Source organism: Nerophis ophidion, linkage group LG11, assembly GCF_033978795.1.
Source record: "Nerophis ophidion isolate RoL-2023_Sa linkage group LG11, RoL_Noph_v1.0, whole genome shotgun sequence".
Classification (NCBI taxonomy): Eukaryota; Metazoa; Chordata; class Actinopteri; order Syngnathiformes; family Syngnathidae; genus Nerophis; species Nerophis ophidion.
Window position 1 is genome coordinate 54,011,219 of NC_084621.1, and position 263,903 is coordinate 54,275,121.

Here is a 263,903-nt window from a genome sequence, read left to right on the forward strand (position 1 = left end):
GTATGAGGCATTGAACTGTCTGACTGTTGCTGTCCGCTCCCTGTATGATCAATATCTATGATTTGTCCGCATTGCAGTAAGTTGGACCCATTTCCAGTGAGGGTTGCCCTTTGTCACCGATTCTGCTCATAACTTTTATGGACAACTTTTATGGATAGAACCTGCTGACATTAAAGTGGACTAGCTAGTTTTCCCTGTGAGGTAAATCCAAAATCGGATTGGTTAACCAAACAACCCCTTTGTTATTACAGTTTAAATGACATGGGCCTGGACTGCTGACTTTGAAGGTCCTTGGCAGACTACATTCACATGGCAACACATAGAAGCTAAAATTTAATTGGCCAAAAAAAATTTAACATGCACGTACTGGAGGTAGTGCAGCCAAGAGAAAATGAAGATACTATACTAAAACATTGGGAATAAATCAATACAATTATTAAAGTAAATGTAGGTCTGTGCTTCTGATGGTTTTTAGACCTGCAGAGAAGTCCTTACTGGCCCACTGCTGTTAAAAAGTATGAAACCCAAGGCACCTATTGAATGGATGTCCATCCATCCATCTATCCATCCATTTTCTACCGCTTGGCCCGTTCGTGGTCGCGGGGGTTGCAGGAACCTATCTCAGCTGCATTCGGGCGGAAGGCTCTTACACCCTGGACAAGTCACCATCTCATCACAGTGAATGGATACATTTTGTTTGACGAAACATTCTTGCAACTAATTGTAAATAGCTGACGTTAGACTGGTGGATTTTTTTACCTTTCGAAACAAACCATGCAGCACAAGAATCTGGTAGGCTTCATGTGATTGAGAAAAAGAGTGAGGAGGAGTTTTTATCGTCTCTTATCCCAATAAGACACACCTGCTGTGCACAGCGCTCACTTCAAGCTTGGGAAAAAGATCAATGAGGCCGAATAGCAGAAGGACCACACGAGAAAGGGAGCTTCCTCTAATCACCTCGCATGGGTTCACAGTGGTGTGAAAGTTCCTGGCCATGAAAAGGTTTAATCACTGGCAAAGCTGAACACCGTCAACTTGCTGGGTAATAAAGGGCACACAGGCCTTGAAGCACATCTCAAGCACAAGTGTGCATTTGCCAGTTCACCTTAGCAACCACACATTTCAAGCACCTTGGTTTTGAAAACATCCTTGTAGCAGTACTGTAGCAACCTTTCAAAATATTTTACAGCTGCTGGGGACTGATAAGTACATCATTGAGTCTTTTTTGTTGTTGTTATTTTACAAAAATAGTTTTCAAAGGCTTGATTGGGGAATTTATTTTAATTCAAAGAGATGGTCATTATTCGATCAATGGGCTGCCTGACAAATGATAATTACCCCGCCCAACAGTCAATGCCGCTCAGGGAATGACAAGTGGGACGTCAATGCTCTTAATGAGCAGTCATAATGAAGACAACTTGGTCACTCGTCCATCAGTGTGCTAAGTGAAAAGGGTTTATGTGACCTGGCTGACACTTAACACCCACATACAAATGCTCTGTTTCATTTTATTATCGCATACCATCTTGAGTAAGTGTTTTTTTTCCCGGCGTGAGCTGATCCACAAAGACCAATCGAGATAACGAGACGAGAAACCCCCTTAAGGCGGCAGAAGGTTAATGAGGAGGTGTGTCGTAAAAGACCTGATTAGTGAAACCCCTTCATGATGCTTCCCAGGAAGCCCGCAAAAGCTTACCCATGTGCTTCTGAGAATGTGACCTTGGTGTGATATAGTAAGTGGGTAATAAATACAGCGGCCGCAGGGACGCCGTATGTAGTGTGTGGACAGCCGGGACAATGAGGAGGCCAGCTACAAATCTAAATTGCGCCTGTCTGTCTTTCCTCAATGTAAAATGTATTGAAATAATGATGGCGCTGCAGTGGCTCGGATAAGAGGGACGTTTAATGTCATTGCTCTGATCTTCCCGCCACCATTTTGCACTGCGAAACTTCTGTACATACAGTATGTTAAACAATATAACTTTAAGTGCTCGTCATATAAATGTTTGGCCAATAAAAGCTTTGAAAACCAAATGCTGCAGACCGGGAATAAATTATTGCTATTCAGCACGGAGAGGGGATAGGTGAAACAAACAACCATATGACCATTATACACTTTATCGCCAGCAGCAGCACTCAGTCCAAAACTCAGGGTTGTCAAAGTGGAGGAAGAAGTGGGTATGTTGTGATGGGTCCCCAAGCATTTTGGAGGGATAAAATATATTTTTTTCTGTCATCTAGATATGTAAGTTATACAAACCATGTTTCCGTGTGAATTGGGAAATTGTGTTAGATGTAAATATAAACGGAATACAATGATTTGCAAATCATTTTCAACCCATATTCAATTGAATGCACAACAAAGAAAAGATATTTGATGTTCAAACTCATAAACTTTAATTTTTTTTGCAAATAATAATTAACTTAAAAATTCATGCCTGCAACACGTGCCAAAGTAGTTGGGAAAGGGCATGTTCACCACTGTGTTACATCACCTTTTCTTTTAACAACACTCAAAAAACGTTTAGGAACTGAGGAAACTAGTTGTTGAAGCTTTGAAAGTGGAATTCTTTCTTATTCTTGTTTTATGTAGAGCTTCAGTCGTTCAACAGTCCGGAGTCTCCGCTGTTGTATTTTACGCTTCATAATGCGCCACACATTTTCGATGGGGAAAAGGTCTGGACTGCAGGCGGGCCAGGAAAGTACCCGCACTCTTTTACGACGAAACCACGCTGTTGTAACACGTGGCTTGACATTGTCTTGCTGACATATGCAGGGGCGTCCATGATAACGTTGCTTGGATGACCACATATGTTGCTCCAAAACCTGTATGGACCATTCAGCATTAATGGTGCCTTCACAGATGTGTAAATTACCCATGCCTTGGGCACTAATACACCCCCATACCATCACAGATGCTGGCTTTTGCAATTTGCGCCTATAACAAACCGAATGGTTATTTTCCTCTTTCTTCTGGAGAACACCACGTCCTCTGTTTCCAAATATAATTTGAATTGTGGACTCGTCAGACCACAGAACACCTTTCCACTTTGCATCAGTCCATCTTAGGTGAGCTCGGGCCCAGCCAAGCCGGCGGCGTTTCAGGATATTGTTGATAAATGGGTTTGGCTTTGCATAGTAGAGTTTTAACTTGCACTTACAGATGTAGCGACCAACTGTAGTTACTGACAGTGGTTTTATGAAGTGTTCCTGAGCGCATGTTGTGATATCCTTTACACACTGATGTCGGTTTTTGATTCAGTACCGCCTGAGGGATCAAAAGTCCGTAATATCATCGCTTACATGTAGTGATTTAGGAAATTGTCTGACACAATTTCCCAACTCATATGAGTTGGGAAATTGTGTTAGATGTAAAAATAAACGGAATACAATGGTTTTCAAATAATTTTCAACCCATATTCAGTTGAATATGCTACAAAGACAACATATTAGATGTTCAAACTGATAAACATTTTTTTTGTGCAAATAATCATTAACTTTAGAATTTGATGCCATCAACACGTGACAAAGAAGTTGGGAAAAGTGGCAATAAATACTGATAAAGTTGAGGAATGCTCATCAAACACTTATTTGGAACATCCCACAGGTGTGCAAGCTAATTGGGAACAGGTGGGTGCCATGATTGGGTATAAAAGCAGCTTCCGTGAAATGCTAAGTAATTCAAAAACAAGGATGGGGTGAGGGTCACCACCTTGTAAGCAAATTGTCGAACAGGTTTAGAAAAACATTTCTCAACGAGCTATTACAAGGAATTTAGGGATTTTACCATCTGTAGTCCGTAAAATCATCAAAAGGTTCAGAGTATCTGGAGAAATCACTGCACATAAGCGATGATATTAAGGACCTTTGAGCCCTCAGGTGGTACTGCATCAAAAACCGATATCAGTGTGTAAAGGATATCACTACATGGGCTCAGGAACACGTCACAAAACCACTGTCAGTAACTACAGTTGGTTGCTACATCTGTAAGTGCAAGTTAAAACTCTGCTATGCTAAGCAAAACCCATTTATCAACTACACCAAGGAACGCCGCTGGCTTCGCTGGGCCCGAGCTCATCTAAGATGGACTGATGCAAAGAGGAAAGGTGTTCTGTGGTCTGACGAGTCCACATTTCCAATTATATTTGGAAACTGTGGACGTGGTGTGTCCTCCGGAACAAAGAGGAAAATAACCACCCAGATTGTTATAAGCGCAAAGTTTAAAAGCCAGCATCTGTGATGGTATGGGGGTGTATTAGTGCCCAAGGCATGGGTAACTTACACATCTGTGAAGGCACCATTAATGCTGAAAGGTCCATACAGGTTTTGGAGCAACATATGTTGTCATCCAAGCAACTTTATCATGGTTGCCCCTGCTTATTTCAGCAAGACAAGTGTTACAACAGCGTGGCTTTGGCAAAAAAAAGAGTGCGGGTACCTTCCTGGCCCGCCTGCAGTCCAGACCTGTCCCCCATCGAAAATGTGTGGCCCATTATGAAGCGTAAAATACGACAGCAGAGATCCCGGACTGTTGAACGACTGAAGCTCTACATAAAAAAAGGATGGGAAATAATTCCACTTTCAAAGCTTCAACAATTAGTTTCCTCAGTTCCCAAACATTTATTGAGTGTTGTTAAAAGAAAAGGTGATGTAACACAGTGGTGAACATACCCTTTCCCAACTACTTTGGCACGTGTTGCAGCCAAGAAATTCTAAGTAAATTATTATTTGCAAAAAAAATAAAGTTTATGAGTTTGAACATCAAATATCTTGTCTTTGTAGCGCATTCAACTGAATATGGGTTGAAAAGGATTTGCAAATCATTGTAATCCGTTTATATTTATAGCTAAAAAAATTTCCCAACTCATATGGATTTACAAACCCCTGATTTTATTTTTAGTGCATGTAAACATACCAAGGCTGTGTGTGTGGAAGGGGTAACATTAGGTTTAGAGTGAGATGGGATGATACTATTGGAGTCCTGTTTTTGGGAATTCTGCAGACTGGCACACACATTTGTTTGTCGCTCTCCATACCAACACACACAACTCTTTTTCATCATCCACCAATCACATTCAGGAAGAGTGTGAGATGTATTCACAGACACCAGCATTCTGAACATCAATATTACAACACAACTCCATTTTTCTCAATGAATACACAACCTTTGTATGTACAATCTACTAGAAAATACAGTTGTATAGTATGATAATGCCAGTATTGTGTATCCATCATCAATTTTTGCTCAAATTTTGTAGAATGGATGCACTTTAAGTAGACATACTTTAAAATATTGTATATTTTCTTGCACATTTCATAACTGCAATGTGCTAATTCCCTACCATGAATTGATTAACGTGGACCCTGACTTAAACAAGTTGAAAAACTTATTCGGCTGTTACCATTTAGGGGTCAATTGTACGGAATATGTACTGGACTGTGCAATCTACTAATAAAAGTTTCAATCAATCAAACAAAAAAACATGAAAATCTGGTGTTGATTTGATTTGCTTATTTAATTTGGTGAATATATTATTTAGTTATAGTTGTATTCATTTATTTGAAGTGCTTATAATACTTTTATATTCAACTTGCATTTCCCAAATTTCCATTAAAATAAAAGATATTGGGCCTGATTTATTAAAGGTTTGCAAGCATTAAAACTTGTTCAAACTTGATAGCACACACAAAGCTGCTCTACTAGGCCCGTGCGCAGAGGATTACGCCTGTTAAATGAGCAAAATATATAACGCAATCCATTTAGTGTGTCTGTATTCATGTATATGCAGAATATATGCCGGTTATCAAAACACCCACAATACTGGGAGGCAGAGATGCAAATTTAAACATTTAAAACTCGCAAAGTGAGTTATCTTTTTTTAAATAATTTTTTTTAAATCATTTGTCAAGGCTAAAACTATTCTGCTGTTACTTTTTTGCATCTTTATTTAACACTTCTGGAATGTTTGTGCAATTTTGCACAATTATAAAAATGGCTGTGAGAAAGGAGGCGATCACGCTGCAAAGACAGACAATGTACAGAGAGAATATTCCGTCTGTGTGCGTATCAACATGTTGGGACTGTCAGAAATAAAAACGTTAGCCACATTGTGTATTCAGCAAAATAATTGCATAATTTTATATCTGCTGGTTGACTTAAAACAAAGGCTGATTAAAACAAATGTATTCCTTTTGGTGTCTACTGGCTATTTTTAAATTATGTTAGTTTATATGAAATATATTATATCACCTATATGAAAAAAAAACGTCTTGCAATATGCATTTTCTTGCAGCTGGATAATTCCAGACGCATCATCACAACACCATAGCGGCTCCCAGAGCGCACCTTCAGCGTGCTGAAAGTAAGTTCTGTTATCTAGATTGTGCATTAATATATCCTAGAAGAGGTGTTACACATTATTTGTGTGGCGCATGTCAACAACTTGACGACATACCACAGGTTGGACCAGATGATGTCCTAAATGTTGAGGGAAATGAGTGTATCCATGGTGACAGCCTGTATCATGGTTACTATGAATTGATTAACGTGGACCCCGACTTAAACAAGTTGAAAAACGTATTCGGTTGTTACCATTTAATGGTCAATTGTACGGAAAATGTACTGTACTGTGAAATCTACTAATTAAAGTCTCATTCAATCGATGTACACACAGGCTTAGTGGATCACCTGCATACTTGCCAACCTTGAGACCTCCGATTTTTTGGGAGGTGGGGGGTGGGGCGGAGGTGTGGTTTGGGGGTGTGGTTAAGAGGGGAGGGGTGTATATTTACAGCCAATTCACCAACTCGAGTATTTCATATATATATATATATATATATATATATATATATATATATATATATATATATATATATATATATATATATATATATATATAGTGGAAAAAGCAGAGCTTGTCCTGCAGCATTACTATATTTGTTTCCTTTAATAAATTTCCTAAGAATAATTTTAAACACAATTGTTCACTTCCTTTTTGATCTTAAACAAAGCAACAAATGAATGAATAAATAACTATCAATACAGCTCATAAGAATAGGTAGTTAATTTACTGTATGATAGATTGTGTCATTCATCAATAAGGTTCTATATAGATTTTTATCAGTATTCCTCTTCCTTGAACTTTGTAACCACTATGTTTGAACAGTTTCTTAAACTGATCTCATATATATATATATATATATATATATACATATATATATATATATGTATATATATATATATATATATATATATATATATACACACACACATATATATATACGTATATATACATACATATGCAAATACATACATATATATATATATAATATATATATATATACATATACATATATATACACCCATATATATATATATATATACACACACATATATACATATACACATATATATATATGTATACATATACACATATATATATATGTATACATATACACATATATACACACATACATATATATACATATACACGTATATACATACACAAATATATATATATATATATATATATATATATATATACATACACAAACATATATATATATACACATACACAAACATATATATATATATATATATACACATACACAAATATATATATATATATATACATATATATATATATATATATATATATATATATATATATATATATATATATATATATATATATATATATATATATATGTGTATACAGTGGGGCGAAAAAGTATCTAGTCAGCCACCGATTGTGCAAGTTCCCCCACCCAAAATGACGACAGCGGTCTGCAATTTTCACCATAGGTACACCCCAACTGCGAGAGACAGAATGCAAAAAAAAATCAAGGAATTAACATCGTAGAATTGTTAAATAATTTATTTGTAAATTATGGTGGAAAACCAGTATTTGGTCAATAACAAAAATTAAACTCAATACTTTGTAATATAACCTTTGTTAGCAATAACAGAGGTCAAACGATTACTATAGGTCACGTTTCATCTTCAAAGCTCTCATTCTCATTCTTTCCTTAACACAAATTATTCGTCCTGTCCCCTTAGCAGAAAAACAGCCCCAAAGCATGAAATTTCCACCCCCATGCTTCACAGTACGTATGGTTTTCTTGGGATGCAACTCAGTATTCTTCCTCCAAACACGACGAGTTGAGTTTATACCAAAAAGTTATATTTTGGTTTTATCGGACCACATGACATTCTCCCAAACTACTATTACAATGTGAAACTGCAATGTTATGTTATCATTTTGTTTCATTATTTATATATATATATTTTTTCTTCTTCTTTTAAAATGTCCGAAAAAAATATGTACAATACAATGTCAAAACAGTCCACGTGTTTAAGCTAAACATTGCAAAAACTTCCGCTTTTCCTTGAATTCCACATGTGATATGCTTTCGGTCCCCTACAAGGGGGGGGGGGGGGGGGGGGGGGGGGGGGTTTGCCCACATATGTGGTCCTCTCCAAGGTTCTCATAGTCATCATTGTCACCGTCCCACTGGGTCATCATTGTCACCGACGTCCCACTGGGTGTGAGTTTTCCTTGCCCTTTTGTGGTTTGTGCAGCTCTTTGAGACACTAGTGATTTAGGGCCATATAAATGAACATTGGTTGGTTGGTGTATATATATATCTATATATATATAGATATATATATATGTATGAAATACTTAACTTTCAGTGAATTCTAGCTATATATATTTATTTTATTATTTATATAAATAATATAAATAGTTGAATTTCAGACGGCACCTATCAAATACACAGTAATAAAAACACAGTTGTTCTACTAACTGTACGGTGCTTGCTGGTTACAAAAAAAAAACAACACTTACCTTTCACTATTTGAGTAACGTCACTTCTGAGTTCCCAGAAGATGGCACCAGTGTGTGCTTTGCCCTGCCCTCTCTCGCTGTCAGCGCTGTTCGTTTTTGTGTTGTTTTGTGCGTCTATTTTTGTCTCTGTCAGCTCACTGCTTGTGTATGACCGGGTTTGGGGGGGCGTGGCCTCCAGCTCCTGCTGAATTTCGGGAGATTTTCGGGAGAAAATTTCTTCCGGGAGGTTTTCAGGAGAGGCACTGAATTCCGGGAGTCTCCCGGAAAATCCGGGAGGGTTGGCAAGCATGATCACCGGCCACACACCCACTACATGCATTCTTGTATTTTGCGCACGTCATTTCACACTTGTTATTATGTATCTTACAAAGATCTGACAAGATTCTTAGTAGATCAGGCCCTTTGTTTTTTTTATATTTTCTAAGTAGCAGTTTGGTGTCAAACGTATAGAGTTTGCATAGTTTTGCCATAGTATATGTCAACAACAAAAAATGTACATAGCAAATTTTTAGCAAAATTCGCGTTTTTTAATTTGCATATAATTTGCCTATTAAATTTCTTTAATAACTTCTGTGTTAAAGCTGAGATAGGCGCCAGCGCCCCCCGCGACCCCAAAAGGGAATAAGCGGTAGAAATGGATGGATGGATGGATGTTAAAGCGTTTGGAACTCGCCTAGCTTTCCCCCCTCTCAGCCACCGTATCAAATTATTATGTTACCTCAATGCGCATGCGCAATTTGGTGCACAACGTATGAACGATTGACAGTTTATATTCTGAATTTAACACACGTGACCTTTGCGATTAATTGAATTTGAAATATTGTCATTACTTAATTAACGCAAGCAAAATACTGTCAGCGGAGCCAGGAGAGCACATTTACGCAGCAAGTGATGTCAGGCAGCAAGAAATAAGCAAGCGAGGACACAGTGAGTGAATCTCTTTCGCCATCTAACGGATCTAACGGTGAATTTCCAATAGAACCCGCTTAAATAGAGTTGACCCCCTAACCCACCGAATATCCATAGGTTTCAGCATGTATAATTTGTACGTTGTAATGATTGGAAATGTACCAAATATCGACATTTCTCGTGACACGACAGCCCCACATTTGTTTGTTCGTTTCCTGCGCGCCCGTGTGCGATGAATCAAACGCACCCAGCGGCGGAGTCACGTGGTTGGTCATGAGGAAGTAAACAGTGAAGAAAAAATATCGAAGGCACAAGTTCTAATTAAACATTACGACGTTATTTGTCAATTTGTATTGAACCACGAACACATTCAAAGGTAGGTGGCCTACGAGTAGTTTGGGTATGTGTTTTTATGTGCAGGAATGAGAATAATAGTATCAAACATACAGTATGTGCTAACATTAGCATGACAATGAAGGACTGGCTATGCTACGACTATGTAACATTTACTTTACATTATTTTATTTCGGGAACGAGTTTAGATGAGGACAGCGCTGCATGTAATTAAAGGTTGCTCGAAAAATGATAACAAATAACGTGTTGAATTAATACATTCGATACCTCTGTCAACAGTACCACCATAGAGAGAAATCGTCATATTTGTAGTTACATGTAATACACGCGACTCAGCAATGTGTATTGTTAAATAATTAATGTAACAATGATTGTCACACACACCATGTGTGGTGAAACTATCCTCTGCATTTGACCCATCATCCTTGATCACCCCTTGGGAAGTGAGGAGAGCAGTGAGCAGCAGTGGTGGCCGCCCCCGGGAATCATTTTTGGTGATTTAAAGGCCTACTGAAACCCACTACTACCGACCACGCAGTCTGATAGTTTATATATCAATGATGAAATATGAACATTGCAACACATGCCAATACGGCCTTTTTAGTTTACTAAATTGCAATTTTAAATTTCCTGCGAAATCTCCTGTTGAAAACATCACGGAATGCTGGCGTGTACGCGTGACGTCACGGACTGTTAGGAAATATTAGCGCTGCGCACACACACAGCTAAAAGTCGTCTGCTTTAACCGCGTAACTACTAAGTATTTTGGACATCTGTGTTGCTGAATCTTTTGCAATTTGTTCAATTAATAATGGAGAAGTCAAAGTAGAAAGATGGAGTTGGGAAGCTTTAGCCTTTAGCCACACAAACACACGTTGATTCCTTGTTTAAAATCCCCGGAGGTGAAACTTTACCATGGATCAGAGCGGTCAAGCGAAAATGGATCCCGACCAAATGTCAACCAGCAGTTTTCGGTGAGAAAATTGTGGTAAAAAGTCGTCACTTACCGGAGATCAGCTGAGCTTGTGCCGTCCGTACAGCTGCTGTCGACTTCCATCAGACACTGGCCTCATGACACCCGTGGATACAGCCTTCCAACTAGCAGGTACTATTAAAGTCACTAAAACACTAGCAACACAATAGAAAGATAAGGAATTTCCCAGAATTATCCTAGTAAATGTGTCTAAAAACATCTGAATCCGTCTCAATGCAATCACGTTTTTTTTTTACTAGATTTTTTTATTTACATTTTTTTTCTAGTCTGTCGCTATCAATATCCTCAAACACGAATCTTTCATCATCGCTCAAATTAATGGGGAAATTGTCGTTTTCTTGGTCTGAAAAGCTCATTTTGTTGGAGGCTCCCATTAAAAACAATGTGAGGATGTGAGGAGCCCTCAACACGTGACGTCATCGTCTGCGACATCCGGTAAAGGCAGAGCTTTTCTGTTAGCGACCCAAAATTGCGAACTTTATCGTCGATGTTCTCTACTAAATCATTTCAGCAAAAATATGACAATATCGCGAAATGATCAAGTATGACACATAGAATGGACCTGCTATCCCCATTTAAATAAGAAAATCTCATTTCAGTAGGCCTTTAACTCCGAATTCAAACCCTGCTGAGTGTCAAGCAGGGAGTTAATGGGTACCATTTTTATAGTCTTTGGTATGACTCACAACTCACAACCTACCGATCTCAGGGTGGACACTCTAACCTTGCTCTGTGATTTAGTACTTCATTCAAATATCCTGTCTACCTGTCCACAGGTGTGGCTCCTCCTCTTCATCCACTATGGTGGACTTCTTGGCAGAGAACAACTTGTGCGGCCAGGCCATCCTCAGGATAGTCTCCAGGGGAAATGCCATCATTGCTGAGCTCCTGCGCCTCTCAGATTTCATTCCTGCAGTTTTCAGGCTCAAAGACAAGACTGAGCAGCTGAAATATGGAGACATTATTTGTGACTTCAGCTACTTTAAAGTATGTATAACCTCTGAGTGGGCCTTTTTGGTTTATTAGAAACATATTTTACTACAGTGCAGTAATTGCCAATGTTTGTGTTAATTACCTGTTGTTCTTTTTTCACATGCAAACTAATCATCCTTCCCCAGGGCCCGGAGTATTATGAGGGGAAGCTCGAGGCCAAACCCGAACTTCAGGACCTGGATGAAGAGTTTAGAGAGAACAATATTGAGATTCTTTCGAGATTCTACCTAGCTTTTGAAAGCGTACATAAATACATAGTGGATCTAAACAGGTAAAATTGCACTTGGTCGTTAGATTTTACGGCTTTTTCTAAATCATGATTGTGAAATGTATTTTGCAGTTTACTATTTATTGTAAGTTTACAATTACAGTTTATGATTGTGCATTTTAGACGATGTACGATGGCGAAGGCAAGCAGCTAATGTCCCTCCACATCTCGAGTCACTAATCCTAGCCTCCAATGCGGCAGATATACTATGTTTCTTACAAGGAGGACAAGGCATAGCTAAACATGCTACACTACACGTTTTAGAAATATATAACATGTCATGCTAACGGCTAAGCTAGAGCTCTTGAATGTAAACAAGGAGGGCAGGAGGGAATCAATACATATAGGGACAGTAAAGATACAAATTATCTGTAAATAGTCGATAATGCAGTGATTAGATCAACATTCTGTACCATCACATACACTGTTTTTGTCGTTTTTGTTATTGTTTACTCACTCAGGAAATGAGTTTATTGGCACAGGAGGGCTTTAATGGCAAAAAAAAAGATTTAAATCAGGGATATGCCGATCGATCGGTTGCCAATCAGTATCGGCCATTTTCACGATCGCTACTGCGGAATAATGCATTTTAATGCCAATCGCAAAACGCCCATCCCCTTTGGCTGGCATTGTAATTATTTTTGGTCCCCTGGCCCACCAGTAGCTAGCAGCTAATTATGTGTCTCCATACACAGTGTGGAGCCGCTCCTAAGCTAATAATAATCACCACTCATTTCTTTGTATCTTAAGTATAATTATCAAGTACCGTAATCACTGCAGGATAAGGATGAACATATTACACTCATAGAAATTAAATAATTAACTGGTTTAAATATTGTGTTGATATTGTTAAACTGTCAATGGCATTCACCGTAAATACATTTAAAATGTGTACTGTTAATGGTATTGGTATCAGCCGATCTCAATCATGGAATCGGCAGCATAAAACCCTGATCGGAACATCCCAAATTTAAATCAGAGGCAACAGTAGTTTTTCCTGAAGTTATTTTGAACTTTTGAATTTATTTTGCTCAAAATAAAAGGGGATAAGGAAATAATAATGAATATATAAAAATATGTATTTATATTATTACATCTTCAACCTTCATTAATGCGGACGTTGTAACGATCTGTTGTGGTGAAGAAGGAGCTGAGCCGGAAGGCAAAGCTCTCAATTTACCGGTCGATTTACGTTCCCATCCTCACCTATGGTCATGAGCTTTGGGTCATGACCGAAAGGATAAGATCACGGGTACAAGTGGCTGAAATGAGTTTCCTCTGCCGGGTGGGGGGCTCTCCCTTAGAGATAGGGTGAGAAGCTCTGCCGTCCGGGAGGAACTCAAAGTAAAGCCGCTGCTCCTCCACATCGAGAGGAGCCAGATGAGGTTGCTCGGGCATGGTCAGGATGCCACCCGAACGCCTCCATAGGGAGGTGTTTAGGGCACGTCCAACCAGTAGGAGGCCACGGGGAAGACCCAGGACACGTTGGGAAGACTATGTCTCCTGGCTGGCTTGGGAACGCCTCGGGATCCCCCGGGAAGAGCTAGACGAAGTGGCTGGGGAGAGGGAAGTCTGGGCTTCCCTGCTTGGGCTTCTGCCCCCGCGACCCGACCTCGGATAAGCGGAAGATGATGGATGGATCTTCAACCTGTGTTTTTGTCTGATTATAGTTGGGATCTAAATGTAATTCTTAAATCATGTATCAGCATTTAAGTATCAGCATTGGTATGACCAATACCCCAAATTGTAGTACAATATCACCCAAAACTAATGTAAAGTATCAAACAACAGAAGAATAAGTGTTTATTACATTTTAACAGAAGTGTAGCCAGAACCATGTTACATCAAAGTATGTAGTAAGTAACCACATATTAACAGTAAATTAGCAAACAGATCAATATTTGTTTTGATAAAATAATACAACCGGAACTTACACAATATGTTACAAAATTCTTCAGCAGCCAAATTAAGTGCCTTTTGAACCCGTTTTGAAATATTTTAATTATAATTTAAATGTCAAATATTGTGATATCATCGTGATATGTATCGTCATCGCAGGAGGCTGCAATATATATTGCGATATATATTTTAGGCCATATCGCCAATCTCTATTGTGCAGATAATGGAGCAGTTTAAAATTAAATGGCCTAAATGTCACTCCTGATCGGTCTCTTGTAAAATCCACAAACTCCAGAATGTCTACATCCATCAGTCATTTTCTCTCCAGATACTTGGATGACCTGCATGAAGGTGTTTATATTCAGCAAACTCTTGAGACTGTGCTTCTGAACGAGGATGGAAAACAACTACTGGTTAGTGAACAATACATTTACAGTCATTGTAACTTTACAGCAACTTTGACTTGATGACTTACACTGTTTTTGTAGCTGAGTTTACATTGAAAAATCTTAGAAACTCTTTTCAACCTAATTTCCATCGCTAGCCTAAGAACTATTAGGAAAGATTCTGAAGAAGAGAATTTGATGCATAGCATTGTTTCCCCTACTCAGTGTGAGGCTCTCTACTTGTATGGCGTGATGTTGCTGGTTATCGACCAAAAAATTGAAGGAGAGGTTCGGGAGAGAATGCTTGTTTCCTATTATCGATACAGGTAGGTTCTTATCTCACGCACTCCCACAGGCAATGAGCTCCATGACCCAAAAATGAACTTGAATCCTCCATATGTATTTTTTTATTCAGTGCTGCAAGATCTTCAGCAGACTCCAACATGGATGACATCTGCAAACTCCTACGCAGCACCGGTTTCTCTAGCCAGCCCGGTGCCAAACGACCAGCCAACTACCCAGAGAGCTACTTTCAGAGGGTTCCCATCAGTGACACCTTTATTAGCATGGTCATCGGGAGACTGCGCTCTGATGATCTATACAACCAAGTCAGAAACATGGAAGTGTTAGTGATAGGAGATATTTGAGGTTGGTCCGTTCTAAAACCGTTCTCTCTTTTTTTCACCTCTAAAGGTGTCTGCCTACCCTCTACCAGAACATCGTAGTACGGCGCTGGCTAACCAGGCCGCCATGCTGTATGTTTGCCTTTACTTCAGCCCATCCATACTTCAAACCCAGCAGGCCAAAATGCGTGAGATAGTGGACAAGTATTTCCCTGATAACTGGGTAGGACTCTGAAACAATTATATAAGACATGATCTGCACAGTATAAAGAAGTGAAACGTCATAATCATTTACTGACACTAATCCCTAATCCATATCATTCCAGGTTATCAGTATATACATGGGAATCACAGTGAATCTGGTGGACGCCTGGGAACCTTACAAGGCTGCAAAAATAGCTCTTAACTACACTTTGGAATCGGCAAACATCAAAGAGCAGGTACAACAATACCAGAGATGTTCTTCACATATTCAATTACATATAGGTACTGGCAAATACAAATATATATTGTCATAAAGATGGTTCATCAGTTCAACTTTAGATGGAGAGGAGAACTGGGTTGGTTTTAACATTATCACTGGAGGTTGAGGCTAAACATGTTACACACTGAGAACAAGCCAGGAGCAGGCACGCTAATCGCTAAGCTAGCTGCTAACCTCGCTAGAAACTATAGAAGAAATTAGTGATTAGTAAACTTTAAGAAGTGCAGATGGAACGGCGTTACAGCAAATACTAAGCAGCTATTAACATGTAATGAACCAGTAGATCAACTAGAGTCTAGAGAGAGGATAATATAACAGCAACTGTTGGTGTGTCAGCATTCTCACAGTCAGTACACGACACATAAAAGGACGGAGTATCAATCCATATATTGGTGGTGTCGATACCAAAGTTGATGTCAGTATATTATTGACATTAGATTGCTTAGATCAGTGTTTTTCAACCTTTTTTGAGGCAAGGAACTTTTTTTCATGAAAAAATCCGGAGGCACACCACCAGCAGAAAACGTTTAAAAATTAAACTCCACCAGGTCGTCATGCCTTATTTTGAGTTTGTTGGCGTTTTCCTGGGTGTAGTGCTTTACTTCTTGTCTTGTGCTGTTATTTTGGTGGCCCTTCCTGTTTTGTTGTTGTTTTCCTGTAGCAGTTTTATGTCTTCCTTTGAGCGCTATTCCGCGCTCCTGCTTTGTGTTGTGCAACTAAAGCTATTTACGTTGTTGCTATCCTTCTTTGTGTGGACATTGTTGATTGTCATGTTATGTACGGATGTACATTGTGGACGCAGTAAGTTTTTGCTGTCGTCCAGAATTCTGTTTTCGTTTACTTTGTAGCCAGTTCAGTTTTACTTTCATTTTGCATTGCCATTGCCTTTTCCTTTTTATTTCCCTTTTGTTTATTTTTGGTTTAAGCATTACTTATCTTTTTACCTGCACGCTGCCTCCCGCTGTTGTCTGCATAATAACAAACCATCCTCATCTCACCCGACACATTCCGACTTTTACAAAGCAATTAACTACCTGCTGCCACCTACTGACATGGAGTATTATTTGGTTACCCTGCCAAGTTTTACACAGCAACGGAACATTATTTACAGATTATAATTATTGATTTGCAACTTGTCCAGGGTGTACGCCACCTTCGCCCGAATGCAGCTAAGATAGACTCCAGCACCCCCCGTGACCCCGAAAGGGACAAGCGGTAGAAAATGAATGGAATTATTGATTTGCAAAATATAATTTTTGGGCCAATTAGGTGAAGTTGCATAGTTTCCCATGGCACACCAGACAATATCTCACAGCACACTAATGTGCCGCGGCGCAGTGGTTGAAAAACACTGGCTTAGATATACGGTTTTATTTAAAAATAAATATTTATGTTGTTCTTTTTGTTAATGTTTACAGATTCAGGGAATAATTCACTGGCCACAAGAGGACTTTGAGGTTAAAAACCAAATTATATAAAAGAGTAATAGATAGTAGTTTTTGCTTTTGTTTAGTTATTGTGTATTATTAACTTTGTATTGCTGAAACAATTGTATGTAACAAAACAGAATACATTACTAGTTTAACTATTGTTTTGATGTTGTTAAACTGTCAATAGCATTGATCCAAAATAATGTAAACGAAGTGTTGCACTTAATACATGTGATCAGTGTTAGTACTGGCCGATTTCACTTATGGATGATCGGTGTCGGAATCGGCAGCATAAAACCCTGATCAGAACATCCCAAACCTGACACATAGTGACAACCATCCCTGTGAATGGGATGGTTATTTTAAGAGGAATTATTAAAAATTGCAAGTTGACAAATACATAACTCAATGAATCTTAACACAACAAAATCAGCAAGAAACAAGAACAGGAAGGACATTTCAACCCCGGAAAATGTGACAAAGAACCCCAACTGTTTTTTTGTTAGCGTCAAGGCTAATAATCGTGCAGCAACTAGATTGTTCACTAATAACTATACGTTCCTTTTACATTTTTTAAAAGTAACGTTATACCAAAACCTAAAAAAAAAATACTGAATAACTGAGTAGTTATAATTCATATGAAAAACACAAAAAGGTCGTCACACATCAAGCTCAGCCAGCTTGCCAAAGAAGACGATGTCCGCAGCTTTGATCCCAATTCCTTACATTTCAACACCATAAATTGAGGGATATCGCCCTCTGGGGGCAAACTTGATTAGCGTGACAACCAACCTCGTTCTCCCCAATGTGTCAATACAGTAAGGGAAGTATGTTTTCACCGACGACTGACATGTGTTTAGGCGAGCCGTTATGCCACAAGCATGGAGAGTCTGCGGCCTCAGGTGCAGCAGTTGCTGAAGGAAGGTTTCCTTCGGGAGGAGATCATTTTAGACAACATTCCCAAACTGCTAAACTGTCTAAGGAACTGCAACGTTGCTATTCGCTGGCTAATGCTGCACTCTGCAGAGTCAGGTAAGAAACTCCTTTTTACCTTCCGACCTTTGGCCAACATCCAAGATATTCCAATATTGCTTAAAAATAGATACTCCTATGGCGTTTTAGAAAAATATTTTGATATTGTATTGTTTAAAGGAGTGTCAAAAATTGCGATTCACTAATTTAGTGCGTTGGGTTTTTTAATCTAACGTTACTGTCTCTGTATGCAAGTTGTCTCGCCCTCTACTTGTGCCTGACTGTGAGCAACTACACTACTACTATGGGGCACAAAAAGAAAATCTAGCCACTACGAAAAAGAGGTACCACACTTGTCACTAGACTTGGCTAGAGATGTTAGCTCCTTTAAATAATGGGGACGGGAAGAATCATATCTAATACATTTTTTAAAATGTTCACAATACACTTAAATATATGTCAGAATTGGGGCAGCAAGGTTGGACCAGGGGTTTGTGCGTCTGCCTTAAAATACAAAGGTCCTGGGTTTGATCCTGCGCTCGGGATCTTTCTGTGTGGAGTTTGTATGTTCTCCTCGTGACTGTGTGGGTTCCCTCCGGGTACTCCAGCTTCCTCCCACCTCCAAAGACATGTACCTGGGGATAGGTTGATTGGCAACACTAAAAATTGGCCCTAGTGTGTGAATGTAAGTGTGAATGTTGTCTGTCTATCTGTGTTGGCCCTGCAATGTGAGGTAGCGATTTCTCCATGGTGTACTCTGCCTTCCGCCCGATTTTAGCTGAGATAGGCTCCGGCGCCATCCGCGACCCCGAAGGGAATAAGCGGTAGAAAATGGATGGATGGACATGTCACAATTGTGTTTATGTTTTGTATAAGTTTTAATTTTGGCGTAGACAAGACAATGTTGTTGCTTTTTAGTGTAACGTGCATCTATCTCCTACTTGAGTTATGGAGAAATGGCATCATTTCCGGGTGTGTGGTGACACACTAAGCTGACTTTATTCTATTATAAGGCAGCAATATAGTGATATTCTACTTGCACAATGATGTGTGCATTGTATTTAAAATTAGAACATAGTTATATGGAAGAGGATGGTGTTGTAATCACCCCCTCGTGTCATATGTCGTATTTGTTAAATGTGTTCTCTTAAACCACTATTGGTAACATATACTAGTGATGTGATTGATGTCCCTTTTTTATTTTATAGTATCTGAAGCAGAGGACAATCAACCAGTTCTACATTCAATACTTTTTGCTAAGAAAAGTGTTCTTCCTGTTTTTGATGTGTTAACATCAGCTTTTTATATTGGTCTGATGTTTTATTTTAGTAGATAAAACATACTGCATCTGTTCAAATCAATTAACACAACAATTGACTTTATGAAGCTACTTTATTTCGTTACATATCTATCTTTAGCACTATGTAATACATTTATATGAAATTACCTTAGGTTGAGGATTTTTCTCTGTATTTTTAGGTAAAAATTAAAATACATTAATTATGTTGATTAATTACAGATCCCAATTATTTCATCACACATTTTTTAATCCCTTGAAGGCACTATAAAATATCTAAAATTGAGGGCTTTTCTCTGCATTTTAGGTGAGATTAAAACAGCGAATAATTAAAATAATTAATTACAGATTCAAATTACTTGACCACTCAGTTTGTAATAGCTTGACTGCACTAAAAGGGATGGTGTGGCGCAGTGGAAGCGTGGCCGTGCTCAACCCAAGGGTCCCTGGTTCAATCCCCACCTAGTACCAACCTCGTCACCTCCGTTGTGTCCTTGAGCAAGACACTTCACCCTTGCTCCTGATGGGTGCTGGTTAGCGCTTTGCATGGCAGCTCCCTCAATCATTGTGTGAGTGAATGGGTAAATGTGGAAGTAGTGTAAAAGCGCTTTGAGTACCTTGAAGGTAGAAAAGAGCTATACAAGTACAACCCATTTATCATTTTTCATTTAAAAAGTACCTCAAATTGAGGGCTTTTCTCTGCATCTTTTTTAGGCAAGATTAAAAAGTGGATTAATCAGATTAATTATATATGCAAATTAATAAATCACTAATGTTTTTAATCGCTTCACAGCACTAGAAAATACTTCACATTGAATGCTTTTTCTCAAAATGTTTTAGGTAAGATTAAAATATATATTCATCAGAGAAATTAAATACACATCCAAATGAATTAACTGCTCATTTTTGTTAATCACTTGACAACATTAATTCTTGGTCAATGTCTTACAGCCTATGACCCGAACAACAAGAGACTGCGCCAAATCAAAGACCAAGTGACCAACGACTCCAAGTACAATCCTAAGATCCTCTTTCAGCTCCTGCTTGACACAGCTCAGCTGGAGTTCATGCTGAAAGAGGTGAGAGTTTATCATATGTCACAAAGCAAAATTGATGTGCGAGTGGCATAGGGTTGAGAATAAAATTAATGCCAGCCCAGTCCATTTTCATTGGGTTGCCACTTGTCAGAATAAAGCACTGTGACTGTAATTATGCATTACTTGTATAAGTGGCTTTTTAATTATTAATGTATCACTTATGATGTCAGTCCTCATGCATCTTTTCAGCGAGCGATGTCAGAAAAATGTTGAATCGATCGCCGCAAGCTGCTTTGTGGTGCCCCCTCTGTTGTTTATTAACACACTGCGGGGGCAGCATATGGCCAGACATTCAGTCATTAGGAGAGGACACAAATTGAATCTTCTCATTATCATCATCTCATCTGACTAATCCTTCCTCATCCACCCCACATCTGTGTGGCCCCTCCTCCAGATGTTCAAGCAGATGCTGTCAGAGAAACAAATCAAATGGGAAAGCTACAAGAAAGAGGGATCAGAGAGAATGACTGAGCTGGCAGAAGTCTTCTCAGGTGTTAAACCGCTGACAAGAGTGGAGAAAAACGGTGAGTTCTGTAGTCAGGGTGGCAACACATGTCTTGCTTAGATTCAAACCTGAACGGTTGACATGTCTCGCACACCTCCTTTGTATACACCATTAGACTGTATGTCACCCTCACAGAAAACCTCCAAGCCTGGTTCAGAGAAATCTCAAAACAGATTGAATCTTTAAATTATGAGGACTCAACAGCTGCTGGGAGGAAGACGGTCCAGCTCATACAGGCTCTTGTCGAGGTGAGCAAGTTCAGCCTTAACATTAAGTAGAATAATTCAACAATGTTTTTCTTGGAGTTTCTTTGCCATATTCTGTTTGATTATTGGAATAGAACATAGTAAATGTACTATACCGTATCTATACAGTACTCAAACACTTTCTAGTGAAGCAAAGTTCTTACTAATGTTGATGCATCAAAATTATTTTTATGCTTCTCAGGGGTATTATTTTGTTTTCATGGACAAATTAGTTACATAACCCTATATATATCTTATGTTCTTTGTTTGGTCTTTAGGTTCAGGAGTTTCATCAGTTAGAGTCGAACCTGCAGGTCTGTCAGTTCCTGGCAGACACAAGAAAGTTCCTGCACCAAATGATTCGCACAATCAATATTAAGGAAGAGGTCCTCATCACGATGCAGATAGTCGGAGATTTGTCTTATGCCTGGCAGATCATAGACAGGTAGGCACGCTTTGGTAGTTGTATTGTATTCTGTGATATATTGTATTGAAAGTTGTTTGTCAGCAGTGCATACTTGTATGTATAAAATATGCAGATGTTTTGTTTTTATAGAATAAATGCAGCATCTACTGTTACTACAACGAGACAGTATTTTGGAATACAGTCCCTTGTTTATAGCCATAAATTGGTTCCGAACGTGACTGCAATAAACACATTTTCGCTAAGCATAAAAAAAACTATTTTCCACCTTCTAAATACTCATTTTCAACATTATGAGAGCCTTCGAGAGATGAAATAACAAGATTCAGTTAGAGTCACACTCTTTTAATCCGATATGCTGCCTGAGACTGGGCCAGTCAGTGGACGGTATACCGGTACTATTAAATTACCACAGTACTAATGAATTGAAAACAGTACTATACTGCTTTTGAAAAATACTGGTAGATTTTTTTCAACCACATGTTCCTCTGCTGCGGTGACATACAGAACACTGCTTTAAAACATGCCTCGCCAAAGGTGGCATGATTAAATTATTACCATTTTTGTGTTAAACTTAGGTAAATATTTTAAAATGGAACTACACTTTTTGTGGAATTTTGCCTATGGTTCACAATCATTATGAGAGACAAGAAGACAAAAGTTGTTGTTTTTTCACTTTCTACTATAAAAAATGTGTCTCCTTCTCGGTGGCTAGCAATAGAGCTAATGGGAGCAATAAATTCTACCTGTAAATCATTAATTTAATCATCACTTAATTTACGTTCCGTAACCCGTATAATAACCAAGCTGTGGCGACATTGTAAGAGCAAACACTGAGGAACTTTTTTTTCCAGTGTACTAACACATCGCCATACTGTGATTTGTTATTACAAGGTTGATCCCGACATCCTGGGGCGTGCTCGGGAGGAATTCGCATATCATCTTGATGTTGTCCGTGCTGCCAGCAGTGGCCTAATTGAGCATTTGTAAAGAATGGAATAAATACTGGAAGTTATGTACAACACGTGTTCAATCTAGGTTTTCTATTGATTTTCATTTTTGAAATATCGAGTGATAATTTTTCCGTATTATTTTTGAATCACCCGTATATATACCTGGCAGTGTGTATATAAAAAGTTGCCGTAGGGTTTTGAAGTTGATTTAGAGAGCTTTGAAGGCTACAACGGGGACTCCCATGACCGCATCTTTCAAGCGTTTTGTTATCATCTTTAAAAAGATGTGTGTTCTTGTCTCTCAAAATGATTGTGAACAAGAGGCAAAATTCCAAAAACAGTGCAGTTCCCCTCTACTAACAATCATCCAGACCTGCACAATGAGTTAAAAGCTTATGCAGTTAACCAGCTCCCCTGCTGTGCACATATGAATACGTAGACAATCACACAAGCTGCTAGGCTTGATGCTAAATAAAAAGACTCCAAATCGCCCATGCTGAGCAAAAAAATAAAAGTAAAAAATTACGGAATTTTGTATACAAATCGCTACAATTTGTGTTTTATCTTTAACAAAGTGTGTTTTACCTGCTACATGTCTTATCTGTTTACTTTTAACCATTATATTGTTTTTAGTATTTACCAATGATTTTATTCGTCTTAAAGCACACACCAAGAGTGGTAAACATAAATCATAAATCATTTAATACAATGTCAATAAAGCTTTTTATTCTATTTTATTCCAACCTAGTCCTAGGTTATGGAAGGCTATATGTATTATATCAAATTTTAAGTTGTTCTTTGAGTGCAAAAAGAAAAGCCCAGTGCGTTTAATGCCTTCTATTTATTTTTTTAATCTTCCGAAAATGTTTTTGATTTCAATTAACAGCCATATGTTTAATGTATCGTAAGATATTTTTGTTAAAATGAAGCCAAAAATTTAATTTTTTTCATGATCCCATTTATTTTAAAAAGTATTGAAAAGTATCGAAAGACATCTCGGGACCATCCGAGTGGACACGATACTGAACAGAATGCTCTGATTGGTTTGGTCTCATCTCGTGACCATCACTACTGTAATGTTGGTGTTTTTAGTTCATTTAGTCATGTTTATGTTTGAAAATGCTAAATGTAGGCAAAAATTTTGTAGAATATACTTTACAAAAATGTTTTAAAAATCACAATGTGGTGAAGCCGCAATATTTGAAACACGACGTGGCGAGGGATGACTTTAAACATACATCGGACATTATTTGGTTTTGTTTTAAACCACTTTGGTATGTGTATTAGAAAGCAGAAGAACAACGGCCGTGGCTTGGTTTGTAGAGCGGCCGTACCAGCAGCCTGAGGGCTCCTGGTTCGATCCCTGGCTTCCACCATCTCAGTCACGTCCGTTTTGACCTTGAGCAAGACCCTTCACCCTTGCTCCTAATGGGTTGTGGTTAGTGCATGGCAGCGCCTGCCATCAGTGTGTGAATATTACCCATTTAACATTGTCCTAAAGAGTGGGGAACACCGCTTGTTACAACCATACATTTCAAATTTGCTGGTTTTTTTCTGACTATTTACATTGTCAACTCCTGCCATTATTTTTCTTGCCGCTGCGATTTTATCAAAGACACTCACAGTGGAAAATTACAACAGATATGACTAAAGACAATTACAAAAAACAGCAATAAAAAACAATTTAGTTCATTATGGCTGGCTCCGCTGTGAACGGGACTCTCGCTGCTGTGTCTTGGATCCTCTTTGGACTGGACTCTCGCGACTGTGTTGTATCCATTGTGGATTGAACTTTCACAGTATCATGTTAGACCCGCTCGACATCCATTGCTTTCCTCCTCTCTAAGGTTCTCATAGTCATCATTGTCACCGACGTCCCACTGGGTCATTATTGTCACCAATGTCCCACTGGGTGTGAGTTTTCCTTGCCCTTATGTGGGCCTACCGAGGATGTCGTGGTGGTTTGTGCAGCCCTTTGAGACACTAGTGATTTAGGGCTATATAAGTAAACATTGATTGATTGATTGATTGATTATTTACAAATGTATTGTTGGGTTGCGGTGCAATATAACCTGTATCATAAATGTATCATGATAGTGTAATACCATGATCTGCAAATACCATGAACTGCAAAGACCCAACATATGTTTCATATGCTGGACAGCTCCATAAATAATTGATTGTATTTTCTTTATGGCATGATTTATCAGTATGCAAGTATCACCAAACCACAGGTGCTTTGTGTATGTGTGTGTGTTTATTTTCTTTCTCTTCTGTTCAGGTCTTTTATTTGTTATGCGGGGCAGATTTCAACAATTTATTTTCCTCTAACACGCTTCTTTCTCCCTCGCTCGTGTTTTACCCTGCAGCTTCACATCCATTATGCAGGAGAGCATCCGGGTAAACTCATCCATGGTCACTAAATTGCGAGCTACCTTTCTGAAGGTGAGTGGTTCCCAGCATGCATGCATAAGTAGGAGTTACAGTTGACACTTTCTAAACCAACTTGTGTGTGCGTGTGTGTGTGTGCGCGCGTGCGTTTGTGCGCGTGCATGTGTGTGCGTGCGTGCGTGCGTGCGTGTGTTTGTAACCAGTTAGCTTCTGCTTTGGATCTCCCATTGCTCCGCATCAACCAGGCCAACAGTGCTGACCTTCTAAGCGTTTCCCAGTTCTACTCCGGGGAATTAGTGGCCTATGTCAGGAAGGTGCTATATTTTATGATTGCCAGGATAAAAAGCTTACGTTACATTGTTCTTTTTAATTAGTATTTCAGTGTCCCACGAACTGACAAACATAAGTTTAATATTTTTAAACTTTTTTATTCCAAGCTTCATTACTGCTTCCCTTTTATACTAAACTACATTGCTGGGCTAGTTTGGTGTTGAGCTGTCGTTTTGTTTGCAGGTACTGCAGATCATCCCGGAGAGCATGTTCACCTCTCTGGCCAAAATCATCAAGCTTCAGATCCATGACATCATCGAGGTGCCCACACGGCTGGACAAGGACAAACTGAAAGACTACTCCCAGCTGGGGGCACGCTATGAAGTAAAGAACCTCATTAGTTCGTAACAGCCTCACACTGGTCTCATCTGCTTTGTAAAATCAAAAGCTGAATTATTCAAAGTGTGGCTTCAAGATGATTATATACAGCATAATCAATATAACTCTCAGACAGTCACACTAGCGCTCTTATGTAAAAGACAAGAAAACACCAAAAAAAAGAATGAAGTTGAAAAGTTAGACTTAGACTTAGACTTCCTTTTTATTGTAATTAAAATTTGAACTTTACAGCACAGATAAGAATGAAATTTCGTTGCATAAGCTCATGGTAGTGCAGGAAAAAAAAAAGCAATAACGTGCATATATAATTAAATCAATATATATAAATAGTATATAAATATATATATAAAATAAATACATATATATATAAATATATATAAATAAATAGATAAATTACTGTACGGATAAATATATTGCACTTTTTCACATGCGTCCACATTTATGGATGTATGTTATATTGTCTTTTTTATTCCAGCGAGTTAATCCATTTTGGGGGGAGTTGAGGGGATAATTTAGTTATGATGCATTCAAGAATCTTACGGCCTGAGGGAAGAAGCTGTTACAGAACCTGAAGGTTCTGCTTCGGGGGCTGCGGAACCTCTTTCTAGAGTCCAGCAGTGAAAACAGTCCTTGATGGGTGTGGGAGGAGTCTTTGCAGATTTTCTGAGCCCTGGTCAGGCAGCGGCTTTTTGCGATCTCCTGGATAGGAAGAAGAAGAGTCCTGATGATCTTTTCCGCCGTCCTCTCCACTGTATGGAGAGACTTCCAGTCTGAAGCATTGTAGGCTTCAGTCCAGACAGAAATGCTGTTGGTCAGCAGGCTCTCAATAGTGCCACTGTAGAATGTGGTGAGAATGGGGGGAGGGAGCTGAGTTCTTTTCATCCGACGCAAAAAGTGCATGCGCTCCTGAGCTCTTTTTACAAGAGCTGCGGTGTGTAGGGACCAGGTCATATTGTCAGTTATCTGCACCCCCAGGAACTTGGTGTTGCTTACCATCTCCACCGCTGTGCCGTTGATGTAGAGTGGAGCGTGGCTGGACTGGTGCTTCCTGAAGTCATTGATGATCTCCTTGACATTCAGGACCAGGTTGTTGGTTCTGCACCAGTCAACCAGATGTTTCACCTCCTCCCTGTAGTCCATGTCATTGTTGTCACGGATGAGGCCCACTACTGTTGTGTCGTCCGCATACTTCACAATGTGGTTAGTGTGGACCTGGCGCAGCAGTCATGAACGTGAACAGCAGTGGACTCAGGACGCAGCCCTGGGGGGAAGCCGGTGCTCAGGGAGATGGCACTGGAGGTGTTGTTGCCCACTCTCACAGATTGGGGTCTGTCTGTGAGGAAGTCAAGCAGCCAGTTGCATAGGGGGGTACTGAATCCATGGGTGGCCAGTTTGCTCACCAACACCTGCGGGATGATGGTGTTGAATGCTGAGCTGAAGTCCACATCCGCATGTGTGTGTCCTTTCCTTCCAGATGTTCTAAGCTGAGGTGGAGTGCAGAGGAGATGGCGTCCTCTGTGGAGCGGTTAGGGCAATAATCAAATTGGTATTGGTCGAATGTGAGGGAAAGTCTGGAGACAATATATCCCTTTACTAGCCTCTCGAAGCACTTCATTATGATGGGGGTGAGTGCAACAGGGCGGTAATCATTGGCTATATTGAGGCCGTCAGCAGAATTTGATTTTGAGGCTGTCTTCCCCCATTACAAAAAACAATTTCACACTTTTTTTTATTAATGTGGAATAATCATTATACTTTTTGAATCATACTTGAAATTAATTTAATGCATATTTTGTAATAAATCAATTATTGTGAAATAAATTCTTAAATAATATTTTTTTTGTGCAAAATAATAAATGTAATATAATTAAAACACACATTTGCATATCTTCCTGACACGGTATCAGACACAATAACCATTAAATGCCATAGCTCAAATGTTTACAAGCACAAGGGATGTTTTGATGAAGATAATCGGGGATGTGTTAGGTTAGTAATACTGTCCTAAATAAAAAAAAATCGAAAAACCATGATTGAAAACTGCATTTTGAGAAATTTACAGATTGACTGGCGCCTGCTTGCTAGCTTAAATGCTAACATAAAAACAATAGACATGAACATTTTTTCGTTAAGAAAACAACATACCCTAATCTAAACTTCTATAAACACATTGCTGTGTAAGCAACTAAAATATTCACTTGTGAATATTAAACCTAGAAGCTGTGCTCTCTTAAAACAGAGTGATCGTTACAAACTCAGACAAATACAAGACAAAGGTGTTTTTACGGTGCGTTCAAGTATTGCTGAACAGAACAAGACATCACAACGCCTCCCAGAAATAATAAATAGATTTTGTTTGTCACGCGAATTTCATTTAAATAAATCTTAAAGTGCTGCAGTACAAACCATTCATCCATCCATCCATCCATTTTACTACCGCTTGTTGCTGAAATATTCAAAATAATTTAATCTTAGCCATTAAAACATTGATTGATTTTGTTGAAAAGGTAAATGGTTACACCCAAATAAGTTTTTCAACTTGTTTAAGTCGGCGTCCAAGTTAATCAATTCATGGGACAAATATATACTATCAGCATAATACAGTCATTATACAAGTTAATCATCTGAGTATATACATATAATTATTTACAATTCAGGGGGTAGGATGTAGAGGGTGTTTGGGGGGGGCGGGTAAGTTAGGTTGCTATCAGCATATTGCAGTCGTACAAGTTTATCATCTGAGAAATAGACATTGTAACAGTGTAAGTCTCACTTCATAGGATATGTAACAGATAAAATTACTAAGGCTAAAATACTATCAGTGAAGCATAAGAAAATCAAAACATGCAAAATAGTGTGTTTTCTAACTGTGTTTTTTTTAGGTATTCAAAAAAATAATCGTGAGAATATTTCAGTGTGTGTAACCCTAACCTTTTGAGCACATTCAACAATACTGCGATGATAACAATAACCATGATAAATCTGATCATGATGACCAGGATATGAAATTTTCAGATCATTACATCCTTACCCAGCAGTAACAAATCTCACCGTGGGGTGCAGTGGCAATATTGAGCGAACCAATCTACTTATCCAAGGTCGGGTCGGGTGGGCAACAGCCGAAGCAGAGAAGCCTAGACTTCCTAGCTCTCCCCAGCCACTTTGTCCAGCTCCTCCTGGGAGATTCAGAGGCGTTTCCCAGGCCAGCCGGAGACATAATCTCCTTAATATGTTCTGGGTCTTGCCCGTGGCCTCCTACAGGTCAGAGGTGCCCTAAACACCACCCCTGAGAGGCGTCTGGGGGTCATCCTGACCAAATGCTCGAACCACCTCATCTGGCCTCTCTCGATGTGGAAAAGCAGCGGCTTTATTCGGAGCCTCGCCCTTATGACAGAGCTTCTCATCCTATGTGTAAGGACAGTCCTGCCATCCTTGAAGGAAACTCTTTTTAGTTGGCTTGTACCCATGATCTTGTCCTTTTAGTTATAACCCAAAGCTCATGACCATAAGGGGAGATGGGAACAACGATCGACCAGTAAACTGAGAGCTTTGCCTTCCGGCTCAGGTCCTTCGTACGATCCACTCTTCTCTCACTCGGGAACAAGATTCCAAGGTACTTGAACTCCTCCACTTGGGGCAAGATCTTCTCCCCAACCCGAAGATGGCACTCCACCCTTTTAGAGGTGAGAACCATGGACTCTGACATGGAAGTGCTGATTCTCATCACAGTGGCTTCACACTTGGCTGTGAACCAATCCAGTGAGAGCCGAAGATCCTGGTCAGATGAAGCCATCAGGACCACATCATCTGCGAAGCAGAAAGCTAATCCTACAGCCACCAAACCGGATCCCCTCAATGCCCTGACTGTGCCTAGAAATTCTGTTCATATAAGTTATGAACAGAATCGGTGGTTAAGAGCAGCCTTTGCAGAGTCCAACCCTCACTGGAAACATGTCCGACTGACTATTGACAATGCTGGAAAAAGCTCTGATACGGATCATACAAGGAGGGGGCCGCCACAATCAGGCGTTCCAATACCCCATACTATCTAAACACTCTCCACAGGACTTCCTGAGTGGCACGGTTGAATGTCCACAAAACCTTTGCAGACTGGTTGGGCAAACTCCCATGCACCCTGGAACCTGCCAAGAGTATAAAGCTGGTCCACAGTTCCACGACCAGAACAAAAACTACATTGCTTCTTATGAATCCGTAGTTCGACTATCCGGCGTAGCCCCATTTTCCATTACTCCTGAATAGACCTTACCAGGAAAGCTCAGGGGAGTGATCCCACAATAATTGGAACACACCTTCCGATTCCCTTTCTTAAAGAGAGGAAGCACCACCACTGCTTGCGAATTCAGAGGCACTGCCCCTGATGTCCACGCAATGATGCAGAGTCTTGTCAACTAAGACAGCCCCACAGCATCCAGAGCCTTAAGAAACTCCGGGCAGATCTCATTTCCCCATATTCAGTGAAAATTTCCAATACATTCTCATCAGTAACGGAGCAGGAAAGGGCTCGGAATATGAAAATGAAAACTATTCTGCCACCCCCGATTTTAAATTTATCATCACAAATATTGTGACACAATTTTGCAGACTAATTTAAACACAACTATGATTATGTATAAACTGAAATCACTTGAGCTTTCCATATTATAAAAACCCTGACAAGTAAGGAGCATAACTATTTAGAGAGAACACTGCATATGTAGCATTTACTCTAATAATTTTTCACTGTTTTCCTACATCATCCCTACAGGTGGCTAAACTCACCCATGACATCTCGATTTTCACTGAGGGGATCTTGATGATGAAGACCACTTTAGTTGGTATTATCAAGGTGCATCATTTTTTATTGTTACATGGTATAAATCACTTCCTCCTCTCTTTACATTGTAAGACAATGAGTTGCCATGAACGTGATGTTTTAGGTGGACCCTAAACAACTTCTGGAGGATGGCATCAGGAAAGAGCTGGTAAAGAGAGTGGCTTATGCTCTGCACAAGGGGTTAATTATAAACCCCAAGGCTAAGGTAGGGCATTATATCTTTACTATAATACATGCTGTATACATATTCATTTTTCTCTCTCCCAGCCAAGTGAGTTGATGCCCAAGTTAAAAGACATGGCGGCCACCATGGACGGGTTCTACAGATCATTCGAGTACATCCAAGACTATGTCAGTATATACGGTCTTAAAATCTGGCAGGAGGAGGTCTCCCGAATTATCAACTACAATGTAGAGCAGGAGTGCAACAGCTTCCTCAGGACTAAGGTTAGATTCAGCGATTGGAGGTCAACACTTTTTTGCTTTTCATTGTCAGCAAATGATCATTATTTTTTATCTCGATCAGATCCAAGACTGGCAAAGTGTGTACCAATCCACTCACATTCCCATTCCCAAGTTTCCCTCTGTAGACGAGTCTGCCACCTTCATTGGTCGTCTCTGCAGAGAGATTCTCCGGATCACAGATCCTAGGTCTGTCTCCGATTATTACAAAAATAAAATATAATTCCTCTACTGTCCTTAGAACCTCTCATGTATTTTTTGGTGTTTCTCCAGGGTTACATGTTACATTGATCAAATGAACACCTGGTATGACCTTAAGAGCCATCAGGAAGTGACCAACAACAGACTATTTTCAGAGATCCAGAGCTCATTGGGTACATTTGGCTTGAACGGACTGGACAGATTGCTCTGCTTCATGATTGTCAGGGAGCTGCAGGTAACTCACCTTCAGAACAGTACACATTAAGCTACAGTAAAAATATAATAGTATCTCAACTTAAGAGTGACTTGAGATAAAAGCTGTCTCTCGGCTAATTGTTCAACTTTAAATTGCAAGCAAAATTTTACTTAGAAGCCTCCACGCCATTAGTTGGCGTAGGAAATGTTACAGTGAACCCCGTAAGATCCACCCCAAAAATCTGGAGCCTCATTTAATAAGGGTTGCGCGGATTTCCTACAAAAAAATTGTGTATTTTCAATTCCAAAACACTAGAGACCCAAGTAAAAATTAAAATTAAAGCAATCCAAACACATATCTCTTTTAAATCGCAATTAACTCAAAATTTATCCCAGATGTTTACTTGGCTTGGCACGCCCAGGCCACGCCCCCATAGAAATATGTGAATCAAATTGAAAGTAGCCACGTGGCTGAACGCTGGATGGTTTGCCCAAACAGGAGTAATTAGGAGGCGCTTGTTTCTTGTGATTCCAGCGAACTGTCATTGTGGGTGGTCTCAGAGAACTGAACACAGGCTGAAATGTTTAAAAAAGGGTTGGGTCAGGAAGAAGGTGAAGAAGAAGATGGATGTGCATGGCTAAAACAGATGAGTGGACCGGAAAATACATAGCGCTGCATCCCTTTGAAAAGATAGTTGCTACAATGATACGTAAAACTTTACAAGAGGTGGATGACTCTGCTTTACCCCCAAAATAAAATCAATTTGTGTAATTTACAAAATGTGTTTACACTGCTCACAGCCAGATTAGAGTTTGGGTTAAACGGAATCAGAACATTTTAAAGTGCACCAAAACTACAATATATTCCCTCTCGAAACATAGTGCACAATACTAACATAACTTCAGTGAGAGAAAAAATAAAATATGATAAACAACTCAAAAAGTATATAATAAAATAAAATAATAATAATACAAGTAAATATATGGTGATATATATATATATATATATATATATATATATATATATATATATATATATATATATATATATATATATATATATATCTGTGTGTGTGTATATATGTGTATATATGTATGTATATATATGTATATATATATGTACATATTATTATAAATGTACAGATAGGGAATAAAAGTAACAAACTATGAAGTAAATAAATCAATAGCTAGATCGATGGACAGATAAAAAGATAGTACTTTATTGATTCCTTCAGGAGAGTTCCTTCAGGAAAATTAAAATTCCAGCAGCAGTGCACAGAGTTGAGATCAATTTAAAGAGTAAAAAGTAAATGATGGGGGTATAAATGGAAACAAAATAGAAAAATATTACAATAAGAATAAAAATAAAAAGCAACAATGGGCATAAAAATATAACATTAAAATAATAATATAACAAGAGAAACTAGGTAGTAGTGACCATGTTATGAAAAAGTATTGCACTGTTATTGTTTTGCATCCCCTGTCATTCTAGTACCCCACACTACCCTCCCCAGAGAGGAGTTGTACAGTCTAATGCCGTGTGGGACAAAGCAGTTTTTGAGTCTATTAGTCCTGCACTTGGGATGAAGCAGTCTAGTACTGAACAGCTTGGTCAAATAATAATAAATTAAAAAGTAAACAACAGTGTAAAAAAAAAAAAAATAATATATATATATATATATATCCATCCATCCATCCATTTCTACCGCTTATTCCCTTTTGGGGTCTACAATACAATAAAACAAAATAAATTGAAAAAAAAACTAAAGTGGAGACAAAAGGATTTGAATGGCAATATAACAAAATAAAATAAAATAAGCAATATTACTTGTTGTATAAACAATAACACTAATAATTGTATATTAGACAGGTCGAATCTGAAATGTTGGCATAATATAATAGCCGAAAGGTTATACAAAGAAAGTGGATGAAATGAGTAACTACACAGATGTAAAACTCACAGTCAGGCCTGGAGTTAGCGTTATGTTGACATGGTTAAACGTGACAAGACATGGCCTTCATTAATAAAGGGAAGAATAAGAAAAAAAAACAATGACTCGGCAACTTCTATCCGGCTTGTATACTGATTATTAAGGCTAATGCCTGCAGTGTAGCCCCTGGACATGGGTAAAGAGAACTAAGATAACGCCGTCCGGCCCTGCATTGTAGGGTAGGCTATATCAACAGAGATTACTAATTTGTACAACCTTGGCTGCAATGATTGTGGGACTTGACCAAATTGTGGGCGTCTTTGAGAGATGCGAACCGCCGTCTCTTTCCATCCTTGGTCATAACCATTAGTTAAGCTGTAATGAAGGGCTGGTTTGAGGCCCAGACTGTAGCGAAAATTCATAACGTCCCGGTACACGGCCCGCTGTTTCACTACTTCAGGGCAGTTGTCTTCGAAAATGTGGATCAGTTAGTCCTTGTACTTTAGTTTGCCTCTGAGTTTTCAACCATCCCACACCACCAGCTCCCTTGTCTGGAATCGGTGGAAGCATATCACGAAAGCTCTATGTCTCTCACCGGGGTCTGGCTTTGCTATTAGTGAGCGGTGGGCATGGTCTAGCTCCGGGGCCGACAATAATGTGTGTTCATCCAAAACCTTAACCAGCAGTTGAGAGAAGAACATTGTTGGGTGTGGACCTTCAATGATTTCAGGGACGTTGACAATTCTTAGGTTGTTCCGACTACTTCTGCTCTCCAAATCTATTAGCTTAACTTTTAGTCTAGCGTTCTCCTCGGCTACGGATGTTAGCTTGGTGTCCATGACCAGCTTATCCCGGCTGGACACGTCGGCATACAACTGTAGTGAAGAGAGGCGCTTCTGGTGATCAAGAAATGGAGTCTGAATACAATCTAGCTTGTTGTCAAGTTTGGAAAAGGCAGAGTTAAACTCAGACCAGAGAGAAGTCTTGTGGTCCACCAACCTTGTTTGTTTGCGTACCCATGACAATCATTGGTACTTTTACTTTAACTTTAAATGATAGTGCTTGCAGCAAAGTCCTCCTTCCTTTGCTCCTCCTTCTTAGACATTTTCTCATTCAGCGCGAGAAGGTATTAGTATAATTCAATGTTAGCAGCAGTTACTGCTTTCCGTCGAGCTATAAAGAATAGCTGGAGTTAAATTATCGGCAGCATGGAATAGTGCGACTACTCCATCTTGTCGCTGACTGGAAGTCTGGCCTCAATCTTTTTTTACATCGTTGAAATCAAATGTTGGCAAAACCCCAATGACCACACCACATCTGTGTGTCGCCAAAGTATCCATAGCATACATGAAGAATGACGTTGGCTTGAGACACCGCACATTTCCATGTAAACGTGAGTCTTGAAACATCTCAACTTTGCTGTGAGAAAGGTCATACACCAGGTTTTTGTGCATTGGCCGCTGTTCTTACACGCTAGCATTAGCTTTTAGGGAGAAATAAACTCCACTTTGTTTTCTAACCACAGAAAAAAGAAAGAAGTGAGTGATATTCATTGAATTAAAGAACACAATTATCAAAAACATGACAGAGTGTGTAACTTGCCAACTTTGCAGAGCAGTTGGGAGTGTAGCACTGCTCATCTGTGCCCTACTGAAGCACAATGAGCCAAGGATGTTAAAATATTTTCTAAATGGCAAACATATATTCATGAAAATTTTTAAACACTGCTCATGGTGCGTTTGATGGAGAAGTAGCTGAAATGAGAACTTCAGAAGTCCACTCTTCAAGGGAAATGCTGTACATTATTGTTATATTACAATTATTAATATAAGTGCTGGAGTTGTTTGTACTGCATTTGATTGTATTGTTTTTTATAGAATGTTTTTCTTTTTTAAAAAGCCTGTTACACATGAAAATTGTGCCGTTTCGGGTGTGGGGACAAGCACCAAATAAATTGATTTCACTGGGCGACATTGATTTGACATGCAAATGTTTTGATTTAAGAGTGCTGTCACAGAACCAATTAAGCTCGTAAGTTGAGGTACTACTGTGTTGCGAACAAATTGAATTTGACGCTTTAAATGTTGTTGTACATTGCTTGAATGTTTGTGTACTGTATGGGGATCCCAATCATCTTTTAAAATGTTCTCCCATCCCTTTAGAATTTCTTGACTGTGATTCAGAAGAGTATTCTAAAGGACAAAGCTGCATTGGAGGTCTTTAAAGCAATGCTGGGCGCTGTCAATCCGGTTCAGGGTATCGTGGGTAGGTAATACAAATGTAAAATAAAACAAAAAACTGTATATTTTAGGTGGTTCTGTAATAAATCATTTCTCTTCTGGTAGGTAATGCCAGCAAAGTGTATGCCAGTGCACTGGCTAAAACCCAAAAGATCTGGGGGCCATATTTAGAGGCCATCATGAAGGTACTTTCTTTATATGTTTCTAAATGAAATATCTAGATATAATTATACTATCTTTACAGTTTAGGGAATACACCTAATTCAATTTTGACAATGTAGGTCGGTCAAATGCAAATTCTACGACAACAGATTGCTAATGAGCTGAACTACTCCTGCAAGTTTGACTCCAAACACCTGGCAGCTGCCCTAGAAAACCTGAACAAGTCAGTCCAGTGCTTACAACTCACCCAGCATGTAACAAAATATTATGTATCACAGCTTGTGCACGTGACTGTGAAGAATATTTCATCTGGCTTTGTAAATTGTTCATGTTTCGTTCTGTACTTTATGGCTTCTTACCTAATTATGTTTCTCACTGTATATGTGCAAGGTCTCTTCTAGCAGACATTGAAGCCCACTACCAAGACCCATCACTGCCTTACCCGAAAGAAGACAACACCCTTCTGTATGACATCACTGCTCATTTGGAGGCCGCGGGTATTCACAACCCGCTTAATAAGGTTTGGAGATGAATAGTCATGATTTTGCCTGAATACTGTTCTGACTATTTTATTGGCTTTCACAGATCTACATTACCACAAAGCGCCTCCCTTACTTCCCGATCATCAATTTTCTGTTCATTATAGCACAGCTGCCAAAGCTTCAGTACAGCAAAAACCAAGGTTAGTTCTCACCCACTTCCCTCATCACAACGTAAGTTTTTAGTTGTGAGTAAATTTTAAATGAGTGCAACATTTCACATATGCATCTTTTTCTCTCAGAAAAGGCATCATTTTGTCCAAAATACCTGTGGACAAAAATAGCAAAGCATGTCATCTACGTTTTTTTTACATATGGTAATTCGGCCTGTCAAAATGTATATTGTGATTAAACTGGTTAATGCTGCTAAACCATCTGCAGCACAGAATGACTCAAAATTCCTGTAAAGTTTTGGCAAGAGATTTTGGGCAGTTATTCCAAGTATTAGTTTTCAGCATTCATGCGCAAATGGACGGTTGATTTGGCAGTGACGGGCTGCAGAACTAAACAAGTCAATATGGAAGACACTAATTAAAAATTTGAGTATTAAAAAATGATGGAAGAGTATTATACCCACTTTGCTGGAAGACGTTTTCCTTTCACAAAGCCTGTCATCTTAAAGTTATGTACTTTTTTCTACATTCAAAACATTTCATTGTGGTTTACATAACATGTAATGGTGATTTGTTTAAAAATGTTCATAAATAATGTTTTAAAGACCATCTTCGACCCGTCTTATTTCCGTCCGTTCATGATGCGGCCTCTGGGCTCCTTGAATGGCTGCCATCGTCTTCGAATTTGTCGATTAACCAGAACAACGCTCAATCTAATCACCTGATGACCTGTTATTACAGTTCCGAATAGACGGACATCTTCAATGTCTTCGAACGAAAGAATCGCCTGGCACACGATTCTCTACCCAAGAGCCCCTCATGTATCTAGCAGCAAAAATTTCTTCAGGACAGGCAGTTTCCCAGGGAACCGAGCTTCTCGCCGTGAAGATCTTGTAAATTTTGTTGAGAGACCAGTTTAGAAATTCCATTTTTAGGTTTCGAAAAACAATGCAAAAGAGAGGTTCTTAGAAAGTTAAGACGAGACGAAACGGAGAGCCAAAGCAGGAGAGATAAGGGAGTGGGAGAGGGAGCGTCCGCCTCCGTTTAGAGCCAGAAGAAGAAGGATATTGGCCAAAAGCACATGCAAATGGAATGTTTTGTACTTTTACCAGGAATGACCTGCAGGAAATCAACTGACCCAGTTGACTGGCCTCCCTTAGTACTTGGTCTTCTCACCCTCCTCAAGCAGTTTCACTCCAGATACACGCAGCAATTCTTGGCCCTAATTGGTCAATTCATCCGCTCTATCATGGAACAGTGCACGAGGTAACCGGGCCAAAAAAAGATATCCAAGTTAACATAGTCCGTATTGTTTTACAATGATTTGATTAGGTTTGAATCATCATTGTAAATGAATGCAGTCAATGTCTTTTAATGAGTTGTCATCATTTCTATTTCGCCTCAATTATAGCCAGAAGATCCCTGACATGCCCTCTGATGTGGTGGGAGCGCTCATGTTCCTGGAAGACTACATCAAATACACAAAACTGTCCCGCAAGGTATACATTCCAAATGAAAAATGTTTCATTTATGTTGTGAATAAATGTGTAGCATTTACATTTTGAAAGTGAAGGAGGTCGGTTGTATTGTAATTTATTCTGTTTCTATTTTTCCTCTGTGTTCAAAAGGTAGCTGAAGCCCACGTGCCCAGTTTCATTTTTGATGAGTTCAGAACTATACTGTGACGACCCGGAAGAAGCAGAAAAAAGGATTTTGTTGCCTTTTATTTTACTTATACATTTCATTTTTTAGCTCATTCATCTCCTAAAGCACATGTAAAATTGTATATTGTTAATAGATAGAAAGCTAAAATTGCCTTACTGTCCCTAACATTATGTATTACCACATTTAGTACATTAATAAATATCAGGGGTTCCAACTTTTCTGAGTGCACTACCTGGCTAATTTGTGTTATGAACAACTCCTTCACAACATTGTAAAAAGTTCTGGACAGTTCCATTTGACTTGAATCCAAAATGCAAAAACTTAACTTTTCTCCACACACAATGCACAACGGATTTTGGAGCATTGTACTTGGCCCTCTCCTCTTCATCCTGTACATACTCCCACTTTTACAAATAATACATCAACATGGTCCATCATCACCGTCACCCTCACTGACATAAACATTTGGACGAACAAAGACTTTCTCAAACTCAAAAAATGGATCTCATAATTATTGGTCCAAAAATATCTCAACAATTCTGTCAAAGACTTCAACATATCCCTTAACAACCTCACCTTGTCCCCCCCTCCATGCACATCCGGAACCTTGGTCTCATCTTGGAAAAAAACTTTTTATTTGAAGACCATGTCACTACACCAGCCTACCTCCACTTCAGGAATATTACCCATCCTCTCCTCCTGTACCGCTGAAACACTCACTCATTCATTCAGCACCTCCTGACTGGATTACTGCAACAACATCCCTTAAGGTTCATCTTTCAAAGTCCTCCATAAACTTCAACTCATCCAAATCTCAGCTGCACGTCTCCTCACTCGTTCCTGTCGCTATGACCACATCACCTCTGTCCTACAAGAACGTCACTGGCTTGCTATCCCGCAGTGCCTCCATTTCAAAATCCTTCTCTTGACCCATAAAGCCCTCCACAATCTGACCCTCTCCTACTTCTCTGACCTCCTGACCCCTCACACTGCTGTTAAAAACCTTTGTTCCCCCAACAATCACCAGCTGTCTCCTCTTCACAGAACCCAACACCAAACCTGGGGGACCGTGCCTTTTCCATCGCGGCCGCCACCCTCTTTACCTCTCTTCCCCTTTCCATCCTCTCATGTCATAATCCCACAATGTTCAAAGGACTATTAAAAACCCACCTTTTTGAAACTGGACAACCCATCTTATATCACAATGTTCCTTTTCTTTGGAACATCAAAAACATTGATACACTATCATTTTAAAGTAAATGTCTCTAAATACAAATTAACATTGAGTCAACACACTTTCATGTTGTTGAATGTGAATATATTTAAGATAGCTCGTGATTAGCGCTCTAGATGTCAGCTAGCGATTAACGCACTTGTTGCTAGATAGCAATTGGCAAGTTAGTTGTAAGATAGATATTTCCGTGTTAGTTGCCACTAGTTGTCAGCTACCCATTAGCGCTGTATTTGCCAGCTAACATTAAAAAGTCAAAGTACCAATGATTGTCACACACAAACCAGGTGTGGTGAGATTATCCTCTGCATTTGACCCATCACCCTCACCCCCTGGGAGGTGAGGGGAGCAGTGAGCAGCAGAGGTGGCCGCACCCGGCAATCATTGCTGTTGATTTAACCTCCAATTCCAACCCTCGATGCTGAGGTAATGAGTGGCATTTTTATAGTCTTTGGTATGCCTCAGCCGGGGTTTGAACTCACAAGCTACCGATCTAAGGACGACATTGCCAGCTAGGTGTTGCTATTTGAATACTGTTAGTATTGCACAGGGCTTCACGGTGGCAGAGGGGTTAGTGCGTCTACCTCACAATACGAAGGTCCTGAGTAGTCCTGGGTTCAATCCCGGGCTCGGGATCTTTCTGTGTGGAGTTTGCATGTCCTCCCCGTGAATGCGTGGGTTCCCTCCGGGTACTGCGGCTTCCCCCCACTTCCAAAGACATGCACCTGGGGATAGGTTGATTGGCAACACTAAATTGGCCCTAGTGTGTGAATGTTGTCTGTCTGTGTTGGCCCTGCGATGAGGTGGCGACTTGTCCAGGGTGTACACGGCCTTCCACCCGATTGTACCTGAGATAGGCACCAGCGCCCCCGCAACAACAAAGGGAATAAGCGGAAGAAAATGGATGAATGGATAGTATTGCACAATACTTTAGGGCAGTGGTAACCAACCACTGGGGACCACCGTGACCACCGGGCCGGTTCCGGGCCGCGGCTCGATTGGTACCGGACCGCAGAATTATTTTTTATTAATTTTTATTTAAAAAAAAAAATTTTTAAATCAACATAAAAAACACAAGATACACTTACAATTAGTGCACCAACCCCAAAAAACTAAATTTTTTATGACAAAGAAAGAAAAAAAACATATGTATCCCCCGACCACTGCTTTAGGGCTAGTGTAATATTAAATGCTATCATCATTTCATGCAATATATATAAGTGGGAGTTCACGTTCCTTCACTCCATCATGTTGGGGGGGCCTGGAAAACGTTGACGACCCCTGCTCTAAATTAGAAATCTGGGTTGTTAAAGCTTTTACTTTGAAAACTAAGACACAAAGCCGGAAATCGGAACTACAATGACGTCATCATAGTAAAGTTTTCCACCTTTCGGCGGGTGATTTGGGGGACTTAAAAGAACGTAAACCAGTCGCAGGCATTGTAGCGTTACCAATACTACAGATACAAGTCTCAGTTTTTCAGACTTTGTATATAGCATTAAACGTTGGAAAAAGCTTACATACATGTTAAAAGGGCGCATTACGTTACTACGCTATGCTAACGAGCTGTTAGCTTAATCGAGTGTGTTGTGTTGGTGACGTCGCTTCCATGTCGCTCAGCCTGAGCGCCGTCCATGGCACACTGGTCAGCCTCAAGTCCTGTCAGGCCGATCTCTCCACTGGGATGGACATCGTCACGTCAGTGGCCATGGACCTGGCAGAGGACCAGGGTAACTAGCGCTTTGTTGCCCCCACTCCTGATTGTTCTACACGGAACATACTGCTAATTTATGAGGCAAACACAGTCGTACCTCAGCTTACGAGTTTGATTGGTTCTGTGACAGAGCTCTTAACTCAAAATACTTATATCTCAAACCAACATATCCCATTGAAATGAATTAAAATCAATTCAAACCCGCCAAAACAGCAAAATGTTAAGTTAAAGTACCAATGATTGTCACACACACACTAGGTGTGGTGAAATTTGTCCTCTGCATTTGACCCCATCCCCTTAATCACCCCCTGGGAGGTGAGAGGAGCAGTGGGGAGCAGCGGTGGCCGCGCCCGGGAATTATTTATGGTGATTTAACCCCCAATTCCAACCCTTGATGCTGAGTGCCAAGCAGGGAGGCAATGAGTCACATTTTTTTATAGTCTTTTGGTATGACTCTGCCGGGGTTTGAACTCCCAACCTACCGATCTCAGGGAAGACACTCCAACCACTATGCCACTTAGTAGGAATGCAACATGCCTTTCATACAGAAAAGCAAATGTTCACATTTAAATGTTGTATAATAAAGAAAGCATTATATTGTAGTACTGGCAATTACAGTAGTTTCATTAAGCAATGTAATACAAATGTACATCATTTACCTTGGAGAGTAGACTTCTATGGTATCTTCTTCAAGCAACTTTCCCATTAAACACACCCATCAGTAGCTTTTCCACATTTTAATGGATAAATGTCCACCATTTAGATATTTTGGGCTGGCATTATACTGCTTCAGTACGGTGCAGACATAACAGTGATAGGCTCGAATGTCTTCACCAAGTAGGTCACATTCTCCGTCATGTTTTTGATTACCGTATTTCCTTGAATTGCCGCCGGGTATGTAATATGCGCCTGCCTTGAACTACTGCTGGATCAAACTTGCTTCCCAAAATTATTATCGCATGCTTAATATTACCGCCGGGTCAAATTTGTGACGTCACGAGTGACGCTTCCCCTGTCGTCATTTTCAAAATGGTGGAGGCACTCAAAGGGCTATTTTGACCCATTTCGAAACAACAACAATGGAAGCCGCAATACTTTTTTGAAATGTATAATGAAATTAAACAGCATAAATAGTTTTTTTTGCTTGTACTCTTGTGTAAACCAGGGGTCTTGTTTATCAACCACACCAGTTACACTGAATGTTGTGATATAAAACAACTTTAACACTCTTACTAATATGTGCCACACTGTGAACCCACACCAAACAAGAATGACAAACACATTAATGGAGAACATCGGCTCTATAACACATTATAAACGCAACATAACAATCACCCAGAATGCAATGCATCCATGACTCTTATTGCTTATATTATACACCCAGCTAGCACCAACCCCCCCTCCGTGCGTCGGTTGAGGTGGGCGGGGCTGAGGGTGCGGGGGTGTATAATATAAGCAGTAAGAGTCATGGATGCATTGCATTCTGGGTAATTATGTTGCGTTTATAATGTGTTACAGAGCCGATGTTCTCCAGAAATGTTTGTCATTGTTGTTTGGTGTGGGTTCACAGTGTGGCACATATTAGTAAGAGTGTTAAACTTGTTTATATCACAACCTTCAGTGTCACTTGTATCACCCAGTTTGCCTTCCAATCTTGTTTGTGTGACTATAGAAGCAGCGAAATGCATGCGTCAATTGTAGGTTATTCCAAGCCTTCAGTGCTGAAAATAATAACCATAATAACGTTTATTTTATTAAATGTGCTCTTTGTAATGGTATCCTCACATCACACTCAATTTTTTACTGCATGCCATCGGTAAGCGCAGGGGTGAGAAAAGGTTTTAAAGTTATTAACGCCTGCTTACTATTACCGCATGCCTTGAATAGGCGCAGGAGTGAGAATAGGTTTTAAATTAATTGGCGCCCCGGCGGCTATTCAAGGAAATACGGTATTTCTTTTTTTTTTTTTAATTCAATGAATTAGTACAGGGCGATATGGCCTTTTATTAATATCTAAATAATTTTAGGCCTAATCGCGATACACGATATATATCTCGATATTTTGCCTTAGCCTCGAATTAACACTTGATACATATAATCAAAGCAGTAAAATGATTCTGTGTGTCTACATTAAAACGTTCTTGTTCATACTGCATTAATATATGCTCATATTAAACTTTCATGCAGAGAGGGACATTGCAACTAAGTCAATTTAGAAAAACTATTAAACAGTTATTAAGCAGTGGCACAAACATTCATGTTATTTTCAAAACAGAAAGTGCAAGATTGTCAGAGACATTTTAAAACAAGCTATTAGTGCACTTTTGTGCATGATGTCACAAAGTTGACATATAAAAAAAAAAACTAAATTAAAGTGCACTTTTTGTACAGATCACCACTACAATAGTTAAAAACAAACAAAGTGCACTTTTGTGCTAATATGTTGGTAGACAATTAGATCCAGGGCTGCAGCTATCGACTGTTCTATTGATTTAAAATGTTGTTGTACTCGTGCAATGAGAATAAAGATCCGTCCTTATGCTTGTTGGCCGGTCCTATTTTTTGCAGAATGCTTACTGGTTAGGTGTTGTATTGATTTAGTGCCATTGTTAAATACATATCAGCTCTGTTTTAGCTAATTCTCGGCAGTCCGCTCTTCCAGCCACACTATCACATGCTACATCACCTGTAGTTCGGGCTGCATAACCAATAGGTGCACGGCTCTTATGTGCGCTCTCTTCGGGCATGTGATTTTTCTGTCGATAGTAGGAAATCTGTCTTTTTATTTTTTTTTATCTCTGTAAAAATATAAAAACATATTTTATTTTTTTATTCTTTTTTTTCGGCCCACAATGTGTGTTATCTGTAATCTTGATCCGTTTCTTTGCCATACCTGCCAACAACTATGGTTTTCCCGTAACAGGTATGGCTTTTGATAATCCATTCCGGTTTACGACTGCAGTGGTAAAAGTAAAATTTTCCATTTGAAAATTATTAACTTAAAAAATCGAAGCTACATAGCTAATTTCCAAGCAGTTTGGCACTAGCATCGTTATTTTTTTAAACAAGAAGCAATTTCCGTAGCTTAGCTATTTTTAGACCCATGTAGTGGTTAGCTAAGCTACAGGCCAGCGCAACTACAAAGGCAGGGGACAGCATATATGGGAACAATCATGATGCTTGGTTGGTTTACGATGAAGAGTCATGATTGGTTAAGATTAGGGCAAAACATTGGGATCTTTCTATGTGGAGTTTGCATGTCCTCCCCCTGAATGCCCTGCGGCTTCCTCCCACCTCCGAAAACATGCACCTGGGGATATGTTGATTGGCAACACTAAATTGGCCCTAGTGTGTGAATGTGAGTTTGAATGTTGCGTTGGCCCTGCGACGATGTGGCGACTTGTCCTGGGTGTACACCGCCTTCCGCCTGTGTGCAGCTGAAATATGCTCCAGCACCCCCCACGACCCTGAAAGGGACAAGCGATAGAACCTGGATGGATGGATTACAGAGAGGCCAATCAGAGGCAAGATAAGGCGGGTCATCGAATCAGGAAGGGAAATCACAACAGACACGCACATCCCAAATGACGACGAGAGAGTCGCAGAAGAGAATAGGGAAAATTCAAGCGGGCGATCAACCCACAATGCGTCTACAGTGGGGCAAAAAGTATTTAGTCAGCCACCGATTGTGCAAGTTCTCCCACTTAAAATGATGACAGAGGTCTGTAATTTTCATCATAGGTACACTTCAACTGTGAGAGACAGAATGTGGAAAAATCCAGGAATTCACATTAAAGGAATTTTAAATAATTTATTTGTAAATTATGGTGTAAAATAAGTATTTGGTCACTTCAAACAAGGAAGATCTCTGGCTTTCACAGACCTGTAACTTCTTCTTGAAGAAGCTCTTCTGTCTTCCACTCATTACCTGTATTAATGGAATCTGTTTGAACTCATCTGTATAAAAGACACCTGTCCACAGCCTCAAACAGTCAGACTCCAAACTCCACTATGGCCAACACCAAAGAGCTGTCGAAGGACACCAGGAAAATAATTGTAGACCATCACCAGACTGGGAAGAGTGAATCTACAATAGGCAAGCAACTTGGTTTAAAAAACATCAAATGTGGGAGCAATTATCAGAAAATGTTAGACATACAAGACCACTGATAATCTCCCTTGATCTGGGGCTCCACGCAAGATATCCCGTGGGGTCAAAATGATCACGAGAACGGTGAGCAAGAATCCCAGAACCACACAGGGAGACCTGGTGAATGACCTGCAGAGAGCTGGGACCAAAGTAACAAAGGTTACCATCAGTAACACACTACACCGACAGGGAATCAAATCCTGCAGTGCCAGACGTGTCCCCCTGCTTAAGCCAGTGCATGTCCAGGCCCATCTGAAGTTTGCCAGAGAGCACTTGGATGATACATCATAGGATTGGGAGAATGTCATGTGGTCAAATGAAACCAAAATAGAACTTTTTGGTATAAACTCAACTTGTCGTGTCTGGAGGAAGAAGAATACTGAGTTGCATCCCAAGAACACCATACCTACTGTGAAACATGGGGGTGGAAACATCATGCTTTGTGGCTGTTTTTCTGCTAAGGGTAAAGGACGACTGATCCGTGTTAAGGAAAGAATGAATGGGGCAATGTATCGTAAGATTTTGAGCCAAAACCTCCTTCCATCAGTGAGACCTCAACCCCTTAGAAAATCTGTGAAGGGAGTTGAAAGTCCGTGTTGCTCGGCGACAGCCCCAAAACATCAATGCTCTCGAGAAGATCTGCATAGAGGAATGGGCCAAAATACCAGCTACTGTGTGTGCAAACCTGGGAGAGACCTATAGTAATCGTTTGACCTCTGTTATTGCTAACAAAGGTTATATTACAAAGTGTTGAGTTGTTTTTTTGTTATTGACCAAAAAACTAATAAATTCTTTAAAATTCCTACAATGTGAATTCCTGTATTTTTTTCCCCACATTCTGTCTCTCACAGTTGAACTGTACCTATGATGAAAATTAGACCTCTGTCATCATTTTAAGTGGGAGAACTTGCACAATCGGTGGCCGACTAAATACTTTTTTGCCCCACCTTTGGACAAATGTATGTCTGGATAAAACAATGCCAAAAACATTAATTTTAGTTGTTTACCATGTAAGCCCAAATCAAAACTGCTTTCGACATGAAAGACGTGAATACACATTTAAGAACACACATGATTGTGGCAAATGTGATGACTTTTGCTACAGTATAGCCTGTCTGAATGCTAAATTTCATTTTTATCGGTGTTGTAGAACAAGACAGTAGTTGACATTTTGTTCATTATTTCTACTGTTTAAGCTTTGACATTGAATAGTTGAATCATTTTGAAAAATAAACATGGCTGCAAAATATTTGTTATTTCATGCTATAAGTCACACATGACTATTCAGTTAAAGGAAGTTAGCTAATAGAATAAACATTGTTTGTACTCTTTATGATTTTTACACTTGGGGCAGTTAGAAGTGGAGAGGGAGTCGAAGAAACAGAAATTGGCTATAAAATTCAAGGCAGAAACAAAAGAAAACGCAAGGTGATCAGAAATTTGCCAGTGAGGCTCATGTCATTGCCATCAAAGCAAAAATGCCAAAGTAATGCGTAAACAAAGCAAATTAATGTGTAAATAATGTAAATAACTGCGATGAGGTGGCAACTTGTCCAGGGTGTACCCCGCCTTCCGCCCGATTGTAACTGAGATAGGTGCCAGCGCCCCCCGCGACCCCAAAAGGGAATAAGCGGTAGGAAATGGATGGATGGATAGATGTGGCTGTGAAGTGAACACTAGTAAGATTTTAAATACTGTAGAGTAGGCTAATCCATGTGGTTATGAACACAAGTTGTAATTATTGTAGTGACCAATTTTCCCTCCAATTTTTCATGTGTGAGCAAACGCCAAAACTCCTTGAGCATTCAGCGGCCCACATGTGAGCGACGGCAGACGTACACACTGTTATGCGCTTATCTTTTTATCCGATTTTGTGCGCGGCCTAGATTAGCCTTGCGCAGAGGACGCGTGAGCAGTGTGCAATTGCAAAGGCGCGTACCTTAGAGGGAACGTTGGTAGTGACTAAACAACAGTGACTGAAACAGACATAGTGATTCATTTGGATGAATGGGGTATATATTTATGTGAACTCTGTTGATAATTTTTAAATTCTTTAAACACAAACATCTTTAAATTGGGCTTTTGTTGGATAATTTTTGCATGTTCAATTGCTGAAAAACCAGGAGCTTCGGGGGACTTGGCCCCCTTGTCCCCTCACCACTGGACCTGGCTGGGGACCTTCAGACCCCAAACCTCCGGCTTATTTTCAGTCTTTTTCATTAAGTTCAAATCACATGCCTGTCTATTGGAGTAGTCTTGCGCAAACAATGTCCGCCTATTCTACTCATTAAACGAATCATCGAAGCAAGAAAATACAAACTTTTCTGATCTAATTAATCGATGAATCACCGCAGCCCTAATTAAATCTGCTTTAACATTATTAACAACATTATTAGCAGCTTTTATAACAAATGTGCCTTGACCTTTGCTTTAAATAACGTGACGATTGTGTGCATTGCTGTGTTTTATGCACAGATGAAGGGAGGAACCCCGGCATTGACGAGATGAAGGAGCTCCTGTTGGAATGTGCCAAGCTGGATCGAGAGATTGACTGCTTTGTTGACATTGTGCAACAATCCACAGCGGATGTGAGCCACCTGGACAGATGAGACATAATCATGTTAATGATTACATTAGAGAAGTGGTTTCGTTGAAGAGATGTACTTGAAAGTTATCAATCAGAATGAAACAATGACATGGACTCTTCTTGTTTACTAAAAAGCCTTCTGTCTTTAAAAAAATATATAGATTACTGCACAGCAACCAGAAACTATGTTTGGTCTCTCCTCCAAAGTGAAGGAACGCTTTAGTGAGACAAAAGCCAGGCTGTCTGAGAGTGATCTGCAGAATCACAGAAAAGTGGTGGCTTTTAAGGACAGCATCATGAGCTGTTTTGACCAAGGTACAAACATGCTTGTTAGAAGTAAGACATAATAGTTGAAAGTGTTCAGGGTAATGAGTGTAATTAACAACCATCTTGTTTGCTTTGATATAAATATGTATACCCTACTAATGTGTTTTTTTGGTAATATTTCCTGTTACACCCTTTTTTAAAAGGCATTTACTCTGTTTTAGAGACTGTGAGGGAGCAAAATAACACCCTTCTATTACCCTATCAATGTTTTGTATTTGGTCATTATATCTAGCCATGTTGGTTGAATCTGTGCAATGCTTTTCTCGCCTTCTAGTATTCTAGGAACAGGTTGGTTTTTGAGACATGTATTGTCAGTTTTTATTCGGTTTCTCTATGATCCTGCACACAATACTGTATGTCACTAAATCACGAAAGTCTGGGTCAGTTTATATTTTTGGTGACATTTAATGTTTACAACTCACAACTTTTTACCTACTGTAAGAGGGACACTATTCCAAAATCATGTCCGTCTCCTGTTTTCCTTGGCAAAGTGTGAAAGTTACTTAATGAGTTATCTGTGTGTTATGTTTTTTGTAGACAGCCAAGAACCAGAAAACATGGAGGAGCTTGATGAGGATATTGCTGTAACACAGACCCAAGCAAACTTTACCTGCCCTCTCACCCAGGTACACACCTCCAGCTGCTTGCTGCACTTTATTTTGGTATCAACAAGCTGCTGAAAAAAACATTACTTTTTTTCCCCCTGTGCATTAAACGTCTTACAGGAAAAGATCACTTCTTTTTTATATATTGTTTTAGCTAAAGATATTCTGCAGAATGTATCTAAATTAGTGATGTTGCCGATTCAGATACTGATCAACCATAATCATTAGTTGATACCAATACCAATCCCATGTATTAACTATATTTTTAAAATAGTTTATGGTGATTTATTTGGAATATTTAACATTATCAACAGAATCTTTTCATGTGTTTCTTTACTTTTTTCCCATTCTTTTTAATAACTAAACAAAAGCAATAACTACGATCTATTTTAAATCATTTAGTTGTTTCCCTGTGTCTTCTTGTTTCCAGAGAATTGATTGATTGATTGATCGATCGAAACTTTTATTAGTAGATTCACTACATATTCCGTACAATTGACCATTAAATGGTAACACCCGAAGAAGTTTTTCAACTTGTTTAAGTCAGGGTCCACGTTAATCAATTCTTGGTAATTATTCCCCTAAGTCTGTAAAAATGTACAAAACCTACACAAAGAAAATTAATTTTGAGAAAATTAGGCGCCAGCGCCCCCCGCAACCCCAAAAAGGGAATAAGCGGTAGGAAATGGATGGATGGATGGAAAATATCGATGTAATCCCTCTAGTTTCGATCATATCCTGATACTATCCTTGTGTTTAACACCACCAATTTATGGATTGTTTCCCCCTTTTCTTATGAGTTTTATTTTCAGCTATAAACGCAGTTACATCGAGACTTCTTTAAGCTGACTAAGCACTTATTCTAGGTGTTGTTTCAAGATAGTTTAGCAATTAGCATGCCTGCTCCTGGCTTGCTCTCTGTGTGTTACATGTTTAGCCTCGTCCTCCAGTGATAATGTTACGTGATAATGATGCTTAAGATTCTAAGAATTGGAAGCGGCCTTTGTAATCTGCATTAATCGGCAACGGCAATAACTTACTTTTTCAGGAAATTCTACCAATACTGATTGGAGGCCGATTGTTTGGCAAATCCTTAACTTAAATATACACCGCCAATAATAGTTGCCAGAACCTTATACATGTTCATCTCAATAAATTAGAATATGGTGCAAAATGAATTTGATTTAAAGGGTTAAAATAGGACAAAGACACCAGTTTAAAGGTTCAGGAAGTGTTTTAAGTAAATTTTTTGATTACAATGTAAACAGTTGACAATGTTTTTTTTTTTTTTTTTTAGTTTCAGTTTTTTTTAATTACCTCTAAACTAAATCATCAATATGTTTAAGAAATATATTCTTGAAATATTTCGGTGTAATGAAGATATAGATTAGTTAAAACGTTTTCAATTGAACTACTGAAAATGAAGTGCTGGGCAACATGGTGCGCCAGGGGTTAGTTTGTGTGCCTCACAATAAGACGGTGCTGGGTTCAATCCTGGACTAGGGGTCTTTCTGTGTGGAGGTTGTATGTTTTCCCCGTGACTGTGTGGGTTCTCTCCAGCAACTCTGGCTTCCTCCCACCTCCAAAGACATGCACCTAGGGATAGGTTGATAGGCAACACTACATTGAACGTTTTGTGTGAATGTGAGTGTGAATGTTGTCTGTATATCTGTGTTGGCCCTGCGATGAGGTGGCGACTTGTCCAGTGTGTACCCTGCCTTCCACCCGAATGCAGCTGACGTAGATTACAGCACTCCACGGGACCCCGAAAGGGACACGCGATAGAAAATGGATGGAAAATTAAGTACTGTTCAGCCAAAAGTGCATGTAAATTTAATAATAATAATAATTTGAAAATATATTTAAAAAAAATCATATTCCATTGTGCAAGTGTCTACTTACAATGAAATGAAATTAATGATATTTACACCAGTCTGGGTGGCCCTGGGAATAAGGTGGGTGAAGTGTCTTGCCCAAGGACACAACAACAGGTACTAGTATGGCAGAAGCTTGAAATTGAACCAGAAATCCTCAAGTTTCTGGACGGCCGCTTTGCCAGCTGAGCTACTTGGTTATTGGGAAGTGATTAATATGATAATATGTATTTATTTGTGTTGCAGGAGCACATGATCAACCCGGTGAAGAATAAGATTTGCAACCACCACTATGAAGAAACTGCCATCAGGAGCCTCATTGAAACAAGAAAAAAAAATAAGAAGAAATGTTTGTAAGACACATTCCCCAAAATGAAAAAAACTAAACAAAAGTTAATTTTGCATCGTGTAGTATGGTATTGCATATGCACATGTTAGCTGCTAGCTGCTGCTGTGACTCTGACCACTCCTCTCCTTGCCCCTCAGCTGCCCTGTGGTGGGCTGTGGTAACATGGAGGTTACTCTGTCAGACCTGGTACCTGACCACAGCCTGAAGAGACAGATCCAGAAAGAGCAGAGGCAGAGTGACCGCAAATAGGACTCAGCACTTTCATCCAAAACACTCTTTTTTTTTTTTTTAAACAACAAGCCTCGATCTCTTGTTATTGTTCTTCAGAAAATGCACCCATGTTGAGCAACATTTGTTTGTGTTGGGTTGTAATATTGCTTTGTTCCCCTTTTTGATTTGTCTAAGAATTTTTTTTTATTTTACCACAATTATTTGGTGTTCTTCACTCTTTCTGACTTATAATAAAACTATTCTTTTTAGGATATTTTTGATATTTGAAAATAGACGTTAAACTTGCAAATGCTTTAATGCTGTCCGGTAACTGACTGCACCACTAGAGGGCGACATCTGCATGATGACAACAATGGCGTAGTGGCACATTTCTTTTGATTCTTGAAGAGTGGCAGAAGAAGACAGAAATGAGGCTAATAGGACACTTGTGAACATTGACAGCAGAGTGGTGAGTGGCTAGGAATGAAAGGCCCAAAATATTTCTGATGGATTTGTTCTATTGTATGAAGGCTGGTATAAGAATGTGATTATTTGCCCTATTTAAAAACAATATGCACACATGCATTATATAGTATGAGGTCAGATTCCTTCCGGCCTCATTAGGGTCTATGTGCCAAAGAGTAACAAACAAAGGCTATGTTGAGATACAACTTAGGTGAAACTAATCTTTTAATATTCTTACATGAGGCATTTTTAAGGGTCTTTTCTTGTGCTTTGCACAGCACTCGGGAGTATTTCACTTAAGATTTGATGTTGCTGATTTATTCTTTTCTCTGAACTTTATCTGAATTTAATCTCATTTGTACAGACAGGATGTTCTTGCGCTGTACAGACAAAAATATTTTCTTTTCTCGCAGAATCTTAGTCTGACCAAGACATGTTAGGAAACTATCCTAACTGACATTTTTCATCAATCCATTTTCTACTGCATCAAAGAGGCTAAATCCAATGTAGGTCAGGATACAAAAGGGATAAAAGCTATCTTTATTTATTTTATTTTTTTTCAAGTTCCCCTTTTAACCTTTTGATGTTGCTATATACTTTTTTTTAAATCACATTTTAAATTGTTGTTTCTCTTCTCCCCTCTAACACTTTTAGGTTCTAGACATAAAAAGTGTGTTATAGATAAAATGTTTGAGAAAAAACAAAGCCGTCTTTTCTGCTTTGTGATACAGTTGATAAAAGGAACACATTATGTAACATACTAAATATTGTCAATATTTGTATACTCATTTACCTCAATCATTAGATTTTGATAGATTTAGGAGCATTATGACAACTTTTTCCTCCAAGTACAACCATAATGACCAAAACAAAGCATAGTAGCGTGGTAGGCCTAAATAGTCATTATAAACAAGGCAGACGTTTTATTTAACAAATAGATTTAATATTTTTGGCCACTAACATTACACACCGTTGAACAGTAACTGTGTTTAAAAAATAAATTAAGTAATTCTTTGGCGTGTCTATGTTGGCCCTGCGATAATGTGGCGATTTGTCCAGGGTGTACCCCGCCTTCCAACCGAATGCAGCTGAGTTAGGCTCCAGCACCCCCGTGGCCCCGAAAGGGACAACGGTAGACAATGGATGGATTCTTTGGCGTACCACTAGTACACGTACAACAATTTAAGAATCCCTGTTAGACCATTGCTTTTTGTCCATTATTGTCTTGCAAAAAAACGTTTGCATGTCTTGCCCCATTCTCTGTTCATAAAATCCTTTAAACAAATGGCTACTAAGTGTTGCTAAATGTGGTGGGTGTAGCAACGATGTGAAAATAACATTTTTGATATACACCACTTTTAGTGTGAACACATTGCAACCATCCATTTTCTACTGCTTGTCCCTCTAGGTCAGGGGTGTCAAACTCAAATACAGAGTGGGCCGAAGTTTTAAACTGAACAAAGCCGCGGGCCAAGGTTGAACAAATTAATCTTTTAATAGGGACCCAAACAAGTTTTGCATTGAATATTGAACAAGCAAGGCTTATATAACTTTATAGTGACATGCAAAATCCAGTTTCAAATAATAATAATAATTAAAAGAAATATCAATGGTATAGGGCTTCACGGTGGCAGATGGGTTAGTGTGTCTGCCTCACAATACGAAGGTCCTGCAGTCCTGGGTTCAAATCCAGGCTCGGGATCTTTCTGTGTGGAGTTTGCATGTTCTCCCCGTGAATGCGTGGGTTCCCTCCGGGTACTCCGGCTTCCTCCCACTTCCAAAGACATGCACCTGGGGATAGGTTGATTGGCAACACTAAATTGGCCCTGGTGTGTGAATGTGAGTGTGAATGTTGTCTGTCTATCTGTGTTGGCCCTGCGATGAGGTGGCGACTTGTCCAGGGTGTACCCCGCCTTCCGCCCGACTGTAGCTGAGATAGGCGCCAGCGCCCCCCGCGACCCCAAAAGGGAATAAGCGGTAGAAATGGATGGATGGATGGATAGGCGCCAGCGCCCCCCGCAACCCCAAAAGGGAATAAGCGGTAGAAATGGATGGATCAATGGTATATCAAATGAAATTTAAATAAAAATGTAATGTCTCATTTCTATTTGCAGCCTTCTGAGGTAAATATCAAAATAAACTTTTTCCACAGGCTACTAATACATTTGAAAATAAATTAACAATAGTGAATGAATCAAATATTCAAGCCTTGAAGTAGCAAGAGAAAGTGCATGAATAAAGTGTTAATTGTTGCTCAGTTTGCTCCACTGATTTGCTTTAACACTGAATATGGAACAAGCAATAATTATATAACTTAATAGTGCAAAATCAACTTTCAAAAAAAAAAAACATCAATGGTAAAATGAATAAAATGTAAATAAAACATTTAATGCCTCTTTTCTATTTGCAGCCCTCTGAGGTAACTATCAACATTACATTTTTCCACAGGCTAATAAATCTTAAAATAACAATGAGATGGATGGGGTTCGGGGTGGGGGTGGGGTTAGGTGGTAGCGGGGGGTGCATATTGTAGTGTCCCGGAAGAGTTAGTGCTGCAAGGGGTTGTGGGTATTTGTTCTGTTGTGTCTATGTTGTGTTACGGTGCGGATGTTCTCCCAAAATGTGTTTGTCATTCTTGTTTGGTGTGGGTTCCCAGTGCGGCGCATATTTGTAACAGTGTTAAAGTTGTTTATATGGCCACCCTCAGTCTGATCTGTATGGCTGTTGAGCAAGTATGCTGGCATTCACTTAAGTGTGTGTATAAGTCGCATATATTATGTGACTGGGCCGGCACGCTGTTTGTATGGAGCAGGGGTGTCAAACTCAAATAAAGAGTGGGCCAGAATTTAAAACTGAACAAAGCCGCGGGCCAAATTAATTGAACAAATTAACCTTTTAATAGGGACCCAAGCTAGTTTTGCATTGAATATTGAACAAGCTAGGGAGTCAGGGTTTGGTGGTAGCGGGGTGTATATTGTAGTGTCCCAGAAGACTTAGTGCTGCAAGGGGTTCTGGGTATTTGTTCTGTTGTGTTTGTGTTGTGTTACGGTGCAGATGTTCTCCCGAAATATGTTTGTCATTCTTGTTTGGTGTGGGTTCACAGTGTGGCGCATATTTGTAACAGTGTTAAAGTTGTTCATACGGCCAACCTCAGTCTGACCTGTATGGCTGTTGAGCAAGTATGCTGGCATTCACTTACGTGTGTGTAAAAGCCGTAAATATTATCTGACTTGGCCGGCACGCTTTTTGTATGGAGCAGGGGTGTCAAACTCAAATAAAGAGTGGGCCAAAATTTAAAACTGAACAAAGCCGCGGGCCAAATTAATTGAACAAATTAACCTTTTAATAGGGACCCAAACTAGTTTTGCATTGAATATTGAACAAGCTAGGGAGTCAGGGTTTTTGGTGGTAGCGGGGTGTATATTGTAGCGTCCCAGAAGACTTAGTGCTGCAAGGGGTTCTGGGTATTTGTTCTGTTGTGTTTGTGTTGTGTTACGGTGCAGATGTTCTCCCGAAATATGTTTGTCATTCTTGTTTGGTGTGGGTTCACAGTGTGGCGCATATTTGTAACAGTGTTTAAGTAGTTCATACGGCCACCCTCATTGTGACCTGTATGGTTGTTGACCAAGTATGGCTTGCATTCACTTATGTGTGTGTAAAAGCCGTAAATATTATGTTACTGGACCGGCACACTGTTTGTATGGAGGAAAAGCAGACGTGAAAACGGGTTGTAGATAACGCTAAAGGCAATGTCCTTAAGGCCCGCTCCCAATATTGTTGTCCCGATGGAATTTGGGAGAAATTCGGAAGAATAGTTGTCCCGGGAGATTTTCGGGAGGGGCACTGAACTTCGGGACTGTCCCGGGAAAATCAGGAGCGTTGGCAAGTATGAGTATTAGCGGCGAATGCGGTGTTACCGCAGCACCACCGTTGTATAGTACCGGCGGGTCAGCTCTAATGTTAATTAGATATTGCCTCGAGGGCCAAATGAAATTACACGGCAGGCCAAATTTGGCCCGTGGGCCAGAGTTTGACACCCATGGTATGGAGGAAAAGCGGACGTGACAACATCCATCCATTTTCTACCGCTTATTCCCTTTTGGGGTGGAGGGGGGCGCTGGCGCCTATCTCAGCTACAATCGGGCGTAAGGCGGGCTAAAGGCAGTGCCTTATAGGCACGCCCCCAATATTGTTGTCCGGGTGGAAATCTGGAGAAATTCGGGAGAATGGTTGGAAAATCGGGAGAGTTGGCAAGTATGAGTATTAGCGGCGAATGCAGTGTTACAGCGGCTGTATCGTACCGGCGGGCCAGCTCTAATGTTAACCTGATATTGCCTCGAGGGCCAAATGAAATTACACGGCAGGCCAAATTTGGCCCGCGGGCCAGAGTTTGACACCCGTGGTATGGAGGAAAAGCGGACGTGACAACATCCATCCATTTTCTACCGCTTATTCCCTTTTGGGGTCGCGGGGGGCGCTGGCGCCTATCTCAGCTACAATCGGGCGTAAGGCGGGCTAAAGACAGCGCCTTATAGGCACGCCCCCAATATTGTTGTCCGGGTGGAAATCTGGAGAAATTCGGAAGAATGGTTGGAAAATCGGGAGAGTTGGCAAGTATGAGTATTAGCGGCGAATGCAGTGTTACAGCGGCTGTATCGTACCGGCGGGCCAGCTCTAATGTTAATGTGATATTGCCTCAAGGGCCAAATGAAATTACACGGCAGGCCAAATTTGGCCCGCGGGGCAGAGTTTGACACCCGTGGTATGGAGGAAAAGCGGACATGACAACATCCATCCATCCATTTTCTACCGCTTATTCCCTTTTGGGGTTGCGGGAGGGGGGCCTATCTCAGCTACAATCGGGCGTAAGGCGGGCTAAAGGCGGCGCCTTATAGGCACGCCCCCAATTTTGTTGTCCGGGTGGAAATCTGGAGAAATTCGGGAGAATGGTTGGAAAATCGGGAGAGTTGGCAAGTATGAGTATTAGCGGCGAATGCAGTGTTACAGCGGCTGTATCGTACCGACGGGCCAGCTCTAATGTTAACCTGATATTGCCTCGAGGGCCAAATGAAATTACACGGCAGGCCAAATTTGGCCCGTGGGCCAGAGTTTGACACCCATGGTATGGAGGAAAAGCGGACGTGACAACATCCATCCATTTTCTACCGCTTATTCCCTTTTGGGGTCGAGGGGGGCGCTGGCGCCTATCTCAGCTACAATCGGGCGTAAGGCGGGCTAAAGGCAGTGCCTTATAGGCACGCCCCCAATATTGTTGTCCGGGTGGAAAGTTGGAGAAATTCGGGAGAATGGTTGGAAAATCGAGAGAGTTGGCAAGTATGAGTATTAGCGGCGAATGCAGTGTTACAGCGGCTGTATCGTACCGGCGGGCCAGCTCTAATGTTAACCTGATATTGCCTCGAGGGCCAAATGAAATTACACGGCAGGCCAAATTTGGCCCGCGGGCCAGAGTTTGACACCCGTGGTATGGAGGAAAAGCGGACGTGACAACATCCATCCATTTTCTACCGCTTATTCCCTTTTGGGGTCGAGGGGGGCGCTGGCGCCTATCTCAGCTACAATCGGGCGTAAGGCGGGCTAAAGGCAGTGCCTTATAGGCACGCCCCCAATATTGTTGTCCGGGTGGAAATTTGGAGAAATTCGGGAGAATGGTTGGAAAATCGAGAGAGTTGGCAAGTATGAGTATTAGCGGCGAATGCAGTGTTACAGCGGCTGTATCGTACCGGCGGGCCAGCTCTAATGTTAATGTGATATTGCCTCGAGGGCCAAATGAAATTACACGGCAGGCCAAATTTGGCCCGCGGGCCAGAGTTTGACACCCGTGGTATGGAGGAAAAGCGGACGTGACAACATCCATCCATCCATTTTCTACCGCTTATTCCCTTTTGGGGTTGAGGGGGGGGGCTATCTCAGCTACAATCGGGCGTAAGGCGGGCTAAAGGCAGTGCCTTATAGGCACGCCCCCAATATTGTTGTCCGGGTGGAAATCTGGAGAAATTCGGCAGAATGGTGGGAAAATCGGGAGAGTTGGCAAGTATGAGTATTAGCGGCGAATGCAGTGTTACAGCGGCTGTATCGTACCGGCGGGCCAGCTCTAATGTTAATTTGATATTGCCTCAAGGGCCAAATGAAATTTGCAATGGCGGGCAAAATTTGGCCCGCGGGCCAGAGTTTGACACCCGTGGTATGGAGGAAAAGCGGACGTGACAACATCCATCCATTTTCTACCGCTTATTCCCTTTTGGGGTCGCGGGGGGCGCTGGCGCCTATCTCAGCTACAATCGGGCGTAAGGCGGGCTAAAGACAGCGCCTTATAGGCACGCCCCCAATATTGTTGTCCGGGTGGAAATCTGGAGAAATTCGGGAGAATGGTTGGAAAATCGGGAGAGTTGGCAAGTATGAGTATTAGCGGCGAATGCAGTGTTACAGCGGCTGTATCGTACCGGCGGGCCAGCTCTAATGTTAACCTGATATTGCCTCGAGGGCCAAATGAAATTACACGGCAGGCCAAATTTGGCCCGCGGGCCAGAGTTTGACACCCGTGGTATGGAGGAAAAGCGGACGTGACAACATCCATCCATCCATTTCTACCGCTTATTCCCTTTTGGGGTTGAGGGGGGGGGGGCCTATCTCCGCTACAATCGGGCGTAAGGCGGGCTAAAGGCAGCGCCTTATAGGCACGCCCCCAATATTGTTGTCCGGGTGGAAATCTGGAGAAATTCGGAAGAATGGTTGGAAAATCGGGAGAGTTGGCAAGTATGAGTATTAGCGGCGAATGCAGTGTTACAGCGGCTGTATCGTACCGGCGGGCCAGCTCTAATGTTAATTTGATATTGCCTCAAGGGCCAAATGAAATTTGCAATGGCGGGCAAAATTTGGCCCGCGGGCCAGAGTTTGACACCCGTGGTATGGAGGAAAAGCGGACGTGACAACATCCATCCATTTTCTACCGCTTATTCCCTTTTGGGGTCGCGGGGGGCGCTGGCGCCTATCTCAGCTACAATCGGGCGTAAGGCGGGCTAAAGACAGTGCCTTATAGGCACGCCCCCAATATTGTTGTCCGGGTGGAAATCTGGAGAAATTCGGGAGAATGGTTGGAAAATCGGGAGAGTTGGCAAGTATGAGTATTAGCGGCGAATGCAGTGTTACAGCGGCTGTATCGTACCGGCGGGCCAGCTCTAATGTTAATGTGATATTGCCTCAAGGGCCAAATGAAATTTGCACAGCGGGCCAAGTTTGGCACCCCGGGCCAGAGTTTGACACCAATAAACTATATGATTTGTCTGAGAAGCTGGACAGGACAAAAAAAAAACTATAAAAAAACAATGGGGCAACAACAAAAAAAGGATGCACTGTGCCTTTAAAAGATGACACCTCCCAGTAGTGGCTCAGTGCAGGCTGAGTTTGCTTTAAACCAACAGTGTGGCTGCTAAGCACACACACACTGTTGTCTAGTGCAAACAGGAAGAGAGCGGAGCACACACACTCCAAAGTACCAATATTTTGTATTTACTTATTGTTTTTGGAGCAGGTGAGTCAGTAGTTCATGTCATTAAGTTACACTTTGTGACGTCACTCCGACAAGTTGGCTTTATTGCTGATGTTTGCCCCAAACTGCGCCAGCAGGTGTGTCGAGTCTCACCTGTTGCCGCCGTGTGTCCCCCGACAGGAACATGCATCATCGGCACCACTTTGCACCGAGTTGACCGCTTCCCGGCGTGGTGTAGAGAGCAGGTGGATCCTGCTCGCCGTCTCACCTTTATGGGGAACCAGGTGGAGAAACTAACGCACTTGAATTACGTGGAAGTGCCGACGTCGGATCCCAACGGCTTCGACCCGGACGAAGAGGGACCGCGCATCGGCGTCTCCTACATTTTCTCCAATGACGCGGACGACGACGACGACGACAACGACGAGCATTCGGACGCTTTCCCCCCCGAACACCCGCAGGCGACGCACGACGAGAAGCCGTTCGACCCCCGGGACGAGCTGGGGTGCTCGGTGCTCTTCCGGGAGGAGAGCGTGTTCGAGCGGAGCGGCGGCGGCGCCACGCACAGCGCGGAGAGTCTGCTGAACAAGTGCAAGCCGGGGGACCTGCTGGAGTTTGTGGCCACCGGGCAGTACCCGCACTGGGCCGTGTACGTGGGGGACTTCCAGGTGGTCCACCTGCACCGCGCCGAGATCAAAAACAGCTTCCTCACCGACGTGAGCCAGGGCAAGAAGGGCCGCATCGTCAACGGTCTGTACCGCTACCGCGCGCTCACGCCGGAGCTCATCGTGCGCAACGCCGTGGACCATGTGGGCTCCAGGGACCGGGAACTGTACTGGAGGAACTCCGAGTGCTTCGCCGCCTGGTGCCGCTTTGGGAAGCGCGAGTTCAAGATCGGCGGGGAGATTAGGATCGGAAAGCAGCCATACAAATTGAGACTACACTTCTCCGAGAAGAAGGAGCACGTGTTGGAGTTCCAGAGTCTGGAGGATGTGATCATGGAGCGGAGGAGGAACGAGCAGATAGGGAAGGATGCTGTGATGCAGGAACTCGCCAATCACCTGAACGCAGCACAGGACTTTAAAGAGTCTTATGGCACCTGATGCTCGTCATAGTGCTCTGTGCCGTGCACTTTGACACTACTTTCCACCAGCAATACACACTCCTGTTATTTTCCTACCATTTAGCAGCTTAAAGGCCTATTGAAATGAGATTTTCTTATTCAAACGGGGATAGCAGGTCCATTCTATGTGTCATACTTGATCATTTTGCGATATTGCCATATTTTTGCTAAAAGGATTTAGCAGAGAACATCGACGATAAAGTTTGCAACTTTTGGTCGCTAACAGAAAAGCCCTGCCTTTACCGGAAGTCGCAGACGATGATGGCTCCTCACACCCTCACATTGTTTTTAATGGGAGCCTCCAACAAAAAGAGCTATTCGGACCGAGAAAACGACAATTTCCCCATTAATTTGAGCAAGGATGAAATATTTGTGTTTGAGGATATTGATAGCAACGGACTAGGAAAAAAAAAGTTTAAAAAAACGCGATTGCATTGGGACGGATTCAGATGCTTTTAGACACATTTACTAGGATAATTCTGGAAAATCATTTATCTTTCTATTGTGTTGCTAATGTTTTAGTGAGTTTAACAGTACCTGATAGTCGGAGGTGTGTGTCCACGGGTGTCCTGATGCCAGTGTCTCAGGGGAGTCGACGGCAGCTTTATGGACGGGGCAAGCTCAGCTGATCTCCGGTAAGAAGCGACTTTTTAACCACAATTTTCTCACCGAAACCTGCCGGTTGACATTCCGTTGTGATTCACGTTCGCTGATCTATAGTAAATTTTCACCTCCGTGAATTTTAAACAAGGAATCACCGTGTGTTTGTGTGGCTAAAGCTTCCCAACTCCATCTTGCTACTTTGACTTCTCCAATATTAATTGAACAAATTGCAAAAGATTCAGCAACACAGATGTCCAAAATACTGTGTAATTATGCCGTTAAAGCAGACGACATTTAGCTGTGTGTGTGCGTAGCGCTCATATTTCTTAAAAACCCGTGACGTCTTGCGTACACGTCATCATTACACAACGTTTTCAAGACAAAACTCCCGGGAAATTTAAAATTGCAATTTAGTAAACTAAAAAGGCTGTATTGGCATGTGTTGCAATGTTAATATTTCATCATTGATATATAAACTATGAGACTGCGTTGTGGGTAGTAGTGGGTTTCAGTAGGCCTTTAATCATCTGCTTAGCTGGCAGCACTGTGGGACAGGGGTTAGTGCGTGTGCCTCACAATATAAAGGTCCTGAGTTCAATCCCGAGCTCTGGATCTTTCTGTGTGGAGTTTGCATGTTCTCCCCGTGACTACCCTCTGGTTTCCTCCCACCTCCAAAAACATGCACCTGATTGATTGGCAACACTTAATTGGCCCTCGTGTGTGAGTGTGAAAGTTGTCCGCGGTGAGATGGCGACTTGTCCAGGGTGTAACCAGCCTACCGCAAGACTGCAGCTGAGATGGGCTCCAGCGACCTCAGAAACAAGCGGTAGAACATGGATTGATCTGCTAAGCTTCATGTCTAATGTCTCACGTACACAGGAATAAAAGCGCCTGAAAGGAGATAAAAGCCAAAATGTAAAATACCCCTGGATAGTTATATTGATTGCCAATGTCTGCATATATGAATGAAATCAACTCGGGCTGTCAACCTTAATAAATAACTCATGTGATTAATTACAATTTTTTTTTGCATCAATTATGAACATACCAGGATTAATTATGCTATTTATTGTGACCAGACAAGCTCTTTTAACTAAGGTTGATAGGCAACACTAAATCGGCCCTATATTTGTGAATGTTGTCTGTCTGAGTTGGCCCTGCGACTTGTCCAGAGTGTACACTGCCTTCCGCCCGGAAGCTCTTTTACTTAGTGTTAAGATCGATGCGTACAAACATGAGTAAGGACACTCCGACTGTTGTGCTCACTGGCAAATTTCACTCCAAAATGCAGCCTCAATCAGGGGTGTCAAATTAATTTTACAATCAGGGGCTACATTGAGGAAAATCTACTCCCAAGTGGGCTGGACTGATATAATCACGGCACGATAACCTAAAAATAAAGACAACTTCAAAATTGTTTTCTTTGTTTAAAAATACAACAAACACATTTTGAAATTGTACAAATCATAATGATTTTTTACACGTACATGTTGCGGTTGGTAATATTCTATCTTCATTTGTCGTTATTTATATTTTCTGAATAAAATGTGATAATGTTCATTAGTAAACTCTTTGATGTTAATTTTCAATCTATCAAGTTAAAAAAATTATATCAAAATTAAATTAACGTATATTTATGTACAAACCCCGTTTCCATATGAGTTGGGAAATTGTGTTAGATGTAAATATAAACGGAATACAATGATTTGCAAATCCTTTTCAACCCATATTCAATTAAATGCACTACAAAGACAATATATTTGATGTTCAAACTCATAAACTTTATTTTTTTGGGCAAATGATAATTAACTTTGAATTTCATGGCTGCAACACATGCCAAAGTAGTTGGGAAAGGATATGTTCACCACTGTGTTACATCACCTTTTCTTTTAACAACACTCAATAAACGTTTGGGAACTGAGGAAACTAATTGTTGAAGCTTTGAAAGTGGAATTCTTTCCCATTCTTGTTTTATGTTGAGCTTCAATTGTTCCAACAGTCCGGGGTCTCCGCTGTCGTATTTTACGCTTCATAATGCGCCACACATTTTCGATGGGAGACAGATCTGGACTGCAGGCGGGCCAGGAAAGTACCCGCACTCTTTTTTTACAAAGCCACGCTGTGGTAACACGTGCTGAATGTGGCTTGGCATTGTCTTGCTGAAATAAGCAGGGACGTCCATGAAAAAGACGGTACTTAGCAGCATATGTTGTTCCAAAACCTGTATGTACCTTTCAGCATTAATGGTGCCTTCACAGATGTGCAAGTTACCCATGCCTTGGGCACTAATGCATCCCCATACCATCACAGATGCTGACTTTTGAACTTTGCGTCGATAACAGCCTGGATGGTTCACTTCCCCTTTGGTCCGGATGACACGATTTTGAATATTTCCAAAAACAATTTGAAATGTGGACTCGTCACACCACAGAACACTTTTCCACTTTGGATCAGTCCATCTTAGAGGATCTTGGACCCAGAGAAGCTGGCGTCGTTTCTGGATGTTGTTGATAAATAGCTTTTGCTTTGCATAGTAGAGCTTTAACTTGCACCTAGAGATGTAGCGACGCACTGTATTAAGTGACAGTGGTTTTCTGAAGTGTTCCTGAGCCCATGTGGTGATATCTTTTAGAGATTGATGTCGGTTTTTGATACATTGCCGTCTGAGGGATCCCAGGTCACGGTCATTCAATGTTGGTTTCTGGCCATGCTGCTTACTTGGAGTGATTTCTCCAGATTCTCTGAACATTTTGATGATATTATGGACCAAAGGTGTTGAAATCCCTAAATTTCTTGCAATTGCACTTTGATAAATGTTGTTCTTAAACTGTTTGACTATTTGCTCACGCAGTTGTGGACAAAGGGGTGTACCTCGCCCATTCTTTGTTGTGAAAGACAGAGCATTTTTTGGAAAGCTGTTTTTATACCCAATCATGGCACCCACCTGTTCCCAATTAGCCTGCACACCTGTGGGATGTTCCAAATAAGTGATGAGCATTCCTCAACTTTATCAGTATTTATTGCCACCTTTCCCAACTTCTTTGTTACGTGTTGCTGGCATCAAATTCTAAAGTTAATGATTATTTGCAAAAATAAATTGTTTATCAGTTTGAACATCAAATATGTTGTCTTTGTAGCATATTCAACGGAATATGGGTTGAAAATGATTTGCAAATCATTGTATTCAGTTTGTATTTACATCTAACACAATTTCCCAATTCTTATGGAAACGGGGTTTGTAGTTTGATCATTTTTCCCGACTGATGTACTAACATCATGTGGTTTATTTTGTACCTATATAGCATCATCTGCAAAGATACAAAGAATTGCTATTGTGACATCCAGTGGACACATTTACAACAGCAGTTTTTTTTTAATTAAAACGTTTCCGGTTAATTTTTATACTTAGCAAACTTCCCACGGGCCGGATAAAACCTGTACCCGGGCCTGATGCGGCCCCTGGGCCGTACGTTTGACACCCCTGGCCTGACTGGATTTTAGATGAAACTTACCAAGTTTTGTGCAAATACATATCATGCATTCACTAAAACGTGTAAAACCGCTTCTGGATGACATTCTCACAACAAAGTTGCATTTGTCTATGAATATTGTTTTTTTTTTTCTAAAGCATTTTTTCAGTATGCACACGCAATCACCTGTGATTAATCCAAATTCCAAAATGTTATTACGGAAGAAAAAAAAATCACAGCCCCAAAAACATTGAAAAAGTCTGTTTAACTATATAGTTTATTGTCACCTGGAATTACATTTTCTTAGTTGAACGTAACACATTAAGTTGACATGAAAAGTCTCATTTTCATTTCAACCCTTACAAAGATCTGACTGCGCCCAAAGATCCTACAACAGAATTATACGAAAACTGAAGACATTTACTCAGCCTGAAACCATTTCAATCATACACAGTACAGGCCAAAAGTTTGGACACACCTCCTCATTCAATGCATTTTCTTTGTTTTCATGACTACTTACATTGCAGATTGTCACTGAATGAATCAAAAATATGAATGAACACATGTGGAGTTTTGTACTTAACAAAAAAAAGGTGAAATAACTGAAAAACATGTTTTATATTCTAGTTTCTTTAAAATAGCCACCCTTTGATTACTTTTTTTGCAAACTCTTGGCATTCTCTCTTAACTCCACGTGTTCATTCATAGTTTTAATGTCTTTAGTGACAATCTACAACGTAAATATTCATGAAAATAAAGAAAAGGCATGGAAATGAGGTGTGTCCAAACCTTTGGTCTGTACTTTGTATGTATGTATATATATATATATATATATATATATATATATATATATATATATATATATATATATATATATATATATATATATATATATATATATATATATATATGTGTATATATATGTATGTACACATACAATATACATATAACACAAGTCACATTTTTAGAGAGTATGATTCCAGTTTACATCTAGAATGCCAATGATGACTGAAATATATAAATGAAAATTTAACATTTGTTTGCAAAAACGACAATGCGAGAGACGATGGGAAGTCACTTTGCTATACAAATTGTTCAATGAGCACAATAATTGTGTTTCTCACCTTTATCAAAGTGCTGTGACTTGCAACTTTTTTTTTTTGGCCCCACGTGGGCTTATTTTGCATTTACAGTTCATTTTTACAGCACAGAGTCCCCAAAGTATGGGAGTCTTTGCGGAGCACTGTTTGTCACGCTCCATATGATTGGCTCTAACATAAGGGTCAACATTTTGTGTCAAATTTGATCCAAAAAACAAATCTAAAGGACAAATGGGGCTTACACACGACATCATTACCCAGCCTTGTACTTTGCAGCCACTTTTCTGGAGTCATCTGTTTAATTTTTGAGGGGAAAATAATAGTATGGAAATAAATAAATACATATATATTTGACTGATGTTTGTCTCATTTTTAGTACAAGCTAAATTATTTAGTCTTTTTTTTTTTTTTAGCATTTTATTAACTTGTGTTCAACCTGCTCAGGACATTTTTTTTCTCCCACCAGTACTAATGGAAGATAAGTCATTTCTTTGAGTTGCCACAGGCTTGAAATGTTCTTCGCCCTTATTTGGCTTTCTTCCCTTCCTTTAGAACTGCAGAGTTCATTTAGTTAAGTCGTACACGCACCTTTTATTTGGCAATAGTCCTAAACAAGCAAAAAACCTGTCACTTAGTCATCGTTGTTTTAAAACAATGGAACTGATGGGTTGTAACTGAGCTGCCAGCAGGGAATGGCCACGAAAAAATGAGATCTACCTGGAAATGTTATGGTCTTAATGCAGAAACAACACCGTATTTCCTCTCTCCTTGCATGTTTTCATGCCTGTTGTGTTTTTTTGTGCAGGTCATGTCCCAAAAGAGCTAAAAAAAGATCATGCATGAGAGCCGCTAACTCGCGGAAGAGCTGCTGGACACATTAGCATTTATTCAATTCTCTATGGTCTGTCACTGTGCTCAAATAGGAAACGTGCGTGATGCATATTTATGATAATATTTTGGTAACAGCAACAGAATGGGGACTGCATGGGGGAGAAGCGCACCCTATTTAAACCGCTGTCTAAGGAATTGATGCAATTAAGAATAAGAAGTGACCTTTTTCTTTCGTGTTTGCAGCACAATCACAAGACGTCGCACACATGGACAGTGGAGAGTAATAGAAAATTGAGAACAAGAACATCAAAATATTAACTCTGCATTAATGTTTCACTCTCATGGGGGCAGAGGGTTGTTAGAGAAACAGAAGACTTAAGATGAAACGAGGATTTATGTATGGCAGGGGTGTCAAACTCATTTGAGATCGGGGGCCACATGGAGAAAATCCTACTCCCAAGTGGGCCGGACTGTTAAAATCACGGCACGATAACTTTAAAATAAAGGCCACTTCAGATTGTTTTCTTTGTTTAAAAATAGAACAGGCCTGCGATGAGGTGGCGACTTGTCCAGGGTGTACCCTGCCTTCCGCCCGATTGTAGCTGAGATAGGCGCCAGCGCCCCCCGCCACCCCGAAAGGGAATAAGCGGTAGAAAATGGATGGATGGAAAAATAGAACAGGCACATTTTGAAAATGTACAAATCATAGTGTTTTTTTTTGTTTTTTTTTACACTTACATGTTGCGGTTAATTGTACTCTACCTTTAGAATAGAATAGTATAGAATAGAAAGTACTTTATTGATCCCTGGGGGAAATTCAGCACCACAGTTCGCTCACAATAGACAATAATAATAATAATAATAATAAATAATATATCAATAGTATGAATTTATTCTACATATATTCTACATTTAAGTGCAGTTAAGGAACACATGCATTATACAGTCTGATGGCTGTCTGTATAAAGGACCTCCTGTGTCGTTCCATGTTGCATTTAGGGAGTCTGAGCCTTCCACTAAACGTGCTCATTCTCTCCGCAAGGTCCGAGTGTAGTGGGTGGGAGGTGTTGTCCATAATGACTAGGAGTTTTGCTAGACTTCTCCTCTCTGACACCACCGCCAGAAAATCCAGCTCCACTCCCACCACGTTACTGGCCTTCTCTACCAACTTGTCCAGTCTGTTTGTGTCCCTCACTCTCAGCCCGCTGCCCCAGCAAGCCACGGCGTACAAGAAGGCGCCCGCCACCACCGACTCCTAGAACATCTTCAACATCTTTGTACAGACGTTGAAAGATCCTAGCCTCCTGAGGAAGTAGAGGCGGCTCTGTCCCTTCCTGCAGAGGGCCTCAGCGTGTTTTGACCCATTCAGCTTATTGATTATTTATACTTTATTTGTTATTTATACTTTCTGAATAAATTATGTTCATCAGTCAACTCATTGGTGTTACTTTTCAGTCTATCAAGATAAAAAAATAATATCGAAATCAAATTACAGAATGTTATTTATGTGGTTTGCTCATTTTCCTCGACTGGTGCACGATCGTGGTTTATTTCTTTTTTTACATGTGTAGCATTATCTACAGAGATACAAATAATTGCTACTGTGACATCTAGTGGCCACATATAAAACTGCGATTTCCTTCATTCCAAAATGTTGGCTCATTTTTATACTTGGCAAACTCATCTCGTGGGCCTGATGAAACCTGTTTGCGGGCCAAAGCCGTACGTTTGACACCCCTGATATATGCAGTCAAAGCGATGGTGGGTTGTTAACTTATTTTTACACCTGAGTGACAATGAAGATGACGTGGTTCAACTTTGTCTTCTGTCGCTGAAATAGATTGGAAAAAAAAAAACTAATTTGGAAATTGAACAGAGGTTACCTTGCTTTGTGACTTGCAGCTTTGTGTATGTCCCGCCTCTCTGCGCTGTCATTGGCTGCCTATACAGCCACCCTTGTTGCATCAATGCAATGAAAAAGGTGTCAGTCATGATCGCGTCACTACTGACTGGACAAAATATCACAACACGACGTCACGTAAAGATAGATACTGTAAATAGTACTTTATTGATTCCTTCAGGAGAGTTCCCTCAGAAAAAGCCTGGTAACTAAATATTTACTGTATATATATATATATATATATACAGTATTTCCTTGAATTGCCGCAGGGCATATAGTATGCACTTGCCTTGAATTACTGCCGGGTCAAACTCGCTTCCCAAAATAATTAGCACATGCTTAGCATTACCGCCGGGTCAAACTCGTGACGTCACGAGTGACACTTCCCCTGTCATCATTTTCAAAATGGAGGAGGCTGATTTCAATACCGGTAATTTGAAATCGCATAAAGGGAAGAAGATTAAGAGCTATTCAGTAGGATTTAAGGTCTAAGCTTACATCACACTCAATTTTTTACTGCATACCTTTGGTAAGTGCCGGAGTGAGAAGAGGTTTTAAAATAATTAGCGCATGCTTACTTTTACCGCATGCCTTTGGTAAGCGCAAGAGTGAGAAAAGGTTTTCAATTAATTAGCGCCCCGGCAGCAATTCAAGGAAATACGGTATTCACACATTTCCACATGTCCACCACATTTTTCAGATTTGTTTACCCATTTGTAATAAATAAATAATTATTCAAAAATCCCCACTTGGCACATTTCTCAACCGATTCAAACCATTTTATTTGTCCCTGACATTAAAACCTTTTTTTTTTTAAGGTTTTAAAAATTCCCGCATTTCTCAGTATTTTGCTTGATGCTACTGTTAATCAATTGTTATCATGTAAACTTTTTTTTGTTGGCAATTTTTTTATGCATACTGATCGGAGTCCAATATTTTGTTACTTGACCCATGCTTTTGTAACAAACAGTTCAGGGTGTCCCAAGTTACCACAGAAATGTTAGGTAAGGAGGAGGAGTTTTGTCCCTCCAGAGTTGCCGTAGGGCAGTGACGTACGAGGTCTATAAAAAGGTGGATTGTTGAAGAGAGTGAGGAATTGACGTTGAAGAAAAAAAATCTGGTGCCCTCGTAGTTAGCATGTTGTCGGCACAGTCAGCAGATAGAGAGTTTTAATCTTTGTCGGGACAAGTCTGAGTGGAGTTAACATATACGCAGATCACGCTCTGTACGTAGGGCAGGACAACCCGGTAAGGGCCTCGTTTTGCATGAAGAAGCACACTAAAGTGTAAATTATTGAATGACAAGGCGCTTCATACGATATCTTAGCCCAAATGTATTCCCGGCCAGGTCATGCTCTGTTACTGATTAAAATATGAAAACAAAATTTACTTTGTCACATCCGGTGGCTCAGTGGCCGACGTAATTAATACTTGCAGTGCAAAGCTGAATATCTTGGGCTGGAACCCTGCTCGTGGTTGAAATTTCGGTATGTTTTTTTTTTTTAAATGTATGTTTTAATGATGTTAAAATAGTTTAAAACACTGAACTTCATGATATTATTAAAAAAAAATGGTCTGTTACAAAATGATGCTGATGATCAAATATGTTGGATGAGTGATAGATATAAATCCATTAAATATATTATTATCCTGGAAATTCATTGTGTTGCTGAAGGTAATATAATTGATATGGTACTGGATAGCCATGATTTCAGCCTTTCAAACTTCCTCTTGCACAACCAATTTTTGACCTTGGTATTGGTCAATTCCTATAGTAACGGCCTTGGTGGTGCGTTCAAGGACCCTCGATTAAAGCTACAACCACTACTGCGGGTTTTATAGACAGGGGGAGACTGGAAAGGGAAAGTTGTCATTTTTATGATCATATTTAAGTGAAAAATGACATATAATAATGGTTATGTGATTGTTCATATTCTGGTTATTTTTTAATTAATTTGTTGGCAAAAATGGTACACACACACACACACACACACACACACAAATACACAGTACAGGCCAGAAGTTTGGACCAGGGGCGTCGCCAGACATATTTCACTGGGGCACGTGCCCCACTGTTGATCTGCAGTGCCCCAGTGAAAATTTCACCAATAAAAAAAACCGTTTCAGAGTTTAAGTCTACATAACATAGACAACAGCGAACATATTACTTAGTATGGTAATTGATTGCCACTGTATTCGTAACAATGAGCACATGGCTATTTAATATGGTAATTTATTCATGTGTGGATCGAGACTTCAGTTTAGAAGGAGAGAGAGAGAGAGAGAGACAGAGAGAGAGAGAGACAGAGAGAGAGGCGATGCGAATCACTGCGTGAGGTAGTTAACGTTAGCCAACAACAATTTGTTAATTACATTATTTTGATTTTGATTTGACTCAAACTGTAACTCCTAGATGGATTTAAGAAAGTTATTCGCCCGCAGCAGAGAAGAAGCGAGGAATGAGAGATGTAAGTGAAGTCCTAGCTAGCTGGGCAACATCATTGTCTTAAGTTGATGCTAATTTAGCTAACATTATTCCTTGTATCAAGACAAACATATTCATTTGCTGTACGAGCTGTCGGGGGAATTTCCAATGAACATGAAACATAATGTTGGTTATTGTCTGCTGGTTCTGCATCAATGATGATTTGGAGTAAGCATGTGTGAGTTGAGTGCTTCTCAAATGGTTTATCTTCAGGAAGAAATTTTTTTTTCCATATCATCAAGTCGTGAGCCAAATTTTTAAATCATTCAAGTTTATTTCACAGAAAAATAGCACAGTAGAATTGTCTTGTTAATCGGTGTGACTTTGACTAAAATAATCTTGTTTTGTCACCAGAAAAATGGCTACAGCTAAAGCATCTGGTTTTGTTTCCAGAAAAAAATAGTAACATTTCTGTATTTGTTTTCAGAAAGATGGCTGAAAATATCGGGTTTTGTTGCCCCATTTAGATTTAAAAAAAATATATTTCCATGTCTGTCCTGAGTCCTCCTCCAACTTGTTAGTCGGTTTGCCTTTTGCTAAAATACTCACTAATTGTCACTAGAAAAATGGCTAAAAATATCTGGTTTTGTTGCCATAATTAGATTTTCTTCTCCCTAAACTTTTTTTTTTTCATGCACACATGTGACTGCGACTCACTGAAAATGACACACAATCCACTTTTATGTCATGACCCAGCAGTTGGGAACCACTGGTCAACTGTATAACAGTTACTGTAATATTTCCATGTCCGTCCAGAGTGATTGACCATTTTGCAAAAATGAAAAGGAGACGTTACAGTTTACTTCTCAGAAAATGATTCCCTGAACAGACACACAACAGTTGTTCATTTATTCTACTACTGTGGCTTTATTGTTTTGTGTATATTTTATAGTTTTGTGTATCTGAAATAGGATTCGCCACATTGCCATAAATGGAAATTAAATAATATAAAAGAACCCAGATATGTAGGGGTGCTTTATTTTTTGTTTTACTTTTGTAAATGTTAAATTTGCAGATGATTACTGCAATAAATATTTCAAAAAGATTCATTGCTCTTCCTTTTTGCTTTTACCAGTAGCAGTTTGGAAGTCTGGAGTAAAAAAGTGCACAAGTAGGTCAAATGCATTAGTTAATTTCAGGTGGTTAATCAAAGATCCATACAACATAATCTGATATGATTTAATAGTTTAAAGCACTATTTATGTATTTTTTATGATAAATAAGTGCTAAAAAAGGTTTTTGCTTGCGCGCTTTGCACGCTCACATGAATTATTTGTGCCCCAGGTGTGCCCCAGTACACTATTAGGTCTAGTGACGCCCCTGGTTTGGACACACCTTCTCATTTCAATGCGTTTTCTTTATTTTCATGACTATTTACATTGTAGATTGTCACTGCAGGCATCAAAACTATGACACCAATGAAGTGGAAACCATTTCAGGTGTCGATCTCTTGAAGCTCATCGAGAGAATGCCAAGAGTGTGCGAAAAGGTAATCAGAACAAAGGGTGGCTATTTTGAAGAAACTAAAATATAAAACATGTGTTCAGTTATTTCACCTTTTTTTTTTGTTAAGCACTTAACTCCACATGTGTTCATTCATAGTTTTGATGCCTTCAGTGACAATCTACAATGCAAATAGTCATGAAAATAAAGAAAACGCATTGAAATGAGAAGGTGTGTCCAAATTTTGGCCTGTACTGTACATATACTGTATATTTATACAAGGTTTTCTAAGTATGTTCTAGATAAGTTAATCCTATGTTTAACAAGTCAAAAACCTAATTAAGGTTCTTACATGTGTTTTAAAAAACTGGTCTCAGCCAAATCCAGGAGTTTTTCAATAAGCGTGTGTATGGGGCGGTGGCGATGTTGGCTTGAAGGGGAACATTACCACAACTTCAGAAGGGTTAAAATTAAATAAAAATAAAAATAAAAATAAAAATAAAAATCAGTTCCCAGTAGCTTATTTTATTTTTCAAAGTTTTTTTCAAAATTTTACCCATAATGGAATATCCCGAAAAAAGGCTTTAAAGTGCCTGATTTTTGCTATCTGTAAATCCACCATCCATTTTCCTGTGACGTCACATAGTGATGCCAATACAAACAAACATGGCGGATAGAACAGCAAGATATAGTGACATTAGCTCGGATTCAGACTCAGATTTCAGCGGCTTAAGCGATTCAATAGATTACGCATGTATTGAAACGGATGGTTGGAGTGTGGAGGCAGATAGCGAAAACGAAATTGAAGAAGAAACTGAAGCTATTGAGCGAATAGCTATTGAAGCTATTCGGCGATCGCCTTCTAACCAACGATTGCATCTTTTGACCACTGGAGCAACTTAAATCCGTCGATTGGTAAGTGTTTGTTTGGCATTAAATGTGGGTGGGGGGAAAGGCTGGGTGCAAATATAGCTACAAATGTACATACAGCTAGCCTAAAAAGCATGTTAGCATCGATTAGCTGGCAGTCATGCCATGACCAAATATGTCTGATTAGCACATACATAAGTCAATAACATCAACGAAACTCACCTTTGTAATTTCGTAGACTTTATCGTTGGAAATGAACTCTGCTTTGAGTGTCGCAGGATATCCACTCATTCTTGCCGTTTCTGCCATGTTAGCATTGATTAGCATGCAGTGCTAATCAATGCACACTGCACGTAAGACAGCTTGAATCCGTCTCTGTTCGTGTTGTTACACCCTCCGACAACACACCGACGAGGCATGATGTCTCCAAGGTACGGAAAACAGTCGAAAAAACGGAAAATAACAGAGCTGATTTGACTTGTCTGTGTAATGTGTTTGAGAAAATGGTGGATTGCTTCCCATTGTGACGTCACGGTTGAAAGATCATTGCTCCGACAGCGAAAAATTGAAAGGCGTTTGAATCGCCAAATTCACCCTTTTAGAGTTCGGAAATCGGTTAAAAAAATATATTTTCTTTTTTCTGCAACATCAAGGTGTATATTGACGCTTACATAGGTCTGGTGATAATGTTCCCCTTTAAGGGTGAAATGGGGGGCCCTTCAGAAGTTTTGTGTAAGGGGGTCCAGAAGTTCCTGGTTCGTCCCTGCAAATGAAATAAAAAGGTGTGAAAAAACTACTATTAGGTTTTGGGGCCTCCATATAAAATTCTTCCCCGATTTAGCCAGGGTGTAGCTCGCCTGTGAACATAATGAAGGTAGCAAATGACTCTATGTCGTATCTTTAATTCTATAAATTAATCCAAAGTCAAAATGCTTAATTGTACATTTACTTTACACATTTCTTGCCATCATGAACATTTTAATTGTGAAAAATGAAAAAATGCCGGGGCCCGCAAGGAAACGTGTAGTGGGAGAAAGATGTGAGCCATCCTCCCCACCTCTTCCTGCCATTGTTCCACCGATGGAAGCTTTTAGTCTGACATGTTGGCTCATTCTTGTCAGACTATTGAGTCCTGCCTGCTTTCCTGTGGGGGGATTGGAGCAAAGCCCACCTCCTTCAGGCAAAACTGTCAATTTTGTAGAGAATTCAAATCAAACCCACCCAAGTGTTTACTAATTGTCTTTATCTGCTAAAACTCCTTTCCACTCACAAACAGAGACCCCAGGGGGCCCCTAACAGGCTGATGAGACATCAGGACGTGTGAGAGTATTTATGCATCACCTCCAAAAGTGCTGCAGGACTGCCAGGTGGATTAAAAACTCCAAAATCTAGTTTTTGACAAGTTATTTGTTTGACTATTATATTAATTATTATTCACCTCCAGGTGTTTTATTCTATTACTTTATGCCAATTGGTTTCTTTCGCTTTCTCCACAAGAGGTTTGGGAAAGTGTGTGCCCAAGCAATGATTTTTAACCGCAGGTCTGAGCCCCTTGTTCAGAGCCGTGTATGGACAAGTCGCTTTCAGAGTTGGTCCCAAACATGGCGCCCTGTGGTCACGTGAGGGGCTTTTGATCAATCATTCAAGAGGTTATCTGACCATACTGTCTCTCTCTATTCACGGCTCTGTCATTGTTGGCCCGCGAGCACCGCTTAAAGCAGACCTGGGCAAATTAAGACCCGGGGGCCACGATTGATTGATTGATTGATTGATTGATACTTTTATTAGTAGATTGCACACTTCAGTACATATTCCGTACAATTGACCACTAAATGGTAACACCCGAATAAGTTTTTCAACTTGTTTAAGTCGGGGTCCACGTTAATCAATTCATGGTAGAAGAGGCCCGTTAAAGGCCTACTGAAACCCACTACAACCGACCACGCAGTCTGATACTTTATATATCAATGATGAAATATTAACATTGCAATACATGCCAATACGGCCTTTTTAGTTTACTAAATTGCAATTTTAAATTTCCCGGGAGTTTCTTGTTGAAAATGTCGCGGAATGATGACGTGTACGCGTGACGTCACGGACTGTTAGGAAATATGAGCGCTGTGCACACACACAGCTAAAAGTCGTCTGCTTTAATCGCATAATTACACAGTATTTTGGACATCTGTGTTGCTGAATCTTTTGCAATTTGTTCAATTAATAATGGAGGAGTCAAAGTAGAAAGATGGAGTTGGGAAGCTTTAGCCTTTAGCCACACAAACACACGGTGATTCCTTGTTTAAAATTCCCGGAGGTGAAGCTTTTCTATGGATCAGAGCGGTCAAGCGAACATGGATCCCGACCAAATGTCAACCAGCAGTTTTCGGTGAGAAAATTGTGGTAAAAAGTTGCCACTTACCGGAGATCAGCTGAGCTTGTGCCGTCCATACAGCTGCTGTCCACTTCCATCAGACACTGGCCTCAAGACACCCGTGGACAAACCCCTCCGACTATTAGGTACTGGTAAACTCACTAAAACACTAGCAACACAATAGAAAGATAAGTTATTTCCCAGAATTATCCTAGTAAATGTGTCTAAAAACATCTGAATCCGTCTTAATGCAATCGCGTTTTTTTTTAACTTAATTATTATTATTATTTTTTTTTTGTAGTCCGTCGCTATCAATATCCTCAAACACAAATCTTTCATCCTCGCTCAAATTAATGGGGAAATTGTCTTTTTCTCGGTCCGAATAGCTCTTTTTGTTGGAGGCTCCCATTAAAAACAATGTGAGGATGTGAGGAGCCATCAACGTGTGACGTCATCGTCTGCGACTTCCGGTAGAGGCAGGGCTTTTCTATTAGCGACTAAAAGTTGTGAAACTTTATCGTCGATGTTCTCTACTAAATCCTTTCAGCAAAAATATGGCAATATCGCGAAATGATCAAGTATGACACATAGAATGGACCTGCTCTCCCTGTTTAAATAAGAAAATCTCATTTCAGTAGGCCTTTAAGCCTTTCAATCTGGCTCGCTGGACATTCCCAAATCATTTATTTTAGCTCTTTAAGATGGAAAGTGTAGCTGCCATCATGATGTGCAGTGATGTTTTCTAATGACCGTGGGTCTCGAACTGTACAAAGTATTTCAATGGTTGGAATCTGCGCTTTTGCATGATATACTAGTTACTATGGTAATCTAATTAGTTACTATGGTAATCTAATCTGTTACTATGGTAATTTAAGTCACAGCAACTGAGACGAGGCACCAAGCAGTGTGGGTGGGGAGCGTTTCCACAGAGTGTTTCCAGAGCGGCCAGCCTGAAATGCGGGTGTCAGGGACGGAAGCAAAATTACATTTTTTACAACAAAGTTCCAAAGCTTAGTGATACATCACATATATCGGACTGTAGGCGGGTTTATTTTTCACCCTTTGCGTTCATATTTCGCGGTGTGTTGCATTTTTGTCGATTTTGCTTGATTGTAAAATATGTCGATCGAGAGGGGGTGTGACGTTCATATGTTGTCAATATACAGTGTTGTATCATTCATTGTTGATATTGTAAGTCTTTCTTTTCACGTACATTTTGTCTCATTCAGTAAAATATTTTTAAATTCCATTTCGTTTTCAATGCGGTCTGTCATAATGTTTTTAGCATTCAGTCAGACATTATTGTGAGGTTTTGTACTAGTGTTCCTAAAAATGGATATACCGTCCCCCAAACACATTTTTTTCTCTAAATTTGGAGCTGAGCCGGAAGGCAAAGCTCTCAATTTACCGGTCGATTTACGTTCCCATCCTCACCTATGGTCATGAGCTTTGGGTCATGACCGAAAGGATAAGATCACGGGTACAAGCGGCCGAAATGAGTTTCCTCCGCCGTGTGGCAGGGCTCTCCCTTAGAGATAGGGTGAGAAGCTCTGCCATCCGGGAGGGACTCAAAGTAAAGCCGCTGCTCCTCCACATCGAGAGGAGCCAGATGAGGTGGTTCGGGCATCTGGTCAGGATGCCACCCGAACGCCTCCCTAGGGAGGTGTTTAGGCCACGTCCAACCGGTAGGAGGCCACGGGGAAGACCCAGGACACGTTGGGAAGACTATGTCTCCCGGTTGGCCTGGGAACGCCTCGGGATCCCCCGGGAAGAGCTCGACGAAGTGGCTGGGGAGAGGGAAGTCTGGGTTTCCCTGCTTAGGCTGTTGCCCCCGCGACCCGACCTCGGATAAGCGGAAGATGATGGATGGATGGTATTCAAACAAGTGAAGACCAAGTCTTTAAAATATTTTCTTGGATTTTCAAATTCTATTTGAGTTTTGTCTCTCTTAGAATTACAAATATCGAGCAAAGCGAGACCAACTTGTTAGTAAATAAATACAATTTAAAAAAAATTGAGGCAGCTCACTGGTAAGTGCTGCTATTTGAGCTATTTTTAGAACAGGCCATTTGGTCCTTAAAGGCGACCTGGTGCCCACAGGCACCGTGTTGGTGACCCCTGAGCTAAAGTCATAGAGAATTTTCTTAAGCGCAAAAATTAGAACTTAATCGGTGAAGCTATACAGTATATAGAAAGTATTTATTTTAGCACTGCGTAGTTGGATGTATAAGTAATTTTCATCAGGTGTTATGAGTCCCTTCTTTTTACAGTATATACGGTTAGTGTTTATTTTGTCATCAGCTTGACCTAAACCGTGATTATAATCTTTGTGCGCAACATGTTGTTGTGAATCATTGGAGAATGTTTATCCTGTTAAAGTGTTAATATGAATAAAATAAGGAGTAGTATTACTAATTCAGTGTTAATATAATAGGGATGTGTGCTATGGCTATGAGTTGTTTTTTCCCTTGCATCCCCCCCTCCCCCTCCCCCCACATTTTAATTTCCCCTCGGGGATTAATAAAGTATTTCTGATTCTGATTCCGATATTTGAGTGGGCCCCTCTGTAGTGGATCTGTGTTCTATATGTATTAATTTATTTTAGTTTTTTGTCAAAATGTATGATATGCATTTATTATTGAAATGAATGAAGGTTTTAACAAGCAGAAAAATAGTTGTTTATGTCAACAACATTCCCCTAAAATACGCATTGAGGCTACAAAGTGGGTTTTACACGACTACTCCATTAGTTGGACAAACTAATCGATAGATTGCTCAATTACTTAAACAATCCATAGCTGCAGCTCCAATCACAACAAACAAAACAAAACAAACTTATATTTAGTAAAAAACAAAAGTTTGAACACTATTCACCTCCGATTTATACAGATTTGTGAGCATTTTTTTTCCAGTGGATATCAAAATAATCTGTTTCAGAGACAAACTAGGTCCATAAAAAAGGTCTTTTAAGGAGGGATGTTCCAATCAGGATTTTATGCTGCAGATTCCGATACATAATCCTCCTTGAGTAAGATCAGCTGACACCAATACCGATTCCAATACCATATATTAACTGTTTAACATCATCAACACAATAGTTACACTAGTTCATTATTTTCTTTCTCTGCATATAACATGTTCAGTATCTTCCTCCAGTGATAATGATACTTATTAATGATACTTAAGATACAAAGAACTGCAGTTTAATTTCTGTAATAAGGGGGATTATTATGAATTTAGAGGAGCGGCTCCACACTGTGTATGAAGACATAAATAGCTGCAAGCAAGACTCAAAATAAATACAGTGTCAAGCCAGAGGGTTCAGCGTTTTTGATTGGTAATAAAAAAAACCATTAATCAGATCACATATTTTTTCACACATTTTTTTTTTCGTTGGCTGAGTGATCGGCACATCTTGAGTTTTAAGTAATATATTTCTCAATGTTTCTACTTCCTGCGGGTGGGAGTTTATGCTTCCTAAAGAGCTCTGCCCAAGTGACCAGGGTTTTAGACCACTTATCGGACTGACACCTTCGGCGTGCAGTCTGCATTCGCTCAAATAAACCGGCCGAACGGAATGTTCCAGACCAGAGGAAGAATTCAAGGCTGCGAGTTCTCAGAAACAGCCACATATTTTGCAAGTACCTGACAGAGACCTCACTCGACTGTATCTTAACGATGTAATGATGATGATGATGTAATGCATCTTAGAGGATAGCAAGGTTGGTAAAACTATAAATTGGCCCTAGTGTGTGAATGTTGTCCGTCTCTCTGTGTTGGCCCTGCGATGAGGTAGCGACTTGTCCAGGGTGAACACCGCCTTCCGTCCGAATGCAGCTGAGATAGGCTCCAGCACCCCCTGCGACCCCAAAAGGGACAAGCGGTAGAAATGGATGGATATTTTACATATTCTGGTCATAAATGAAATGTTAAATGAAGTATGTTTAATGTTTGATATTTTCGTTTAGTATGTTGTGGCGAGGCTTCACGGTGGCAGAGGGGTTAGTGCGTCTGCCTCACAATACGAAGGTCCTGCAGTACTGGGTTCAAATCCAGGCTCGGGATCTTTCTGTGTGGAGTTTGCATGTTCTCCCCGTGAATGCGTGGGTTCCCTCCGGGTACTCCGGCTTCCTCCCACTTCCAAAGACATGCACCTGGGGATAGGTTGATTGGCAACACTAAATTGGCCCTAGTGTGTGAATGTGAGTGTGAATGTTGTCTGTCTATCTGTGTTGGCCCTGTGATGAGGTGGCGACTTGTCCAGGGTTTACCCCGCCTTCCGCCCGATTGTAGCTGAGATAGGCGCCAGCGCCCCCCGCGACCCCAAAAGGGAATAAGCGGTAGAAAATGGATGGATGGATGTTGTGGCGATCGATAAAGATATTTGCTAAGCGGGGTTTAAGTTTCGGGGTTAAGGGTGAACATTGCTAACCTCTACTGCAGTGTCTTTCAACCACCGTACTAGTGTGCCGCGAGATATTGTCTGGTGTGCCGTGGGAAATTATGCAACTTCACCTAATTTATGCCAAAAATATTTTTTTGCAAATCTATAATTATAATCAGACAACATGCACCTGGGGATAGGTTGATTGGCAACACTAAATTGGCCCTAGTGTGTGAATGTGAGTGTGAATGTTGTCTGTCTATCTGTGTTGGCCCTGTGATGAGGTGGGGACTTGTCCAGGGTGTACCCCGCCTTCCGCCCGATTGTAGCTGAGATAGGCGCCAGCACCCCCCTGTACCCCAAAAGGGAATAAGCGGTAGAAAATGGACGGATGGATAATTATAATCTGCCAATAATGTGCCGTTGCTTAGTGTCCGTGCCGTGTAAAGCTCGGCTGGGTAACCACGTAATACTCCATGTCAGGAGGTAACAGCATTGCTTTGTAAAAGTCAGAATGTGTCGGGTGAGACAAGGAAGGTTTGTTGTGAACGTGGACCCCGACTTAACAAATTGAACAACTTTTTCAGGTGTTACCATTTAGTGGTCAATTGTACGGAATATGTGTTGTACTGTGCAATCTACTACAAAAAGTCTCAATCAATCAATCCCGATATGCAGACCACAGCGGGAGGCAGTGTGATGGTAAAAAAAGTATGTAATGCTCAAACCCAAAATGAACGAAAGGAAAAGGAAAAGGCTGCGCAAAACGAAAGTCATACTGAACTAGCTACAAAGTAAACAGAGACAGAATGCTGGACGACGGCAAAAACTTACGCGTCAACAAAGTACATCCGTACGTGACGCGACAATCAACATTGTCTACACAAAGAAGGATAGCAACAACGTGGATAGCCTTGCTTGCTAACACAATGTACATTTTTTAACGTTTTCTGCTGGTGGTGTGCCTCCGCATTTTTTTAATGACAAAAATGTGCCTTGCCTTAAAAAAGGTTGAAAAACACTGCTCTACTGTATCCTCGCCGCGACAATCAAGTTAACCAACAATTTGCCGAACAACTTTTTGATGGACTTCATCTTCAAAGCCTGCCTCGTCAATAACACATCCCCACATTGGTGTGACTTTGACATGAGCGATGAGTATTGACAATGTAGGACACGTAATGCTAACAACGTGGCTAATGGTCGTAGCTATGACTGTGAAGTTCGCCAACTTTTGGCAGAACAACTTAAGTTGAAGTTAAAGTACCAATGATTGTTACACACACACTGAAATTTTTCCTCTGCATTTGACCCATCCCCCTGTTCACCCCCTGGGAGGTGAGGGGAGCAGTGGGCTATTTTGGGGGGGAAAATAATAATTAACTTAGAATTTCATGGCTGCAACACGTGCCAAAGTAGTTGGGAAAGGGCATGTTCACCGCTGTGTTACATCACCTTTTCTTTTAACAACACTCAATAAACGTTTGGGAAAAGAGGAAACTAATTGTTGAAGCTTTGAAAGTGGAATTCTTTCCCATTCTTGTTTAATGTAGAGCTTCAGTCGTTCAACAGTCCGGGGTCTCCGCTGTCATATTTTATGCTTCATAATGCGCCACACATTTTCGATGGGAGACAGGTCTGGACTGCAGGCGGGCCAGGAAAGTACACGCACTCTTTTTTTATGAAGCCATGCTGTTGTAACACTTGTCTTGCTGAAATAAGCAGGGCTATCCATGAAAAAGATGGCGCTTAGATGGCAGCATATGTTGTTCCAAAACCTGTATGTACCTTTCAGCATTAATGGTGCCTTCACAGATGTGTAAGTTACCCATGCCTTGGGCACTAATGCACCCACATACCATCACAGATGCTGGCTTTTGATAACAGTCTGGATGGTTCGCTTCCCCTTTGGTCCGGATGACATGATGTCAAATATTTCCAAAAACTATTTGAAATGTGGACTCGTCAGACCACAGAACACTTTTCCACTTTGCATCAGTCCATCTTAGATGATCTCGGGCCCAGAGAAGCTGGCGGCGTTTCTGGATCCATCCATCCATCCACTTCCTGCCGCTTATTCCCTTTCTGTTGTTGATAAATGGCTTTCGCTTTGCATAGTAGAGCTTTAACTTTCACTTACAGATCTAGCGACAAACTGTATTTAGTGACAGTGATTTTCTGAAGTGTTCCTGAGCCCATGTGGTAATATCCTATAAAGATTGATGTCAGTTTTTGATACAGTGCCGTCTGAGGGATCGAAGGTCACGGTCATTAATTGTTGGTTTCCGGCCATGCCGCTTAAGTGGAGTGATTTCTCCAGATTCTCTGAACCTTTTGATGATATGATGGACCGTAGATGTTAAAATCCCTAAAATTCTTGCGATTGCACTTTGAGAAACGTTGTTCTTAAACTGTTTGACTATTTGCTCACACAATTGTGGACAACGGGGTGTACCTCGCCCCATCCTTTCTTGTGAAAGACTGAGCATTTTTTGGGGAGTTGTTTTATACCCAATCATGTCACCCACCTGTTACCAATTAGCCTGCACACCTGTGGGATGTTCCAAATAAGTGTTTGATGAGCATTCCTCAACTTTTCAGTATTTATTGCCAGCTTTCCCAACTTCTTTGTCACGTGTTGCTGGCATAAAATTCTAAAGTTAATGATTATTTGCACAAAAAAAAATGTTTATCAGTTTGAACATCAAATATGTTGTCTTTGTAGCATATTCAACTGAATATGGGTTGAAAATTATGTATTCCGTTTATATTTACATCCAACACAATTTCCCAACTCATATGGAAACAGGGTTTGTAATTAAACTTTGGCTAATTTAAAGCTCGGGGATAGGCAACTTGAGTAGAAAAATATATTTTTTAAACTGCGTCCTGCTCTTACCTGAAAATAATAGTTTTTTGTACTGGTAAAACTTGACATTAAAACACTAAATTCATCCTAAATTGGATTAAAAGATTGAATGTGTGATCGCATTAAGACTTGTCACTGGAATACTTTAATCCATATGCAAATAAGCATAAAGTTACAGTACTTTATTGTGTGTGAGGGAGTTTTAGTCCTAAACGTCATTAATAGAAGTCACCATTTCCCCCACAAATACCAAGAGAAAACATCAGCTCTTATCAGCATTCTTCCTCCACTATGATTTTTTTTTTCAGGCACTGCTCCAGTTCACCTCCTCGCTGCTGGATGCTAATCTAGATTTTCTCTCCCCCTCCAAAGAAAACTGCTTCCGTCCTCAGTTCCCTTCTCCTTCACTTTCTTGCCATGTTGACTCACGCTTTTATTTGGTCATATTTACCTTTTTTGTGTATTTATTTTTTTATATATTTTTTTTCATTGTGACTTGAAGATTTAAAGTGGACCATTTTATTCTACTTTTAAAACACTTCCTCTCGGTCAAGATCGGCGATTCCTAAAGAATCCCTTAATCAAATATTCAAACACAGTGTTACTGTTCAAACTGTGTGTAATGTTACAGTGGCCAACATATTAAGTTTAAAGTTAAAGTACCACTGATAGTCGCACACACACTAGGTGTGGTGAAATTACCCTCTGCATTTGACCCATCCCCCTTGTTGTGAGGTGAGGGGGTTAGTGAGCAGCAGCTCAGGAGTCATTTTGGTGATTTAACCCCCAATTCCAACCCTTGATGCTGAGTGCCAAGCAGGCAGGTAATTGTTAGAACAATTATGTATATATTACCACACAACTCTTATGCTTAAGGGCTGTTGCTATAGTTATCATCAATTGTGCTGAAGTTGTAATTTTTCTATCCGTGCAAAGCCAGTCTCGTATCAGTGTTTGTTTCCAGAATCGGCCTGCTGACTGCCAAGGCCAAACATTGAGTACCGTGACGCAGACAGAGCAGAGATAGGGCGATATCCTGAGTATCAACACATTTGCATTTCATTAATAGTCATATATTGTGTCTAACTGGAGCTGTCGAGATTACCCCCTTCCCTCAGCGGCAGCTTCAGTGATGTAACCAGGAACCTCCTAAATAAATAGAGGAAGCACGTGGGCTGGACTTTAGAGCGTAGTTTGGATCTGTAACTAGAGTACAGCCTAATAAATGTCGCTCCTCAATTGAGCAAAATTTGACGCTGTCTCTGCATGATTCTTTGCTTCTTGTCTGTTTAATAGATGTCATCAGTGTTTGAACCTGACATAGGTGCCATGTTTATAGTCTTTGGTATGACTTGCGACCTACTGATCTCAAGGCAGACACTCGAACCACAAGGCCACTGAGCAGGCTACTTGTTATATAAAACTTTGACCTTGTTTTTAATGAATATTTAGGGATACTGTGCTACTGTACATTAATATTGATCACTATGGGGGTATTTGAAGAGCAAAATTTTGTCTGAGGTGGTACTTGGTGAAAAGAGTTTGAGAATCACTGGTCTAGATAATATATATTGGATATACTTTGATGTAAATGTTGCGTAGATTTCGCTCCACAGTTTTTGAGTCTGTCTGCAAAATGTTTGTATGTGGAGGGTGGAGGCGTTCCCAGATTGCAAATGAAACCACGAAATAATTATAATAAAAATATACACAGTTTAAATACATATCTTGAAGTCATCATTAACATTTTTTTTGTAGACATGCTTAAAAAGGAAACTTCATAAACATGATATAGATTCACCAGGTCACAACATTAGGTACACCTGCACACTCTACGATTGATTCAGACTAGACCTGCATACATTTTTTAGCAGAATTTGTGTCGCTGCATGTCACACGTTGATGTTATTGTGCGAATGAAAATAAAACTTTATCATACTTTTTTTTCTGATTCCTTATGGCGTGAAGCAAAGTGGGAGGAGCTCCTTGTAGTAACTCAGACTAGCAAACTCTGACCCTTTTTCTGGTTCCAGCCTACAGCGCTAAACCTCCAGGGTAATGTTGTCTACTACCCCCTCCTTATTTACTTTGACAGATTACAAACATGTGAATGTGTTCACTTATAAGTTGGATTTCTTTATTATGTAAGGTAATAAAACTATGCCAATAAACAATTTTTTTTCAATTGGATTTATTAAAATCCAGTCTTTTTTGTGCTTATTATGACGTATATACAATCCCAAACTATTATATCGAGCAAATTCTATTTTATTGATTTACAAACCCCGTTTCCATATGAGTTGGGAAATTGTGTTAGATGTAAATAAAAATGGAATACAATGATTTGCAAATCATTTTCAACCCATATTCAGTTGAATATGCTACAAAGACAACATATTTGATGTTCAAACTGATAAACTTTTTTTTTTTTTGCAAATAATTATTAACTTTAGAATTTGATGCCATCAACACGTGACAAAGAAGTTGGGAAAAGTGGCAATAAATACTTAGTTGAGGAATGCTCATCAAACACTTATTTGGAACATCCCAGAGGTGTGCAGGCTAATTGGGAACAGGTGGGTGCCATGATTGGGTATAAAAGCAGCTTCCACGAAATGCTAAGTAATTCACAAACAAGGATGGGGCGAGGGTCACCACTTTGTAAGCAAATTGTCGAACAGTTTTAGAACAGCATTTCTCAACGAGCTATTGCAAGGAATTTAGGGAAAGTAAAATCATCAAAGGGTTCAGAGAATCTGGCGAAATCACTGCACATAAGCGATGATATTACGGACCTTTGATCCCTCAGGTGGTACTGCATCAAAAACCGACATCAGTGTGTAAAGGATATCACCATATGGGCTCAGGAACACTTCATAAAACCACTGTCAGTAACTACAGTTGGTCGCTACATCTGTAAGTGCAAGTTAAAGCTCTACTATGCAAAGCCAAACCCATTTACAACAACACCCAGAAAAACCGCCGGCTTCGCTGGGCCCGAGCTCATCTAAGATGGACTGATGCAAAGTGGATTAGTGATCTGTGGTCTGACGAGTCCACATTTCAAATGTTATTTGGAAACTGTGGACATGGTGTCCTCCGGAACAAAGAAGAAAATAACCATCCGGATTGTTATAGGCGTACAATTCAAAAGCCAGCATCTGTGATGGTATTGGGGTGCATTAGTGCCCAAGGCATGGGTAATTTAGACATTTGTGAAGGCACCATTAATGCTGAAAGGTCCGTAAAGGTTTTGGAGCAACATATGTTGTCATCCAAGCAACGTTATCATGGACGCCCCTGCTTATTTCAGCAAGACAATGCCCAGCCACATGTTACAACAGCGTGGCTTCATAGTAAAAGAGTGCGGGTACTCTCCTGGCCCGCCTGCAGTCCAGACATGTCTCCCATCGAAAATGTGTGGCGCATTTATGAGCGTAAAATACGACAGCTGAGACCCCGGACTGTTGAACGACTGAAGCTCTACATAAAACAAGAATGAGAAAGAATTCCACTTTCAAATCTTCAAAAATTAGTTTCCTCAGTTCCCAAACATTTATTGAGTGTTGTAAAAAAAAAAGGTGATGTAACACAGTGGTGAACATGCCCTTTCCCAACTACTTTGGCACGTGTTGCAGCCAAGAAATTCTACGTTAATTATTATTTGCAAAAAAACCCCAAAGTTTATTAAGTTTCAACATCAAATATCTTGTCTTTGTAGTGCATTCAATTGAATATGGGTTGAAAATGATTTGCAAATCATTGTATTTCGTTTATAATTACATCTAACACAATTTCCCAACTCATGTGGAAACGGGGTTCTAAAAGAACTACAACTAACAAACAAACAAAAAAATGCCTTAAGCTGTTGCAACTTTTACCGCAACTTTTTTAAAAAGCTGCCTCAAAATCAGGCATTTTTTTTCGAAGAAAACATCCATCCATCCATTTACTACCGCTTATTCCCTTTTGAGGTCGCGGGGGTCGCTGGTTCCTATCTCAGCTACAATCGGGTTGAAGGCCGCGTACACTCTGGACAAGTCACCACCTCATCGCAGGGCCAACACAGATAGACAGACAACATTCACACTCACATTCACACACTAGGGCCAATTTAGTGTTGCCAATCAACCTATCCCCAGGTGCATGTCTTTGGAAGTGGGAGGAAGCCGGAGTACCCGGAGGGAACCCACGCATTCACGAGGAGGACATGCAAACTCCACACAGAAAGATCCAGATTCTGGGATTGAACCCAGGACTTCTCAGGACCTTCGTATTGTGAGGCAGACGCACTAACCCCTCTTCCACTGTGCTGCCCTGTACGGAAACAATCACATAAAATAAAACCGTGAAATCCTAGAGAAAATGACATACCTCTCTGTTGTGGGCCAGCTTACATTTCCACATTGATATTTTTTCCCCAAATTTTTTAATTAAGCTATTCAATTTGAAATAAAATAAAACAATTTCATGCTGAGAAGCAACTTTGGGTATGGTTTTAATCTATTTCAAATTTGCACATCACACATTTTTTCATGACATGTCCAAGAAGGAGTAGAAAGAAGTAGAGCTGATTTAATTCTACTCTTTTGGAAGTCATTTCTAACACATTTGTTATTTACTTCCTATGCTCAATCGGTAATACAGACACATGAAATAAATAACTAAATAACCAACAAAGCTGTCATGGATTATTGTTAAATAAACATGAGTGCACACTTGTTTTTTTTCTGGGTCTACTCTGTGAATTATTTATAGAAGAACCCACAGGTGTCTCCCACCTTTCGCACTAATTTCATTTCATGCCTCAACCTTGCAGCCTCCCCTTACCTATTATTTTCACCTCTTTCTCCCTATTGTGAATTTTCCCTCGCTCGTGATTTCAAAGGTTGCACCAGAAAGTGCAGGAATATTGATTTAAACATGATGTATTTTTGTTTTTTGCTTGCTTGCTATACAAACTGTGCGACCTGGTGCACTAAATTTAAAAAAAGGTGTGTATGTTCTGAAGAAAAAGGTTAAAACCGGCAAATGGCATTTTGTGCGCGCCGGTGTGTGTGCATGAACAATTTAAACACTACCTTTGCTCTTTGCGTTGTTTTGTAAACGTGTCTGCTCAGTAAACAAATGCATGTTTCATCACAAAGCTTCCCCAGGTGAATTACAGCATGCCATCATCCTTGTGGGCATCCAATATCAAACATGCTCCTGGCATCGATATGGAAATGGAAGGCCAAGTGTGTGTGAGTACCTGTGGATCCTGTGTGTGTGTTAAAGAGAATGATGGAATTAGCAGGCTGTGTTAGCAGAGGTCTGGCCCTGCAGGCTTCAGGCAGTCTGCTGGCACTGTTGGAGCTATTAGAGGTAAAGCCAATTTGGACGGGCTCGGCGGCCATGTGATGCAATCGTATCGAACTTGAAGGCGAACTCTGGGCATCGCCTATTTGAAGATGAGCACAGAATGTGGTGCAGGAGGAAGAAGCAACAGGTGTGGAATTTCAAGTCTATCTGAACAGGCAAAGCTGCTATTTCCCCAAATGTTTTATTCATGGCCATTGTCCACAACCAAAGCCTCCAAAAGCATTTTTTATTCGGACATGGTCACACATCCAACCCACATGTGGAGATAAAAAAAAAAAAAAGAAAAAAGAAAAAAAGAAAAAAGCTTGCACGTGCCTGTGTGCTGTTCAAAATGGAGCTCCAGTTGATTTGTCACAGCAACACATCTTCTTATGGTAATTGTGTATCCAACAGATGAGTCTGTCTCCCATGAGCACGGCCGTTTATTGCCTTATGATTAGGAGACTAATTACAAAGATGTATTACAAACCATTCCCCCCACCAAGTGCATGCATGCGTTGAGAAAACACACAACACACAACACACACACACACACACACACACACACGCACGCATAGGTCCAGAATGATTACAATCTCTGCCAGCGATTACTATGATATCATCTTCTCGGGTGCTAACCCTTTATATTGCAATTAGGGCTGTCAAACGATTAAAACATTTATTGGCGATTAATCGCAGTTCATAGTTGACTCAAAATTAATCACAATTAATCACAGATAAATATAATTTTTCATCATTAGTTAGTGCACTCTAGACGGACAATTTTCAAGTTTTTCATTACCATGACTGGACAATTTGTTTGCTTTAATGAAATGTTTTTTAAAATAACATAAACATGCTTTTAATTAAAAAAAATAAATACCCACAGTGCATTCGTCCATCCATCTTCTTCCGCTTATCCGAGGTCGGGTCACGGGGACAGCAGCCTAAGCAGGGAAGCCCAGACTTCCCTCTCCCCTAACGCTGCGGTGGCCTAGCTCAGTGGTTCTCAACCTTTTTTCAGTGATGTTCCCCCCGTGAACATTTTTTTAATTCAAGAACCCCCTAATCAGAGCAAAGCATTTTTGGTTGAAAAAAGAGATAAAGAAGTAAAATACAGCACTTTGTCATCAGTTTCTGATTTATTGAATTGTATAACAGTGCAAATTATTGGTCATTTGTAGTGGTCTTTCTTGAACTATTTGGAAAAAAAAGATATAAAAATAACAAAAAACTTGTTGAAAATTAAACGAGTGATTAACTATAAATAACGATTTCTACACATAGAAGTAATGATGGGTTTAGGGACGGCGTGGCGCAGTGGGAGAGAGTGGCCGTGCGCAACCCGAGGGTCCCTGGTTCAAATCCAACCTCGTCACGCCCGTTGTGTCCTGAGCAAGACACTTCACCCTTACTCCTGATGGGTGCTGGTTGGTGCCTTGCATGGCAGCTCCCTCCATCAGTGTGTGAATGTGTGTGTGAATGGGTGGATGTGGAAATAGTGTCAAAGCGCTTTGAGTACCTTGAAGGTAGAAAAGCGCTATACAAGTACAACCCATTTATTTATCATTTAAATCACCATAAATGATTCCCGGGCGCGGCATTGCTGCTGCCCACTGCTCCCCTCACTTCCCAGGGGGTGATCAAGGAGATGGGTCAAAGGCAGAGGACAAATTTCACCACACCTTGTGTGTGTAACAATCATTGGTACTTTAACTTTAACTTTATCAACTGAAAGTGCCTTCTTTGGGGATTGTACTAGAGATCCATCTGGATTCATGAACTTAATTCTAAACATTTCTTCACAAAAAAATAAATCTTTAACATCAATATTTATGGAACATGTCCACAAAAAAATCTAGCTGTCAACACTGAATATTGCATTGTTGTATTTCTTTTCACAGTTTATGAACTTCCATTCATATTTTGTTGAAGAAATTATTCAAAAAATATATTCATAAAGGATTTTTGAATTCTTACTATTTTTAGAATATTTTTAAAAAATCTCACGTACCCCTTGGAATACTTTCAAGTACCCCTAGGGGTACACGTCCCCCATTTGAGAACACCTGGTCTTGCTCGACTTTGTTAAGGTAACTGTGAAAACATGGACTGGATTTTCAATATAGTAATGCGGACATTATTGATGAAATGGATTGTCTATCTGTGTTGGCCCTGCAATGAGGTGGCGACTTGTCCAGGGTGTACACCGCCTTCGGCCCGATTGTAGCTGAGATAGGCGCCAGCACCCCCCGGGATCCCAAAAGGGAATAAGCGGTAGAAAATGGATGGATGGATGAATTGGATTGGATAATAAGTGCTGACAAAGGGGTTTCAAAGGATGTATAAACAAAGTGAATAATGACAAGTTATATTATTATTTTTTAAACTTATATTCCTGCATAGTTATATTGAATTTTACTGCAACTTTTTGTAAAAAAAAATAAAATAAAAAAAAAATCACAAAATTATTTGTAACAAAATCATTTTAAGTAACAATCTACATTTTATGTTACCAATGCACTAAGTGGCACACCTTTTTTTGTGCATTTCTTACTTAAAGGAACTTATACTTAACATGTTATTAGCCTTAATAACATCCCATCATATTCATTTAGAACTTAGGTGCTCGGCGGAAATGGCCCATCATTGGCTTTAAAATTCGACTTTTCCATGCCTTTCTCCTTACAGTAAAGTTTAAACTTGGGAATCATGTTCCACTTTTGGGTATCAGAAGCACAACAGAGGTGGGAAGTCACCTGTGTAAAAGACGGTAAAAGGTGGTAAAAGAGGGTGTCAAGTTTGACACTTGGGATTCAATTCACAAGCTTGCTGTGTTGAAAAGAATGTTGCTGTCGGATGTCACCACAGGACACGATGATGTGTTGCAGCGAAGTACTATCGGATCCGTCTGAAAAAACTAATATTTCCAGAACTAATTGTTATGTTTACATAGTGGAGATGACGTCTCAGACACCAGGGGGTGAAGGTAATGTTCAATGATTTACTATACATATTGTCAATATAATAATAATAATAATAATAATAAACAATTCTAACTAACTATACTTAAACTAAGGAATGGAGTGTGTGACAAAAATCCAAGAGTGTGTGTGGTGTTAAACTACGTGTGTAATTAATTGATGTGTGTTACCATGATGTTGGATGAGACACAGACAAATCCAAAGGGGGCTAGGCGAAAGGGGTCCGTGATCCAAGTGAGGTCCGTGGGGCAGAGAGAGAAGGTCCGTGTCCAGGCGAAGGGTCGAGGATCGAGGGAGGCAGTCGATAGGAAGGAAAACACTGCGGGCACCAGGGAGAAGACAGGGGGCAAATCAAGCCATGAAGCAACACCGACAGAGCATAAAACTTGTCGCTTACGTTTCACCATCGGAAAATTTTCCCGCAAGGATCCTAGGGTCCACTGGTCCTTATCCGCTCGCCCTCATCAGTTCCACGTGTGCAGATTGCTGATCGTCTGCAGGCTTGTCGCTGCGTGGGCGTGCTGCGCTCAGCGTGTCTGAGTATGCTGCCAGCAGAGGTCCCGGCTTTGGGGAAAGCTAGTTTGAGTGCGCGCCATGGCACTCGTGATACCAATAAGAACTGAAATTACTGAAACCACATTCAAACTTTCAAGAGAGGGATAATTTCAATTAATAATGACACAAAATGCTTCTGTCTTGTTGAGTTATTGCAAACTGTTGTCAAAGCTTTTCATTTTCCAAACATAAAACAAGAAACAAAAAAACATTCAGTAAAAAGATCCTTCATGCAGTACTTTTTAATACCTTCACAAACACCGATCTCCGGCTGACACCATTCATTTGTAGTCCTCCGGCTGACAAGCGGCTAGCAGCTAAATGTGCATCTTCTTACAAATTGTGGAGCCGCTCCTCTAAGCCAATTCTCAAACTGTGGTACGCGGGCTCCATCTTGTGGTACGACTAAGAATCACTTAATTAAATATTGTATATGCAATTAATTTTTATTATTTAAGTACATAGTTTTATTTTCCTGTGTTTAAATACAGTGTAACTGTTCAAACTGTGTGTAATGTTGAAGTGGCCAGAACTATTCAATATACATGTTAAATAAATCTTGTTATGATCCGCTGCCCGGGTCATGTTCTGTTGGGTTTTTGGACTCCCTTAGTTCTGTTTCAGCAACCCTGTTTTGTGTCTCCTTTATTACCATAGCTCCTCTCTGAGCTACCACCTTATCGTGGTAGAGGAGTCTGTGTGTCCCAATGATCCTAGGAGCTATGTTGTCCGGGGGCTTTATGCCCCCTGGTAGGGTCTCCGAAGGCAAACAGGTTCTAGGTGAGGGATCAGACAAAGAGCAGCTCGAAGACCTCTATGAAGAAGACAAAACATGGACCCAGATTTCCCTCGCCCGGACGCGGGTCACCGGGGCCCCCCTCTGGAGCCAGGCCCGGAGGTGGGGCAAGATGGCGCCGGGCCTGTTTCCATGGGGCCCGGCCGGGCACAGCCAGAAGAGGCAACGTGGGTCACCCCTCCAATGGGCTCACCACCCATAGCAGGGGCCATAGAGGTCGGGTGCAATGTGAGCTGGGCGGCAGCTGAAGGCAGGGCACTCGGCGGTCCGATCCTCGGCTACAGAAGCTAGCTCTTAGGACGTGGAACGTCACCTCACTGGGGGGGAAAGAGCCTGAGCTAGTGCGCGAAGTGGAAAAGTTCCGGCTGGATATAGTCGGACTCACTTCGACGCACAGCAACGGCTCTGGAACCACTTCTCTCGAGAGGGATTGGACCCTCTTCCACTCTGGCGTTGCCAGCAGTGAGAGGCGACGGGCAGGGGTGGCAATTCTGGTTGCCCCCCGGCTTAAAGCCTGCACGTTGGAGTTCAATCCAGTGGACGAAAGGGTAGCCTCCCTCCGCCTTCGGGTGGGGGGACGGGTCCTGACTCTTGTTTGTGCTTACGCACCAAACAGCAGTTCAGAGTACCCACCCTTTTTGGGTACACTCGAGGGAGTACTGGAAAGTGCTCCCCCGGGTGATTCCCTTGTCCTACTGGGAGACTTCAACGCTCATGTTGGCAACGACAGTGAAACCTGGAGAGGCATGATTGGGAAGAATGGCCGCCCTGATCTAAACCCGAGTGGTGTTTTGTTATTGGACTTTTGTGCTCGTCACAATTTGTCCATTACAAACACCATGTTCAAACATAAGGGTGTCCATATGTGCACTGGCACCAGGACACCCTAGGCCGCAGTTCCATGATCGACTTTGTAGTTGTGTCATCGGATTTGCGGCCTTATGTCTTGGACACTCGGGTGAAGAGAGGGGCGGGGCTTTCTACCGATCACCACCTGGTGGTGAGTTGGCTACGATGGTGGGGGAGGATGCCGGACCGACCTGGCAGGCCCAAACGCATTGTGAGGGTCTGCTGGGAACGTCTGGCAGAGTCTCCTGTCAGAGAAAGTTTCAATTCCCACCTCCGGAAGAACTTTGAACATGTCACGAGGGAGGTGCTGGACATTGAGTCCGAGTGGACCATGTTACGCACCTCTATTGTCGAGGCGGCTGATCGGAGCTGTGGCCGCAAGGTAGTTTGTGCCTGTCGGGGCGGCAATCCTAAAACCCCCTGGTGGACACCAGCGGTGAGGGATGCCGTCAAGCTGAAGAAGGAGTCCTATCGGGTCCTTTTGGCTCATAGGACTCCGGAGGCAGTGGACAGGTACCGACAGGCCAAGCGGTGTGCGGCTTCAGCGGTCGCTGAGGCAAAAACTCGGACATGGGAGGAGTTCGGGGAAGCCATGGAAAACGACTTCCGGACGGCTTCGAAGCGATTCTGGACCACCGTCCGCCGCCTCAGGAAGGGGAAGCAGTGCACTATCAACACCGTGTATGGTGCGGATGGTGTTCTGCTGACCTCAACTGCGGATGTTGTGGATAGGTGGAAGGAATACTTCGAAGACCTCCTCAATCCCACCAACAAGTCTTCCTATGAGGAAGCAGTGCCTGGGGAATCTGTGGTGGACTCTCCTATTTCTGGGGCTGAGGTCGCTGAGGTAGTTAAAAAGCTCCTCGGTGGCAAGGCCCCGGGGGTGGACGAGACCCGCCCGGAGTTCCTTAAGGCTCTGGATGCTGTGGGGCTGTCTTGGTTGACAAGACTCTGCAGGATCGCGTGGACATCGGGGGCGGTACCTCTGGATTGGCAGACCGGGGTGGTGGTTCCTCTCTTTAAGAAGGGGGACTGGAGGGTGTGTTCCAACTATTGTGGGATCACACTCCTCAGCCTTCCCGGTAAGGTTTATTCAGGTGTACTGGAGATTAGGCTACGCCGAAAAGTCGAACCTCGTGGAACTGTGGACCAGCTCTATACTCTCGGCAGGGTTCTTGAGGGTGCATGGGAGTTTGCCCAACCAGTCTACATGTGCTTTGTGGACTTGGAGAAGGCATTCGACCGTGTCCCTCGGGAAGTCCTGTGGGGGGTGCTCAGAGAGTATGGGGTATCAGACTGTGTTATTGTGGCGGTCCGCTCCCTGTACGATCAGTGCCAGAGCTTGGTCTGCATTGCCGGCAGTAAGTCGAACACATTTCCAGTTCATAACTTTTATGGACAGAATTTCTAGGCGCAGTCAAGGCGTTGAGGGGTTCCGGTTTGGTGACCGCAGGATTAGGTCTCTGCTTTTTGCAGATGATGTGGTCCTGATGGCTTCATCTGACCAGGATCTTCAGCTCTCACTGGATCGGTTTGCAGCCGAGTGTGAAGCGACCGGAATGAGAATCAGCACCTCCAAGTCCGAGTCCATGGTTCTCGCCCGGAAAAGGGTGGAGTGCCATCTCCGGGTTGGGGAGGAGACCCTGCCCCAAGTGGAGGAGTTCAAGTACCTAGGAGTCTTGTTCACGAGTGAGGGAAGAGGGGATCGTGAGATCGACAGGCGGATCGGTGCGGCGTCTTCAGTAATGTGGACGTTGTACCGATCCGTTGTGGTGAAGAAGGAGCTGAGCCGGAAGGCAAAGCTCTCAATTTACCGGTCGATCTACGTTCCCACTCTCACCTATGGTCATGAGCTTTGGGTCATGACCGAAAGGATAAGATCACGGGTACAAGCGGCCGAAATGAGTTTCCTCCGCTGGGTGGCGGGGCTCTCCCTTAGAGATAGGGTGAGAAGCTCTGCCATCTGGGAGGAACTCAAAGTAAAGCCGCTGCTCCTCCACATCGAGAGGAGCCAGATGAGGTGGTTCGGGCATCTGGTCAGGATGCCACCCGAACGCCTCCCTAGGGAGGTGTTTAGGGCACGTCCAATCGGTAGGAGGCCACGGGGAAGACCCAGGACACGTTGGGAAGACTGTCTCCCGGCTGGCCTGGGAACGCCTCGGGATCTCCCGGGAAGAGCTAGATGAAGTGGCTGGGGAAAGGGAAGTCTGGGTTTCCCTGCTTAGGCTGTTGCCCCCGCGACCCGACCTCGGATAAGCGGAAGAAGATGGATGGATGGATGGTTACCATAGGTGCTGATTGGTTGCAGCTGTCTCTTATTAGTGTCTAAGATACTCACCTGCTGCCAGGCACTAATCAGAGTGCTATTTATTCCCGTTTCTTTCCACACTCAATCTGGCCTCCTGATTTGCTACATGCAACAGTTAACGATGGTTTGATTCCTGTTTTTGTATACTAGCTTCCATGCTCGGCTCTTTTGTTTATGCTAGCTTCCATGCGAAGCTCATTTTGTCTGCTAGCTCCCACGCTAGCCCCCTTAGCTTTTGCCTTCCGTGCTATGAGCACGCATTTGTTTGTTCCGCGCCTGATTTATTGCCTGAATAAATAATTTCCTACCTGCACGCTGGGTCCGAAGTCCGTCTGCATCTTGGGAGAACCATGGACGAATTACCATGCAACCTGGTTGTTACAAAACTGTTTCCTTGTTTTTAATGAATACGTGGGCCTGCGGTCACGGCCCCGGCGCAGTCCTCGGCACACTCTCCTGCGCGTTACGCTCCTCAGCGCTTTTCCAGTCGCACTCCTCTCCTCGACGCGCTCCTCTCCTGCCGTGGCTGTGCTCCAGTGCAGCGGTTCCAAATCTGCAATCTACACACCTGGACTGATGAGGCTCCACGCTTCTTTAACAGCGCAACCTGCGTGCCGGGGCCAGAACGTAGCTACAGTACAGTAAGCCTACACGTCTCTAGTTCTATGTGCATTAACTCTCTCTGTGTTCCTCCCCTTCCGTGCTCATCGACTTTTGTCCTGTTTCACCATCCAGCAGCGTTCTTCCGTTCCCTGGTTTCAGGCTGTATGTCTCGTCTCCCCGAATTCCCTCTGGTTTCCTGGCTGCCTTCCTGGATCTCGACCTCTTGCCTGGACACGAACCTTGATGCCTCGCTCCTGTCCCTGGACATCCGAGCTTGCCTTGCACTCCTAGTAACACTCCTCATATAATCACTTCACATAGTCTCACCACACGTATTTGGATTAGTTACACACCTCATTCCCTTGTTATAATAAATACGCCGAGAGCTAAAGGACGTCCCTGCCTCTGTGCAGTCTCCTTCCTCCTCTGTACCGTAACAGTTACTACGCTACTGCATTGTAATAATGGTTATTATGGTGATTTTTGGAGAGCCATGATTTTTTTCAAGGTGGTAATTGGTTAAAAAAAATAAGCAAGCCTGAAAACCACTGCTCAAAGCTAATTGTAATCACATCCATTTCAACAACTAAATTACATGTTTTTGATGTATTAGGGATAAGCGGTCGAAAATGGATGGATGGATGGAAGTTGTGACGACCTGTCATGTCAGAAGTCACATGATTTGTCGTTTCCTTAGTTTATGTGTTTAATTCCTGGTCAGTGCTTTTGTCTTTTTTACACTTTCTGTCTACCTCCCCCAGCGCTTTTGCACCCTCACCTGCTGCTGATTGGCAGCATGGCCAAACCTGGTCGTGGTTGCCAATCAGGCTGCAATTTATGCCAGTCAGGGCTCGAGGATTGTTAAACGTTACTCTGTTTTTCTGTATGCTGCTTATGCTTTCGTGATCGGTTTTGCTGCAACTCATTGTGCTACTTGTGAGAATTAAAAGACTCTTCCCTGTACGTCGTCCTCCTGTATCCTGCATCTTGGGGTCAAAACTACAACAGCTATGTGAGTTTGTGTCATTATGTATCATTACCATGTGACGTTATCACTGGAGGACACGGCTAAACATGGTACACGCCAGGGACAGGCATGCTAACAGCTAAGCAAGCTTAAAACAAGGCAAATAAAGAAATGTTTAGTTGAGTTTATGAAGTCTAGATGGAAGCACGTTACAGCAGAAAGTAAGCAGTAAAAATAAGAGCAAAAAGTAAATAACAAAAAAGAGCACTCAAAAAGTAGTACGAAATAAACAATTAAGACTGCAAACGAGGTGTGAATAACAGGAGTGTGGGGAAGCAACAGTTAACGCAACACCATGACTGAGCCAAAGCAGAGGAGATGTACACGACTAGACTGTGAACCATCAGGAAATCTACTGGCGCTGAGTGATGGAACTGGAGAGCTTAAGTAGTCAGGGGGGAATGAGCATCAGATGTGCGTGCAGGTGGCTAAGAGGGTGGATCGATCCATAAATTGGTCTTGTTGATCAGAATCAGAATCAGAATCAGAAATACTATATCAACCCCTGAGGGGAAATTAGGATTTTGAACACAAACCCATTCAAGAGCAGATAAACATTACAGGGAGACAGAACAGGATTGCTGATGGGTCTGCCAAATTCCGGCTCCCCTTACAAAAAAGATGAAAAAATAAATAAATACAATTCAGTCTAAGCCTGGGTCCCTGGAGATGGGGTCTAGACTGAGGCTAAGGGAAAGAAACCTCATAGCCAAAGAACACATAAGCATATGTGCAAGAGGGAAACATCAAAAACATTTAAGATTACATTATTGTAAAGGTAGAAGTGAACAGAAAACAATATTTTTGCCAAGTTGCTTCTTGTAGATATTGATGAAAAATGAAATTGTTATAACTTAGGGCTGTATCACTATATAATAGTTTACTATCGCTCGGTATTGATAATTACTGATATCCATTTTCTCCATCCATTTTCTACCGCTTATTCCCTTTCGGGGTCGCGGGGGGCGCTGGCGCCTATCTCAGCTACAATCGGGCGGAAGGCAGGGTACACCCTGGACAAGTCGCCACCTCATCGCAGGGCCAACACAGATAGACAGACAACATTCACACTCACATTCACACACTAGGGCCAATTTAGTGTTGCCAATTAACCTATCCCCAGGTGCATGTCTTTGGAAGTGGGAGGAAGCCGGAGTACCCGGAGGGAACCCACGCATTCACGGGGAGAACATGCAAACTCCACACAGAAAGATCCCGAGCCTGGATTTGAACCCAGGACTGCAGGAACTTCGTATTGTGAGGCAGACGCACTAACCCCTCTGCCACCGTGAAGCCCCAATTACTGATATTTTCTCTAAAATAAGGACCAGGAGACTATATATTAAATGTTAAAATTGTTATTCTAAACGGAACCTTTCTCTCATTTTAACCCTAACAGCTATCAAGGCAAAAAGGAAATGAAATGTCAACACAACCAGGAAAAACACTTGAACATTTAATGCAAACAATATTCTAAAATCGCAAAAAGCCCCACTTAAGAACTCTCAGTTTTGGTTGATTCTAGCGGTGCCAGTGGACCAAAGTGGGAGTGTTTTGCCAGGAGGAAGACCACATTTCCCACGAGGGCCAGCCCGTAGCGCAGGCCTGGGCAATTACTTTGTCTTGGGGGTAGAATTTAGAGAACAAAATGTGTCTGGGGGCTGGTATATCTATTTTTAGGAACACTAATACAAAACCTCACAATAATGTCTGATTGAACGTTAAAAACCTTATGACAGACCGCCTTGGGAAATGGAATGGAATTAAAAAAAAAAATTCTGTATGAGACACCCAGAATGTACATAACAATTAAGAATGTGGGATTTACAATATCAACTATGAGCGATAAAACACTGAATATTGACAACATCTGAACGTCACATCCCCTCTTGATCGACATATTTTACAATCAAACAAAATTCAACAAAAATGCAACAAACACGGCGAATAATGAACGTGAAGGGTAAAAATAACCCCACCTACAATCTGATGTATCCGATATATCACTAAGCTTTAGAACTTTGTCGTAAAAAATTCCGTCCCTAACACCCGCACTCTGTGGAAATGCTCCCCACCCACGCCGCTTGGTGCCTCGTCTGAGGCTGTGATTTAGATTACCATAGTAACTAGTGTATCTGTCAGGGTTGTCCCTGACAGTTTGGCTATGTTAGTTTTTTCCTCTGCATTTATTTGTCTTTGTTCCTGTCAGCACTCTTATTTCTGTAATTTCCTGATTTTCTCCCTGAGTGCTTTTTCCCCTCAGCTGTGGCTGATTGGCACCGGGCCACACCTGGTGTCAATCAGCCAGATACTATTTAGACCTGCTTTCTCCTCCAGCCAAGGCTGGATTATTGTCACCACTACCTGTCTATGCCATTAATACTTATCTTTGTAGCTGTGTCTACTTCTGTTCACTCTGCTCTTGTCATAGTTCCTTCATGTCACAGTAAGTGTTTTTTTTTCTAGTCCACAGTTAGCCTTTGTGCTAGTTTTAGTTCATACTGTAGCCAAGTTTGTTCTCTGCCTTGTGCACGCCTTTCGTTTGTACCCTTTTGTTTGTTCTTGCTTTAGTGTTAAATTAAATCATGTTTACCTGCACAAAGCCTGCCGCCTTCTGTGCATCTTGGGGTTTGTCACAAACTCAACCTGACAGTATCATGCAAAAGCGCAGATTACAACTTGTATAGTTCAAGATTTACGGTAATTTGAAAACATCACTGCACATCATAATGGCAGCTACAGTTTTCATCTTAAAGATCTAAAAAAAATATTTGGGAATGTCCGGCGGGCAAGATCGAAAAGCTTAATGGGCCTTAACTTGCCCAGGTCTGGCATAGTGCATAATGTATCGTCAGAATCTATTGTCAGGTATGTACAAACTGACACGTTAATTCCAGGCCCAGAGCATAATACTACTAATGCTTAAAGGTAGGCTTGGTGTTCCTGGGAATCAAGGCGTCACCTTTTCTCCTCCAAACATATTGCCGGGTATTGTGGCCAAACCGCAAAATTTTTGTTTCATCTGACATCACATGGAGCAAGATAAGAGGAAAGTTCTGTGGTCAAAAATTCAACCAGAAACTTGTGGATGGCTACCAAAAGCAACTTATTGCAGTGAAACTTGCCAAGGGATATGGAACCAAATATTAACATTGCTGTATGTATGCTTTTGACCCAGCAGATTTGATCTAATTTTCAGGAGACCCATAATAAATTCATAAAAGAACCAAACTTAATGAATGTTTTTTGTGACCAAAAAGTATGTGCTCCAATCACTCTATCGCAAAAAATAAAGTTGTAGAAAGTGTATATATATATATATATATATATATATATATATATATATATATATATATATATATGGGAAAAATCACAAGACTACTTCATCTCTACAGAACTGTTTCATGAGGGGTTCCCTCAATCGTCAGGAGATTTTTTTGGAAGCATTCACATACAATGGTTTATATAGGGCACAGAGTGGGTAGGTACAGGCAGGCGTAGGGGCGTGATGATTGGCTCATGTGCTACCCAGGAGGTGTTTCCGTCTGTGACAGCATGCTGATATAATTACACTGCGCTTGTTGAGGGATGACAGGTCTGGGTGATATATAATAAACAGTTTCTCTTTTAAGCATAGTTTGCATCTTTTATTACCACTGTTGTAAGGTGTGCTGGATGCAAGAATTTGCTATGTTATTGAATATTCAACATAATTGTCTTTGAGGTTCCAAATGTGCTTGCGGAGTTCTGTACAATTCAGCAAGGTCTGCTTATATATATATATATATATATATATATATATATATATATATATATATATATATATATATATATATATATATATATATATATATATATATATGAATGAATACATCCATCAATGTTTACTTATATAGCCCTAAATCACTAGTGTCTCAAAGGGCTGCACAAACCACAACACAAACCACTACGACATCCTCGGTAGGCCCACATAAGTCAGTGGGACGTCGGTGACAATGATGACTATGAGAACCTTGAAGAGGAGGAAAGCAATGGATGTCGAGTGGGTCTAACATGATACTGTGAAAGTTCTATCCATAATGGATCCAACACAGTCGCAAGAGTCCAGTCCAAAGCGGATCCAACACAGCAGCGAGAGTCCCGTTCACAGCGGAGCCAGCAGGAAAACATCCCAAGCGGAGGCGGATCAGCAGCGAAGAGATGTCCCCAGCCGATACACGGGCGAGCAGTACATGGCCACCGGATCGGACCGGACCCCCTCCACAAGGGAGAGTGGGACGTAGGAGAAAAAAAAAAAAACTGCTGATCAACTGGTCTAAAAATGGAGTCTATTTAAAGGCTAGAGTATACAAATTAGTTTTAAGATGAGACTTAAATGCTTCTACTGAGCTGGCATCTAGAACTTTTACCGGGAGGGCATTCCAGAGTACTGGAGCCCGAAATGAAAACGCTCTATAGCCCGCAGACTTTTTTTGGGCTTTGGGAATCACTAATAAGCCGGAGTCCTTTGAACGCAGATTTCTTGCCGGGACATATGGTACAATACAATCGGCAAGATAGGCTGGAGCTAGACCGTGTAGTATTTTATATGTAAGTAGTAAAACCTTAAAGTCACATCTTAAGTGCACAGGAAGCCAGTGCAGGTGAGCCAGTACAGGCGTAATATGATCAAACTTTCTTGTTCTTGTCAAAAGTCTAGCAGCCGCATTTTGTACCAACTGTAATCTTTTAATGCTAGACATGGGGAGACCCGAAAATAATACGTTACAGTAATCGAGACGAGACGTAACAAACGCATGGATAATGATCTCAGCGTCTTTAGTGGACAGAATGGAGCGAATTTTAGCGATATTACGGAGATGAAAGAAGGCCGTTTTAGAAACGCTTTTAATGTGTGGCTCAAAGGAGAGAGTTGGGTCAAAGATAACATCCAAATTCTTTACCGAGTCACCTTGTTTTATTGTTTGGTTGTCAAATGTTAGAGTTGTATTATTAAACAGAGGTCGGTGTCTAGCAGGACCGATAATCAGCATTTCCGTTACCTTAACGTAGTCCGAGGTCACAATGTTATGGGAGACGCACTGCATCCTATCAGTAAGATAATAGTTAAACCAAGACAGGGCTAAGTCTGACATACCAATTCGTGTTTTGATACGTTCTAATAAAATATTATGATCGACGGTATCGAAAGCAGCGCGAAGATCGAGGAACAGCAACATAGATGACGCATCAGAATCCATCGTTAGCAATAGATCATTAGTCATTTTTGCGAGGGCTGTTTCCGTGGAGTGAGTTGCCCTGAAACCGGATTGAAAGGTTTCACATATATTGTTAGACGCTAAGTGTTCATTTAACTGCTCCGCAACAATTTTTTCGAGGATTTTTGAAATAAAGGGAAGGTGAGACACCGGTCGGTAGTTTACCATGAGGTCAGGATCGAGGTTAGGTCTTTTAAGAAGAGGATGAATAACCGCTTTTTTGAATGCTAGGGGAACAGTGCCCGAGGAAAGTGATAAGTTTATAATATTTAGCACTGATGGACCTAATAATACAAAAAGCTCCTTGATCAGTTTCCCAGGAAGTGGGTCAAGTAAACATGTTGTTTGTTTTATTCCATTTACACGTTGTAACAATTCCTCTAATGTTATTTCCTCAAAACGAGAGAAACTATTTTGGAGGGCAGTATCCGCCGTATATACCATCGTGTCAGTGTTAATAGAACCCCGTTGTAGCTGGGACGCATTGTCTTTAATCTCCTTTCTAATGACTTCAATTTTCTTACTAAAGAATTGCATAAAGTCATCAGCTGAGTGGGTGGAGCTACTGGAAGGAGTCCCTTGTTGGGTTAGCGATGCTACCGTACTAAACAAAAATTTAGGAACGTTTTTATTACGGTGGATGAGATTTGAGTAATATTTAGCTTTAGCTAAGGTAAGCATGCGTTTATAAGTTATTAAACTATCACTCCATGCTTGATGGTGCACCTCACGTTTAGTCGTTCGCCATTTGCTTTCAAGCTTTCTACATAATAATTTCTGAGCTCTAGTTTCTTCTGTAAACCACGGGATATATATATATATATATATATATATATATATATATATATATATATATATATATATATATATATATATATATATATATATATATATATATATATATACATATATATATATATATATATGTGTGTGTGTATATGTATATATATGAATATATACATACATATATATATATATATACATATATATATATATATATGTATGTATATATTCATATATATACATATACACACACACATATATATATATATCGTAGTGACAGCATGCACAAATGCACAATATTGAGTTGTTGTTGGTACACAGCGAGGGACATAGTCCAAAAGGGAGGGGCCTCAATACCAAACCAAACAGATAGGAAGAAAATGAACACGTAGCCAAGCTGAGCTTTTATTGACCTAAAGGAAACTTTAAATAAAGTGCATCAAAGAGCGTTGAGCCCCTTCAGCAAATCCAGTTGTGCTCTTGATCCGTAGCGACGAACCAACGATGATAAGTCATTGGCGATAACGACTCCATTAGTGCAGAGGAAGAGGAGAACGATAAGTGTGCGTGTTGTTTAGGACCATGCCGTTATCTCCATGTGCCTTCCTGTCGCTGTTGTTCCGCATGCCTCAGAGGCAGCGCGGTTATAATGGAGCATGCAGCGTGGGGGCGTGTTTAAAGTCGCAGATTGTCCTGATGCTCGGCCAACTTCCAGTTCTGCTTGGCACTTTTCCAAATGATATTAGCTCGGTGAGTTTTAGCGCCACAAAAGGTTATCTCGGTGTCAAATCCCCTCAGGGCTGCTCGTTGGAGACACACTGGTGAGATGGCGCCTCTTTGACGAAGTGCTATGTTTAGGGAGGGGCGAGGATCAGCAATGTTCTCTGTTTTACTCAGAATTTTGAGTCCAGGAATATTCTACTCAAATGTTTATAGGGCCTCATTAGCAGAAAGCTACAGACCAGGAGGCCGGACTCATCCCTTCACTATTAGTCTTATTTAGAATATACTGGTGAACCAGCGTCCTCTGTAGTAGACATTTGATTTTGGTCTATTTATTTTGTCAAAATTACAAGAGTGCTCAGCTGTTTTTAAGGACTTTCAAAGATCATATACCTCTATATCAGGGGTGTCACAGTCATTTTAAATCGGGGGCCACGTGGAGAAAAACTACTCCCAAGTGGGCTGGACTGTTAAAATCACGGCATGATAACTTCAAAATAAAGACAGCGTCAGATTGTTTTCTTTGTTTAAAAAAAGAACAATCACATTCTGAAAATGTACACATTTTTTTACCCTTACATGTTGCGGTTAATAATATTCTATTTTTATTTGTCGTTATTTCTACTTTTTGAATCCATTATGCGATAATCTTGATCAGTCAACTCATTGGTGTTGATTTTCAATCTATCAATATAAAACGTAATATTAAAATCGAATTACAGTATATTATTTATGCAGTTTGCTCATTTTCCTCGACTGGTGCACTAACACCATGTGGTTTATTTATTCTATTACTTATGTAGCATCATCTATAAAGATACAAAAAATTGCTATTGCGACATCGAGTGGACACATTTAGAACAGCGGTTTCTTTCATTAGAAAATTCAGGCGAATTTTTATACTTAGCAAACTCATACCACGGGCCAGATAAAACCTGTTCAGATCTGGCCCACGGGCCGCACGTTTGACACCCTTGCTCGACATGATAGTACTGTTTTTTAAGAACGTGCTGCAAAAAATGTCGTCTTTTTTTTAACTGAACTTGCGGGCAACCAGTTAAATAGCCCCAATGATTTAAAAAGAGAGGACCTAGGGTTCACAGTTTGGAGGACGATGTCGGTGGGGTCATAGCAGCGGACAGTTGGAGTGTCTTTATCCCTGTTTACACTGCAAACCAAACCGGATTTTTTTGCCCTCAACCAAATTTGCCAACCTTGAGACCTCCGATTTCGGGAGGTGGGGGGTCGGGGGTGGGGCAGAAGGCGTGGTTAAGGCCCTGGTTGGGTTGGGGGGCATGGTTAAGAGGGGAGGAGTATATTTACATCTACAATTCACCAACTCGAGTATTTCATATATATATATATATATATATATATATATATATATATATATATATATATATATATATATTAGCTATATGTATTTCTTTTATTATATATATAAATAGAATACATAGTTTAATTTCAGACGGCACCTATCAAATACATAGTAATAAAAACATAGTTGTTCTACTAACTGTACTGTGCTTGCTGGTTACTAAAAAAAAAACAACAACACTTGACTTTCACTATTTGAGTAACCTTTGTTCTGCCATTTGCGTGCTGGCGAGAGTCACTTGCCGTCAGGTGCGCAACACCACGTAAATCGTTGGCCAATCAAAAAGCAACCCCATAACGCTATAGCCAACATTCACCAGGAGATGGCGACAGACAACATAGAATCACTCTATTACAGACGGCGTCACCATGGCTGTAACTTCCTCGTTCTTCTGCTTCGTCTCCTTGTGTGTGCAGTTTTTTATTAAAATCCGCAGATGTTGCAACGTGATTGGGCAGGCAAGATGTTTATATAATGGGAAAGCGGACGTGAAAACAGGCTGTTCCCACTCAGGTCCGCAAGGAGTTGGAGGGGGTGTGGCCTCCAGCTCCGCTGAAATTCGGGAGAAAATTTCTTCCGGGAAGTTTTCGGGTGAGGCGCTGAATTTCGGGAGTCTCCGGGAAAATCCGGGAGGGTTGACAAGTATGCCCTCAACTGACTCAGATATGATTTTTTTTGCCGGTCAAACGCTCCAAATGCTTCAAATCTAATCTTTTGGCATCAAATCCACGCCACATCAGGAGGTAGTCCTGAATCCAATTGGATCTTTTCAAATGTGACTTCAGTCTAAACGCAATGTGACCCGAATGTGACTTTTTCGTCATCTTTGGGCGAGTGCCGGAAAGACGCTAAAGTGTATTTCTGGTCTTGTCATCCTCGTCTGGACAGACGGCGGACACGGCAGTGTGGCTTAATCAAAAGAGACGTCAGAGACGCTTTACTGAACCAAAAAGTGCTTCATTACAAGCGAGCGTCATTTACACAGGACTGCATTTCCTGGGAGGAGGTCAGGTCAAATATGGAAGACTCCTCTCCCGGAGAAGCCAAATCATCTGTTTATTAATTCCTTCTTTCTCTGTCTGGGTGTGCACTAAGTCGAAACAGCAGCACCTGACCATAAAAGGAGATGTTCATGTGTAAGTTTCTGGAAAATACCTGCTTTAAGTCATAACTTAAAGGTTGGCGTTTTAGCTTGACAGGTAGTCTCCTTTCAAGGATATGGTTATCACTTTTACATTCCGATGTCCCAATTAGGGCCTTTTTCCTATGAGAAGTGATCCAATCCACCTGAGAATATCAAACTAAGGGGGCTTATCTTATCATGTGCTCAAACTAAAATACCACTGTTTACTCAAACTTGAAGGTTTGCTTTCTCCAAGGGGAATATGAACATTCACCATATGTGGAACATAATATGAGTTAATTGATACACTTCACGCAGTCTCCAGTGAAACTGGATATTTCATCACAACATCCTGTTTCAATTTCTATTTAAGATTACACATTTTTGGTGCATGACTGGTCAACAGTGTGCAAAAAATAGGCTGTATGTAATACATGAATCTGTATTTTTACGTGACCCCAGGAGGTACAAGCAGTAGAAAATGGATGGATGAATGGATGGATTCTGAAGAAATAGCGATTGTCGAAAGACCAAAATTGACAATCTGGCACATTTGCCTACATCTATCCATCCATCCATTTCCTACCGCTTATTCCCTTTGAGGTTGCGGGGGACGCTGGTGCCTATCTCAGCTACAATCGGGCGGAAGGCGGGTACACCCTGGACAAGTCGCCACCTCATCGCAGGGCCATTTGCCTACATGTGAGTTGAAAAATAAAGCTCAGGTAGATCCACGCTGATGTCCGTGTCTCCTCTACTTAACAGCCATAAAAAGATTACAACCCTCCCAAATATAATAAACTATATACAGTACATCCATTCATACATTTTATTACTTTCATTTACTTTCACGTAAAAAAACAGTAATTTTAAGGTGTTGCGACTTAAATGTTTTTATTTTGTAGTAAAAGCGACTTCCTCTTGGTCAACTTCCTTTGTTTTCACTTTATCGAAGTGCACATGCAAGTGGCATCGAGCCCACATTGTTAAGTTCAGTTCAGTTTCAGTTTATTTGGAAAATCCATAAGATATGCATCACACAATTTCAGTTGTTTCATTACAGCACGTCCGAAGAGAAGTAGGAAGAAGCAGAGCTTATGTAATCCTACCCCTTTTTCATATCATGGCCATTTTATCAAATTTCCTTGTTCTCTGTAATAGAACAGTGAATAAACAAAAAATAAATACATAATAGGGAATACGTGTTTCCATAGTAAGGAAACACATATTAATACATAAATAATCTTTGTCTCAATTTAAAAAAAAAATGAAAAAATGGTTCAACATGTTCATAATTCTTGTTCTGTGCTACCCACACTTGAGTAAATGTAGCTTACCACCACCAGTTGTGGATCTATAATAGGTTCCTCAATCTAAAGCCCTTTGAGTCAAAGCGCTATATTATTATAATGAACTTAATTTCATTTCAAATAAGTATATGCAGAATTGTAATAAAATGGTAACACTTTAGTGAGATACATTAGACACAGCACATACTTTGATAATCATTTGAGATATTTATCAGTTATGAGCAAAAATAAAGAGATTAACGTTTTTTACACTGCTCTGTTTAAATAACTGGGCGGGTTTTTATTCGAGACACTTGATGAGTTGACTACAGTTAGTAAATGAGTGGGAGTGAAAAAAACCTGACTGCTTGTCTACTGTCAATCCAAACTGAACACTTGTGAACACTTGTAGTTTGAACAGTCTCTTAAACTGAATCATATTGGTGCTTTGTTTGATTTCTTTGGTTAATCCGTTCCATAATTTATTTCCACATACTGATATGCTAAAGGTTTTAAGTGTTGTATGAACATATAAATGTCTTATATTTTATTTTCTTGTAAGGTCCTCTTTAGTTTGTTGAGAATAATTGTTGTACATTATTGGGTAGCAGGTTATAGTTTGCATTGTATATCATTTTAGCTGTTTGCAAATTACACCAAATTGTTGAATTTCAATAATTGTGTTTTAATAAATAAAGTGTTTGTATGTTCTCTATATACATACTTGCCAACCTTGAGAACTCCGATTTTGGGAGGTGGGGGGTGGGAGGCATGGTCGGGGGTGGGGCGGGGCGTGGTTGGGGGAGTGTTTAAGAGGGGAGGAGTATATTTACCGCTAGATTCATAGATTCACCAAGTCAAGTATTTCATACGGTGTATATACATATATATATATATATATATATATATATATATATATATATATATATTTTTTTTTTTTAAGAAACACTTGACTTTCAGTAAATTCTAGCTACATATATATATATTTTTTAAATTATATATCTATATATATATGTATATGTATATATATATATATACAAATAAAATAAATACTTGAATTTCAGTGTTCATTTATTTACACATTTACACACAAATAACACTCATCTACTCATTGTTGAGTTGAGGGTTGCGTATTCCACCCTTGTGTTTCTAACCATATGCATGTACGCTAGATGGCGGTATTGTCCTGTTTAAGAGTGTCACAACACATTGCTGTTTGGCAGACGGTAGACGAATTCGGACTGCTGTTGTTGTGTGTTGTTTTACCGCGCTGGGAGTACGTTAATAAAACTGCCTAACAATAAACTCACATAAGAAACCAAGAACTCCCCCTCTATCATTCTACAGTTATAACGTCATTGGGCAGACACGCTCTTTATACACGTGGGGCGTGGCCTCCAGCTCCGCCTGAATTTCGGGAGAAAATTTGTGTAAACGTAGTCTTTGAGACACAAGGCAGTTGGGCGACGGGGTTCATAAATCGAGGTTCTGAACTCCATGTTTGACATTTTACACACGACTGCCGGATAAATAATTCAGGCCTCATCTTCGGCGTCTATGCTAGTCTGGTGTTTAGTAGAGTGATCAACGGCAGGGCACTTTGCCTCTCATTGACTTTTAATGTACGTACGTGGAATGTGTGATCATTAAAAAATCCGAGGAGCGACCTGCAGAGTTCAGACTGGAGAGGAAAAAAAAATACCCTCCCCCCAGCCTCTCTCTCTCTCTCTATCTCACCCTCTGTCTGTCCGATCACTAATTATATCTGCAGCTCTTAAAGCCCTTCATGAGTTTTAGAAGAGTGTTGGGAAGCTCTGAAATCCCAACGTCGCTTTTTATTCTGCCCGTGACGCTCATCCCCCGTGTGTCAGAAGCTGAAACCTCGCTAATCCCCTGACGGCGTCGCACACGGGGCCCCAGCTGTCGACTCCCGGCTAATTTGTGGCCCTGCTTGGGATGCCATTGATGTCACCGAACTCCCTTCTACTTCAGTAACTTTTCTTCTGTGCTCATTTGCCCTCCCGCGCTTTCTCTCACCTTCTCGCTGGACGATGGTGAAATTCCCGACTGGCACAGAGCGAATGCTTTTGTTCGCGGCCGTTGCGTTGGGAGTCGGCGTCCCTCCTCCCTGTGGGTGCACGTCACAGACCTGCCACCCAGCCTTTTCTCCCCTCCAAAGGCTGAATGGATGTGCAGCGGAGGAGGTGGAGATTAATGCAGCACAGAGGGCAATTTGGAGCCGCCAGCACACTAAGCGTTTGAATGATGGCACATCAAGAATCCTCAAGTTCCATTAAGAGTGCTTAACAATACATCACCATGCAGGCCGCTTGTTTTAATGAGAGAAAGGAGGTGGGAAGGAGCCTGAGCGGATCACTAGACTGACATGGCTCTCCTTCTTATCGCTCTAAGCTCCTCTCAGTAGCTTGTTGGAGCAGTGGGCTGCAAACAGATTTGGAACGCCCACCCGGTATTGCAAAGAGGATAAGATCGCATTGCTTGTTTGGAAAAATAAGTATCCGCAACACCAGACAATCCAAAATATTTGATAGGACAGAGGGCAACGTACTCTTTAGGGAGTATGGCCTGGTACTTAGCATTCCAAGGGCGAGATAAGAGGTCTTTGCTTACCCTGGAGACTTCTCGGCAAGAGGAGTCTCCTTTCCATTTAGAAAAACATTTAACTACTTTAAAAATTACAATGTTAAAAGCCTATTGAAATTAGATTTTCTTATTTAAACGGGGATAGCAGGTCCATTCTATGAGTCATACTTGATCATTTCGCGATATTGCCATATTTTTGCTGAAAGGATTTAGTAGAGAACATCCACGATAAAGTTCACAACTTTTGGTCGCTAACAGAAAAGCCCTGCCTTTACCGGAAGTCGCAGACGATGACGTCATCTGTTGAGGGCTCCTCACATCCTAACATTGTTTTTAATGGGAGCCTCCAACAAAAAGAGCTAATCGGACCGAGAAAACGACAATTTCTCCATTAATTTGAGCGAGGATGAAAGATTTATGTTTGAAGATATTGATAGCGACGGACTAGAAAAAAATAAAAAAATCAAGTTAAAAAAAAACGCAATTGCATTGGGACGGATTCAGATGTTTTTAGACACATTTACTAGGATAATTCTGGGAAATCCCTTATCTTTCTATTGTGTTGCTAGTGTTTTAGTGAGTTTAATAGTACCTGATAGTCGGAAGGGTGTATCCACGGGTGTCTTGAGGCCGGTGTCTGATGGAAGTCGACAGCAGCTGTACGGACGGCACAAGCTCAGCTGATCTCCGGTAAGTGACGACTTTTTACCACAATTTTCTCACCAAAAACTGCTGGTTGACATTTGGTTGGAATCCATGTTCGCTTGACCGCTCTGATCCATAGTAAAGCTTCACCTCCGGGAATTTTAAACAAGGAATCACCGTGTGTTTGTGTGGCTAAAGGCTAAAGCTTCCCACCTCCATCTTTCTACTTTGACTTCTCCATTATCAATTGAACAAATTGCAAAAGATTCAGCAACATAGATGTCCAAAATACTGTGTAATTATGCGGTTAAAACAGATGACTTTTAGCTGTGTGTGTGCACAGCCCTAATATTTCCTAACAGCTCGTTACGTCACGCGTACACGTCATCAATCCGCGATGTTATCAACAAGAAACTCCCAGGAAATTTAAAATTGCAATTTAGTAAACTAAAAAGGCCATATTGGCATGTGTTGCAATGTTAATATTTCATCATTGATATATAAACTATCAGACTGCGTGGTCGGTAGTAGTGGGTTTCAGTAGGCCTTTAAATATTCTGGTGGTTTCATCGAGCCTATTTGGGTGATGTTTGGCGGGCCAGATAAAAAGCTTTGGTAGAAAAAGCCTGTATATATAGACAGGTGTGTGCCTTTTCAAATCCAGTCCAATCAACTGAATTTACCACAGGTAGGCCCAATTAAGCTGTAGGAACATCTCAAGGATGATCAGTTGAAACAGGATGCACCTGATATCACTTTTGAGCTTCATGGCAAAGACAGTGAATATTTATGTGCATGTGTTGTTTTAGTTTTTTTTATATTTATTAAATGTACAAACACTTCTAAAAAACGTGTTCGCAAATGTCATTATGGGGTAGTATGAGTAGAAATGTGCTTGCTAATCCCTCATGTAAGAGCTATGTGTTAAAGGACCAAACTTACTCAGTGAATTGACCCGCTTGTGCTCCAAATTCCGTTGTTTGTAAAACCAGCTCGTTGTCAGTGTGATTGGTGATTAATGAGAAAGTGTTGTGTTGCTAGTGTCGTTTGAGTCAGTGGTTCTCAAATGGGGGTATGCGTACCCCTGGGGGTACTTGAAGGTATGCCAAAGGGTACGCAATATTTTAAAAAAATACTCTAAAAAATAGCAACAATTCAAAAATCCTTTATGAATATATTTATTGAATAATACTTCAACAAAATATGAATGTAAGTTCATAAACTGTGAAAAGAAATGCAACAATGCAATATTCAGTGTTGACAGATTTTTTGTGGACATGTTCCATGAATATTGATGTTAAAGATTTCTTTTTTTGTGACGAAATGTTTAGAATGAAGTTGATGAATCCAGATGGATCTCTATTACAATCCCCAAAGAGGGCACTTTAAGTTGATGATTACTTCTGTGTAGAAATCTTTATTTATAATTGTGACAAATGTATATAACATATTGGTACTATTTTAGTATGGGGAACATATTCTAAGTAACAAATAATTAATTTAGAGTTATTTGGACACCAAAGGGACATATAAGGGTTAGGGTTAGGGCTAGGGTTACTAATAAGAAATGTTTCTGAGTTTATGGAGGGAATACTCTTAGTGAAGTGAAGTGAATTATATTTATATAGCGCTTTTCTCTAGTGACTCAAAGCGCTTTACATGGTGAAACCCAATATCTAAGTTACATTTAAACCAGTGTGGGTGGCACTGGGAGCACGTGGGTAAAGTGTCTTGCCCAAGGACACAACGGCAGTGACTAGGATGGCGGAAGCGGGAATCGAACCTGCGACCCTCAAGTTGCTGGCACGGCCACTCTACCAACCGAGCTATACCGCCCCAATGGTATAGCTTAGTTAATGGCTTACTCGTTTTATAATAAGGCAATGCACAATAAGGCATTAATATGTACTTAATAATGACTAATTAGGAGCCAATATGTTGCTAATTTGCATGTTGATAAGAAACTCATTAATGCTAAATATGTTCCGCATACTAAAGTGTTACCAAGTTCTGAAAGTTTCAAACTAGGGTTCACCGTGCATGCGGTACTCCTGCCAACCTGCAGGGGAAACAACAAGGCATATGTGTCACAATGAAGCAGCAGTAGGGTGGGTAGAAGAAGAGTAGTCCTCCACCCTAAAAAAAAATCAAAATGAATTGCAAAAATCAGACTTTTAACAACAAAAATTAAGGAGCTTCTGTTTCTTCATCCTTTTAACGAGCTGCACACGCTAGAAACGAGTAACGAGGAAGTTATTGATGAAAAAAGCCGATGTGTTTAACTTGCAATTAAGTGAAGGCAATGGAGTTTGCATGTTCTCCCCGTGACTGCGTGGGTTCCCTCCGGGTACTCCGGCTTCCTCCCACTTCCAAAGACATGCACCTGGGGATAGGTTGATTGGCAACACTAAATGGTCCCTAGTGTGTGAATGTGAGTGTGAATGTTGTCTGTCTATCTTCCAAATACAAAAAAATATATGAATACGTTAATGGGTGCAACAAAAAGCACCTCCTTTAACACACCAGACATGTGATGAGGTGACGATTTGTCTAGGGTGTACCTCGCCTTCCGCCCGATTGTACCTGAGATAGGCTTCAGCGCCCCCCGCGACCCCGAAGGGAATAAGCGGTAGAAAATGGATGGATACATGGACAGTCTCAAAGAAATATAACCTGTGGAGGCACTTTTTGCCGAAACATCCACATTTCGATGTCCGGCCCCTGAGCCTTTGGGCTTTTGCAACTGCGGCATTCTACATTATGTAGTTGAACAGCCCTGATATATAAGGTCCCACACAAACCTAGAATGAAGTCGAAAAAATTGTCTGCAGACCTCCGAGACAGTCCTGTCTCGAGGCACAACTCTGGGGAAGGGTACAGAAAAATATCTGCTGCCTGGAAGGTCCCAATGAACACTGTGGCCTCCATCTCCGTAAATGGAAGATGTTTGTAACCACCAGGACTCTTCCTTACGCTGGTTGGCCTTCTAAACCAAGAAACCCGATGGTCTCTCTTGTCAGAGCTACAGCATTCCACTGTGGAGAGAAGAGAACCTTCCAGAAGGACAACCATCTCTGTAGCAATCTACTAATCAGGCCTGTATGGTAGAGTGGCCAGACGGAAGCCATTTATTTGTATAAAGTTTGCCAAAAGGCACCTGAAAGACTCCCAAATCATTAGAAATAAATTTTTTCTGCTCTGATGAGACCAAGATTAAACGCTTTGACGTGAATGCCAGGCGTCATAGTTGGAGGAAACTAGGCAGCGCCATCACCAGGCCAATACCATCCCTACAGTAAAGCATGGTGGTAGCAGCATCATGCTGCGGGGATGTTTTTCAGCGGCAGGAACTAGGAGACTTGTCAGGATAGAGGGAAAGATGAATGCAGCGATGTACAGAGACATCCTGGATGAAAACCAACGCTTCCCATCCAACCGGATGAAGCTTGAAAAGTGCTGCTAAGAGGAATAGGCAAAACTGCCCAAAGATAAGTGTGCCAAGTTTCTGGCATCGTATTCAAAAAGACTTGATGCTGTAGTCACTGCCAAAGGTGCATCAACAAAGTATTAAGCAAAGGCTCAAAGTTCTAATAAAACCTTTTTCACATTGTCATTATGGGATATTGTGGGTAGAATCTTGAAAACAAAAATGCATTTGTGGAAATATTTTGGCACATCCTGGTTAGTTATTCAAAGTTACAACTGAGCTCTGATGTGCTGAAATCACGGGCGTGTTTTGTCAACTTGACAGCTGCGGCGAAGATTAATTGTGTTGTTAGCATTCCGTGTTGATAGCACTGCCTGTCCTGCATTGTCATTACACATCGCTCACCAGGCTCACTAATGTCATGCAGAGCTGGGTTATTGATGCCAAAGATGAAGTACACCCTTGAATCAACAACAGAGTTCATCTCCACTTGCTCGGACAGTTAGCAGACTTGTTAGCATTAAGTGGCGCAGATCCCAGAGTCCTGCTATGTGCCGCTGTTGATCAAGTCAAAGTTTCACCAATGTGGCCAAGTCTCCCGTCCAAAGGCAAAACCCAGTAACTCAATTTTAGGTCAAAACTGAGCTGATAATAATTTTGGAGTTCCTAGGTGATATGGTTTACATTAGTCTATGCGATATTGTAATTTGTTCCGTAAGTAAGCTGTTACGCGCATGGCAGGACCTAGCAACTACCACATAACCGCGTAGATACAACAGAAAAACCTAGTATCTCAAGGGACCAATCGGAGCTTCTTTGTCAGTCGCCTTATTGTCTTTAATGAGACATTTGCCCGAATGGGGGCCGACGGTCAACCTGTTTATGTGATATTTTGGCACGAGGGGATATTTGGAAGATTGGCCCAGGACGTTGCAAGCACCTTCATTAAATGTATTGTTCTTGATTCTTCCCCTTGCATACTCTTTTGGGCAGATAACTGTGGAGGTCAAAATAAAAACTGGACGCTGTACATGGCTCTTGCCCAAAGTGCAAATGCAGAATGGGGCCCACCCGAGATTGTGATAAAATATCTGGAGAAAGGGCACACGTTCATGAGAGCAGATTCAATCCATGGCTCAATCGGCAAGAAAATGAAAGCTCAAGAAAACATCTATACGTTTGATGACTTTGTAGATCTTTGTAAGACAGCATTAAGATAGATTGGTTTTCCTTTGCGTCTGCCTCACAATACGAAGTTCCTGCAGTCCTGGGTTCAAATACAGGCTCGGGATCTTTCTGTGTGGAGTTTGCATGTTCTCCCCGTGAATGCGTGGGTTCCCTCCGGGTGCTCCGGCTTCCTCCCAATTCCAAAGACATGCACCTGGGGATAGGTTGATTGGCAACACTAAATTGGCCCTATTGTGTGAATGTGAGTGTGAATGTTGTCTGTCTATCTGTGTTAGCCCTGCGATGAGGTGGCGACTTGTCCAGGGTGTACCCTGCCTTCCGCCCGATTGTAGCTGAGATAGGCGCCAGCGCCCCCCGCGAGCCCGAAAGGGAATAAGCGGTAGAAAATGGATGGATGGTTTTCCTTTGTTTTTTTAAAAGCAGCTAGAAGTGAGTTACTAGGTTTTGCCTTAGACGGGAGAAGTGTAATTGATGAGGCAGGAGTTGAAGATGAAGTGCATTAAAAAGTTGTTCTTGAAAAAGTTGGTCCACTTGATAGTAACGGTCAAGATAGCGTATACTCTAGCCCAGGTGTCAGCAACCCAAAATGTAGAAAGAGCCATATTGAACCAAAAAATAAAATAAAAATATGTCTGGAGCCGCAAAAAAAGTAAAGCCTTATATAAGTGTTATAATGAAGGCAACACATGATGTAAGTGTGTGTTTCCATCAGGGGGGGTCGATTTGGACATGCTTGAGGATTATAAATACCTCGGAGTACACATGGACAACAAGCTGAATGGGTCGAAACACGCTGAGGCCCTCTGCAGGAAGGGACAGAGCCGCCTCTACTTCCTCAGGAGGCTAGGATCTTTCAACGTCCGTACAAAGATGTTGAAGATGTTCTACGAGTCGGTGGTGGCGGGCAGCTTCTTGTACGCCGTGGCTTGCTGGGGCAGCGGGCTGAGAGTGAGGGATACAAACTGACTGGACACATTAGTAGAGAAGGCCAGTAACGTGTTGGGAGTGGAGCTGGACTCTCTGGCGGTGGTGTCAGAGAGGAGAAGTCTAGTAAAACTCCTAGCCATTATGGACAACACCTCCCACCCACTACACTCGGACGTTTCGGAGAGAATGAGCACGTTCAGTGGAAGGCTCAGACTCCCTAAATGCAACACAGAACGACTCAGGAGGTCCTTCATACCGACAGCCATCAGACTCTATAATGCATATGTTCCTTCTTGACTGGACTTAAATGTAGAATATATGTAGAATATATTTATATTGTTCATATATTATATATTACATATGTTGAGTATTAAACTCTGCGACTGTTTTTTTTGGATATTGACCACATTGGGGTTCCGGTCAGAGAACACACGGTCATCATTTGGACTCTTCCAACTTTAATGGTGCATATTGGGTTATATTAGGTGCAGCTAGTATCTGTAAACCACAAACAAACACCCATCAACATTTATGTAATTTATCTAAACAACAATGTATATATATATATATACATGTATATATATATATATATATAAATATATATATATATATATATGTATATATATATTATGCCTATAGATGTGCTCTAAGTAAAGTACTAGAGACATAATATATTGCATTTTCACAATGGCACATGAACTAGCCACATTAGTAGCATCAATGCTATCCTAAACAGGGAGATGTTAGCTCGTAGCATTCTGACAACACAGCACTAATAATATTAATAAAACACCAGTAAATGTTACACAAACACAGTGATGTCTATTAATAAACTAAATGATTCTTATATAATAATTAACATACTCACATCGTCAAGGACTAGAGCACCGATTAAACATAACAGAGAAACAAGTCAGCACACATTAACACACGTCAAACGGGAACCGGAAGTGACACCTACAGGAAGGAAGCGGAAGTGACACTGTCAAGAAATGCTTCAAAATAAAGTATTTGAAACGTAAATAACATGGAGAATTCTTAACAACATATATAATATATGTTATATATTATTTATTATTATTATTGTCTATTGTGAGCGAACTGTGGTGCTGAATTTCCCCCAGGTATCAATAAAGCACTTTCTATTCTATTCTATTCTATTCCATTCTATTCTATTCTATTCTATATCAGCCTACTGTCAAAATGATTATTCAAGATTTAAGATTGTTTTATTGTCATATGCACAGTTAAACAGACAGTTTGCCGTACAATGAAAATCTTACTTTGCTAGTCCACCCTTCAACAAGTCACTCGGTACTTAGCTAAAAATAAAAAAAAATAAAAAGTAAAACTAAAAATGTTATATACAAGGCACAGTAAGTAACATAACATTATTGCACATTCTGATTGACAGTCAACAGTATAAATATGGAGGTGACCTTGAGTCACAGCAGCAGTTAAAAGTGTCTTTAGTGAACAGAGGTGAAAAGTGTCAACAGTGATGATTCACAGTTCAGGGGTGGTCATGGTAACTGTCTTTTGTTCAAAAGATAAAAGTAAAACAGGGGTGGGGGTGGGGGGGAGCTAGCATTCACAAGTTAGCTTTCACAAGCCTGATAGCCTGTGGGTGGAAACTGTTTGTCAGTCTGGTAGTCCTGGATTTCAGGCTCCTGTATCGTCTGCCTGATGGTAGGAGGCTGAAGAGATTGTGTTGGGGGTGTGTACTGTCCTTGATGATGTTGTGTGCTCTCCTGGTGGCCCTGGTAGAGTACATGTTCTGTAGTGAGCGGAAGGCTGCTCCTGATATGTACTGAGCAGTTTTAATCACTCGCTGGAGTGCCTTTCTGTCCTTAGCAGTGCAGTTTCCATACCAGACCGTGATTGAGCTGGTAAGGACACTCTCAACCGTACTTCTTTAGAAGTTGCCGAGAATTTTGGTTGGCATGCCAAATTTTCTAAGCCTTCTTAGGAAGTACAGTCGCTGCTGGGCTTTCTTTATTGCTTGTTGGGTGTTGTGATCCCAGGTGATGTCCTCGCTGATGTAGGTCCCGAGGAATTTAAAGGTTTTCACCCTTTCCACCTCTGTCCCCTCTATGTACAGAGGTGTGTACTGTGCACTCTTTCTCCGTGGGTCAATAATCATCTCCTTGGTCTTGTCTGTGTTCAAGGAGAGATTATTATCCTGACACCAGGCCACTAGTTCCGCTACCTCCCTTCTGTACGCTGCCTCAGCTCGCCCGGTGATCAGTCCGACGACCGTAGGATCATCCGCAAACTTGATGATACTGGTGTTGTTCTGGGAGGCCACAAAGTCGTGTGTGAGGAGGGTGTACAGTAGTGGGCTCAGCACGAATGCCTTGGGGTTCCTGTGCTTAGAACCTATGTGCCTGATGTCTGGTTGCCGATTCTGACTGACTGGGGCCGGTTTGTGAGAAAGTTCAGGACCCAGTCACAGAGAGCTGGTGTCAGACCAAACGTGAAAAGTTTAGCGGTGAGATATTGTGGGATGACTGTGTTAAAAGCAGAGCTGTAGTCGATGAATAATAGGCTGGCATAGGTGTCCTTGCCCTCCAAGTGGGTAAGGGTGGTGTGGATGGCGTTGTTGACTGCATCTTCAGTGGACCAGTTCTGCCGGTAGGCAAACTGTAGAGGGTCCAGTGTGTCTGGGATGGTCTTCTTGATTTGTGACATGACTATCCTCTCAAAGCACTTCATCACTATTGGGGTGAGTGCAACAGGGCGATAGTCATTCAGACAGGCGACAGTGTTTTTCTTTGGCAGGGGCACGATGGTGGTGGTCTTGAAGCAGGTGGGCACAACAGCTTGTGCTAGTGACAAGTTGTATAGTATATGTCAGCAAGTATGTCAGCCAGCTCTGTTGAACAGACCCTGAGGGCCTGGCCAGGGTTGAAGTGAAGTGAATTATATTTATATAGCGCTTTTCTCTAGTGACTCAAAGCGCTTTACATAGTGAAACCCAATATCTAAGTTACATTTAAACCAGTGTGGGTGGCACTGGGAGCAGGTGGGTAAAGTGTCTTGCCCAAGGACACAACGGCAGTGACTAGGATGGCGGAAGTGGGAATCGAACCTGCAACCCTCAAGTTGCTGGCACGGCCACTCTACCAACCGAGCTATACCGCCCCAACCGAGCTATACCGCTGTTGTCTGGGCCCTCTGCCTTCCGTGGGTTTGTCCTCCTCAGAACTGTACGTACCTCTGCTGTTGTCACAGTGAGTGGTGGGTCCTGCGTGCGCTCAGTGGTCAGAACCCCTCTCTGTTGGTTGGTGTTGAGGACCTCAAAAAAGGCGTAGAACTCATTCAACTCATCTGGCAGTGAGCGTTGGCTGTTTGTGACCCCCCTGCTCCCCTGCTCCCCTGCTCCCCTGCTTGTAGTCTGTGATGTGTTGCAGGCCTTGCCACATGCGCCGGGTATGTAGCCAGTTACACTGGAAGCATATTCCTTGGGGAGGTATAGCTTGGTTGGTAGAGCGGCCATGCCAGCAATTTGAGGGTTGCAGGTTCGATCCTCTCTTCCGCCATCCTAATCACTGCCAATGTGTCCTTGGGCAAGATACTTTACCCACCTGCTCCCAGTGCCACCCTACTGGTTTAATTGTAAAAATTAGATATTGTGTTTCACTATGTAAAGCGCTTTGAGTCACTAGAGAAAAAGCGCTATATAAATACTTCACTTTACTTCACTTCCTCTATGTCCACAGTACCATCATCCCTCTGAGCAGTAGTTTTGAACATGTCCCAGTCACTACTCCCAAAGCAGTCCTGAAGCAGTAGTTCAGTAGTACTCACTGGGGGGCTTGCTTGAGGCGCTGTCTGTACGCTGGATATAGAAAAGCTGAGATGTGATCAGATAGTCCAAAGTGTGGTCTGGGTACAGCCTTGTAGGCTCCCCTCACGTTGCAGTACACCTGGTCCAGAGTGTTTTTCTCCCTTGTAGGAAAGTTCACATATTGATGGTATTTCGGGAGGGTTACTCTATAGGTTGCGGTGGTTAAAATCCCCAGCTACCATGAACGCAGCATCGGTGTGCACGGTCTCTTGTGTCCTGATGATGTCATGCAGCAGCTTCAGCGCTGTAGTGGAGTCCGCCCGTGGCGAGATGTAAACAGACAGTATAAACACTGCACTGAACTCCCTTGGCAGGTAAAAGGGTCTGCATTTCACCATCAAAAACGCAATGTTGTCCGAGCAGTGTCTTTCAACCACCTGTACGTCCGTGCACCAGCTGTTACTCACGTAAACATAGACGCCGCCGCCTCTCGCCTTTCTTGAAGCCATTGTCCGGTCTCCACGGTAGACTGAGTGCCTTGCTAGTTGGATAGCGGAGTCTGTGATTCTGTCCGACAGCCAGAGCACAGCATTCTCTCAGTTCACGCTGGGATGTAATCCTGGTTCTCAGCTCATCCAGATTGTTGTCGAGCCAGCGCACGTTAGCTAGCAGCAGGCTATGTAGTGGTGGTCGTGTAGCTCTAGCATTTAGCCTAGCATGTAGCCCCGCTCTCTTGCCTCGCCGCCCTGTTGTTGTTTTGGTCTGGCTGGGGTTAGTGCGGTATCGTCGTAGAAGAAAGTTGAAGTCCGTCAGACTATAAATTTGCTCATGGTGAGCTTTTCCGATGTCCAGAAGTGCATCTCTGTTATATCTCACGGTTGCGTGCAAAAACTTTGCATTTAGGATGCAAATTAGGACTGTAATAAATAAAAAACGTAGCTGTTGTCGGGAGGACCACGCAAAGACGTCAGCCACGGGGCGGCACCATCTTGTATATGTGTCGCAGGCTGATGCAAATCTTTGTAGACATAAATTTCGGACCTGCAACGAAGCGGGGTGAGGCAGAACCGGCTTTGAGATTAGCAACAGGTGCATAGATGACACAGCTGAGAGTGTTTGTCTAATCACCTGTCGCTCTGTTAAAGGCAGCAGTCGGGAAGGAGAAGGGGGTAGTTGATGTCAGCGAGAGTGAGAGAGAGACAGCCACGAATGAACACTTGCTGAAGAAGCACAACAGAAAGACTTTATTGAAAAATAAAACAGTGTTGTAACACGGAATCTGAACTGTCATGTCAGTGCTTGGTGGTCCGGGAAACCCAGAGGAGAGAAACCTCCACAGTAATATCTATTCCAAACATTTTTTTTTACATTACAACACAATACTAGATTGGAGACTTTTCAGAGGGTGTGATAACTCCTGGAATTTACTGGCTTAGAATGGCCAAATGTATAGATGTGTGTGTCCAAATATCCCTAAAAAAAGATGCATAATGATGCATTATGTACATACAGCTAGCATAAATAGCATGTTAGCATCGATTAGCTTGCAGTCATGCATTAGTGGCGGGCTGTGCGTTTCCCACCTAGGCCTTCAGTGATGTCCGACTTCAATGATTACCTCTCAAAATACCATCATATATGTCACTACATGACCATTGCTGCAGAAAAACTATAGAGAAATACATTTATGCACAACTGGGCATTGAATCACCACCAACAGTGTACATAAGGGGTTGTTTTCTGGCACATTTAAAATTCATATAAACCCGCATCAGCAATTCAAATATAGCTGGTACTGTCAAAATTTAAATCGCAAAAAAACATATTAAACATGAAAAAACAAAGAAATATTATCCGAACTCACAATTTGTAGAACCATTCGAGCTTCCAGGGTTGGCCGACATGGTTTCTCTTTAAATATCCTTCTTGAAAATGGCCTTGCAAATATATGTGTTGTCTTGTCTAATCATAAAAGATGCAGATGAGGCGTGTTGCCTGAGTTCTTAAAGTTTACTTCCCAAGGTGCTCATCAATAACATCCAGCTGCCGGCATGTCTACATTCAACAACCTAAACGGGGCTACTGCGAATGCTGTTCACTACGGTGGTATGCTAGGTAATGCAGTTCTTATGTTACCTAGCTCATAACATCACTATACTGTATATCTGCCTAAGGCCAGCTAGAAGGCCTTACAGACAACAACCCGCGATCTGATTGGCTATCGCAACTGTCTGTCAACTGTATGTCTAAGTCCACTTACAGTGCAAAGACACCCGCATTATTGATTCTGAAGGCCTGTGGCAGATTTGGTACAGCATGGCAACATAAGCTAGCTGAATTCTGATTGGATAAAAACTCTATAACTTAAAAACAACAGCACTAGAAGGAGCATAATATGTCATGAAGAGAATATGAATACATTTGGATATTTAGGGAAAGTAAATAAAACATTACTTTTATCTTTAATTATGATCATGAGTTGTGGTTATGATAGGCCAGCAGAGAAGGCCTTGCTGGCCCTGACAACCAAATATGTCTGTTTTGCACTCCACACAAGTCAATAACATCAACAAAAACTCACCTTTGTGTATTGAAGCACAGAATAAAACGTTTGATGGACAAATAGAGACAAAGAAGGAGTGGCATATAACACGTCTTTCTGTGGCAGCATCAAGGAAAGTTGTACATGTAAACAAACTAGGGTGCGTTCAAAGACTTCCGAAATTAGGACAAAATGGTGCGCGCAGCTCATCAGTGAAGCATGTTTAATGTAAACAGTGGGATTTCTAACAATTAGGAAGGTTTGTTTCATGTTTGTCCTCCCACAGAAACCATATTAAAACTAAAAATATATTTTTTCTCTCATCTTTTTCAATTTTCATACATTGTTGAAAAAGCTCCAGGGAACCACTAGTGCGGGGCTGAAAAGCCGCTTGTGACTCGTAAGCCGCGCGTTGCCGACCCATGCCATAGCCTTTAAATAGAACCCCCTTTTAGACCAGTTGATCTGCCGTCTCTTTTCCTTTCTGCTCTGCTACCCTCTCCTACGCGGAGAGGTTATCAGGTGACCACAGATGATCCACCAGCTGTTCAAAGTCAGGACCCGGGGAGCACCACTCCTCTGTGCATCAGTTGGGGACGTCTCTGCGCTACTGAATGTGGACTGGACTCTCACATTATTATCTAGAATCTAGATATTAATGGTGCAAAGGATGTCGAGTGGATCTAGAGTCTAGATCCACTCGACATCCGTTGCACCGGTCGTCCGGTAGGGGGGTCCTCTCCAAGGTTTCTCATTTTGCCCATTGAGTTTTTTCTTGTTGTTGTGGCTTGTGCAGCCCTTTGAGACACTTGTGATTAAGGACTATATAAATAAACTTTGATTGATTATTGTCACCCTTGACCCGGACACAAAAGCCCCGCTTGGTGACCATCTTTCGAAGACCCCCCCAGCTCCTCCAAGTTTCTAATTAAACTTGAATTTTATTTGATACATATTCTAAACTGAGACAAATGAATAGGAAATATATTTCCTCGATGCTTTCCCAGATAAGCACTAACACCGTGCACAATGGGAGCCAGTAGGAACCATTTTGGGAATTTTGCCATTCTTTTATTAACAGTGACGGAGCAGGAAGCGGCTGAGAATATGTTCGCGGAAAATTTTAATTGTTATGCCCTGTCAATAATGAATGGACATTTATCATGCGCTTCTTCAAGCAAAACCGGCTACAAAAAGCCCACCATACGGAACTGCGCTCCAGTGAGGTCTTGCATCATTCATCCAGCTTATTAGTGATTCCCAGAGCCCAAAAAAAGTCTGCGGACTATAGAGCGTTTTGCGTTCGGGCTCCAATACTCTGGAATGCCCTCCCGGTAACAGTTCGAGATGCTACCTCACTAGAAGCATATAAATCTCACCTTAAAACTCATTTGTATACTCTAGCCTTTAAATAGACTCCCTTTTTAGACCAGTTGATCTGCCGTTTCTTTTCTTTTTCTCCACTGTCCCACTGGAAGGGGTCCGGTCCGGTGGCCATGGATGAGGTGCTGGCTGTCCTGAGTCGGGACCCAGGATGGACCGCTCGTACAGAGCCGGGACCCAGAATGGACCGCTCGCCTGCGTATCGGTTGGGGACATCTCTTCGCTGCTGATCCGCCTCCGCTTGTGGTGGTTTCCTGCTGGCTCCACTTTGGACTGGACTCTCACGATTGAACTTTCACAGTATCATGTTAGACCCGCTCGACATCCATTGCTTTCGGTCCTCTCCAAGGTTTCTCATAGTCATCATTGTTACCGACGTCCCACTGGGTGTGAGTCCCACTGGGTGTGAGTTTTCCTTGCCTTTATGTGGGCTCTACCGAGGATGTCGTTGTGGTTTGTGTTGTGGTTTGTACAGCCCTTTGAGACACTAGTGATTTAGGGCTATATAAATAATCATTGATTGATTGATTGATTGATCATTGCTTGGTTCTGTAGTTTTAAGCCACTGTAAGATGAAAGTTTCAAATATTTTGTTCTAGTTCTGCCATTTGATTCTAAAGATTAATAGCGGTTTAAAGCACAATGTTGGTGGAGTTCTTCAGGCACACAAGTGGGCACACCCTCACATTTCGGCAATTCTTTTGTATGATACGAATAGGGCTTAGTCAGAGGAAACCTGCTGAGCACAAACCCACTGCACAGTTATTTTTTCTCTCTAATGTGACAGCGCCGCCTCATTTTTAACACAGCAGCTTCTCCATGCTCAGTTTTAAAGGACTAGAGTTTTTAGTCCTTTTATTGGAAAAAGTCTTGAACTTAATGAAATATGAAAGGTTTGGAGGCCAGAAGGGGAGATGAAGACAAGGGTGACAGATGAATAGTGTCAAGTGTGAAGAGAAGTGGCGGCGGGGAAAGGATGGCGACAGAAAAAGACTCGCAGATAAAGACTAAATAGAATAAGAGCGTTAGAACACTGGGAGAGAGGATGCCAGGCCGACCTTGATCCCGACTTGTCTTGCCGTGGCCTCATCGATGTGACATGCATTACTCCTGCAGCTCTTGTCTATGGCCTTGCCGTCCCTCCCCGTCCCTTCTCGGCTGCGTCGGGCCTGCCAGTCACGATCACGTTTTCTGTCGGCGAGGCGGGCCAGCACGCCACGCTGCTCGCTCTTCGTGTGTCATCCCATTCTCTACTTCACTGTCATGGAGATAAGGAAGAAAAAAAGAAGTGTGGGATGATTTTCCAACAGTCACTCTCCCCCAATGGGTTCTACCACAAACTTTCTTCACTCTTCTAGCAGGGAGATATTTGAGGCCAAGGTGGGCGCTTACAGTTATCGGAAGACAATAATACATCGCTAGAATTTAACCGTACAAAATAGAGTTTTGCAATTTACAGCAACTTGCTGTAAAAATGGTCATAGATTTTACAGTAGAAAAGAGAATTTAGAATTTAAAAATAGCAATGGGTCCATTTTTGTAGATATTGTAATGTGCTGTAAATGTTACCATAGATTTACAGGTGCTGGTCATATTATTAGAATATCATGAACAAGTTGATTTATTTCAGTAATTATATTCAGAACGTGAAACTTACATATTATATACATTCATTACACACATAGTGATATATTTGAAATGGTTATTTCTTTAAATTTTGATGATTAGTACTGACAATTACTGAAAATCCCAAATTCAGTATCTCAGAAAATTAGAATATTAGTTACGACTAGTACGAAAAAATATTTCTTAGAAATGTGAGCCAACTGAAAAGTATGAACATGGAAAGTTTCAGCATGTACGGCATTCAATACTTAGTTGCAGCTCCTTTTGCCTGAATTGCTGCAGCAATACGGCGTGGCATGGAGTCCACCAGTCTGTTGCACACCTCAGGTGTTATGAGAGCCCAGGTTGCTTTAATAGTGGCCTTCAGCTCTTCAGCATTGTTGGGTCTGGCATCTCGCATCTTCCGCTTCACAATACCCCATAGGTTTTCTATAGGGTTAAGGTCAGGTGAGTTTGCAGGCCAATCAAGAACAGGGATATCATGGTCCTTAAACCAGGTACTGGTAGATTTGGCACCGTGTGCAGGTGCCAAGTCATGTTGGAAAATGAAATCTTCACCTCCATAAAATTGGTCCGCGGCAGGCAGCATAAAGTGTTCTAAAACTTCCTGGTAGACCGCTGCATTGACCCTAGACGTCAGAAAACACAGTGGACCAACATCAGCAGATGACATGGCACCCCAGACCATTACCCATTGTGGAAATTTGACACTGGACTTCAGGCAACGTGGATTCTGTGCCTCTCCTGTCTTCCTCCAGACTCTGGGACCTTGATTTCCAAAGGAGATACAAAATTTACTTTAATCTGAAAACATAACTTTGGACCACTCAGCAGCAGTCCAGTCCTTTTTTTCTTGAGCCCAGGTGAGATGCTTTTGACGTTGTCTCTTATTCAAGAGTGGCTTTACACAAGGAATGTGACAGCTGAAGCCCATATCTTGCATACGTCGGTGCGTGGTGGTTCTTGAAGCACTGACTCCAGCTGCAGTCCACTCTTTGTGGATCTCCCCCACATTTTTGAATCGGTTTTGTTTGACAATCCTCTCCAGGGCGCGGTTATCCCTGTTGCTTGTACACTTTTTTCTACCACATCTTTGTCTTCCCTTCGCCTCTCTATTAATGTGCTTGGACACAGAGCTCTGGGAACATCCAACCTCTTTGGCAATGACCTTTTGTGTCTTGCCCTCCTTCTTTAAAGTATCAATGGTCATCTTTTGGACAGTTGTCAAGTCAGCAGTCTTCCCCATGATTGTGTGTCATACAGAATGAAAAGGAGAGACCATTTAAAGGCTTTTCCAGGTGTTTTGAGTTAGTTAGCTAATTAGAGTGTGGCACCAGGTGTCTTCAATATCTGACCTTTTCACCATATTCTAATTTTCTGAGATGTTGAATTTAGGGTTTTCATTGGTTGTCAGCAATAATCATCTTATTTTTGGCAAAAAACACTTGAAATGTATCAGTCTGTTTGGAATGAATGTATACATTCTACAAGTTTGACTTTCTAAATGGAATTAATGAAATACATCAACTTTTTCATGATATTCTAATAATATGACCAGCACCTGTATTAGTAAAAAAAAAAATTAACTGCTCTATCACTGACATGTTATTGTACAAAACCTTGTTTCCATTGAGTTTAGGAAATTGTGTTAGATGTAAATATAAACGGAATACAATGATTTGCAAATCCTTTTCAACCCATATTCAATTGAATGCACTACAAAGACAAGGTATTTGGTGTTCAAACTCATAAACTTTTTTTTTTTTGCAAATAATAATTAACTTAGAATTTCATGGCTGCAACACGTGCCAAAGTAGTTGGGAAAGGGCATGTTCACCATTGTGTTACATCACCTTTTCTTTTAACAACACTCAATAAACGTTCGGGAACTTAGGAAACTAATTGTTGAAGCTTTGAAAGCGGAATTCTTTCCTATTCTTGTTTTATATAGAGCTTCAGTCGTTCAACAGTCAGGGGTCTCTGCTGTCGTATTTTACGCTTCATTATGCGCCACACATTTTCAAAGGGAGACAGGTCTGGACTGCAGTCGGGCCAGGAAAGTACCCGCACTCTTTTTTTACGAAGCCACGCTTTTGTAACATGTGCTGAATGTGGCTTGGCATTGTCTTGCTGAAATAAGCAGGGGCGTCCATGAAAAAGATGGCGCTTGGATGGCAGCATATGTTGTTCCAAAACCTGTATGTACCTTTCAGCATTAATGGTGCCTTCACAGATGTGTAAGTTACCCATGCCTTGGGCACTAATGCACCCCCATACCATCACAGATGCTGGCTTTTGAACTTTGCGTCGATAACAGTCTGGATGGTTCACTTCCCCTTTGGTCCGGATGACACAATGTCGAATATTTCCAAAAACAATTTGAAATGTGGACTCGTCAGACCACAGAACACTTTTCCACTTTGCATCAGTCCATCTTAAAGATACTTGCCAACCCTCGCGGATTTTCCGGGAGACTCCCGAAATTCAGTGCTTCTCCTGAAAACCTCCCGGAAGAAATTTTCTCCAGAAAATCTCCCAAAATTCAGTCGGAGCTGGAGGACACGCCCCTTCCAGCTTCATGCAGACCTGAGTGGAGAAAGCCTGTTTTCACGTCCACTTTCCCACTATATTAACAGCTTGCCTGCCCAATCACGTTACAACATCTATGGATTTTAATAAAAAACTGCACACACAAGGAGACGAAGCAGAAGAACAAGGAAGTTACAGCCATGGTGACGCCGTCTGTAATAGAGTGATCTATGTTGTCTGTTGCCATCTCCTGGTGAATGTTGGCTATAGCGTTATGGGGTTGCTTTTTGATTGGCCAACGATTTACGTGGTGTTGCGCACCTGACGGCAAGTGAGGGAGTCTGTTCTGAAGCCTGCAGTAAAGAGATAAAGAAAAAAAGAGATAAAGAAGTAAAATACAGCACTATGTCATCCGTTTCTGATTTATTAAATTGTATAACAGTGCGAAATATTGCTCATTTGTAGTGTTTTTTCTTGAACTATTTGGAAAAAAATATATACAAATAACTAAAAACTTGTTAAAAAATAAACAAGTGATTCAATTATATATGAAGATTTCTATACATAGAAATAATCATCAACTTGAAGTGCCCTCTTTGGGGATTGTAATAGAGATCCATCTGGATCCATGAATTTAATCCTAATGTCAAAGTTAGTTGGTGAAAAACCCCAAGATACAGAGAAGGAGGGAGGCATTTTGCAGGAAAACATGATTTAATTTAAAATACTAGAACTAGAACAAACAAAAGGTACAAACAAAAAGTGCGCACGTGGGCAGATAACAAACAAAAATAGCTAGCATGAGAACTAGAAAATAAACTGAGCTAAGCATGGAAGCTAGCAAAAACAAAAAGGCCTAGCGTGGAAGCTAGCAGGTCTTGAGCAGAAAACAGAAGTCGTACATGAAATATGAAAACAAACTTGGAAGCAGGGAACAAAAGACAGTAAGCTAAAAACCGCAATCAAATAAAGCTTACCGCAATGCTGCATTGACAAAACACGACACGACAGGTAGCAACGACAAGAGCAACATCGACATGGCAATAATACAGCACTCGACTGGAGGACAAAACAGGTTCAAATAGGACCGGGCTGATTGACACCAGGTGGGGCCAGGTGCCAATCAGCCGCAGCTGAGGGAAAACAGCGCACAGGGGAAAAAAACATGAAACAAACAAAATAAGAGCACTAACAGGAACTAAAAACAGGAAATACTAAACACAGAGGAAAAACTAAAACATACAAACTTTCAGTGGCAAGCCTGACATCTAAACATTCATTCACAAAAAATAAATATTTAACATCAATATTTATGGGATATGCACACAAAAAATCTAGCTGTCAACACTGGATATTGCATTGTTGCATTTCTTTTCACAGTATACTGTATGACCTTACGTACATTCATATTTTGTTGAATTATTATTCAATAAATATGATTACAAAGGATTTTTGAATTGTTGCTATTTTTAGAATATTTGAAAAAATCTCACGTACCCCTTGGCATACCTTCAAGTACCCCCAGGGGTACCCGTAACCCCATTTGAGAACCACTGATCTAACAGACAAAAAAGTAAATATATATGTTTGTATTATAGCATAAATGGCATGGCGTAGTGGGTAGAGCGGCCGTGCCAGAAACCTGAGGGTTGCGGGTTCGCTTCCCACCTATTGACATCAAAGTCGCTGCCGTTGTGCCCTTGGGCAGGACACTTCACCCTTTGCCCCCCGGTGCCGCTCACACTGGTGAATGAATGATGAATGAATGATTGGTGGTGGTCGGAGGGGCCGTAGGCGCAAACTGGCAGCCACGCTTCCGTCAGTCTACCCCAGGGCAGCTGTGGCTACAGATGTAGCTTACCACCACCAGGTGTGAATGAATGATGGGTTCCCACTTCTCTGTGAGCGCTTTGAGTATATAACAATAGAAAAGCGCGATATAAATCTAATCCATTATTATTATTATTATTAAACTAGTAAAACAAACTAACAAAAAATCCTTAAAGTGCTCATCTGTTGAGTGGTATATTGTGTTGGTCTTCTCACAATAAATGATCTGCTATTTGATACCATCATCCTACAACATGATTGACAATGTCATTGGTTGACAGAGAAACCACCAAGAGAAACCACAGCGAGCAAAAAGGAAACCTACTTGTGCTTGTGTTTGACAAGACCTTCTCATTGCTTATGGGCTCCGAGTGTCTGTTCCTGTACAACAACCGAGTGGCAGCTTTTGTGATGGCAGAACAAAAGACAATTCCAAACACTTTGAAACAGACGCCGAGAAGAAAAAGAAGTGTCTGGTAGACTGAAAAAGAGGCTAAATGACTCAGGGACAAAAGTCAACTTTGACTTAGCCCGCATTACCATAGATACACACTGCATACAAATACATTCTTATGCTTCCTTTGCAAAATAAGTGTGCCGTGTGCTATTTAAAGTAATTGTACTTGTTTTTAAGCTTTGACAAATATTACATGGAAACGGTCTTGGTACACACCATGGAATTAGTGAGGGATTGAACTCGACCCCTGTGGTTTTTCTTTGAACAATTGTGTGGATATCCGTATTTGCAACGTCAGCAGGATTACAGTTTTTTCCATTTGCCTAAAAACTGTCTTTTTTTAAAAGGATTTACACACTTTTCCAAACACCACATTCCAATCCAATCTAATCTACTTTATTTATAATGCACATTTAAACAACACAATGTTTCCAAAGTGCTGCACAACAATATTAAAAACAACATTCAAATACTATCTTGAGCTCCACCAATGACTGAAAAATTTAAAATAAATAAAATAAAAAATAAAAAAATAAATACATATAAAATCAATGTGAAAACAAAATAAAATAAATATGATTAAAAACAATTTTAAGGGTGAAACCAATTAAAACAGTAAATAGAAAAATCAAAACTTTAAAACACAGAGGGCATTGATGGATTGATTGATTGATTGATTGATACTTTTATTAGTAGATTGCACAGTTCAGTACATATTCTGTACAATTGACCAGTAAATGGTAACACCCAAATAAGTTTTTAAACTTGTTTAAGTCGGGGTCCACGTTAATCAATTCATGGTACAAATATATGCTATCAGCATAATACAGTCATCACACAAGTTAATCATCATAGTATATACATTGAATTATTTACATTATTTACAATCCGGGGGGTGGGATGAGGAGCTTTGGTTGATATCAGTACTTCAGTCATCAACAATTGCATCAACCGAAAAACAGACATTGAAACAGTGTAGGTCTTACTTGGTAGGATATGTACAGCGAGCAGAGAACCTTGTGAGTTCAGATAGCATAAGAACAAGTATATACATTAGAAATACATTTGATTATTTACATTAGGTTATTTACAATCCGGGGAGATGAGATGTGAATGGAGGAGGCTATTAGTAAAGGGTTGAAGTTGCCTGGAGGTGTTGTTTTAGAGCGGTTTTGAAGGAGGATAGAGATGCACTTACTTTTACACCTGTTGGGAGTGCATTCCACATTGATGTGTTATAGAAAGAGAATGAGTTAAGACCTTTGTTAGATCGGAATCTGGGTTTAACGTGGATTGTGGAGCTCCCCCTGGTGTTGTGGTTATGGCAATCATTTACGTTAAGGAAGTAGTTTAACATGTACTTCGGTATCAGGGAGGTGTAGCGGATTTTATAGACTAGGCTCAGTGCAAGTTGTTTTACTCTGTCCTCCACCCTCAGCCAGCCCACTTTGGAGAAGTGGGTTGGAGTGAGGTGTGATCTGGGGTGGAGGTCTAAAAGTAACCAGACTAGCTTGTTCTGGGATGTTTGGAGTCTAGATTTGAGGGTTTTGGAGGTGCTGGGGTACCAGGAGGTGCAAGCGTAATCGAAAAAGGGTTGAATGAGAGTTCCCGCTAGAATCTTCAAGGTGCTTTTGTTGACCAGAGAGGAGATTCTGTAGAGGAATCTTGTTTTTTGGTTGACCATTTTGATTACCTTGGTTGCCATTTTATCACAGGAAAGATTAGCCTCTAGAATGAAACCTAGGTAGGTGATCTAATTTTTCCTGGTGATAAAAATGTCACCCACTTTTATAGTGAAGTCACTGACTTTCCTAAGGGTTGATGTGGGACCCAAATACGATGGATTCCGTTTTACGTAAGTGTATGGATAGCTTGTTGTCAGCGAGCCAGGTGCAAATATTAAGGAGTTCAGCACTGAGGATTTGTTCTACCTGTGACTTGTCCTTGCCGGATACCAGCAGGGCCGAGTCATCCGCAAACAGGAACAATTCACAGTCGCATGCTGATGGCATGTCATTTCGTATATTAGGAACAGTAAAGTTCCTAGTATACTGCCTTGGGGGACTCCACAGCTTACTGATAATGGAGGGGACACGGTGCCGTTCACCTCTACCACCTGTTTCCTCCCCTCCAAGTAAGATTGCATCCAGCTCGATGAGGTTTTATCGAATCTGATTGCTCTAAGCTTATCCAACAGTATAGCGTGGTTAACAGTGTCAAAGGCCTTCTGAAGGTCCAGCATGGCCATGCCGCAGTATTTTTTCCCCGTCCACCTCATGTTTGATGTGGTCGGTCAAATAGAGAAGGCATGTGTCAGTGGAGTGGCAACAGAGGACCACACAACTCACGTAGTGTTAAAAGCCAGAGAATAAAAATGGGTCCCATGAGACTTAAAACACTCCACTGTGGGAGCAGTTCGAATATGGAGGGGCAGAGTGTTCCAGAGCTTAGGACCGACCACAGAAAAGGCCCTGTCTCCCCTAGTTTTAAGTCTGGTCTTGGGCACCGCGAACTAGAGCTGGCTCTCGGACCTCAAAGCGCGCGCAGGATTGTAAGTTTGGATGAGGTCCGAAAACAAAGAGCAAGGTTTTCAAATCAATTCGAAAAGGAACATGGAGCCAGTGCAAACTCTCAAGGATTGGGGTTATATGCTGGCGTTTTTTGGCCCCTGTTAAAAGTCGTGCTGCCGCGTTCTGGACTAACTGCAACCGGGAGAGAGCTTTTTGGCTAATGCCAGCATAAAGTGCATTGCAGTAGTCCAGGCAACTTGAAATAAAAGCATGTACGACTTGTTCAAAAAGGCTAAAAGATAAAAACAGTTTTACCTTTGCTAAAAGACGAAGATGATAAAAACACAATTTTAAAACGCCATTGAATTGTTTGTCAAGTTTAAAATTCCTATCTATAGTGACGCCAAGGCTGGTGACTTTGGGACGCACATCATTTTGCAATGGTCCCAAGTCAGTGAGGGCCGGACCAAAAACTAAAATTTCGGTTTTTCCCTCATTCATCATTAAAAAATTCTGGCCTAACCAGCCTTGACGTCGCATAGACAGTTGAGAAGGGGTGTCAGGGGGCCGTGGCCTTTTGAAATCAGCATATAAATTTGGCAGTCGTCCGCATAAAAGTGATAGAACACTCCATGTTTCCTAAAAATCTCTCCAAGAGGGAGGAGATATAGAGCGAACAGGATGGGGCCTAGAATAGATCCCTGGGGGACACCACAGTAAAGCGGAGCAGAAGAAGAGGTGGCTTCCCCTAGCCTGACAGAGAAGGACCTTTCTGACAGGTAGGATCTGAACCACTGTAATGTAGTCCCCATGACGCCCACACAGTCTCTCAGGCGCTCTAAGAGAATTGTGTGGTCGACTGTGTCAAAGGCAGCTGTAAGATCTAAAAGCACTAAAATAGCAGAGCTGCCAGAATCAGACATTAAAAGCAAATCATTAAAAACCTTAAAAAAGTGCAGCTTCAGTACTGTGCAAAGCTTTGTATCCAGACTGAAATGGACCTAAAGTGCCATTTTCATCTAAAAAAAGAAAAAGGCTGTAGTTGCACCAAAACGCATTTCTCCAAATTGTGTTTCCATTCCATTTTCTTAATTCCTAGATGATTTGCAAAATGACACACTTCAGTCAAAACATATGCCCATTCCTGAAAAAAAATGCAAGCATTTGTGAAAATGCAGTTTTATTGTCATCTCACTCACACAGACTTCATATGATAAGACACTATTGGAGTGGGTTACCCACAACAGTACAAAACACATTTGTAAAAACCCCTATTTTACTATAAGAAAGCACATAATTGAGGCATTTTGCCAGAATTTTTTTGCATATGTGATGAATGATTACTGGAACTTGACAAAATATATTAGCATATCCGTAGCAATCGTCATTGTTTACTTTGAAGTGAGCCTATACGTACCTAAAGAGAAAGTACATATATCCTGTAATCTTTTCATGAATTGCTCAACAATGATGCTGTAAACTGCAGGTATAAATTAAAGGTAAAGTAACATATCACAGTAGTCAACAATGACATGCAGTAGAAATTCAAATCTGAGAGGAATAAAAAGGTTTGAAGAAAAATCTGGAGATAAAGATGTGTGTATCAATCCTAGTGTGTGTGTAAAGCGTGAAAATGTGTGTATCACAATCCTTGTATGTGTGCAAAATGTGAAGATGTGTGTAGAGCATTGTGTTCGAGATGCTACCTCAGTAGAAGCATTTAAGTCTCATCTTAAAACTCATCTGTATACTCTAGCCTTTAAATAGACCTCCTTTTTAGACCAGTTGATCTGCCGCTTCTTTTCTTTCTCCTATGTCCCCCCCTCCCTTGTGGAGGGGGTCCGGTCCGATGACCATGGATGAAGTACTGACTGTCCAGAGTCGAGACCCAGGATGGACCGCTCGTCGGGACCCAGGATGGACCGCTCGCCTGTATCGGTTGGGGACATCTCTACGCTGCTGATCCGCTTGAGATGGTTTCCTGTGGACGGGACTCTCACTGCTGTCTTGGAGCCACTATGGATTGAACTTTCACAGTATCATGTTAGACCCGCTCGACATCCATTGCTTTCGGTCCCCTAGAGGGGGGGGGTTGCCCACATCTGAGGTCCTCTCCAAGGTTTCTCATAGTCAGCATTGTCACTGGCGTCCCACTGAATGTGAATTCTCCCTGCCCCCTGGGTGTGAGTTTTCCTTGCCCTTTTGTGGGTTCTTCCGAGGATGTTGTAGTCGTAATGATTTGTGCAGTCCTTTGAGACATTTGTGATTTGGGGCTATATAAATAAACATTGATTGATTGATTGAGTGTGTAATATTTCGCAAAAACTGTGAAGCAGAGTCTATGCCTAATATTAGGCAAATCTGCTCACTGGTTTTGTTTACTGTGTGTAGACTTTGTTAACTGTGTGAAAATAAAAAATGTAGTGTGCGAGGAATTGGAAAAAAACTATAACGCTGCCTTCCCAGCATGCTTTGCGGTACTTGTTCATTGTAAATACGTGTTTATCGTCACATGAAAGCTGCTGTATGACACCAAATCAAAAATCACATTAGACATTTTTTTCAACCAAAAACGTTTGAGAACGCTACAGAAGGCAGCTGGCGTACAGTAAGTCACAGCATATAGTGAGCGAGCTTGCAAAATTATTTAAAATTGTTAAAGCGGTCACAGAGCAGGGGCAGAGTTACCATTTCACTTTCACTCCAAACACCTGGTGTTGCCTTGGACCCCAAAATGTCTCATAAAAAAAATAAATTTGTCAGTCATTGAATTGTCTTAATTTGGGTTCTTTAAAAGCATTAAATGCTTAATCGATCGTGATCACTTTCATCAACTCCTCCCTGCCTTCTCATGCAATGGACTATGTTCAGCGCTACTGCACATGCACACACTCTATTTTAGAAGAGAGAACAAAAAAAACCTGTTGGTGCGGTTCAGAGAAATTTTAATAAGGACTAAGTGGAGTTATCCAAGTGAAGAGAAGAAGGCAAGAAGAAAGAAAACAGTTAGTGTACAATATTTTTCCGACTATAAGGCTTAAAGGGGAACATTATCACCAGACCTATGTAAGCGTCAATATATACCTTGATGTTGCAGAAAAAATACCATGAATTTTTTTAACCGATTTCCGAAATCTAAATGGGTGAATTTTGGCAAATTAAACGCCTTTCTATTATTCGCTTCAGAGCGATGATGTCAAAACGCGGCGTCACCTAGGTAGTCAACGCTATTTTCTCAAACACATTACACGCAGCAAGTCAAATCAGCTCTGTTATTTTCCGTTTTTTTGACTGTTGTGCATCGATTAGCACGGCATGCTAATCGATGCTAACATGCTATTTAGGCTAGCTATATGTACATATTGCATCGCTATGCCTCATTTGTAGCTATATTTGCATCCAGCCTTTCCCTCCACCCACATTTAATGCCAAACAAACACATACCAATCGACGGATTCAAGTACACCAGTGTCAAGAGATGCGAAAGTCCCTCGTTTGGTGCACACATTTTACCGGCAATGCTACGACAGACATGGCACAGAGATGAATGGATATACTGCGACACTCAAAACAGATGCATTTCTAACGATAAAGTCAACGAAATCGCAAAGGTGAGTTTTGTTGATGTTATTGACTTATGTGCTAATCAGACATATTTGGTCACGGCATGACTGTCAGCTAATCGATGCTAACATGCTATTTAGGCTAGCTGTATGTACATTTGTAGCTGTATTTGCATCCAGCGTTTCCCTCCACCCACATTTAATGCCAAACAAACACTTACCAATCGACAGATTTAAGTTGCTCCAGTGTCAATGCGAAAGTCCCGATCGGTTGGTCTGCACATTTTACCGTCGATGCTAAGGCAGACATGGCCGAATAGCGTCAATAACTATTCGCTCAATAGCTTCAGCTTCTTCTTAGATTTCGTTTTCGCTATCTGCCTCCATACTCCAACCATCCGTTTCAATACATGCGTAATCTGTTGAATCGCTTAAGCCGCTGAAATCCGACTCTGAATCCGAGCTAATGTCGCTATATCTTGCTGTGGTATCCGCCATGTTGTTTGTATTAGCATCACTGGATGACGTCACAGGAAAATGGACGGTGGCTTCGCAGATAGCAAAAATCAGGCACTTTAAAGTCTTTTTTTCGGGATATTCCGGGACGGGTAAAATTTTGAAAAAAACTTCGAAAAATAAAATAAGCCACTTGGAACAAATTTTTATTGGTTTTAACCCTTCTGAAATTGTGATAATGTTCCCTTTTAAAATGATTTAATCTTTTCATGAATCGACAGTTTACCTTATAATCCATTGCCTAAAGTACGTTTTGATTCTGGTTGTGGTTACCGACCTCGAAGCAATTTTATTTGGTACATGGTGTAATGATACGTGTCATCAGTAAATGACAGTCACACAGAGATATGTGTGGACTGCAGGATGACGCCTGTTCAATTGACGTCAGCAGATTATCCATATATGGTAAAGGTTTACCCAAAGTTCTTTGTGCGGTTCCGCCATCGTAGTCCGTGTACGCGTGTAGTCAATAAGTAATTTCTAATACAAAGTAGCGTGCAGTTGTAACGTATATCTGTCAGCAGACTTGCTAAGGAAGCGCTTAATACTACAACAAAGACGATGCTGAGAAGACGCTGTAGAAGTGGAGGCACGTAAATAAGACCGCTCACAAAACGGTGCATTCTGAAGAGATGGTCAGAAAGCTACTTGAAGACATTCTGTAAGACATAATCTATGCAACATTCTGAGCCAAAAAACCACCATTACATGTTATGTAGACCACAAGAAAGTGTTTTATATGTAGAAAAAAAAAACAATATAACCTCTTTAATGTGCCTCATAATCAGGTTGCACCTTTTGAATGAAAATAGACCTGAATAGACCCGTTTATCGGCGGTGCACTCTATAATCTGGTGCGCCCAATGATTAAAAAATTATGGTTGTATACGCGTTCAAATCAGGAGAAGGGCGAGATGTAATGTATGCAGCACGTTATAAATTAGCGCTACCTATCTGTGACATAAAGTAAAATTGTTGTTTATAATCTCAGTAGTTGTAATGGTAGTAGTAGTCAGTTGTCCTGAGTGTGTTTCACAAACTAGAGATGGGATTTATGGCTCTCAGAAAAATGAATGTTGAAGAGTTGCTCCTGTCAAAGAGCCGTTCAAAAGACTGTCTCGTTATATTTCTTTCATTGGTTACTCATTTTTATTCAGGGCAATAATAACTGGTAGAATTTATAAAATACACATTTGGATCTGAATAATTCACATTTTCACCAATTCCTACTGTCTGGTGGAAATTTAAAAAATGTTGATACTTTCATCTGGGTTATGTTTACAATGTAAACAGTCCATAACGTGGTACTTTGTGTCCTCTTCTACTGATAGTTTCCTCAAGATGCTTAAGGAAATGCTGTAAAAAGTGGTGTTTTGACAGTGAGATCCTTATTTTGAATTTTCTCTCGCTTAAAAAACTTTGCAGCCCTTTGAAAAACGACAAAGGCTACAGATACCCTTCATACATATCATTTTCCACACCAGAGCATTTTAGCATTGCAGGAAAAAAAAAAAAAATAAGCCTCCGAAAAGGATAAGCGGTAGAAAATTGTTGGATGGATGGAATAAAACATCAAGAATACTGTGGGCCTGATTTACTAAAATCCAAATACCAGGCGCTAACCAGTGTGTGCAAAAAATATAAGTGGGTGTGTTGGGTGTGATTTACCAACACTGCGAGTGGCGGGGACCGCCTTATTTAAATTAGGATTTTTTTTTACGGTGCAGCAGTTTTATACATCACCACGGAGACTCTCGATCAATTTTCTGCACTTTTCATGTAACCATGTGAGCACCTGCGTGCCATGCACACATCTATAATCTGAAACACCTTTTCTGATTCACAATCCAGACCAGTGTTTTTCAACCACTGTGCTGCGGCTTAGTGCCGTGAGATACAGTCTGGTGTGCCATGGGAGATGATCTAATTTCACCTAATATTTTTTGCAAACCAGTAATTATAGTCTGCAAATTTTGTGTTGCTGTTGAGTGTCGGTGGTGTCTAGAGCTGAGCAGAGCAACCGTGTAATAGTCTTCCATATCAGTAGGTGGCCGCCACTAGCTAATTGCTTTGTAAATGTCGGGAACAGCGGTGGGCAGGGTGCAGGTAAAAAGGTGTCTGGTGCGTGCCCCTAAGAAAAGGCATTGAAGCTTAGAGAAGGCTATGCAGAGCGAAACTAAAACTGAACTGGCTACAAAGTAAACAAAAACAGAATGCTGGACGACAGCAAAGACTCACTGTGGAGCAAAGACGCCGTCAACAATGTACATCCGAACATGACACGACAATCAACAATGTCCCCACAAAGAAGGACAAAAACAACTGAAATATTATTGATTGCTAAAACAAAGTAGATGCGCGAAATGTCACTCAAAGGAAAACATCAAACTGCTACAGGAAAATACCAAAAAGAAGAGAAAAAGACACCAAAATAGGAGCGCAAGACAAGAACTAAAACACGACACAGGAAAACAGCAACCAACTCAAAATAAGTCACGGCATGATATGACAGGTGGTTATAGTGATGCATGGTTGGTTATGGATTTAAGTCATATCCAACAATTGTGACGACTTTTTATTGTCGACTGAGTTTTATTTTTTTAATGATTTCTGATGGTTGTGTGTCTTTGTATTTTTTTTAACGCAGAAGATGTGCCTCGGCTCAAAAATGGTTGAAAAATACTGATCCAGACAACCAAAACATACCAATCAATCAATCAAAGTTTATTTATATAGCCCTAAATCACAAGTGTCTCAAAGGGCTGCACAAACCACAACGGCATCCTCGGTAGAGCCCACATAAGGGCAAGAAAAAACTCACACCCAATGGGACGTCGTTGACAGTGAAAATGATGACTATGAGAAACCTTGGAGAGGACTGCATATGTGGGCAACCCCCCTTAGGGGACTGAAAGCAATGGATGTCGAGCGGGTCTAACATGATATTGTGAAAGTCCAATCCATGGTGGATCTACCATAACGGTGAGAGTCCAGTCCAAAGTGGATCCACTGCACACTGACACTTAATTCTGTGCATCACCAGCGCATTAGTATTATATTGCCTAAATTGGGAAAAAAAATTACGAAATGAAAAATAAACCGCCAATTGAATTCAGGCCATTCAAAAGATTTGACTCGTTCGTAAACGTCAAATCTCCATTACAAACCTGTTGTCATTCTGTTTGCGCCGTTAGATAGGACAGTGTTCTCTGTAATAAATCACCTTCTGATTGGCTACTGGCCTCCTTCGTCGAACATTGGGACCTATGGTCCCAATGTTCCATACAACAAGTTATTGGCTTATAATGTAATTGTTTTTGAATAAATCGTTGGCAAACAATCTATTCAAACGCTTGTCTGACGTTTGGTGACTCAACTACCCAGCATGCAAATGTAGAATGTCACGGAATTATTGGATTAAAATCAGAGCATTATTCGGATTTGAGCCATAAAAACACAGTTTACAAACTGCCTTGGGCCTTTTAGTCCCCATGTGGCTGAGTCCCGCCTGGAGGTATTATGTGTAGAGGAGGTTCACTCAAAGTTTGCAGAAGAGATTATGCAGCAGCCTGAAAGGTGCCATGCACAAGGTTATGAGCTAATTCCTCAACAACACCAAGATACCAGTGTGTTTACGGGCGTATTTGTGTGTATGTGTGTGTGCTCGGTGCATGATTGTGTAATCAGTTTGAAGGTACGCCATGTGCACACTTACACATTTGTCTAGTTTCCCACAGACCTTCTACACGGTGAAAAAATTGGGTTATTTTCACAGTATGGTTTATTTCAAGGAGAACCATACTTTCCAGGCTGTAGAGTGCCTTTAGAGCAGGGGTCTCAGACATGCGGCCCGTGGGCCAATTTGCGGCCAGTGAGATGTTATTTTTCGGCTCCCACCCTAATATTAAATTTTAATGTTATTGCGGCCCGCAAGTTTTTTATGAATGGCGCTTGACAGCGTTGTGTGCGGTGTGGTATATGGCTCTCGAGGGCCGAACATTGACTTCACCTTAGTGATGCAAGCAGACAAACGTTTTGCCGCTTTTCCGCTAGACCTGCACGCGCTCGTTCTCCCTCGCTCGCCCACCTACTTGCTGTCTCTCTGTCTTTCTCTCTCTCTCTCTCTCTCTCTCTCTCTGTAACTGTGTGTCTCTTACTCGCTCCCTCCCGAGAGCTTAACTTTAACCTTAACTTCCGAAGCACTCCGCCGAAGAACCGAGCGACAATACAAAACTGTGGTGTTAAACTTTATTTAATACTACCACGGACATTTGTAAACATTAACATATTTGCTAATGCTAACAACGCTAGCTCAATTACATTATGATAACACATACAAATATGCATGAAAACACTCCCACAGACATCACACATGGGACGGTTTAGTGAATATTAATTGTTTTAGTTATATTGTAACACTAACAAACGTTGCTTGGAGTGATGAATGAAGAATCCTTTTGAGCAATAACGCTATGGACGAATACTTCCGATTCAAGGAACGAAACAGGAAGTGCATTTTCAACTTGCCCCACCTGCTATGAGCAAACTCATTCAAAAGATGGACATAGCACAAACAATAACATATCTTTAAAATGTTTCTGTCTATGTTTTATGTAAACTATTTGTCGAGTACAAAACATTATGGCAGTTAGAGTGCAGCTGGGATAGGCTCCAGCACCCCCGCGACCCCAAGAGAAACAAGCGGTAGAAAATGGATGGATGAAGAAGAACAACTCATAAATTAGCCGCACAGTTTTATAAGCCACAAGGTCAAACAATGGTAAAAAAGTAGCGGCTTATAGTCCGCGGCATATCTCTATTGTTTGTACACATTTAGTTTGATAAGCAAATTAGTGTCAATTTCTATGAAAAGGATGTTTTTGCAATGCAGCACTTTCTTACACAGTACGTAATAATTCATGATAAAATAATGTGTTATGTTAAGATCTCTCATGATCATACTTGCCAACCTTGAGACCTCAGATTTCGGGAGGTAGGGGGCTGGGGGGCGTGGTTGGGGGAGGGGGCGTGGTTAAGAGGGGAGGAATATATTTACAGCTAGAATTCACCAAGTCAAGTATTTAATATACATATATGTATATAATATATATACATATATCCATCCATCCATCCATCATCTTCCGCTTATCCGTGGTGGGGTCGCGGGGGCAGCAGCCTAAGCAGGGAAGCCCAGACTTCCCTATCTCCAGCCACTTCGTCTAGCTCTTCCCGGGGGATCCCGAGGCGTTCCCAGGCCAGCCGGGAGACATAGTCTTCCCAACGTGTCCTGGGTCTTCCCCGTGGCCTCCTACCAGCTGGACGTGCCCTAAACACATCCCTAGGGAGGCGTTCGAGTGGCATCCTGACCAGATGCCCGAACCACCTCATCTGGCTCCTCTCGATGTGGAGGAGCAGCGGCTTTACGTTGAGCTCCTCCCGGATGGCAGAGTTTCTCACCCTATCTCTAAGGGAGAGCCCCGCCACCCGGCGGAGGAAACTCATTTCGGCCGCTTGTACCCGTGATCTTATCCTTTCGGTCATGACCCAAAGCTCATGACCATAGGTGAGGATGGGAACGTAGATCGACCGGTAAATTGAGAGCTTTGCCTTCCGGCTCATCTCCTTCTTCACCACAACGGATCGGTACAACGTCCGCATTACTGAAGACGCCGCACCAATCCGCCTGTCAATCTCACGATCCACTCTTCCCTCACTCGTGAACAAGACTCCTAGGTACTTGAACTCCTCCACTTGGGGCAGGGTCTCCTCCCCAACCCGGAGATGGCACTCCACCCTTTTCCGGGCGAGAACCATGGACTCGGACTTGGAGGTGCTGATTCTCATTCCGGTCGCTTCACACTCGGCTGCAAACTGATCCAGTGAGAGCTGAAGATCCCGGTCAGATGAAGCCATCAGGACCACATCATCTGCAAAAAGCAGAGACCAAATCCTGCGGTCACCAAACCGGAACCCCTCAACGCCTTGACTGTGCCTAGAAATTCTGTCCATAAAAGTTATGAACAGAATTGGTGACAAAGGACAGCCTTGGCGGAGTCCAACCCTCACTGGAAATGTTTTCGACTTACTGCCGGCAATGCGGACCAAGCTCTGGCACTGATCGTACAGGGAGCGGACCGCCACAATAAGACAGTCCGATACCCCATACTCTCTGAGCACTCCCCACAGGACTTCCCGAGGGACACGGTCGAATGCCTTCTCCAAGTCCACAAAGCACATGTAGACTGGTTGGGCAAACTCCCATGCACCCTCAAGAACCCTGCCGAGAGTATAGAGCTGGTCCACAGTTCCACGACCAGGACGAAAACGCTTGAAATTTTGTCTGACGGAGGTCAATAAAAAAATACAATCATGTGTGCTTACGGACTGTATCCCTTGCAAACTGTATTGATATATATTGTAGGAACCAGAAATATTAATAACAGAAAGAAACAATCCTTTTGTGTGAATGAGAGTAAATGGGGGAAGGAGGTTTTTTGGGTTGGTGCATTAATTGTAAGTGTATCTCGTGTTTTTAATGTTGATTTAATTATAAAAAGAAAAACAATTATTGTGCGGCCCGGTACCAATCGGTCTACCGGTGGTTGAGGACCACTGCCCTACGTCAACACCACAGTCGGCGGCCCGTCTGTGTGCAGCTCGTACATCGCCGCCCTCTACTTCAACCTCAGCAGCCTGACTAGCGTCGGCTTTTGACGTGTGTGCCAACACGGACACCGAAAAGATCTTCTCCATCTGCGCCATGTTCATTGGCGGTATGCCAGACGCCTCGTATGGAATAACGGGATTGGGCAGGCACGTGAAAAAAGACTGTCCTCACTCAGGTCTGCATGGAGCTGGAGGGGGCGTGGCCTCCAGCTCCGGCTGAAAACCGGGAGATTTTCGGGAGAATATTTGTCCCGGGACGTTTTCGGGAGATGCGCTGAATTTCGGGAGTCTCCCCGAAAATTCGGGAGGGTTGGCAAGTATGCTGATGATATTTATTATTAGTTTCATGTCATTTCTTTTATTTCCTGTCCAGTGCTCTTATTTTTTGTTTCCACTTCCTCCATTTGCCACCAATTTGTCACGGGCTGGTGAGCGTTGCTTGAAGCATGACTCCAAGGATGCAGGGAACGGCAGGCGAAATGCAAGTAAAACACTATTGATTACCTACAAAGAGGAACCCAAAACAGTACACGAAGCATCGGTCTGGAAAGGAAGAGCAATAATGATCCAGCCCTGAAGGAGGGACCCAGGTGGAACTAAATATAACTAATTAAACAAGTGTGCTGACAGGTCATGGAACAGAAAGTAAAGGTGCAGCAAAACACAGAGACCAAACAGGAAACAAGGTCAAAGACAGGAAGTGATTCTATACACAGGAAATACCCAGACATAGTCAAACTGTCAGTAGCACTTTTGACACAATTTAGTCGAAGCACTGGCTCCCTCACCTGTCCCTGATTGGCCATCAGGACACAATTGTCCCTGGTTGCCAATCAGGTTGTTTTTATGCCAACCCTGTCCTCTAGACTGGGCTGGATCATTTGTGCATTGTCCCTCCATGCTGCATGGCTTTCCCTATGCTTCCTGTGCACTTCCCTGCTGCACTATTTTTGTTTTGTCATTAAAATCCTTTTTACTAAACTTTGCCTGCCATTGCCGCAACCTGGAGTCGCGACCAACACGCAACCCTGACAATTTTTATTAGTTAAATGTATTGATGCGTATTTTAACCATCTAACAGCACACAGGGGTGCTGTTCTTCTATTATAGAGATACAAACCTGGGTCTGTGATGATGTGCATGCAGACAGGTGCAGCGAATGATTTGCATGGACCCCTCTAGGCACTTTCATCCTAACCCCAGTGCACTGTAGACGTAGCCCGACAGTAGTCAGTGTGGTTGCCTGGACAACTGATCGCTGGATTACTGGTTGAAAGTGGAGAGAAAGAGTGAGATGTATAAAAGAGAGAGCGAGAGAGCGAGCCAGCAGTATAATAAGGTAAAGTCAGATAGCGTTTGGATCAATGGTCTTCACTCCATCTCCTACAGGTTTTCATTTTAGTTTAAAGACCGGGAACTGCTGGCGAATATAATAAACCAGACGGTCGGAAATAAAACTGTGGAAAACTGCAGACTACCAAGACATTGTTATAATAAAATCTTATTTCTTTATTGCTGAATTTACACTGAGCACACTATGCTAATTTATGACGACCAAAACACTACTTGCTTCTCTGTTTGCTTCTCTTTCAACCGAAAATAGAATGTTCCTTTTTAATATTAGCTCATCAAGGTTTAAGCAAATACATGTTGTGCATTCAAGTAAAACATAAAAAATGTATATGACATTCTGACAGTAAAATTGCATTTGCCTCAAAATATGAAGTCTTTCATCCACCCATCCATTTTCTACTGCTTGTCCCTCTTGGGTTGGCGGGGGTTCGGGGAATGCTGGAGCCTATCTTTAACATTTTGTGATCTCCATTCCGCTATGGCATCCCATTATGCACCTGCTGTGAACCTGTTTCTATATTTTATTTATTTATTTATTTATTTTTTATCGTGTTGTGTTTGCTCGTTTTTCTTGTGTTATCTTTTAACCTGCCTATATATAGTACAGCACTTTGGCTACCCCTGTGGTAAATTTCAAATGTGCTCTATAAATAAAGTTGATTTGATTTGATTATCTCAGCTGCATTTAGGCGGAAGGCGACGTACACCCTGGACAAATCGCCACCTCATCGCAGGGCTATCACAGATAGACAGACAACAAGCGCTTTTCGTGTTGTTTTCGCCAGTTCCAGGTCCGAAGTGGCAGTCAACGTGTCCAAACTTATGGGACTATTTTCTCAGCCACTTTCTATGTGAAGTGAAGTGAAATGAATTATATTTATATAGCACTTTTCTCTAGTGACTCAAAGCGCTTCACATTGTGAAACCCAATATCTAAGTTACATTTTTAAACCAGTGTGGGTGGCACTGGGAGAAGGTGGGTAAAGTGTCTTGCCCAAGGACACAACGGCAGTGACGAGGATGGCAGAAGTGGGGATCGAACCTGGAACCCTCAAGTTGCTGGCATGGCCACTCTACCAACCGAGCTATTGTCCGCCCCACAATACAGGTGAGAGGCATGATTAATGAATTAAAATACATTTACAGAGAGCAGGGAAGCAAGGAAATATCAGACCACTTAATAATATAGATGTAGGGACACACGGCAGTGATCACATCAATACGATAAATGTTTGAACTTATAATAACAATATCACTCATACTTAGTTAATATTCAAGTCACAAAATGTAAATGGAGTATTGTAGGTGCTTCTTGAAAGGCTATTTATCGGATTTTACGGGCGAAATAGTGGAGCTCCAAATGTAAGCAGACTTTTATTTACCTTTATTTAATACTTAGAATGCTTTTTTTTTTTTTTTGTTAATCAATCTGCTGTAATATCTTTCATGATTGCAAAATTCGCCCAAAAAAGGGCAGTTGCCCTTTGAAACGGCATTACTATATATGGGCCCACATTTATAATATCAACGTTAATGTAACTGAGAGTGTGCATTACTATTAACTATCTGTTGTTTAGCTGGGGACACCCTACAACTACCCCTAGTGGTACCACACTGTATGTACTTATTTAGTTTGCCTTTTCTTTGGCCCACCACTCTAATGGTATTTGTTTTCTCTACCAACAGTAAAAAAATTAAAAAAAAATAAAAAAAAACAGCATATATTTATATTTGGACCAAAAATTACAAAAAAACAACAATGACTTGTGTGTTGTTTGGGAACAGTAGCTAGTAGTTATTTGCAGTAAAACTTTTTCATGAACTCAGCTCACCTTAATGTGTGTTCCCAAATGTGTGTTGTACGTCTTAGATGAAGAGATGATTTTGGTTTATAGAGTAAACAACTAAAAACTAAGGTTTAGGGCATTGTTTTCTCTTAACGCATTCATTCTTTTCAAAATATGGCTAAGAACAGGCATTAGTGGATTTCCTGCGCGGCATCTTTATCTCTAAAGTAAAAACCTAATATGCGGGAGAGAATCCCTCTGCCATTTTCAGGTAGTTTTTTTAGTCTGTCTCCGACTGCCTCGTTGTCATGTGACATGAATGCATGACTTTTATGATTTTGCTTACTAGTTTTGATAACCCGCCTTATCTTGCCTCTGATTGGCCAGTCTGTAATGTTTCCCCCCAACTTTAACCAATTGTTACTCGTCATACGAACACCAACCTATCATCATGGACTTTCTCCGTATGTATTGATGTTCTCATTTATCCAGGTCATTGTATTTTCTACATATTTTTTTGGCCTGGATGGATTCACAGTCTATTTATTCACTTTGTAGCTTGTAGCTTGGATGTAAGCTACCTTGCTACACAGGTCTAAAAGTAGCTAAACTACACGAAAAGCTACTGAGAAATGTAGTTACCATATTTCCTTGAATTGCCGCCGGGGCGGTAATTAATTTAAAACCTCTTCTCACTCCTGCGCTTACCAAAGGTATGCGGTAAAAGTAAGCATGCGCTAAAATCTCTTTTCACTCCGGCACTTACCAAAGGTATGCAATAAAAATTTGAGTGTGATGTAAGCTTGGACCTTAAATCCTACTGAATAGCTCTTAATCTTCTTCCCTTTATGCGATTTCAAATTACCGGTATTGAAATCAGCCTTCTCCATTTTGAAAATGATGACAGGGGAAGTGTCACTCATGATGTCATGAGTTTGACCAGGCGGTAATACTAAGCATGCGCTAATTATTTTGGGAAGCGAGTTTGACCCGGCAGTAATCCAAGGCAGGCGCATATTATATGCCCTGCGGCAATTCAACAAAATACGGTAAATTACCTAGATTAGCTACATGTAGCTCATCCTTTTGATGGCATGTTAAGCATTTTAAATGAATTGTATTTGCATAATGTATTTGCAAAACATAGTTTACAAAACAATAGGAGAGAGGAATAACGTCGTTGGAGAGATAAAAAGTGAGTTTAAAAAATGCTAAGTATGATTAGAACTGTCATTGAGCTTCTGTTGATTCTTAGTTTCATCCATCCATCCATTTTCTACAGCTTATTCCCTTTTGGGGTCGCGGGGGGCGCTGGCGCCTATCTCAGCTACAATCGGGCGGAAGGCAGGGTACACCCTGGACAAGTCGCCACCTTATCGCTTATTTTGTTTTCTTTAAATTTAAATCAATTTCGTATTCATTTGATTACCCATTTCTCAATGTCTTGTCTTGTCTTTAGCTTTATTGTTGACTGTTGTTTTCACTGCTCTCCAATCATTCAACTTGCCTCTCATCAAAACTGTCAAGATCTCAGGTTTGGGGGAGAATGTCTTACTTGATGGACCGGTTGTTGCTGGACACAGGACGGACTCTTGGGCGAAAAGGTGTGCTGCGTGCCTAGCGACCCCTTTCAGTCGAGGCCCTTGAAGATACAGTCGTGGTCGAAAGTTTACATACACTTGTGAAGGACATAATGTCACGGCTGTCATGAGTTTCCAATAATTTCTACAACTCTTGTGATAGAGCGATTGGAGTACATACTTGGTCACAAAAAACATTCATGAAGTTTGGCTCTTTTATGAATGTATTATGAGTCTACTGAAAATGTGACCTAATCTGCTGGGTCAAAAGTATACACACAGCAATGTTAATATTTGGCTACATGTCCCTTGGCAAGTTTCACTGCAATAAAGCACTTTTGTTAGCCATCCACAAGCTTCTGGTTGAATTGTTGACCACTCTACTTGACAAAATTGGCACAGTTCAGCTAAATTTGTTGGTTTTCTGACATGGACTTGTTTCTTCAGCATTGTCCCCCGGTCCTCCTCAGGACTTTGGGAAGGCCATTTTTCAACCTTAATTCTAGCCTGATTCAGCCATTCCTTTACCATTTTTGACGTGTTTTTGGAGTCATTGTCCTGTTGGAACACCCAACTGCGCCCAAGACCCAACCTCCGAGCTGATGATTTTAGGTTGTCCGAAAGAAGTTGGAGGTAATTCTCCTTTTCCATTTTCCCGTTTACTGTCTATAAAGCACCAGTTCTAATGGCAGCAAAACAGTCCCAGGGAAAATACTACCACCACCATTCTGGATGGTAGGGTGGGCACGGTTTTCCTGGGATTAAAGGCCTCACCTTTTTTCTTCCAAACATATTGCTGGGTATTGTGGCCAAACAGCAATTTTTGTTCCATCTGACATCACATGGACAAAGATAAGACCTTCGGGAGGAAAGTTCTGTGGGTGCTCCAATCACTCTATCACAAAAAAATAAGAGTTGTAGAAATTATTGGAAAATCAAGACAGCCATATATACTGTATACATACAGTATATATGTAACTATTCTTTACAAGTGTAAGTAAACTTTTGAACATTACAGTATCTACCTTTTTGGAATTATGATAACAGGACATCTGCTGATTGAAGTAAGCTTTGCTCTGGTGAATCGGCAAATTGGAAGATGCTGGCAGCCGTTCAAAGGACCAAAAATCTGCCACAAATGATTGGAGGATGCGAGCAGAGCTTTGGGCACTCAGATTTTTTCAAAACAACAGAGCAGTAGAATAACGTCAAGCTTTTAGTGTGTACTTAAACTCGTGTGCCTCAGCCAGCATGATGACCTTCCTCGTTATGCTTTGAGGAGACCCTTGTAAAGTGTGCGACTGTCTTCATGCACTAAGTCATCAAAAAGGATATAGTGTCCTGAAATACAAGATCTGCTGTATATGAGAGCTACTTTCTTTAAGTGCAACATGTCTTCATTCAAGAGGACTCGGTATAGTCAGTTCACATAAATATGTTTCTTGATTTACGGGCATTTTACAAACAATATGTCGCTTTTAGGCACATCCGTCTGTCTGACATCCCTTCAATTTTCCTTTGAAAACTCCAGTGTTTTGCCCTTATTTGAACTTTCATTGTCATGATCCGCTGCTCGGATAATGGCATATTCTGGTTTTGGTTCTGTTTTTGTTTCTCGTCTTGTTATTTGACTTCCTTAGTTCCTGGTGGCACTTCCTGTTTTGTTTCGTTGCCATGGTTACGTATTAGTGTCACCTGCCTTGTGTTTTGTACGCGCAACTGCCTCCCAATTTCTGTTCTTAAATAAGCGAGCCTCCTTTGTTCACTCAGCCTCGCAGTCTAAACAACTTGCTTTCGATGCAACAGGTGACGCCGCTATCCCTCATTGGGGTAAAGACTATTTTGATACTTGTTAGCTTCCACGCTATTCATTTGTTTATTTGCCTAGCTCACATGCTAGCGTCTTTCGTTCTTTCTAGCTCACATGCTAGTTCTGTTGGTTTGTCTGTAGTGCCTTTGTGCAAGTATTTCTGTTCTTAGTTTGTTTTGTAGTTTAATAAATCATCATTCTTACCTTCACGCTGTGTCATTCCGCCTGCATCCACGAGAGAACAAAACCACACCATGATGACAGCTAAACGTCCCATTCATGATTTAAATTCTCTATGATAACACTCTAAAAACATCGGCGCAACATATCCTATGACCCAGGGCCATTCAACTGGTGGCCAGGGGACCAAATCGGCCCCTCGAATGACACCAGAGTTCTGTTAAAAAAAACTTGGTAGAGACTAACATTTTAGCAGCAGATTTTTAAAAACACTAGAGATCAGTGTCATATAGATCAGCGTTTTCGGACCATAGGACCACCAAAAAATATCTGTTGCTAATATGTGGCCTGTATGGGCTGTAGTAGTTGTAATACACCTTTTCACCACTTGAAGCGGCAATGAATTAATCATTTGATTGAGTTATGCATTGTCATGATTAAATTATTACTAACATTCTGTATTTTCCAGACAATAGGGCGCACCGGATTATAAGGCGCACTGCCGATGAATGGTCTCCTTTCGATCCTTTTTCATATATAAGGCGAACCGATATATAGGGATACATTAAAGGAGACATTTTTTTATTTTTTTTTCTAAATTGAAAACACTTCCTTGTGGTCTAAATATCATGTAATGGTGGTTCTTTGGTCAAAAATGTTGCATAGATTATGTTTTACAGATTATTTTCAAGCCGCTTTCTGACAGTCGCTTCCGGATGCACTGTTTTTTGGGTGGTCTTATTTACGTGGCTCATCTTCGGCAGTGTCTTCTCCCTGTCATATTTGTTGCAGCGGTGTAGCGTGCAAGGACGGGAGTGAAAGAAGTGTCAAAAGATGGACTTTACTTAAATCATTAACGGAGCAGCATCTCCTCATCCAGAAACAACAAAAATGCCGGAAATGTGTTCCGGGAAAAAACATCCTACCGGAACTCTCTATTAACTAAAGTTCCTTGGGTGAATAATGTAAACTCTCCACACTGGTATGTTTCAGCGCGGAGAGTGGAGAGTGACAATTGTATGATTCAATTCAAAAGGACTACAAAGTTACCAATTCACTCTTCATTTTTGAGTGGGCCCCTTTATACTGAAAACGTTTGGGCCTGAGGTCAAAAAGGTAAATAACTGCTGATCTTTGACTGCCTTTTTTGCACTCGGTCCTTAAAAACAGCAAAGTCGTGATTTGTTGCTATTTTTTCACTGAAATTTGCAACTCTGAAAAAAAAAATAAAGTGCAGAGTGTCCACTGTAGAGGACTAATAGGGAAGGGAAAAATATGGCTTTCCAGTCCTTAGCTTTCTAGAAATGTCACCCCCAAAACAATTTAGTTCATCCTGTGAAGTCAGGACTGCAAAATAAAAACATGTCAGTAAAATAACCTGGTTTCTCCACAGTTGGGAAAGCTTACCTTATTTTATGTATTTAGGTGCTGTAACACCAATCTTGTGTGTGTTTACTCTGCACTCTGGTTTCCTTCCACAGTTAAAAAAGTGCATGTTATGTTAACTAGAGACTTAATAGTCAGGTGCAAGATAATTTGTCAATATGTTCCCTGTGATTGACTGGCCTGCAATATGGACAAATCAATCGATCCATTTTAGGATTGACCCCTGGAGACCTCCCACTGTGTGCTGTTTGGAGATGTGATGTTTGCAGGTACAATCCTGCTCATCTAACACCAATCCTGATAGTTTGCTTTTCTCATTGAAGGTCCATCCTCATGAATCCCTCCTGTCCACACAGCAAATGAACAATTCTGACTCCTGGTCAGGCTCTAAATCTCTTCGTCTTGTGGCTCATCAATGAAAACAAAGCAGCGTCTTAAATCATGTTTACAACCACAAGATTGAGGCAGAACTAAGCATTTTTATAATTTCATTATAAGTGTGTGCTGGCGTTAAAGTTGGTTTCTTTTGTTTGACAGGGTCATGTATGCTGTAAATCAGAGGAAATTATCCTGCTTCATCCTCACAACCACTTTCTTTTTGCATGATCTGTGACATTACCGGTCTAATTGTGGAACAAATTCACCAAGACGGACCTCTGCACACAATTAATGATCGTACATCCTTGCATAATAACCCCGAAAGGGACAAGCGGTAGAAAAATGGATGGATGGATGGCAATCCTCTGCATTCCTTTACTAACAGAAAAGATGCAAAAACTTCAGAATAATAGTCGCCCGTTTGCTAACACTGCCAGAAAGATATTTAGCAAACAATTTACAGTTTTAAATGTCCAATGAAATTCATATTAATATGAGCTGGCGACAACATTCATGGTACATTTTAAATATCCTAAACTGTGGCACGCATACCACTAGTTGTACGTGTGCTCCATCTAATGGTACGTCAAAGATTTGATTCATTATTTAATTACAGTGTTTTATATTCAAACACAGTGTTACTGTTCAAAATGTATGTAATGTTAAAGTGGCCAAAAATATTAAATTTGCTTGTTAAATAAAACTTCTGCCTTGTTTTTAATGATTACTTTGGCCTACTACGATACAGTATTTCAACGGTGGTCATTATGGTAGTACATGGCGAGCAAAGTGTTTTCTGAGGTGATAATTGGTGAACAACGATATAGAAACACTGTCCTAAACAATTGAAACAGCTCACAGCTGACATATTTTCTTTTATTAAAATTTCAGCCAAATGTGACAACAGTCTTGGCTGAACTGCAAATAGTAATACAAGTTTAAATATAGCAAATTTACTAAACTGTTCAAAATATGACATAAACATTGCAACAATATACATAAACAATGCAAGAACATACTGTATGTGAATTTTATAAAAGAAATTGAACATGGCACGGCCGTGCGCAACCCGAGGGTTGCTGGTTCAATCCCCACCTAGTACCAACCTTGTCACGTCCATTGTGTCCTGAGCAAGACACTTCACCCTTGCTCCTGATGGGTGCTGGTTAGCGCCTTGCATGGCAGCTCCCTCCATCAGTGTGTGAATGTGTGTGTGAATGGGTAAATGTGGAAGTAGCGTCAAAGCACTTTGAGTACATTGAAGGTAGAAAAGCGCTATACAAGTACAACCCATTTATCATTTATCTGTGTTTAAATAGTTTTTTGTTATGTCTTCTTGTTGAATTTATAGTTTGAAAATAATAAACTGAACATGTACGACATTCAAGAAGCTGAATTTGCTGTCATTGATACATAGGGTTGAATTCACCACAAAGTAACCTTTGGATATTGTTGTGATATTTCACAAAGGATAACGATAATACAGGACCGCCCTTGGTTAATTGGGACCCTAGCCCAACCCACCAATTACATATTTTTTTTTACATTTACTTATTTTTGTGAAACAATTTGTTGTATACTTTATTTTTTTGACCCCTACAGGGGACAAAGGCTGACTTGTTACCTGTCAGTAAATTTTCGCAGATTTTTTTGTCCATAAATGTTGTTGTGTTTCTTTATTATATATGATTTTTCCTAAGAGGGTTTTTTGCATTTTAATTTTTAACATTTGATTCTTTCATAGGTATACAATACATCAGCAGTTATTTCAACAATACCCCATAGCCAAACAGGACATACAGGTTTTTTTGTTTTTCTTTCAAATGACATAACCACATTTTGGATTTATATTTCAATTTAACTTTTTTTTTTTTTTTTTTTTTTGCACAAATCTCTTGGCCTTGAATAAAAATACTGAACAGGTAATATTTTTTTGATTTATTTGAAACATTTGAAATCCTTTTGATCTGATGATGGGACTTGAGCTTTGAAGTTACTTTAAATTGAATGTCCACAGAGGGTTAATAATACTTGAATTTCAATTGATGCCTGTTTTGTACTGAAAAGAATGAATGGGAATCAAACTGATATTTTTTTTTTTGCAAAATAACATAATTAAAACACAAATCCATAAACCCTCTAACTCAACTCAGAGTGGGATTTGGGCCGAGTACCACACACTTTCAAGAAGAGCAATAAGGCTGTACGCCATGGGAGCCAGAGAGACCCATCCATCCATCCATCCATCCATTTTCTACCACTTGTCCCTTTTGGGGTCCCGGGGGATGTTGGATCCGTCACGCCAAATTTCTTCTCCCTACAACCCCCCCATTTACTTCCGGGGTCATGATTAATACAGACGTTTTGTTAACGCTATATTATAAAAATATAACACTATATTGTAAAAATACAGACGTTTTGTTAACGCTATATTATAAAAAAATTTTTAAAAACTATTTACAAACATAAGCTATGGGATGACATAAGAGGAAACGTGACCCCGGAAGTAAATGCGTCATCCCATAGCTTGTGTTTGTCATTTGTTTTTTCATTTTTTTTATAATATAGCGTTAACAAAACGTCTGTATTTTTATAATAAAGCGTTATATTTTTATAATATAGCGTTAACAAAACGTCTGTATTAATCATGACCCCGGAAGTAAATGGGGGGGGGAAGGTTTTTGTAGGGGGGAAGAAATTTGGCGTGACAGATCCTATCTCAGCTGCATTCGTGCGGAAGGCGGGGTACACCCTGGACAAGTCGCCACCTCATCGCAGGGCCAACACAGATAGACAGACAACATTCACACTCACATTCACACACTAGGGCCAATTTAGTGTTGCCAATCAACCTATCCCCAGGTGCATGTCTTTGGAAGTAGGAGGAAGCCGGAGTACCCGGAGGGAACCCACGCAGTCACGGGGAGAACATGCAAACCATCATAATATTATCAGTGACGGAGGAGGAAGGAGCTAGGAATATGTTTGCAGTAAAATTTCATATGAAGTGCCCTGCCATTCAATAATTGACATTGCACGTGTGCTTATTCTACGCACAACTTGTGACAATACATCTCATTAATTTATTGGATATAATTTCATAGCTTCATTACGATACATTCCAATGTCAATGAAAGTGAAGAAGGGGAAACCACATCCGCCACGCAAAAATTGTATCAAAGACATGCATTATTTAGTACAAAAAACACATTTATTTCATAATATTTCATACTGTAATAGTTGGAAGGAATGAGTCCAATTATTGACTACTCGTATTCTTTATGTTGTTTTTCCATTGCATGGTGTTGTTTATTCTAACTTTTATGATTATAAGCTGGGGGGTTTCTGCAAGACTACCCAGCATGCCTTGAGGGAAACTTTAATTACGGTTGGATGACGTTTTGTAGCATACAGTCGTTTGTTTTAATAGCAATATCCATACTGTCGCCGCAGTGTGCTGCTTATTTTGTTGCACTGTGAGTGAGACTGTTGTTCTCCGTCTGTTCCCACCATTCAGGTCAAAATCTAAATCGCTAAATAGTGTCTGAATAACATCAACTGAAATTATTTAATTTTTTTGTCGAAGACATAAAGATTCTATTTGAGCTCTGTAGGGAAGCTGCTCGATTTCAAACACAAGAGCTAATTCCATGAGCAAATCTCAAGCGCTTTCCCATGCAAGTCAAGACCGCCACAACGTGAACACTCCATCACTGATTATTATTATTATTACCTTGTTTTGTTTTTTTGAACCATGAATTGTTTTGTGCAAGATTTATTGAAATGATATACAAGACGGCTGCTTTAACTCTCAGCATGCACTCAGCATTATAGCGTTATATAAGAGTTGAGCTAAACAAGTCTTATTTTCACAATGCCCCTTTGTCTGAAGTTGATTGTAAAGAAGTATGCTTACTTGTTGTGTAAGACTAGGTTAAAGGAGCATTTTTGTGCAACGGGATTAAGGCCAACACAACACAAGAGGCCCTTTACCACCGCATGAACTTTCCCACTCTTTGAGAAAAGTTTAAAGTTCAGATTTTCAGAAGGTACCCGGAACCTTTTTTGGAGCAGGCTGTGCTGTCCAAGGCTGATTGGTTGAACACATTTGGGGGTGTTCCTAAAATGTATTTTTCAAACACACAACCACTATCAGTTTGTGTGTGGCGACTTGTTTATTTCTTATTTCTTGTGTATTTCTATTACAACAAACTTGACAATGGAGAGAAAGAAAAACAAAATGAGCTTTCGACATGCAGAAACTCCTGTGAGGGATCTGTGTGCTGAAGAACTATTTTGGAGTGTTTTTAATCGGCCATAGTCTTTAAACCTGTGGTGGCCAAATTATGGCCCACGGAAAGTCTCAAGTTTTTTTTTTTTTTGTCCCACTGCTTCTATGTTAGTTATCTCTCTTTGTTTGTAATGTCTAATTTCTGCTGGATTTACTCTCCATTGTATGCTGCATATACTGTATGTAACAGCATATATACATACATACATATACGTACACTGTAATACTGAACATCAGGGTGTCCAACTCATTTTAGCTCAGGGGCCGCATGGAAGGCCAATCTGCGCACACACGGGCCAGACTATTGAAATTAGAGATGTCCGATAATGGCTTTTTTGCCGATATCCGATATTCCTATATTGTCCAATTCTTAATAACCGATTCCAATTTCAACCGATACCGATATATACTGTTGTGGAATCAACACATTTTTATGCCTAATTTTGTTGCGATGCCCCGCTGGACGCATTAAACAATGTAACAAGGATTTCCAAAATAAATCAACTCAAGTTATGGGAAAAAAATGCCAACATGGCACTGCCGTATTTATCATTGAAGTCACAAAGTGCATTATTTTTTTTAACATGCCTCAAAACAGCAGCTTGGAATTTGGGACATGCTCTCCCTGAGAGAGCATGAGGAGGTTGAGATGAGGGAGGGGTTTAGTAGGGGGGTATATTGTAGCGTTCCGGAAGAGTTGGTGCTGCAAGGGATTCTGGGTAATTGTTCTGTTGTTTATGTTGCGTCACAGTGCGGATGTTCTCCTAAAATGTGTTTGTCATTCCTGTTTGGTGTGGGTTCACAGCGTGGCGCATATTTGTAACAGTGTTGAAGTTGTTTATACGGCCACCCTCAGATTACACTGAGGGTGGCCGTATAAACAAAGTATGCCTTGCATTCACTTGTGTGTGTGAGAAGCCATAGATATTATGTGTTTGGGCCGGCACGCAAAGGCAGTGCCTTTAAGGTTTATTGGCGCTCTGTACTTCTCCGTACGTCCGTGTACCACTCCGTACAGCAGTGTTTTAAAAAGTCATAAATTTTGCTTTTTGAAACCGATACCGATAATTTCAGATATCACATTTTAAAGCATTTACCGGCCAATAATATTGGCAGCCCGATATTACCGGGCATCTCTAATTAAAATCATGGCATTGAAACTAAAAAATAAAGACAACTTCAGATTGTTTTCTTTTTCTTACTTTGGCCAAAACTAGAACAAACACATTCTGAAAATATTACATTAAAAGTATAGAAAAAAATACCCGGCAACAAGAACACATCATATTAGCTTGTGCGCTTGTTAGCGTTAGCATCTTGTTCACTCGGGTTGAGGCTAATATCTACACAAATAGATTGTCACTGTCTAGCAACGATAAAGTAAATAGTTAATATTTGATATTATTTGCCTTTGTCCCACTTGTGTGCTTCCTTCTTTTTTTCACATTCATCCAACAAAGTGTAAGCAGCTGAGATCGTCGTTTCTTGTTAGGCTTTATAATCCTATGTAAATATAATTAAAAGAGTCCGTCCACTTCTCGTACCTTCGAGTGTCGAAATGAAATTTGTAAAAGTAATAATCAACAATAAACTGCATATAGTTTAAAGCAGGGGTCCCCAAACCTTTTGACTAGGGGGCCGAATTGGGTTAAAAAATTTTGGCCGGGGGCCGGACTGTGTGCGTGTGTGTGCGTGTGTGTTTGCGTGTGTGCGTGCGTGCGTGTGTGTGTGTGTATATATACAGTCGTGATCAAAAGTTTACATACACTTGTAAAGAACATAATGGCATAGCTGTCTTGAGTTTCCAATCATTTCTACAACTCTTATTTTTTGTGATAGAGCGATTGGAGTACATACTTGGTCACAAAAAACATTCATGAAGTTTGGTTGTTTTACGGATATATAATAGATCTACTTAAAATGTGACAAAATCTGCTGGGTCAAAAGTATATATACAGCAATGTTAATATTTGTTTTTTCAGTATTGTACACATGTTTAAGTCAGGACTTTTGGGAAGGCTATTCTAAAACCTTAATTTTAGCCTCATTTAGCCATTCCTTTACCACTTTTAACGTATGTTTGGGGTCATTGTCCTGTTGGAACACCCAACTGCGCCCAAGACCCAACCTCCGGGCTGATGATTTTAGGTAGTCCTGAAGAATTTGTAATTAATACTCCTTTTTCATTGTCCCATTTAAAGCACCAGTTCCATTGGCAGCAAAACGGGCCCAGAGCATAATACTACCAACACCATGCTTGACGGTAGGTCTTGTGTTCTTGGGATTAAAGGCCACACATTTTCTCCTCCAAACATCCATCCCATCCATCCATTTTCTACCGCTTATTCCCTTTTGGGGTCGCGGGGGGTGCTGACGCCTATCTCAGCTACAATCGGTTAGAAGGCGGGGTACACCCTGGACAAGTCTCCACCTCATCGCAGGGCCAACACAGATAGACAGACAACATTCAGACTCACATTCACACACTAGGGCCAATTTAGTGTTGCCAATCAACCTATCCTTTGGAAGTGGGAGGAAGCCGGAGTACCCGGAGGGAACCCACGCATTCACGGGGAGAACATGCAAACTCCTCACAGAAAGATCCGGAGCCTGGATTTGAACCCAGGACTGCAGGACCTTCGTATTGTGAGGCAGACGCACTAACCCCTCTTCCACCGTGAGGCCCTCCTCCAAACATATTGCTGGGTATTGTGGACAAACAGCTAAATTTTTGTTTCATCTGACCACAGAACTTTCCTCCAGAAGGTCTTATCTTTGTCCATGTGATGTCAGATGAATTCATCAACTTCATCAACCACCTTCACACAAGTCACTGGTCACATTGATGCAAAAAAAAACCCACTGTTGTCAAAAGCTGCCATTCTAAGCAAAAAGTCATTGTGTGGCAAATGAGCATTTTCTTAAATCGCAATTGTAACCTCCTCAGTGAGTCAGCCGGGACTGAGGGGGATGTAAATTAGACTGCAGATGAAACTCAAGTGGTAATGTGGGTGAGATGAGATGACATCACTTCTCAACCACCTTGAGAAAAGCGAGCACGGACTTCTTTGTTTTGCTGCGATGCATCAGCGCACAAGCTCAACAGCAATCACACATCACATTAACTCTTATTACGTGCAGCTATTTTACATGGAAAAGCATCCAAACATGTCCAGAATAGTTTGTCAAGTAGGAGTCACGCTTCATTTGTTGCAAAATGTGTGCTGCAGATCAATGTTTACATAAGTGGATTCTGATGTTCGTTTGCATAAAGACAAACTCCTGAACTGCAAAACAAACAAACAAACAGACATCTTAGAGCTACATTATCAGTAACGTCCGTTAGAGTGGACAGTGTTTGGAAACGGAGGAGGATGAGGAAGTGCAAAGAGAAAAATAATACCTAGGGAGTGAGGGAGATGAGAAGAAGGCATGTTTAGAAATGTCAAATCACTCAACAACAAACGGTCTGCTACACATTTTGGTCCTTTTACCATCACTTCTTACTTGGACATTTGTCAAGATCATTACATGCCTTTGTGATTTTTGCCTTTAATTGATTGATCATGATTATAAGTGAAAAAAAACCGCAGCACAAAAAATTCAGGCAATTAAACATTTGTGTCAATACAGTAAATTGATCACTGTACGTTCTGATACCACAGGGGTGTCAAACTCAAATACAGAGTGGGCCGAAATTTTAAACTGAACAAAGCCGCGGGCCAAGGTTGAACAAATTAACCTTTTAATAAGGACCCAAACAAGTTTTGCATTGAATATTGAACAAGCAAGGCTTATATAACTTTATTGTGACATGCAAAATCCAGTTTCAAATAATAATAATAATAATAATTAAAAAAATATCAATGGTAAATCAAATACAATTTTAATAAAAATTGAATGACTCTTTTTTATTTGCAGCCTTCTGAGGTAAATATCAAAATAAACTCTTTCCACAGACTAATAATACATTTGAAAATAAAATAACAATAATGAATGAATCAAACATTCAAGCCTTGAAGTAGCAAGAGAAAGTGCAAGAATAAAGTGTTAATTGTTGCTCAGTTTGCTCCACTGACTTGCTTTACCACTGAATAAGGAACAAGCAATAATTATATAACTTAATAGTGCAAAATCAACTTTCAAAAAAAAAAACATCAATGGTAAAATTAATAAAATGTAAATAAAACATTTAATGCCTCTTTTCTATTTGCAGCCCTCTGAGGTAACTATCAACATTAAATTTTTCCACAGGCTAATAAATCTTAAAATAAAATAACAATGAGATGGATGGGGTTCGGGGTGGGGGTGGGGTTAGGTGGTAACGGGGGGTGCATATTGTAGTGTCCTGGAAGAGTTAGTGCTGCAAGGGGTTGTGGGTATTTGTTCTGTTGTGTCTATGTTGTGTTACGGTGCGGATGTTCTCCCGAAATGTGTTTGTCATTCTTGTTTGGTGTGGGTTCACAGTGCGGCGCATATTTGAAACAGTGTTAAAGTTGTTTATATGGCCACCCTCAGTCTGACCTGTATGGCTGTTGAGCAAGTATGCTGGCATTCACTTAAGTGTGTGTATAAGTCGCATATATTATGTGACTTGGCCGGCACGCTGTTTGTATGGAGGAAAAGCGGACGTGACAAGATATTGTAGACAAAGCTAAAGGCAGTGCCTTATAGGCACGCCCCCAATATTGTTGTCCCGGTGGAAGTCTGGAGAAATTCGGGAGAATGATTGGAAAATCGGGAGGGTTGGCAGGTATGAGTATTCGCGGCGAATGCAGTGTTACAGTGGCTCTGCCGCTGTATAGTACCGGCTGGCCAGCTCTAATGTTAATTTGATATTGCCTCAAGGGCCTAATGACATTGCACGGCGGGCCAAATTTGGCCCGCGGACCAAAGTTTGACACCCATGTGATACCACCTGCGAATGGTGAAAAAACATGATTAATTGAGACACCCATAACAATTTCTATTTCTAAGTCTCGTTGACCACCTTTGAAGTAAAAGTGACCTTTGTAATTTTTATTAGGGGTGTTATCGTTTTCAATACGATACTATTGAAAGCATCAAATACAAGCCTTGAGTAATTGTATTAGTATACTGACATTGATCTGACACGATATCAGCAGGAATCATACATACTTTTATAATTTTATATTGTGAAGTGTCAGAAACATTTGGATCACATGAAATTAGTCAAACAGAGAACTATGGTAGGTATGATAAAGACTAACTTGTTTATCATGAACCATCTGGAATTCACCTATGCTGTCTTTAAGTCAAAGTTCAGTGGAAATTGTTTTTTGGCGGCACCTAGTGTTAACAAAATTTCATTAAATTAAGTACATGACTTTGTAAGTTGAATGATGCGGACATGTTTGTTACTGGATACTTTTAATACACTTTTGCCTTGGAGACTGTATGTGCAAATAATATGCAATTACAATTATTTAATAATTGTTTATAATGACAAATGTGGTGTTTTAGACTGCAATATTGTTCAATTAAGGACACATTACGTACAGTATGCGTACCTTGTGTGCTATTGTGTGCTAAGCTGTTGTGTAGCTGCTAGATCCTTAGAGCCTATAGCCTACCACGTTTACTTTTTACTTTACTAAAAAACGAGAAAAGATCACCCCTGTTTGTTTATTGTAGGACATTTAAATGTTAACTGTCTGTCCAGCTTGCCATCCATCCATTGTCTAACGCTCGTCCCTCTCGGGCTTTGCACAAGTAACCGTGCTTGCATTGGAACTTATATCGGACATTTTAATGCAAGCTGACATCATCCGATACTGTTTTTTTGCTGGTATCGGACTGATGTCCAATATCAATACATCCATCCATTTTCTACCGCTTATTCCCTTTTGGGGTTGCGGGGGGCGCTGGCGCCTATCTCAGCTACAATCGGGCAGAAGGCGGGGTACACCCTGGACAAGTCGCCACCTCATCGCAGGGCCAACACAGATAGACAGACAACATTCACACTCACATTCACACACATGGATGGATATATATATATATATATATATATATATATATATATATATATATATATATATAAATACAACAGTATTAGTCAAAACCTATATAGCTTAGAAGTGAAAAATATCAATTTCATTACTCCAGGATTAATCCAAGACCCATTAAAACGAAAAAAAAATGTTATGTCTTAGTCTTCTGCTTAACAACCAGAAATAATTTCTGCTTAAATGTTATACTATGAACATGCAATCTTCTTATTGGTTGTTGACTAACTGTATATAACTATAACACTGGCGGTTTGCCTTAATGATAGTATTTATTAAACAGTAAAACTGAAATTTTATATGTCCACAAATTGTAATAAAACCCATGTGAAAAAGTTGTGAACAAGTGGGAGGAAACTTGAATAGTTTTTTTCAAATTGCCAACTTCCTCCTTTTGGTTCCTGTTTACATTTAACACATCACTTGATCATGTAATGAAGCAGGCACACTAGACAACAACTTTGTGTGTTGCTGAAACGGTGGACCAAACAATAATGCATTAAATTAATTCTTCCCAGTGTGTTTTGCTTTTTCTTTGTGTTTTTTGTGCTAATGCCGATGCCAGTGATGTCCAAGATAACACTGATGATGATGTCCATGAAACTGGATATTATTGTGATGTAGGATAGGTCTCTGTACTGGTCATTAAGTACAATAGCGCTGAGTCCACAAAAGAGGCCTGTTCTACTAAGATCCAAATAACAAGTGCAAAGTAAAAAAAAAAAAGTAAATAATATTTTTGGGCGTGTTGAAGGTGATCTACTAAGACTGTTTTTACAATTGAATACAAGTGCATATGTGGTGCAGACCACCCTATTTAAATGACGTTTTTGTACAACTGGCTGTCGCCATGGAGACACTCATTTATAAAGAAGGAATTGAAGAAAGAACTTGTAGCAAAGTACTCTTAGGCTTGTCACCATCCTCGCCAGTATGGGTCTTCTATCAAGATAAATTGTTCATTTATCAATTTCAGTCATCATTTATCTGTGTTTCACATTGTTTTCTGGATGTGAAGACTGATTATTCTATATCAAATGTTTTTTGTTAACATTTTCCATCCATCCATCCATTTTCTACCGCTTATTCCCTTTCGGGGTCGCGGGGGGCGCTGGCGCCTATCTCAGATACAATCGGGCGGAAGGCAGGGTACACCCTGGACAAGTCGCCACCTCATCGCAGGGCCAACACAGATAGACAGACAACATTCACACTCACATTCACACACTAGGGACCATTTAGTGTTGCCAATCAACCTATCCCCAGGTGCATGTCTTTGGAAGTGGGAGGAAGCCGGAGTACCCGGAGGGAACCCACGCAGTCACGGGGAGAACATGCAAACTCCACACAGAAAGATCCCGAGCCTGGATTTGAACCCAGGACTGCAGGAACTTCGTATTGTGAGGCAGACGCACTAACCCCTCTGCCACCGTGAAGCCCTGTTAACATTTTCCCTCATGACAATTACACTTCAAAGTCATTATATTGCTTATTTTTTTAGAATAATCTACATATTTTTGTCTTAAATTGAGCATTTTCAAGCACAAAAATGGCTAAATGAGCTAAGAACATCAATACTAGAGTAGTCTTGGCCACTAAATGACACCAAACCAAACAAAGCGCGCTTCTGAGTATCGTGGCCACTGATTGGCTCAGCCTCAAGCAGCATTACTATATTGGATTCAACAAGTGTAGAGGTGACTATGTGGGGGTTATTTCATGTCTGAAGGGCTCTCATGATGTTCAAAACCTTATTCAAAAGTTTGTAAACATTTTTTTTTTGATATCTATGAAAATATTTTGCTTTATAAGGAATAATTTTCTACTTTGCAGAAATTTAGTAGAGTCAGGCTAACAGGGATAAACAAGGCTTTACTGAAATTGGGTGTATTAATCCTATTTATTACTTAATATGGGAAAAAAGACTTTGTTTTTTGTAAGACCTTTGGGAAAATCTTACTCCCTAAAACCATGGTACCACGTTGCATGTGTCTGTCAGGCATCTTTGAAGTGTGAGTAGGGTTATTAGCTTATTTTTACTGTGTACATCATACACAGTAAAAATAAGAATGAAGGAATTATGATGACAGTTTACATAGGAAGGAAATAATGTATTATACATCAAATAAGTTATAGGTCAGGTATTGATGCCTTAGGAGGTTTTTTTTTGTTTTTTTACTTTAATCCATATTCGGTATCAACTGTTAATACAACCGGTTGCTCATTATGATGATAACAAGAAAAAAAGGGAGTAATTCACCTTCATTGAAACATAATCAAATTCTTCTGAGTCTCATTTATTTGCCTTGATAACATAAAATTAAAAAAATGTATTTTTCAGCTTGTACCATATTTGTTTTATATCCTCCATGAAATTGTACTTTGTGTGATCATTTCCATTTTGTCTTGAAGAGAAGAGGAGAAATATTTGATCTTGGTTTTTTAATCCTCCATAATGGCAGCCTCATTCATTCAGCAGAGCATTTGAACATCGATCTTGCATCTGCCAAAAAAAAACCAAACCAAAAACAAACACTGGCTTCCTCATTAAAACATAGTAGCAACATCTGCTAGCTCACGATCCCCCTCCCTTCCCGGTGTGACGAGTCAGAGTACTACAAGAGACCTCCTGATAATGACCCCATAGCGTCTCTTTTCGATAAATACATATATATATATATATATATATATATATATATATGTATATTAGGGGTGGGCAAATTAATGCGTTAATTACGAGTTAACTCATCAATCTATTAATGCCGACAATTATTTTATCGCACATTTGCGTATGTTGTTTGCATCCTTTTATTTTGTTAACGCCTTTTCTTATAAAGATGGCGGCGCCTGGACATGCTTCGGCGTGGAGGCGCTCTTGGTAAAGATGGAACATTTGGCAAAAATATTGGACAATTCTGCAAATTTCATGGCTGGCTTACAGCGTTGTCACTCTGTGATCACTTACGACCGCCAGACAATTCTGGATGTGGATAGATTGGGCCGTTTTGGACTGAATGACGCGTGCTAACTAGACCGGCTAGCTAGCATGGGAATACTTTGCCGGCTACATCCAGCGGCCTGTGAAGCAGCGGAGTATATGTGTTGTCTGTCTATTTATGAATAATGCAGATGAGGAGTGTTGGCTGAGTTCTTAACGTTTGCTTTCAGAGCGTGCACATCACAACATACAAGATGCCGTCATGGCGACACACGACCTATACCGGGCTACCGCGCATGCACGTCACTCCTGTTGCATGCTGGGTAGGGTAGTTATTTTTTTTCCATGGCTCATAACATCACAATATACCATGTATATGATGCGTTCAGTTTATCAAAGCACCAAGCAAACAATCGGAAAACTCCCATCATATCAATTCCTAGATATGGTCATAATTATTTTAAGTGCACTACGCATAATAAACACAACATTATTAATATTGCTACTATGGATAATTTGATCAAAAATTCCCTAAAACAGCCCACTACCTATAATATAGGTTTTTTAAACATAAGATCCCTGATAAAAAAAAATGTTTCTGCTGTTACCTCAGAAATTGCATGTTCGGATGTTATGATTGTGGCTCAGAGATTTGTATGTAGATTATATTTATTTTCCATAACAAAAAGGACAACCTAAATATCCTGGCTGTGGCAATAAGCTTAAATGTTTGTATTTACATTTTTTGAGTTGATTTTCATAAAATATGCTATTTAACTGCTACTGTTTAACAAGTACTGATTTAAATTGTGTTTGCACAACAAATGTTTTGGCGCTTTTGTTCATGTGGGAAAATATTCCAATAAAGGTGCACTACATACTACTTTTGAATTCATTATTGGGCTTTGCGTATACAATGCAGTTAATCGCGATTAATCAGAGAAATGGTGCGATTAACTTCGATTAACATTTTTAATCGTTGCCCAGCCCTAATATATATATATAAATATATATATATATATATATATATATATATATATATATAAATATATATATATATATATATATATATATATATATATACACATATAATATATATAAATATATATATATATAGAGTTGAGGTTTCTGTGGTTTATCCGTTATACAGTGCTCAATACCGGGGTAGAGCGGAATATACGTTAGGTCAGGAAAAAACACAGAAGCTAGATCATCCCTGCAATCCCTTTTGTAGGATTCAGGAAACCTGTGAAACAGGCTTGTCGGGATGATTTAGCCTCTGTGTTTTTTCCTGACCTGACGTGTGTGTGTGTGTGTATATATATATATATATATATATATATGTATGTATGTATATATATATATATAGTTTTATAAAACTTGTAATTTTTTCTTTTTTTTTTATTATTGGCTGATGTCAACATTTACTTTTTTTCCTCATTGTGCTTCTTGCTGTTTTATAAGTTTTTGCTGGTGTTTTTTTTTTATAATGTGCCTATAGGGTCAATGACAAAGTCACATGCCACAGACAGCCCCTGTAGCGCAAATGATCTGTCCTATTAACGATGACAAATGATATCCATATGCAAATAATCATTTTGATTCATCTTGAGTTAACTATGTACTAACTGCGATTATCGTGAATAAATATTGTAATCCTGTGACAGTTGTGTTTTTTATCCGCCTCAGCTGACCGCACGTCCCTTAATTTTATGCTACGTGAAAAATTTTTTTTTTAAATGACAACTTGGAAGTCTCCCAGCATCAAAGTATGGATTGTTTCTGTTCCAGTGGGATATTTACACAAACTCCAAAGTAACATTTCCTCTGCTTGTCAGCCTGAGCACAGGGGGACAAAAGTTAGTCTTTCTCTCAGTTACCCCTGTCTGGAACACTTTCCACTATCTGTGTCTACATGTGTGAGTCTTCATCTGTGCTCCCTTTCATGCCCTCTGTCTTTCACTCTAGATTGTATTTTCTACCTAACTTACCCCGTCTCTCTCTCTCGTCTGTACCTCGATGCACCTGGCTGCCTGCTCCGGCCTGACACTTTAAACACATCAGCTTCAGACCGTGCTGCAGCAGGAATATCAATATGGGCTGCAAACACACACACACACACACACGCACACACAAAGAGGTACCCAAATGTCCACCTGTGAGCACTCACACGGAGACTGTGTGTTTTTAGAGAAGACATAAATGTAGGCTGTGGTGATGTGACCACTGAAGGACAAAATGAAGCATGCACCACCAAACTCTGTTTTTCCAGCAAAATAACACAACTTGCATGTGCTGGTTATGTCAAAAGAATTTTAAGCAGCTAACTATAAGCCCTGTAAGACCTCTTCCGTGTGCACGTGCACACACACACACGCTTTCCCACTACTGCCTTTGTCTCTGCAGACCACCTTTAAACCTCCTTGTCTCTCCTCCTCACTTGTTGATTCAACATGGATGTCTTTCCATCAAAGCCACACTAAAACGCTCAGTGTTTGCCCGGCATGGATCTCTTTCTGCTCGAGGCCAATACTTCCTATCCACCCCAAAGGTGATTCTCACCATCTGTTTCTATTGTTTATACATGAGTATATGTACCAACACACTTTTGAGCTACATTGGTTTTCTTTCTAGTCCAGAGGTGTGCCCTGCTGGGATAGGCTCCAGCTCAACCATCACCCTAATGAGATGGATGACTGGATCTTTTATCAACTTACTTACAAACCCCGTTTCCATATCAGTTGGGAAATTGCGTTAGATGTAAATATAAATGAAATACAATGATTTGCAAATCCTTTTCAACCCATATTCAATTGAGTGCACTACAAAGAAAATATATTTGATGTTCAAACTCATAAACTTTATTTTTTTTTGCAAATAATAATTAACTTAGAATTTCATGGCTGCAACACGTGCCAAAGTAGTTGGGAAAGGACATGTTCACCACTGTGTTACATCACCTTTTCTTTTAACGACACTCAATAAACGTTTGGGAACTGAGGAAACTAATTGTTGAAGCTTTGAAAGTGGAATTCTTTCCCATTCTTGTTTTATGTACAAATACAGTCGTTCAACAGTCCGGGTTCTCCGCTGTCGTATTTTACGCTTCATAATGCGCCACACATTTTCGATGGGAGACAGGTCTGGACTGCAGGCGGGCCAGGAAATTACCTGCACTCTTTTTTTTACGAAGCCACGCTATTGTAACACTTGTCTTGCTGAAATAAGCAAGGGCGTGATAACGTTGCTTGAATGACAACATATGTTGCTCCAAAACCTGTATGGACTTTTCAGCATTAATGGTGCCTTCACAGATGTGTAAGTTACCCATGCCTTGGGCACTAATACACCCCCATACCATCACAGAAGCTGGGTTTTCAACTTTGCGACTATAACAATCCGGATGGTTATTTTCCTCTTTGTTCCGGAGGACACCACATCCTCTGTTTCTAAATATAATTTGAAATGTGGACTCGTCAGACCACAGAACACCTTTCCACTTTGCATCAGTCCATCTTAGGTGAGCTCAGGCCCAGCCAAGCTGGCGGCGTTTCAGCATATTGTTGATAAATGGGTTTGGCTTTGCATAGTAGAAATTTTACCTGCACTTACAGATGTAGCGACCAACTGTAGTTACTAACAGCGGTTTTATGAAGTGTTCCTGAGCCCATGTGGTGATATCCTTTACACACTGATGTCGGTTTTTGATGCAGTAACACCTGAGGGATCAAAAGTCCATAATATTATTGCTTACATGCAGTAAATTCTCCAGATTCTCTGAACCTTTTGATGGTTTTACGGACCGTAGATGGTAAAATCCCTCAATTCCTTGCAATTGCTCGTTGAGAAATGTTGTTCTAAAACTGTTCGACAATTTGCTTACAAAGTGGTGACCCTCGCCCCGTCCTTGTTTGTGAATTACTTAGCATTTCATGGAAGCTGCTTTTATACCAATCATGGCACCCACCTGTTCCCAATTGGCCTGTACACCTCTGGGATGTTCCAAATAAGTGTTTGATGAGCATTCCTCAACTTATTCAGTATTTATTGCCACCTTTCCCAGCTTCTCTGTCACGTATTGCTGGCATCAAATTCCAAAGTTAAGGATTATTTGCACAAAAAAAAAAGTTTATCAGTTCGAACATCAAATATGTTGTCTTTGTAGCATATTCAACTGAATATGGTTTGAAAAGGAATTGCAAATCATTGTATTCCGTTTATATTTACATCTAACACAATTTCCCAAGTCATATGGAAACGGGGTTTGTACTTGAAAGCTAAAATAGATGTGTTTGTAATTTTTAGAGCACAAACAGACGGATGACATGGGTTTAGAAAAACTAGTTTAAAGCCAATTAATGCAATCTTTTTTTTTTTTTTGTGCATGTAAATGTACTGAGACTGTGAGATGAGCCCGTGTGATAATGGTTGTGTGCAATAGAAATGTATTTTTGTCTTACTGGGTAATAGATTATAGTATTTTAGGATTGCTTGCACACTAAAATATAAAATATTACATTACAGTGGTACCTCAACTTACAAGCTACAAAATGTAGATTGGTTCTGTGACAAAACTCAAAACACTTGCATCACAAATCAACATCTCTCATAGTAAATGAATTAAAATCAATTTAATTGGTGCTTTCATCCTTTAGATAACAATTGTATAAAAACAATATAAAATATTGTACTACAAACAAGTACAGTAGGTTCATGATGTAATGATAATGTACATTATTTATTTCTATATTAACTACATCCACTGGACATCCTTTGCACTGGTCGCCCAGGGGAGGATGTTGTTGTGGCTTGTGCAGCCCTTTGAGACACTTGTGATTAAGTGCTATGAAAATGAACTTTGATATGAAACTTTGATTTTATTGATACCATTTTCAAATTAATTGCGATTCTTAATTGTAATGATTCTTAATCGATTAAAAAAACTCCAAAATCAATTTCTAAATAAATAAATGCATGTATATATATATATATATATATATATATATATATATATATATATATATATATATATATATATATATATATATATATATGGGACGGTGTGGCGTTAGTGTGTGAATGTGTGTGTGAATGGGTAAATGTGGAATTAGTGTCAAAGCGCTTTGACTACCTTGAAGGTAGAAAAGCGCTATACAAGTACAGCCCACTTATCATATATATATATATATATATATATATATATATATATATATATATATATATATATATATATATATATATATATATATATATATATATATATATATATATATATATATATATATATATGTATATATATATATATATATATATATATATATATATATATATATATATTATGTGTATACACACACCCAAACTGTACATTGCATCAATATATAAATATATATATATATATATAAACCCCGTTTCCATATGAGTTGGTAAATTGTGTTAAATGTAAATATAAACGGAATACAATTTGCAAATAATTTTCAACCCATATTCAGTTGAATATGCTACAAAGACAACATATTTGATGTTCAAACTGATAAACAATTTTTTTTTGCAAATAATCATTAACTTTACAATTTGGTGTCAGCAACATGTGCCAAAGAAGTTGGAAAGGTGGCAATAAATATCAATCAATCAATCAATGTTTACTTATATAGCCCTAAATCACTAGTGTCTCAAAGGGCTGCACAAACCACCACGACATCCTCGGTAGGCCCACATAAGGGCAAGGAAAACTCACACCCAGTGGGACATCGGTGACAATAATGATCCAGTGGGACGTCTGTGACAATAATGATTATGAGAACCTTAGAGAGGAGGAAAGCAATGGATGTCGAGCGGGTCTAACATGATACTGTGAAAGTTCAATCCACAATGGATCCAACACAGTCGCGAGAGTCCAGTCCAAAGCGGGTCCAACTCAGCAGCGAGAGTCCCGTTCACAGCGGAGCCAGCAGGAAACCATCCCAAGCGGAGGCGGATCAGCAGCGCAGAGATGTCGAGGCGGATCAGCAGCGCAGAGATGTCCCCAGCCGATACACAGGCAAGCAGTACATGGCCACCGGATCGGACCGGACCCCCTCCACAAGGGAGAGTGGGACATAGAAGAAAAAGAAAAGAAACAGCAGATCAACTGGTCTAAAAAGGGAGTCTATTTAAAGGCTACAGTATACAAATGAGTTTTAAGGTGAGACTTAAATGCTTCTACTGAGGTGGCATCTCGAACTGTTACCGGGAGGGCATTCCAGAGTACTGGAGCCCGAACGGAAAACGCTCTATAGCCCGCAGACTTTTTTTGGGCTTTGGGAATCACTAACAAGCCGGAGTCCTTTGAACGCAGATTTCTTGCCGGGACATATGGTACAATACAATCGGCAAGATAGGATGGAGCTAGACCGTGTAGTATTTTATACGTAAGTAGTAAAACCTTAAAGTCACATCTTAAGTGCACAGGAAGCCAGTGCAGGTGAGCCAGTACAGGCGTAATGTGATCAAACTTTCTTGTTCTTGTCAAAAGTCTAGCAGCCGCATTTTGTACCAACTGTAATCTTTTAATGCTAGACACGGGGAGACCCGAAAATAATACGTTACAGTAGTCGAGGCGAGACGTAACAAACGCATGGATAATGATCTCAGCGTCTTTAGTGGACAGAATGGAGCGAATTTTAGCGATATTACGGAGATGAAAGAAGGCCGTTTTAGTAACGCTTTTAATGTGGGCCTCAAAGGAGAGAGTTGGGTCGAAGATAATACCCAGATTCTTTACCGTGTCGCCTTGTTTAATTGTTTGGTTGTCAAATGTTAGAGTTGTATTATTGAATAGAGTTCGGTGTCTAGCAGGACCGATAATCAGCATTTCCGTTTTTTTGGCGTTGAGTTGCAAAAAGTTAGCGGACATCCATTGTTTAATTTCATTAAGACACGCCTCCAGCTGACTACAATCCGGCGTGTTGGTCAGCTTTAGGGGCATGTAGAGTTGGGTGTCATCAGCATAACAGTGAAAGCTAACACCGTATTTGCGTATGATGTCACCTAGCGGCAGCATGTAGATGCTGAAGAGTGCAGGGCCAAGGACCGAACCCTGGGGAACTCCACACGTTACCTTAACGTAGTCCGAGGTCACATTGTTATGGGAGACACACTGCATCCTATCAGTAAGATAAGAGTTAAACCAAGACAGGGCTAAGTCTGACATACCAATTCGTGTTTTGATACGTTCTAATAAAATATTATGATCGACGGTATCGAAAGCAGCGCTAAGATCGAGGAGCAGCAACATAGATGACGCATCAGAATCCATCGTTAGCAATAGATCATTAGTCATTTTTGCGAGGGCTGTCTCCGTCGAGTGATTTGCCCTGAAACCGGATTGAAAGGTTTCACATAGATTGTTAGACGCTAAGTGTTCATTTAACTGCTCCGCAACAATTTTTTCGAGGATTTTTGAAATAAAGGGAAGGTGAGACACCGGTCGGTAGTTTACCATGAGGTCAGGATCGAGGTTAGGTCTTTTAAGAAGAGGATGAATAACCGCTTTTTTGAATGCTAGGGGAACAGTGCCCGAGGAAAGTGATAAGTTTATAATATTTAGCACTGATGGACCTAATAATACAAAGAGCTCCTTGATCAGTTTCCCAGGAAGAGGGTCAAGTAAACATGTTGTTTGTTTTATTCCATTTACACGTTGTAACAATTCCTCTAATGTTATTTCCTCAAAACGAGAGAAACTATTTTGGAGGGCAGTATCCGCCGTATATACAATCGTGTCAGTGTTAATAGAACCCCGTTGTAGCTGGGACGCATTGTCTTTAATCTCCTTTCTAATGACTTCAATTTTCTTACTAAAGAATTGCATAAAGTCATCAGCTGAGTGGGTGGAGCTACTGGAAGGAGTCCCTTGTTGGGTTAGCGATGCTACCGTACTAAACAAAAATTTAGGATCGTTTTTATTACGGTGGATGAGATTTGAGTAATAATTAGCTTTAGCTAAGGTAAGCATGCGTTTATAAGTTATTAAACCATCACTAAATGCTTGATGGTGTACCTCAAGTTTAGTCGTGCGCCATTTGCGTTCCAGCTTTCTGCATAATAATTTCTGAGCTCTAGTTTCTTCTGTAAACCACGGGGTGCGCTTTTTTGGAGCCTTTTTTAACTTAAGCGGTGCTATGTTATCAATGGTTTCGCGCAGGGCGTCGTTAAAGTTGTTAGTGAGGTTATCAATAGAGCCCACATACTTTGGGAATGGTGCCATTACCGAGGGCAGTAGGTCAGCAAGAGTTGTCGTTGTGGCCGTATTAATGTTGCGGCTGCTATAGCAGTTATTATTATTATTAGTTTGACGAACATGCGTCTGAACCTCGAATTTTATAAGGTAATGATCGGACAATACTTTAGTATACGGGAGTATCGTAACTTTGGAAGCGGTGATACCCCTGACAAGCACTAGGTCTATCGTATTACCGTTGCGATGCGTGGGTTCATTTATTATTTGTGTGAGACCACAGCTATCAATTATAGTCTGGAGCGCTACGCACGGTGGGTCCGATGGGGTATTCATATGGATATTAAAGTCCCCCATTATGATTATATTATCGGCGTGTGTCACTAGATCAGCAACGAACTCTGAGAATTCATTGATAAAGTCCGAACAGGGCCCTGGGGGGCGGTAGATAACAGCCAGGTGTAGAGGCAGCGGTGTGACAGACCTCATAGTAAGCACCTCAAACGATTTATATTTATTATTTATGTTAGGACTAAGGTTAAAGTTTTTGTTGTATATTAGTGCGACTCCCCCACCCCTTTTAAGCGGACGGGCAATATGCGCATGTGTAAAGTTAGGAGGACATGCCTCATTTAGCGCAAAAAAGTCGTTTGGTTTAAGCCAGGTTTCACTGAGACCGATGACGTTAAGATTGTTGTCTCTGATGATATCATTAACTAACAACGTTTTGGGAGACAATGATCTTATGTTTAAAAAACCTATATTATAGGTAGTGGGCTGTTTTAGGGAATTTTTGATCAAATTATCCGTAGTAGCAATATTAATAATGTTGTGTTTATTATGCCCAGTGCATTCAGTATAATTACGACCATATCTAGGAATTGATACGACGGGAATGTTCCGATTGTTTGATTGTTGCATTGATAAACTGCACGCATCATGGTTAGCCTCCTCAGTAACGGGGATTTTCCGATTGTTTGTTTGTTGCTTTGATAAACTGCACGCATCATAGTTAGCCACCTCAGTAAAACACATGTCCAACTCTGAAACACTCAAAGCAGAAAAAACTTGTTCAAATTTAACTGACTCCTTACCCAGACCAGTAGTCTCGCATCCTTTATTTAAATCCGTCTTCAGGGTGGAGGGAAGTGGTGTTCTGTGGGGATTAGCCTTCTGCTTTGTTTTTAGCCCCGCTCGACATCCGCGTTTCCGATCACACCGCTGGCGTCTGCTCCGTAGACGGCCCCCGCTGCTACTAGACTCCGCTGCTTCACAGGCCGCTGGATGTAGCCGCCGACGTATCCCCATGCTAGTTAGCATGTTTAGCACGCCCACGTCTATCAGTCCAAAACGGCCCGATATGTCCATATCCAGAAGTGTCTGGCGGTCGTACGTGATCACGGAGTGACCACGATGCGAGCCAGCCATGAAGTCTGCAGAACTGTCCGGCATTTCCGCCAAATGTTCCATCTTTAGCAAGAGCACCGCAGTGTCGCAGCCCGTCCGGGCGCCGCCATCTTGCGACATCCAAATACTGATAAAGTTGAGAAATTCTCATCAAACAATTATTAGGAACATCCCACAGGTGTGCAGGCAGGTGGGTGCCATGATTGGGTATAAAAGCAGCTTCCATGAAATGCTAAGTAATTCACAAACAAGGATGGGGCGAGGGTTTCCAATTCGTAAGCAAATTGTCGAACAGTTTTAGAACAACATTTCTCAACGAGCAATTGCAAGGAATTGAGGGATTTTACCATCTACGGTCCGTAAAACCATCAAAAGGTTCAGAAAATCTGGAGAATTTACTGCATGTAAGCGATAATATTATGGACTTTTGATCCCTCAGGCGGTACTGCATCAAAAACAGACATCAGTGTGTAAAGGATATCATCACATGGGCTCAGGAACACTTCATAAAACCACTGTCAGTAACTACAGTGGTCGCTACATCTGTAAGTGCAAGTTAAAACTCTACTATGTAAAGCAAAACCAATTTATCAACAACACCAAAGAACAACGCTGGCTTCACTGGGCCCGAGCTCATCAGATGGACTGATGCAAAGTGGAAAAGTTTTCTGTGGTCTGACGAGTCCACTTTTCAAACTATATTTGGAAACTGTGGACGTGGTGTCCTCTGGAACAAACAGGGAAAATAACCATCCGGATTGTTATATGCGCAAAGTTCAAAAGCCAGCATCTGTGATGATATGGAGGTGTATTAGTGCCCAAGGCATGGGTAACTTACACATCTGTGAAGGCACCATTAATGCTGAAAAGTCCATACAGGTTTTGGAGCAACATATGTTGTCATCCAAGCAACATTATCATGGACGCCCTTCCTTATTTCAGCAAGATAAAATGGTGACCCTCGCTCAATCCTTGTTTGTGAATTACTTAGCATTTCATGGAAGCTGCTTTTATACCCAATCATGGCACCCACCTGTTCCCAATTAGCCTGCACACCTGTGGGATGTTCCAAATAAGTGTTTGATAAGCATTCCTCAACTTTATCAGTATTTATTGCCACCTTTCCCAACTTCTTTGTGTCATGTTGCTGGCATCAAATTTTTAAAGTTAATGGTTATTTGCAAAGAAAACAATGTTTATTAGTTTGAACATCAAATATGTTGTCTTTGTAGTGCATTCTACTGAATATGAGTTGAAAATGATTTGCAAATCATTGTATTCCGTTTATATTTACATCTAACACACTTTCCCAACTCATATGGAAAGGGGGTTTGTAATATCACACCAACATTTCTCATGGGCTCAGACACATATATATTACTACCAGTCTTACAAGTTGGAAATATTATTTGGACACGCTTCCTTACCTGCAACACACAGCACACACACTGTTACACTATCATGTGACAACAAAGGCTGCACATTGTGAACTGAATATTGCAAGGCCCCTGTTCCGAGGGTCTCAGGTGCCTTTCTAAACTTTATCAACTGTTTTTCAGTCATTAGCCACGGGTATGTTTCTGGAATCTGTTTGCATAACCAATACATTTGATCAACAATTGCAAAAAAAAGTAAATAAATATTGGTCGAGAGCATTAATGTTCACTTTTGAGTATAGTGAACCCATGTTATCCATCAACAACATAAGAACTATCCATCCATTTTCTACCGCTTATTCCCTATCTCAGCTACAATCGGGCGGAAGGCGGGGTACACCCTGGACAAGTCGCCACCTCATCGCAGGGCCAACACAGATAGACAGACAACATTCAGACTCACATTCACACACTAGGGCCAATTTAGTGTTGCCAATCAACCTATCCCCAGGTGCATGTCTTTGGAAGTGGGAGGAAGCCGGAGTACCCGGAGGGAACCCACGCATTCACGGGGAGAACATGCAAACTCCACACAGAAAGATCCCGAGCCTGGATTTGAACCCAGGACTGCAGGACCTTCGTATTGTGAGGCAGACGCACTAACCCCTCTTCCACCGTGAAGCCCCAAAACCATTGTGGGTGGCACTGGGAGCAGGTGGGTAAAGTGTCTTGCCCAAGGACACAATGGCAGTGACTAGGATGGCGGAAGCGGGAATCGAACCTGCAACCCTCAAATTGCTGGCACGGCCGCTCTGCCAACCGAGCTATGCCGCCCCCACACATAAGAACTAGCTTAAAAAGTAGATATGTTTCCGTCAGGGGGGTTCATCTGTGGAACAGCTTGGATGATTCCTTAAAATGTTCCAGTTCCATCCATCCATCCATTTTTTACCGCATGTCCCGATCGGGGTGGCAGTTCCATTCACACATTTAAAACTAATGTCTTTGAAAAATATATCACTCTGGAATCAACACCAGTAGTTAATTATATGATCAAAGTTAATTTACAAAACTAAATGTGGGATATAAATAAAAAAGAATATAGTATTTTATTAGTACAAATGTTTAACCAGCACGTGTACAGGGTCATTTCACAACTGTTTGTCCATGTCTTTATTGTGTATGTATTTGAACAGTGTTTATGTTGTGTACAAGGTGTATTTATAATAAGTTGTGTAAAGGAAATTTCACGTGTCTATGAAGCTCATCTTGTACTTGAGATTGTTTATAGCAGGGGTGTCAAACGTACTGCCCCCGGGCCGGATCAGGCCCGCGAACAGGTTTTATCCGGCCCGCGGGATGAGTTTGCTAAGTATACAAATTAACCTGAAATTTTTGAATGAAAGAAACAGCTCTTCTACATGTGTTTACTTGATGTTGCAATAGCAATTATTTGTATCTCTGGATGATGGCACATATGTACAAAATAAACCACATGATGTTAGTACATCAATTGAGGAAAATGATCAAACTACATACATGGCATACTGTAATTTGATTTTGATATTTTTTTATCTTGATAGATTGAAAATTAACACCATTGAGTTGACTGATGATCATTATCACATCATTCATTCAGAAAATATAAATAACGACAAATAAAAATAGAATACTATTAACCGCAACATGTAAGTGTAAAAAAACAACATTATGATTTGTGCATTTTCAGAATGTGCTTCTTCTATTTTTAAACAAAGAAAACAATCTGAAGGTGTCTTTATTTTTAAGTTATCGTGCAGGGATTTTACCAGTCCGGCCCACTTGGGAGTAGATTTTTCTCCATGTGGCCCCCGATCTGAAATGAATTTGACACCCCTGGTTTATAGGGTTAGGCAAAATAAGTGCTCAACTTCAGCCTGAACCATTCCGGTCTGTAAAATTGTCAATTTATGAATGTAAAACGTTTTGTTCATTTTGTTGATCACTGACCGAATAAATAATAAACTAAACTAAACTAAATCATAGGTTCCAAACTAGCAGTGATATACACTCAAATTACTTACACCACGTTGCCGACACTCTTTGATTATTTATTTATTTAATTCAATGAATATAATCTGCTTCTTCTTCTTCTTAGCACTGTTCTTAAAACTCACTTCCTTCCTTCCCATGGTTAGAAAAACAAAGTGATGTCTATCATTGAGTGTAAGCTCACGCTAGGGAGTATGATTGCTAAACCTTCACCTTCCATGATATGATTAACGTGGACCCCGACTTAAACAAGTTGAAAAACTTATTCGGGTGTTACCATTTAGTGGTCAATTGTACGGAATATGTACTGAACTGTGCAATCTACTAATAAAAGTATCAAACAATCAATCAAATGATCAGATGTTTTTGAGTCAATTTTGGCAGGGCTCACTGTGACATTTGCTCCACCAACTAATAGCGGTTATCCTTAGAACTCAAATATTTGCTTCAAATTGAAGCATAACATTTAATTAGTTTTTGTTCATCATTATTCTGGCTTAGATAAACATTTGTGCTAATGGAATTTTGCATCGATATATTTTCTTCAGACTGTGTGAACTGTAAATAGAAATATTAGCATTTATTTCAGTATGCATTTGTGTGAATGTTGGGAGGAAAATATATAAACTGCTGTTTTAATTACTTTTATTGTACCTTATACTGTTAAATTTTAACTGCTGTGCATCAAAGACATCTCAGCTTATGTCTCTTTTTTAATCAGTTTTAAAATATTGGACTTTTTCAACAAGATGACTATACCTATTAAGTTTCTGATGTTGTCATGGCATCATGAATCTGATTTTAATGTGATTTATATGACTACAGAGTTCAACATAGTGAAGGTCAGCAGATATATTTAACTTTGCCCTGACACCTAGTGGATAAAGACAAAATTGTTGCCCTTGAGAGAATGCATCATTAAACTATTCCTCACCTCCAGTTTTACTTATCATGGTGATCCAGATGTAAAGGAAATGTACATTCAGAGCCAACTTTACCTCTATTTATAGAAGTGGCGTTTACTGCTGAAGTGAAAAGATACATTTTGTGATGATCTGGTGTGACAGTATGTGTCGACCGACTCTGTGCTGGAAGTGAGACTTGTCAGGGCTGTAAGAGTCAACAAACTAAGTCAAGCGTAGTATTGGGGGCCGGGCGTGAAGAAGAGACATCTAAACAGACATGACAGAGTGACAAAACAAGAACACTTCACATTTATCTCAGGAGAGCAAGAAGAGGACGGCATTGAATTAAAAGATAAAGTCAAAGAGTTTTATCAGGGACATAAAGCATGTCAGTTCTGTAAGGAGGAAATAGTAAAAATACAACTGGTGGGACATCACTGATAGAAAGGAAACACTATCACGAGGACGAGTAGTAGTCAGGATGAGCTTTACTGGCAAACATTAACTTTCAATAATTAAAGAACCGAGAAAGACCGAAAGCAATGGATGTCGAGCGGGTCTAACTTGATATTGTGAAAGTCCAGTCCATAGTGGATACAACATAACGGTGAGAGTCCAGTCCAAAGTGGATCCAATATAGTAGCGAGAGTCCCGACCATAGTGGAGCCAGCAGGAAACCATCCCAGGCGGAGGCTATATATATATATATATATATATATATATATATATATATATATATATATATATATATACATATGTATATATATACCGTATTTCCTTGAATTGCTGCCGGGGAGCTAATTAATTTAAAACCTCTTCTCACTCCTGCGCTTACCAAAGGCATGCAGTAAAAGTAAGCATGCGCTATCCATCCATCTTCTTCCGCTTATCCGAGGTCGGGTCGCGGGGGCAACAGCCTAAGCAGGGAAACCCACACTTCCCTCTCCCCAGCCACTTCGTCTAGCTCTTCCCGGGGGATCCCGAGACGTTCCCAGGCCAGCCGGGAGACATAGTCTTCCCAACGTGTCCTGGGTCTTCCCCGGGTCCTCCTACCGGTTGGGCGTGCCCTAAACACCTCCCTTGGGAGCCATTCGGGTGGCATCCTGACCAGATGCCCGAACCACCTCATCTGGTTCCTCTCGATGTGAAGGAGCAGCGGCTTTACTGGTTTAAATGTAACTTAGATATTGGGTGTCACTATGTAAAGCGCTTTGAGTCACTTGAGAAAAGCGCAATATAAATATAATTCACTTCACTTCACTTACTTTGAGCTCCTCCCGAATGGCAGAGCTTCTCACCCTATCTCTAAGGGAGAGCCCCGCCACACGGCGGAGGAAACTCATTTCGGCCACTTGTACCCGTGATCTTATCCTTTCGGTCATGACCCAAAGCTCATGACCATAGGTGAGGATGGGAACGTAGATCGACCAGTAAATTGAGAGCTTTGCCTTCCGGCTCAGCTCCTTCACCACAACGGATCGGTACAACGTCCGCATTACTAAAGACGCCGCACCGATCCACCTGTCGATCTCACGATCCACTCTTCCCTCACTCGTGAACAAGACTCCTAGGTACTTGAACTCCTCCACTTGGGGCAGGGTCTCCTCCCCAACCCGGAGATGGCATTCCACCCTTTTCCGGGCGAGAACCATGGACTCGGACTTGGAGGTGCTGATTCTCATTCCGGTCGCTTCACACTCAGCTGCAAACCGATCCAGTGAGAGCTGAAGATCCCGGTCAGATGAAGCCATCAGGACCACCTCATCTGCAAAAAGCAGAGACCTAATCCTGCGGTCACCAAACTGGAACCCCTCAACGCCTTGACTGCGCCTAGAAATTCTGTCATTAAAAGTTATGAACAGAATCGGTGACAAAGGACAGTCTTGGCGGAGTCCAACCCTCATTGGAAATGTGTTCGACTTACTGCCGGCAATGCGGACACTGATCGTACAGGGAGTGGACCGCCACAATAAGATAGTCCGATACCCCATACTTTCTAAGCACTCCCCACAGGACTTCCCGAGGGACACGGTCGAATGCCTTCTCCAAGTCCACAAAGCACATGTAGATTGGTTGGGCAAACTTGTCAATTCCTTTAAGTTTCAGCTTTGCAACCATACAAATAATTAGCATGCGCTAATTATTTTAAAACCTCTTGTCACTCCGGCACTTACAAAAGGTATGCATAAAAAATTTGAGTGTGATGTAAGCTTGGACCTTAAATCCTATTGAATAGCTCTTAATCTTCTTCCCTTTATGCGATTTCTAATTACCGGTATTGAAATCAGCCTCCTCCATTTCGAAAATGATGACAGGGGAAGTGTCTCTCGTGACATCACGAGTTTGACCAGGCGGTAATACTAAGCATGCGCTAATTATTTTGGGAAGCGAGTTTGACCCGGCAGTTATTCAAGGCAGGCGCATACTATATGCCCGACGGCAATTCAAGGAAATACGGCATATATATATATATATATATATATATATATATATATATATATATATATATATATGTCTTGATTGGATTATCCAGAGAATAGTGATTGATACCGTGGTATATATGTATGTATATATATATATATATATATATATATATATATATATACATATATATATATATATATATATTTCTCTGAATGTTCTGAAGGTCATTGAATAAATGGGTGGGGGAGTGAATGATTATGGGGTGGGATAATGATTGAGATCATTATGGTAATTATCTAAGGAGAGTAAGTGGGGTATGACTGGGATAGCATCTGCTTCCTCTTAATCCTTTTCGGACTCATTTCAAATTGTGATGATCTATATGAGTTGTTTGCTTGTGCTTTGTTTTGTTATTCATGCAAATAAAGTCAAAGTTAAAAGTAAAAAAAACAACAACAAAAACTGCCTATTGTGCCACAGCCAAGGTTTTTAATGATTCATTTTGCAGTCATGGCCTAAAACTTTCCGAGTGACTTAAATGTTGTGTTTCCATTACTTGTTGTGATCTTGATAGAAAATGCTTGTTTTTTCAGTCGTATAACATACATGTAAGAGGTATACAATATGTTAGTTTTTAGGTTTTTAATACTGAGGCAGCAAACTCCATGTTTAAGTCAGTTAAGACCTGGCAGAAAAAACGTTTCAGGGGGGCACCTGCCAAAAATTGATTACCAATGTGTGCTGAAGCTGCACTGCTGCTACTTTGTCTGTCCACAACTAATTAGTACAGTTTATATTTGTGGTTAGTGTAATGATATGTGTTTGAAATCGTGTCCAAAAAAATGAAAGAGCTGATTATCTCTATGGTATTAATGAGATTGTAAAGGACTGTTATTGATCTGATGTTGATGTGCTAAAACCTATTTCTTCTTTAAAAGCTATATACAATATTAACTGATCTTTGTCCAAGCGCATAATAAATGACTATAAAGTGTTTGAATGTATTCATTAAATCAATACATTCTTGCCTGCCAAAAATTTATTCAATTTAATATTTTGATATTGACTCTTCTCATCTGTGCATAAATTACTAGACTGCCCTTAGGAGATGCTCAGATGAGATGTGGCAATATCAAAATATTACTTTGGCAAACATAAGTTGTCATTTGGGGTATGTACTGTACATTATTATCATTATTATCTCTTGGGATAAACTAATAATTTATGCGCAGATGAGATGTGTCAAAGTATTGCATTGAATCGCTTTTTGGCTGGCAAGAATACAGTAACATAATGAATACTTCCACTATATTGTTTTGTATGTGCATTAAAAAACAGTTAATACTGTATGTGTCTTCTAAACAAAAGAGAGATTTTAACACATCAACATCAGATCAATAACAGTCCTGTACAATCTCATTAATACCGTAGAAATTGCCAACTCTTTCATTTTATTGGACATGAAAAATGTTTAAATAATTTTGAACACATATCATTACAATAACAATAAGTGTTTGTATGTAGTAATCAGTTGTGGACAGATGAAGCCCCAGCAGTGAAGGTTTAGTGATCTATGCATGCTCACATATCGGGTACAATGGATCTCACTCACAGTTGTGATGTCACGCTCGATAACTGCCGCTGATGGCATCATAGCAGTTAAAATCAAATAAGTTCTCTTCACTTTACCCCAGTTATACACATAGTACAGGTGGAAAATGTTAAAGCCACAAATTTTGTTTTTGGTAAGTACCACTGACTTCCTCTTCTGAAGAGGAAAAGCATTTGATTGGCTGTCATGCGTGACTAACCCCCACACCCCTCTTTTGATGTACGCCATTATACAGCTGTGATTGATAAACTCAAAACGTGTTCCACCCATCGACAACACAAAATTAAATATGATTGGATGACGTTACTGTAAACCTTTTCGGCTATATTTTTGTTACTTAACTAAATGGTCAGTTAAAGGCCTACTGAAATGAGATTTTCTTATTTAAACGGGGATAGCAGGTCCATTCTATGTGTCATACTTGATCATTTTGCGATTGCCATATTTTTGCAAGGATTTAGTCGAGAACATCGACAATAAAGTTTGCAACTTTTGGTGCTGATATAAAAGCCTCGCCTTTACCGGAAGTCGCAGACGATGACGTCACAAGGGTGAGGGCTCCTCACGTCCTCACATTGTTTTTAATGGGAGCCTCCAGCAGCAAGAGCTATTCGGACCGAGAAAACGACAATTCCCCATTAATTTGAGCGAGGATGAAAGATTTATGGATGATGATATAGAAAAAAATAAAATAAAATAAAATAAAAAGCGACGGCTCCGGGCGGAGGCAGTGTGAGCGTTTCAGATGTAATTACACACATTTACTAGGATAATTCTGGAAGATCCCTTATCTGCCTATTGTTTTAATAGTGTTTTAGTGAGATTGTAAAGACATACCTTGAGGTCGGATGGCTGCGGTGAACACGCAGTGTCTCAGAGAGAAGCCGAGGAGCCAAACTCACAGCTGCCTTTTAAACAGCTACTGCAGGAGGACGAATAATCCAATGATGTCTCCGGTAAGATATATATCACAATTTTCCCATCCAAAAACATGCTGGTTGACGTAGAGAAACATGTTCGCTTGACCACTCTGTGTTAAAAACAAAGAAACACCGGCTGTGTCTCGGTGCTAAAGACAGCTGCAATCCACCGCTTTCCACCAACAGCATTGTTCTTTATAGTCTCCATTATTGATTGAACAAATTGCAAAAGATTCAGCAACACAGATGTCCAAATTACTGTGTAATTATGCGATGAAAAGAGACGACTTTTAGCCGTAACTGGTGCTCAGCTAATATTTCCTGACAGTCCGTGACGTCACCCGCACGGGTCATCATTCCACAACGTTTTCAACAAGAGACTTGCGGGAAATTTAAAATTGCAATTTAGTAAACTAAACCGGCCGTATTGGCATGTGTTGCAATGTTAATATTTCATCATTGTTATATAAACTATCAGACTGCGTGGTCGGTAGTAGTGGGTTTCAATAGGCCTTTAATTGTGTTAAGTCTTTGTCAACTTGCCTTTGTTTTGTTGAAATATTGTCCTATTTTTTTCCTACTTTGATGTAAAAAAAAAAAAAAGAATTATTCCAGCCCAGGGGCGAACACAGCTGACTCTGTTGCCCATGACGTCAGGACTGACTCAGTCCCAAACTTTTGGTAATAATTGTACTTCACTTTCTTCAAGTAGGATTCCTTCCTATGACACACAGATGCTGTTACTTGTCCATAGTGGAAACTTTTTGGTGTGCAAAATGGGGTGTGTTAGAGTAGTCGGGGACTATTTGAAGATTTGATTTGGAGGAACTTTACTCAACATACTCAGAGTCAAATTTTCAGACATTGATCGGTAGAAATTAGCCGAAATGTTTGAATGAAAGAAACCGCTTTTCTAAATGTGTCCACTAGATGTTGCAATAGCAATTATTTGTATATTTGTAGATTATGTTACATATGTAACAGAAAAATAAACCACGTGATGTTTGTGCACCGGTGGAGGAAAATGAGCAAACTCCATAAACAACATCCTGTAATTTTAATTTGATATTATTTTTTTAACATGATAGATTGGAAATTAACACCGATGAGTTGACTTATGAACATTATCACATAATTCATTCAGAAAGTATAAATAACGACTAATAAAGATAGAATACTATTAACCGCAACATGTAAGTGTAAAAAAAAAAACCCAACAACATTATGACTTGTACATTTTCTGAATATGATTGTTATATTTTTAAACAAAGAAAACAATCTGAAGTTGTCTTTATTTTTAAGTTATCGTGCCGTGAATTTACCAGCCCAGCCTACTTGGGAGTAGATTTTTCTCCATGTGGCCCCCGATCTCAAATGAGTTTGACACCCCTGCTGGAGAATGTCTGAGTAGGAACAGCGGAAGCTATTAAACTGCTGAACTCCGATGGTGCAGTGTAGCAATGGACATCGACCCACCCACCACTCTCCTCCCCACACAAGCAACACTAAACCTGCAACATGTGTCCTAAGTGTGTTGAACTGGGTTTTTATTTGTTTTGGTTTGCTGTCATAGTTTTTGCATTTGCAATTAAAAAAATCAATATCTATTCAATTTTTCTATTTATTCTACCTCTAATGTATTCCTTTTAACCAATGCTTTGTATAGCCTACTCTATTTACAGTATATTCTATTCTACCTACATTATTATGTTTCCAAATGTTTTTCATGTGGTACTCATTGGGCTAAATCTGGGACCTCAGCTACAACATTTCGCGCCATCTCATGAAAACTTGTATGACAATAAAGTTCCCTCTCTTGAATCAGATTTTAATATAAAAAATTTAAATCAAACACAGCTCCATAAGTGTCTTTGTTATTGTCATTTTTGCCTCCATCATTTGTATCACTTTTTCTAATTTTATTTTATATATATATATTTTTTATGCTATTGTAAATGTTATACGGCAATCTATTTCTCCAATGTGGGTTGTATAAAAGTCTATTCTATCCAAATTCTAAATGTAAATATGTCCAGCCAGTGGGATCAATACTGAGGTAAATATCAAATGACGTGTCCAATTGAATGCTATACAATGTTTCATCTGACACCACATGGCCAAAGATAAGAACTTCTGGAGGAAAATTCTGTGGTCAGATGAAACAAAAATTGAGCGGTTTGGCCACAATACCCAGGCCCAGTGGGAGAGTGGCCGTGCGCAACCCGAGGGTCACTGGTTCAAATCCCACCTAGAACCAACCTCGTCACGTCCGTTGTGTCCTGAGCAAGACACTTCACCCTTGCTCCTGATGGGTGCTGGTTGGCGCCTTGCATGGCAGCTCCCTCCATCAGTGTGTGAATGTGTGTGTGAATGGGTAAATGTGGAAGTAGTGTCAAAGCGCTTTGAGTACCTTGAAGGTAGAAAAGCGCTATACAAGTACAACCCATTTATCATTTATTTATATGTTTGGAGGAGAAAAGGTAAGGCCTTTAATCCCAGGAACACCACCCTACCGTCAAGCATGGTGGTGGTAGTATTATGCTCTGGGCCTGTTCTGGTGCTAATGGAACTGGTGCTTTACAGAGAGTAAATGGGACAATGAAAAAGGACGACTACCTCCAAATTCTTCAGGACAACCTAAAATCATCAGCCGAGAGGTTAAGTCTTGGGCGCAGTTCGTTGTTCTGACAGGACAATGACCCCAAACAAAAGTGGTCAAGGAATGGCTTAATCAGGCTAGAACTATGGTTTTAGAATGGCTTTTCCAAAGTCCTGACTTAAACATGTGGACAATGCTGAAGAAACAAGTCCATGTCAGAAAACCAACACATTTAAATGAACTGCACCAATTTAGGCATGAGAAGTGGTCAAAATTTCAACCGGAAGCTTGCCAGAGGCTTGACTTGCCAAGGGACATGTAACCAAATATTAAAATTGCTGTACGTATACTTTTGACCAAACAGATTTGGTCACATTTTCAGTAGACCCATAATAAATTCATAATTGAACCAAACTTCATGAATGTTTTTTGTGACAAACAAGTACGTGCTCCAATCACTCTATCACAAAAAATGAGAGTTGTAGAAATGATTGGAAACTCAAGACAGCCATGACTTTATGTTCTTTACAAGTTTATGTAAACTTTTGACCACGACTGCAAACTCTGTTGACATGTATAGGCAAACTTGACAAGAAAACTGGACTCCACTTCCAATATGAATTTCAAAAATACAACTTTTCCAAGTAAAGACAAATCAAGCAAAATCAAGCAAAAGTCAAAGAAAGAAAAAATTCTGTACCTCATGAAGTGGATGGTGTGCTACATCCACACACTAGATGGTGCTGTGTTGTCTAATAATCCATGACCTCACTGTTCGGTTCACTTTGAAGAAAATATGGTTCAAGCCGTTTTGCTGGGAGGCCTCTGTGTTTTTATTCTCCGAGACGGTGTGTCCAAAATGTCAACATTAGGGAGGATGTGCAATGAGACAACCTGCAATCATAGGGTCAAATAGTGAATTATGTTGCTTGGCTGTGTGATTATTAGTTTTTAGTAACTGATCTGATCTGTTTCGAAAGAATGAATGTTCATGAACACTTTGATGACATGATTACACTTCTATGACTTCAACTTCTATCCACTTCTGCTGCCAATATAAATATTTTTAAATGACTTGGGTGACACGAGTAGTCAACGCCAGCACAGCCCGTTCCTTTTGCGGGTATGCAGCCCTGTGTTTGAGCTTCTGCAAAGACGTCAACAAAGTTAGCGTTATCGATAATCAATGTCACGGTCGTGACGGAGATGATGGATGCAATGATGGAGTCTGGTGGATACCGAGAAAGCGCTCCCTCATGTCACATGTGAGTTTGTGCTCATGTTGCCAAGCAGGGCCTATTTTTAGTGCAGGAATGTACACAGAGGCCTCGTGGCAAGAGATCATAACAACAAGCAACATGTGGCGCGCTCCTACAAAGAGAGACGGCCCCCTTTGGATCATAGAGTCACACAGCAGCAACACCAGAGAAAAGAGGGAGGAAGTGCAAGAAAATGTCAAGGATTCATTTTTTCTGCTGAGTGCTTGTGGCCAACACGTTGCGAGACCCTCCAGAAAGCATATAGAGACGGAAAAAGGTAAGCCACTGCAGTACAACCTGCATAGGATAAGGTCTGAGACTCATTTTCAATATGTCTTTTAGAGATATTTTCGATGAAAAGCATTACACATGTAGACCTACATGTCAAATACATAAATATCAATTGTTATCACTACGTATGGTTTATGCAAAATATTTTGCGTTACGTATCTTGTTACATTTTTATGGACACTGTCAGTGTTTAGTATTGTGGTCATTGTGCATTATATTAGGCAAACTGTTCTTAAACTGTACAGTAGTATGATCGCCAATTTAGCGACATGAGAGAGGCTAAATATGTGAAACACCCCTCAGTATGATGCAGTGCACTTCTTTAAACTATATGCAATAATAAAAACATTGTTCAATGTATTAAAACAATTTTAAAAAATTAATCATTATTATCTTTGTATGTGTGACATTTTGCATTGGATTTTGCAAGTGGACTTGAATTAGCCTTGTGTACATATTACCGTTCATTCTATCTACTGTATATCTATATATTTATATTTCTCTATGAAACTGTGTGGAATTGATTGTATATTTATCGTGTCTTAACAACTGAAGAACAATTGAGTGCATTATTTCCCGGACATTTTTTATTCGAGTCAACAATTTTTGCGATGTACAGAAGTGGGGCTGCAACTATATATATATATATATATATATATATATATATATATATATATATATATATATATATATATATATATATATATATATATATATATACTGTATATATATATACACTACAGGCCAAAGGTTTGGACACACCTTCTCATTCAATGTGTTTTCTTTATTTTCATGACTATTTACAATGTAGATTGTTACTGAAGGCAATAAACTATGAATGAACACATGTGAAGTTATGGACTTAACAAAAAAAGGTGAAACAACTGAAAACATGTTTTATATTCTAGTTTTTTCAAAATAGCCACCATTTGCTCTGATTACTGCTTTTCACACTCTTGGCATTCTCTTGATGAGCTACATGAGGTAGTCACCTGAACTGGTTTTCACTTCACAGGTGTCATAGTTTTGATGCCTTCAGTGACAATCCACAACGTAAATAATCATGAAATTAAAGAAAACACATTGAAATGAGGAGGTGTGTCGTTCGTATAAATATTTAAAGAAAAAAACTTTGAGTCAGCCTTTTATAATCAGCGTTATATTTGACGAACCATATTGTTACTTATTTGTAAAAACATTTCCGTATTTCTCACTATATTACGTCTATTTTTTCGACAATATGCAGTGGCGCCACCAACCCATAAGCTGTGGGCCAGATTTTGGACACCCCTGGTCTGAAACATACAGTAATTTTTGTCATTTCTAAAATGGATATAAATATCTTATAAAATAAATATACTGTATAACAAAGAAAAAGTCCACAAATTGATACATTATTTTTGTTATTCTAACTGTTGATAAAGAAAATTAATTTGATTGCTCATTCCTTGTAACAAAACAAAATTGCAGCTGAATTCATCACTCTTCAAAACAAAGCAACAAGAGCCACATGAAGTATACACAACACAGACCACATGACAATTATATAAATATAGTGACGCAGGTGACCGAGTTCTCAGACGAGTCGTCATCCAAAAGATTAGATCGGTGCAAACAGCAAAGCTGACAGCGAAACTGGACTTTTAAACCTGCTGTATTCATGTCAGTGAGACTCATTGTTGATAAATAATGGTTTGGGGATTGATGAGTGAATGCGTAACGTTTCTCTCCTCAGAATGGACCGATCAGCATTGGACGTGTTCCACTACAAAGACAAAGAGCAGTCATCCAACCTTCTCCTGCAGCTCAACAGCCTGAGACAGGATAAGCTTCTGACAGACGTCCTACTCTGCTCCGAAAACATTGAGTTCCCTTGCCACCGCAATGTCCTGGTGTCCAGCAGCCCTTACTTCAGGGCAATGTTCTGCAACAACTTTGTGGAAAGGCAGCAGCACCGGATCAACCTCAAGGGTCTCACGTCTGCTGTCCTGAGCGGAATCATCGACTACGTCTACACCGGGCTGGCCTGTATCAGCATTGATAACGTGCTGCCTATCATGCAGGCAGCCTCCATGCTGCAGTACGGCCGGCTTTTTGAGGCCTGCTCCAGTTTTTTACAACAGCAGCTGAGCCCTGAGAACTGCTTGAGCATGGTAAGGCTTTCCGATATCTTGAACTGCAACACTTTGAGACACAAGGCAAAGGAGATGGCCGTGAAGAGTTTCTCCGACGTGTCTGTTTTGGAGGATCTGCGCGAGCTGTCTTTACCAGAGCTTATGGGCTACCTGGAAGATGACAGCCTTTGTGCGGAGGAGGAGCAGGTCTTTGAGACTCTTGTAGCTTGGATCCACTATGATCCTTTATCCAGACGTGGCGCCATCAGTGACCTTTTCAAGAAAGTGCGTCTCCGCTACATCCACCCCACCTACTTGTTCCAATTCATTGCCAATGACCCTCTGATTCAGTCCTCTACCCTCTGTGTTGAAATCATCGATTCGGTGCGACGCCTCATGTTCTCTGTCAGCACAAAATACGTGGGTGACTTTGCGGGTGACTTGAAGCCTGTTTGGGTTGCACCGAGGCGCTGCACCTACCGTGACACTCTTGTTGTGGTGGGAGGGAGGAAAAACAACGAGCAGACCTCAAGGGACACTATAGTATTTGATGAGAAGAGCCACAAGTGGCAGTGTTTGTCCAAGCTGCCTGTCCGACTGTACAAAGCTTCCTACGTGGCTCTGCACAGTGTGGTGTATGTTATCGGAGGCCTGATCACCAACACAAAACACAGCCAAGTCAGCAAAACTGTCTATACCCTATCTCTCAAAACCAACCAGTGGCGGGTGGCCGAGCCCATGCTGGAGCCACGTTTCGCCCACCAGAGTGTCTCCTATCTCCACTTCATCTTCGTCCTGGGGGGACTCGGGTCTGATAGACGGCTGGCCGACAGCGTGGAAAGGTGACATAAGACAATAGAAAATATGTGGCGCGGTATGTATAACTTGACTTTTTACAATGTCCCAGATATAACAGCATGTTCAACCAATGGGAGTCAATGGCCCCCATGCCCGAAGTTGTTCTGCACCCTGCAGTGGCCGCCACCAACCAGAGGATCTACATGTTTGGTGGGGAAGACGCCAAGCACAACCCGGTCCGAATCATTCAGGTAATACTACATTACTATCAGCATAGAACTGTTAATGTTTGTTGTTTAAAGGTTTTAGTCATTCAGTCTATTAAATATATGCAGGTGTATCACATTGCCAGGAACATGTGGTGTAAGATGGAGAACAGAACAGTAAAGAACGTGTCAGCTCCTGCTGTTGTGATGGATGAAAACATCTATGTTATTGGAGGTACTGGCATTTACACAATCCCAAATTTGGTAATATACTCAAATACAACGAAATGCACGGTACTGTGACTGTTCTCAGCCATTATTAGATATGTTGTTACAGCAGTGACCATATTTAATTATTTCTCCATCTGTTTAGGAGAGTACAAGTATTACGTCTGACCTCACCTTACTGCACTTAGGACTTATATAACAGTTAATAATGTGTACCTCAGAACCATTCCTAAACTCTGCATCATTATGTTAAATAAATGACTACGGCATAAAATACCATAGTATTACGGTTTTACTATGTCACCATGAAAGAAAAGCTAGAGATATTTGTGACATTTGTTTATCACTGAAAAGCAGAAGTAAAATATGCCAACTTTGTCCAAACTTCTATGAATCCATCCATCCATCCATTTTCTACCGCTAATTCCCTTTCGGGGTCGCGGGGGGCGCTGGCGCCTATCTCAGCTACAATCAGGCAGAAGGCGGGGTACACCCTGGACAAGTCCCCTCCTCATCACAGGGCCAACACAGATAGACAGACAACATTCACACTCACATTCACATACTAGGGCCAATTTTAGTGTTGCCAATCAACCTATCCCCAGGTGCATGTCTTTGGAAGTGGGAGGAAGCCGGAGTACCCGGAGGGAACCCACGCTTTCACGGGGAGAACATGCAAACTCCACACAGAAAGATCCCGAGCCTGGATTTGAACCCAGGACTGCAGGAACTTCGTATTGTGAGGCAGACGCACTAACCCCTCTGCCACCGTGAAGCCCCACTTCTATGAATCACTTCTCTTTATTTTATTAAATATTGTGGTGTACTCTGCCTACCGCCCAAATACAGCTGAGATAGGTTACAGCAACCCCCGCGACCCCAAAAGGGACATGCGGTAGAAAATGGATGGATGGACGGATGTATCAAACACACTAATATGACAACTATATGGGTTAAGATTTGCTCAGCTGGTAAATATCTATCAATAATTATTATCATTGGTGTGATTTCTTTAAATAGGTTGGCATGCTGTGCACTTAAAATCGTTGTTTTTGGCATGTGGCCTATTTTTACTTTGGATCTTTGAGGCAAAATGTTTGGCCACCCCTGCTCTACAGACTAGTTGTCTTGCGGTCCTGCAGACAACTGGTAACCCACCGGTGGGGGGTTGGTGATGTGATTGTGACATAACAATGTCCTACCAATAAAGTGGGGAAAACTATTACAGTTTACATGTATCACACTAATTACGACAGCATTATCTCCTCTCTGAGCTGCTACCTTACCGTGGTAGAGGAGTTTGCGTGTCCCAATGATCCTAGGAGCTATGTTGTCTGGGGGTTTTCATGCCCCCTGGTAGGGTCTCCCAAGACAAACAGGTCCTAGGTGAGTGATCAGACAAAGAGCAGCTCAAAGACTTCTATGGAATTACAACGAAATGAACCCAGATTTCCCTCGCCCGGACGTGGGTCACCGGGGCCCCGCTCTGGAGCCAGGCCCGGAGTTGGGGCACGATGGCGAGCGCCTGGTGGTCGGGCCTGTTCCCATGGGGCCCGGCCGGGCACAGCCCGAAGAGGCAACGTGGGTCATCCCTCCAATGGGCTCACCACTCATAGGAGGGGCCATAGAGGTCGGGTGCATTGTGAGCTGGGCGGCAGCCGAAGGCAGGGTACTTGGCGGTCCGATCCTCGGCTACAGAAGCTAGCTCTTGGGACGTGGAACGTCACCTCACTGGGGGGGAAGGAGCCTGAGCTAGTGCGCGAGGTAGAGAAGTTCCGGCTGGATATAGTCGGACTCACCTCGACGCACAGCAAGGGCTCTGGAACCAGTTCTCTCGAGAGGGACTGGACCCTCTTCCACTCTGGCGTTGCCGGCAGTGAGAGGCGACGGGCTGGGGTGGCAATTCTGGTTGCCCCCCGGCTCAAAGCCTGTACGTTTGAGTTCAACCCAGTGGACGAGAGGGTAGCTTCCCTTCGCCTTCGGGTGGGGGGACGGGTCCTGACTGTTGTTTGTGCTTACGCACCAAACAGCAGTTCAGGATACCCACCCTTTTTGGGTACACTCGAGGGAGTACTGGAAAGTGCTCCTCCGGGTGATTCCCTTGTCCTACTGGGAGACTTCAACGCTCATGTTGGCAACGACAGTGAAACCTGGAGAGGCGTGATTGGGAAGAATGGTCGCCCGGATCTAAACCCGAGTGGTGTTTTGTTATTGGACTTTTGTGCTCGTCACAGTTTGTCGATAACAAACACCATGTTCAAACATAAGGGTGTCCATATGTGCACTTGGCACCAGGACACCCTAGGCCGCAGTTCCATGATCGACTTTGTAGTTGTGTCATCGGATTTGCGGCCTTATGTTTTGGACACTCGGGTGAAGAGAGGGGCGGAGCTTTCTACCGATCACCACCTGGTGGTGAGTTGGCTGCGATGGTGGGGGAGGATGCCGGACAGACCTGGCAGGCCCAAACGCATTGTGAGGGTCTGCTGGGAAGAGAGAGTTTCAATTCACACCTCCGGGAGAACTTTGAACATGTCACGAGGGAGGTGCGGGACATTGAGTCCGAGTGGACCATGTTCCGAACCTCTATTGTCGAGGCGGCTGATTGGAGCTGTGGCCGCAAGGTTGTTGGTGCCTGTCGTGGCGGTAATCCCAGAACCCGTTGGTGGACACCAGCAGTGAGGGATGCCGTCAAGCTGAAGAAGGAGTCCTATCGGGTTCTTTTGGCTCATAGGACTCCGGAGGCAGTGGACGGGTACCGACGGGCCAAGCGGTGTGCAGCTTTAGCGGTCGCGGAGGCAAAAACTCGGACATGGGAAGAGTTCGGGGAAGCCATGGAAAACGACTTCCGGACGGCTTCGAAGCGATTCTGGACCACCATACGGCGCCTCAGGAAGGGGAAGCAGTGCACTATCAACACCGTGTATGGTGCGGATGGTGTTCTGCTGACTTCGACTGCGGATGTTGTGGATCGGTGGAGGGAATACTTCGAAGACCTCCTCAATCCCACCAACACGTCTTTCTTTGAGGAAGCGGTGCCTGGGGAATCTGTAGTGGACTCTCCTATTTCTGGGGCTGAGGTCGCTGAGGTAGTTAAAAAGCTCCTCGGCGGCAAGGCCCCGGGGGTGGATGAGACCCGCCCGGAGTTCCTTAAGGCTCTGGATGCTGTAGGGCTGTCTTGGTTGACAAGACTCTGCAGCATCGCGTGGACATCGGGGGCGGTACCTCTGGATTGGCAGACCGGGGTGGTGGTCCCTCTCTTTAAGAAGGGGGACCGGAGGGTGTGTTCCAACTATCGTGGGATCACACTCCTCAGCCTTCCCGGTAAGGTTTATTCAGGTGTACTGGAGAGGAGGCTTCGCCGGATAGTCGAACCTCGGATTCAGGAGGAACAGTGTGGTTTTCGTCCTGGTCGTGGAACTGTGGACCAGCTCTATACTCTCGGCAGGGTTCTTGAGGGTGCATGGGAGTTTGCCCAACCAGTCTACATGTGCTTTGTGGACTTGGAGAAGGCATTCGACCGTGTCCCTCGGGAAGTCCTGTGGGGAGTGCTCAGAGAGTATGGGGTATCGGAATGTCTTATTGTGGCAGTCCGCTCCCTGTATGATCAGTGTCAGAGCTTGGTCCGCATTGCTGGCAGTAAGTCGGACACGTTTCCAGTGAAGGTTGGACTCCGCCAAGGCTGTCCTTTGTCACCGATTCTGTTCATAACTTTTATGGACAGAATTTCTAGGCGCAGCCAAGGCGTTGAGGGGTTCCGGTTTGGTGGCCACGGGATTAGGTCTCTGCTTTTTGCAGATGATGTAGTCCTGATGGCTTCATCTGGCCGGGATCTTCAGCTCTCACTGGATCGGTTCGCAGCCGAGTGTGAAGCGACCGGAATGAGAATCAGCACCTCCAAGTCCGAGTCCATGGTTCTCGCCCGGAAAAGGGTGGAGTGCCATCTCCGGGTTGGGGAGGAGACCCTGCCCCAAGTGGAGGAGTTCAAGTACCTAGGAGTCTTGTTCACGAGTGGGGGAAGAGTGGATCGTGAGATCGACAGGCGGATCGGTGCGGCGTCTTCAGTAATGCGGACGTTGTATCGATCCGTTGTGGTGAAGAAGGAGCTGAGCCGGAAGGCAAAGCTCTCAATTTACCGGTCGATCTACGTTCCCATCCTCACCTATGGTCATGAGCTTTGGGTCATGACCGAAAGGATAAGATCACGGGTACAAGCGGCCGAAATGAGTTTCCTCCGCCGGGTGGCGGGGCTCTCCCTTAGAGATAGGGTGAGAAGCTCTGCCATCCGGGAGGAGCTCAACGTAAAGCCGCTGCTCCTCCACATCGAGAGGAGCCAGATGAGGTGGTTCGGGCATCTGGTCAGGATGCCACCCGAACGCCTCCCTAGGGATGTGTTTAGGGCACGTCCAGCTGGTAGGAGGCCACGGGGAAGACCCAGGACACGTTGGGAAGACTATGTCTCCCTGCTGGCCTGGGAACGCCTCGGGATCCCCCGGGAAGAGCTAGACGAAGTGGCTGGAGATAGGGAAGTCTGGGCTTCCCTGCTTAGGCTGCTGCCCCCGCGACCCGACCTCGGATAAGCGGAAGATGATGGATGGATGGATGGATTATCAAACGACAAAAAACTCCACTTAATGCAGATTTAGTAGAAACACTGTCTTTGTTTTTCTAGCTTACCGTAACTGCACGAAATGATGAAGAAGGCTAAACCAAGAGCAACTGTCTGACACATGGGCATAAGTGAAGATTCTTTCAAAATGAGAATTTTTTTTATTTTTTTAATATAATTTTCAACAAATTTCTTTGTGTCCCGGTACGAGTCCGCCGACCAGGGATTGGAGACCGATGCTCAGTGGTTCTTAACCTTTTTGAACTCAGGGTCAAACTTTTCGACCACAGAGGGGCCAGGGGCCCACTCAGAAATTAAAACTGAAATACTAATCTTACTCTTGATTTTAATCGTATTCAGTAATTACAGTATATCTAACGTACTAACAGTTTTACAGGTTAACAACCTTGTCAAATGATATGAAACCATGTGTTAATCACAAACATTATTATTAATTAACAAATTAGGTCAGGCTGATTAGAAAATTAAGTAATAAACAAATATCCTGCATAAAAGGGGGCTGATGAAAAATAAATGGACATACAATTACACAGTGCTGAAATAAATAAACTAAATCCATATAAATAACAATACATATTTTTCTTAACTTAACTGTCGATTAAATTAAAGTGCAAATGAAAATACAGCTTCACTACTGTAGTCATAATTTTTGCACTTAAACTTACCTCTTAGATTTTCCAATTAGAACGAATATTTACACTAAAGTTATTTAGTACAATCGTACTAAAACTGTCTAGCACTGAATATTCTCGAGAGCATTCAGATAGCTCCTGTCCAGTAGTAGACAAATAGCTATTGTATAGTACTAGAGAGCCCTTGTCCAGTACTAGATGGTCCTTGTCCGGTCCAAGATAACTCTAGTGAAGTACTAGATAGCACTTGGATAGTACTATCTTTTTCTTAGATAGTACTACATAGCCCTTGTATAGTACTAGATAGCTCTTGTCTGGTCCTACTTAGCTCTAGTGTAGTACTAGCTAGTGCTTGTATAGTACTGTCTAGCCCTAGAATAATACTATATACATGTAGCTCTTGTCCACTACTAGATGGCTCTTGTCTGGTCCTAGATAGCTATAGTGTAGTACTAGATAGTGCTTGTATAGTACTATCTAGCCCTAGCATACTACTATACAGCCCTTGTGCAGTACTACAAAGTTCTACTATAGTACTAGATTGCTCTCGTTCTACCTTTTTTGCTCAATAACGGGTCTTTTGCCAACTTTCAAACATTGAAGGCATAGAATGGTTCAAAAGTGTTTTGCTAAAAATGTAATATTCTCAGGTTATTCATATGTGTTTATCAACAAGTATGTTCTTTGGAGTATGTTCAATCAATCAATCAATCAATATATATATATATATATATATATATATATATATATATATATATATATATTATTTAACCAAGTAAAAACTAATTTAGATTCAAATCTATTTTCCAAGAGTGACCTGGCAAACAGGGCAGCAAAAACACGTACTGAATAAAAACAACAGAAAACAGCAACAGTCACATACCACAATTAAAAGGAATTACTTACATATATTAACATAAAAACAATGTCTGAAATGTTTCAGTAAAAACAGCTTAAAAACAAGTGCAATACCCAATAGAAACAGTTTGATCCTTTAAAATGGCATGACATTTTGTTGTTCTTGGTGATTTCAATTAGATATAAGTTGAATGTCTCACAAGCACGTCTCCTGTGTCTCAGGATACACCAGGAGAATGATTGCGTACGATAGCAAGGCCAACCGCTTCATCAAGTGTGCCAGCCTGAAGGAGAGGAGGATGCACCATTCTGCTACGGTTCTCAACAACAAACTTTACATCACTGGAGGGCGCTACATCAATGGCCACGATGTTATTGAGGACTCAGACAATTTTGAGTGTTACGACCCAAAGACAGACACTTGGACATCCGAGGGGACTCTACCATACAAACTCTTCGACCACGGCTCTCTTACTGTGACGTGTGTCTCACAGACATTGGATCACTCATAGTAACAGCTATTTGAATGTCAACAGTTGATTTAATGTAGAAATGAACTAATATTAGGGTGTGTGTGTGTTTTCCATTTCAATTTTGAGCGCCTATCCCAGCTGAACTGGACTGGTCACTTTTTAACTCATATAAAACACATTTTGAAACAAACATTCACACTCAATTCACCCTTCTTGACAATTATTCCAATGGGAGAAAACTAGTATACCTAAAGTACAGTGGGGCAAACAAGTATTTAGTCAGCCACCCATTTTGCAAGTTCTCCCACTTAAAAAGATGACAGAGGGCTGTAATTTTCATCATAAGTACACTTCAACTGTGAGAGACAGATTATGAAAAAAATCCAGGAATTCACATTGTAGGAATTTTAAATAATTTATTTGTAAATTATGGTGGAAAATAAGTATTTGGTCAACCATTCAAAGCTCTCACAGATGGAAGGAGGTCTTGGCTCAATATCTCACGATACAGTACATGGCCCCATTCATTCAATCGTCCTGTCCCCTCGTTGTGTTTGGAGGAAGAAGAATACTGAGTTGCATCCCAAGAACATCATGCCTACTGTAAAGCATGGGGGTGGAAACATCATGCTTTAGGGCTGTTTTCCTGCTAAGGGGACAGGACGATTGATCCGTGTTAAGGAAAGAATGAATGGAGCCATGTATCATGAGATTTTGAGCCAAAACCTCCGTCCATCAGTGAGAGCTTTCAATGGTTGACCAAATACTTATTTTCCACCATAATTTACAAATGAAATTATAAAATTCCTACAATGTGAATTCCTGGATTTCTTTTTTCACATTCTGTCATCATTTTAAGTGGGAGAACTTGCACAATCGGTGGCTGACTAAATACTTTTTTGCCCTACTGTAAGTGGCGGCTCTGATATCAACTCGCTCTGGGCGAAACTAGTCTTTTGATACCCCCTAGAGAATGCCACTCTGAGTAATAAATGCCCATTTGGACTAATGCAAGACTTTCACTTTCAAGACACACACACACACACACAATGAAAACAAACGCCCCAGTTTGAGAAACTATCATTTTGTTTTGAAGCATCATTTTTTAACTATCTTCACATGTACGCAACGTTAATGTATACAATCATATTTTGTTATATGTAAGAGATGATAAACATGTAAAATATTTTTAAGGTTGTACACATTTGTTTTTACTGTATCCCAGTCTGATTTGACAAAGACTACGTTTTCACCCTCAAGAAGTAGGGATGTAACAATATGAAAATGTCATATTCCGGTTATCGTGACCAAAATGATCCATCCATTTTCTACCGCTTGTCCCTTTTCGGGTCGCGGGGGGTTGCTGGAGCCTATCTTACCTGCATTCGGGCGGAAGGCGGGTAATGATCAGTTATCATTATTATCGCAGTATTGTTGAATGTGCTCAGAAAGTACTTATACACACACTGAAATCTTTTAACCAAGTTATTTTTTTAACCATTATAAAACCCACTATTTTGTGTTTCTTATGCTTCGCTGATACTGTTTTAGTCTTAGTATTTTATCTGTTTTAATTTCTAAATGTTAAATATTTTAAATATTGGTTTGTACTGTAGCACTTTAATATTTATTTAAATAAAAAGTGAGCAACAAAAGGAAATATATTGTTATTATTCCTGCTCAGCAATTTTTGAATGCCCCTGTAAAAACACCTCCATCTCGTATTCCTCAGAATATAGCACAATCACTCTTACACTCGATCATTGTTCTAAGAGAGCACAGTTTGCAGGTTCAACATGCACGAATGAGTAGCTTTGTTTCTCAGATAGCAATTTGTTTACATAAGTTTAGATTGGGGTGTATTGTTTATTAATTGGGAAATACATGTTTTTCTCTTGTTCTTATGTTAGCAAGCTGGTGCCAGTCAGACCATGAGTTTATAAAAGTGCAGCTATCAATCTTTTCACTATTTGTTTTATTTTGAGTAGTAAAATTTAATAGTTCTTGTTATATTGCTTGATAAAATGATTTTACTTGTACACTATATGTAGCAAAATTGGCCCTAGTGTGTGAATGTGAGTGTGAATGTTGTCTGTCTATCTGTGTTGGCCCTGCGATGAGGTGGCGACTTGTCCAGGGTGTACCCCGCCAACCGCCCGATTGTAGCTGAGATAGGCACCAGCGCCCCCCACGACCCCAAAGGGAATAAGCGGTAGAAAATGGATGGATTGATGGACTATATGTAGCAGGTTGGACCTTTTCGTACAGATGTTTTTTGTTTTTTTTACTTTTACTTTAATAATAAAAAGGATGAAAACTATATCTTTATGTATGCAACTATCAATGTGTCCATCTAGTTTATTTCAGTAGTGATGTGTTGACCAATGAGAGTACAACACGAATCCAGCATGTCTCAACATGTCGAATGCTGCTCACCCAGAACATGACAAGTTCTTGGCATCTTCAGCAGGATAAACAGAAGATTATACAGTTAGAAGTATGTGTAATTTTACAAAGAACCTCTTTAAATCACTTCCAGCATTGAAATTGATCCGCTTCACGTGAAAGCTCTAAAGCTCGGGTTTGAGTGAAACGTCAAACGGTTGAATCTTTTATTTCAAAGCACATGGCAGGAAAATAAGAGAAATGTGTCCAAGTCAATTTGGCTGACTTTTTGTTTGGTAAGAAAATAGCAGTAGTAATTTCATTATCTTTTCAGGCAGCCTCCGTTCCATTGAATTACAGGGAATTTAATAACATCTCAATATTTCAACCTCTCTTACAAACCCCGTTTCCATATGAGTTGGGAAATTGTGTTAGATGTAAATATAAACGGAATACAATGATTTGCAAATCCTTTTAAACCCATATTCAGTTGAATGCACTACACAGACAAAATATTTGATGTTCAAACTCATAAACTTTGTTTTTTTTGCAAATAATAATTAACTTAGAATTTCATGGCTGCAACACATGCCAGAGTAGTTGGGAAAGGGCATGTTCACCACTGTGTTACATCACCTTTTTTTTAACAACACTCAATAAACGTTTGGGAACTGAGGAAACTAATTGTTGACGCTTTGAAAGTGGACTTCTTTCTCATTCTTGTTTTATGTAGAGCTTTAGTCGTTCAACAGTCCGGGGTCTCCGCTGTCGTATTTTACGCTTCATAATGCGCCACACATTTTCGATGGGGGACAGGTCTGGACTGCAGGCGGGCCAGGAAAGTACCCGCACTCTTTTACAACGAAACCACGCTGTTGTAACATGTGGCTTGGCATTGTCTTGCTGAAATAAGCAGGGGCATCCATGATAACATTGCTTGGATGACAACATATGTTGCTCCAAAACCTGTATGGATCATTCAGCATTAATGATGCCTTCACAGATGTGTAAGTTACCCATGCCTTGGGCACTAATACACCCCCATACCATCACAGATGCTGGCTTTTGAACTTTGCGCCCAAAACAATCTGAATGGTTATTTTCCTCTTTGTTCCGGAGGACACCACTTACACAGTTTCCAAATATAATTTGAAATGTGGACTCGTCAGACCACAGAACACTTTTCCACTTTGCATCAGTCCATCTTAGATGAGCTCGGACCCAATTAAGCCAACGGCATTCCTTGGTGTAGTTGATAAATGGGTTTGGCTTTGCATAGTAGAGTTTTCACTTGCACTTACAGATGTAGCGCCCAACTGTAGTTACTGACAGTGGATTTATGAAGTGTTCCTGAGCCCATGTGGTGATATCCTTTACACACTGATGTCGGTTTTTGATGCAGTACCGCCTGAGGGATCAAAGGTCCGTAATAGCATCGCTTATGTGCAGTGATTTCTCCAGATTCTCTAAATCTTTTGATGATTTTACGGACCGTAGATGGTAAAATCCTTAAATTCCTTGCAATAGCTTGTTGAGAAATGTTGTTCTGAAACTGTTCGACAATTTGCTTAAAAATTGGTGACCCTCGCCCCATCCTTGTTTGTGAATTACTTAGGATTTCGTGGACGCTGTTCTTAAACCCAATCATGGCACCCACCTGTTCCCAATTAGCCTGCACACCTGTGGGATGTTCCAAATAAGTGTTTGATGAGCATTTCTCAACTTTATCAGTATTTATTGCCACCTTTCCCAACTTTTTTGTCACGTGCTGCTGGCATAAAATTCTAAAGTTAATGATTATTTGCAAAAAAAAAATGTTTATCAGTTTGAACATCAAATATGTTGTCTCTGTAGTGCATTCAATTGAATATGGGTTGAAAATGATTTGCAAATCATTGTATTCCGTTTATATTTACATCTAACACAATTTCCCAACTCATGGAAACGGGGTTTGTATTTTTGTATTTTATAAATACAAAAAGGTCTTGATTTAATCTGAAAAGTCAGCATCAGTTCATCAGATGGTTCATCTATGACATTTGGAAAGCTGTGTCAACTGCTCGGTGAACGCAATGTGACCAGCAGGTATTAAATTAGAGCAAATTTCTCTGAAAGTCATTGGGTCAGATGGTGCAGTCGCTTGCTGCCAGCAGATGAAGTTCAGGGAACATGTGTGTGTGCTTGTTAGCGGGGGTGTTGAACTATAGGTGAGCTGGTGCTATTTTGAGGCACAAGCAAGAAGGCGACTGCTACACCACGTGAGTCATGTGGTTTGGCAGATGTGAGAGACGGGGGCTGAAAAGGGCCGAGCCGGGGTTTCACAACAGAGAATGTGAGCGAGTGATGAAACCCATCCGGGAGCAGCAGCGACAGGTGTGGATGTGTGTGTTGGTGATTCAGGCTCTAGGAGGGTCGAAATGGAGCAGCTGTCTGGCTCACAACATCACAATAAAAACAGGGATGATGGACAGAATTGGAGGAAAAGAGATTAAGTCAGTCTGTTGTCAAACAACAACTATCAAGGCCAGACTGCTAACTAAAACACCTAAGATCAGCATGTTTGTGGTTGTGAGCTAGCAGACTACTTTTTGGTATATAATGACAATGGTGTAGAATAGAATAGAATAGAATAGACTTTATTGTCATTATATTTGCATATAAAGGGACGGCGTGGCGCAGTGGAAGAGTGGCCGTGCGCAACCCGAGGGTCACTGGTTCAAATCCCACCTGGAACCAACCTCGTCACGTCCGTTGTGTCCTGAGCAAGACACTTCACCCTTGCTCCTGATGGGTGCTGGTTGGCGCCTTGCATGGCAGCTCCCTCCATCAGTGTGTGAATGTGTGTGTGAATGGGTAAATGTGGAAGTAGTGTCAAAGCGCTTTGAGTACCTTGAAGGTAGAAAAGCGCTATACAAGTACAACCCATTTATCATTTATCATTTAACGAGATTAAAGACTCCAACTTAAGGTGCGGTAGTGGGAACAAATATGGGGTAAAATAAATAACACAAGAGGTAATAAATAATTGAAAAAAACAGATTACTATCCAATAAACATAATAAACAATCCTGTACGATATACAAAACACTATAGAAATACAAAATACTGTACAATATACAGAACAAGACAAGAGTACCGAAGTAATAAATAACAATCAGTGTCGGACGTATTGCACTCTAAGGGTAGTATTTGCACAGTAGGGTATTTGGGCAGGATAATGTATAGGGGTGAATTATCATTATTATAAGTTAGAGTTCAACATGGTGACAGCTTTGGGAAAGAAGCTGTCTCTGAGCCTGTTTGTTCTGGCTCTGATGCACCTGTAGCACCTGCTTGATGGTAGCAGGTCGAACAGGTGGAAGCCAGGGTGTGTGCTGTCTTTTGTGATGTTTTTTGCTTTCTTGAAGCAATGGTAGTTGTGTAAATCCTTCAGGGAGGGCAGGGGACAGCCGATGATTTTTTAATGCAGAGTTTATGACCCTCTGATTTGCCTGTTTGTCTGCTTCAGTGCAGCTGGCGTACCACACTGTTATGCAGTACGTCAGCAGGCTCTCGACAGCCGAGCGATAGAAGGTCACAATCAGCTGTGTCTCCAGTCTGCTCTTCCTCAGCTCCCTCAGGAAGTGGAGTCTTTGCTGGGCCTTCCGGATGACCGCAGTTGTATTTTGGGTCCAGGACAGGTCAGCAGATATGAGGGTGCCGAGGAACTTGAAGGAGTTGACTCTCTCCACCTCCTCATCGTTGATGTAGAGGGGGGCTGGGTCTGCAGTGTTTTTCCTGAAGTCAAATATGAGTTCCTTGGTTTTTGTGGTGTTTCAGTGCCAGATTATTCACTGAACACCACGCTGATAGTTTCAGGACCTCATCTCATATGCAGACTCATCCCCCCCGGTAATGGGACCCACCACCCTTGTGTCATCGGCGAACTTGATTATGGTGTTTTTCCGAGTGGGCTGGACTACAGTCATGGGTGTAGAGGGAATACAGCAAAGGGCTCAGCACACAGCCCTGTGGAGAGCCAATGCTGAGTTTTCGGGGGGTGGGGGCGGGTCGGTGGTGGGGGTTTACACCCTGAGGTCGGTTGGTCAGGAAGTCCTTAATCCAAAGACAGATGGGTGAGGGGAGGCCTAAATCCAGCAGTTTGGTGACCAGGATGTCTGGAATGATGGTATTGAAGGCGGAGCTACAGTCAATGAAAATCATCCTGACGTAGCTCTCCCGGTTTTCCAGGTGGCTCAGTGTAGCGTGGAGAGCCATGGTTATGGCATCATCTGTGGATCTGTTCGCCGGGTAGGCAAACTGCTGTGGGTCTAGGGAGCGGGGGAGGCAGGCTTGGATGTGGTGGAGGAACAGCCTTTCGAAGCACTTCAAGATAACAGGTGTGAGTGCTACTGGGCGATAGTCATTGAGATTGTTTATGGCAGCTCTCTTAGGTATTGGGATAATTGTGGCAGATTTAAGGCAGGGTGGGATGAGTGCCTGTGCCAAGGAGAGGTTGAAGAGGACGGTGATAATGTAGGAGAGCTGGTACACCGTCTGGACCAGTCGCCTTCCTGGGGATCACTGCCTTGAGCACCCGCCTGACCTCGTACTCCTCAAGAGTGAGTGTGGGGAAGCTGGGGGGGTTGGAAGGGCTGGGGGTGGTTTGGCTGTGACCGTTTGTGATGTCTCAAAGTGAGGAAAAAAGCAGTTCAGCTCCTCTGCTAGCGATGCATCCCAGTCCCCGGTTGCTTCGTCACAGCCTTTGTAGTTGGTGATGTGCTGTATGCCCTGCCACATCTGCCGTGGGTTGTTGCTCAAGAGGTGGTCTTCGATCCTCTCTTTATAGTCCATCTTGGCTTCCCTGAGTCCTCTCTTCAGGTCAGCACTGTATAGAGCACTGTCACCTGACCTGAATGTGGTGTTGCGGGCCTTGAGGAGCATGCGGACTTGGCTTGTCATCCAGAGTTTCTGGTTTGGGTAAACCCGGATGTTTTTTTCCACAGTGACATTGCTGATACAGTACATTATGTAGGATAGTACGGACTGTGTGTGTGTGGGCAGGTCTTGGTCTTTGAAAACATCCCATGCAGTGTGTGCAAAGCAGTCTTCTAGCTGGGGGAGTGCATCCTCAGGCCAAGTTGTAACAGACTTTACTGCTTTTATCATTGATCCGAGGGGGGTGTAGGCAGGGATGAGCATCAAGGAGAGGTGGTCTGACTGGCCTAGGCGGGGGAGGGGGATGGCTTTATATACCTCTTTGATATTACAGTAAACATGGTCCAAAGTGTTTCCCCCTCTAGTAGGGCATTTAACACCCATCCATCCAGCCATCCATTTCTACCGCTTATTCCCTTTGGGGTCGCGGGGGGCGCTGGTGTCTATCTCAGCTACAATTGGGCGGAAGGCGGCGTACACCCTGGACAAGTCGCCACCTCATCGCAGGGCCAACACAGTTAGATAGACAACATTCACACTCACATTCACACACTAGGGCCAATTTAGTGTTGCCAATCAACCTATCACCAGGTGCATGTTTTTGGTAGTACTGTTTTCAGATCGACTTTGTTAAAATCTCCAGCTATAATGTGAGCACCATTGGGGTGGGCATGTAGCTGTTTGTTTAATGTATTTAGCAGTAGAGAGAGAGCCATGCTAACATTAGCATCCGGTGGTATGTAAACTGCCGTGATGATTACTACTGTTAGCTCTCTTGGCAGAAAAAAGGGTCGACATTTCACTGACATGAACTCTAGGTCGGGGGAACAGTGATTGTCTATGATAGTGCTGTTATTTGACCATGCGTCATGTACATAAACACAGAGACCACCTTCCCAGCTCTTACCCGAGTCCTCGCTTCGGTCCTGAAATAGCAGTGTGCGGTCTACTAGCTGCACCGCAGAGTCGGGGATTGAGGGTGAAGCGAGTTTTCGAAAATTACCAAAAACAGCAGTCCTGGATGTAGCTATTTCCAGCTAGCTCAAGTTTTAGCTCATCCATTTTGTGAGCCATGGATCTGGCGTTGGTGAGGTAAATGCTCGGCAGCGGGGGCTTGTGGGGCTGTTTCTTGATTCTCTTCAGGAGAAAAGACGGGCAGCCCCGCTTTTGTTTCCTCTCCCGCCGCCGCCAATTATTCCTTGCAGTCGCTTGCGCGTTAAGTCAGAAGCCACACCTAGATGTGGCCGGCCGGCACTCAGATAGCATAGTATTAAAGCGGACGCTACGACATGGTCGAGAGGACGTTTAAGGCATTGCCATCACCGCACGCCCTCAATATTGTTGTCCTGGTGAAAATCTGAGAATGTTGTCCTGAGGAGACTTCTGGGAGAGGCACTGACATCCGGAAAACCTCCCGTAAAAATGGGGGGATCACCAAGTATGCAGCTGAGCCACATCAGAGTGATCAAAGAGCCGCATGCGGCTCCGGAGCCGCGGGTTGCCGACCCCTGCCTTTATACAACAAGAGCACTCTTGTGATTTTAGGAATTTCCTCCAAAAATGTCCGCCTGTTGACTAACCCTGGTCTAAGGTCAATGGGTGTTCTTATTCATCCAGGTCATTGTATTGTCAGACACTAAAACTAGATTAGACCAATCTAAGTCTATGAGCATAAACTGATGAGAACTGCTCGGATGACAGGCAAAGTGTCTTCTAAGACAAATTGAACAGTAGAAATTGATTGAATGCCCTGAGAATGCTGTAGGGTGTTTGTCCCTATAGCGCTGCCTGGGTATCTTTCAACAGTCTCGTATTGAGGCTAAAATATGGAACACACCCCATTCATACATCTATTTTCAAAACTGGCCCTTGGATTTACCGTAAATATGGTAGGCACACAATTTGAGGACATTTTTGTTTGGCTAATTGATTGATTGATTGATTGATTGATTGATTGATTGATTGATTGATTGAAACTTTTATTTGTAGATTGCACAATTTAGTACATATTCCGTACAATTGAACACTAAATGGTAACAGCCGAATAAGTTTTCAAATTGTTTAAATCGGGGTCCACGTCAATCAATTCATTTATTTGTTCTAACAATGCTTCCTGGTAATACAGGAAGCGGCCATGAAAATGCCATCATCTCTCAATGCCAAACAGCTTATATTACTGTTGCTATTGACTCTTGTTTTGTGCTTCTGGTGCCCTCTCCACCAGGGAGAAAGGGCCTTGATACAACGGTTAGTAGGCTTCCATCCATCCATCCATCCATTTTCCACCGCTTTTTCCTATGGGGTCGCGGAGGGCGCTGGTTCCTATCTCAGCTACAATCGGGCAGAAGGCAGTGTCCACCCTGGACAAGTCGCCACCTCATCGCAGGGCCAACACAGTTAGACAGACAACATTCACACTCACATTCACACACTAGGGCCAATTTAGTGTTGCCAATCAACCTATCCCCAGGTGCATGTCTTTGGAAGTGGGAGGAAGCCGGCGTACCCGGAGGGAACCCACGCAGTCACGGGGAGGACATGCAAACTCCACACAGAAAAATCCTGAGCCTGGGATTGAACCCAGGATTACTCAGGACCTTCGTATTTTGAGGCAGACCGACTAACCCCTCTTTCACTGTGCTGCCATGGTTAGTAGGGTTATGCTCGAAACATTGGCATGCCATGTTTGATAGGTTGGATAAGACAAGTCTGACAGGGCAACTTCAGGCTGGTGTTGCGGCATTGTTTGGGGTGAGGCCTACTACCGTTTCCAAAATTGTGGGCACGTTCCATGTAACGGTGGACGTCAGGGACATACACAGAAGTGGGCATACCAACAAGACGACACCCTAAGAAAGTGTATTCACCCTGTCAGTACTGGAGGTACTGTAGGCTATCTTTGAGCAATATCCATCCATCCATCCATTTTCTACCGCGTATTCCCTTTCGGGGTCGCGGGGGGCGCTGGCGCCTATCTCAGCTACAATCGGGCGGAAGGCAGGGTACACCCTGGACAAGTCGCCACCTCATCGCAGGGCCAACACAGATAGACAGACAACATTCACACTCACATTCACACACTAGGGCCAATTTAGTGTTGCCAATCAACCTATCCCCAGGTGCATGTCTTTGGAAGTGGGAGGAAGCCGGCGTACCCGGAGGGAACCCACGCAGTCACGGAGAGGACATGCAAACTCCACACAGAAAAATCCTGAGCCTGGGATTGAACCCAGGATTACTCAGGACCTTCGTATTTTGAGGCAGACCGACTAACCCCTCTTTCACTGTGCTGCCATGGTTAGTAGGGTTATGCTCGAAACATTGGCATGCCATGTTTGATAGGTTGGATAAGACAAGTCTGACAGGGCAACTTCAGGCTGGTGTTGCGGCATTGTTTGGGGTGAGGCCTACTACCGTTTCCAAAATTGTGGGCACGTTCCATGTAACGGTGGACGTCAGGGACATACACAGAAGTGGGCATACCAACAAGACGACACCCTAAGAAAGTGTTTTCACCCCGTCAGCACTGGAGGTACTGTAGGCTATCTATGAGCAATATGTTTGTGTCTAATTAGAGTAAGTGTGTTTATCTTTAACATTCATATCAATTAATTTTAGACATTAAGGTATTTTTACCATGTCTACTTTTTTTTTTGACAATATTGCAATAATACTGTACCGTGTCCTTAATACCGTGATGCTATCCTATCGTGAGATTTTGATATCATCCCAATAAAGGTCTATAGATTTGCAGTCAAGGTTTGTAGAAAGATGAACAAAAAAGTGCACACACCCAATTTCCAGTACAAAAGAGCTGTAGATTTGCAGTCAAGGTTTGTAGAAAGATGAACAAACAAAGCGCACACACCCAATTTCCAGTACAAAAGAGCTGGCCTCCACAGACAGGCATCAGCCTTAAATTAAAACAACAAACTAGAATTATTGGCAGGATACGCTGTGCTGTTTGGCATATGAATATTTGGCAAATTTGATTTGTTCCACAGAATATAGTGTCCATGAAGGTGGTATTAGAGCCATAAGACAGACCCGTGAGCGATCCTGTTCTGTCTCCCTGTAATGTTTGTCTGATCTTGAATGGGATTGTGCTGAAAATTTGTATTTACCCTCAGGGATTAATAAAGTATGTCTGATCCTGATTCTGATAACAGAAGCAGTACAGCAATGCCTAAAAAGCGTTGCTTGTGATGATTCACTTTTCCCGGCCTGGCAATTGTTTATGGCAAGGAAGTATTGTATACAGCAGAGGTGGAAAGAGTACTAAAATATTGTACTTGAGTAAAAGTTTAGTTACTTTACTCAAAAGTTGACTCAATAGGTGCAATATTCTTAAGTTCAGACAACGTTTTTTTGAGTAAGAGATGTTTCCCCCTTGCTGATAAAAACCCCCAAAACTTTGTCTAAACAAGAATATTGCACTTATCTATTTGAGAAGACATGATAATCAAATCAGTTTAAATTTTACTCAATTTCTAGTATATGTACGGGTCTCAAAATCGACCCAAGTAAAAGCAAAAAAAAGGTTTCAAATACACTCACAGTAAAAGTTACTTTGCAAGGGGCATGTCCTGTGTGCTACACAACAGGAAATGGTGGTACAAATAAGAAACCAGGGGTTCATTAATAATGGCTTTCTGAATTAAGGTGAAAAAAAGGTTTTAACCCTATCTGCACTGAACAAAAATATAAACGCAAAACTTTAGTTTTTGCTCCCATTTTTCAGATCTAAAACTTTTACTGTATACACAAAATACTTATTCCTCGCAAATAATGTTCACAAATCTGTCTAAATCTGTGTGAGCACTTAATAATCCATCCCACCTAACAGGTGTGGCATGTCAAGATGCTGATTAAACAGCATGATTAATGCACAGGTGTGCTTTAGGCTGCACACAATAAAAGGCCACGCTGAAATTTATAGAGGGATGTCAAATACTGACGGACGTCTTGATACACTCACCTATGGACCTTTTAGCTTCACTGTAGCTGGACATTTGGGAAGACTGGATCGTGAGTCGGATTGGTGTGGCGTCTGCAGTGATGAGGACCCTGTATCGATCCATTGTGATGAAGAAGGAGCTGAGCCGGAAGGCAAAGCTCTTGATTTACCGGTTGATCTACATTCCCACCCTCACCTGTGGTCATGAGCTTTGGGTTATGACCGAAAATACTAGATTACGGGTACAATTAAGAGTCAAGTGTCAACAGTCATTACGGCAGAAGCTCAGAGTAAAGCTGCTGCTCCTCCACATTGAGAAATGCCCGGCGAGGTATTTAGGGCACGTCCGACTGGTGGGAGGCCACGGGAAAGACCCAGGACACGTTGGGGGGGGGACTATGTTTCCAAGCTGGCCTGGGAACGAGCTGGAGGAAGTGGCTTGGGAGAGGGAAGTCTGGGCTTCCCTGCTTAGGCTGCTGCCCCCGCGAACTGAACCTTGATAACTGAAAGAAAATGGATGGACAGTACAAAACGGTATTAGAGATGGGCGATATGGTCTTAAATCTACATTGCGATATATATTGCCACCTGTTGCAATAACAATATATATCCCGATATATAATCTGGCATATAAATGATAATAGAACCATTTCCAAATTAGTTACAAAGGCTCCTAATTTATCTGCTGACCTACAGAGTAATATATTGCGTCATTTCCAGTTGTATTATTTTCTCGAAATTATCATTAATCTACATGTTGATTTATTGTTTATATCTGGTTACTTTTTGTTGTAACATGTTTCTATCTACACTTATGTTTAAATGTAATACAGTAAGCACTTATTCTTCTGTTGTTTGGATACTTTACATTAGTTTTGAGAGATACTACAAATTTGGGGATCATTTCAACACCGAGTAGTCACAGGGGCAGTATAGGTCATACCAATACTGATACCGTACTTTTCTTTTTTTATCACAACTATAATCCGATAACAACATCTATTAATATCTAAATTATTTTCCTCTCCCTTTTTTACCACAGACAACATGAATAATACATTCAATAGTGCAAAATAACTAAACAAAACTCAAAATTACTATTGGCTCATAATTCCTGGGTTTATAAACAACAAAAACTACAAAAACTAATTTTGTAAAAAAAATCAATCAATCAATGTTTATTTATATAGCCCTAAATCACAAGAGCCTCAAAGGGCTGCACAAACCACAACGACATCCACGGTAGGGCCCACATAAGGGCAAGGAAAAACTCACCCCAGTGGGACGTCGACCATGATGACTATGAGAAACCTTGGAGAGGACCACAAAATGAAAACTATCGATCTAATCAGTGTAGTATCAACCATTTACAGAAACTATACTTGGTATCATTACTGTCGGTAACTGTATCGATCTGTCTAGCTTAACGGTTAGCTGTGCATTTATGCATACTTCAGTGTATAATGTAGCATGTTTAGCTATTCCTTGTCCTTTAAACCAGTGGTCCCCAACCACCAAGCCGCGGCTCGATCGGTACCAGGCCGCAGAAGAATTTTTTATTATTTAAAAATGTTATTTTTATTTTTTTTATTTTTTTTTTATTAAATCAACATAAAAAAATACAAGATACATTTACAATTAGTGCACCACCCCAAAAAACCTGCCTTTTTCATGACCAAAAAAAAAAAAAAAATTAAACCCCCAACTGCCCCCCTAACCCCCTGCCGGGCCGCGGGACAAATTGTCAAGCGTTGACCGGTCCGCAGCTACAAAAAGGTTGGGGACCACTGCTTTAGACCTCCAGTTATAATTTAAGAAATGCATTTCAATTGCCGCGATAGAGGCGGGGATTTCTGAATTGGAAGCCGCACTGTGGTGGGTCATTAGCCATTTGCGAGGACGCTACATTGTGGACAAGACCTTTTTTTTTTTCCGCTGGTCACTGTTTAATTTGTAGGACACGCCTAAAATGTGTCATCAACATGCATTAATCAAGATAAGAGGATTGTATTCAAATTTAATCACTCCGAGTGTGTGTGTGACTATCAATGGTACTTCCGTCAGTCTACCCCAGGGCAGCTGTGGCTACTGATGTAGCTTACCACTACCAGGTGTGAATGAATGATGAGTCCCACTTCTCTGTGAGCGCTTTGAGTGTTTAGAAAAGCGCAATATAAATCTAAGTTATTATTACTTTAACTTTTTAGTAATGTACAAGTTAATGGTATTCATATCTCTGCATGACAATGTCCTAACTTTCTCTATATATTAATCAAATGTGACATTCAGTCCGCTAAATATTCTCTAATTAAGGACTCAACCAGAACAAGTTATAAAATACTTTACATTTTATTTCAATCTGCCAGAAAAGTACCCCCCAGCCCTATATTCCTCAACTGATGTACTAGCATTTTCAAGCGCAAATATTACAGAATAACATCACAAAACATGTTTTACAAAGCATGATCGTAATGTAAGACATTTTTATCTTATTAATGTACTAAACTGTATGTAAAGCATAGTGCTTTTATTTTGAAGCCGGAAAAGTGTGATTGGTTTGAGAAGGTGTCTTGACAACAATTGATTAGGGACCTGACAATAAAAAAAAGTCCCCATTCGACTTCCTGCCAAGTCCCTACCGTCTTTCATTTCTATTGAGCTTTTATGCTATATTACTAAAGCAGTCACAGTAACAATCTACATTTCATGTTATCAATGCATCTTAACTGTCATCTAAACACGGACGTGACACACCACCCACCACTGAATGACACGCACAACAACCAAATAGTGCTTTCTTGTCGGGAGAATAACTTGCAATGGCTTTGGACCTAATATTTCCATAATGTACCATTTTTTTGGTCCACTTCTGCTCGCTATTTTCACGCTTGTGGTTCATCAGTATCAGGAGAAAGCAGCAAAGTTCCCCCTCGCTACAGAATGGCCCGAGGGTGAAAAAGGATGTGAGTGCGTTAATCATGCAATAAAGAATTATAGTGCCATTACAAGGACTCAAAGTTAACGCTTTATTATCGCGTTAATTTTGACAGCCATAATCGCAACCGTATGCAGTGCTGCAATACATCTAATAAACTGATACTTTTTACAACCTGGGGTCAGTGCTTACTTTCTCTGTCACCAGCTGACTTGTTGGGACTTTCTGTGCCATCTTGTCTCCTCTGGAAATAGAACTAATTGCACATCAGGGAATCATTTCCCCCCACAGTTCACACCATAGCGCACATGCAGCCATGAAAGTCTGCTTTATAAATACATGACGCAGTCTAGTTACCCACAGCTATTTCCTTGTGGGTGTAGATGAAAGCCCCTAGACTCAATTCAATGCATCATCTAAATGTGCATGGCTGCGTGTGATGTTGAGTACAGGGACGAAGTTGCATGTGCGTGTGAGACCTTTTGCCTACATCGGGGTGTTACATGAAAACCACAAACATGATGCGGCAGATGCACCTGTTTCAAAAGCATCAGTCAGACATGGGATGGGAGATAAACAATCAAATGTGTAACACCAATTCGGCCAAAAGCTTCCTACAGTGTGGGGCATGAAAAGCAACAAACACATCACAGCTTCCAGGAAAATGTATTGCAATGCTGTCTTGCTGACATGTTTTGAATGATTGTATACTGCTATGAGTTATGGACCCCATCAAACTGCCCCCCTAAATGCAGACATACAATACATGGGGGCAAAAAGACACACTATATGTTTGGCAGCCGCTCCCCTCACGCTGAATGTTCAACGTGCTGCAGGACATTTAACCAAGTAACACGTGAAAACAGTTTTAAGATTAGGGACAGGTAACTATTGCATTTTAATCAATACAGTATCAATACCCGTACGTGGGAAACGATACCGGTGCTCAACAATATCCATTTTCGGTATTTCCGTGTCCTTTTATGTTAATACATTTCTTTAACAATAAAATCTCATTTTTATTTCACATTTAACCATCAGATAATAATGATCCAGATGTTTTATCTTGTTTTTTTTTACAGTTCTGAGTTACATTTGCAAGCATCATATAGTAGACGTTGCATGCAGTTCCAATGCCAAGGTAGTAGTGTGTAGGCCAGGGGTGTCAAAACTAATTTTAGCTCGGGGGTCACATAGAGAAAAAATATATTCCCTAGTGAGCCGGACTTTTTTTTGTTTTTTTGATTGATTGATACTTTTATTAGTAGATTGCACAGTTCAGTACATATTCCGTACAATTGACCACTAAATGGTAACACCCGAATAAGTTTTTCAACTTGTTTAAGTTGGGGTCCACTTTAATCAATTCATGGTAAAATCATGTCATGATAACTTAAAAATAAAGACAACTTCAGGTTGTTTTCTTTGTTTTACTTTGGCCAGGAAATACAACAAGCACATTCTGAAAATGTATAAATTACAAATAATTTTTTTGACAAAACACTTGAAGTTTGTTGATAATTCTGAGGAAAAAAATGGTGGAGTTCTAAAAAAACAATAAACTTCAACTTTGTCTCAGTGTATTTACAAAGCCATAAGTCACAGCCTATCTGGGATTAAACAACAAACACAATAAACTGATAGAAACTTTTCTAGGTATCAAAAACCTCATTCGTCATGTACACGTATTAATCCTATGCTAACTCAACTAACCATAAGAAAGAGGGTTGAGTTACATTCTGCGTTGACTTTTCTCATTTTTGACAGAGACATTTTGGGCCAATGAAGTTGCCAAATAACAATGTGTTTAAAAACTGCCGTTTTACGTTTCGTTTGGGTTGAGGGAGAAGAGCTGCAGACCCACTTTACTGTGTACCACTTGCTTGGCCCTGGTATGAAGCGTTTGCTTGCCTAACATAATTGCTATTGTGACATCCAGTGGACACATATACCACAACAGCTTCTTTCACAAAAAAAAAAAAATCAGCTCACGTGGGCCGCGGCCCAGATAAAGCCGGTTCGCGGACCTAATTCGGCCCGTGGGCCGCATGTTTGACACCCCTGGTGTAGGCTATGGCGTGTTGCGTACTCAGACAGTCGTCTTTGCGCTTAAACTGAATCCAGTCTTTTTTTGCGGGTCTATACTGCAAGTATTGTTTTTTATACACCACCTTTTTGATTGTATCATGCATTTTAGCTGTAGTTTTCATTACCACATTTGGAGGTGTTGAAATAGCCATGTAAAATCGCTAATGCTAATCAGTAGCATGTCTATGGCAACTCAAATGTACATTAGCTTCGATCTGGCACATTTTGAAAGGTGGCGTCTTACTGTACATTCAAGTGTTTTCTATCAGGCATACTTGCTTTGTTGGCATGGAAAATTGGAACATTATCTTGACGCAGTCCACCTGAGTGCTGCTTGAGTGCCTGTTTGAGATGACTGAGTCAGCAATCAGACATGCCGTCACAAGCAAAAAAAGGTATCGAAATATGGCACAGTTTAATTTTTACTACTTACGGACTTCAGTTCGAGCCTGTAAAAATAATCTCTACTTTGGATTGATCCCTTTGTTGTATTTGTCCCTGTGTTAATGACAAGATTAACAATACTTTCACCTGCAACAGGTACTATTTGGAATATGCTTCCAGCTTACGCCACATTGTTTCCCAGAGGACTGCAATGACATTCTGGCGTCATCGTTATCATGCATTATTTGCCATGAGGCAAGAGCGATTAGTGCTTTCGTATCCAAAAGTCTGTTCACTGAATTTGCTGCTAGTTTTTTTACATTTAGCAACAAAGTCGCTAAGTTGGCAACATGGATCCCTTCTGCACCGTATTCTTATTCTCTGGCAGTCCAGTTGCGTTATGTTGTGTTTATGAGGGTAACTAGGGAGTGCCAAATGCATATGCTGCGGTCCACATTTAAATGTGGCGGGCGACATTCCATGAGAATTACTGAACCAAAAAAATCCGCATTTCAAAAGAGTCCTGACTCAATTGTGCAGACATTAAAACATTGAAATGTTCTGTCAGGTTGTCATAGATGAGTTATTGCTACGTTTAAATACATTTAAATATAATGGGATGAACCCACCACTAGAGATAAACACTCCCACAAAATATACAATGTAACTCAACACCGTAAAAAACTTGGATCTATTTATACTAGCAGGAGTGACTAAGAATCATGGGACTACTCAGCCATGCTTCCTTTGAACAAAGTTAAACATTTTCTTCTTAAAATTATAGGAATATAAATGTATTAGCTGTGAAAAACAAAAACTATTTAAATTGCAAAGCAGTTTGTGTGGAACATGATGTTCAGAAGCTCAATTCAAACAAATGAGAGATATACAGTATCAAAAACACGTAAATGATACAAATCCATTGTGCCAGATGATCACTTATATAATTGGCAAATACTATACTGCAAATGTTGGTATCAATCTGATACCAAGTAAATACAGAGCCAGCCAGTATTGCACATACCAAAGAGATTTTGATACTTTTTTGAAGATCAAGAAATCATTTTATGATTTTTACCTTTAATTTGTTGATCGGTACTATAAACAAAATAAAACACATGACAAAATAATATAGGCATGGTGTGGATTCCACACCCCTATGCTACATTTGGGCCAAAAGTCTGAATCTGAAATAAAAGATCTTAAACTGGAAAAATAAATAAAATAAACTAACTTTAAAAAAATAAGATTTGAATCTGAAAAAAACAGAAGCTCAAACATCAAACAAAAAAGTGAAAGTAAAAATTTAAAAAAACAATTAAAAAAAAAAATTCAGTTTGAATCATAATTATATTCAACCTAAAAAAATTGTGCACTTCTTTTTTTTTTTTAAATACAAGTACTGATTTTTCAAAATTCAACATCACAATTTGATTTTTCTCATTTAAATTTTTTTTTTTCCAAGTACAAAACATTTGGCCTTAATTAAGCTCCATAAATAGCTTGTTACAAGCAATGTTTCGTCGTACAATAACTAAAAATAGCAGTAAAACAGTATGCAAAAACCGGTGCAAACTTTTGGCAAAAATTTTCGTCAAAAACCCAACCATACCAAAAGTTGCGTGTATGAAAACAAAGGTACTTTTTAGTTTCTTACAGTTAGACAAGCTTTTAGATATACTAGATTGAATATTTTTCCGCACATTAGGAACCATGAACTTGATCAAAAAATTTTTACGAAAACAAAATAATGCATTTATTCTCTTTTGTAACAGACAACTGTTTAAACATAGGTAAAAAAATAAAATCTTAAAAAACAAAAGCAAAAACTGTTATAGACTTTTGTTTAAATCCTTTTGCTTTTTGCCTGCATTGCCCTCCTGTGTAAATAACAATATCTAAATTAGGGCTATCAAAAATAACACAGTTAAAATCTTGTGTTTAATCATAAAAAATATCAACAACAATATCTAAATTAGGGCTATCAAAAATAAGAAAGTTAAAATCTTGTAATTAATCACAAATTATCGCATTAATCATGTATTAATTTATGATGCCTGGGCATGTTCCTTTACCAATTTACCTTAACTACTGATGGTTACTTGAAAAGTGAAACGGGTTGTTATTCAATAATGGATCATATAAATGACTCTGACTGGTGTGCTCAGTGGCAAATTTCCCCACTCAAATACACTCGAACTGGACTTTAGATAAAACTGTTACCATTTTTTTTGCAAAAAAATGATAAACAGTTAAGTAAAACATTTAAAAGATGTTTCTGTATGACATTCTGACAGTAAAATTGCATTTCTGTCCAAATCTTCAAACCTTTTTTCCTTTTTTTTTTTTAAATTGAGACAAAGATTATTTATGTATTAAATATTTGTTTGCTTACTATGGTATATTATTTATTTGTTCACTGTTTTGTTACAGAAAACACGGAAATTGTATAAAATTGCTCTGGTATGAAAAGGGGTAGGATTAAATAAGCTCTGCTTCTTCCTACCCCTTTTCGGACGTGCTGTAATGAAACAGCTGGAAATGTGTGATGCATCACATTGTATCGTATGCATGTTCAAAATAAACTGAAACTGAACCGAACTGAATCTTGGTGTCTTTTTCTAAATTAATTGTATTTATACAAGTGAGTGTTCACCTTTAATTAATCATGATCAATCCAAATTCAAACATGTATTAATATGATTTTAAAAGAGTAATCATTTGACAGCACTAATATACATACAGTTGTGGTCAAAAGTTTACTTCCACTTGTAAAGAACATAACGAGTTTCTAACAATTTCTACAACTCTTACTTTTTTGTGATAGAGTGAGTGGAGCACATGCTTGTTTGTCACAAAAAATGTTCATGAAGTTTGGTTCTTTTATGAATTTATTATGGGTCTACTGAAAGTGTGATCAAATCTGCTGGGTCAAAAGTATACAAACAGCAATGTTAATATTTGGTCAAATGTCCCTTAGCAAGTTTCACTGCAATAAGGTGCTTTTGGTAGGTAGCCATCTACAAGCTTCTGGCAAAATTGTGGTTGAATTTTTGACCACTCCTTTTGACCAATCCTTTTGACAAAATTGGTGCAATTCAGCTAAATGTGTCGGTTTTCTGACATGGATTTCTTTCTTCAGTATTGTCCACACGTTTAAGTCAGGACTTAATTGGCAGCAATACAAGCCCAGAGCATAATACTACCACCAGCATGATTGACGGTAGGTTTGGTGTTCCTGGGTTTAAACGCCTCACCTTTTCTCCTCTAAACATATTGCTGGGTATTGTGGCCGAACAGCTCATATTTTGTTTAATTTAACCACAGAACATTCCTCCAGAGGGTCTTATCTTTGTCCACGTGGTGTCAGATTAAACAAAAATTTAGCTGTTTGGTCACAATACATTGCTGTATGTATACTTTTGACCCAGCATATTTGGTCACATTTTCAGTAGACCCATAATAAATTCATAAAATCACCAAACGTTTACGAATGTTTTGTGACAAACAAGTATGTGCTCCAATCACTCTATCACAACAAAATAAGAGTTGCGGAAAATATTGGAAACTCAAGACAGCCATGACATTATGTTCTTTACAAGTGTATGTAAAGTTTTGATAACAAGAAAAAAAAAAGAGATATCTTTGAATTGGGGCTTCACAGTGGCAGAGGGGTTAGTGCGTCTGCTTCACAATACAAAGGTCCTGAGTAGTCAGGGTTCAATCCCGGGCTCGGGATCTTTCTGTGTGAAGTTTACATGTCCTCCCTGTGAATGCGTGGGTTCCCTCTGGGTACTCCGGCTTCCTCCCACTTCCAAAGACATGCACCTGGGGATAGGTTGATTGACAACACTAAATTGGCCCTAGTGTGTGAATGTGAGTGTGAATGTTGTCTGTCTATCTGTTGGCCCTGCGATGAGGTGGCGACTTGTCCAGGGTGTACCCCGCCAAACGCCCGATTGCTACTGAGATAGGCACCAGCGCCCCCCGCGACCCCAAAAGGAATAAGCGGTTGGAAATGGATGGATGGATCTTTGAATTGATATCGATATGATATTGGGATGATCCGGCAATCACTCAAAACACGTGTGGTAAATTTACGATAATTATATCATGGGTCACATTCGGTGGATGCAGGTATTTATGAACAAAAATTACGTGATTTTATGCAATATACAGGACTGTCTCAGAAAATTCTAATATTGTGATAAAGTCCTTCATTTTCTGTAATGCAACTAAAAACATGAAAATGTCACACATTCTGGATTCATTACACATCAACTGAAATATTGCAAGCCTTTTAGTATTTTAATATTGCCTATTATGGCATACACCTTAAGAAAACTAAAAAATTCTATCTAAAAAAATTTGAATATTTCCTCAGACCAAGTAAAAAAAAAGATTTATAACAGCGAAACAAAATCAAACATTTGAAAATGTCAATTAATGCACTCAGTACTTGGTTGGGAATCCTTTTGCTGGGATTACTGCATCAATATGGCGTGGCATGGAGGCAATCGGCCTGTGGCATTGCTGAAGTGTTATGGGTGCCCGGGATGCTTCAATAGCGGCCTTCAGCCCATTTGCATTATTGGGTCTGGTGTCTTTCAGCTTCTTCTTCACAATACCCCACAAATTCTCTATGGGGTTTGGATCAGGAGAGTTGGCAGGCCAATCGAGGACAGTAATGCCATGGTCAGTACACCAGATCATGCTGGAAAATAAATCAACATCTCCATAGAGCTTTACAACAGATCGAATCATGTACACAGCTGCTTTGACAGTGGACCAAAACCAGCAGCTGACATGGCTCCCCAAACCATTGCTGACTGAGAGAACTTCCGTTGTCTAGAGTTCAGGAGTGGCTTGACCATGGGAATACGGCTTTTGAAGCTGTATCTGTTGAAAAACTCTATGGAGATGATGATTTCATTTTTCAGCATGATCTGGCACCTGTCCACAGTGCCAAAACCACCAGTAACTGGTGTACTAACCATGGCATTACTGTCTTCCATTGGCCTGCCAACTCCCCTGACCTGAACCTCATAGAGAATTTGTGGGTTATTGTGAAGAAGAAGCTGAAAGACACCAGGCCCAATAATGCAAATGAGCCAAAGGCCGCTTTTGAAGCATCCTGGGCATCCATAACACTTCAGCAATGCCATTGGCCGATTGCCTCCATGCCACGCCGCATTGATGCAGTAATCCGTGCAAAAGGATTCCCAACCAGGTACTGAGTGCATTAATTGACATTTTCAAATATTTGATTTTGTTTTGCTGTTATAAATCTTTTTGTTTAACTTGGTCTGAGGAAATATTCTAATTTTTTGAGATAGGATTTTTTAGTTTTCTTAAGGTGTATGCCATAATCAGCAATATTAAAATAATAAAAGGCTTGCAATATTTCAGTTGATGTGTAATGAATCCAGAATGTATGACATTTTCATGTTTTTAGTTGCATTACAGAAAATAAAGGACTTTATCACATTATTCTAATTTTCTGAGACAGTCCTGTATGTTAAGTATTAAAGGCCTACTGAACCCCACTCCTACCCACCACGCAGTCTGATAGTTTGTATAGCAATGATTAAATATTAACATTGCAACACATGCCAATACGGCTTTTTTAGTTTTACAATTTTAAATTTCCCGGGAGTTTCGTCTTGAAATTGTCGTGTAATGATGACGTGTACACAAGACGTCACATGTTTTTAGGAAGTATGAGCGCTGCGCACACACACAGCTAAATGTTGTCTGCTTTAACGGCATAGTTATACAGTATTTTGGAGATCTGTGTTGCTGAATCTTTTGCAATTTGTTAAATTAATGTTGGAGAAGTCACAGTACAAAGATGGCGTTGGGAAGCTTTAGCCTCTAGCCACACAAACACACGGTGATTCCGTGTTTAAAATTCCCGGAGGTGAAAATTTTCTATGGATCAGAGCGCGGTCAAGAGAACATGGAATATACAGGACTGTATATGTCCTGTATGTCAACCAGCAGGTTTGGGTGAGAAAATTGTGGTTAAAAAGTCGCTCCTTACCAGAGAAAAGCTGAGCTTGGGCCGTCCATTAAGCTGCCATCGACTTCCCTGAGACAGTGCGCTTCAAGACACCCGTGGAGACACCCTTCCGACTATCAGGTACTATTTAACTCACTAAAACACTAGCAACACAATAGAAAGATAATGGATTTCCCAGAATTATCATAGTAAATGTGTTTAAAAACATCGGAATCCCTCCCAATGCAATCGAGTTTGTTTGTTTTTTAACTAGTTTTTTTTTTCTAGTCTGTCGCTATTACAAATCTTTCATCCTCGCTCAAATAATGGGGAAATTGTCGTTTTCTCGGTCCGAATAGCACTTTTTGTTGGAGGCTACCATTAAAAACAATGTGAATATGTAAGAAGCCATGTGACGTCATCGTCTGCGACTTCCGGTAGAGGCAGGGCTCTTCTCTTAACACCGACAGTTGCGAACTTTATCGTGGATGTTCTCTACTAAATCCTTTCAGCAAAAATATGGTAATAACACGAAATGATCAAGTATGACACATAGAATGGACCTGCTATCCCCGTTTGAATAAGAAAATCTCATTTCAGTAGGCCTTTAAGTAGGAAATATAATGTTGTTTTTTATTCGAGCATATTTGATGACAGCTAGTTTCTGGCCACTTTTGGTTATGTATTTGTTCTCCCTTAAGTGAAGCTAGAATGAAAATATTCTTCTCGGAGTGTCACGGACCAACATTTTCGCGTGGACGTGTGTGTGTGTGTGTGTGTGTGTGTGTGTGTTTCTTCTATCCTCGGAGACAGTTTTGCAACATTGCAGTTGATAAACAAAGCCACGTGCTGTAGGGGGGGGGGGGGAGTTTCCGATGTGGGCGGGGCTATTGAGCTCCGGGAGCCTATAAGAAGCCGCGCAGCGACAACAACAGAAGAGTCTTCAAGGAGACACGCATAGCAACGCTTCCTGTAACTTTCGACTTATTATTTTTTTTAATTTTACTCCACCCTCGTCAAGCACAAGATGCCCTTTTTGGGACAAGATTGGAGATCGCCGGGTCAAAGTTGGGTTAAAACCGAGGAGGGATGGAAGAAGACGGCGGTGGACGAAACGAACAACAATGTCACCGTGGAGAGGTTTGTCAACAGCGAGAACGGAAAATGACGTTTTTTAGTTGGAATAGGAGAATAATGTGGACATTAATGTATAATATATATGTCATTTTGTTGCTACTCTTGAAACTATTAATACGCACACCAGTAAAAAGGATTATAAATCTGCTGAGTCACTGGAATTGCAATTGAAGGGTTTGTGCTGTACGCGATTAATCGGAATGTGATCCAGATGTTTTGTCGTCTTTCATACGTTCGTGTTACGAACAACGTGTGCTAAAGGAGTAACTTGATACAATTGTGTTAAATGGAATGTGTGTGTGTGCTTTAGCTTCTGCAAGGCAGAGCAGGAGAGCAACTTCAACAAGGAAAACTTGCTGCTGACTTTCAGCTACGACATGGCTGCCAAGAAGAGGAAGAAAGACCTGATGAACAACAACACTAAAGTTCCATGTGAGTCACGTGAACGAGTCCTTCCGGACCGTCATCTCCCTTAGGTGAAGAAAGGAAACCAGTTAACGTGCCATATGATTGTGCAGCTATTATTGCAGCATTTCAATACATCAATACAATACCTACTCAGTGGCCTAGTGGTTAGAGCGGAGTTTTTCAACCTTTTCTAAGCCGAGGCACATTTTTTTCATTGAAAAAATCCCGATGCACACCACCAGCAGAAAACCATAACAAAAATGAAAGTCAGCAGCCGATATTGACAATAAAAAGTCATTCTCGCAATTGTTGGATATGACTTTAAACCATAATCAAGCATGGGTCACTATACCTCTTGTCTGAAAGTAGGTGTACTGTCACCACCTGTCACATCATGCCTTGACTTATTTGGAGTTTTTTTTTGTGATTTCGTGTAGTCCTGGTCTTGCGCTCCTATTTTTGTGTTTTTTCCTGTTTTGTTGGTATTTTCCTGTACTAGTTTGATGTCTTCCTTGAACGCTATTCCCCGCACCTGCTTTGTTTTCGCAACCAAGACTATTTAAAGGCCTACTGAAATGAGATTTTCTCATTTAAACGGGGATAGCGGGTGCATTCTATGTGTCGTACTTGATCATTTCGTGATATTGCCATATTTTTGCTGAAAGGATTTAGTGGAGAACATCCATGATAAAGTTCGCAACTTTCGGTGCTAAGACAAAAGCCCTGCCTCTACCGGAAGTCGCAGACGATGACGTCACATGTTTTGGGCTCCTCACATATTCACATTGTTTTTAATGGGAGCCTCCAACAAAAAGTGCTATTCGGACCGAGAAAACGACAATTTCCCCTTTTAATTTGAGCGAGGATGAAAGATTTGTGTTTGAGGATATTGATAGGGAAGGACCAGAAAAAAAACAACAAAAAAAACGCGATTGAATTGGGACGGATTCAGATGTTTTTAGACACATTTACTAGGATACTTCTGGGAAATCCCTTATCTTTCTATTGTGAGGCTAGTGTTTTAGTGAGTTAAATAATACCTGATAGTCGGAAGGGTGTCTCCACGGGTGTCTTGACGCGCACTGTCTCAGGGGAGTCGACGGCAGCTATGGACGAAACAAGCTCAGCTTTTCACCGGTAAGAAGCGACTTTTTAACCACAATTTTCTCGCCGAAACCTGCTGGTTGACATTCCGTCTTGATTCATGTCCGCTTGACCGCGCTCTGATCCATAGTTAAGTTTTACCTCCAGGAATTTTAAACAAGGAATCACCGTGTGTTTGTGTGGCTAACGGCAAAAGCTTCCCAACTCCATCTTTCTACTGTGACTTCTCCAATATTAATTGAACTAATTGCAAAAGATTCAAAAACACAGATGTCCAAAATACTGTATAATTATGCCGTTAAAGCAGACGACATTTAGCTGTGTGTGTGCGCAGCGCTCATATTTCCTAAAAACCTGTGACGTCTTGCGTACACGTCATCATTACACGACGTTTCCAGAACGGAACTCCTGGGAAATTCAAAATTGTAATTTAGTAAACTAAAAAGGCCGTATTGGCATGTGTTGCAATGTTAATATTTCATTATTGATATATAAACTATCAGACTGCATGGTGGGTAGTAGCGGGTTTCAGTAGGCCTTTAAGTTGTGCGGACGCTATCCTTCTTGGTGGGGACATTGATTGTCATGTCATGTACGGGTGTACTTTGTGGACGCCGTCTGCTCCACACGCTGTAAGTCTTTGCTGTCGTCCAGCATTCTGTTGTTGTTTACTTTGCAACCTTAAGCTTCAATTCTTTTTCTTAGCGGCCCTCGCCTTTTGGTTTTAGCGTTAGGATCCTTTTTACCTGCACACTGGGGCATTTCCCTGACCTTTTTAGCATACGTGATGAATGATTACTGTAACTTGACAAAATATATTTGCAAATCCATAGCAATTGTCATTGTTTACTAACCCTATACGTAAGGATCTAAAGAGAAAGTAAAAATAATATTTTCATGAACTGCTCAACTATGATGCTGTAAACTGCAGATATAAAATAAAGGTAAAGTAACATATTACAGTAGTACTGACGTAGTACAAATTTTAAATCTGAGACAAATAAAAAGGTTCGAATAAAAATCTGGAGATAAAGATGTGTGTATCACAATCCTTGTGCGTGTGTGTAAAGTGTGAAAATGTGTGTATCACAATCGTTATGTGTGCAAGATGGGAAGGGGTGTGTAAAGCATTGTGTGTAATATTTCGCAAAAACTGTGAAGCAGAGTCTATGCCTATATTAGGCAAATCTGCAGACTGGTTTTGTTTACTGTGTGTGGACTTTAACTGTGTGAAAATTTAAAATTTAATGTGTAAGCCATTGGAAAAAACTGTAAGGCCTGGGGAAAAAGTGATCGGATTCTTGCTTCAAATACAAAAATGTCCTTCTTGCTGAGCTGCTGCCTCGGGCTGGACAAAACAAACATTCACTTGCCAAGCTTGCAAGTTTTTTTTTTTGTGAATCTCATACCCACTTAACTTATAGTGTGGGGACTTGTGTGGGGGCATGTTGTGACAAGTGAGTGGAGTAAATGCAGTAACCGATTCACTTCAGTGATGGACCTAAACCAGGGGTGTCAAACTAGTTTAAAAAAAAAAAAAAAAAAAGTATTTTATAGAAACCCATTTTTTCCAGGCTTTCATGGGCCACATAAAATGATGTAGCGGGACAGAACTGGCCCACGGGCCTTCAGTTTGACACCTGTGACCTAAACAGAGCTTCCCATCTCTAGTCTTATACATGCAAATTCAACCAATGTCTGCAAATTATGCAGTACCTTGCAACTTGTCCAATGCCCGACTCTTCCATGCGTTTTCAAATAAAAAAAGTACACATAACAGCGGACTATAAAAAAGAAACAGCACACAAATAGTGAGTGATTACACATAACATAAAACTGTTAAAATTGCTAATGTATAATGTATGATGAGAGATAAAGAGCAGCACAGCTTTAGGCACGAGTTGACCTCCTTTTTGGCCAATCTGCATTATTTTCACTAATTGCCAATTTGTGTCATAGCGGCACTCAAGCAAGCATGTCACTGTCTGTTCAATACATACGTTTGTCTGACAATATATCAACTCTTCATTGCTCAAAGAGCACATTTGTCGTTCTTCCGCATTGCTCAGACCTACTTCCTGTTCTGTTCTATGGTTCGAAGCCTTCTGGCTAATGTCGTATATACACATTTGCGTCCTCGTTTACATGTATTTTTATACATTTAGAACCCGCGACCCCAGACGGAATAAGCGGTAGAAAATGGATGGATGGATGGAAGAACAGATTTTCATTTGTAATGCTGACCTAGCAAAGAGGCAGCATTTACATGTTAGAGATGTTAAAGTGTGATGAAAATCTCTTAGTCCCTCATTTACCAACAAAGATTAATGCTATATATCACACAACAGTTCACAAATGCGCCTAATGTGCGGGTCTAAATGTGTTGGAACATAAATTAACGTTTAAAATGGACAAACACTTTTTACACGTAAAACATAAACAAAGATTGTCTGCAACTTGTGGAAGACAGGGCAGACAAAAAGGAATCCTTGTGATGTTTCTTTATATCAGTTTAATTATTACTATTAGTTACAACGAATCATAACAGTCACTTGACAATACGCTCTGAGTACCTTACTGCCATCTAGTGTCTACTTTTGAGTGTGTCTGGGGTAAACAAAGGAATAAAACATCAATAGTGTTTGTTTTCAATTGTTTTGTTTAAATCTAGTGCTTTTTAAAGTTAAGGTTACAAGGAACACTTAAATATTTGTTAACATTTGAATAAAATCATTCCTTGATTTAATGTTATTGGAAAAAAAAGCATCAAAACTTTGCAACGTATTTTTGAAAAAGCTGCTATGTTTTACACATTTTAAGCTGAAAAAATCACAAAGTCTGCGAAATCATGGAGAGACTGATTTATCATTTTCAGCTTTTCTAGGTTGGATTTGTTTCATTCGGGGATGTTTTTTTTCTGTGTTTGGACCGTAGTCGAAAAAGTTTGGACACCCTAATGTAACTTTTATTATCAGTGTACGGACGGCCATAGATTGGCACATGTTTGCAGGCAAACACAACAAAATTATGTTTGATTAATTTCCCTTCCATGCCATGAACTCTATTTGGAGCCACTAATACAAATATTGTGCTTTCTCACAGATTTCCACAGGGAAAAGTGGATTTATGTTCATAAAGGAAGCACCAAGGAGGTAAAAGCATAACCTTATAGCTACGATAACATTTCCTCATTGCTAATGTAAATGCGCCGTGACAACTCAATACGCCTGTAACAGCCTGTTTAATTAAATTCTCCCAGCGCCACGGATATTGTACTCTGGGAGAGGCCTTCAACCGCTTGGATTTCTGCAGCGCCATCAAGGACACCAGGAGGTTCAATTATGTTGTCAGAGTGAGTCCTCCTTCTTTGTTTTTGTTTTGGGGGGGGTTTAAAGTGTTGAGGGTGTGTACTGTGTAGGTTGTTATCAATGCCAAGCAGACAGTGCTGCTGATATTAGCAAAGGTGGGTGGTTAGTAAATAGGTATATTTATACTGCATTACATTTACTAAAGTAACTTTTTGGATACATTTTATTTGGCAACATAGTTTTAATGCAACATACGTTTTACTTATTTTTGTGAAAAATAAACAATTATTTTATTCTGTTACATTGACTTTCATTCCGATCAGTTTAGTCATTTATATTAGCATTATATTTATAATCTATTGAATATTGCTACCAAAGACATATGTACTTATTAGCTTGTTAGAGAGACTTCTTACAAGGGGCACTGTCATATGACTATTTCAGCAATGCAACATAAGCACTAATAACATTTGACTCCATTTCACCACACACTGTAAAAAGTGACACGAAGCAGCACAACTCCTCAATGTTTACTTACGAACTAGGAAAAATAATTATATCACGCGCTGTTATTTGTGTCAGTAGACATGCCGACAATAATTCCACTTTCGCAAATGCTAATATTAGCTCAATTCTAACGACAGATGTGACTGCTAAATGTGCATATTTTGTAGTACATGCTGTCGTCGTGGCTCTCTGTCACACACACATTAACTATGGTAGTAGTCTGAGTACCATTAAAATAAATAGCTCCTAAATGAATCAGAAGTTACTCAGTACTTGAGTTGTTTGTTCAAGTAATTGTTTGGGTGAATACTTTTTATGTTTACTTGAGTCATGTTACTCTAAAGTAACAGTACTCTTACTTGAGTTCAATTTTTGGCTAGTCTGCCCACTTCTTGATATTGACCTGGTCTGTTTGTGAGTACGAGTCATAACAGTCAATGCTAATAGCTAAAAGTGACATTTTTATTATCTTTTTTTTTTTTTTAACTTTTTTGAAAATGAAAAATGAATGTAAAAGTCTTGCACATGTGATCTGAAGGGCAGTGGGGATGGTCTCAATGTGCAGTGAGATGAGACGATCCTCACAGGCTTAATGAAACCAGACCTGGTTGTCAGGTGACCCACACAAGCTACCATCTAAGTGTGTTTTACCCTTACTTTACCTTGGAGGATTCTACTGCCATCTTGCACTTTAAGAGTAGAATTGTAATATACAATAGTCTTGACTATTATTATTATTATTATTTTTATTATTTGTAGACACTAGATTGTGTTTCGGAATGATCCGTACAACAATACAGCTGTGTAACGTGATAATCTACGGGTCACATTCATCGGCGTGTTACCTCAGGGTATATCTTCACAGCCGTTATGTAACGCCAAGCAGGCCTCTAACACCGTCTTGTGCTTGTGGAAAAATGGGAGGGTGAGCGCCAGGCTATGAAGTGCAGTTTCGTGAGCCGCGGGGGCTAAAAGTAGATCCGGGAAGCCACATTGTTCTGCCCGGCTGCTCTACAAAGCGCGGAGCACTTGACGAGCTGCTAAAAGACGAAGGGGACGGGATTAGCTTGTAGGAATGGGAAAAGGACTTTAGATGTGCTATTTGTTTATCAAGCAGTTTGGCTGTTAGGAAAGTTTATGTTAGTGTTTTATGATGCTGCAGGTTAAACATGACGTCTGGAGTTTGTCTGCCAGATGGCCTCACAGAAGCACACTTTGATTCATAATTCACCAGCTTCACATCAGCTGACAAATGATTAAAATCTTGTTTTGCGAAGCTTTTCGGCGTCCTGGGCTGTCAGCCAATGTTTTCTCAGCAGCTTCTTCCCTCTAAAGATGTTGATGGATTGGAGCCAAATTATTTGAGAGCCTTCTCGTCAGGAGGAGTGTGTGTGTGTGTGTTTTTATTTCAGAACAAACTTGAAGTAACGTGGAGCAGCAAGTCTCTCACTAGAAAGCAGGAAATTTATGTTATTTCGTTCTCTCTGTTGAAGCTCCTGGAGCTTATCGCCAAGTCCCAGCTCCCCTCTCTCAGCGGCGTGGCCCAAAAAAACTACATGAACATTCTGGAGAAAGTGGTGCAGAAAGGTGAGTCTGATGTTCTCATTCCTCATTGAACTTGTGCCTCTCATTCCTCTTCACGGCTTAAGTAGTTGCCATTTGTAACCCAATTATTCTACTATAACAACAACAAAAAAAACAACATATTTTAAAGTAGTGCAATTCAAGTGTTACTTGCCCCATACATAGCATTGCCGAGACAACTATATTTAATTTTTGTTTTGGGTGTTCTACTGTTCAGCCTTTTGTCAAACCATTTAGAACGGTTTAGTAACCACTGTTACTAAAATAGGTCAAATGTACAGGTCTTTTATAAACCTATACAAATAGGTCCGGGAGAAGGTTTTTATAATAATAACATACTGTATAAATACATGACAGAACTGTCCATCCCGTTCAATAAAAGATGTGAGGAAAAATTACTTTTGTAAAATAATATTGGGAGCGTGTGTAAATATACTGTACATGGAGCCATTTACTTATGTAAAAAAGTAATTAGTTATTTAATCATTTTTATATTTTTTTCCCCCATATCGCCTAGCTCAAGATACAAAGTAGAACATGCAATGAATCAAAGTAGTGAAATGTATTTAATTAGCAATTCACGCGGGTTATAAAGCTAGGTTATTCCTCCTGAATCTCACTTTTCATCTTAACAAGACATTTTATCAAGTTGGCCCATAAAGGTATAAAAGAACAAATGGGCTGAGTAACCCAAACAGATGCGTGCCGACATTTCGCCAGAAGAGTGGAAGTTGTTATTAATGCACATTTCATCATGAATGATTTTGAAGTTAGAAACGCAGAAATAAGTCAGTGTTGTTTCGGTCCAAGTCTGCTTGCAGCAACGGAAGGCAGATGAGAGAATGTGAACAGCAGACATTTAACAGAACTAGACTGTAAACCAAACACTGTCACAGCGTAAACAGATATTTTTTTCTTGAGCTCTTACGAAAGCTTTACTGCAGACAAGCACTCCAAATACTGAGGTTTATCATGAGGTTGTTTTTGTATGCTAAACCCTATTTGTTGTCACCTTGTGGTCGTGGTCGTCTCAAATGGTCAATGCTCATCCCGCAGTGCTCAACGACCAGCAGAACGTCCGTCCCATCAAGGAGCTCCTACAGACACTCTACGTCTCGCTGTGCAGTCTGGTTCAAGACATGGGCAAGTCTGTGCTGGTGGGGAACATCAACATCTGGGTGCACCGCATGGACAACATCCTCCAGTGGCATCAGCAGCTAGACAACATCCAGATCAACAGAGTGAGACAACATGAGAGAAATGTCCGTCCCGTTCAATAAGTTCTTAAGTGCGACCTTTCTGTGGCTCTTCCAGCCAACATCAAATGGCATGACGCTGATGGAGCTGCCTGTCGGCCTGCAGCTGAACATCATGCAGCGTCTGTCAGACGGCAGGGACCTGGTCAGCCTGGGTCAGGTCTGTCCAGGACTGGGGGGACTCGCTGAGGACCGGCTGCTCTGGAGGAAACTCTGCCAGTACCACTTCACAGACAGACAGGTACGGGAACATCTTTAAATGTTCTACCTAGTATCTTCTTCAGGTGAGCTGGAGCCTATTCCAGCAAGACACAGGACAGGGCGCCAGTCAGTCATAGGGCAACTCTATGAAGACTAGCACATCTTTAGACATACTCAGGGCACTTTTAACCTGGGAAGACTTATGACTATTAGATCATGTATCACACTGCTTGCATTGTGGTTGCATGTTTCATTGGGGAGCACCTTTCAGATTTTTTTGATGCAGCTCTTGCATTTAATTGTAGTAATAAGAATAATGAAGCAAATACATTTATAAATTCACAAGTCTAAAAAGTAATGATTTTGTAGACGACAACACCGTTCAAAAGTAGATATGTATAAAACCAAATTAATAAAAATAAATCTCTGAACAATTACTGAACTAATTAAATATATTTGAAAATTAGATACATGTCATTTCTTCATTTAATTTAAGTCAGTTTGATTATTAAATCATGTAATGAATTATTTCAATACTTAATGATTTGATCATTTAATTAAATATGGAAGGTCAAATGAGACAATATTAAATAAATAGAACTTAAAAAAACGACTTAAATGGGTAATTTATAATTAGAAATACATTTTTAAATATTTCAAATATGGCACTTTGTTTACCAGTAATGTAAAAATACATTTCATTATTAAATCATTTGAGTTCATGATTAAATTTATTCACGATTCCATTCACTCAAACATATTCATGAATATGTTTGAGTGAGTGCTTCATGAAAGTATTTTACAGTATCTGTCAAATTCAGCTATCAATGTCAGTGAGCAAGGCTTTGATTGATTTGAGAAGTTTATTGATGTCTTAAAGAATTTAATCCTTGTAATGCTTTAAAAAGGCAAATGGATGGCACAAAAAGCCAAAAGGCGTGTTTCCATTGTGGTCCATCAAATATTCATCACAAATTTAGTCCAATGATTGCTTCGCTCTGAAGCCTTGAACTTCGGAAGCCTTTCAAAACATGGCGGCTGAAGAGGATATACTCGTACTTTTTCGGATGGATATTTTAGACCCTGGGGATTAAGTTGAAGTAGGAAGTTCTGACTCAGAGCATGTAGCAGTTAAAGAAGAGGAATGTTTTGAAGTTTATTTTTGTACTTTCAGACCCAAGATCTAGCACAGTACAGGCTGTTAGGACCTGCCCAAGGAATTTGAAGGCTGAGTTTGATGACTAAAATAAATTCATAAAGCGCTGACACACAGGGTTCATGAAATATTTAAGTAAATAATGAAACAATTACACCAACAATTAAATATCGTAATAATTAAATAAAGTTTATATGAAATAAATTGACACATTTTATACACTTTATATATTTAATTCCAATTAAATTTTATACATTTAAGTGATTATAGAAAGATTTATTTTTTATTTTTATTTGGTTCATAGAGAAATGTGTGTATAGAAAAGCAAATGTAAAACAAATATGTATAACATTTTAAAGTAGTACATTTCACAAATAGAAATGAAACTGAGTCAAAAACAATATTATGCACAAATATAAAACTGAATTATGAACACCTGTGCACATAAACTTTTCACTGTGTGTAAAATAGCCAACTCTTTGTCATACAGCCAGTAAACTCTTAGCTGTCATTACATGGTGCAGGTGTACGTAATGTACAAAAAAAAAAACACGATTAAGAAGAAGTCCGAGCACTGATAAAGCAAACTTGATACTGGGAGTCAGCAGAGTGCGTGTGCTGGCAACCCTTTTTTCCTCACACCAAGCACACAATCACTTGATAAGCAAGTAAGCCACTCACTAAAGTAGGTTACAGTGATTGTCAAGAGCGAAACAAAAACTAAATAATGTGATCTTTCTTCCCCTTTTAGATCCGAAAGCGGCTGATTGTGTCAGAAAAAGGTCTGCTGGAGTGGAAGAAGATGTACTTCAAGCTGAGTCGATGCTATCCTCACCGAGAGCAATACAGCGACACTTTGCACTTCTGCTCACATTGTCACCTCCTTTTCTGGAAGGTAAAGATGAGCACATTTGTGTAATTCAAAAACAAATAACAACCGTTTGAACTGTTTTCTCCCACAGGACACAAATCATCCTTGCACTGCCAACAACCCAGAAAGCTGCACTATGGCGCTCTCCCCACAAGACTTTATCAACCTGTTTAAATTCTGATCACACCCAACTGTCCCTACAGTGTACATAATGTACATACACGTGTATAGTTTTGTTGTCATTTGAGATATGAATGGTGATCAGGCAGTGGGACAATCTTGCAATTTGAGATTTTGGTTTGTGTCTTGTTTACTTTTTTGAAAGGAAGATGCTGTTAAGTGACAGAGAGCAGATGGCAAGTTGGAAAAATACATTTTTAGATGCAACAAAGGGAAAAGCCAAATGTCAATTTATTTGGGGGTTTTAGTTCAAGGTACTTTTGTTTTAAAGTATTGTCCTTAAAGCTGGTCAGTGTTTATAAACACATGAAGTTGGATTATTATTTATATTAGTAAGGATGTGGAGTTCTGGTGTGTGTTGTCCGCATTGGGGAAAGACAAACTGAAGTAGACACAATTGAATGTAAGAAACTGAGTGTTGCTGCATCATGTTTTCTATATACTTTTTCACTTTTATAAAGATTTCATACCTTTATATTTTAATGAGATAATTTTCTGCCATGGCTGCTATTTCAGTAGTTTTTGACTGACATACTTTGTGTGCCTTATTGCAAAACTTGAAACCAGTCCATTATCCCCGAGATCCTGAACATGAACACAACCACATTTTTTTTTTATATTACATACCAAAGTTTAGATTTTTTTGCATGAAAAAGCATTTGTGTATTTATTCAAATTCTGGTTAAGTAGCTCCATGTTTGTTTCTGACTTTATTTTTAGCACTGCTCACACAGTGAGCACTGATGTACTGTACATGCTATGCAATGCATTCTGTTGTGTAAATAAAATATTGACTTGATTAAGTAAATAAATGATAAATGGGTTGTATTTGTATAGCGCTTTTCTACCTTCAAGGTACTCAAAGCGCTTTGACACTACTTCCACATTCACCCATTCACACACTGATGGAGGGAGCTGCCATGCAAGGCGCCAACCAGCACCCATCAGGAGCAAGGGTGAAGTGTCTTGCTCAGGACACAACGGACGTGACGAGGTTGGTACTAGGTGGGATTTGAACCAGGGACCCTCGGGTTGCGCACGGCCACTATCCCACCGCGCCACGCCGTCCCTGTAGTATGTTTGCATTGTGCTCCATGTTGCCGGATTGGAAGTGACTCATTTACGCACCAGGATGATTATTCCAACCACATAACAGATGCGATGTTGTTGAGGGGCGTCTGCTTAAGTAAAACATTACAAACACTGACAGAACAGCGCCCTCTCTTGTCTATAAAGAGGCACAACTTAAACCTCAAAACTGTACATTAGTCGTGCATTAAATGTGACATCCATCCATCCATCCATCCATTTTCTACCGCTTATTCCCTTTCGGGGTCGCGGGGGGCGCTGGCGCCTATCTCAGCTACAATCGGGCGGAAGGCAGGGTACACCCTGGACAAGTCGCCACCTCATCGCAGGGCCAACACAGATAGACAACATTCACACTCACATTCACACACTAGGGCCAATTTTAGTGTTGCCAATCAACCTATCCCCAGGTGCATGTCTTTTGAAGTGGGAGGAAGCCGGAGTACCCGAAGGGAACCCACGCATTCACGGGGAGAACATGCAAACTCCACACAGAAAGATCCCGAGCCTGGATTTGAACCCAGGACTGCAGGAACTTCGTATTGTGAGGCAGACGCACTAACCCCTCTGCCAAATGTGACATATTTTTTTTAAATAATCGTCCAGACGGTGATATTATTGTACGTCTGGCAACACCGTGAACGGACGTACAGTAAATGTTGGTCAGCCTTTTTAGCGCAAAAACGAAATACAAAGCAATTATCGCTCTCTGCTGGATAAAAGGTGAACTGCAGGAGACTGTTTGGGTCATATTTAACTACCTTATCTTGTCATTTGTGACAGTTTGTTGTTTGCTGGCTTGTTGCTGCAGATTTCATAATACAAATGGTCTGGTGTGACCTTTAAGGGATTATACCACATCACACATCTACATTGCTGGAATAGTAGTAACTAAATATTGGCTGACAACATTTACATAGCATCTCTATGATATATTAAAATAACACTATAACCTGGAATTGGGAAAACTTAAACTAATACTTTTTTACTGTGGCTAAATGTATTTCTGCTTAATGAACAGAAAATAAATTAATGAACAATATTGCACAATAATGCGTTAAATGTGTATATTACTTACTGTATATGTGTGATTCCAGTGGCGGGCCGTGCGTTTCTCATCTAGGCCTTCAGTGATGTCCGACTTCGATGATTACCTCTCAAAATAGCATCATTTATGTTCCCACATGACCATTGCTGGAGAAATCCTATACGGGAACACATTTACGCCTTACCTCGTATTGAAACACATCAACAGTGTACAAAACTGGTTATTTTCTGGCACATTTAAAAATAGCTGAGATAGGCACCAGCGCCCCCGCGACCCCAAAGGGAGTGAGCGGTAGAAATGGATGGATGGATTTAAAAATCAATTGAAACAGGGCAGCAATTAAAACATACCTCATGTGGTACTGTCAAAATTAAAATAGCAAAAAATATATTAAAAGTGAAAAAATATAATATTTGAACTCACAATTTGTAGCACCTAATAGCCAGTGTTACGCCTAGTCGTCGGCTTATTCGAGCGAAAGTGGCGGGCATTTCCCCATTTCATCGCCACAACAGCTGAGCTAGGTTCCAGGGTTGGCTGACATCGTCCATCCATCCATCCATCCATCCATCCATCAATCTTCTTCCGCTTATCCGAGGTTGGGTCGCGGAGGCAGCAGCGTCTAAATGGTAATTAGGTTATACTTGTATAGCGCTTTACTACCTTCAAGCGCTTCATAGCTTTATGACTGTTATGGATTGGAGGAGGGAGTTGTGACGGTACAGTTCTACAAGGGGGCAATATTGCTCTATGTATTTACTATATATATAGACAATATAATATAATAAATAATAAATAATATAATTTAATTAAACAACAAAGGAATGGCGTGTGTGAACTAGATCCAAAAAAGATGTATGGTGGAAGACTATGTGTGATAATAATTAGCTGTAGAGTATTACCATAATTGTTGGATGAGGAAGCAGACAAATCCGAAGGGGCTAGGCAAAAGGGGTCCCTGATCCAAGCGAGGTCCATGGGGCAGAGAGAGGCATCAAGAGGTCCGTGTCCAGAGTGGGGGTCGAGGATTAAGGGAGGCAGTCGAGATCCAGGGGTGGGGTCCAAGAAGGCGAGAGAGAGCTAACGATCCCTTACGTGACATCAACAGAAGGTTATGTTTCGGCGAGGGATGGCAGGTTATGCAGGCTTTTGAAGGCAGGTCTGATCATCAGCGCCAGATGTGCAGATTGCCGGTGATTGATTGCAGCTGTTCGCTGCCACTGATCTGGGGCGCGCTCCGTGCAGCGCACAGATAAATACGCACTGACGTGTCCCCGGACTGTGACAATGACACTATTTTCACATTCACCCATTCACACACATTCACACACTGATGGCGGGAACTGCCATGCAAGGCGCTAACCACGACCCATCAGGAGCAAGGTTGAAGTGTCTTGCTCCAGGACACAACGGACATGACTAGGTTGGTAGAAGCTGGGGATCGAACCAAGAACCTTCAGGTTGCTGGCACGGCCACTCTCCCAACCACGCCACGCCGTCCCCACAAGATGTAGTTTCTCTTTGAATATCCTTCTTGAAAATGGCCTTGCAAATATATATCTGCCACCTAGTCAACATTTTGTTCTCCTTCTCTGCTATCGCTTTCTGGCTACAGTGCAACAATTCCTGCTGCCTGCTAAATTGAAACTTGTAATTGGATACTCACTTTGGAATGACAAGTGAGTATCCAATCACAATCTCGTTAACATTAGGCTACCTAGATAGGCTACTGTCAACAACTTGTGATCTGATTGGCTATAGCAACTGTCTATCAACTGTGTGTGTTCTCAAATTCATCCGCTAACGGTCCTGGTGAGTATCCAATCACAGGACGGGTAAGTGTCACGTTCAACGTGAGGCCAGCTGGAAGACCTTACTGACAACAACTCTTGATCTGATTGGCTATCGCAATTATCTATCAACTGTATGTCCCCGTTAGCTTACAGTGCACGAACGCCCGCATTGTTGAATCCGAAGATTTGGTACAGCAAGGCAGCATAAGCTAGCTGAATTCTGATTGGATACAAACTAAAACTAAAAACAACAGCATTGGAAGGAGCATAATATGACATGAAGAGAATATGAATACTTTTAGATATTTAGGGAAAGTATATCAAAAAATATTTTTATCTTATATGATCATGATTTGGTGTCCCACTGGATGTGAATTCTCCCTGCCCACTGGGTGTGAGTTTTCCTTGCCCTTTTGTGGGTTCTTCCGAGGATGTTGTAGTCGTAATGATTTGTGCAGTCCTTTGAGACATTTGTGATTTGGGGCTATATAAATAAACAATGATTGATTGATTGATTGATTTCTGGTTATGTTAGGCCAGCAGAGTAGACCTTGATGGCTATGAGGGGACACAACTGTGTGATTGGCAAGATAACCTGCAGGTTCTTCCCCATAATTGAATTGCTTTATTGCAGAGACAAAAAACTAATGAAACTAAAATATGAATGTAATCACTCACTGCTTGTCATCCAGATATTTTTTTATTCAATAATATTAGCCTGGGGATGTTGTTCATGTCCAACAACCAATAAGTCTTGGTTGGAGTATATAAGTCTACATTTGGAAACCTTTATAAAGGCGGCAAGCAGACACCGTTCTTTGCAACTCCATTGCAAAAGAAGAAGTTTGAGGTAAAACTGCCTGATACAATATGTCAACAATGAGCTGGTGTTTTTGTTGCCTCCATTTCCCATCCACAGAGAGTTGTATGAAACCTTACCTACCATGCTACTTACGTTATTTCCTCCTACTTGTATCATGCTAAATACACAGACATGTATGTAAAATGGTGTGCATCTACCTATCCCACTACTTGCCCTCTTTCTTTGATGAGATACCGTCAAACCTTGAAGGTCCAGCAGATTCCATTCACTTCTTATTTTATTCTGTAGAAAGTCCTTCTTTCTCTCCCAGAGTCCACCCAGCTTGGCTCCATGCATGTAATCCACAGGTAAAGCGAGGCAGTTCGGTGTGAAAAGTCCACAGCGCCTTCCGTAGCACGTTTGTTGGAGTCAGTCCTGCAAATGTTGGAAGCGTTAAGATAGCAACTCACAAATATTACAGTTGTACCTCGGTTTTTCGTCATTGACCTGTTCCAAAAAATCTAAAAAAAAAGACCGAATTGTACAAAAAAGTAAAACATTTTTTTCCTTATAATAACTAATTTTAAAGGCCTACTGAAATGAGATGTTCTTATTTAAACGGGGATAGCAGGTCCATTCTATGTGTCATACTTGATCATTTCGTGATATTGCCATATTTTTGCTGTAAGGATTTAGTAGAGAACATTGACGTTAAAGTTCACAACTTTTGGTCGCTAATAGAAAAGCCCTGCCTTTACCGGAAGTAAGTGCGCGTGACGTCACAAGTTGCAGGGCTCCACACATATTCACATTGTTTATAATGGGAGCCACCAGGAGTAAGAGCAATTCGGATCGAGAAAATGACAATTTCCCCATTAATTTGAGCGAAGATGAGAGATTCAGGAATTAGGACATTGATATTGAAGGACTAGGGGAAAAAAAAAAAGCGACGGCTCAGGCAGTGTGAGCGTTTCAGATGTAATTAGATACATTTACTATGATAATTCTGGAAGATCCCTTATCTGCTTATTGTTTTAATAGTGTTTTAGTGAGATTTTAAAGATTGTAAAGACATACCTCGAGGTCGGATGGCTGCGGTGAACACGAAGGGTCTGAGAGAGGAGCCGAGGAGCCAAGCTCACAGCTGCCGCTGCTGCAGGACGACGAATAATCCAATGATTTCTCCGGTAAGATATAAATCACAATTTCCCCATCCAAAAACATGCTGGTTGACGAAGAGAAAACATGTTCGCTTGACCGCTCCGCTTCACAACAAACAAAGACACATCGGCTGTGTCTCGGTGCTAAAGACAGCTGCAATCCACCGCTTTCCACCAACAGCATTGTTCTTTATAGTCTCCATTATTAAATGAACAAATTGCAAAAGATTCAGCAACACAGATGTCCAAAATACTCTGTAATTATGCGGTTAAAGCAGACGACTTTTAGCCGCGAGTGGTGCAGCTGCTAATATTTCCTGACAGTCCGTGACATCACGCGTACGCGTCATCATTCTGCGACGTTTATAAAGAAAGGTACTTAACTTTAAAATTGCAATTTAGTAAACTAAAAAGGCAGTATTGGCATGTGTTGCAATGTTAATATTTCATCATTGATATATAAACTATCAGACTGCGTGGTCGGTAGTAGTGGGTTTCAGTAGGCCTTTTATTCGGGACCCAGGATGGATCACTCATCTGTGCATCAGTTGGGGACGTCTCTGCGCTGCTGACTTGTCTCCACTCAAGATGATCCCCTGCTGGCCCCACTGTGGACTGGACTCTCACCCTATTAACTAGATCTACTCAACGTCCATTGAACCGGTCACCCAGGGGGGTCCCCATATCTGCGGTCCCCTCCAAGTGTCCTGGGCATGACGTTAAAGTGCATCCGGCAGTGGAGGCTCCTCTATGGGGTCTTGGGCCACTAGGAGGTTAACCCCTTTACTATTGTTACCCCAGGTGGCCCTTGGCAAAGGCCGAGTTCCTGACTGCCCCCTAGCTAGGGATACGGTGAAGACCTCAACGGCGGAGCAGGCGGAAGACGGTAGATGTAAGAAGTAACACAACGGCTGCGATGGCGGAAGAAGGCACCCTCACATCCATGTGGGCCCAGTTATGGGGAAATAACAATCCAAGATTTCAACGGTGGAACAGGTGGAGGATGATTGCTATCCCTATGGAGCGTCACAATGGCTGGGATGGCGGATGAAGGCTGCAGCAGAACAGGACCCCATTTGTCTTGGACTCCATGCCACTGGACCTTGACCGGGATCTGTCAAGGATCGTGTGGTGACTGTCTGTGCACCAGTCTTTCCACGTTAAACAATGACACGCACAGAAATCCTCTATAAAGGGATACACCCCCTACCAGGAGGATCGTCATACTCGTTTCGAGTGACCGCCGAGCCGATGATGGTCCCCTCCAAGATTTCTCATTGTATCCCATCGGGTTGAGTTCTTTCTTGCCCTGATGTGGGATCTGAGCCGAGGATGTCGTTGTGGCTTGTGCAGCCCTTTGAGACACTTGTGATTAAGGGCTATATAAATAAACTTTGATTGATTGATTGATTGAAGGGCTTCACGATGGAGGAAGGGTTACTGCCTCAGAATACGAAGGTCCTGGGTTCGATGCTCGGGGTCTTTCTGTGTCGAGTTTGCTTCCTGTGACTACTCCCGCTTCCTCCCACCTCGAAAGACATGCACCTGGGGATAGGTTGATTGGCAACACTAAATTGGCCCTAGTGTGTGAATGTGAGTGTGAATGTTGTCTGTCGATCTGTGTTGGCCCTGTGATGAGGTGGCGACTTGTCCAGGGTGTACACTGCCTTTTCGCCTGATTGTAGCTGAGATAGGCACCAGCGCCCACCATGACCCCAAAGGGAATAAGCGGTAGAAAATGGATGGATGGATGATTGATTGAAATACAATTGAACACACTCTTATAGAGAATGTTTATAGTTTAACACGACAAAAAAATCCACAATGTAGGAGTTAGGGTTGTCAAATTTTACGCTTTTACTCATGCGGGTAATTAACTAACCATATCACATTAATCATGTATCGATGTAGAATATCACCTCATTTATTTTGACTAGCCGTATAGGACATTTTGACAATGAAATGTTGGGGGTCTTTTTTAAAATTTGATTCAATTAAATTATGCAAGAAAGTACTTTACTACCATAAATCATTGATGGTAAAACTTTAAAAAAAATGTTTGTGTATGATATGTACTGACAAAAACAATGCATTCGTGTCAAAACATTGGGGGTCTTTTTTTTAAGTTCCATCAATCCATTTTCTACCGCTTGTCCCTTTTGGGATGGCGGGTGTTGCTGGTGCCTATCTCAGCTACAATCGGGCGGAAGGCGGAGTACACCCTGGACAAGGCGCCACCTCATCGCAGGGCCAACACAGATAGACAGACAACATTCACACTCACATTCACACACTAGGGCCAATTTAGTGTTGCCAATCAACCTATCCCCAGGTGCATGTCTTTGGAGGTGGGAGGAAGCCGGAGTATCGATAGTCACAAGGAGGACATGCAAACTCCACACAGAAAGATCCCGATCCCGGGATTGAACCCAGGACTACTCAGGACCTTCGTTTTGTGAGGCAGACGCACTAACCCCTCTTCCACTGTGCTGCTCCAATGTAAAGTTAATTCTTATTATTGTTCTCAAACTTTGGAATTTTTTTTGGTGTCATAAATCAGATATATATTATTATAACTTCAATATCAATCAATCAATCGATCAATTACTTTATTGTCATTGTCATAAATAACACTTAAGTCATAGATGTCAACAAGATTTCGTTTGAGCTTTGTCCAGCGGCTTAGAAACTGCATTGATGTGCAGGTTGACCGTAGTTTAGAGTTTAGCATTTGTCCATGAGAACGCATATAGAGGGACATGGGGGGGGGGTCTAATGGGTGTTGCGTTGATGCTGCAGCAATGCAATGTCCAGAGCACAATTATTGAGGTGGTGAAGAGTGAGGTAATAAGATGGTCGGGGGCAGTAAAGGGGCATACTGTTCTGCTGGGCATGCTGTTCTGCTGGGCATGCTGACTGTGAGACATTCTGGTGGTCCTGGCGCGAATCGATCAATACCTCCTTCCAGAGGGTAGCAGGGGGTACTCTACTGGTACTTTAAAGGCCTACTGAAACCCACTACTACCGACCACGCAGTCTGATAGTTTATATATCAATGATGAAATATTAACATTTCAACACATGCCAATACGGCCTTTTTAGTTTACTAAATTGCAATTTTAAATTTCCCGCGAGTTTCTTGTTGAAAACGTCGCGGAATGATGACGCGTACGTGTGACGTCACGGACTGTCAGGAAATATTAGCGCTGCACCATAAGCGGCTAAAAGTCGTCTGCTTTAATGGCATAATTACACAGTATTTTGCACATCTGTGTTGCTGAATATTTTGCAATTTGTTCATTTATTAATGGAGACTATAAAGAACAATGCTGTTGGTGGAAAGCGGTGGATTGCAGCTGTCTTTAGCACCGAGACACAGCCGGTGTTTCTTTGTTTGTTGTGAAGCAGAGCGGTTAAGCTAACATGTTTTCTCTACGTCAACCACCATGTTTTTGGATGGGGAAATTGTGATGTATATCTTACCGGAGAAATCATTGGATTATTCGTCGTCCTGCAGCAGCTGTCAAAAAAGGCAGCTGTGAGCTTGGCTCCTCGGCTTCTCTCTGAGACACTGCGTGTTCACCGCAGCCATCCAACCTCGAGGTACACTTTACAATCTTTACAATTTCACTAAAACACTATTAAAACAATTCGCAGATAAGGGATCTTCCAGAATTATCCTAGTAAATGTGTTTAATTATACATCTGAAATGCTCAAACTGCCGCCGCCCGGAGCCGTCGCTTTTTTTTTTTTTTCCCTAGTCCTTCACTATCAATATCCTAATTCACGAATATTTCATCCTCGCTCAAATTAATGGGAAAATTGTCGCTTTCTCGGTCCGAATTGCTCTTACTGCTAGTGGCTCCCATTATAAACAATGTGAATATGTGTGGAGCCCTGCATGCAACTTGTGATGTCACGCGCACATTCTTCCGGTAAAGGCAGGGCTTTTCTATTAGCGACCAAAAGTTGCGAACTTTATCGACGATGTTCTCTACTAAATCCTTACAGCAAAAATATGGCAATATCGCGAAATGATTAAGTATGACACAGAATGGACCTGCTATCCCTATTTAAATAAAACAATCTCACTTCAGTAGGGCTTTAACTTAAACATTGAAAAAATGTTTGTGTATGAAATTCTGACAAAAAAATGCATTTGTGCCAAAATATTGGGGTCTTTTTTTTAATTAATTGAACTAAAATATGCAATAACGTAATATATCACAGTTAATCATGAATAATCCCAATTCAAAAGGAATCTTTAAGTAAAAAGTGACCTTTGAGTAAAACATTTTAAAAAATTTGAAAATTAAATTGTTGGCTCTGTGATGAAGTGGCGACTTGTCCAGGGTGTACGCTGCGTTCCGCCCGAATGCAGCTGGGATAGACCCCAGCACTCCCCGAGACCCCGAACAGGACAAGGGGTAGAAAAAATTGGATGGAGGGATGGAAATTGCATTTTGTAAAAATGTTGGCACTAATTTAAATTACATCATATGCAAGAAAATGATAAACATGATTAATCACAATTCAAAAGGATTGATTTAAAAAATATATTATTTTTCAGCACTAGTAAAAATACATATAAATGTCAAAAGACACTTTCACCTTCATTGAAGGGGACAGCCAACCAGACGCCACGTTTGCACTTTGCTATGACTTCTTTATTAAATTGAATAGTGTTTCTCAACTTGTTTATCAAAATGCTGGCTCGCGCAACTTGCTTTGGCCCCATGCATGTTTATTTTGTAGTGATACTCAATTTTAAAATAAATACAGAGAACGAATCACCATCATCATGAGTGCATTCCGCAGAACGACACGTGCAAAAACTCAGTAGTTTGTCACGCACAATGGTTTGGTCACATGAAAAGTGGAGCGCGCAAAAACCGAGGTACCACTGTGCTAATACTGCACATGCTTTGAATGAAAGAAATACACACTTGCTAGTGGTTGCCAATGTTGATAGATGTCAGAGAGGTATGTTTTCTCTTTCAGAGTTCTCAATAATCCACTCAATAGCATCCCAACCCTGCACATCCACACAAAGAGCCAGAAGAAAGCAGATTTAAGAACAAAGGCCATACAAAGGAAAAAATCAAGCAAAGTACATGAGAATATAGCCACAAGTATTCTAAAGTTAAGGAGGGGCAAAAAAAATAGCATGCAAAGACTTTGGATTGACATTTTAACATGTTACCTTCCTGGCATTAGCAGACATTCTCCTGGCCATCATCCCCTCCAGGTAGCTGCTCAAGCTCACTCCCTTCACTGTAATGATGGCCTCTTGAGTCAGGACGGTGCTGAGCAGCATGAGAGAAGCAATCATAAAAAACGACACCTGGCAGGTAGTATACTGCGGGTCACTAAATTGTTTCACTGCATTGGATTTAGTTCTGATTTAAAAGAAAGGAACTTACACCTCAGGGTTGTCAGGGTGAGGTCTGTAAAGGAGCCTCTCATCCACTGATATCAGGTTGGTGAGAGTAATCTGCGATGCAAAGCAAACATTATTCAGTATGTTTCTATTACATTAAGATGAGTGGCTCTCAAACCTTTTTCACCAAGTACTACCTCAGAAAAAACTTGGCTCTTAAAGTACCCCCATAATGACCAACATTAAATACAATAGTGTAGTAGGACTAAGTATTCATAAAAACAAGGCAGACGTTTTATCTAACAAGTACATATAATATGTTTGGCCACTGTTTTGAACAGAATATAAGACGCACTGGTCTATTTTTTATCTTTTTTCATATATAAGGCTTACTATCAGGCTTTCCCCTGACAGTTTGTCTATGTTTTAGTTTTTTCCTCTGTCTGTTTCCTCTGTGTTTAGTATCTCCTGTCTTTAGTTCCTATCTAGTGCTCTTATTTTGTCAGCTTCCTGTCTTGTTCCCTGAGCGCTGTACTCTTCCTCAGCTGCAGCTGATTGGCACCTGGCCACACCCGTTGCCAATCAGCCCGCTCCTATTTGTACCTGCTTTGTCTTGTGTCAGTTGCTGGATCATTGTATAGTTGTTGCCACATGTCACTCTTGTCGTGCTACCTGTCGTGTCGTTTTGTTACAGCTACTACCTGTCATGCTACATTTTGTCCTGGTTGTCGTAGTGGTAAGCTGTTTCTGTTAGCATTAGTTATTTCCAGTTTTTCTGTTTGCTATCCACTAACTTCCATGCTAAAGTTTCTTTTTGTTTTCTAGCTTCCAGTGCTAGCTCCCTTAGTTTGTTATTCCGCCCACGTGCGTGCTTTTTGTTTGTTCTTGTCTAGTTCTAATTAAATCATGTTTTCATATTCCATGCCTGCCTCCGTCTCTGCATCTCGGGGTTCATCACCAAATAACTCTGACAAAACCACTTTTCTTAAGGTTATTGCAGAACATCCCAAAAACTAAATTCACAACAAGATCTCTTTTAGTAGGGAGAAAATATGTTAACGATAACCAAGATAAGCATTTTTAGTCAACAAAATGAACACTGACCCGCACTTGGCCTGCCCTCCTTACATCCTGGGGTCACAACCAAAACTACCGTGACACTGTCATGTCTGGGTCGCATTTTACTGCGTGGGTTGTTCTCCCGGGAGGCAGACAGAACTCCGGACGAAGCGTGCAGGTAGAAATACGATTTATTTTCCATATATAATTCGATGAAATACAAAATATAGGGGACAAACAAAAGGGATGCGTGGCGATCGCATGTGAAAGCTAAGACAAAAATTTAGCGCAGGATTCTTCAGCTAGGAAAAACGAAATAAACCTATGTGACTGTTGCATACAGCAAACAACGAAGCCAGACAGTGTGTGGCGAGCAACGTGAATAAATAGCTCTCTGATTAGTGCCTGGCAGCAGGTGAGCATCCTGGACAACTAATCAGAGGCAGGTGATAGTAATTTGCATCCATGGCAACTAAAACAAACCCATGGGTGCACAAAACAGGAACTAAACAGAACATGACCGGGGCCAGTGTTTTTCAACCTTTTTTTGAGCCAGGGCACATTTTTTGAGTTAAAAAAATGCGGAGTGACACCACCAGCAGAAATCATTAAAAAAACGAAACTCAGTTGACAGTAAAAAGTCATCGTCGCAATTGTTGGATATGAATTTAAAACATAACCAAGCATCACTACAGCTCTTGTCTCAAAGTAGGTGTACTGTCACCACCTGTCACATCACACCCTGACTTATTTGGACTGTTTTGCTGTTTTCTTGTGAGTAGTCTTTTAGTTCTTGTCTTGCGCTCCTATTTTGGTGGATATTTCTCTGAGTTTTCCTGTAGCAGTTTCATGTCTTCCTTTGAGCGATATTTTTTTCCGCATCTACTTTGTTTTCATCCTTCATCGTGGGGACGTTGTCATGTCATGTTCGGATGTACATTGTGGAAGCCATCTTTGCTCCACAGTAAGTCTTTGCTGTCGTCCAGCATTCTATTTTTGTTTACTTTGTAGCCATCCATCCATCCATCCATCATCTTCCGCTTATCCGAGGTCGGGTCGCGGGGGCAGCAGCCTAAGCAGGGAAGCCCAGACTTCCCTATCTCCAGCCACTTCGTCTAGCTCTTCCCGGGGGATCCCGAGGTGTTCCCAGGCCAGCCGGGAGACACAGTCTTCCCAACGTGTCCTGGGTCTTCCCCGTGGCCTCCTACCAGCTGGACGTGCCCTAAACACCTCCCTAGGGAGGCGTTCGGGTGGCATCCTGATCAGATGCCCGAACCACTTCATCTGGCTCCTCTCGATGTGAAGGAGCAGCGGCTTTACTTTGAGTTCCTCCCGGATGGCAGAGCTTCTCACCCTATCTCTAAGGGAGAGCCCCGCCACCCGGCGGAGGAAACTCATTTTGGTCGCTTGTACCCGTGATCTTATCCTTTCGGTCATGACCCAAAGCTCATGACCATAGGTGAGGATGGGAACGTAGATCGACCGGTAAATTGAGAGCTTTGCCTTCCGGCTCAGCTCCTTCTTCACCACAACGGATCGATACAACGTCCGCATTACTGAAGACGCCGCACCGATCCGCCTGTCGATCTCACGATCCACTCTTCCCCCACTCGTGAACAAGACTCCTAGGTACTTGAACTCCTCCACTTGGGGCAGAGTCTCCTCCCCAACCCGGAGATGGCACTCCACCCTTTTCCGGGCGAGAACCATGGACTCGGACTTGGAGGTGCTGATTCTCATTCCGGTCGCTTCACACTCGGCTGCGAACCGATCCAGTGAGATCTGAAGATCCCGGCCAGATGAAGCCATCAGGACTACATCATCTGCAAAAAGCAGAGACCTAATCCCGTGGCCACCAAACCGGATCCCCTCAACGCCTTGGCTGCGCCTAGAAATTCTGTCCATAAAAGTTATGAACAGAATCGGTGACAAAGGACAGCCTTGGCGGAGTCCAACCCTCACTGGAAACGTGTCCGACTTACTGCCAGCAATGCGGACCAAGCTCTGACACTGATCGTACAGGGAGCGGACTGCCACAATAAGACAGTCCGGTACCCCATACTCTCTGAGCACTCCCCACAGGACTCCCCGAGGGACACGGTCGAATGCCTTCTCCAAGTCCACAAAGCACATGTAGACTGGTTGGGCAAACTCCCATGCACCCTCAAGAACCCTGCCGAGAGTATAGAGCTGGTCCACAGTTCCACGACCAGGACGAAATCCACACTGTTCCTCCTGAATCCGAGGTTCGACTATCCGGCGAAGCCTCCTCTCCAGTACACCTGAATAAACCTTACCGGGAAGGCTGAGGAGTGTGATCCCACGATAGTTGGAACACACCCTCCGGTCCCCCTTCTTAAAGAGAGGGACCACCACCCCGGTCTGCCAATCCAGAGGTACCACCCCCAATGTCCACGCGATGCTGCAGAGTCTTGTCAACCAAGACAGCCCCACAGCATCCAGAGCCTTAAGGAACTCCGGGCGGATCTCATCCACCCCCGGGGCCTTGCCGCCGAGGAGCTTTTTAACTACCTCAGCGACCTCAGCCCCAGAAATAGGAGAGTCCACTGCAGCTTCCCCAGGCACCGCTTCCTCAAAGGAAGACGTGTTGGTGGGATTGAGGAGGTCTTCGAAGTATTCCCTCCACCGATCCACAACATCCACAGTCGAAGTCAGCAGAACACCATCCGCACCATACACGGTGTTGATAGTGCACTGCTTCCCCTTCCTGAGGCGGCGTATGGTGGTCCAGAATCGCTTCGAAGCCGTCCGGAAGTCGTTTTCCATGGCTTCCCCGAACTCTTCCCATGTCCGAGTTTTTGCCTCCGCGACCGCTAAAGCTGCACACCGCTTGGCCCGTCGGTACCCGTCCACTGCCTCCGGAGTCCTATGAGCCAAAAGAACCCGATAGGACTCCTTCTTCAGCTTGACGGCATCCCTCACTGTTGGTGTCCACCAACGGGTTCTGGGATTACCGCCACGACAGGCACCAACAACCTTGCGGCTACAGCTCCAATCAGCCGCCTCGACAATAGAGGTTCGGAACATGGTCCACTCGGACTCAATGTCCCGCACCTCCCTTGTGACATGTTCAAAGTTCTCCCGGAGGTGTGAATTGAAACTCTTTCTGACAGGAGCCTCTGCCAGACGTTCCCAGCAGACCCTCACAATGCGTTTGGGCCTGCCAGGTCTGTCCGGCATCCTCCCCCACCATCGCAGCCAACTCACCACCAGGTGGTGATCGGTAGAAAGCTCCGCCCCTCTCTTCACCCGAGTGTCCAAAACATAAGGCCGCAAATCCGATGACACAACTACAAAGTCGATCATGGAACTGCGGCCTAGGGTGTCCTGGTGCCAAGTGCACATATGGACAACCTTATGTTTGAACATGGTGTTTGTTATGGACAATCCGTGACGAGCACAAAAGTCCAATAACAAAACACCACTCGGGTTTAGATCCGGGCGACCATTCTTCCCAATCACGCCTCTCCAGGTTTCACTGTCGTTGCCAACATGAGCGTTGAAGTCCCCCAGTAGGACAAGGGAATCACCTGGGGGAGCACTTTCCAGTACTCCCTCGAGTGTGCCCAAAAAGGGTGGGTATTCTGAACTGCTGTTTGGTGCGTAAGCACAAACAACAGTCAGGACCCGTCCCCCCACCCGAAGGCGAAGGGAAGCTACCCTCTCGTCCACTGGGTTGAACTCAAACGTGCAGGCTTTGAGCCAGGGGGCAATGAGAATTGCCACCCCAGCCCATCGCCTCTCACTGCCGGCAACGCCAGAGTGGAAGAGGGTCCAGTCCCTCTCGAGAGAACTGGTTCCAGAGCCCTTGCTGTGCGTCGAGGTGAGTCCGACTATATCCAGCCGGAACTTCTCTACCTCGCGGACTAGCTCAGGCTCCTTCCCCCCCAGTGAGGTGACGTTCCATGTCCCAAGAGCTAGCTTCTGTAGCCGAGGATCGGACCGCCAAGTGCCCTGCCTTCGGCTGCCGCCCAGCTCACAATGCACCCGACCTCTATGGCCCCTCCTATGAGTGGTGAGCCCATTGGAGGGATGACCCACGTTGCCTCTTCGGGCTGTGCCCGGCCGGGCCCCATGGGGACCAGGCGCTCGCCATCGTGCCCCAACTCCGGGCCTGGCTCCAGAGCGGGGCCCCGGTGACCCGCGTCCGGGCGAGGGAAATCTGAGTTCATTTTGTTGTAATTCCATAGAAGTCTTTGAGCTGCTCTTTGTCTGATCACTCACCTAGGACCTGTTTGTCTTGGGAGACCCTACCAGGGGGCATGAAAGCCCCCAGACAACATAGCTCCTAGGATCATTGGGACACGCAAACTCCTCTACCACAGTAAGGTAGCAGCTCAGAGAGGAGACTTTGTAGCCAGTTCAGTTTTATTTTTGTTCTGCATAGCCTTCCTTAAGCTTCAATGCCTTTTCTTAGGGGCACTTACCTTTTGTTAATTTCTTGTTTATGCATTAAATACCTTTTTACCTGCATACCGCCTCCCGTTGTATCAACATCTACAAAGCAATTAGCTACCTGCTGCCCCCTACTGATATGGAAAGTATTACACGGTTACTCTGCCGAGCTTTAGACAGCACCGACACTCAACAACAACACGTCATTTGCAGACTATAATTACTGGTTTGCTAAAAAATATTTTTAACCCAAATAGGTGAAATTAGATAATCTCCCACGACACACCAGGCTGTATCTCACGGCACACTAGTGTGACGCGGCACAGTGGTTGAAAACCACTGATCTGGGCAACGGATCATGACAGACACGAAACGTAACGCTGTTTGCTGTTTTATTACTGCATTAAACTGCGATTGATTTGATGTAATTGTTACTCTCTGATGATGGTTCTCCTCGCTAACAGTGATATGTGGAATATCTTCATAAATTAGAGACTTACATTTGTTGAGCACAGCTCCATCTTTTTCTCCTCAGGATCCACTATGGAGTGTTCCTTCACGTACGTCTGCGTGTGGTTGGTTCCCAGTATCTATAAAGAGCGTGATGTGAGAATCAACACATGCATACCAACACGTACCACACGCTTGAAGCTGTGTGTGTTTTCCAGCACTGCCTCTGACCCTGCAGAACGGTGACGGTGTGACCACTGACCGCTCGGACGATCGCCGGCAGTCCCCACTCTGTGCTGAGGAGTCGGTGGCTGTGCAGGCGTCCTTCTGCGTCCATGCGGCGGTCTAGCACATCCACTCCCACCACATGTGGATTCATGGGGTTGGGGTACTTCCTCATGGCGGCCTTGATCACCGTCTCCCATGGGTAACTTCACACACATCAAAGTATTAAAAACATATACAGTCAAGAAAATAAGTATTTGAACACCCTGCTATTTTGCAAGTTCTCCCACTTAGAAATCATGGAGGGGTCTGAAATTTTCACGGTAGGTGCATGTCCACTGTATGAGAGATAACCTAAAAAGAAAAATCCAGAAATCACAATCTATGATTTTTTAACAATTTATTTGTGTGATACAGCTGAAAATAAGTATTTGAACACCTGTCTATCAGCTAGAATTCAGACCCTCAAAGACCTGTTAGTCCGCCTTTAAAAGTCTTCCTCCACTCCACATGTTATCCTGAAACAGATGCACCTGTGTGAGGTCGTTAGCTACATAAAGACACCTGTCCACCTCATACAATCAGTAAGACTCAAACATTCAGCATGGCTAAGAGCAAAGAGCTGTCCAAAGACACCAGAGACAAAATTGTACAACTCCACAAGGATGGAAAGGGCTACAGAGATATTGCCAAGCAGCTTGGTGAAAAAGGTCCACTGTTGGAGCAATCATTAGAAAACGGAAGAAGCTAAACATGACGGTCAATCTCAATCGGAGTGGAGCCCCATGCAAGATATCATCTGGTGGGGTCTCAGCGCTGCTAAGAAAGGTGAGGAATCAACCCAGGACTACACAACAGGACTTGGTCAATGACCTGAAAAGAGCTGGGACCACTTTTTCCATGGTCACTGTTGGTAATACACTGAGATGTCATGGTTTGAAATCATGCATGGCACGGAAGGTTTCCCTGCTTAAACCAGCACATGTTAAAGGCCCGTCTTAAATTTGCAAATGACCATTTGGATGATCCAGAGGAGTCATGGGAGAAAGTTTTGTGGACAGATGAGACCAAAATTAACCTTTTTGGTCATAATTCCACTATGTGTGTTTGGAGGAAGAAGAATGATGCGTACCATCCCAAGAACACCACTCCTACTGTGAAGCATGGGGGTGGTAGCATCATGCTTTGGGCGTGTTTTTCTGCTCATGGGACAGGACGACTGTACTGTATTAAGAAGAGGATAACTGCAGCCATGTATTGTGAGATTTTGGCCAATAACCTCCTTCCCTCAGTCAGATCATTGAAGATGAGTCGTGGCTGGATCTTCCAACATGACAATGACCCAAAGCACGCAGCCAGGAAAACCAAGAAGTGGCTTCGTAAGAACCATATCAAGGTTCTGGAGTGGCCTAGCCAGTCTCCGGACCTAAATCCAATTGAAAATCTTTGGAGGGAGCTGAAAGTCTGTGTAACTCAGCGACAGCCCAGAAACCTGACTGATCTAGAGAAGATCTGTGTGGAAGAGTGGGCCAAAATCCCTCCTGCAGTCTGTGAAAACCTGGTGAAGAACTACAGGAAACATTTGACCTCTGTAATTGCAAACAAAGGCTACCCTACCAAATAGTAATGTTGCTGTTCAAATACTTATTTTCAGCTTTATCACACAAATAAATTGTTAAAAAATCATAGATTGTGATTTCTGGATTTTTCTTTTTAGGTTATCCCTCATACAGTGGACATGCACCTACCGTGGAAATTTCAGACCCCTCCATGATTTCTAAGTGGGAGAACTTGCAAAATAGCAGGGTGTTCAAATTCTTATTTTCTTCTGTATTTTTAATGTTTTGAGTTCGAAGTTACGCCATTATAATAAACATGGTGTTTAAAACACTTTATATGTTTTCTTATAATGTAGTAAATAAAGTTGCCATGTTTCGGCACATGTATTTTACATTAACATTGTATCAATTTTTTAAGTGTTCCTTGTAACACTAACTTAAAAAAGCACAGGATTTCAATACAACATGGAAAACAAATATTGTATTGATTTTTACTTGTTTTATACCCATCCATCGATTTTCTACCGCTTGTCCCTTTTTGCGGTCGCGGGGTGTGCTGCAGCCTATCTCAGGTGCATTAGGGCGGTAAGCGGGGTTCACCCTGGACAAGTCGCCACCTCATCGCAGGGCCAACACAGATAGACAGACAACATACACACTCACATTCACACACTAGGGACCATTTAGTGTTGCCAATCAACCTATCCCCAGGTGCATGTCTTTGGAGGTGGGAGGGAATCCACACAGTGAACATGCAAACTCCACACAGAAAGACCCCCAAGCCCGGGGATCGAACCCAGGACCTTCGTATTGTGAGGCACATGCACTAACCCCTGTAACACCGTGCTGCCCTTGTTTCATACCAAACAGACTTAAAAATAGACAATAGTAAAAGCATTTACTCAGAGCTGATTGTCAAATGACTGTGTAATTTTATATAGGTATAACTAATAATTGAAATAATTATAACTGTAAGAAGAAACATCACCAAAGGCTTCCTTATTGTCCACTGTCTGCTCTGCTGTCGATTCTATGTAAGTTTTACGCTTGAAAAGTGTTTGTCCATCTTAAACATTAATTTATGTGCAAACATGTTTAACCCCACACATTAATTGCATTTGTGAACTGTTGAGAGAGGTCTACAGGACCTATTTTGGTTTCATCTGACCACATGACATTCTCCCAATCCTCTGCTGTATCATCCATGTATCCTTTTTGGTATAAACTCAACTCGTTGTGTTTCCAGGAAGAAGAATACTGAGTTGCATCCCAAGAACACCATACCTACTGTGAAGCATGGGAGTAGAAAGATCATGCTTTGGGGCTGTTTTTCTGCTAAGGGGACAGGACGATTGATCCGTGTTAAGGAAAGAATGAATGGGGCCATGTATCGTGAGATTTTAAGCCATAACCTCCTTCCATCAGTGAGAGCTTTGAATGGTGGACCAAATACTTATTTTCCACCATAATTTACAAATAAATTATTTAAAATTCCTACAATGTGAATTCCTGGATTTTTTTTTACATTCTGTCTCTCACAGTTGAAGTGTACCTATGATGAAAATTACAGCCCTCTGTCATCATTTTAAGTGGGAGAACTTGCACAATTGGTGGCTGACTAAATACTTTTTTGCCCCACTGTATTTAGAGCTGTCATTTTTGTGGGCAAATGAGAGCGGGTGAGAGATTGTCATCACACTTTGACATCTCTAACATGTAAATGCTACCTATTTGCTGGGTCAGTATTGCAAATGAAAATCTATTCTTGTACCTGTAAACTAAGACGCGAGCATGCCGGTTACTAAACTGATCAATAATGAGTTGTTACTGATTGGACTTAATGTGCAGGGAAGTTGCAGGCATTGGAACAAGGGGCGAGGCTGCACATAATTTGTGAGGACGTCGCAAAATCCTGCAGGGAATAACTGTAAATACATTTAGACCACCACAAATAAATTTGCGCGACCTGTTCATCATTTAATAATTTTGCCTTTAATTTTTTGATCAAGATTATAATTAGGGGGAAAAACATTAGTTAAAGTTAAAGTACGACTGATAGTCACACACACACTAGGTGTAGTGAAATTACTCTCTGCATTTGACCCATCACCTTATTCCACCCCCTGGGAGGTGAGGGGAGCAGTGAGCAGCAGCAGTGGCCGTCCTCGAGAATCATTTTTGGTGATTTAACCCCCAATTCAAACCCTTGATGCTGAGTGCCAAGCAGTTTTTTTTATGAACAATGTGACAATTTCAACTAAATAATATAAGTACAGTGTCAATCAATTGAAGTGATTTGAGATAAGAACTGTTGTTGGACTGCAAGATTTGACCAAAACAGTAACTTATCGCTAGAAATCAAAATAATGTTGGGAAGGAAGAACGTGAGGGTGAAAGACAGTGCTGAGAAGAATTGGAATTGAATTACACAAATAAATCATCCAAAACATAAAGAGTTTAGTCGGTAACAATGTGAAGCAATTGAAATAGATTGAACATTGAAAGAATGTCTATTCATGAAAATATGAAAAGCTGCTGATGGTGTGTTTGACATAGAAGGAGCTGAACATAGAAGTCCAAACTCCAAATACAATTACGTACATTATTATTACATTACAGGTTTTTTCTGTGTTGTTTTCATACAAAAGGTCTTATCTAAGAGTTTGGTTTTGGGGGCGGTGGAAAGCACAAATTAAATTAATTTCCATTCATTATGGGTAACAGTGATTTGAGATACAAGTATTTTGAGTTAAGAGCTCCCTCAGGACCAATTAAATTCATAAATTGAGGTACTAGTGTACTCTCGTTGTTTGAGCAAAGTCAATTGTGCATTAATATCTAAACACAAGTAAAAACTACTATTCTCTTTCAAACATATTTGCTCAGTTTATAAACAATGTAACAATACATAAACCATGTCATAAAAATGGTTATAAAATCAACAACAAAACAATCAAAAAATCCCATCCATCCATCCATTTGCCCTAGTGTGTGAATGTGAGTGCGAATGTTGTCTGTCTATCTGTGTTGGCCCTGCGATGAGTTGGCGACTTGTCCAGGGTGTACCCTGACTTCCGCCCGATTGTAGCTGAGATAGGCGCCAGCGCCCCCCGCGACCCCGAAAGGGAATAAGCGGTAGACAATGGATGGATGGATGGATGTTTGTGAAAATAACAAAGGCTGCTTTTGGTATCAATACTATCGATATTTGTATCGATCCGCCCACTCCTCTCAATAACAATGTGGGCCTGCGAGCGTCACACTTGGCTATGTGCTGAAGTAAAAAAGCTCGCGCGAAAGCCGAACCTGAAAGCATGTTCAGTGCTCCAAATCTTCATGTTTCCACGGGCAGAAGTGATCGTGTCTCCCCACAAAGGCAACCTTTAGTGGACCATTTTCACGCAAGCCTCCACTGATCCGTACGCTGGGCCTGGGAGTGCGCGGATCATCGACGCTCTTCACCGGTCGTCAAAAGTGGAAACACACCGTGGGAAAATGTCATCTTGTTTCCCACGGGATAACAGAAGAAAAGCTCGAAAATTAAAGTGCTAGAAGATGTAGTGGAGGAGGAGGGAAACAAGAACTCAAGCCGGCGCAGTCTTCAATGCCATCAATGGTCATCTCTGCCCGATGAAACACTTGATTGTCGCCAGGATTTTCAAAATTAAATATAATGATGACCCGTTATTTACATACTGACTTTAAAACTTTACATTTGCATGAAAAAAAAAACAAGCAGCCCTATATGAGTCTATCACTTTGAAATATACAGAAGAAATAAAATTATACTTTTGTAAAAATAAATAATAAACATTATTTTAACATTATTATATTGTACATACATACATACAACATTATATATATACACACAAACTAATATAACACATACTGTATATTACATACATATATACACACAAATACTGTATATACATATACATTCATACAAATACACACATTTATATGTGTGTGTGTATTGATATACAGTATCCATCCATCCATTTTCTACCGCTTATTCCCCTTTTGGGGGGGCGCTGGTGCCTATCTCAGCTACATTCGGGCGGAAGACAGTGTACACCCTGGACAAGTTGCCAGGATATACAGTATATACACTTATAGATATTTCGATATATATACTTACATACACATTTACATTTATACACACATACACACACACACACACACACACACATTTATAAATGTGTGCATGTGTATACATTAATACACACACACACACAGATATATATAATTTTGTATATATATACATATGTATGGGTGTGTGTGTATAAATGTATATGTATATATACTGTATATCGAAATATTTTGTGTATATACTGTATATCCATATTATATATAGCTACACTTATATACAACTCTTAGTGGCCTTAGAGTGTTCGCCCTGAGATCGGTGGGTCATGAGTTCAAACCCCGGTCGAGTCAAAGACTATAAAAATGGGACCCATTACCTCCCTGCGTGACACTCAGCATCAAGTGTTGGAATTGGGGGTTAAATCACCAAAAATGATTCCCGGGCGTGGCCACCACTGTTGCTCACTGCTCCCCTCACCTCCCGGGGGGTGATCAAGGGTGATGGGTCAAATGCAAAGAATCATTTCGCCACACCTAGTGTGTGTGTGACAATCATAAGTACTTTAACTTAAACTGTAATGTATACACAATTATATATATGTATATATACATATACACACACATATACACACATATACAAGTGTACATACTGTATATACAGATACATTTATACAAATACACACACACATATGTGTGCGTGTGTATATATTAATACACACATGTGTGTGTGTGTGTGTGTGTGTGTGTGTGTGTGTGTGTGTGTGTGTGTGTATGTGAAGATCTGTTGATCTTCTCGATAGGCACAATTGTGTTTTTGCAAAGTTTTATAATGAATCACAAGTGATTTGTGAGTATACCATGTTGGCAAGAGAGTAGAGGGGGAGTACCCTATACTCTAGTATAGGTTTAGTGTAGTGCCCCCCTCCCCCTCTATCGGGGGGAGGGGGGCACTAGGATGACGGGATGCAAAACAATAACAGTCCGATACTTTTTCATAACATGGTCATTACTGCCTAGTGTCTCTTGTTATTTTCTTATTAACTGTTATATTTTTATTTTCCATCCATCCATCCATTTCCTACCGCTTATCCCTTTGAGGTCGCGAGGGTTGCTGGTGCCTATCTCAGCTACATTGTTGCTTTTTATTTGTTATTTTCTTACTTTCATATTTTTCTATTTTGTTTCCATTTATACGCCCATTATTTACTTTTTTAATTCAATATCAATTCTGTACACTGCTCCTGGAATTTTATTTTTTCTGTGGGAACTCTCCTGAAGGAATCAATAAAGTACTATCTATCTATCTATCTATCTATCCATCCATCTATCTATCTATCCATCCATCCATCCATCCATCTATCTATCTAGGCTAATATTGTGTGCCTGGCACGGGTGATATTATTTTAGCAATATTTTCATAATAAATATCATTGTTTAATTCTACAAGACTTAGAGAAAAAACCTTTTTCCTTCCATCCATCCATTTTTGGCAAACTTAATTATTGTTTAGAGTTGAGTGTGTCAAACATAGAACACAATACTTGTAAATATGAGAGAACTATAGCAACACAAACATCATTAAAGAAAGACTTGCAAAAATGTCAGCTTGAGAGTCACAATTATAATCATATATGAAATGGGTTTTATCAATTGTTTTATGTATTCACGTAATTCACAAGGCAACTGTGTGGCAGTGAGTGTCTTAAAGTGTGGAATATCATGTTTTAATCTGTGTATTATATATATATATTTTTTATTTATTTATTTTTATTTATTTTTTTATTTATTTTTTTTAATTTATACTTCCATATTGTATATGCACCTTAGGAGGAGCTGCTCCAATTTCGTTGTTCTTTGAACCTGTTCATTGCAATAATGACAATAAAACTCTATTCTATTATGTTTTGAATGTTATAATTTCAACATCAAATTGCTGAGGAATTGAAGATGAAAATTAGTCATTAGTCATGTTCATCGAAGACCTTTAGTCATGTTCATCGAAGACCTTTATGAAGAAGAAACATCATGGACCCAGATTTCCCTCGCCCGGACGCGGGTCACCGGGGCCCCCCTCTGGAGCCAGGCCCGGAGGTGGGGCACGATGGCGAGCGCCTGGTGGCCGGGCCTGTTCCCATGGGGCCCGGCCGGGCACAGCCCGAAGAGGCAACGTGGGTCACCCCTCCAATGGGCTCACCACCCATAGCAGGGGCCATAGAGGTCGGGTGCATTGTGAGCTGGGCGACAGCCGAAGGCAGGGCACTTGGCGGTCCGATCCTCGGCTACAGAAGCTAGCTCTTGGGACGTGGAACGTCACGTCACTGGGGGGGAAAGAGCCTGAGCTAGTGCGCGAAGTCGAGAAATTCCGGCTGGATATAGTCGGACTCACTTCGACGCACAGCAAGGGCTCTGGAACCACTTCTCTCGAGAGGGATTGGACCCTCTTCCACTCTGGCGTTGCCGGCAGTGAGAGGCGACGGGCTGGGGTGGCAATTCTTGTTTCCCCCCGGCTCAAAGCCTGTACGTTGGAGTTCAACCCGGTGGACGAAAGGGTAGCCTCCCTCCGCCTTCGGGTGGGGGGACGGGTCCTGACTGTTGTTTGTGCTTATGCACCAAACAGCAGTTCAGAGTACCCACCCTTTTTGGGAACGCTCGAGGGAGTACTGGAAAGTGCTCCCCCGGGTGATTCCCTTGTCCTACTGGGAGACTTCAACGCTCACGTTGGCAACGACAGTGAAACCTGGAGAGGCGTGATTGGGAAGAATGGCCGCCCGGATCTGAACCCGAGTGGTGTTTTGTTATTGGACTTTTGTGCTCGTCACGGATTGTCCATAACAAACACCATGTTCAAGCATAAGGGTGTCCATATGTGCACTTGGCACCAGGACACCCTAGGCCGCAGTTCCATGATCGACTTTGTAGTTGTGTCATCGGATTTGCGGCCTCATGTTATGGACACTCGGGTGAAGAGAGGGGCGGAGCTTTCTACCGATCACCACCTGGTGGTGAGTTGGCTGCGATGGTGGGGGAGGATGCCGGACAGACCTGGGAGGCCCAAACGCATTGTGAGGGTCTGCTGGGAACGTCTGGCAGAGTCTCCTGTCAGACAAAGTTTCAATTCCCACCTCCGGAAGAACTTTGAACATGTCACGAGGGAGGTGCTGGACATTGAGTCCGAGTGGACCATGTTCCGCACCTCTATTGTCGAGGCGGCAGATCGGAGCTGTGGCCGCAAGGTAGTTGGTGCCTGTCGGGGCGGCAATCCTAAAACCCCTTGGTGGACACCAGCGGTGAGGGATGCCGTCAAGCTGAAGAAGGAGTCCTATCGGGTCCTTTTGGCTCATAGGACTCCGGAGGCAGTGGACAGGTACCGACAGGCCAAGCGGTGTGCAGCTTCAGCGGTCGCGGAGGCAAAAACTCGGACATGGGAAGAGTTCGGGGAAGCCATGGAAAACGACTTCCGGACGGCTTCGAAGCGATTCTGGACCACCGTCCGCCGCCTCAGGAAGGGGAAACAGTGCACTATCAACACCGTGTATGGTGCGGATGGTGTTCTGCTGACCTCGACTGCGGATGTTGTGGATAGGTGGAAGGAATACTTCGAAGACCTCCTCAATCCCACCAACACGTCTTCCTATGAGGAAGCAGTGCCTGGGGAATCTGTGGTGGACTCTCCTATTTCTGGGGCTGAGGTCGCTGAGGTAGTTAAAAAGCTCCTCGGTGGCAAGGCCCCAGGGGTGGACGAGATCCGCCCGGAGTTCCTTAAGGCTCTGGATGCTGTGGGGCTGTCTTGGTTGACAAGACTTTGCAGCATCGCGTGGACATCGGGGGCGGTACCTCTGGATTGGCAGACCGGGGTGGTGGTTCCTCTCTTTAAGAAGGGGGACCGGAGGGTGTGTTCCAACTATCGTGGGATCACACTCCTCAGCCTTCCCGGTAAGGTTTATTCAGGTGTACTGGAGAGGAGGCTACGTCGGATAGTCGAACCTCGGATTCAGGAGGAACAGTGTGGTTTTCGTCCTGGTCGTGGAACTGTGGACCAGCTCTATACTCTTGGCAGGGTTCTTGAGGGTGCATGGGAGTTTGCCCAACCAGTCTACATGTGCTTTGTGGACTTGGAGAAGGCATTCGACCGTGTCCCTCGGGAAGTCCTGTGGGGAGTGCTCAGAGAGTATGGGGTATCGGACTGTCTTATTGTGGCGGTCCGTTCCCTGTACGATCAGTGCCAGAGCTTGGTCCGCATTGCCGGCAGTAAGTCGAACACATTTCCAGTGAGGGTTGGACTCCGCCAAGGCTGTCCTTTGTCACCGATTCTGTTCATAACTTTTATGGACAGAATTTCTAGGCGCAGTCAAGGCGTTGAGGGGTTCCGGTTTGGTAACCGCAGGATTAGGTCTCTGCTTTTTGCAGATGATGTGGTCCTGATGGCTTCATCTGACCGGGATCTTCAGCTCTCGCTGGATCGGTTCGCAGCCGAGTGTGAAGCGACCGGAATGAGAATCAGCACCTCCAAGTCCGAGTCCATGGTTCTCGCCCGGAAAAGGGTGGAGTGCCATCTCCGGGTTGGGGAGGAGACCCTGCCCCAAGTGGAGGAGTTCAAGTACCTAGGAGTCTTGTTCACGAGTGAGGGAAGAGTGGATCGTGAGATCGACAGGCGGATCGGTGTGGCGTCTTCAGTAATGCGGACGTTGTACCGGTCCGTTGTGGTGAAGAAGGAGCTGAGCCGGAAGGCAAAGCTCTCAATTTACCGGTCGATCTACGTTCCCATCCTCACCTATGGTCATGAGCTTTGGGTCATGACCGAAAGGATAAGATCACGGGTACAAGCGGCCGAAATGAGTTTCCTCCGCCGTGTGGCGGGGCTCTCCCTTAGAGATAGGGTGAGAAGCTCTACCATCCGGGAGGAACTCAAAGTAAAGCCGCTGCTCCTTCACATCGAGAGGAGCCAGATGAGGTGGTTCGGGCATCTGGTCAGGATGCCACCCGAACGCCTCCCTAGGGAGGTGTTTAGGGCACGTCCAACCGGTAGGAGGCCACGGGGAAGACCCAGGACACGTTGGGAAGACTATGTCTCCCGGCTGGCCTGGGAACGCCTCGGGATCCCCCGGGAAGAGCTAGACGAAGTGGCTGGGGAGAGGGAAGTCTGGGTTTCCCTGCTTAGGCTGTTGCCCCCGCGACCCGACCTCGGATAAGCGGAAGATGATGGATGGATGGATGGATCATGTTCATCAATATGCATTGCTCCCTTTTTAAATAAACTTAATTAGTATAATAATCGCGTGTGATAGTATTAAAATTAAGGAAGAATTTGCGTTTTTATTTTGAAGGGCGGCAAGCTCCGTTTCCGGTTTTACCTCCATCTGTCAAGGCAGGATGCCCTCATTGTGCGCATGCTCAATGCATCCTTCCACCATCCTCACGCGCTGAGCGAAGCTCCATCAAGCCACACACAAGCAGATAGGAACAAACCGGAAACCAGGTTATTTCCTTTTGTGTTTAATGGTTGAACTGCACACAAAGAACAAAAAGAAATGTCAATCCAACCAACATTGAAAGGACTTTCCCATACATCAGAGATGTCGAACTTGTTTTCAATGAGGGTCACGTCACAGTTATGCCATTTTATCCATGAATAATTTATGGTTTTAAATGCATAGGTATTCACCTTATGATACTATTTTACAATTGCCTACACATTTAATTATTATATACATTTTTTTACAAACACTGTAGAAAAATATATTTTGATTTTGTCAGAATTTTACCGTAAAATAAGGTTGTTTTTTTAGCAATATTACTGTAAATGGAAAGCCAAAACATTTTTTTTATTTATTTTTTTGCCAATTTTTTTTTTTCACTATAATGTTCATTGTCATTTATACAGCATACAATTTGATGGTGAACCTGCTTTGAAAAAATTAGTCGAGCAGATATTTATTATAACTTTATTAATTTAATTTAAAAAAAAAAAGTTTGAAATGTCAGACAGTTATAGGTGTTGTATTATTAGATGACAGTGGTGTGCTGTCAGGGCCAGCAAGACCTTCTCTGCTGGCCTAACATAATGTAAATCATGATCATAAAAGTTCATTTTAATTTACTTTCCATAAAGTAGGTTAGAATTAGAAAGGGAAGAGGCACCGGAGTTGTACCCGGCCAACAGAAAAATCCTCGATTCTCACTTTTTTAACTCGCCAAAAAAAAGTTCAAATATTTTTTTCATTTATTTTTCCACATTTAATATGTTCTTTACAATTATTTAAATTTTGACAAAACCACGTAAGGTATGTTTTAAATGCTGATGCAGGTTCATTCGTGTCGAAATATAGCCTTTTTTAACAATAATAATAATAATTAGCTTGGGCAGCACGGTGGCACAGGTATTAGTGCAAGTGTCTCACAACACGAAGGTCCTGAGTTCAATCCCAGGCTTGGGATCTTTCTGTGTGGAGTTTGCATGTTCTCCCCGTGACTGTGTGGGTTCCCTTCGGGTACTCCGGCTTCCTCCCACCTCCAAAGACATGCACCTGATCGGCAACACTAAATTGGCCGTAATGTGTGAATGTGAGTGTGAATGTTGTCTGTCTATCTGTGTTGGCCCTGCGATGAGATGGCGACTTGTCCAGGGTGTACACATCCTTCCGCCCGTGTGCAGCTGAGATAGGCTCCAGCACCCCCAGCAACCCCGAACGCTACAAGCGGTAGGAAATGGATGGATGGGTCTCCGAGGAGAAATTTGTCTTGGACATCAAGACAGCGTTTTACATACATACATACATACATACATACATAGGGGCAAAAAAGGATTTAGTCAGCCGCCGATTGTGCAAGTTCTCCCACTTCAAATGATGACAGAGGTCTGTAATTTTTTATCATAGGTACACTTCAACTGTGAGAGACAGAATGTGAAAAAAAATCCAGGCATTCACATTGTAGGAATTTTAAAGAATTTATTTGTAAATTATGGTGGAAAATAAGTATT

The 263,903-nt window shown here is 41.2% G+C and overlaps 6 protein-coding genes and 2 long non-coding RNA genes across 16 annotated transcripts; 5 read left to right on the forward strand and 3 right to left on the reverse strand.

Annotated features, from left to right (window-relative positions):
* The first annotated feature begins 9,602 nt into the window (after window positions 1-9,602).
* washc5 (WASH complex subunit 5) lies at window positions 9,603-38,302 on the forward strand. 3 transcript variants are annotated; one of them, XM_061916251.1, is made up of 29 exons: window positions 9,603-9,776; window positions 11,883-12,093; window positions 12,225-12,370; window positions 14,595-14,679; window positions 14,878-14,978; window positions 15,068-15,260; window positions 15,346-15,498; window positions 15,602-15,715; window positions 18,050-18,221; window positions 20,410-20,537; window positions 20,950-21,079; window positions 21,196-21,308; window positions 21,584-21,750; window positions 25,052-25,127; window positions 25,277-25,387; window positions 25,587-25,727; window positions 30,508-30,588; window positions 30,680-30,781; window positions 30,844-31,023; window positions 31,103-31,227; window positions 31,312-31,474; window positions 35,528-35,630; window positions 35,711-35,790; window positions 35,887-35,990; window positions 36,158-36,287; window positions 36,353-36,449; window positions 37,532-37,685; window positions 37,831-37,918; window positions 38,048-38,302. In XM_061916251.1, the coding sequence occupies exons 2-29, from the start codon at window positions 11,908-11,910 to the stop codon at window positions 38,102-38,104; spliced, it is 3,480 nt and encodes a 1,159-aa protein (XP_061772235.1). In that variant the 5' UTR covers window positions 9,603-9,776; window positions 11,883-11,907; the 3' UTR covers window positions 38,105-38,302. The 3 variants fall into 3 exon arrangements, with proteins under 3 accessions (XP_061772235.1, XP_061772234.1, XP_061772236.1); XM_061916250.1 differs by lacking the exon at window positions 9,603-9,776 and adding an exon at window positions 9,970-10,134; XM_061916252.1 differs by lacking the exon at window positions 9,603-9,776 and adding an exon at window positions 11,189-11,217.
* Window positions 38,303-40,647: 2,345 nt separating this feature from the next.
* nsmce2 (NSE2 (MMS21) homolog, SMC5-SMC6 complex SUMO ligase) lies at window positions 40,648-51,403 on the forward strand. Of its 2 annotated transcripts, none has more exons than XM_061916254.1 (6): window positions 40,648-41,045; window positions 47,655-47,767; window positions 47,928-48,081; window positions 48,631-48,719; window positions 50,819-50,921; window positions 51,059-51,403. In XM_061916254.1, the coding sequence occupies exons 1-6, from the start codon at window positions 40,925-40,927 to the stop codon at window positions 51,124-51,126; spliced, it is 648 nt and encodes a 215-aa protein (XP_061772238.1). In that variant the 5' UTR covers window positions 40,648-40,924; the 3' UTR covers window positions 51,127-51,403. The 2 variants fall into 2 exon arrangements, with proteins under 2 accessions (XP_061772238.1, XP_061772237.1); XM_061916253.1 differs by having other exon boundaries at window positions 40,649-41,045; window positions 50,819-50,925.
* A 7,589-nt stretch (window positions 51,404-58,992) lies between these two features.
* On the forward strand, window positions 58,993-65,167 carry lratd2b (LRAT domain containing 2b). Of its 3 annotated transcripts, none has more exons than XM_061916256.1 (2): window positions 58,993-59,145; window positions 59,238-65,167. In XM_061916256.1, exon 2 carries the CDS (start codon window positions 59,376-59,378, stop codon window positions 60,204-60,206), a length of 831 nt encoding a protein of 276 aa, XP_061772240.1. In that variant the 5' UTR covers window positions 58,993-59,145; window positions 59,238-59,375; the 3' UTR covers window positions 60,207-65,167. The 3 variants fall into 3 exon arrangements, with proteins under 3 accessions (XP_061772240.1, XP_061772239.1, XP_061772241.1); XM_061916255.1 differs by having other exon boundaries at window positions 59,284-65,167; XM_061916257.1 differs by having other exon boundaries at window positions 58,996-59,145; window positions 59,241-65,167.
* A 23,224-nt stretch (window positions 65,168-88,391) lies between these two features.
* On the reverse strand, window positions 88,392-119,864 carry LOC133562247 (uncharacterized). Its single transcript, XR_009808865.1, has 4 exons — window positions 117,224-119,864; window positions 116,179-116,370; window positions 91,270-91,436; window positions 88,392-91,191 (listed from the first exon to the last, which is right to left on the reverse strand). It is a non-coding gene; the product is annotated as an uncharacterized LOC133562247 (long non-coding RNA).
* Window positions 119,865-119,997: 133 nt separating this feature from the next.
* On the reverse strand, window positions 119,998-188,079 carry LOC133562249 (uncharacterized). 3 transcript variants are annotated; one of them, XR_009808868.1, is made up of 8 exons: window positions 187,689-188,077; window positions 148,463-148,549; window positions 144,888-145,033; window positions 128,422-128,578; window positions 127,974-128,282; window positions 125,129-125,328; window positions 121,274-121,365; window positions 119,998-121,186 (listed from the first exon to the last, which is right to left on the reverse strand). It is a non-coding gene; the product is annotated as an uncharacterized LOC133562249 (long non-coding RNA). The 3 variants fall into 3 exon arrangements; XR_009808866.1 differs by having other exon boundaries at window positions 128,390-128,578; window positions 187,689-188,076; XR_009808867.1 differs by lacking the exon at window positions 144,888-145,033 and having other exon boundaries at window positions 128,390-128,578; window positions 187,689-188,079.
* A 169-nt stretch (window positions 188,080-188,248) lies between these two features.
* On the forward strand, window positions 188,249-200,815 carry LOC133562248 (kelch-like protein 38). The gene is made up of 5 exons (XM_061916259.1): window positions 188,249-188,524; window positions 190,274-191,494; window positions 191,560-191,701; window positions 191,786-191,891; window positions 198,227-200,815. The coding sequence occupies exons 2-5, from the start codon at window positions 190,275-190,277 to the stop codon at window positions 198,514-198,516; spliced, it is 1,758 nt and encodes a 585-aa protein (XP_061772243.1). The 5' UTR covers window positions 188,249-188,524; window position 190,274; the 3' UTR covers window positions 198,517-200,815.
* A 22,241-nt stretch (window positions 200,816-223,056) lies between these two features.
* fbxo32 (F-box protein 32) lies at window positions 223,057-234,655 on the forward strand. The gene is made up of 9 exons (XM_061916260.1): window positions 223,057-223,284; window positions 223,592-223,713; window positions 227,896-227,945; window positions 228,053-228,145; window positions 230,102-230,195; window positions 231,249-231,433; window positions 231,507-231,689; window positions 233,557-233,700; window positions 233,768-234,655. The coding sequence occupies exons 1-9, from the start codon at window positions 223,172-223,174 to the stop codon at window positions 233,855-233,857; spliced, it is 1,074 nt and encodes a 357-aa protein (XP_061772244.1). The 5' UTR covers window positions 223,057-223,171; the 3' UTR covers window positions 233,858-234,655.
* A 3,812-nt stretch (window positions 234,656-238,467) lies between these two features.
* prelid3a (PRELI domain containing 3A) lies at window positions 238,468-256,461 on the reverse strand. Of its 2 annotated transcripts, XM_061914740.1 has the most exons (7): window positions 256,145-256,461; window positions 251,317-251,485; window positions 251,105-251,194; window positions 245,173-245,243; window positions 244,953-245,055; window positions 244,696-244,784; window positions 238,468-239,023 (listed from the first exon to the last, which is right to left on the reverse strand). In XM_061914740.1, the coding sequence occupies exons 1-6, from the start codon at window positions 256,174-256,176 to the stop codon at window positions 244,725-244,727; spliced, it is 525 nt and encodes a 174-aa protein (XP_061770724.1). In that variant the 5' UTR covers window positions 256,177-256,461; the 3' UTR covers window positions 238,468-239,023; window positions 244,696-244,724. The 2 variants fall into 2 exon arrangements, with proteins under 2 accessions (XP_061770724.1, XP_061770725.1); XM_061914741.1 differs by lacking the exon at window positions 244,696-244,784.
* Between the last annotated feature and the right edge of the window lie 7,442 nt (window positions 256,462-263,903).

Excerpts from the sequence above, each read along its gene's own strand:
- washc5 (XM_061916251.1), top strand. The coding sequence starts at position 11,908 with ATGGTGGACTTCTTGGCAGAGAACAACTTGTGCGGCCAGGCCATCCTC. Across the intron at positions 30,782-30,843 it reads TTATAAACCCCAAGGCTAAG|CCAAGTGAGTTGATGCCCAA; the intron begins GTAGGGCATTAT and ends TCTCTCTCCCAG. Across the intron at positions 31,024-31,102 it reads ACAGCTTCCTCAGGACTAAG|ATCCAAGACTGGCAAAGTGT; the intron begins GTTAGATTCAGC and ends TATCTCGATCAG.
- nsmce2 (XM_061916253.1), top strand. The coding sequence starts at position 40,925 with ATGTCGCTCAGCCTGAGCGCCGTCCATGGCACACTGGTCAGCCTCAAG. Across the intron at positions 48,720-50,818 it reads TTACCTGCCCTCTCACCCAG|GAGCACATGATCAACCCGGT; the intron begins GTACACACCTCC and ends TTTGTGTTGCAG. Across the intron at positions 50,926-51,058 it reads AAAAATAAGAAGAAATGTTT|CTGCCCTGTGGTGGGCTGTG; the intron begins GTAAGACACATT and ends CTTGCCCCTCAG.
- lratd2b (XM_061916256.1), top strand. The coding sequence starts at position 59,376 with ATGGGGAACCAGGTGGAGAAACTAACGCACTTGAATTACGTGGAAGTG.
- LOC133562248 (XM_061916259.1), top strand. The coding sequence starts at position 190,275 with ATGGACCGATCAGCATTGGACGTGTTCCACTACAAAGACAAAGAGCAG. Across the intron at positions 191,495-191,559 it reads CTGGCCGACAGCGTGGAAAG|ATATAACAGCATGTTCAACC; the intron begins GTGACATAAGAC and ends ACAATGTCCCAG. Across the intron at positions 191,892-198,226 it reads AAACATCTATGTTATTGGAG|GATACACCAGGAGAATGATT; the intron begins GTACTGGCATTT and ends CCTGTGTCTCAG.
- fbxo32 (XM_061916260.1), top strand. The coding sequence starts at position 223,172 with ATGCCCTTTTTGGGACAAGATTGGAGATCGCCGGGTCAAAGTTGGGTT. Across the intron at positions 228,146-230,101 it reads GGTTCAATTATGTTGTCAGA|CTCCTGGAGCTTATCGCCAA; the intron begins GTGAGTCCTCCT and ends TCTCTGTTGAAG. Across the intron at positions 231,434-231,506 it reads ACAACATCCAGATCAACAGA|CCAACATCAAATGGCATGAC; the intron begins GTGAGACAACAT and ends TGGCTCTTCCAG.
- prelid3a (XM_061914740.1), bottom strand. The coding sequence starts at position 256,176 with ATGAAGATTTGGAGCACTGAACATGCTTTCAG. Across the intron at positions 245,056-245,172 it reads CACCCTGACAACCCTGAGGT|CACCGTCCTGACTCAAGAGG; the intron begins GTAAGTTCCTTT and ends CATGCTGCTCAG. Across the intron at positions 244,785-244,952 it reads TGTCTGCTAATGCCAGGAAG|GGTTGGGATGCTATTGAGTG; the intron begins GTAACATGTTAA and ends GTGGATGTGCAG.